At 41.6% G+C, this 217,897-nt stretch overlaps 8 protein-coding genes across 15 annotated transcripts; 3 read left to right on the top strand and 5 right to left on the bottom strand.

Annotated features, from left to right (window-relative positions):
• Nucleotides 1–16,063: 16,063 nt before the first annotated feature.
• On the bottom strand, nt 16,064–82,265 carry PPIL2 (peptidylprolyl isomerase like 2). The gene is made up of 20 exons (XM_058851683.1): nt 82,169–82,265; nt 82,029–82,078; nt 81,566–81,611; nt 80,882–80,944; nt 80,684–80,735; nt 67,526–67,577; nt 65,245–65,336; nt 63,620–63,709; nt 55,134–55,209; nt 54,190–54,350; nt 52,565–52,640; nt 51,275–51,381; nt 39,720–39,809; nt 38,329–38,362; nt 30,201–30,318; nt 27,672–27,728; nt 19,865–19,937; nt 19,664–19,726; nt 19,044–19,183; nt 16,064–17,395 (listed from the first exon to the last, which is right to left on the bottom strand). The coding sequence occupies exons 1-20, from the start codon at nt 82,198–82,200 to the stop codon at nt 17,302–17,304; spliced, it is 1,566 nt and encodes a 521-aa protein (XP_058707666.1). The 5' UTR covers nt 82,201–82,265; the 3' UTR covers nt 16,064–17,301.
• A 1,947-nt stretch (nt 82,266–84,212) lies between these two features.
• LOC131585460 (protein HIRA) lies at nt 84,213–116,295 on the bottom strand. 5 transcript variants are annotated; one of them, XM_058851675.1, is made up of 25 exons: nt 116,158–116,295; nt 109,209–109,271; nt 108,320–108,430; nt 107,459–107,549; nt 106,864–106,958; nt 105,936–106,031; nt 104,977–105,137; nt 103,904–104,071; nt 103,262–103,375; nt 101,694–101,764; nt 99,745–99,850; nt 98,959–99,180; nt 98,260–98,345; nt 97,612–97,806; nt 96,052–96,222; nt 93,867–94,086; nt 93,009–93,113; nt 92,049–92,197; nt 91,176–91,337; nt 90,366–90,424; nt 89,259–89,364; nt 87,990–88,112; nt 86,898–87,061; nt 85,124–85,212; nt 84,213–84,622 (listed from the first exon to the last, which is right to left on the bottom strand). In XM_058851675.1, the coding sequence occupies exons 1-25, from the start codon at nt 116,192–116,194 to the stop codon at nt 84,506–84,508; spliced, it is 3,081 nt and encodes a 1,026-aa protein (XP_058707658.1). In that variant the 5' UTR covers nt 116,195–116,295; the 3' UTR covers nt 84,213–84,505. The 5 variants fall into 5 exon arrangements, with proteins under 5 accessions (XP_058707658.1, XP_058707659.1, XP_058707656.1 ...); XM_058851676.1 differs by having other exon boundaries at nt 93,867–94,071; XM_058851673.1 differs by having other exon boundaries at nt 116,089–116,221.
• Nucleotides 116,296–116,297: 2 nt separating this feature from the next.
• MRPL40 (mitochondrial ribosomal protein L40) lies at nt 116,298–119,333 on the top strand. Its single transcript, XM_058851688.1, has 4 exons — nt 116,298–116,716; nt 117,259–117,342; nt 118,362–118,517; nt 118,877–119,333. Exons 1-4 carry the CDS (start codon nt 116,298–116,300, stop codon nt 119,184–119,186), a joined length of 969 nt encoding a protein of 322 aa, XP_058707671.1. The 3' UTR covers nt 119,187–119,333.
• A 145-nt stretch (nt 119,334–119,478) lies between these two features.
• On the bottom strand, nt 119,479–121,145 carry C16H22orf39 (chromosome 16 C22orf39 homolog). Of its 3 annotated transcripts, none has more exons than XM_058851697.1 (4): nt 120,995–121,145; nt 120,748–120,915; nt 120,064–120,155; nt 119,479–119,782 (listed from the first exon to the last, which is right to left on the bottom strand). In XM_058851697.1, the coding sequence occupies exons 1-4, from the start codon at nt 121,019–121,021 to the stop codon at nt 119,599–119,601; spliced, it is 471 nt and encodes a 156-aa protein (XP_058707680.1). In that variant the 5' UTR covers nt 121,022–121,145; the 3' UTR covers nt 119,479–119,598. The 3 variants fall into 3 exon arrangements, with proteins under 3 accessions (XP_058707680.1, XP_058707681.1, XP_058707682.1); XM_058851698.1 differs by having other exon boundaries at nt 119,597–119,795; XM_058851699.1 differs by lacking the exon at nt 119,479–119,782 and having other exon boundaries at nt 119,979–120,155.
• A 92-nt stretch (nt 121,146–121,237) lies between these two features.
• On the bottom strand, nt 121,238–127,374 carry UFD1 (ubiquitin recognition factor in ER associated degradation 1). Its single transcript, XM_058851689.1, has 12 exons — nt 127,239–127,374; nt 126,967–127,099; nt 126,216–126,248; nt 125,731–125,852; nt 125,306–125,436; nt 124,828–124,900; nt 124,271–124,339; nt 123,676–123,741; nt 123,334–123,381; nt 122,883–122,971; nt 122,435–122,516; nt 121,238–122,039 (listed from the first exon to the last, which is right to left on the bottom strand). Exons 1-12 carry the CDS (start codon nt 127,239–127,241, stop codon nt 121,965–121,967), a joined length of 924 nt encoding a protein of 307 aa, XP_058707672.1. The 5' UTR covers nt 127,242–127,374; the 3' UTR covers nt 121,238–121,964.
• A 452-nt stretch (nt 127,375–127,826) lies between these two features.
• On the top strand, nt 127,827–139,536 carry CDC45 (cell division cycle 45). Its single transcript, XM_058851682.1, has 19 exons — nt 127,827–127,877; nt 128,691–128,750; nt 129,050–129,142; nt 129,592–129,729; nt 130,308–130,451; nt 131,383–131,438; nt 132,030–132,078; nt 132,692–132,753; nt 133,144–133,194; nt 133,971–134,090; nt 134,465–134,596; nt 134,976–135,074; nt 135,315–135,476; nt 135,682–135,820; nt 136,110–136,193; nt 136,668–136,786; nt 137,210–137,286; nt 137,844–137,910; nt 138,572–139,536. Exons 1-18 carry the CDS (start codon nt 127,827–127,829, stop codon nt 137,906–137,908), a joined length of 1,701 nt encoding a protein of 566 aa, XP_058707665.1. The 3' UTR covers nt 137,909–137,910; nt 138,572–139,536.
• Nucleotides 139,537–152,754: 13,218 nt separating this feature from the next.
• CLDN5 (claudin 5) lies at nt 152,755–156,613 on the bottom strand. The gene has a single exon (XM_058851695.1). The coding sequence runs from the start codon at nt 156,392–156,394 to the stop codon at nt 155,744–155,746; it is 651 nt and encodes a 216-aa protein (XP_058707678.1). The 5' UTR covers nt 156,395–156,613; the 3' UTR covers nt 152,755–155,743.
• Nucleotides 156,614–165,986: 9,373 nt separating this feature from the next.
• On the top strand, nt 165,987–200,761 carry LOC131585422 (septin-2). Of its 2 annotated transcripts, none has more exons than XM_058851589.1 (13): nt 165,987–166,050; nt 170,845–170,896; nt 171,971–172,070; nt 173,476–173,562; nt 174,163–174,286; nt 178,745–178,879; nt 179,354–179,471; nt 184,040–184,141; nt 184,955–185,100; nt 186,111–186,194; nt 187,079–187,136; nt 193,333–193,426; nt 199,966–200,761. In XM_058851589.1, exons 2-12 carry the CDS (start codon nt 170,870–170,872, stop codon nt 193,399–193,401), a joined length of 1,050 nt encoding a protein of 349 aa, XP_058707572.1. In that variant the 5' UTR covers nt 165,987–166,050; nt 170,845–170,869; the 3' UTR covers nt 193,402–193,426; nt 199,966–200,761. The 2 variants fall into 2 exon arrangements, with proteins under 2 accessions (XP_058707572.1, XP_058707571.1); XM_058851588.1 differs by having other exon boundaries at nt 165,988–166,050; nt 199,963–200,761.
• Nucleotides 200,762–217,897: the final 17,136 nt, after the last annotated feature.

Genomic DNA, 217,897 nt, shown 5'->3' with positions numbered 1-217,897 from the left:
CCCCCACCCAAAATGAATCCTGAGAGGAAGTGTGGGTGTGCTTTTTGTTGTGTCAGTTTGATCAGCTGTAGACCTGAGGAGCACTCCGAGCACAGCACTCTTTGTTCATTCTGCTTTGGCTGGGAAGAACTCCTGTAGCTCCTCTGATCAGGTTATTGGTCTTGTCAGTGATACAATCCCCCTGGACTGCCTGAGGCTCAGAATGAAGTCATTCAGTGCACACTTACGTGGTGTCTTCAATAATCCATCATTTCATCTCACAAAGGGATAGGGATGCTCTCCATGCAAGATCAAACATATTATTTCCATCTTGAGAAAATGGAAGAGAGCCAGCTACCCTTTTTCTTATTGAAGTGCTGTATTAGGGGCATGAAATAAGAATCCTTCCAGAGCTGAAAAGAACCCCAAACCCTAGGGATAAAATGCCATTTTATGTGAAAGGTATGGCCTTCATTGTATAAAAACCTTTTTGACAGGCTATAATTGAAGTAATAAAGATCCAAGTAATAACACATATCTTTTGGATTTGAGATGTTCATAGTAACATCCTATTATATTTTGGTGTATCAGAGGGACTATAAAACCATCTGTCAGCAACTGGGTTACCGGAATAATTTTGTGATAACTGAACTCCAGTGCTCTCTTACCAGCTGGAAAACATCAGATGGGCAGGTGCCTCATCTAAAGCTTAAGAACCTTCCATTAGATGGGTTTTTGCCCCTGTTAAATTGCAGTAACTGGGCAGTGGTGCAGTTTAGGGTTCTCCCCTATGCCTCAAGTGCTGCAGCTGTGACTGGGGACAGCAGTCAGTCTGTACTGCCAGAGTCCAGGTAGGCTGAAGTGGCAAACAGCCACAACTAGAGCTGAGCTTATCCTCTGCACAGAGCTCCAGTTGGGTCACTGCCCATGTGAGGTTCTTTCCACTTCTGTCTCTTCCTCTGCTCCCTGCCCTTGGCTGTGCCCCAGATGGGTCGGAGCAGGGAGTGAGCACCTGTGCTGCCACTGGCACTCACCTCCAGCAGGCACAGCAGCTGTGGATTAACTGAGGCTGGACAAAGTAGTTCCTGGCTGTGAAACAGCTCTGCTGAGCCATGGCACTGATGAGCATTAACTGTTTCTCCTCTAGCAGAGGCTGAGCTGTTCTCAGGGTTTGGCTCATTCATTTCTACAGTACTGCTGAAGAAGATTTGAGCTGAGGTGCTCTGCGATCCTGGTAGCAGTTTAATCTATGCTAACCTGATTGCCTGAAGATTTTACTTAGTAAAGATCACTTGAGAAAGCAGGCAATACCGGTTTTTCAGTGTTCAATGAATTAATGAGTAGATTTTTCATGGTCTGATTTCTGTATTTTAATAGTAAGCAAAGCTTAACTTTCTTTCTTGCCCAAATAAACTTTAGTGATTTCTAGTTTAAGCAAAACCAATGGCAGGCCAAACTAACCCTTTATTCAAAATGGAGTTTGCATCCTGACATTAGAACATGTACCAAATCCATTCTGGCATGGAATATTATGGATTCCCCTGTACCTGCAGGAAGGGTGGTGAATATTATTTAATTTTCAGAACATCTTTTTCACATGATTAGCTATGACCACTGCTTTCTTTTACGCTTGATAGAAGTTAAATTAGTTTTACAACACGAGCAAAACCTTCCAGTTTGGGTCCTGGAGCTGATGACAGAGCAACAATGCTGTATTGGGCATCTGAAATGTTTATCTTATGTTTCAAATGTTGTAGAGTTAAAACTCCAGTTGATTAAATTGCCTGATTATGGTAAAAGTTTTAGGATTTTTTTAGCTGTTGGTTGAGTGGCACTAATAGCTGTGTTTGAATTGTGAGTTGAGGTATTTGTCCTTTTAAAGGTGAAATCATATAAGCTTTATTCTGCAGAAAAAATTATTCAAAATGTTTCAGTATGGGATCATACTGTGGACCACGCCCACAAAGGTGTAACATTAAGGAAAGGAAAAAAAAAACCAAACCCCAACTGCAGGAACTCTGTGCATTGCCTGTGCAAACAAACTTTTTTCCAAAACTTTCTTTAAAAAGCCCACTACAAGTCTGGAATCTTGTGACAGGGAGCAGGGCTGCCAAGGGCCAGAGCAGCTTGTTTTGCAATTGGGCCCTGGGGAAATTGCTACATCTGGGGGCTGGGTTGAAGCTGTAAAGCACGTGCTTTTGAGGACTGGGGGGGCTTTCCTAAACAAATTTATTTCCTAAACAAGTATTAATAGATTCTCTGCCATGCGCAGGGGAAACCTGCTGATGTTATCACAGTAAACGTTTATTCTGTTAAATTGGAACTGCTGAACACTGTGAAACCACTTAGAGAGGCATGTGCTGAATGCGGTGTGTGAAAGTATGTGGGGCACTGGGACAGGAGGGTGAGGACTGACCGCTGAGTGCTGAGCGGGTGGCTCTGCCCAGGAAAGAGCTGGATTGGTACGGCTCCGACAGCCTGCCCTGCCCTGCAGACCGAGCACAGGTGCAAATCTGTGGGAAAATGTGACATTTTGTGACACTTCAGGCTTCTCGCAAAACTATCCCTCTCCATGCCTTGTGTTAAATAGCAAATGACACTGCTTTTTGTGTGCTCTGTGGAGAAGGATGTGCCCCTGCCCCAGCAGCCTGTGCTGGGCAGTGAGCGGAGTCTCCTGTGCAATGCCCGAGGTCAGGCTGGGCTGGCAACCCACAGCTCCCAGCAGCTGCTGGTTGGGGCAAGAGGCTGTTTCTGGCCATAATCTCCTTCTAGATGAATTTATCATCTGTTTCCCACTGGTGGTCAAACAAGCACTATTGACTGGCTGGCATGCTCCACTTTGTTACCAACTATAACTGATAAAATTGAAAATCTGCTTCTGCTTTTCCACTTAAATTATCTTCCCTTCCTTTCTTCCTCTTTTATCTTCCTCCTTCCTCAATTCCCCACTTCTTTATGATACCCATAACAGTCCAAAGTCTGCAGAATTTTGCTTTTTGTTGTTCCTCTTCTTTCCCCCACAGAAAGTGTTACCCAAGGGGCAGCCATAATGATTTGTGGCATGAGACGGATATTTCACAGTGTTTGATCTAGTGCTGAACCAACCCGAGGGAGCCACTGTGCTCCCACCCTGCCTGGCTGGATGTGCTGGGAGCCAGCATGGCCAGTCCCTGAACCTCAAGGGCAGAGGACAAGGTGCTGCTCTTTGCACCTAAACTATTGCTGCTTTACTGATTAAGCTCCTGCAGCAAGTTTAGGTCTAAATACAATTCCTTTAGCATGATAATCAACAGCAAATGAGCATGTATGAGCTGCAGACCCACAGCCTCCCAGGAATGGCACACTTTACTGCCCCTCTCCTCCTGCTCTCAAGCTGATGAAGCCAATGGATTTTATTTTTTTTAAATAGTGCTCCCCCCCATTTATTCCTCTCTTCTGCAATGAAAAGTTTTCTCACAGCATCGAGGCTGGAGACACAAATTAATGCCCTTTAATTACCTACTCATAATATACAAAAACAAAAGCTTTCTCACGTCACTCTTTCAATGTTTACTAAAATAGAGACCTTGCTCTGGCAGATTTCTCCTTTACTGGCCAAAACTCACACTGAAGGTTAACAGCTCCCGAAGTTAATGATTATCTTGCCTTGTTTGCTCAGTGTTTCAGAGTTAAAACATGTAAATATGCCTCCCCCGTGTAATTGCTGTGGTCAGCCAGCGATGAGCTCTGCAGCAAACATAAACACAGCTATTAGCAGAGACAAATGTTTCTCCCTGGCCTGGCCTCCCGGGGCTCCCAGAAGTGGCAGCTCCCCCAGAAAACAGCCAGGATAAGGCAGTCCTGCTGGCACTGGTGATTACACAGTGCCTGCTATGAAAACCCCCTCTCAAAATAGCAATTTCTAATCTCCCCTGAGGCCATTAATCAGGTTTCTAATCCAGCAAAGCTGTCCGTACTGTACAGGCTGTGATCCCCAGGCCTTTATTAGAAACCCCTCTTGGTCACAGCATTTACTGGGTCAGGGAGAAATTGTTGTATTTGTCTGGGCAGGAATAGCTACCTCTATTTTGTGAGACAGATCTATTATGGTTAATGCCAAGACCTGGCTGCACCTTACCTGTGAGTGCTCGACTTACCAAAGGCTCATCTGCATAGAAATACATCTGAACGTCAACTCAAATTTGGTAATTCCTGAAGACCTAGAGTAATCTCTGCTTTACAGGAGACAAATGCAATACCTGGTCCTGTCTGATTGGTTTCAGATCTGAAAGGAATGTCCTGAAGATGTGTGACAGTCAACACTTTCTGGGCAGCTTCACAAGAGCAGAGGTTTTGCCCACATATTGACTATACCCGAACTGGGGTAATTGCATCTGCTTCTTGTCCACCATTCCCCCGGGTGATTATATCTCAGAGGACCCGATGTGTTGTGGAGGTGAGGGGATGTGACTGATGTGTGTAACCTCCACATAAGTATGTGACATTTGCAGCTTTAACAGAGATCCCTCTGGCAAAAGGCACTGGACAAATGCAAAGCCATCGCTTACAAAATGCTGCAGCATCCATGGGCACGGCTGAGCGTGGGCAGGGGGTGTTACCGAGGCAATGGGCTGCTAAATCTCCTCCTGCCATGGGAGCTCTAGAGGCTCCCTACAGTCCATGGTGATATTTAGACACTGAGGCGCTGGCTGGAGAGATCCATCTTCTACAGGGGCTTGGCTGGAGGATGCTGTGGGGTCGGTGGGAGCTATCCTGATGCTCAGCAGTGTCTTGACTGCTCATGGAGGGGATGCTGCAGCTGAGCGCCACCTGAGGATTTGCCTTGGTGGTTCCTTGTCCATAGGGCCATGCCATGCAGCTCAGTGTCCCTGCCAAGATGGAACAGGATGCTAAGGGGCAGGCAGGGTGGTGGGCAGTGCTTTTTGTGCCCCACCGCTTGTTATCCAAAGGCTAATGCAAGTGAGCATGGCAGACATGGGGCTGGCATCATGATTCACCCCACACCATGGGTCCTGCTGGCTGAAATCCTGAGCAGTGTAGCCAAGAGAAGAACCCCCACCTTGCTCAGCCACCCATCCTGTATTGAGCAGACCCACAGGGGTGTGGGGCCAGCATGTCCCAGCACTGGATGCTGTCGGCACAGGGCAGTGACTCATTTCACCGCTTGGGACTCTGGGTGTGGATGTCTCACTCGCGTCTCGTCTTGGCAGCAGCAGCTTCTCCTGCTCAAGGGCTTTTGCTCCTGCCCAGCATGGCACAGGGTGGTAGCCAAGCACTCACGGTCCTGGTCCGCTGCTCTTTGTCTGATCACATCAGGCCACAAGCCTGCATTAAAGGTACCTGCCGCATCACTTGGTTTCCTAGAAATCCAGCAGCTGGCCTGGCAGGCAGACACCCAGCCCACAGGGCCGGTTAAAGCAGCATAGCAGTGACCATTATGCAGAGGTTTGCATGACGAAACGTTTGCAGCTATGCCAGAGGGTGGGGGGAATGTTTTCAATGTTTGCTTTTCTCAGTTGCACTATGGATGCAAAAGAGTGGCGAGGTGGGACACAGCCTGCACACACAGGTGGGGTGTTGGAGCTGTGTCCAGCTGCTGGAGCCCAGAGCTTGTCTTGCCTGTGACCCACAGTGCCTGGCTGATGGGCATTGCCCAGAGCAGCAGACCATGGAGCTGGGAGCTCCTGCTGGAAACCAGCCCCAGCCCAGGGACATGCACTGCTGAGCACTGCACTGGGCCTGTTCAATACTCAGGCTCCTGGCATTGAAAGGAAAAATCCAGTGCAATGAACATAATCTGAGATGCAGCTGCAGCAATGGGACATGGACAACATGCCCAGCTGTCCTTCTCAGGGGGTGGGAGCCCCCCGAGACTTTTTCCAGCCTTTTCCTGATCATGCAGCAGTGCTGCCCCTTGCCATTGCTTTCCTTTGAATCTTTTGGCTTTTCTCTTTATCCTTTTTTTCCTCCTCTTTTTTCTTTTTATCATTTTCCCTTTTTTTCTCCTTTCTTCTCTTCTCCTTGGCTCTTCCTTTCTACTGTGCCACAATCAGACAAAGCCTGACAGCCAGGAGCAATTACTTGCTTTGTGAGCTGCTCATGCCAAGCAATACCATGGCCTGACTATGCTGTCTGCTACATAATTCCTTCCTGAGGGCAGGATTGGTGCTGGTGTCTAGGAGGGAGTCGAGCTGGTTCAAGATAGAACATCCTATCCCTCTGCCCACACAAACTGTTGTTCTGGCGCCTGTTTGTGAGCATTAACACACCATGGTTTTGCCACTCCAAAATCCCAGGAGTTGTAACAAGAGCCAGGGCTTCACCCAACACTGTCAGTGTGAAGGGTTTCATGGAAACTTCTCTGGTTTCTGAATGTCAGCTCTGAAAACCAAGCTCATCTCCTCTGAGCCAGGCTGCAGGTCCCACACTTGAATTCTGTCCAAGAGGTGAGGACAGCAGCTGGGCTGTGTGAGGATCTCCAGCCCTCACGTCACGGGTCAGTGAGATCTACCCTGGGCACCAGTAACAGTATCAGTGCAGCTGGTAGTTACCCCTCCTCCCCATTTTTCCCATTTTCCTCTCTTTTTCCCACGTTTACATGCAGCTGAGCTACACAAATCTCAGATCCCTTCTAGACACTGGATAGAGGAGAGAACGTTGTTAATGTTCTCCCAGGGAAGTCTCCCTGTGGTCAGCACAGGATGCTGGACTTACTCGATGGGCACAGATGGGAACCTGAGGACCGTCCCCCTGCTCCCCATCCCTCAGCACTGTGCCAGCACCTCCAACTGTGTCCCCTTGATACAAGCTCTGAGGGGCTCTGGTTTGGCTCTGCTGTTGCTCCCTGTGGCCTTGTTGCTCTGTGGGATTGATTTCAAGGGAAGGTGAAAATGTGGCAGGGGTGTGGAGGCGGCAGAGCTGGGCCCTGGGCCGAACGAAGCTCGGGCTGGCACTGATTCCTCGACAGAGCAGCCTTGCTCTGCCCCTCCCTTGCAAAAAACACATGGATGCTAAAAAAACCCAACAGGCTAAGCTCTAGCAACGTGTAACTTGTTTTGTTATAGATTACCTGCTCCAATAGACTCCCGGCACTGTGCTGAGCTGGATTTTTATCCTACTTTAGTGACTTTTTTTTTAAGACAGGAACATTACAAATTTCATCTGTGCTTTGACAGGGAGGTCACAATCTGACAAGATGTTCACCTTGCTTCTGTGCAACTCCAGGAAGGGGGTCGGGAGCAGGGGGGTCCACTTCTAAGCACTCCAACCCCAGAGTTGTGGGATGCAGTCTGATGTGGGTCTGAGGAGCACCCTGACCCCAAGACACACGTGACGGCAGAAGCCAAGACCCTCCATCTCAGTGCTGGGCAGAAATGCCACGGATTGACTTATTAATTCTCCCCTGAGCATCTGTCATCTCCTAGCAGGACTGGTGGAGGCCCCCTGCCCCCCACCAAAGGCCCTTTGCCAGGCCCAGCGGTTCTCTGGGTGGTTTCCTTTCTGGAAAGGGTTCAGGTGCTGCCCAGAGCATGGGAGGGTTTTGCTGACCCCGCAGCCTGTAATCTTACTCCTGGACTTGAGACACCTCTTGGCCCTGTTCCCCGCTCCTCTGTCCCCAGGACAGGCTGTAATCATCTCTTGGCAGGACAGCCCTGACCTGAGCAGTCCGGCTCCCAGCAGATTTCCCCAGCCTCACCAAGTGTTTGCAAAAATACTGAGTGATTTATTCTCAACAGCTCAGCTGAACGAAAAAAAAAAAACCACATTGCTCTTTACATCTATTCTTAATTTTGTTTTTTTTTCCTTATAACAAAGGTTGCCGATAGTAATACAGCAGGAACAGCTCCTGGACCCAAACCTGACAGTTTTCTACCCTTTTTTGTGGCAAGTGCCAGCCTAGTTTCTTGCCAGCCCAGTGTCTGCTGACAGTGTCCGGCAGCAATATGTGGGTGAGCTGTGCTCCCTCAGCCCTGGCTTGCAATGGGAATGGCGGGTGACACCCAGCCCTTTGCTGCCACTTACAGTCACTGTGAGGTGACAGCTGACACCCCCCATCCCAAACAGCTGGTTATGGAAATATGGCCAGATGAAATGGAAAACCAACAGAGACAAACAAAGGTGGGAGCACTGACTATGCCCCTACAAGACTGGACCTGGGAAAAGCCTGTGATGGGCAGAGGAGAAATCAGGAACATTTACTTAGCCCTGGTAAGGTGGGGTGTGTGGTGTTACTGGTTTCCTTGTCTGCACTGGGAGTGGGGCTGGCAAGGGAACTGAGCTCCGAGTCCCAGCCACAGACCCAGCAGGGATAAGCACGCTGTTTGCCTGGGAGGAGGAAATACATCAGTGTCTTAAAATGTGACCCTCCAGGTTATTCACCATGTAAATATATGCTCTAAACTAATCAAAGCTATAAAAGTCAGTTGACGTCTTCCTTGTGTCCCTCCCTGCCTCCTCCCAGAGCTCCCCAAGGTCTGCAGCCACAAACATGGTGAAAAATGTGCTTATTCAGCTGAGACCCTGGGAGCACTGGGGACTGGGAGACAGCCCAGGACTGACAGATATGGAGCAGGATGGAGAAAGCAGGATTACTGCCTGGGGTGAGGCTGGCATTGGCCAAATCAGGACAGGGAAGGTCCAGCCATGCTCCCATTAGCTGGGGTGCTGCAGGACCTGGAGACAACGCCTCCATTGCTGGACAAAGAAAAGCTGATTCCTTGTGACTGTTGGAGATTGGGAATCCTGTTCATGGTCAGCCCTTTTCCCAAGCATCCCTGCCTCCCACCTGCCCTTCCCAAGGGTGGTCATGGGGCTTGACCCCCATTTCCATGTTTCCTGGGAAGAAGCAAGAGGGCTGACCCCAGCATCCCAGCGCTGGGATAGCCAAGCCCTCCTCCCCCCACAAGCCCTAGGCTCCCCCTCCCAGCCGCCTCCTGCCGCGGCCTGGCACACAAACCCAGCTGCAGACCCGGGCTGTGCAACAGCTAAATACTGGGAATCTGGGCGGCTGCCAGGGACTTTGATCCCCAGCCACAAAAACCTCCTCCGCAAGCTGCCTTCTCTTGCAAAATAACCTCCTGGGGGGGCTGAGCTGGCGTGTGCTGCCCCTGAGACCTCTGCAGCCCCAAAAAGGGAGTTTGGTCAGCAGCCTCACCCCGCAGTGGTGCAGTTCCAGTGCCAGTGCCTGTGCCAGTGGTGGAGCCAGGCAGACGCGTGTGGTACCAAATACATTTACCTTGGACTGTTCCCAAGCACTGCTGTGCTTCTCCCTGGTACATCTGCACATTCCAGCCCCAGCAAGGCCAGCTGAAAACCTTCCCAGCTGGGAAATCCCAGGCAGAGGGTATGTGCCTACCTTGGCACTCAGCCTCTTCTCCCAGAGGTGCCCAGTGGGGCAGGACAGGCAGCACTGTGGGGCGCTGGGATCCTGATCCTGCACTGCAGGCTGGGTGGCTGGTACAGAGTTATCAGAGGTAGATGACAGTGACTGCCTTAAAAACATTTTAAAAGTTTTAGGTTTTTTTTTTTCAATTTTTTTTTCTTCCCAAGGGTGGTCAGCAGCCATAGCCCACTCTGGCTCATGGTGGGCAATGCTGAGTATCTGGGTACAAGCCTTGGGATGTGCTAGGCATGCAACATCAGCCTGGCCAGGTGTGACAGAGCTACAGGTGCCCTCTGCTGAAGGGCTCCACTGAGCCACTGATGAACAAATTGTTTTTCCCTTTTTTGGTGTCTTTCTTCCAATGCCTGCATCATCCAGAATGCTGGTGGAGAGGTGCCTTTTAAATTGTTTAAAGGCAAGCATGGGAAATTGAGGGATTTTTCAGTGAATGACAGACTGCAGCTTGTTCAAATCAAGGTGAAACAGGGTCTACATAAAAAGGGATGTTTAAAAAGATGGCAGAAGAATATCAGGGATTTCTCATACCAGGAAGTCTCCTATGCAGCAAATAAACCCTATCCTGTGGTACAAAATGCTGCCATTTGATGACCTCCCCTGAGCTGTTGCTGCAAACACCCCAGACCTCCAGACGGACACCGTCTGTGTGGTCATAGCCAGTCCTGCTGTGAGCTGCTTTTATTTCACTGTTCTGGAGTTAAACACAGATTTCCCTCACCCTTGTTTGTCACTTTCATGAGCATTCTTGCTCCTTTATTTCTAACTGCAGCCTTATCTCTCACACCCGTGAACACAGTGTTCAGTGAGACACCTCTGCTTTTCATCCTGGGACTGTGCCTCCATCTGCCACCATGTCCTGAGCATCCCCTGGGTCTGAGAAGGTTAGGATATCAGCCTTTAACACCACTCCAGTGTCACCCAGCTGTGGCTCCCCAAGCCCAGCAATAACTTGGAGTGTTCTCCTGCTCTGCCAAGTAACCTGAGTGACTCCCAGCGCCCTCCTCCTGGTCTCCTTGCAGTTAGACTCCAGCACACACACTCTTGGTCACACCTGGATTTATGATTTTTCAGCCCTGAGCTGACACCCTCCAGGTCAAACATTTCACCTGCAGCACCCTCCTGGGTCTCCCTGTGTTTCAGGAGCCTCTGGCTGCTGCAGCTCCTGGAGCTGACTGGGACCAAGGGCAATTCAGTGCGTTGGTGCCGAGCAGTGCAGATCACTGCTGGGGCTGCTGCTGCCAGCCCTTGTGGTGCAGCCATGGCTCAGCAGGCACGGGAGAATTTTCTGTCTTTATGAGCCAGAGAGCTGTACTTTCTTGCACCCTACAAGGCTCCCATGGATCAGGGTGAAATCAGGGTTTGTCTCCATGTCAGTCCCCACACAGCACCTGGGAGTGAGACAGGCCCAGTTCTGGTCCCAGTGGAGGGGATGGAGGCGGCAGCAGCAGCAGCAGCAGCAGCAGCAGCAGCAGCAGCAGCAGCAGCAGCAGCAGCAGCAGCAGCAGCAGCAGCAGCAGCAGCAGCAGCAGCAGCAGCAGCAGCAGCACACACCTGTTGCCAGACCAACCTGGGCCAAGGCACCCAGCAGCTCCACAGAGCCGGGCATGGAACCCAACACTTTCTCTAGAGAACGGAACATTTTTAACCTCTCAAAAAAAAAAAAAAAAAGAAAAAAAAAATCCTAACCCCAAACAGTTTTTTAAGGAAAACCATAAATTAGAAATACTGTAAGCAGTGGAGACAAAACACCAAAAATAGCATCCGAAGTTTCCTCCGCGCACTCTCCCTGCAGGCAGCCTGCACTATATTTGTCTCCACTTGCCATTTCTGCTGCAATCAATTTGCAATTGCCGCTGGCGAGGAACCCATCTATTAAAAGCTTGGCTGAGATCTGTGGTGAAGATGTCTCAAATAAAAAAATCTGACCATTCATTAAGAAAAACAAACAGTGCCCTTCTCTGCAGACCTTCCCATTCCCAACAAAATCCACTAAAACCATCCCTGGCCATGTTATCTATCCTCAGGAGCAGCTGTGGAAGCCCAGTGCAGGTTTCCTTCCACATGGGGAGGGATTTGCTCTGCAGCTGCTCCAAGCCTTGGAAGCACTTGGTGTTTGCTGCCTGCTATGTCTTATCTCCGTGATTTGCTGCAGGCCACCCTGGGGAGGCAGATTCCTCCTGGGTCAATTGCTTTTATCACAAAAACAAATGTTTTCCATCATCTTTCTCATCCTGGGATAAAAGTGCAGCAAAGGAATCACACGCCTTCTGGTGCTGCCTTGGTGGGCCGTGCTGCCTGGCGTTTCTCTCCCTCCACAGAAATGTGGAAGGAGGGACAGGGAAGGCAAACAGGAGCCTGGAGTGATTCCTGTCTTTGCCTAAAAGAATTACCCCATGGGGCTGCCCAAAAAAACAACCCAACAGGACTAGGGGCACACACAGCTCTGCCCCCAGGTTCCTGTCCCAAAAGCATCATGGCCAGTGCTGACAACAAACCAGTTTCTCCCAGAGCCAGGAACTGGCTGGGGGCCTGTCTGACCCCCTCTACTCGTGAACAGGACACCAAGGGAGGCAGGAGAGCTGTTTGAGGAGGCCAAAGGCTCAGAGCCCACGTAGCCAAACACAACAGTGGCTGCAGGGGGATACAATTGCTGCCTATAAATAGCGCTGGGAAGCAAACATTAGGGAGGCAAAAAAGCTATTCAAGCTAAAGGACAATGCTGGCACTAAAGCAAATAGATATAATTAGCCATTAATAAATGAAGGCCAAAGATTAGGGAAAGTAATATCAGAAAAGTGAGAGCAGGGAAGGCTTTCCAGGGGGGGAGGGCAGAGGAGACCTTGACCAGCGTTTAAAACAGACTATGGTTATTTTTTAAAAGCCATTAAGTTATGAGCTGTCAAACCCAGCCTGCTGTGATTGCCGATGAGCTTTTTTTTTCTGTATAAAAGGGAAAATCTGACCTCTTTGTGATGCTGAGAATGGTAGAGGGGCCTAGGAAGCTGCCCTGATCCCCATTCTGCTTCCTTCTCCCTTGGTGAGATTGATCAATCCCAGCCTGTCCTGGAGCCCTTTGTGCCTTCTCTGCCATTCACAATCCAGTGAAGTCCTACAGCCATTCTCCAAACCTGCCTGGAGAGATGCTTTAACCTCTGAAAGCTCCACAGCAATGCTGGAGGGGCCAAGTGCTGGCCCTGTGCTATGGACTTGCCCCAGCCTGGGGATGTGGGGCTCGAGAAGGCTTTTCTCAGTACAGCTGAGGCATTGTGCTGGCAGCAGCAGCTCCTGCCAGCCTGATCTGCAGTGGCCAGCAAAGGGCTGCCATGGCTGATGAGGCAGGTGGATGCAGGGATTGGTGGCTGTGGGACACCTGCCTTGTGCCCGCAGCAGCCCTTCACACTGGCCCCAGTGCCACAAGTCCTGTCCCTGCACTGTTCCCCTGGAAAAACCCAGACTGGACATCCCCAGGGTGCCTCCATGGGAACTCCAACGTCCCTGGCCATTGTGGCAGAGCCATAGTTTGGATTATCAGGGGTTGTTCTGTGCCGCCCCAGCAGAACCCTCAGGAAGATTCAGCTCACCAGTGGTTAAGAGTGAGGGCCCCTGTTACCTGAGACAGCCACTGCCAGCTGCTGCCTTGGCTTTGCTTTACTTTGCAAGCAGGGGAATTGCAGGAGTCCTCTTCCCTTGAAGCCCTCGCAGGGAATCAGGTGCCTTTTCTGCAATATAAATTTTAGCCAAGGAGCCAATATTGGTTGAGTGTCAGTATGGGTATAGTAGTGACAGAAATGGTTCCTCCTCGGTTGCTATTTCCAGAGGATGAAGTCACCGGGCTGCACCGCCCGAGCTCCCCGGAGGCTGAGTCAGTGCGGGCCCTGCCGAGGCTCCGTGCGCGGCCCCCAGTCCGCAGCAGCCCGCCATGCCCGGTGCCCCAGGCCGAGGGCTCCAAGCATTGCAGCAAGATGGCGTCAGGCCAGCGGCCCCACACGGCTTCACCGCAGGGGGGCGGGCCCCTGGCCCAGCTCCCGCGCCAAGTCCCGCCACCGCCAGCTCTGTCCCGAACAGCTGCCTGACCCCGCAGTGGGAATGTCCCTCCCGGGCCGTGGCTCTGGCCCCGTCCCCACAGTCCCAGCATAGGCTGGGTAAATCCTCCACAAGGCTGTGATAACAAATACAGTTCCCAAAGAAAGAGAGGAAGTGAGAGCTCCCCGGCCGCGCCGCCGTGCTGTAACCCGGCCAGGCCCGGCGCTGCCGCCTCTTCCTGTGCCGTCTCAGGGCGTTTGTTTGCCTCCTCCAAAGCAAACAGTGTGGAAACCTGGGGGGTGTTTTGGCAAATCCCCTCCTCTTGCTTGTAAAAGATGCTTCCTGTGACAGCTTTCCGACATCCTGTTCCTTCCAAAGGTTGCTGGCAATGGGTGGCAGGGGCATCCCAGAAGTATTTGATAGTTAGAACCCAATGGTTTATCCACCAGCTGCTCGCTGCTCCCTCCACCTGCAGGGCGGCCATGCCATGCCTGTGACTCTACCAACAGCCGAGGGGACTCACAATCCGTGCTGGGCTCATCTGTGTCTTGAAATAGGCTGGAGGGAAAAGCAGGATTTCCTTGGAGACGTTCAGTTTGACTTCTCACAGTTTGTGGACCCACAGGAGATGGGAACCACGATGATCAACCACATGATGCTGAAGCAGAGCAACTGGTAGTCTGAACTCCTGGGTTGCAGCCATTCAAACCAGCAGGGAACAGGCAAGATTAAACTGAACAATAATATTTTTGGCTTTTTCTTTTGGTAAATATGGTAACAGAGTTGCAGCTACTTGGCTTGAAAAACTGTTCAATCTGTGCTGTTTCCCATACAGACAATACTTTGCTCCTTGAGGGGCCAGGCTGAATTAATGCCAGAAAAAGCAGAGGTGAAGAGCTGAGTCCCCCATGAGCCCCCTCTTTGTGTATGGAAACAATCGGCCCCAGCTGCCAGCCCCATCACACACCACTGCCTTGTCAAGGGTGTTTTGCTCTCTGCTATGATGCAGATCTCAGGAAACAATGAATTCACTGGTCACCCAGTGCCTTTCAGCACAACAACTCAGGTACGGAGCAGTGCAAAATACGAGAGGGCTGGTGTTATTCTAGTCAAGGCCAGACAAAAGCTTCTTCAGCCCCTGGTTAAAATCCTGCTTTTTCTCTCTAAGCACATTTACTGGAAAAGTGTCAAAGAATGTAAAAATGTGCTTACAAACAACTCAGTGGTTCCCAGGAGTGAGTTCCTGTAATAAGACTGCACAATTCTTGCTGATCCCTCTGGCCATGGCAGGAGCTGGCTGGGTATTCCCTTAACACACCATTTTTGCTAGAGAACCAAGTGATGAAAGGGGAAAAAAGGGTTTCAGTATAGCCTCCTTCCTCCCCTTTCCTAGCTTAGGTAGTGGAAACTGCAAGTCACCCTGCGAAGAGCCAAGTTTTGGAAAAATGAGAGATACAGCCCACTGCCTTGCTCTCAGTGCCCCTGCCATCTTTCAGAGAAGAGCTTGAGCTTGTGTGTGGATTCCAATGACTGGAAGAGAAGATGAAATTAAAAAGAAATTGACTTGAATACACAGAATGAGGGGTGTGGGAGGGAGCAGAGGTGGGGCTCTGCAGGACAAAACTCCACTGCATGTGTCTGGCTCTGGTGGAACAGTGACAGTGCTCTCATGAATCCCAGTCTGGCTGCTGACTCAACACTGTGCTGGCCAAACCCTTGGGCCACTGCAACACACTGGGGATGGGCCAGAGCCAGTGTCCCCCAGCCTGGGAGCCACCGACAGCAGCTGGGAGCACCAGAGGGACAGAGAGCTGGATTCAGGTCCAGAGGTGAACCATGGCTGGAGAGCTTCGCCCCTGCTTGGAGCAGAACTGAAAGGGTCACACTCGGCCCTTCCTAGAAGCCAGGAAATTGTTCTTTTGTGTCCGATGCTATGGTGGGAAATGGTGAGCAAAGGGGCACTGCAAAGGCAGTGTTTGGAAGGGCAGCAGCCCCTCTGCATTGTGCACAGCAGTGGCTCTACAGGGACTGAAGTGGGCTCTGCCAAAAAGCTGGAACAGAATAGGAAAGTGGGCAGTTATCTCTACAGCATTTTGCCCCTTGGACCAATCTGCAGCAAGGACTTGCTGAAATGGGAGCCCTTGTCACACCTCTGCTGCCTTCCTTGTAATCAAAAGCTCCTTTCTTTTATAATAATCTCCATTTTAATCTAGTACAAAACTAGCATTTTATCCTTATGGATTCCTAAAACTGCCTATCCCAGCTCTAGCAATGCTGTGAACTTGACTACTCAAAAGCGTGCTGAAGTATGAGTTGGGTAAAGGAGATCAATAATAATTTATCATGAAAGGAGCAGTGTAGGAGAAACAAGATGTTCCAATAAGACAGAAGAAACTCAGCTTTAGGAAAGTACCATCAAATTCCCTGTTCCAGTAATCAAACCTGCTATTTTAAACTTAGGCATTTGCAAAACAAACTCCCCCTATTATTCTTTCAAATTAGTTTGAACTTCCTATAATTTAACAAAGATGTAATCATATCCTCAGAGATCCCAGAATTCCTTATGAGCATCTTAAAAAGCAGAAATGAATCATTTCCTTGTACAACAATCAACTTTGCAATGCTGTGATCTTGGAAATAACAGTTGAACAGTCAAAGTCAAGCACTCAAAAGAAAATAAAAGCATTTAATGCAAAATATTTCAAAAAGTTTTTACAGCAATTTCCTATAAATGGAGTCTTAAAGAATGAAACCACCAATACAAATGTGTTGTTCCAAAGGGGATTACAAAACTTTCTCCTCAGCCACACAGGAGGTAGGGAGGGCATTTCTCTTATTTGAAAACACCTAAGATGAACTGAAAAGTGATATTCAGGATCTAGCCTGCTACATCTAAGTGATGGTAACACAGATTCTTTGGGATTTCAACTTCACTGATGTATCAGGCTGATGTATCTTTACCCCTTAAGGCTTTTATTAAGATTCCTAATAATTTGTGGGTAGGCAATGGAAATATCTGAGATGCCTGTCAGCTACATTGTGGTTTTTCCTAATGATGGGAAGCCTGAGATGAGAGCAGACTATGGGGTGTGTTACCCTGCAAGGACCAGGCTTTAAGGATGGATGTTAAACAAAATAGTTGTTTCTGTTCCTGTTCAGTTGCTCAAGGCTGTAGTTTCTGGCACCTGAGGGCAGGTGTGAACTGGTGCACCCTGGCACCTCTGGCTGTCCAGTGGCTCAGGGAAGGGCAGCCACTGGGAGGATTAAGTGGTGCAGCTGCCCAGGCTCCCCATGTAGATTTGCAGCTTCCCAGGCCGTTGGAGGCTTTAACAGGTACAGAGAAGCCCTTCAGATGACAGCAGTCACTCCAGACAAAATTGGTCCTTGTTGAAAACCAGGAAGAGGCAGCTGGAAGGTAAGGGCAGGACAAGCTGGAACCCCTCCACACAGCTCTCCAGCAGCACAAGAGTTTCCCAGCACATTAATTCATTCCCTCGCTTGGCACACTGGGCTGGTCTGGGAACGATTACCTGTAAAAGGAGCTCTTTCACCACCGTAGCTGTTTGCTGCAGTAGTGCCCTGCAAGGCTGGGCTCTGCCTGGTCTGCTGCCAGCCACACAGAGAAAGGCTCCAGCTGATCCCCAGGGAGCTGGGCTGCCTGCTCCCTGCTTTGCAAAACAACAACAAAACGGCCTTCGAGGAAGATGCAGAGGGGGAATGTGCTCTCTAGAAAACAAAGCCACATTAACCAGCCTCAACAAAGCAGCAGTTTTCTCTGCCAGTGGAAGGGCAGGCTGGTGCCTTCCCTCCCGAGGACAGACTGTCTTCTGGGCTCTCTGGGGCCACGTGGGAGGCTCCTGTTTGCGCTGTGCTGCCCCAGTGCTGGGCTCCCCACGCTGCTACCAGGAGCTGAAGTCCCCAAAGCCTGTGCTCTTCTTCTCTTTCTTCACAGCTGTGCTGGTTGAGGGCCCATCATCCTCCACGCTGCGCTTCCTGCAGCCAGAATGAAAACAACTCTCAGGGAGTCTTTACTGCCCATGAGACCAGGGCATCTTGGATGCCTGTTCTGCCTGCCTTCTCCCAGCACCAGCTATACTGGAGCCAGCCAACTGGACAGGAGTGCAAGCTCCATGCCAGCATGGGCACTGCAGAGGTTAGGGGTCTTAGGCATGCCCAAAAAGAGGGCGAGTGAATCCATGGGGATGATTTGGATCAGGCTTTGAACACTCCCAGGTATGTGTTCAAAGCACAGAAAGTTCTCCAGGCCAGAGCTGAAGATTTAACAGCTGTACCTTTTTAGCATGGTGAGGAAAACATGAGCCATGAGTTCTCCCCACACCTTCTCACCTGCACTTGTGGCAGCAAAAGGATTTATGGGGAATTAAGTATAAAGCAGCTGGGAGAGCTCATCTGATCCTTCCTGTTTCTTGAGCCCAGCCTGTTGCAGTTGCTGCTGCTATTATCAGCCTCTCTTGACCAGAGCTTGCAATCCCAGGGAATGCTGTGCAGCCAGCTCACATGCTGTGGTTTTTAGTCAGATATCAGTAGCTGATAGGGAGAACGCAGAACCCTAAATCTGCCAGAGCAGACTACAATGACTGAAGGTCCTTTCTATACTACCTGCTCTTTTCCACAGAGTCACAATTGCTGGATTTCCTCTGTAAGTAAGAGTGCAGCGTGTCAGCAGTTTTAAGCTGGACACAGTATTTTTAAGCTGGACACACAATAATCTGCAACTGAAAAATTTTAGACACACTAAACTGACCTACCTGAGCTAACATATTTCTGTTCTCACAGTTATGCAAATGCCTGTAAGTCACAGAGGCACACACAAGCTGATTAAATGGCTGCCCAGATCTGTGTATGCATAAATACAGGCCTTTATGCAGCAGACAGACAACAGCATTTTTGCAAATGCTTTTAGAGAAGTCTGCTAAAAATCAAGTGGAAGGCATTTATTTTAATTTTTCCAAAACACATGCTAAGCTGCTGCTCAGCCAGGATTCTGTGCTGTCTTTAGCAAAGCACTCTGACAGGGGTACAAAGGGTGTCTGGGAGAGGGTTCTTTGGGATAAGCCTGTCCAACCAGCCAGGTACCCTGGAGCTACCCAGCTGCCCTGTGCTCCCACAGCAAGCCTGGGAACCTGCTCCCCTTTCTAGCCATTTCAGCTGTGCTGGTACAGCTGTTTGTGTGGCTGAACAGGGAACCAGAGCAGCAAACTGACAGGGGCCTGGGGCAGCTACTTTGTGCAGGGCAGAAGTTGCTAAAAGAGAAATATCTGTGGGACTATGGCCTTCAGAAATAGCTGCAGAAAAGGAAGAGGATAAAAAGATGGTGTAGGAAGTGACACAGTACAGTTCCTCAAAGACTTCTGAGTTCTGGAAATGTATCTACAGTTCTGAAGTCAGAAAATGCTTTTAAAGACCAACTTGGTCACGTTCAAGGGCTAAAAGAGAAGCTCAGTTAATGTGTGACCTTGAGAAACAACAGAAGTGAAGTAAATTCTTGACTGTTAGGACTACATGAGAGTGTCTTTGCTGGCCCAAACCAAACATCTGAGCAACGGCACTGTACAGGGCCAGCACCCAGCAGGAAAGGCACCTAAATATTCAGCAAAAATCAGAAGGACAGGGAACTCACGCTGCAGCCATGTTGATATATTTTCCAATCCCCTGCCGGTAAGTTTTAGGAATCTGAACCTCTTTTTTTGGTGGGACCACTTCAGCCTTTATTTTGGCTGCTTCTTCTTCCTGCTGGAACTTCTCTCTTTCAGCAGCAACCTGTGGGAAGCAAAGGGTGCAATCTGTTGCAAGAGATAGTGCAGAATAAGGAGAAAATGTCTGCAATTCTTTGAAGCTTTTAAGCACTATAAACCAGCAATCAGCACCACAGAGATTACAGGGCAGGCTTTAGGAGACAGTCCTCAAGGGCCAGTACAAACAGGCTCTCTGCAGCCATTATAGCACGACTCCTTCTCACCTGCACCTACCTACCCATAGCTACTGGAGGCATTTGAAAGGAAACCATCAGAAGCCTGATGGACTGGGAGCTGTGCCAGACTCAGTTACAAGAGTAACTCTCCATTGAAAGAGCAGCCAGGATCCTGGCAGAAAGGCAATGTTGAATGGCAGCTGCTTAATCTTAGCTGGCAAACAGATGGGCCAGGGGGTACCCATGTGCAAAGAAAAGGCATTAAGTTGCAAAGCTCCCCAAAAGCTTTGGCCTTTCAAAAAAACCCTCAACCAATCAAGCAACCTCACCTGTGCATCTGCCTCTTCATAGGGATCAACAAAAACGGTTGTTGTCTCAATTCTTATTTCCTCCTGGAAGCAGAAGAGAAGAACAGTAATTCCATCTGCTGATTAAGCTGTGCCATCTCCCCCTATTTTGGTTTCAAGAAGTGTCAGCAGAGTGACCAGCACTGCCATGTGAAGCCACTGTCCCCAGTGCTTCACACATACCTTGGGACGGTCTGTTTTTGGGTCACTTTCCACATTCTCCATAGCAGTCAGAGTTTCAAAGCCACCAACCACCCTAAAAGAGGAAGGATGTGTTACCCAGTTGTCACAACATACTCAAAATATTCTTACACCCTTACCTTTAATGTATCTCATTTATGCCCATTACTCTAGCAGATTTTTTAAATCATCATGTTTGGGGAGAGAGGAATCAGCAACTGTGTTTGGAAGACCTAAGATAATGTCATTCAGTGTGGAAGATAAGAATTTTTTCCTCAAATATGGAATTAGAATTTAAAATTAAACAGAACATGGAAAAGTCCAACACTCAGAGGCAAAGCAAAACCCAAAACCTGGAAGCCACACAAACCAGCCAGATGAAGGAAGAAGCCAGATTCCTTTTCTTCTTCCTTGTTTTTAAATTGTATATGAGACCTAGGAGTGTTATTGGGAAGAGAATGGTAGCTACAGCAGCACAGGAGAGCAGTGGCAGAGCTGTCTGCACTAACACCACTAACACTGACAGCACAGGACTCCTCCAGAAGAACATCATGACTGTGAGCTCATGAGGGCTCTGGGAAGGCAGCAGAGCATCAAATCACAGCCACAGGGAAAGACCAGGACACTTCTCAAAGCAGTTTTCACCTAGGAGAGCCTTAGACCCCTGGCTTCTCACTCTTCAAGTCAACATATCCAAACTTGCTTGAAAATGTTTAAGGCTGAAGGCTTTCTGGACTGTTGCATGTTTATTTTCAAAGAAAGTGTGGAACAATGGGAACATTCTAGAAAAGCGTATTTAGAAAGGATAAATGGGGAAACCCAGATAATTATAATCCTGTCATCCTGTCATTTATTCCAGCAAAATAATGGCATAGCAGAGACAGGACATGATTAAGAAAGAAAGGAAGTAAGTAACAACAATCAACAAGGTTTTGTGGAAAACAGTGTCTGTCAAACAACCTTCTATCTTTGAGACAACAGATGTGGTTAACAGGGATAACAGTGTCCATGGAACAGACTTCTGGAAGGCGGCTGATATTTTGATTGAGGAACCAGAATGCTCTAAAGTGAATACAGTACACATTAAATAAAAAACTGGCTGACAGGTGTCAAAATCTAATTTAAAACAGGAACCACTGAGTCAGTATGTTTTCAGAGGGGTCCTGCTGGGATCAGCTCTTGGTCCCAGGGTATTTAGCAATTGTATCCACCTCATCATCCACAATTAAATTTGAAAACAGCTATTCTTAGAAAAGCAGTAAATAAAGAGGAAGACAGGCTGTTGATGCCAAGTGATCCAGATCCATTAGCAAAGGAGGCTGTAGCTGGACAACATCTGTTTTAACAGAGCCAAGCCACATGGCTAGGAACCAAAAACACAGCCCATATTAACAGCTGTGGGACAATGAGAAGCAGCTGTAATTTTCAAAAACACTGCTCCAGGAACCAGGGGAGTTTGGGGCCAGGAGATGAGAAGCAGGGGAACCAACTGGCCACTGAGGAGTCCAGGGCTGTCCATGGGACAGGGCAAGCCAAGAGCCAGCAATCCCCGAGCTTCCATAGGGGGCAACTGTTTTGAAGCCTGATTGTTACCGGGACTACAGCATGGGTAGGCTGGCCAGGGATGGGCAGATGAAATGGGGGAAAATCAAATTAAATTAAGCTGGTGGGGAGAAAGGATACCAAACTGTGGAATATGTGGAGCATTTTATCATTTAACTTGGCTTTCATATCAAAGAAATAAGCAATGCTTTTACCAAAACACATGATATTCACAGTTACCTTTATACACTCATTTCCCTCTCAAAGGCATCTGTCCAGCCCCAGCATGGCAGAGTCTGCCCAGCCAGCACCAGGAGAGGCCTCTGACTCTCACCTGTCACAGTCTCAGCTGATCCAAAAGAGAAATACACTTTCTACAGCACTCCCCAGTGCCCTCAGTGCCACCCCGTGGGCTGGGACAGGCTGTAACCACAGCAAAAGAACAGACCCCAGACCACAGAGAATGAACTGAGATAAAGAGAGGGTGTCCTCACACCTGCCCCAGCACAGCTGTGCTTGCTCATGTTCCAGTGCTGCTCCAAACTTTATTCCCCAAGGGCCTGCTGATATTCTGTAATTAGGCTGTGACTTCTATGTGCAATTAAAACCCATGCATGCAGGCTAGAACAGCCTCAGCCATTTGTGACTGGAGGGAGCAGACTGGGGGAGGCTGCACAGGGCTTGAGGACCCTGTATGAACTTTGGAAAGTTCATAACAAAAACTCAATTTTAAAATCTCTCTCTAGGCCAATATCAGATTCACTTATAATACTGGTGATTAACACCCAGCCCAAGATACATTCACTGTATTTTAAATGCCCCAAAGGAAACTTCTGATTTAATATCGGAGGATTTTCTAGCCAACAGCTCACTCATTATCTGCTTGTATGTTTTCATTTAATTAGGTTTCTGATAATTTGAAATGGCCAGATCAGCTGTGCACTGGGAATCTCAGCTGAGTAATCCCTTAGCCCATAGCTAGACCTCCCACAATATTAGCCCTAATGCATTTTACTGATGCTACCAGATCTTCAGTTGCTCTGCTAATTAAACTTTATTGGTAATATTTTGTCACTTGTACATTTTGAAAGGCTGTGATAGACATGGCATTCACAGGTCATCAGTAAATGACCTAAATAGTCTTTTTTGACGTGATTGTAAAGGGCTAAGGGGGAAGAAGACAAAGTTGTTATGCCTGTAGAGCATGTCATTCTCTTTTCTTCACTTCTTGTCTCTCAAATGGAAAATTGCTTCCATTTCTCTCCCTTGCATTCTCCAATTTTGCACAGAGTATCTCTGTGTATTACACTCTCAGCACAGTCAGCTCTCAATGCATGTAGTTTTTGTTTTTATAAAGACACTGCTGCAATACTGACAAAAAATAAAAACGAATTTGAATACAAACCCACCAGCTCAGAGGAGAGAGCTCTGACCAGAGAGACAGGAAATAATCTATGAGTCATTTTTGTTCAGGGAGCACTCGGGAGCTTTGTCAGGGTCAGGCCTGGCTGAGGCTGCTACCTCACCACTAAAACTTAATGTCCAAAAAGGACAAGATCTGATTGCAAACATCACCCATCCAGTAAAAACTGAACTACGCATTCACCTGGCAGACAGAGCTGGATACAAAAGATATTGAATATTCCAAACTGTAAAAGGCTTTTGCAAGCTTTCCTCTGATCTAAGTGAGACAAGGTACACACAGGCCCTTGAAACATTACATGTTGTTATTGTCAAATATCATGATGTTACATTGCAGCACTAAAAACAGTTTGATGGGATATAATGTGTCAAAGCCCATGCACTGACATGCCTCACAGCAACTGCTCCTCAGAGAATGACGAAATCAACACACCAGAGAAGTTTCTGGGATTCTCTGCCTGCCCAACAACACATATTTTGGGCCAAGAAAAAAGCCCATACAAACTATATGTAGAAAAGACCATCAGATCAGTACATAAAAACATTAAAAAAAAATCCTCTAAAGAGTGAACCACTACTTAATATTATTCTAATATTCAAGGAAATCTGTACATAATTTTCAGTAAAAGAAAATGCAGATTCCAGAAATGCAGACTCACATCCCTCCACATGTGCTAAACGTGAGACACAGACAGTGACCCTTTACACTGGGTTGTCTGGTCTCATGCAGTGTCACTTCTGCCAAGCTGGAGCATGGAAGGAAAGGGAGAAGGGCATAAACAAGTTTAACCTTTTCCACTGCTTCTGGATCTATTCCTTTTATAAGGTGTCATACATGCTTTGTCCTAAACTGACTGAGGTTTAAAAAGGTGTTCAGATGACACCCTACAGTGAAAAGGGTGACACTTTCAAGACACCATTCACATCAGAACAACCAGTGAAACCTAGAGTTTGCTGTGTGCTTCCAGTAGATGTTGAACAGAGAAATGATGATCTCAACTATATATTTAGCTCAGCAACCCTGAGACAGCTTGTATTTTTAGAGGAGCTTGATAAATGTTGCATTACATTTAAGCATGAACGACAAGGCAGGTACATTTAGGGTATTTTTTTCTGTTAGCATAGGAATGGAAACAAAAATGTGCCCTTACTTGTGCAATTTTGTTTTCTTGAAAGCTGGCTAAGTTAGCACTGGAAATCTTTGCATTTCATATTTAGACATGTTATTAAAATCCTACTTCCTGTTAAGGCTCCTTTATGTAAACTAGTAACCTTACTTCATAACCACTGCCAATGCCTTAGCATGATGCAGAATTGAAATATCTGGAGCAGGCTCTATCCATCTGCAATATGCCAGTGAAGGTCTCACTGTACATTAGTTAGAACTGCCCCAAAGAAAACTGCATCTCCCCTGCAGGCCCAGAGACATTCACACATTAACCTATTTTTCTCATACTTTTGTTTGGAAGAATTATAGGAATTAAGCTTTCTGCAATGCTTGGGGATGGCAGTGGGCCAACATGATAGAGTTTTCTGGTCAGAAGATGATACAAGAATAATGCCTGGATTTTTTTTTAAAAAAAGCTTTAAACTACAAACAGAAACGAGAAAGAAAAATTGCTCTTTTGTAAACACATTCTGCCCTGAAGGTTATTTTTATAAAAAGGAGAACATACATTTATGTTCACAGAGAACAACACATATGTGCACGAACACGTACACTCAGGACAAAATGTTTCTATGCGTACACCCAATCTGCAATGGAGTGAGCAATTCAAATGTGCAACAAGGACACAGCCAAAACATCTCCAGCTCTCTGCTAGATAAGGGCTTCATCTAGCAGGCGAGACACGGTAATAAAGGGTGATGAAAAAGTAAAACAACTTGGAAAAAAGCTTATTGGAACTAGACTCAACAGATGAACCTGGCACAAAAGGACTTCCCTGCCTTGGCACAGGTCCCTCTTCAGAGATCATACAACTGTTTTGGAAATGACAGCAGCCCTCAGGCAGCTCCAACAGCCCAGTGCTCATGTGCTGCAGGACTCCACAGCCATGGCTTCCACCGGGAGGCCTGGCTCGTTTCCCCACCTTGCTCTTTGCTCCTATCCCAGTGTCTGGGGAGCAGACTCTGCAGTGCAAAATTAGGTCAGCCTCCCTACCCAGAATCAGCTCTTCTGCTGTCACAGTTTCTGCAATCTTCAGATGTACTAAAGCAGAAGGGCCACAAGAACATGAGTTTTCCAGCTTAGGAGCAATTGGGATTCACTGATTCAAATCACACAGGGAATGTTGCAAGTGGAAACAGACACTGCATTATATAACAATACCTGAGTAACTGAATAATGCCTGGTAGTTGCTTTATGTAGCTAATTACTTTAGAACACAAGTTACTTTCATTGCCCCAGTCTACAGAATTGTAGCAGAAAGCATTAAACAGCTTAAGGAATACTTAATACAGAGTGATACTGATCCAAAGGAAGAACTCTCTTCCACAAAAGCATCTGGCAAGGGGAGAAGGGAAGAAAAGAGAAGAATAAGCTGAGTGCTATTGCTATTAACAGCTATTGACTAATGCCTCCAGTCTGACCAAGCCTGAGGTTTCCCAAACCACCTTGTTCATTATTTCTGGGAACAAGAGAATTGAAGAATGAACAGCAGAAACCTCAAGAGACAGTAAAGGTGATGCACGTAAGCAGATATGTACAGTCTCATACAAAAGAGAAAACTGTCCTTGACATACTCATCTCCTGTCTCAGTTGCTGTTTTCTTTTCTCAGCTCTTAACACAAGTGATGCTCTAATAAACACACAGAACTGCTGCACAGATAATTCCCAGCTTTGCCACTCTGACCACAACACTTTGCTCCCTTTATTGCCCTTCATTTTATCACATCACATATCTGCAACAGGCCCTAATTTTCAAGCCCATCATGCTCTGCTTGTCCTAAATCTCACACAAAATTTTGAAAGCATTTTTCTCCTTCTACTGATCACTTTCCACTACTATTTTAAACATGCACTTTTTAATGTGCGCCATTAGCTTTGGAACAGGCTCCCAAAAAACATTAATGAAGCAATTTTGTTTTTTTCCTGATGCTTCCTTTTTCCAAAGGTGGTAGAATGTAGGTTGAAATGTCACAAATTCCCTGTATCTATATGCAATCTCTTTTTTACTTACGCAGCTCTCAGGGACAGAGATTATGTTTCTATTTCTGCATATAAAATGTACCAAGTCTCTGATCCACAGGAGCTGTGAACCATTGCAACAGAAAACATAATAACATGGATGGGGTATGCTTGCACCTAAATTTCATAAAGCACACCAAACAGGAACCTGCTATCTGCTGCTTTGGCTGCAGTGTTCCTCTAGCTCCTGCAGGTCACAGCACAGCCAAGGCCTTGCTTGGAGCATGGGTAGGAGGGAAAGCTCAGGCACAGAGCCCAGGGCAGCAGCAGGCAGGACCCTCTGCAGGCAGCAGCCCCCTGCAAATACTTCTCATCGCCTCTGTGCAGAGCAAAGGCATGTCAGTTGGTTTACATTATCTCAGTTTCTAAATTAAACCTCTTACCAGCAAGCTCAAAGCCCACAAAAGCCACCAGTTGGTTTTCATGTTAATTACATCATTCTCTAAGTCAGAAGAAATAGTAATTACTAGAAATGGTAATTACTAATTTAGTCTAGGCAGCTCTGTTGGAGCAGGAAATACATGCAGCCTGAACACACCTCCAAGGGAAGGCATTCTTCTCTCACTCTCTGTTTTTGCTCCCCAGCTATTCCAGATTATCTCCTTTCTTTTCAGTACTGGTATCCTCATCACTGCCATGGTGGGCAGCACAATCATGATGAGCCCTTCCCCGTCCTCCAGCCACAGCTTTCTCCTGAGGTGTGAAAGTTGCAGTGCACCAAGGCAGACAGAGGTCCCCTCTTCACTGTCCCACTGCCCAGGTGTGGGCATTAATAGATTCTCCTATGTAAAAAAATTGTGTTTCAAACCAATGGAGGCATGAATAAGATGCATTTCCAGAGAAGGAACTTTTAATGTTGCATCCCACACAGGACCAAAGAAACAAAAAAAGGAGTAGGGAATGGTTGCCCTTTCACTCTTTCATGAGGGATGTCTGAGTACAGCTCCGCTTGACTTGGTAAATACCAAGTACCTGCAGCAGAGAGCAAAGAGCAAACCATAACAAAGATTTTGTATCTTTTTCTTTAATAAATACCTTAATCTTTATCATGTGAAGACTTCACTGGAAAAGACTTTCAGAAGAGACTTCTTCATAAGGAATGAAGTTTTCTCACTGTCTGGGCATTGGTAGTATCTTTATATGTGTGTGCATAAATATACAGATTTTATATCAGTGATAATTGTCAGGAATAAAAGGAAAATAAAATAAAAAATAATAAGAAGGGCCAAAAGACCTTGTCTATGCAGAAGCTCTATGCCATGATGAAGAGCAGTCTTGTCATGACTAATTTTTCAGCTGATGGCTCATAAGAGGATGAAAGCAGTATTGAAGAGCTAATCTCCTGTGTCCCAGCAATTAACATGCACAAATATTAACATGGTTCATTACATGAGGATGATTACTTTGCTCATGACTCCTGGAGGGCCTCCCACAGAAGGGAAGTGAGGCAACTTACAGTGATGGAAGGAAGAAAAAAAGGCAGGGTCTGCTGACTGGTATTGGTGCAGTGTTGCCCACCTACTCATGAGCAGAAGAACTGGATTGTGAGCTGGGATCTTGCTCCAGTTCAGTTACAAGTCACTAGATTCTTCTCTTTAGGCTTCAGACACACAAGGGAGAATGTCTGCTATGCTTCTGCCCAAAATATCCTTCACTTACCTTCCAAAGACTGTGTGCTTCTTGTCCAGATACGCACAAGAGCGGAATGTGATGAAGCTAGAAAGAATAAAGATATAACAGTTACCACATTGTCCCACTGACCCTCAACAACAGCCAGTAATGCTTAAAAACACAAAGCGTCTGCAAACACTTTCGGAGAGAAGCCAAGCCCCTCTCCCTCTCTGGCTCCTCTCTGGAAGGCCTGCGGACCAAAGATCCTTTAACTCCTCAGTTTTGTGGGTTTCACCTGGATTTCTGGAGTTTTGGCTTCTCACTTTTCATCACACTAACATTTTTTAACAGTACTCCAAGACTGGGGCCTTGCAGCATGTCCAAAATTAATGTGAACATCTGCCTCCTTGGCCATGCAGGCTGGGAAGCTCATGCAGGGCAGGCAGACGTGCACCCTGCTTGGGAAGAACATTTCTTGTGCATGATGGGCAGCTTGTATCCAGCAAATAAAGTTACATGACAACAGTCTCTGCCAGTGTAAACTTCTGTTCTCTGGATATTTACTTTTTGCATTTCTCTTCCCTTAAACTGGCCTGTCAGTGATCCATTTCTCCTTTGGACAGAGCACACTCGTGCTCCAGATACAAACACCCCAGAAGAATACTTTAAAGTGTCAAAAGTAATTAACTGGACTTTTAATTTTGGGGGTTGTACTTTTAAATTTAAACATGGGAACTAAAACACTAATCCAAAGCAACCTTTACTACTAAAGCTTTTCTCTAAAGCTTGATGCTTCCTTGGAAGTCTTGGACTACAAATGTATGAGACAAAGGTTTCCACACTGTGGTCTGCAGACCACGATGGCCTGTCTTGGCTGGACATGCAGTGCTGGCTCTCCTCCCTGTCTCCATCTGTTACACTACATAGGAGACAGCTAAAAATATATAAGCATTCCAAAAGCACTTTTCCATATAAGCAACTGCCTCAGGAAGTTATATGATTGGAAATAGGAGCAGCTGTAATGTGCCAGACAGCATATTAAGATGTAGCTTGCCCTAGGAAAGCTTTGGGATACTGTGCAGAATGCAAACTCCTACATGGGATACACTTTATTCCTGGATATTGAACACTTAAAATCATCACATGGTCAGTTATGTAGCATTGTAATAAAAAATCCCTGAGAAGTAGCAAATGTACAGGGAAAGCTTCTCATCTGTCACTGCATTCAAAATAAAATTAAAGACAACAGAATTAACATAACTCAGGATGGTCCCAAAGAAGTCCTGAGCATTATTCAAGCATCACCCTGCAGTGGGGACTCAGCTCCCTCTGTTCTCTAGTGCCTGCCACCTATGGGGAGACCTATTTACAGAGTTCCTAAGGCTAGAGCCAGATGTGTCTAAGTGCTGCCTAGGAACCTTTATAAATATGGGCAGCTGGACTCTCTTAAGGACTTTATATATAAAGGAACTTTGAATTTCATTTGCAAATTTTAGAACATACAATCACATTTACAGCAGCAGATGATGTGACTCAAAATAGTACATCACTTATGGTCTCTGTAATTCTGTTATTAGAATCCCCCTCTTTTCTTTTTTTTTTTTTTTTTAAAGAAAAAAAAAGAAAAAAAAGGAAAGAAGCTTCTACTCTCCCCTAATTTAGCACGTGAGAGCTGGCAGTAACATTCAAATCCAAAATAAGTTGTACAGCAACTCAATCCAGCAAACTGCCCCACACGTGCTTAGGCTTAAGAATGTGAGTAAGCCTAAGAATGTGAGGCCCTGAGACAAGCCCTGGTGTTTAATTAAAGCAAACCACACTGCTGCACAGTTTACAAGCCATTATAACACTCAGCATCACGAACACGAAGTCCCCCTCCCTCCCTCCCTCCTCGGTGCCAAGACACAGTACTGTACACACACACACACTCCCTTACTCTTTCCTGGGGCTCCCAATAAAAGAACAATTTTTTATATTGCAGTACTTACAGACCAACCAATAAATAGCTGGCTCAAAGTGACACAGAACATTCTTAAATGACTGCAGGCAAACACCCATATTAATGTCACACATGAACATGGCCATTACAACTTTAGTATCTTGAAGTTTTCCCTCATTTTAGTCCCCATTCTGCTTTTGTACATTGGAAACAAAGTTATTCTCAATCCCAGATTGTACACTCTGCCATGTCTGGGTCTACACATTTCAGCAGAGCAGAACTGTTCTCATTTATTTAAAATCAGGTGATTAAAAAGAATATTCCCACAGAGTTTATGTTTCATCTAATTCCTTCAAAAAGTTAAATATGGAGCTAAATTTAAAGTGAAGAGGTTAAATTTAGAATGAAGAGGTGTGATGAATGATGATAATTATAGGGGAGGGACACTGACAAAACCAAACAAAAACTTCAAATCATTACAACAAAAAAGACAAATTATTGCTGATATATTCGACAGAATATTTCCCTTGACTGAACTTTAAAGAATAGCTCATAAAATGTCATTTTTCTTCTTAACAGAGTAAGACACAATGTCCAGAAGGAAAAAATAAAGCACAAAAAAACAAATGACTACTTACAACTGTGACTTGTTTGTGTTGGGTCCCGAATTTGCCATACTAAGGACACCACGTCCTGTGTGGGACAAATTGGGCTTGAACTCATCTTTGAAAGGTTTTCCCCAGTAAGATTCTCCTCCTTCAAAAAAAAAAAGAATGTTTGTTCTCATTAGTTTCTGGCTGTGTTTTGCAAGGGGCACTGACATTAAATTCAAGGTTTCCAGCACTTGCAGTCACTATGTGTTAATACACTGTTACCTCACCCCTAACATTAGGCCAGTATTTGAGCAGGACCTTGAAATCTGGTGTTTGCAACTGGCAACACATTTCTGTGCCCTCACACTATCAGCTGCAACAGACCACACTTTATCAACAGCTTTATGTATCCTGGGCTGAAGAACACTCAAGGATTTAATTTTTTTACTCCTGGTCCACCATGATTTTTCTCTTTTGAGACACTAAATCTTTAAAACTGGCTTCATGACAAAACACAGAGCAAAGAGTTACCAGTTTAATTGCACTCTGGATACAGCACTGCTTCCGGAAATGAAGTATCAGGGAGATGAAACACAAGCACAGAAACAACTCAGAATAGAGCTATAAACTCAAATGCTTAATCCCAGACTAAACAATGAAGAATGACGATATATGGTGCTCCCAATTAAAAGACAAAAATTAGATATTTGGACTAGATAGCTGGATGATGTGAACAATTAAATTTAGTGAAGGTAAAAGAATGATAAAATTGCATAAATCCCAGCCCTCCAAAACTGATTTCTGTGACTGCGGACAGAGAAAGGGTCCATGAGAACCCTCCTCGTGGCTGTCATTTTTACATTATTTATGACAGATCTGACATTTTCATTTGCACTTTCCTCCAGGATCATCCTTAATAAGAAAAACAAAGGCTGAGATGAGTCATAGTTTTACAGTCAAATCCATAATCTTGTTTGACAAACCATGAAAAAATATTTCACCTTAGGACAGTATTAAAAATAAACCAAACAAAACTATCCAAACAGGCAGCAAGACTTGTCCATCTGCAGAACTGGCTCAAGAGCCCTCCAGAGCAAGTGTATCACTGGAGAAGCAGCAGGTCAGGGAGGGATCTGTGGTGCTCCACAGCCACGTGCACACATAGAACAGAAAGCAATTTGATGGTATTGCTACAAACAGAAGCAGCAAATAAAACCAAGGAATGAATCAGTCTCCTACTAAAAACCTTAGCCAAAAAGTCACAAGAGTGCATTAAATGAGGAAAGAGTTTCAGATGATACCGTGAAAACAAAACATCACATATGGACAGCTGCAAGTGGAACTAAGTGAGAAATTCTGGAAGAAGCTGACCCACTTAAAAACCCAATTAATCATATTCAAAAGACCTATTAATAGTGTTGAGTCTTGCTTGCTCTGCAGTTTGACAAGAGGTGGCAAAAGGAGACAAACCCTGTAGGGATTTTCTGTAATCAGGAGTACAGCAGTGGTTACTTCAACAATCTCTGGCTACTGAATATTTTAAGATCAGCTAAATTACATCAGCTTGATGCCATACGCCAATCTTTTCCAGTAGTGGATGACAGGGATATGGTACAGTTGCAGGCAGCTCTAGAGGAGTTTGTGCTGTCTGAAGTTTTTAGAGGATACAGAACATGAGCACAGTCTGTTGAGATGGGACACAGCAGCAAGTGGCCAAACCTGTGAGTCTGCTACACCCTTCATGTGCTTCCAGCTGATGCTGGAATTACAGTCAAGCTGCTGAAAGAGAGTAGAATCAAGCCTGAAGCCTTCACTGGTCAGAAAAATAATTCAAAAGGAAAGAGAAAAATTGTGAATGACAGAGAGACTCTCTCTTTCTGGCACAACAAACAACCAGACCCAAGAGCTTGCAGACAGGAGCAATGAGCCATGATCTTTAGGTTCTGGAATATTTATTTTTGTATGATTTCACTTCGGATCATGCACTGCAGGTCAGAATTAATCTCATATGTATGAAAGCTAAGTTTGGTTCATTCCAGTTCTCTGGAAATAAGCACTAATATTTTAGCAGATAGTTACAGCCCCTCCTTTGTCTGCCATACCGCTGTTTCCAGGCTAATTCTGTCTGCCCAGGAGCTGCAGCAGGAGCAGGGAATGGCCTGTGCAGCATTTGCCTAAAAGGCCAGACATCCTGTGAAGGACATAACTGAAGTGTCTGTGGAGACCTGGCAGCACAGACTGGCAAAGGGCGCTGGAGACGCTGCAAAGGCACTCAGCAGAGCAGGCACGGCCTGGGGGGTTTTGTTGTTGTTTTGGTTTGATTTTTTTTAATGATTTAAAAAGAATACTTTTTTTTCTTTTTCAAGGAAGACCCCAAAGTATTCCCCTTAAATTAAAAATAGCCTGAATGTGCTTTTCATCAAATTCCTGCTAACCTCTGGAATTGTTCCAGGCTTCAAGTATCTGCTTGAAGCAGAACTAGACAGAACAAGTCAGAAGATGGCAAGTTACATCTATATAATTTTTTAATTACTGAAGCCCAGCATGACTTTCTCTGTGAAGATTAAGTACAGATCCCTCATCAGTCTAGGACCACGGCAGCACAGTGCCTAATGCTCAGCTGGAACAGGGATTTTACATTCTTACCTTTTGCTCTCCACATAAGAGCTCAATGTAAACTTGGGAAAACCACTCACAGGTTCCAAAACTATTAATAATTATGAGGTGTCTGTAAGTATCTACCAGATTTTAATGTGCTTATTCTCAACACAGTTGGGAGGTGTGGCTGTACGTTTTCTGAAAGCAGAATGGATGCAGACAGAGGAGGTGGGAGCACGGCAGTGTCTGGCTCCAGCCTTTTCATGTTACACTCCCTGTATGTGCTACAAAGAGAGGAGGCTCCTCCTGACACTCCCCAAATCTTCATCAGAGTTCACACAGATCTCTGCTGGCTATATTTGGAGTCACGATGATGCAAACCCCTCACCCCAATGCTGATGAACCAGCCTACAAGCAAAGCCCACGGAAAACAAGAACTGACTCTGGGTGTAGGATTCATGGCTGGCAGCACTGCCTGTCACTTCACCTCCCTCTCAGCTTATCTTCTGTCCAAGTAGAGCTGTGTGCCTACTGGACTTGCAAATGTTTCTCAGATCATATTACAAAAGTGCTGGAAAAGAATTCTGTGGGGTTCTGTGCTAAATATCAGTTCATATGGCAGCAGCTATGGCCCCAGCATGTACTGCCACTGGCAGAATTGGTGTAGGGAATAATTACAGCCTGCACATGGGAACCTCCTGCTTGCACAAAGAGAGATGTACACTTGGGATCAGCCACAGAAAAACACTGCCATTCAACAGCATTTAACCTGTACAGTGTCAATGCCTTCAGCAGTCAGAAAGAGTTTTTGTACAATTCTGTAAAATAAAAATCATGTGCCTACTCAGATACACATGATTCAAAGCTGCAGGAAGATGGGAGACAATTCCACACATTCTCCATTTAAAAAAAATTCTCTTAAATTGAAGATGTGTTTAACTGATTCTCACACAGATGAAATGAAACAGACCACACAGCTCTTAGAAAAGAACATTAATAATTTCTGTGGCTATCCAGAGTGGCAAGATATATTTAGCTTGTACTGAAGCATGGTTAGTTATTCAGTCTTGTATCTGCATCCTGTGCTGATAGTAAACAGGTGAACAGATCTAAACTGACATCCGAAGCAATCACACATTAGCAACTACACAGAAAAAAGCCATATTTTCAGATTGTCTTTTGAACTAAACCAGATTACTCTTTGGTAGTCTTTGTTCCTACTAAAAGCATATAATTTTTTTTTTTTTTTGAGGTACAATCACAGAATTTGTACAACTTTCTTGCAAAGAGCTGAGAGATGCATCTAAAGCTTCAGAAATATAGCATTCCAAAAGCCAGGTGTGGGCTGGGAATCATCATTCATGACAGTTGTGATTTTAAATAAATCCTTCCTTTTTCTGGCTTAAAAACTGCTAAGCACTGGTAAGGAAGTAGGAGGGTTCTGATTCACAAAAAAATGATGGCTTACTTTCTGTAATTTTCTTCTTGTCATTTGGAACAACGAGGTACATAATAACATCTGACACTTCTGTAGAGCTTTCCAAGTGAGATTCTGGAATCATTCTGCAAATATGAAAGCCTCAGCTCAGGCAGAAAGTGCCTCTCTCCTCTCAGATACGAAGACATGGTACCCAACCCCACAAACCCAAGAGTGGATTTGCAGAGGGCTGCAGATTAAAAGGAATATATTCTAGATAAAAAGGTCTTGCTCTTGTCCTTTTGCTGAGCTTCAATCATGCAAGAAAAAGGGGCTCTAAAACTGGTACAGTTTAGGAACTTGCCATCTTGGGAAATCACACTGCATTGATCAAGTTTGTCCAGAGTCCTTTGCTATTGACATTTCAGAGGAGCTCTTCTTGCTGCCAAACAAAAGGCAATTCCCATCTACCAGCAGTATTTCATCCTGGACTTCTACAGCTATAATGTGCCTCATTTGTGCCCTCCTGGATTCATAAATCACAGGCTGATTCATGATACCTTCCAACAGGTTGCAAGGAAGAGTAGCTGAGAAAAGCCTGTGCTGCTTTGAAAATGTGAGGCTTTGCATATAGTTCTCCCTTTTTCATACAAAAGGGTTAGGATATTAAACCTATTTTTTCTACATGCAAATTTTCTTCTATTATTTGGAACACTGAAAATACACAGCAGCTGCTCCACTTGCGCGACCGTGAGTTAGAATTACTCACAATGTTCAACCACTTACTTGTTATGAACAGCAGGAAAAAAAATACATCACAAATCTAAAATTCATTTTCAAATAATTAATCATTACAAAGAATGACCATGACTCAGCTTATTGCTCTGAGTACTGCCTCTATGGGTGGTTATTTTGCTAGAGAAGAAATAAGCTGCTGCACCACAATAAAATTTCTCCCAATAGTCTTATGAAACATTAAGGTGAAGGCTGTAGGAAAATGAGTCTGGTCCTCCAAACTGGTGTCAGCCTTGCAGGACTGTGTAACTGACTGCACTGGCAGTGCAGGTTTGACAGCTATGCTAGGGTAAAATTCTATTCTCCACTCTTTTCCCAGGGTGGTATCTCAACTCCCAGATGCCACAATGGAAATTATCCACCCTTCTCCATTCCCAGGTTAACCGCTGAGTACCAGGAATTAGTTGCCCTTCATGTGTCTGCTGGGTCACATTTACAACAGTCCAAAAGAGACTCAGAAAGGACATACTGGGGAGCTGAATAACAAACAACACAGCAAGGCTCAGGGCTGCTTACAGAGAGAACCGTTCACCTGGAGCAGCCATGGGAGGGGAACGGTCAGTGACAACCAGCTTGGCATTCACCCCAGTGAATGTTTCCAAAACACAAGCAACTCTTAATCCAGGTGAGCCAAAGCACAGTTACAGTCTGTGTATGTGTGACATATGACCTTCTGTCGTGGTGTACTAACTGTGCCCAAATCCAGCCAGAAGATGAACAGTCCTGGGCTTAGTTAGCAATGGAGTGGGTGAACATCTCAGCATCTGAGGGCTGCAACCATAAACCTGACACCCTGACACACGGGATGAATGTCAGATGACAGAAATGGTGGGAAGCTATTCAAACAAGTCTGTTCTAGTTCCTGAACTAATGAACAGGAATAATGAAATAAACAGAAGAAGAATATATACAGGCTTAATATATCTTCCATGTACAAGTTTAGAAAAGGTTGTATTTTTTTCAAAAAACAAACAAAAAGGCCAAATCTCTTAGCTAAAAAACATCAGTTAAAGCAGAAGGCTCTGTGTGGATGAGGAAACAAAGTATGTTCTTTTTTTCTGAAGTCTTCCTACAAAAGGTTCTAATAGAAACAGTTAATAATATTGACATTTAAAGGGTAACCTACAAATAGTCCTCCCTATTGCCAATTGAAATATCTGGGATGAAAGCCCTGTTCTGTTCTCATATGTTTCTCTGATATTACAGAAGTCAAGTTATTTACTTCTAAAGCCCATTTAATCTTACAGACTTTTTTTAGCTTTCAAAGGTGCATCTTTTTTTTCCTTTTTAGAAGCAGTGAGTCAAAAAAATACTGAAATCCCTTCCTGCAGAAGAAATAAAAAATGGGAATTTATCCTGCAAATAACAAACAGGCCCCAGGCAAAAAAAGGTACAAAGTACTGAATCCCAGTGCTTTACTCCAGAGCTTTCCCAAAGTGAATGCCTGCATTCACATTAATAATGCACAAACCAATGGACCAACATTTTTACAGCACGGGAGCCCAGGAGAGCATCAGTCCACCTGCCCTGCTCGAGCAGCTCCGCAGAGCTGAACCCTCCTCTGGCTGCCCTGCTGCCAAGGGAACATCAAGCCTCAGGTCTGGCCACCTTCTTACAGATCGAGACACACAAGTGGAATTTCTGCCTCACAGTCAAGTGCCCTGGATCTATCCAGTAGTCAGGAACAAATCCTGACAGACTACTTGCACTCTGTGAACTGTCTAAGCAGCTTCACTGAAGTATTAAACACAAAGGCATGACAGTTCAAGAGCAATCTACAGCCCACCAGGCTCTCTCCATTTCGATTTTCTTGTGATATTATATTCAACAAGCGATTAGGTAAAGACATAAAATTCAACTGTCTTCAAAAAATTAAAGCCATTCAGGTGCAAAGAAGACATTTGTACTGTTTGGACTCCACCACAATTGCAGCCAGTCTCTAAAAATCTGCAACACTCTTGTCTATTTGTGTTTACATTGTTCATTTCATTAGAACTTTAATAGTCCTGACAGATGTTTGCAAGACATCTCACCTGCGATATACTCATACTTAATTAAGAATGACAAGGAGGAAAACAAGATGGAAAATACTAGAGGTCATCAGACTCCTTTTTTTAAGTGAAAGAATATATGTAGGAGGATTTTTATTCTATGTGCTTATTAGCATTTCACTTCCTACTGGCAAAGCAGTGGAGCTGAGCTCTGCCCTTCAGAGCAGCAGTGATGCCAGTTCTCTGCCTCTGTTAACTGTGCTGTCTTACAGCACTTCTGCCATTTGCACAAATAGAAACAGGAATGACACCAGCAAGTTAATTTTCATTCCACAGCAGGATCTGAACTCCACCCTGCAAGGGTGAGAGGTGTCTGAGTCAACCTATTAAATCTCTCCCATCTCCTGACACCTCTTTAATTTCTCATTTCAAAAGATGTTCCTAATTATGTCTTTCGGGATTTGAACCAAAACCTTCCATATAAAAAAATCAAATCACGTTTGACAGTCCAAGCATAGATGGTAACAATTCTTGTTAATGGGTTTTTGCCATCAAAACACTGAACCTTTAACTAGTCTCAAATCCTGCAACTCTTGATTATTGCATACACTACAAGTAAAGTTGTTCGGCAACTCACTAACATAATTTACAAAGTAAATAGAGCTGAAGTATTTAAGCAGGTGAGGAGCTGGGGATGCTGGTGACAGCCACAAGTGGGCAGATAGAAGGTGCAAGTGGAAAATGAGCAAATTTACAGCAGTGGCCAGAGGTATTCCATGACCTGTGGTGGGCAATGCTCTGACACCCTCCAGCTGCTCTGCCTCCTGACCATTCCTGCTACAACTCATCCCAGATCTCCAATCAAGGGAGAAAGAACAGGCAGAAGAATTTTGTAGCAGTGATCCCAAAAAGTTAGAAAAAGAGCAGCTTGGGCATTACAAGGCAACTAGCTGGGAGAACAAATGGTGTCTGACCAATCATCAATTCCGAGGCAGGTCTCAAATATTTAATTAACACTGAATTTGAAAGCAACTTTTCATGAATGTGTTTCTTTCTTTGTTCTTTGCCCTGGAAGACCAGCTGTAAAATCATAATAATTTTAATTTATTTATTTTCTGAAAGAAGGAAGCAAAACCCACAAGAATTCTGCATGGAAGGGTGCCCAACCTTTAGACTGAGAATATGTCAGATGAAATTTTGAACACAGTCAACATAGTCATAAAAATATATCAATGAAACCTCTGTTTTAAAGTAAACACAATGTACCACATTTCAACATTCAGAAAATTTTAATTTTAAATTGTCTTGAAGTAAATGTAACAACAAAGCCCATAAAGTGAGAACAACCTACTTGATTCAAACTCAACCTTACCTGTTCCTGTTCCAGTTGGATCACCTCCTTGGATCTGCAGAAGTAAAATTAAATCAGTGTTACATATGCATCTGTGTGAAAGACATTAAATACAAACCATAAAAGCCAATTCTGCTCAATTTTCTGCCTTCTATGTTGTGTCATGTTGAGAAGTCAGCATCAAGGAAACCATTACTACTTATTCAGAGCTTGTTTATCAGCTAGCTGTCATCCCTAACATTGCTCATCCCTAGGCAGAATGGCAGTTTTATAAAAATAATAGGTCTTTTATGAGTAAATAGGGAAAATAACCAATCTCAAATGGGTTAACCAGATCATCCTTTCTATTATGTGCTGAATCAGAACCTGCATTTTAACTGATGATGCACTGCTTTTGGAATTGAAAAGGCTTTACATTTTGCTACCAACATGATGGGAAAGCAAGAAAAGAGGAAATATGTAATATTTTTGTTCTATGTCCAGCAGGAAAAATCCTCATGTGAAACCAATCTTTCAGTAACAAAATTAATTACATGTATTAATCACTGTACATGCAGGATCTACAGAAATAATATTCAGTGTTTTAATGCCAGTGGAGGGAACATGACACAATCAGTTTCAAAGCAACAGCACACAAGCACAATTTTAGTTGTGAGTTTAACTATGAGCACATACACAGTGCTGTCAAAAGAAAAAAAGCTTTTTGTAGGATGACAGGACAGAATGTAACATCCAGTGGTGTTCCTTGTGAGCTGTGCTCTGCTTTCAGGATCAGGCTGTTAATTCTTCTGAAAGGAAGTTACAGGGCAGCTACAATATCCGAAGCCTGGATTGTAACTATGTAAATAAAGATCTTTGGCTACCAAAGACACAGTTCTGGAACACAAGGTGCTCTTTAACTCCTTCACAAGAAAGCCTGGGCACCCAGTGATGGAGCACACTAGGAAAGGATGTTCTGATAATATCCAAGTACCACAACCTGAAACAGAAATTCAGATGCCTGCTAAAGTTTCACATCTGAATGGGATTTCAACAGACCACAATATTACTTATCCAAATTAGCATTTCCCTCTCTCCCCCCTTCTGTTCATTAACCACCCACCCACATCTTGGGGAAGATAACAAGAGCCAAGGCAATGAATCTTCAAGGCTTGGTCTGGAATGCCAGCAAATGCAGTGCTGAATGCACTGAACTGATGCTCTGAGAGACAAATGTTAACCAGACAATTGTTAGTAACACACAAGTACACACGGCATAGGTTAGGACAACCCTCATCCTGATGTTATATTTAATACACATCTCTTGCAAGTTGTCATGCATGGAACAACCTAAACCTGAGATCAATTAAATAGATGGAATATTTTGACTACATCCCATATTGTGCATTACACAGGAGTTTTTTAATACTCACCACAAAATTCCGAATTGATCGGTGAAATATTGTTCCATCGTAATAATTCTTCTTGCATAATTTGATAAAGTTTTCACATGTTCGGGGTGTCTGAAACACAACGGGAGGTTTTAATTAAGCACAGCCTTTGAACAATCGTTACAGTGGTTACCATAATCACTTTCCATTTGTGCTTACAACTAAGCAAACATGCAGGACTCAAAGAGGATGAAGGCTCTGTCTACAGGAAAAAGCCTGTAATACACCTTCTTTTAAGGAACACTGGAGAGACGCACACTGTGGTAAATAAATTAAACGCAGAGCTTCCGATTAGCACAAAGAAGTGTTGAACATTAGCTCAGATAACAGGAGTTCCCACTTGATCCCATGATGGTGAACACAGGTAAGCTCAGAGAATTGCAAGTAACTGAGTTCCAGCAGTGCATTACAATCCTGTTCCAAAGTGGGGTTTCTAGTACTGAAAAATGTTAATTTACCAGAGTGAGAAAGAACCTGACTCCTCTGCTCCACATTTCAAAGCAAGCACATTGAAGCTAAGTGGGAGAGAAGCGCTTGGTCCTCCTCACCACTTGGAAGTAACAATGGGACTGACCCAAGTCACTAGGACACAGGAAAAATTAAAGAAACCCAAATTTTTTCAAAATTCTAAATAAAAAAAAAAGATGCGAAATGTATTGCCAACTTCTAATTCACTTTTACAGCACAAAACAGTACCTTCTGAAAAGCTTTACTTTCCCACCTAATCATCCTTCCACTGTAATTGTATGGATTCTCTTCTCTGCAGCACTAAGACACCTTCAGACATACAAACACAAGTACAGAAACAACCTGTTTTCTATACTTGGACATGTTTTCCAGCCCCACTGTGAAATGTGTGCATACATCTATTTCAGTTTTACAAAAGAATACATCTGAGTTCTTACAGGCCTTAAAAACATCCTTATTGTTGGATGTGCTGGCAAGTAAAGGCCCAGCATGAGCTGCAATGGCTGAGAGTGAGCACACACAAGACTTGTCTTTGTGAAAGGCACCAATTCACTTTGCTGTGCTGTGACATCACTCTAGGTCTGGGAACTGCTGAGGGACAGAGACTGAGCCATGCAACCTGAAGTGATTTAAAAACAAAAAGAAAGGCCAGCCTGATTATAATAATTTAAGGATGCAATAATTGCTATCTCTTGAAAAGCCAGTCCATACAAGTATTCATCAGGAAACCTACAGAACTTCAGTTTTCTGCATTTTCTCATCTGAAACACGATCATTCTTAACCCTCTTTATTTACACTGAATTGTCTCTTAATTTTTCAAACAAACTTTACCTGACATTATAAATTCTCTATATTGATTCCTTAATTACTCAGATGACAATTGTCAGCAGAGCCACAAGTGAAAAAATTAGCAAATTCTAATCTCACACCAGCCACTATTTCACATTTCTTACTGAATTCATTACTGAGTTAAATGGTAATGGTACCATAATGGTTTTATGGTAGAATGTCACCAAGACATGTACTTTGGTGGCATCCTGAGGGCAACTCATAAGTAACTATATTCCATAAAAATTGTATCAAGCAACAGGAGGTTTTCCTAGAGTTTCAACATTTATATTAAATGTGAAACTTCTTCCTTCGAATTCAACATACATGCTTTAAAATCATCTTTGTACTTAATCTTTCTAGTAAAATTCAACCCCTGAGGAATCACTTGTGCAGCATATGCTTCCTTTATAAGACAATATCATAACAACCTTGATCCTATTGTTTTGCTATTAGTTATTACTCATGGAAAATGTCAGTAAGGACAAAAATAAGTTTTAAACATTTCTTTATGAATCAGAAATGGAATCAGCAGCTTTTAGCCTAAGGCACTTTATCTCATGAGAGCCAAGCACTCTGGAGAGAGAGATATAGTTAATAAGTTCTCAAGGGGGAATACAGCAACCTGTAATTAATTTTTTACAAAAAATGAAACCAGGCAAAAGACTGGGTCCCCTAGGAATGGACACCAAATCATTTTAAATTTGCACAAAGTTGATAACCCAAAACAGATTTCCTATTTATTTTCAAAACACGATTTGTAAATTATACATCAAAAAATCTGGCTCTAGTAATGTATTTTTTATGCAAGACCTGTACTGACCCTTCTCTCTAAATGGATTTCTAGCTATTAAACCCTTTCCCAGAAATAAGCTTTTCAAATGCAACTTCAGAAATATTTAGTATACATGCAATAGTCATTTCATTGCAAGGTTTTCTTTAAATAATTGCCACCAAATTGGTTCCCATGGTCACCTCATGCATCACAGAGACACATTTGGCAGGTAAACAGTTCCTTAGCAACATAACCACTACCTTTTATAGTGCTTTTTACTAGACACAAATAAGAAGGTTTGCATTCAATTAGTAATAAACCCCAGTTTCAGTCATGCAGTAGATCTAGAATATCTGGCTCAGATTATCTGATTTATTTAAAGCAGTTAATGTTCTTGCCAAATCTCACACTGCCAAGCACATTTCAGGGATTTTTTAAAGCAGCATCCTGTCCAAAGCAGGAGAAAAAGGCTTGGGGTTTATGGGGAAGGTGCAGATCCTCAGTAATGAAGTTGTGTTCTGCACTGGCCATACAAACAAGGCCAGACTTTGAAGCCTTTGTTCCAACTACAAAGACTGATGACAAATAAACATAAACAAACCTGACTTTGTTACTTGATCTAAGATCTTGTGGCAGATGTCAGACTCCCAGTCTCTGAATGCAAAGATGTCTCTCCCTCTTCAGAAACTTCCTGCACACCACTTGCATCACACCATTTCTAAAGTAGGAGGGGATGGTCAAGGCATCTGGAAATGCAGGAGGCAATGCCGGTTTCTTGTTCTCTCACCACTGACTCTGTTCTCTAGGCTCTCTTTTTAGTTCTGGCTGGTTTTGTCTTAAACTGGCCTCAACAGCAACAGCTAATTTTTCTCTCTTTATCCCTTTTACATTCAGCAGGAAATTACTTAAATAATTTTATTCTGCTGACTATGACTTAGACCTATATGTAAGGAAGTCAAGGGAAAAATGCCGCTTGATCTGAAATCCACTGTTTTAAACCTACTGCAATATCTTCTCAGAATGATGCACTGACAGTCCTAAAAAGGAAAATTTAAGATTTGTGGAAGGCTTTTCTGACTAAAGAGTGTGGTAGGACAGCCCTGACAAATCATCCTTTTCTTAGGTCAAATTGGGACCATGTAAGTGAATGCAGGGTCTCTATGATGTCCTTAGAGCTTAAAGACACTTCTCTTTCCAAATGACAAACAGTAAGAAGAAAAATTTTATTTATACCAAAAATGAGTCACCTGCTCCAACTGTGCTCCCTATTTATTTTGTAGATGCCAGATAACTGTCTTTCAAATGCTGAAAATTCACACCAAAGACAAGCAGTAAAATTTTAATAAATGCTTTGAGACAAGAATCCAGAAGAGCACTTATCCCAGAAGATGCCACAAATGTTTTGCTTGGCTCACAGATATATATATATTTAATGGGGCCACAGCCCAATGGTTTTTTAAGTAGGTTTTAGTCTCCATTTAGCTAACACACTCAGTAGGTAACTCTGCTTGGAAACACGAGCACTCTATCAGTTACTATGCCCAGACAAATTTCAGAGTTAAAGAGAGATTGCCACAAACAATGACCTGCAAAAATAGCATTGACAGGACACTGTGAAAGCGTGATACTCAGAGAACACTGAAAAAAGGAATATACAATTTAGAAAACCAAAGCAAAACAGAAAAAAGCCCTGACTGCTTACTATAAGCTTCTAGGATAAATGCAGATTTTATCTGAGCCAATTTCAGTTTCCATTTTGCCAGCAAGGGTGGCTCCAAGCCAAGTAAAATTCATCTCTGCTGCTGCAACCTGACACCTGAAGGGTGGGACCAACCAAGCCAGGTCCGTATCTGATTTCTCAGTCTGCAGCTGTCCTTTCTCTTTATTACAATGGGTCATTACATTTGTAAAAGTTACCTTAACTCAGAATCTGTACTGGGCAGCAAAAAGCCAAACAGGAGATGAAAAACCTGCAGCACTCCTGTTGCCAAGGTGCGGGAGATGGGGAAAGAGGGGAGAGCTCCTGAGTTGTTGCCATGACTGCAAGGAAAAAGGCTTTACTATGTGAAGAGCTAATCATCTCAAAATGCTCCATCCCTTGAGGATGTGCATGAACCTTGAAGGGAAATTTCACACTAAGCATTCAGAAGCTGTCATTTGCACATCTGTATAATTTTCTTGTGCTAATTCCATTTCCCTTTTATTTCTTTTTTTCTCTCTAAATTGGATGAACTGTAGTAGTGGCACTAAACTACAGAGCCTTGCTATATGCTCATTAACCCTATGTTTCAAAGCAGGAAATAATGAAAAGCTCATTCCTCTCAAATTAAAATTGCATTCTACAGCCTTCATCTTATCATACAAATGCCAGATTTCTGCTACTAAGAGGCATGAACAAGTGATGGAAATTTCTAAAGCTTCAAACGAAGCCTTCCAATTTCTTAACACAGATCTCCTTTAAAATGCAAGGTGGATTTTGTTTTGCTTTAATCCATTTACGTACTTGTACACAGATTTTCAATCTTGTAATTGTTCATTCAGCAACTCTTATAATGCATGAGCCCATAAAGAGGTGATTTGGTAAGGTTTAAACTCAGTTTCCCCCCTACCTTTCAATCTGTAGTACTCAGCCTACCCATCAAACAGAAAAGAACTCAGCAATAAAAGCTTGGATTTGGGACTTACAGCTAAATGCAATGGTACAATTTCAGGAGCCATCATCTATCCGGTACAAGTGTCTGTTCCCTTCTCTAAGCCATGGAAAGAAACATGTACATGTTTCAGTGTCCAGTACTGTTCTGGAAGGCCATTTAAACCACCCTGTTTCACTTTGCACCAATGAACTATGAGCACATTCCATTTGTTTCACAGCAAGAGGCACAAGAAAACCCAAAACTCCACAAAGCCCACTGCAAGAGCATGGGAAGAATTTCACTGTGGGAAGCCCATGACATTTTGTGCAGGAGTAACATTTATTCCAGACCTAAACACCACTCCCTGCCAGCTCCACTTTCCTTCTAACAGTTCCCCAGTGTGAGAGAGGGACTGAGCCAGTGACAGGTGATGGTGGCAAACAACAGCTGCCTACGGTGGTTCAGCTCAAGAAAGCCACAGTTCATGTAATGGACACAATTCTCAGTCTGGCTATACCAAGAGCAAACGTATTCAGGCAATTTGTGATCCGTGATCAGAAGAGCACAGTTCCAGAGAGTGAGCACTGGGAGACATGAAAGCATTGGGGCACCGTGGGGTAAAACCCTCAACCAGACTCCTACTGATAATAAAAAGAACCAGAACAAGCTAACTATGCCCTGGGAAATAGATTGCTGACTTGATAGCAAACATTTGCCTATTTTGCTACCTCAAAGCCTCCAAGTTTGCTTAGAACAAAGAGCAGAATTAATGCATTCTCATTATGCAGAAACTCACTGTAATTTAATCAGCTATTTAGCAAAGACTTCAGCAGATAGCTAAATTTCACTTTTAAAAGGCATTTCTTCCACAATACTGACGTTCATGATGTTACTGAAAACTTTTCTGAAGTCTAAGCAAGATGCTCAGCTTAGACAAGATACCAGTAAAAAGATGACACACTTCAGTTTTACTTCTCACATTTTTGCAAACACAGGGACAATCAATCAGTTTAGCTGAGCACAACTCAAACTAAACAAGGCATCTAATTCACTCATCTAATTTGTCAATGTTAACTACTACTTCTCCAGAGGCAGAGTCAGCCACAGTTACTACTTTTCCTCTAACTTATAATTAATGCAGTGGTAGAAAAGAAAACAATCCTCTCCCCACCTCCCTGCCCCCTCCAAATTTGTCATCACCCAAGGGTTAAGGAGCTTGTCAGACAGCACAGTGCAGGGCTGGGTGCTGATGAGGATGCACTGGTAAGCAGGACAGCACAAGTGGGTACAGTCTAAACGAGGATGCAACTTTAATTGCTCAAGCAATCTCCAGCAGCTTAAAACTTGGAGTAACGCAGGTCCCACAGCGGCTCCCTGGCATCTCATCAATCTGCAGCTGCCTGCACATAAATTCCACCTTTTCAGAAGATGCAACCTGTAACAATTTCCACGCTAGACAGAGAAGCTCTGCTAGCTGTCAGCTTCCCAAGGTCACCCTGCTCTCATCAGAGCAGCCAAGGTACAAACAAGAAACACGTCAGAGAAAGATGAAGAGCAGCAGCTGTGTAACTCCAAACCACCCACCTCATCCTTGGGTTTGGGATCACTAAGCGGCAGACACAGCTGGTATGGGATGCCTGCACCTCATGTCTGCAAATGTCAGAAATCAAGGGGCATGATCCAATAACAATCAATTCCCTTCCCAGATCCAGCTTGCCAGGGCAGCTGGGAAGGCAGGAAAGGTCCAAATATGCAAAATACCTTTCCACCAATTACTCAGTGCAAAAGGCTGCCAGGAAAACACACAGACAGCCCAGGGCAGCAAGGACAGGTTCATGGAGAGGTGGCTCAGCATATAAAGCTGTGGGAATAAGGAGGAAGGAGGGACATTCAAAAGGATGATGTTTGTCTTCCCAAGTAAACATAATGGTGATGGAGCCCAGCTTTCCTGGGGATGGCTGAACACCTACTTGCCCTTGAGAAGTGGTGAATTAATTCCCTATTTTGCTCTGGTTGTGTGTGCAGCTCTTGCTTTACTTGTTAAACTGCTTTTACCTCAGCCTGCAAGTTTTCCCCTTTTCTGATCCTCTCCCCCATCCCATTGATTGGGGAGTGAGTGAGTGGCTCTGTGGGGCTTAGGTGCAGACTGGAGTTAAACCAGGACAGGGTGTTATGCCCCTAAAGTTAAAACTATTAAAATATCAGCTTCCAATCACTTAGAACAACCTAGTTCATCCAGACAGCTGGGCAGAGCCATCCTACTCTCAGCCCCAAAGAGCAGTAGATCTGTCTGCTATTATACCACTTGGAGGAAAAAACACACCATGAAGTAACATCATTATCCCTAACAAAAATTTTTTAAAAACATATCCAGCTCTTCTACTGGAAAAACACAGCTTAGTTTGTTCTTAGTTTCCATTGACAAGAACTCCCAAAGTTAAGAGTTGCAGCTCTTCCTATTATAATGGCCTATTTTGATAAAAAATTATGAAATAAGCCATTACAACCATACCAAGACCACTGTACTTCATCCCTCCAAATCTATTACCAAATGAACAGATACTAGTAAAACAGCAGCCAGTTATTTCCCAGACAGAGCCAATATCATACTGACAGAAAGCAAGAATGGAGGTTTAAATCTGAAAGAAAATGTGAGATTCGGGAACACTGGAGAACCTCATCGTGCCAAGAGGTCAAAGGATTTTTTCAGCAACTCACTTCTTTGCCACTGGAAATGGATAAGAAGTTTACAGGCTTCTGATCTTCAGAACAGTCCCTCACACAAAAGGAGAGATGATTTCAAAGAACAGCGGCTGGATTACACATTTATAGATCACAGGCATATTTAACAGGTCAGAGGGCCTAAAAAGATTAAACCACCAATGTTTGTAGAGTAACGGCTTCTTTGGAAAGCTATGCCAAGACATCATCATTAAACAGAGTTTGCTAGGCCCTAAAACCTCAAAAAGCATTTGTGGAGTGTCAGATAGAGCTTTGAAATCCATCTCACATTCTTCTTTGTTTTGCCATCTTGCCCTTATAAACCTTAAAGTACTAAACCTGAGAGAGAAGTGAATTTATAAAACCTGCTGTGGCATCTACAGATTAGTATTTGATTACAGCTCTTGGTATGTGTTGAAACAGCAGATCATCACCCCACTTGTGTGGACTCACCCAGAAGAGAAGGGAGATAGAACATCAAACCAGGGTCTTCTGGAGCATTACATTTACATATTTATTTATATGTTGATATATATTTTTAAAAATGGCTGCTCCACCACCTACAAGGTAAAACTCCATCACTACAGTGACTAATACAGCAGAATACACATGGATAATATGCAGTTGTTCCCAGCAGCATCCTGATTTAAAGCAACTGAAAGAACTTGAGAAGACTAGAAAAATCACAGTAAATAAAATACAAGAAATTCAGTGATATGCGTGGCCTTTCATCAGTTATTTCTTCAGAATTTATGTTTGACATGCATAGAACTAGAACTGACAGAATAACACTTGTTGGATGTTGTTAAATCTTCTGTACTTGCCAGAATTACTTCTGGCAAGTAGAATTTTTGTAAATTTTTATCCAATTAGTGTATACAACAAATGTTGCTTATGTGCAGCTGAACTCAGCTTCCTGGAAAATGTCCCTACAAATGGCCATCTGATCAGTCCCCATCAGGAGGAACATACTGTATCTGAATAAGACAATTGGGAGAAAAACAAAGGACCAAAAAAAAGCAGTAGGCACATTGCTGTGATCCCAAGAGAGAACAGTACCTTTGCTCATGTGAGGCACAAATTCAAAAGGGTGGGAAAAAATCCAGCTTATCTTCCAAAGTCTTTTTATTGCCTTTTTTCAGGTCAATGATTGAAACCACACACCATTCTTCTGGAATCTGAGTGAAGTTTTCTGGTGCTCTGAACAAGTGATCTCAAAACACTGAAAATACCTGGATTCTAGTCCTATTTCATGCTCTTTTTGAAACTTGTCACAAAGTAACTGATGACTTCAATCACACTGCAACACTGACTTCCTGCCCTGGATCAATACAAAACATTTCTTGATTAGGTTTTTGGTGCTAGGAAGAATTTCATCACTATCAATCTTATTGACTGGCACCTTAGAGTACTCATATATAAAGAACCCTATATTTATTTTTAAACAAAGGTTTCCACATGTACATATAGACTGAGCTACAAACAATCCATACTGGCAAATAACTCAAAAAAAATGGGAAAGAAAGGAGACAACAGAGTTGTGAAGGGGTAGGGAATGAGCACCCAAGGAGAGTATTGAAGGCAACAGATACTGGGCAGATTTCAGAAGCAGTGCAGAGTGCTGACAGCACAACTGCAAGAACATTTTGCTTAAATACAGACAAGAGGCATGAAAATCCAACTGAAAATTCAGTAATCTAAGAGAGCAAGTATGTCATTTGCTGCTCTCTATTTTAGTGAGGAGAGTTCACCTCAAAGTATGTATTGAAATCTAAACCATAAGACTGTTTTAAATTGTAATTTAAATGTTGCAAGTCCTACCTCCAGACACAGATATTTGTCAAATTTATATAGCAACTTTATCCTTGAGCTTCCTTAAACATTTCACAATCAAGTATTTGCAGTAGTGAAATTATGATCACTGCCAGGGTGGCTTCCATAATGACCAGAGTGCAGGATATCCCTCAGCAATTAAAAAAAAAAGGAACTCTGCAGTCTAATTTGAGTGAGCATTATGGTACAGTCCTGTTCCTCTAGACTGCATTCAAGGACCTTACCCACACTGTACACTTTGACAGGAAAACCAAATTCTGTATATAAACCAGCTTCAATTAGCTCCCAGGACTGGTCCAGCCTTTGCACTAGATAAGGCAGAAAAGCTGATAAAAACTTGGCATATGATTAATTAAGACTATTGCCACACATATTCACAAGCAGGGTGAACTGGAAGTGTTTAACAACGTTTAGATTCTGTCCCTTCCCTATTTTCTACGTTGATCTTTACAGTCTCAATAGATTCATTGTAGCTGATTTGTGTATATGTTTGTGACCTATGTATGTGCTATATGTTTGTAAGATGTTTGCTCTGTCTGCACTGAGCTGACCTCAGTGTGATTCAGGAGAACCAAAGTAAGAAGCACAAACTCCTTATTTAGTAGAGGGAGAAAAACAAGTACCACCTGGAAAGAACTGATTTCACAGACCTAGGATGATAACCTAAGGTGGATGTTGTGAAAACCTCCCTACAGCAGCAAGTTTTTCCTGTTTATTCTAAACATATTCAGTGCCAAAGGTCTGCTAAATTCACACAGATTTAATCTACAAGAAGGAACAGATGGCTGAAGGCCAGTGTTGGAGCATGTCTGGTTGTGTAAAACAGCACACACTTCCAGGGTGTGCATGAAGAAACTTTGTGTGTGAAAGGTGGATTAATAGGAGTTCACAGGAATAGGAAACACAATAGATATCATACAGGAAGTTTATACTGAGCAATTGAGCCTGGGTCCTCAGGACTGAGTGACACTGGTCACACATGTGGCCAAAAAACCCACACTGATAAGAATAGCTGCAGTCAGCCTGCTTTAGCCAGGAGCCAGTTTGAGAACATATGGCAAAACAAATGATTCAATGCAAGCTGCTCGTTCTGCCACTTCCCCTAAATATTGCTGTACTCACATCCTCTGCTTTTTGCCTTATTACAGTGTTACTATTTCAGAGCATGGAAAACACCTGTAGGGATGACAAGACCTACAGAATTACTAACACGATACGCTGCTGTGGAGATTTTCATGCTGTTTGCATAGATCAGCTTGAGATGTTTACACATATCTTGCTTCTTACTCACGTGAGAGAAAGGAAGGAAAAGCCAGAAGGCTTATGCTGTTTGCTCCTTTTTCTTCCTTGCACACAAAAATGGATGCATTCTCCCAGTACAGCTGGATTGCACAGCAGGCACCCCAGCTCCTACCCAGCACCACTGCCCTTAAGCATTGTGAGGCTCACAAGAAACACAAATTTTACCATTTAAACCCCTATTCACATCCTTCAACTTTTTAAAATACCAACTTTCAGGCCTGTAATATCCTGAGACAGAAATCTCAGTAAACCATCAAAGGTCTGAAAACTTTTTTTCCTTTTATAGAAGTGGCTGTACAAATAAATAAGCAAACACACTACCCAAGCAGTGACGTTTGAGACATCACTGTCGCCACAACTCATTCATCTATCAGAAGCCTTGACATGTTTATTATTTTAAGAGCCACTGATTTCCCCCAGAATCAGACTGTATAGACTATAAAAAGCTCCAGTCTGTTGTTCCTTTAAAATCAACTTCTCTTAATGGCAAAGGGAAGGGTCTTGAAAACTTGAACTTTAAGAACTGGGACAACAGGAAGTAAAAACATGATCTAAGGTTTTCATTTAGGTTTGTTCTATAAAGCTTAGGCTTTAGAAACAAATCTAACCATTTCTGGGGATCTTAACTACATGAACTCAGACTGACAGACTACTCTTGGTTTCAGTGAGGTTCCTTTCCTGGTTCTGTCAGTAAGCTGCTGTGTAACATTGGATTATTCCCTCCCCACTGTGCTCTGTCTGCCTTCTCTTTGCTCTCCCCTCCTTCCTGGTCATTGTTTGGGTCATTAGTCCTGATCCTTCAAAGCTCTAAACATGTACCTTGGCATATTGTAGGTAGCCCACTAAAATGATGGGACTACTCACAGAGAGCACTTACACATATAGTGTAAATATATATATACATATAAACACATTTCCACTGCCAGCACCAATTCTGGTTGTTATCTACAGAAATTCATCTTATGGGGCACAGTACCATGTCACAGTGCAGCTCCAAGTTTAGGTCTCCTTTATTAGTGTGAAGTCGCACATATCCCTTCTTCTTCACATATTGGTATCTCACAACATCTTCTTCAATAGCAGCTACATCAAAGCAAAAGACAGTAATGAGCTCTCTGTAAGCTTACTCACTGATCTTTAGAAATCATCAGTATACAACTCATAGAACCTAATGTCTGACCTCTTGTCCTATGGTAGTAGGTCTTGAGGGATCCTACTCTGCAATTCATCTATGATAACCTTGCATTAATCTCTGTGCAAAACACTTTCCATTACAGTAAACCACCAACTCTTTGAGAACCAACCAAATAATGTATATTTTAAATCCCAGAAGCATTCAGTATTACAAACTACAATTTTCAAGCAATGTCTACCAACCACAAATGCTACTTTGAACCCAAATTGCTTCTTGTCAATCCTGGAAGCCAAGCAGGTAGTCATCAGTCAACCACAAACTGCTGACATACAGAGACCTACCCAGCTCTGAAAACAACTGAAGCTGTTACTGGAGACATTACTGGTAAGTCAAACTAAATGATCAATCTATGATGTTTCCATTTCCATTTTGTCAAAATGTCCAGTTAGTCAGATATTTTCTGTACTCAGTCACTTTCAAATCACTGTAGCTTACCAAGTAAAGGAACTGAATTTGATAAACATAGTTTTAGCAATGTGTTCAATCTTTGCGTAAGTATGTGCAATCTAAATTTTAGTGCCCAACTTTCTCAGCTAGAAATACTAATGACTCAACTATTTAATCAACATCCACACTAAGTAAATATTACACATTTGTGTTTAGGCTGGAGAATAAAAGGAAAACTTTACTGTATTAAAGTGTAGCTTTGTGTGAAAATCAGTAAACTAAAAGTTACCATCACAAACTTTGCTGTTGTTCTAATAGTGAGGTAGGCCAAAAAGGTGGGCAAGGTTTTGCATGGTATCTGAGGAGATATTATATTTAACTCCTGACTTAGAAAAGGGGATATGTCAATTTGTCATCCCTGGGCATAGAAAATATCTCATTAATTTTGGTTCAAAAGAAGTAACTGTTATTCAAATCCAAAGCTTGATCATAATTTCTCCAGTATTTTCAGAACAACCTCACTGGAAAGTAAGGATATATCTGGTCAGGGAATACATTTCCATGGCATCAGCACTGACCAATTACCAATGAATTCCTTCAGTCCTCATAAATGTATGTGTGCTAAGGAGCACACTTTGAATCTTAGAAATAAATCAACAATTTGTAGGTACGTAGTTCTGGTACCTGCTTCATGGGTAGTTTCAGGCACCATTGCAGTGGAGGTGAAGGAAGCACTTACAGCTCCAGTGGAATAGTGAGCCTGTTTGCAGAGGAAAAAGCAAGAGAAAAAGACATTAGATCTTAGAATTTATCTACCAAAGATACTATATAGGCATTAGAAACACACAAATGCCATCCTTCTGAAGGCTATCTGCTTTAGCTGCTACTGAAAGAAACAAACACCCAGTGCAGTGATAATTCTCCATCTGCTGCCCACATTTGCTCTGATGAAACTGTAGTTAAGGCTGCTCATGCGCTGAGCCAAAGGGGCTTAATGCTTCCACTACAGTTTAATACATCGCTATGCAAAGATTCTATTATCAGAATTTATTTCTATGTCCATGGATGGAGAGAGGCAAGGAGTACTTCTGCCAGGACATCTGTAGAAGTCTCCAGTGCTAGTGCTGCTGAGTGGAAGGAAAATACTGTGAACCACAGAGCTACTGTAGGGGAGAGCAAACCAGCCCCTCCCACAGCTGGCCCTGCTGTGTGCACAGGCACCATCCCATGGTTCCCAAGGTCTATTTTGAGCTCTGTAATTCTACAGAAGGGAAACATTAACGTCACACATGGATTTTGTAGTAAATTGCAAAGATCTAATAAACTCAGAGACATGTTCAGCAGCTCCAGGGAAATGCCTGTAAAGAGTTCAGGCCAGGTCAATGTTCATTCCCTAAGGTTTCACTCCATCCTAAGCAGGTTTACAGCTATGCCAATCCACATCATAAGCTGACAACCTGACTCCCCAACATTGTAGAGCTCATCCTTACCTCTGCCCTCTTTTTTCTTCTTCTAATATATGTATCAATTTTTATTGTAACACTACAATGTCCCAAAAAGGGGGCATTTGTGATCCTACTCCTTGGTCCCATACATTCCCTAATCTGTCTCTAAGCCCCTTCATTAAAAGCTGTGTGCTGCACTGCTGTTAGTTTTCAGGTAAGTGTAATCAAAGCAAATAAGCACATACATCCCAGGATTTTTAAAGGACAGAAGAATACTCTCTCCCATTTCAAATAGCCTTTGATGTAGGAAATCTAGATACAGATGAATTGTTTCTCTTGACAACCATGAATATGCACCTGGAAGAACATCCTTTAAAATATTCCACTAAACCCTGCATTCCAGTGGAAAAAGAAAATGGAGGAGCAGTTGTGGATGATTTATATATTTGTCCACACCAGAAATGATTCACTTGCACTACCCTTAAGGTGTGCTCTCTCTGCCAATAAATGCAGGAAGAAAAGATAAACAAACTCAAAGTGAGACATTACAACCTGAGAAAAAGGTTTTGCCAACACATACATAACCACATCATAAGGATTCTTCCTTCTTATTGTGATTCAGTTCTCAAATGTTTAGGTTCATTTGCAATGATTTTACAAACTGAAACTCTCTGACACATACTATGCATGTCTAAGGAATCCTGATATGATTCTCATCTTTTTATCTATGACAAATTTCTGAGTGAGAGGAAACATAAGGAGCAGTGTTTGTTTATACTGCAATACGGCCTCTAAGAAGAAAAACAACTATTACCATTCTTGAAGAAGTCAATCAGTACCAAACTACAAATTAAGTCAACTTACTGCGTTCAGCTTATCCACTTTCTTCTTTTCAGGAGCCTTCATAGTAGCTGCTAAAATATCATCACCTTTGAATTCCTTGTAAAGCTCCAGTAAAGTCTCTCGGGTCTCTGTATTTGTATTTTTCAAATAGTAAGATGGATCTAATTTTGCTTTTTCTTCATCTATAAGACAAAGTTAAATCACTCAGAATTAAAAGAAACATTGTATTTTGTTCTCCTTCAGTTTATTGCATAACTAATTACATAAAAATTTTCCAGATATCAATGCCACATTTTTTAAAATAAAACAGTCTAGAAACAACATATATTCATCCAAACACCGTGACAAATAGCAATGCATAACACTAATGTCAGTGTAACCCAAAATATAGCACAATAAATGCCAATATGATGTACAAGAAAAAAAAAATCAAGCCAACTATCAAGAAAATTTATTTGAAACCACTAGAAATTATCTAAGCCCATTCAAGTCTTGTAAAATTTTTATAGAACAATAAAGACAAAATACAATTGGGTACACTACAAACTTCTGTCCTTCACCCTCTCACTGAATGGATAGGTCTATGATACAAAAATCCCAGAATCAGATATTTAATGTGACAGTAGTGGAAGGAGGTTTCTGGACTGTGGAATTTAATTTCGTTAGTATTTTAATATTATATTTAATTTTTACAAGTTTCACTTGTCCTCTGTCCTGGTATGCTAATTATTTGCTGGATAATATATATTCCATATCTGAGATAATACTCACTTATTTTGATTGGGTAAATGAAAAGAGATGCTTGCACAACAGTAGATTAAAAAACCCAAAAAACAGGTATGAGCATAATAAGCTAACCACTGAGAGGTGTTCTTCCAGAAAACAGAGTCAATTCTACAACATCATCTTCAGATTTTGCATGTTTGGGTTGGTGTTTTCTCAGCCTACCTTCAATTCATCCTTACCTGGATCAATTACTTTTATGTTGTTCTTAACATGAAAGAAGTTTGAGACATTGAACTTATCCAAGTTTGTTGGATCCTGAAAATAACAATAATTAAAAAAAACTAGTATCAGAGACCTTGGTAGGCACATATTCCAAGCAGCAGACTAGGCAGATACCATATTAAGCAGGGAGAGACAGAATAACCTCCATATTCCCCAAACCACAGAAAGATGAAAAAAATATAAAGCAATCAACCCCAACCAACATCAGCAATGAGTCTGTTCACAGCAGACGCCTTAGGGATCTTAAATTCAGTTCCAAACATAATATTACACATATATCACCTACAGGAGTTACTAAGAGAACTCAGCCAAGTCTCCCCTATCCTAGAGAAGCAAGAACAATGCAATCCCCTGGTTCTTTCCTCTGTTCTGAGCTTTGGTCTAAGATCTATGCAAAAGCGTATCAGCTATCTCCTGCTATTTATAATCCTAGGCCTGATTTGCACATGCTCTGTGAACTTTTGCAATGCATTTCAAAATACAAATAAAACCTCAGAGCAAGTCTCTGCAGTAAGAACTGTTTTGACAGTTGGTTTTTTCACTAGTGCTCACAGAACTATGTTTAAAAATGATGAAAAGAAAAAAGCTATTATGAAAATTCAATTTAGTGACCACTAGAGAAAAACAGCAAAAACACACAGTCCATTAACTGTGATTCTTTATGCTATCTCTGGGCAACTTTCTGCAGAACTCTGACCTTTCGCTAGGGAGTGAGACAAGGAATGCCTACTGGTGATCTAGGTTACTTTATACTATTATTAAACAGTCTTTAATCCTCTCCTTACAATGACTTCAAGGTTTTCTCCTCAAGCTCCTCTGCAGCACAAAAAGGTCAAAACATCAGCCCAGGACACCCAGTCACTAATGGAAAGTCTATCTTACAGAAAACAATTCAAATTTTAAAATACCAAACTAACAAAATAATATGCAATAGTTTCTAGTTCAGATAAAAATAATGCAAGATATTATGCAAAAAACTATGACCTAACATGGATAGCATTAAATATATTATCCTAAAAAATTTAACAAGGCTTCTCAGACCACCATGGTTGATAAAAAGTTTGACAATTTCATCTCTGTAATGCTTAATACAAGCATAGCTGCTAGCTCCATAATTTATAAAATGATCTAATTATGCCTTTCATTAATCTCTGAAATGGTATGCTTCCACCAGAGACTGCAGTTTTAGTTCTATTACTGGTAGTAAAACCAAAACACATTTATGAAATCAAACTGTGTGATTCTGCACCTCAATGTGATCTCCTGGCTTTCTGCTGTCCCCTTACCTAATCACCAGATAACAATTTCCTATTGTTTCTTGTCCCAGTATACCCCTCCAATAGATCTTCACTGAGACAAAAAAACAGCCCCAAAAAGTTACATCTTTATGATCTTGCTTTAGAAACAGACAATCTTTAAATAAAACTACTAAAAAATAGGAAATTTGGATTTATTTTTTAGCCTTTTCTGTTTCCTCTGACACCAGCACTCAGGTGTATTTATTATTTATTACCTTACATACATATTTATATATGTGAATAGAGATGATTTTGAGCCTTGCTTTCTGACAGCAAACAAGATCCATGGAGAAAGTCTGGAGAAAAAACTTCATGTGTTTTCACAGAACGTTTTCACTCCCAAATACTCTGCAGCAAATCATGAGCTTCAGCTTTCCAAGACAGCAATCACTGCTCTGCACATAAATGTACTACCTCAAAAGGTGAAGGAAGGAAGGAAGAACTGCTTATCCTTTCAGGAAAGGGAAAAAATATCTGTGTATTAATATTAAAAGAGATAAAGGGATTTATAGCAATCCATGTCTGCAGTTCATGGCAAAGCTGAAGGGCAAGACTGACTACTGAAACCAGTTTTTTATGGATAGGAAGGAAGGCAGCAGTAAAAATGAAACAGAAAACACCTTCATGATGTTCCTCTAAATAATGCTTCTTCATTTATTGATTGTTTAAAAATAAATAAAGGACATCACAACTGCCAGTGCCTTACAAAACCCAGGGGCTTATGCTCAGGGTATCATAAATCAAGTTAGCTCACACTGTTTAACAGCCACAGTTCATTCAAACATCTGTGTGGCTTAACCAGCCTAAGCACAGGCATCGAGCAACTCCAGCAAAATGTTTACAGCTTCTTTCCTTGCAGAGGATTTCTCAGGGCTCTCCAAATCACCACCAGCCCCTGCTTTGGCATTGCATCCATTATTTCATGACAGAAAGGCCACAGGGCAGCTCCTTCTCCTTGCAGACCAGCTGTCCATCTGCCCTCTGAGAGAGCTCAACTCCAAACCCCAGAACTGTGACCCAGGTCCTCTGTACAAGGTCCTTCCATCACATCCATGTTCTGATGGAAATAAACAAAGGTTTGGTTTACAGTGTTGTCCCTTGTATTCCTGATTCTGCAAAGCAAGAGTCTCACCACACATCGAGAAGGAGGACAAGCCACACTCCTACCCCAAAAGAGATTTCCCTCTGTCAGTGGAATAGTCCCTCAAAAATGGCTCCTCAAATTGAAACTTGAGCACCATCTTGTACAGGACACCTAGGACATATTTATTCCTCCCTCTAAAAACACCATCTTGATATACTAAGAGAAGTTGGATTAGAATTAGTTTGATTACAATTAGTGTGAATCAGAATTAGCATACTGTGAAAGTACTGCAGTGAATACTAAGTCAAAAACAAGATCCCAGTTGCTTCAACCTGCCCCCAAGTGCAGAAACACACCTCACTGTCCAACCTGTGCTGCAGAAGACACAAACCATTTCCTTACTGACTGTACTAAGTCCTACAACATGAGGTACACATTTTTTAAAGGCAAGACTATGAAAATTTTATAAGTTCGCACAGTCTTTAGACATCACTTCAAGAAAACTGTATAAACACTAATCATAAGCCTGCCAAGCTCCTCTCATTGCATCCGTGACAATTACTGGGCACAGAATCAGAGCAGTCCGAACAAGATGCCACAGGGATGGGTAGACAGACACAGTCACATTGTAAAAGCCTCAAGTTCTAATGAATTAATTGCCTCTTCTAGTCAAAGAAGGGCTGGACTCATGGGGATGCTCCTAATCGTGTCAAGATTAAGGCCTGGAGCCCAAAGACCTAAAGAAATAAGTTCTGTGTAATTGCACAGAAACCAGAAAGGAAGATGAACCACGGCCTACTTTTGTTTGTCTTAGGATGTTTAAAAATACAAATACGTATTCAAAACACCATGGCTGAAAGTCTCAGGGTTTTTCTTATTAAGGTTATGAACCATAAACTTTAGTTTAGCAAATTACTAGCACAGATACAGACTTCAAAGGGATGCTAAATATCATCACTATTAAAAATATCATATTTAATGTTTTCCTGAAAGCTGAGCTCTAAAAGCTAATCTCAGGTTTTATTCCACTTGTTTTTTTCTGGTTTTACAAATTCAGGGAAACAGCTTGAACTCTATTAATCTTATTCACCACATACAAGCCCCCAAAAAGCAGGTTAAAACCAGCAGGTTTAGACTGATTTCTTTGAGTCCTGATTTCTCTCTTACCACTTGGTTTGCCATGCTGCATCCCTAATTATCCTCAGGTCTGTCACCCTCATGTGCTGACCATGTCCCACTTCTTTACCTGCTACTCTGCATGTCCATTGGTGCAGGGCTGTCCCTCACAGAGACCTCACCTACAACCGTGAGGAAATCTGCTCTGACCTTCTGTCACACAAAGAGCAAATGAGGAATAGCTGAGGAGTGAAATATCAATTAACAGTGTGCAGCTCAGCTACCTCCAGCTCTGCTCATTAGCTGTGCTTCCTGCCACAAATGTCAGTGGTGTTTAACAGCTTGTTGGGAGCCATGCCTTGTCCACAGCTGATTAGGTTATATAGAAACAATAAAACTGACATAAGGAAGCACGTAACAGTATGAGGCTTTTTTTTCCTTTAACAGCAGCAAACCTGTTAGCATTTACCCAGATTTGGTGTTTTCTTTTTCTGCAGTGCAAAGAAGATGCATTTGTTAGCCTGCATCTACCAGGGAAGGCTCTCTGCAGGCTGCCACCAGAGCACTGTGCCTGCTACCCCTGGCACAGCAGGGCAGGGGCTTTACTGCAATTCCTTAGGCAAGGAGGAACCCCCACGTGCCTCTGTCTCACCTGCAGCACTGCCACTGAGCACAGCCACATTTCTCATTAAATCCCCTGCCAGCACACAGCAATAGCTTTGTAGAGTTTCCAGAGCAGGAATAACTTCTGCTGTATCCTTACAAACTTAAGTTTGTCTCTTGTTTGTGAACAGAGCCACAGTGGAGGACTGACAGGGTGCTAAAGGGGAAATTGTTCTTCACTGCTCTGAACACTTCCTATCAAATGGGATTTGAAAGCTGGGTATTTCAGCACTCTTGCTCTACTCAGGACTTCTCACACTTGCTGGGATGGGAAGCCTACCACTGTGTCCAGCAAAGCAGTACCTGACCCTGTTCATCTCCCCAACTTGATCTAGGGCAGACACTTGTTTCAGCCTGCCTGGTCTTATATGTGGGAATTCAGATGACAGTATTTATGTGCTTGCCATTAAGTTTCACATCACTACACAAAGAATAATTTGTATAATACTGGATTCAAACACACATGGAATTTACATTCACGTTAATTAATAATAATTTCTACCAGATTTTGCCATAAAGATTTGACATTAAGATCTAACAGTCAATCCCCCAAAAATTTACTTGGAAGATAATCTCAAAGTAGGTTAAACATTTAGACTGAATACTAGTGGAAAATCTGTAAAACACAGGACTGGAAGAATTACCTAGATCTGAATTGAGGTCTAATGCACTATTATTTCAAAAGTTGTGCCAAATCCTACCTTGAAACCAACTGCAAATTGAAATGATGAACAGCAATGTACCAGAATGGCAAGCAGAAGAGGGAGGTAAGAAGACTGCAAACAAGTGTTAACAATATCAGCTTTTCCATTACAGACAGCCTGTCCCCACAGATCTCCAAGCGCTTTACATCCTGCCCTACCCATTAAGTGTAACTAATTAATCTTACAGTACTTGAGTTGTCTGTCAGCTGGGAACACATTCATGACATTTTCAAGGGATGCTGAGTTAGGCTGAGCCAATCATCATCAAGGTAAAGAATTTAAGGGGATTTAAAGTTATGAGAAATATAGACAACATACAACAGCAACATCCATTTGAAAGATACATGAACCAGTACAGCTGGGAGAAAAATTATCTGAAATAATGATATGGGAAAGAAACTTGGAAAAATGTAAGACCTGCACTGCAGAAGATGGAAAGCTTGACCTGAGTTTGTATCAAGATCACAAAGCTAAAACAAGGAAATTTAAATTTTAGTATAAAGAGCTAAAGTCTAAAAACCCAGTCATACTAGGAGCGCTGTATCTAAGACGGTTATCATATGGAATAATGTCATGTGCATTTCTGTCATCATCAGCAAAATCCTAAACTAGAATCCATGACTTCTTCCACCTGAGTAACTCCATTCCAGTACTGCTAATGTATCTTGCACACCAGGATATGGTATTACTCTTTACCTCCTGCCCTGACTGGCTGGATAATATGGCCATATGCTGATGAAAAACTGCCATGCTTCACCCCAGGACATTTGCATTTCAACAGGGGTAAAAGTAATTTCTGTATATGGACAACGTGTAGGAAGCACTGCAGATTCCTTTACAAAGAGAAGCACATCATAGACATAAGACAATATTCTTAACAACTAAAATTGTAATTCTGCTTTTTTTAGTTTCAAATTAAAAAAAAGTTGTCCTTTTTAACAAGTAAATATCACATAAATAACTGTTACTAAATTCAAAGCAACCAGATGAGATGGTGCCTAGCAGAAAAGATAACAGGGTGGATTATGACTCGTGTTTGAATAATGTTTAGCACCAAGAGCAGGAAAACCATATTATGCAATTCTCCCTCTTCTGAAAAGAGCAAATCTTTCTTGTTTCGTTTTTAATTATATATTTTAGGAGAGAGAAGCCAAGTTTGAGGTCAATTGCTACTCTGGTAAAATCTAAGCAGATGTAGGATTGTCCTTTATGTATCAAGAAGGAAAAATGTGATCATACAAATAATCAATAAACATACACCATTAATACTTTCCACTTACCATGTTGTATTATTTCACTACCAAACGCAGGTACCCCATCTGTTTCCTAGGACATTCAGAGTCAGCCTCTGGAAATGCTAATTTCTATTGCTAAACATAGCTGTTGCAGACAGTCTTATTCAGCTGTTATTTGCAAAGCAAATAATGTCTTTTATAGTAACTTCCTTAAGATCAACTTTTTTGCCAAACAGCAGGGTCAGCGATACCAACTCAGTCTCAATTCCAGCTCTCTTGGATACCGCAACACTCAATTTACATGCGGGAATGAGAAACAACAAAGTGATAAATTTCAACACAGAACTGAAAGGTTTTTAAGAGAAGGAGGAATTGGGGTAGAGCTCTGAAACACAACAGATTGCAGTCATGAACTCTGGCTAAGAAACAGAGCCACAGGTGGTGGAGCTTGGCAGTGTGAAGCCTGAAGCCACCACGCTGCCTGCAGTGTTGTCAACAAGAGAGCTTGTAGAGGAGACATCAGTCTGTCTTTCAGTAATTTATATGAGGAAAACACTGTGAGAAAATAACAACATATTTCTCTACCACATCTACTTAAGCAATTCTAATATCCAGGCTTGTCATGCCATTTCAGGTTGAATCTTGGCCTCAACAAAGCAAGTCAGGGTAGGGCAGAATTTGAACAGGAGAAATCGAGTTCTACGTGCAAGTTTGCAGTGGGTGTTGTGCAGTGCAGTAAATGGCTCTTCTCCTTCAACAGCCCAGAGCTATTTTAGACTGTTAAAAATAATTCTGAAAGTGGCAAAAGGTCAAACTTTATCTGGTCAACAGTATCCACATGGTCAAATCTCTTGCAGTCCAATCCCAAAATGGGGGTGTCTTTGCTATTTCTAAACTTATTTAAGAAGAGTGTAGCACAAGACTGTACACTGCAGAAGTTAACACCAATCCACAATGAACTGTTCACTGAAGAGGATCAAATCTATTCACACATTATGAACACCACCCTAAATGGAGGTGGGAGAGGTGTAGGCAATGTGTGACCGTGACCTTGGACTGCACAACTACCAGAATCTACTTAGTTTCGTATTAGACATATTCCTCCAAGCAAGACAGAAACCCAACATGGCAAGTATGAAGACGAAAAATACTGATAAAAACTCACATAGGGAACAACTAAATGTTTAGATGTTGCACTTTGAGATTTAGAGGACTAGAGCAGCTGTGAAAAACCAAAGCTAGGCAAGTAATGGGAACACACTCTTTATACATACATTCAATTCCAACCCTACAAAACATACCAAAATATTTTTTTAGTGACTGCACATTTCAATTGTTCAAAATAACTTGGTTTTCCACACGGGTACACTGACACATTTTTAGACACTTGTCTTTTTTTACTTTTCCAAATCCATTAGCAACTATGCAGTTATAGAAAAAACACTCTGTTGGGAGCTTTCAATCAGAAAAAAGGCTGTATTTTTTGCATCTATTGGAATAAAAACATTTTACTTTGTTGCATTATCTTGAACACCAACAAGCCCAAAGGAACAGAGGAAAAATATTTAAAAACATGTTAAGCACTGGGGAGCAGGGAAGAAGGGCTACACTTTATTTCAATTTAGACACAAATGAAAAATATTTTTCTATTTGAATTAGACTGTATTGGTCTTGGCTAGTGGCAATTAAGTGTTCATGAGATGCATACTAACTCATGATTTCAATAATAATGATCTATAAATCTTTTTTCCCCTGTTTTGAAATCATGCAAGCTTAAAAGTACCTACTTTTAAACAGAAGTTTTAGATCTTTTGATACTAAATTTCATCTGTAAATAACTATCTTTTACACTATAAAATTCACAATGCTTTTAATTTAGGTTTTAATCCTCTTAAACTCAGCAAAGAACCAACATTGGTATCTATTAAGAAGCAAAACATTCCAAACAAGCAATTAGAGAGTCCTCTGGTTTGCTGCCTTACTCTACATTTAGAGAAAAATTTCACAAAAAACACTTTTCTAAGCCTTTGACTCCTTTATACATTTTTGGAAGAGTAAGATGGACAATCCACTTCAGTCTTAATGTAACATGTCAAGTTCCTAAAAGTTTAAATACTTTACATTCTAAACATTGTTTCTTTTGATACCATAGACCATGTTACTGCTAATCCAGATTGTGTCATGCGGAATCTTCATGGCTCATCTCAACAACAAAGAAAATACAGTGAAGTTTCTCTGTTCAGTTACTTTAGTTTGATGTTAGGACAGTGTACACAGCAGCATTTCATCCTCTGCAAAACAGAACCTTGCATGGTATAAAGTGTAACAGAGAGAAAAGTTCACCTGCAGCGTGACGATGTCCTGCCGAGTGAAGGGCTCATCTGTCAGGAGATCCTTGTAGCTCTTTGGTTTTATGTTCAGCTGCTCAACTGCCTAACAGCCAGGCAAAAAACACAGATATCAAAAATCAGATTCTCATGTGTAAATATTACAAATAAATATGTGGTATCAATGAAATCTTAAAGTACAAATGATAAAGAAAACAATTCTACCCTCATTTTTAGCTGGCAGCTGTAATGTTTTCATTGTGGGCTTTAACAAGTGAGAAGCTTTTGTCTCTCATCCTTACAAGACTTGACAGTTTTGTGTGGTTTGCTGGGATGTTTTTTTAAGAGGAACCTTGCAGTCTCCCTTACATAGTTACATTTATTATTCAAACCAAATTAATCATAAAAGTACTACCAAAATTTAAAAAAAATAAATTCTTGCTTTGAGTTTTCTCAGCACTTACCTGCAAAAGACCCCATAATCTATCTTATTTACCCAAATGTCCTCTGTGCTCCTCAGATGGAAGTGATGATGTTGTCCCAGTACCTCTAGAAACCCGTAAATTAATTCCTTGCTTGTAATAAATGATGTAATATTTACATTTGATGTAATTTGATGTAATATTTACATATTTGATGCTGCTTGTAGTAATGTAATAAACTTCTATCCCTTCATGTGGTACCACATGGGACACAAACCCTCTTGGCACAGCCCATTCAGGAAGCCCAGTGTTGTAAATTGCAGCAAACAGAGCAAGAGTTCTGCAGTACTGACCAGGGTTTAACAAAGACCTGAACTCATCCTTGCCTGTTAACCCTAGCAGCCAAAGCATCCTGCTTGCAGAAAGAACAGAAAATACTTTCTATTTTAACCTAATCTAGACTGCTCTCACAGGTGAGGACAGCTCTACTACATCAAAGCAAGTTTTCAAAACCATGATGAGTCCATCCTTTACCTTGACTGCAATGGTTTCAGCCTGTTCCTCCCTCAGTATCTGAATGCCCCCTCAGAATTCAAAAAGCAGATGTTCCAGTGTTCAGACTTTTCACAACACTGGATATCAATTCATTAACTGAAGGATTTATTTGCTACTGAAAAAATAAATAAACCTTGATTTTACAGTAAGGACTATGCAAAGAAGTCACGACTGAAATTCCACTGGAGTTCACATAAATGTTCACTAATGAAAACAATTACAAATGCAGTTAAAGTGTCCATTAAGGCATTCTTTTTCCTATTCCCCTAGCTCCAGCTAAAATGCTCTTTTTTTATTTACTGATATGAACAGAAATGAGGCGATTTGTGGTTTTGTGATGACACTATGAGAAAGAAGACAACAGAAAATTTGGCTATTAATACAACTGAGAAGCATATACAAGCTACTCATTTTGAAACACAAGATTCAGTACATGCAGGTTAACTTAAGAAAAGGTTTTAGAAATATTATTTAATTAATATTCTAAAGTTGTTCCTATTTTGAAGGCTAAAGTTGGACAACAATTTGTGAAGTCAATTCATCTCCCATCCTTTAACTTCCCTGGCTGTAAAACAAGAATAAAATTTACCTGTCTAAAACATTTTGTGATTTTGACTGAAATGCATCAAGTATAATGAATAATGAAACACAACAGAGAACCTACCTCATAGGCAAACACATTTCCAGTAGTCTTGATGGCCACAATATGGGAATTATTCGTAAATACAGTAAACAGCACTGGACAGTGGTACTTGCCTGGTAGAGGGAATAGAGTTTAAATTTCACATGAAGACCTGTAACTGTTTTGAAATAGCTAATTTCTCTGATCTCTGTGGATGGTATTCAGTTTAATTTTTAATATAAAGTGTAACTTCAGTGTGTATTTAATGGCTTTTTAATAACATTTTGATTCTCCAGGGACAGAAAAAGTGCTAGAAAAAGTAACAGTTAAGAGAGCTAGCAAACAAGCAAGGAAAATGCAGTTTTGAAATCTATTGCCTTCAGTTCCCTAACACAGAACTTTGTCCAACTTGCTTGATATTTATGAAATATCACAATACAATTGTTACTGTTTTAACCAAAGGTCTATTGATAACATGATCCTGTACCTTGTAACATGTCCACTGCTCTGTATCACTCTTGCTCCCAGGAATAAAAGTTGAGCTCATAGCCTACAGAAAAGTTCACAACAGCTGTTGTGCTTTAAGCAGAGGGGAGCATTTTGTATTCAAATGTGGCAAGCAGAATGCCATTAAATCTGAACACGTTACTCAATAAGTAACCCAGCTTCTGCTCTAATCAAGCTGTGAATTTTCCCAGGAGGGTCAGCATAAATATTAAGCAAGTCAACAGCAAGCAAACTGATGGGAGGCAATGTAGGAGGAAAAAGAAAAATGTCTGGATAATCTCAGCAGAAAGTAATTAGAAGAAGGTTATTAATACTTGATCAGTTTGCTAGACCTGGGGGTTTGGGTGAGAGTTTTGAAATAAGTTGGGCCTATTTAGGTCTTTTTTTTCTAATTACCATTTGAAAATCAAAACCTGCAGGGAGGCCAGGACAGGATGCTCACAGCGCCTGCAGGGACAGGGGAGCAAACACCTGCAGAGACTGAGCGCTCACTGTGCCACCACAGCTCTGCCCTCCTGCACAAGTCAAAGCTGAGGACACTTTTGTTAATGCCACCAGGGCTGAAGGAAAGACACTGCCACAAGGCACTGAGACTCAAGAAGTTTAGAAAGGGATTTTTGCAAGGGGTATCAGGGTATGGCCCAACTGGTGGATACAGAAACACACTGGTAAAATGCGAGGCCTTGTTCCAGCTTCATAAAAAAGAACAAGTCACCATATTCTCAGCCTTAGGAAAAGCAAAACTGCTGAGGGCACACACATGTTGAGAAGGTACTCAACTCATAAGTGATCACTAAATGTGAGAAATGGCAATGCCCAAAGACGTTTTATTCATATTTCTGTGTGAACAGAGAAGATCCTACATATGTAGCAACCATTGCACACTATGATTTAGAGAAAAGTTCACTGACAGAGATGCAACATTTAATTTTTGTCTTTTGTTGCATTTTCCCTTGATTGGTTAATGACACAGAATGCACCTTTTTAAGGAAAAAAGACTATATGGCTGTTGTCATTCCACCCCAGCATTATGAGCTGGACTTCTTTAAGGAAAGCATAATGTCACGGCATCTTTCAAAAACCTTGGCCACATGACTGTTGATCAATTTTTAACACCCTGCTCTTGAGACAGATGGAACACAAGGTGCAGAAGAAATCCATCAGCTACAGAAAAGAACTTGTAATCCACAGATTTTGGTAAGATAAGGAGACAGACACTCCAGAATTTTATTTCCACCTAATCTTAGCCATTTTTATTTCAAAGAAATCATTATCTGCTTTGTAGAAGATGAATTGATCTCCATTCTTCTCTTTTGTTTCTACCATGCTCTCTTAGGAGGCTGATTTTGTATCTTGCAGAAATAAAACTCAAGGCAGCTGTCTTGTGGGTTTCTATTCATAAAATCCCACGTGTTCATTTAAGTCTAATCCCTTTTATAAACAGAAAGCTGTTCAAAACCAAGTGAACAGCAAATATTGCCACGGGCAAGCTGGAAATAAGATAACATTACAGAAATTTCACTTTTTTCTGATTCTTTCCTTAAAGTAAACAGTACCTTAGTGCAGTAGCAGCTATAGTAAAGTGAAATTACTGAATAATTTACAGCTCCCCAGTATAAAGAAAAACAGAAATGGAACTTTGAAGGTAAACATATCAGTCACAATAAGCAATTATTCAACTGAAGAAATAGAAACCATGATAGAGAACACAAACTACTTAAGTTCACCATAAGCAAGACAAACCAGAATTTATTAAAGCACTCATTAAGGAAAAAAAAAACAACAAAACACCACCACAGAAAATGACTGCACTTACCTTCACTGTTTTTAGCAAAATTCAGCTTTATAAGTGATTTGGCATCTAGTTTCTAAAGAAAATAAAGCATTAAAAAGATTAATCACAACAGAATGTAACCATGGAAATAATAGGAAACTGTAATATCACTATTAGGACTTTAATAGTACATAATTTATTAATTTATATTGCAAGTTGTGTGAATCATCAGAACCCTGGGAATTCAAGTCACAGCCCACAAAAACAAGGCTCAGGGAGCCTGAGAACTGGGATACGTTTGTTTACAGGGCTGAATTTGACACAGTGCAGTGCTAAACATGGGGAATCAGCTCGAGGAGTTGCACAACTCTTAGCACAGACTGAAAGGGGAGTTTGCATGAAAAGCTAAGAGGCAAAGATCATTGCTGCTGATCAGAAAGGGCAATTCAGCAGGGACATCTGATGAAAGTCATAAAGCCAGCAAACCATTTTGGCAATCAAGCTCAAAGCCTTTTCTGAAATAACTGTAATTTTCCTTTTACTCAGGAAATGTGCTGCAGAGCTCACATGACAGCCAGCAAAAATAAACGGAGGCACAAGTTCTCTGGAGAGGCCCTTGGGGTCATGAAGGGAGTCCCAGGAGGGATTTTCAGCCACTTAATCCCCAGGTAACAATTCCACTGCACAGGAAACTGAGATGACAGCCGAGGTTGGGATAATGTTTTCTAGCTCTAGAGAAGACATTGCAAACTAAGCTACTCCTGCTCTCCCACGCTTCATCAGAAACATGTCTATGGCATTCTTCTGCTGTCCTGTCTCTGGAAGGGTTTTCTGACATGGGAAGAGAAGAGCTGTCAAGCTGGCAAACATTTCTGGACAATCAGGCTGCTCTTGTCCTGCAGCCTTGCCTAAGACATGGAAGCTGCAAACACACCCAAAATAACAGAGAGCCTTCAGTGTCATTCCATGGGGTCAGTACATGATCTGGGTGCATCACTGGCAAGACAGGACACATCACAATCTGGGTGACCTCACCAGCACAGCCCACTGGGATGCTCAGGTAGTGCTTGACTGTGGCACCCAGCTGGAGACCAAGTCCAGCCCAACAAGCTGTAAGGCTGAGTCAGGATCTTAAATTCAAAAAAACAAAGCCTTTGATTGTATCAGCAGTCAGAGACAGTTTCACTGCTAAATGGATCCTTAAAAGCACACACAGCACAGGCCTCTTAAAAGAAACAATTGGTTCTTTTCTCAAAACACACACCTGAAGAGATTAGGAAGGTTTTTATAACCCAGATATATCTTTATATCTTTATAAACAGCTTTGAGTGGAGATCTGCCAGCCCCCTGCCAACACTGCTACTTCAGTCATGGCAAAGAGCAATAAAGAGAAGTGTGAAACTAAGTTAGTGGGCTTTCTGTGCCTAATCAAAATTCATATTCCTGGTTTACAGAGTACATGTTATGACAGCTGGACTCATTCGTTTATAGGAAGGCGTTTCTCAGATTGCTCTCAACCAACTGGCAGGTTCATTTGCTGCCAGAAAGGTAACCATCTCTCTAATTTATTAGCAGGAAGAGCAATGAGAGCTAGCAGGAATAAGATGGGAAGGGAAAAAAAAGGGCAGGTTTGGTTCTATTTAGTTATGTGATAGAAGACCAGCACTGCTGCATTTCCTTAAGCGGATTCTCAAAAAAACCCATCCAAAACACTCCAGGTATCCATCCACTGCTGGGGCACAAAGAAGGACAGCAAAGGCAATGGCAGCCTCTGAAATGACTAAGTGAATGCAGAGCTTTATTTATTTATTTATCTTCTTACAAGAACAAATTTATCAAAGAAGTAGTAGGGGAACTGCAGAGTTGCCAAAATGAACATCTGATCCTGGACAGATCTGTTCAACCTAAACAACTATTAACACAAAACAGCCATCTGTGCACATGTTGTGCAACAGCCCAAAAATTATGTTTCAGAAAAAGCTTCTTTAGAAATACAAGCACTGGAAACATGGATAATTTCAATAAAGGTCCTTAAATTATCCTCCTGGCAGACCAGAGCTATGCCCAAAACATTTGAGCATCTTTAAAGAAAAATGGAAACAGTTCCATAAGAAACAGTTTAGTATGATTGAAGATTCAGATTTATACCTTGACAGAAATTTCACAGAAAAGACAGACTAAACTGCTGTGAAAACATTAAAGGTAGCAAAGTGCTAAAAAGTCGCAGTGGACTGTTTCATCTGTCAACCTATGATATATTGTTAGAAGTGCTGCCAAGTCCTCGGACTCTCACTCCACGCCCAGGGAAATTGTATGGTATTTCAGGTCATATCTTTCCATAATATAGAAAAAGGTTATTTTTCAGCCTCAGTTACTCATGGCGCATCAGCTGCTGGTGCTGGCTCTGCTCCCCACAGAGACCAGCACTTATACAGTCTTATGTCAATAGTAAATAAAAAGCCAGTGATTATCACACAGGAGTTGAAATACTGCCTGGAGTGAGAACTCTGTAATGAAGTGCTGTATGAATATTACAAGCCTTTATTACCACAGGCTGGCTTTCTATTAGGCCTCTCTTGAAGAAGTGACCTTGGCATGTCAAGTCATGCCCTTTGGAGCAGCTCTGAGCTTCGGCTTGCATGGCAAGGCAAGAGGGGGATTTAGTGTTTTGTCAAAGGAAATCTTTGGAGCCTCAGAACAGCAAAACCAGATGATGATGTGCTACAAAGGATTGCCCAGTGCCCAAGACCAGGCTACAGGATCTGGCAACTGCACACAGAGCAGCCACAGAGGAGGGAGTCCACAAGCAGGACTTCCAGGAGGTTCGGTTTTGAAACATCTACACATTACCCAGGAAAGCATAAAAGGACATGATATAGGCAAACTGTGTAATATGATTTTTTTCCTCTCAAGTTCTTCATTTCACATGGAAATGGATTATCTTGAATGTGGTTGAAACTCCTTTTATTTATTCTCCATCAAAAGTCAAAGCTTTCCAAGCACTATCACACAGTTTGTTGCCATGGAAATGACCGTTATGCCACAAACGGGCGCTGATTTTCATGGGAAGAGACAGCAGGAGTGAATGAATCCTAAAATGAGTTAAAGTACTTGTTTTCATGTATCTTTCATTATTAATAATGCTTAAGAGAGAACAAATATTGCATACGTAGCTCAAGTTCAAAGCCATTTTCAACCTGAGTTTCCCTGACCCACCATCCAGTTTCAGCCACGCTCCAGTTAAGAATGCAAGAGGAAAAAAAAGTGTTTATTAGAAACACTTGATCTAATTAAATTCTAAATTCCTAACGACAATGAAAAGGCCACAAACATCTGCCACTTCCCTTAAGCAGAAATAAGAGCCGCATATTCCTTTCTAAAAATATTTTATGCAGAAATACTGGAAAGCAGACGCATTTCATGGCACATAGTGCCAGCTGCTCCGCAGCAAGGAAGGGCTAAAAAAAAAACAAATGCAAAACCGTGCGAGCTCTTTTCTCAGCTGACTCCTCTCTCACAGGCACACTTCCACAAAGGCAGCCAAGGCTACTTTTGGCCATGACCTACTTTCCTGCGGCAGCGAGCAGCCCCAGCGCCCCGCGCGCTCTCATCTGTCAGCTGACAGCGCTGGCTCCTGCGGGATCCCGAAGGGCAGCATCCTTTATTGATACCCAGGCAGAGGTGATGACGCCACGGAGGTTAGTGGGGCACTGTGGCAGCTCGCGGATGGAACACGCCGATTGTTTCGAATTAAATCATTCTCTGTCATCGCTGGGCGTCTCATGCAGATATGACCTACAATCCCCACGCATCAATTAGTTACACTCGCTGAATCTCTTTGGTCTGTGGCTGCACATTCTTCTTGTTAATAAGGCTCTGACCCTGTTGGATATGCACCAGCCTGAAAAGCAATCAAAAAGGGCTCCACTGATTCTCTACCCACACATAGGCAGAGTTGGTGACATGCGGCAAGAGCTGTGTTTAGTAAAGACAGACTTTCCCACCCTACCAACAGCAACTGAGTAAGTGTTCAAATGTTCAGCACTTGAGGACTGGACCCCCTGATTGGACACACTGAATGGCTTCTGTCAGGAACACACAGAAATCCAGAGAAGCTGGTATTGGTATTGGGCTACAGGGGTGGCTTCTGTGAGAAGCTGCTGGAAGCTTCTGCTGTGTCCAGTCAGCTCTAGGATGGACATGCTGCTGGCCAAGCCTGGGACAATCAGAAATGGTGGTAAGGCATCTGAGATAACATACCTAAGAAGAAAAAGTCTCCTGGCCCTTATCTCAACCCATGAACTCCCAGTGACATTTTCTCTCCCCTCTCCAGTTTTGGAGGACAGTGAGAGAGGGGCTTTGGTAGTGCCTGGGGTCCAGCCAGGACCAATGCACTACATGGGGAAAAATTAATGTGTCACATCTGAACTGGCTGATAATATGAGGCCAAAACTCATTCAGAGCTGGCATGGCCATTTGATGATTTTTTATCCCATCAAAACAAGAAATAAAGAATTACCTCAAGCTGAAGAGAAAGCCAGAACAAATACTAATATTGAAATGCAGTGTTGCCTATCAAGTACCAAACTTAGCTTAGCAACAGCAGATGAATTTTGCATTACATTCTTTCATTCCTTTGAAAATGAGACCTCTTACATATAGCTTTACAAACAACTTCCCATTTTAAGAAGACCTCTAACAATTTTCCTTGCTATAAAATCTTCCCCAAAAAATGGGGGCATGAGTTCAATGGATAGTACTGGAATAACTCCATGTATAATGTTACTTATTTCAAATTTTGTAAATGGACTTAATGACGATAAAGGGCATTGGAAATCGTCAAGTCTACACATTAGGATTTGCAATTGGAAACAGCAGCACTGTTTTAACAAGGTAGGCCATCTAGATGTAGTTTAACACTCCATGAAAAATTTGGGCGCAGCAGCCAAGAGGCCAGAACAGTCTCACAATTCAAGGTATCATTTCTATGTTTAATTCAAAACCAAAAATGTTCAATATTTATCACAGCTGCCTACATAATGCTAAAAAAGATACCCTCAATTCACATTCTTGGATGAAGCTGCTGTTTAACTGCAGTTTTCATGTACTGCTGAGCTAGAATGGAAATGGACACAGAAGATCCTTCATTACACACTTCTAGACCACTGTATTTACATATTTACAAGTTAATTAAACTGACACCATATGGTCACCAAAGCCTTGTCCAGAGAACCATAAAGATATGCTTGATAACACACATGGTTCACAGATACCAGCAGTAATGCTGCTCTATCAAAGAGCACATTAACAGAAATTACCATGACAAAAAGACATATAGCTGCATGGCAAGATCAAACCTGCAGTCTTAATGCAGTCAGAAGTCTACCAATCCAGAGACCCACTGCCAAATACAGCACAGTTCAAGGAAAATAAAGCCTTGCAGAAGCACCAAAAATCTAGTCTCCAAATTTAGTGAAAAACAGGCAAGTAAAGATCTGTGGGAAACCTCATGCCGCATCTCATTTAAGGCTAGAGCGCTTCACAGCTGCTAGTTTTTCAAGTGTCACAGTCACAAAATCCCATCCAACGTGCACACTTACACCAAAACACAGAAAAGGAAAAGAAGAGACCATCTGTTCAGTCTGTAAAACCTCGATGTAAATACTTTTTTGCTGTAAGGGACATAATGCATTAGAAATAATGGTAGATATGTTTATCTGCCTGTGCCCAGAGGTGGGTTACTGGATCAAACACTGCCCACCACACCACAGTCAGCAAGGTGTGAAGGAGGAACAGCAGTTTGGCCAGTGACTCATGACACTGGAGGGTTTTAAATGTCTTTTTTTTGATAAAGCACTTGAACAGTAAGTAGAAGCAAATCTCATCCTCTTCACACTCGCTGTTTCCCAAAGATACAGGGAATTGAAAAATAAATCCCCATTTTAGGACAGATAAAGGCTAACTCGTAGTAGTTCTGGGCACACTGCTGTAAAACACACAAACAACTCTGGAAAAGAAAGAACCAGTTATCCAGGTTTGCCAGCAACAAAGGAGAGAGGGAAATTTTCAGAAAACCCAACAAAAGAAGGAGTTTTCTGTCAGGAGACAACTCAGTGGGATTTTCATCCCCTCGACTGCCCCTGTGTTTTATGACCGTTTTGTGATGACACATGACTTCCCGGTCATTCCTCAGGGCACAAATCATGTCCTCATATGTTTCTACCCAGGGGCCTTGAAAATTTATGGTCACTAGTCAAATATTAACTCATTTAGTCTGTTGACTAAAAGCTAATAATTTCTGAGGCCAATGAGGTAAGACGACACGGCTCAGTTGCTGCATATTGAAGAGTTCATCTCGTTCAAAGTGGATTCTGGGCATTTGAGCAGCAGCCTGTGTCTGCTGCCCCAGACAAAAATGCACCTGGAGAGAGATGCTTAACAACAACAGCTGTAACCATCCGTGTCTGAAAGGCTGCTGCTGCCCACAGAAATACAGGCAGCAATGTTCAATTGGAAACAACAAAAAAACAGAAAAGGAAGAACTACTGCTCATCCTGGCTAACTCTAAATTATAAACTAAGTACCTGCTTCTGAAATGACCCAGCCTACCAAAAGAAAATGCAGCAAATTCTCGTTTTCTCAAAGCACCCTTCCTGTCTCAAAACATACACTGGAATGGTTTTTTGTTTTACATTATCACGTGTAATACTATCACAGTATTATTAAAGTATTTCAGGAATGGATTAGAAAATATTCCCACCACTGTATCAGGAATTCACACAGCATTTACTGTGAATGATGAAGATTAACCATGTTCAAAGAAGATATATTAAAATTTAACAGATGTGGAGGAGAACTGTGACCATGTAGGGTATGGAGAACTTAAAGGCATGAAGAACATCTGAGAGGAAAATACAAGTCTCAACAACAAAATGTCAAGAAAGCATTAAATTCCTCCATGCCAAATACACAGCAGTAAACACTAACAGAGAGAAGCACAATTTTGGCACCAATACAAATGAGACTAAGCTGGTCAAACCCAAAATTTACAGAAGATATATATCTGATGAAAAACCATCAGCATAAGCTCTCAGCAGCCATAGCAGGCAGAAAGCAAACACTGGTTCAAGACAGAGCACGCAGTTTGCAAAGCAGACTGAGGGAGCCGAAGACTTCAGACAGTCTTCCAGTTTTCTATTTCTGATCATTTCACTCCTCTTTCTGCAACACACAAAAACCAAGATGGAATTGTCTGAATCATTTTGCAACAACAAAGCTTCCCTCAGCTTTATTTCTGTAAGCTTTGTTCTCTGCTCTGTAATAAGCTATTACTCACCCAGAACAAAACTGTATTCCTGCCACACTGAAACTTTTCTTACAAATAAACTCAAATACATCACTCAAACACCTCACTTCAAATAAATAGCAAAAATATGGTCAGTTTAACAAAAGGGGAAAAAAGGGGGCAATTGACATTTAAACTTATGCAATATATGAAGACCTGAGTTGCATCAGACAAATTAAGACATATACTTTGAATTTCAAAGCTCAAGATGTGCCGACTTCTTCTGACATGTACGTGAAAGGAGTTCTCTAGAGAAAAATTTAAATTCTCATTTATACATCACTCATATTACATCTCAATGAGACCTGAAGTTACTGATCCACCTAAATTAACACTCATTTCCAAAGCCTCAAGGAGAAAACATAGCAGACTACTTGGATTTAAGGTGCTGTGTTCTGATGTTGAGGAAGAAAACAATGTGAGAGGGATATGACTCATTCCTGAGTTCTACATAATGAAAATTATGTAGAAAAAAACTGGTCAAACTATTTAGCTCTTAATTAGACAGTCCCAGCACTCTAGATATAGAAAACTGATGTGGACATAGCCTGCCTGTGGAAGTCTCCATTTTCCTGCTGGTATTTTATATAAAAGATGAAAATGCTCAAATCAAGCACAATCTCTTTGGAAACAGTAAGTGAAGAAAACTTTTTAAGACAAAAAGATGAAAAAGCACAAGGAAAATCTGACTCCTGCTTCAATGTGCCATTTTTAGATCATCATCAGAATCGTGAGGTAACATTACCACCAGGTTACAGAAAGGTCTCAACAAACACTCTGAAAATGCATCCCACTGAACATTATCTATGGCTATTGCATTTTCCTGACAGTGTACACTGCTACACTGCCCTGAAAGAGGGCACCTTCAAACCACAGGGTTTTGTCTAATGACATCCATTATTTGCTGCTCATTATCTAGAAACACACCTGGAACAACACAATTAAAGCAGCAATCTGCAGTAATTTACCTCACAGACCATATGAACTGAGTTAAAAGTCATTGTCACTGTGGATTTAGCCAGTAAGGATCACATGAAATTAGAACTTGTCCTCCTCCCAGTTCAGGCCTGAGATTCGTTCCACTTGACTCAGGGTTGGATGAGCTTTGTCTGTGACTGTGATCTTGACACCTCTGACTCAGTAATGTATGAAGCTCATCCAACCCACTTTCAGGAATCCATTCCTGAAGCAGAGACCCTGCACTGATTATGTGACAGAGGTGGAAAGCAATTTGTAGTGAACCATGAAGTCCTGGCTGGAACTTAAACTGTACTTTAATACCTGTTCCTACTTGGTATTCCCCACATTGCTCACACACTACAGTTTCTTTATTCAGAATATTGCAAAAGTAGAAAAAAATACCTTATCCCTATTTCTCATTACATTCACTCCCCAGGTGAAGAAACAATTCTCAATGTTTCCTATTTCTATCTCTATGCTTTCAAAATACAAACATAATAAAAACACTTTTATGTTTAAGGAAGTTTTACCTTTGCTCCAATTTCTGCAGTGTTTTCAGACAGGATTTCCCTTACTTAGATAGCCAAACACTTTTTTAGTGCATAAAAAAAAGTGTTGTAAGGTTGTTTGTTCATTTTTTAAGTGGGATTGACAAATCAACAGTAAAAGAAGTAAATCTGTTTCATATCCTCGTCATGAAACCAGGTCAGCAAGCTTCACTGCAAAACCAGCAACTGATTTCTATGGTATCTGTGAGACTCACTGAAATCTACTTGACCAAATTGAAAAGAAATCATGATTTCAACAACAAAATGAAATAACAATAGCCACCAGCATTTGGAAGATAAATATATTTAAGGAATGTATTCAAGAATGATTTTCCAAGTTTTGAAATAACAGATTTAGCTGCAATTTTTTTCTTTTGTGGGTAAAATGTTATAGGTTTTGAAAGTGCCTGTAATTATTACAGCAAGCATCATCTCACCAACCTTACTTCAAACAAATGATTGAAAAACGGGCACTGTTTACATTACATTTACATTTAGTGAAGAGTGCTGGAGGGAGGAGGTGTCCACTGCAGGCTGTCATTGCTGCAGGGCATTGCAGGTACAAGATCTCTGGGGCTCCAAAGCCTGGATCAGACAGGCTTACTGTAGGAGCCAGGCACCTGTACTGCCACAATTATTTGATCATGCTAGTCATAATTTTACCCCAAGTCAGCTTTATTTGGTAAATACAGGATTAAAGAATGTGGGAGAAAAATAGCAAATATTTATATTGTACACAGAGCAAAACTTTGTGTCCAGCTCTCTCTTTTTAAAAGGCAGATGTCTCACTGGGAAAAGTCAGGGATTTTTAGCCTTCTGACTCCAAAGCTGGTTCTCATTTTCCATGTCAGTGGCTCTGCCTTCTATTACTTCATCATATGCACCAGACTCCTCTTTATGGTTATCTTCAGAGGCAGACCAAGCAAAAGGATTTTCTAACATGTGAAAAACCTTCAGAATTTATTAAAAAGTTCCTTCTTAACATAGTGAGAAGCTAAGACCTTGTGACACTTAAGAAAATGCCCTCTCTGGCCTGCAGGTCTGGATCCTAACCTTGCACGAGATGGAGCACAATACAAATTCTGTTCTGTCTCATTCAGACCAGAAATGTGACTCTCAGTCTCAGAAATCCACCACACAGCATCTTCAGGTCTCCTAACCTGACTCGCAGGCCAGGCTAAATTAACTGGACTGAAACAAATTAGCTGGCTTTCCAGTGCCCAAAAGAATTGAATTCCCACAGAAAAGGGAGAACCAGGGACAAAGACAGTAGCTACTTCTGAGACAAGGAAACAGAGATACTTGCCCAAGGTTACAGAGCCTTGATAGGGGCTGAAAGTACAGCCACAACAATCTGGCCTGCCCACACACAGTCAGAATGTCACTGAACCATAGTGGAAAAAATAGGTATTGACATCAGACACATTACAATGCACAGAAAGAAAAATAGCTCAGCCCACATAGAACATATCCACGCAACAAAGGAAACAAATTTCCTTGAAATTCCTGTCAAAAGGCACGCTGATCTATCATCTGTTCATATTTGAGATTCCAACCAACCAGACATGCTCTGGCCAATCTCACTCCCTGAAATGAGTGTCCTGAGCCCAGCTGGCTGCCTCGTGTGGGCACGCTGGTCAGGCTGTCAGAACGTCACTACATGAAACGTCCTGGCAAGCCTGCAACTCTCTGCAAGCCCAAGAAGCCAAAGTGCTCTTGTCAGTAAAAAGGAATGAGCTAACTATCACTTTCCACTTTATTTTATGCAATTTTAGCATAAGGATAAGCCAGGGCAGTGTCCTGACAAAGCTGACAAAAAAAGTGAGACAATGCCAACTGACAGAATGTAGTTCAGCTGCGAGAAATGCACTGCTTCTTCCAGAGTTATTGGTGTAGCAGTAAAACAAGCATTTTTTACCACAATGCATTGTGAAAAAGGAGGGGAAATAAATCTAAAGTTACTTTTTAAACTAGCTCATGGTAAATTCTAGACAAAGGTCAACAGTGGTCAGCATTGCAGCATTTCTTTAAAAACAAAGGCTAGTTCAATAGTTTAGGATTCAGAAGAATCAGAGAAGTCCCTTGCAGATCAGTTCACAGACATCCAATTAATAAAAGACTAGCACAGTCCTACCCCCTGGAGCACAGCAAAGATAAATATATTAATGACTGCAAGGCTCTCTAGTTCTCCACTGAGGGGTCCACTTCAGAAATAAGACAGCTAGACAGAATTAATGAGTGCCAAGAGTGCACCAGTAACACCCCATTTCCAAGTAGTCTATTGACTTCTCTAAAGCATCTGTCCTGTAGAAAACCACAATTAGAGAACTGCAAGCCACAAGAGATTTCATTACTATTTTTTACTTCAATACAAATAAATGGAAAAATTCTCCAGAGCCTCATCACCAACCTGGGCAAAGTAACTCCATAAGCTAGTGTACAAAACATGGCATCACACCTAATCTGGCTCAATTCCTTTCTAAATAAATCCAGAGACCTGAGTTTCTCTAAGTCACCAGTTCATTAGAACAAGATGCACAAGGAACAGAGGGTGCACACACCGTGACAGATTCCACACAGGACAGGACAGAACAGCCCAGAGATGCATAAGCTCAATTCACTGACTTCCTCTGCCACCTACCCTGCCTTATCCCAGCTCTCCTATCCCATTCATGCCCAATGCCACCCCCCCTCTTCTGAAAACCTGAGCTATCCCTCTGGGAAACAAAGTCTAAATTACAATCCTTCTTTCAACCCCACTCTTCAGCTTAGAGCTCCACAGGGCTGGATTCAGCAGGGCTATTCTGGAGAACAAGTGTCTCCTTTTTCTTCCAGGTGATCTGAAAGGCCTTGGTCCTGTGGAGGAGCTGTACAGCACCAGTCCACCACAGAACAAGAAGGAAGAAGAAAGGGCTCCCCAGACCGTGATACAGAGGAAAAGGGGGGGGATGCACACTGAGGAGAGCTGGAAGAGCACCGCAGATCAACAGAAGCACAAGTCTGCTCAACTAACTGGTCTCCAGGCCTGACTTCATTTAAGCATTTATAGCTCACCAAGTATATTCTGCACAGTCTCCCTCTCTCTCCATTACACAACACAGCCAGGCACGTTACACTTCTTGCTTAGCATTTACTTGAAGCAATTTTAAACCACATCATGGCTCACAGTCTGCAATGAGCTGCTCTGAGTAAAAAAAAAATGATTTGGTAACACCCCAAAACTCTCAGCCAATGCAGAGAGCAGCAAGGTGGTGAGAGGCTGGTGAAAGCAAATGAAATAGCTGTAATTTCATTCCTTCTCTACAGCACACTGGCCTCTTCACATGTGAGGAAGGACCTTGAATCATCTGACCATTGCACAAACACACCTGCAGGACGATATAAAGTCTCAGACAGGCTGCTCATGTTTAGAGTTTGGAATGTTGCATCTGTATTTAGCTTTTCCTTGTATCAGTCTGACGGGAAAATTTTTAATCAAACAGCGGCAATCCTGGGCAATGGCTGCCACCCAGTGCCTGGAAAAGTAACTGCACACACTGAAGGAAAAGGCAAATCTCAGTCCCTCAGGCAACAGTTTCTGCTTAAAATTTTCCTCTATGCCCTCATAAACAATGCACTTTAACACATCAGAAAAAAAGATAATTCAAACAGGGAAATATTTCCTGTGTTTCATGTTTATGCACTGTTTTACAACTTCATGTTGCTACAGAAAGTAATCTCTTCATAATTATCATTTATGCAGAAAAAGAAGAGAGAAACCCCAAAAGGTTTCTCTCACAGTGAACCATCATGACAGAAGTGTTCTGATATATACTGTCAGGATAACTCAAAAGATTTTGTAGTGTAAGCTTACCATTCATAAAATCATCTATTAATCTCCTTAATTGGCATGATTCCAAATATCCTTTGGGTTAGGAAATATTGCTGCAAATTTAATCCCAGATGGAGAGGTGCCAACCCCTTGCCCTGCAGGGACCAGAATTCTGCTTACATGAGGCAGCAATAGAGTCTTTTCCACCAATGACCAGTCAGGCTTTTTAGGCAGCACCAGAATTACCAACAGTTTGTACTTCCATCTGTACAGATGTTCATTTTGCCACAACGGAAGGCAGGCAAGAGACCCTGGGAGTTCATATAAATGAACCACTCACCTCTGCCCTATTTACAATCAGACTACAAAAATAAATAGAGATAACGCTCTCCTTTCTTCCACACATCTTCAAAACTGCACTCCCATTCAACTTCTTTGCTTTCAATAAGGCCTTTTTGTTTCTCTTAACACATTAAATAAAAAACTGAGCATAAAGAAAGCAAAGACATGATGTGAATCCACCCATCATTACTTACTTCTCCCGTGATTGGATTGGTTCCGTATTTCTTTATCCAAGGTACAATGCTCCTGAAAAGAGAATGGATAAAGAAATTCAGGACAAGCACCATCAGAAACCTCTGCTCATGGCCACAGCTGGTTTGTGTAATGATGATTACACAGCTGTAACCAGTTCAACAACACAAAAATAAAGCTAAGTACAGACAGGAACTTACAGGATGTCAAAGACTGTCCCATCTGGTGTGCAGACTGGGTATTCAAATGGCTGCAGAGACAAACTAGGAAAAAAGAGAACACAATCTTGTTAGCAAAACCAGCTGGAAATCACAATGTAACTGGCAAGCATATTCAGCATCCCCTGTTACCGATGCTTCCATAAGCCTGGCAGCTGTTAGCTCATAGGTATGGAAGGCAACCTCCTGAACTACACAATTTACAAGGATTTCTAACCCATTTCTACCAACTCTCCTCCTTCACTCCTGCACTTCAAGCAGTAAACTCTACACAGAAAAAAAAAATTGCAGAAACAGTCTTCAATCTACCTTAATTTCTATCTTAACAAGATGAGTGACTGACCAAGCACATCCTGAGCAGGGACAAGTGGATTTGAGCCCTGATGACACAGATCTGAAAGACTGGGATGTACATAGTTATTGTTCTGCATTATTTCATCACTTGTGTGTGTATCCTTTTATCAGCTCCAATCTCTGCAGACACTGATAGCAGGTCATGCAGACTCTGTTTCAGTTCTTATTCAACTTTTTCTTGCCACACTACAGCCACAGCAGCCACATGTCAATGAAAGTAACTGCTTCAGAAGAATATGGCTTTATTTCAGTGTCAACAGCCTGATAAATAAATATGCCATTACATAATGATAATGTAAATTGTTGTCTTACCTGCAGTGATCAAATGATAAACGTCTAAAATTGGTTCGTGGAAGGTCTGTTTATGGAAAAAGAAAACCCACACAACAGATTTTAGTAAGTACATGGTATTCTCGGTAACAAAAAAACATTTGAAAGTTGCATATTGCTACATAAACGGTGGCAAGTTACTGACGACAAGGCTAAATAACCTAAAGCTTGCGAAACTGTAACTAAAATTTCTGAACTGAAATTACACTGCCGGAAAAAGATAAAAACAGAGTTCTTGCAGACCGACAGCGCTGAGTTTAAATGAAATAATTAACGCTGAGGCTCTGTCCCACCTGTGGGCACAGAGCCGGCGGAGGGCGGGGACGCTCATCTGGCCAGAAAGGCGGCATTTCCGAGCAGGACCGCGGCCTCAGGCCGCAGCCCGGGGCCCGCACTCCAGCCCCGCTGCCCCGGGGGGCTGAGGGGAAGGCCCGTCCCCCCTTACCTGCTTTCTTGCCGCCGTAGAACTGCGTGTACTCGGCGCACGTGATGTACCTGCGAGACAGGGGGGTCACTGAGGCACAGCACACACACGGCCCCGCACAGCCCGGCCCCCCCGCGCCTTGCCCCGCGCCCCCCGCTCACATTTTGTCCTTCTGGTGCTGCCGCTTGCCCATGGCGGCGGCTCGGCCTGCTCGGCCCGCGCTGCGCCTCAGGCCCGCCCGCGCCTTCCGCCGGGTGCGCCGGGGAACGGCCGCGCTGCGGAAACACCGGCGGTGGCAGGAGCGTTCCGGGGCCGCGGGGAACCGGCCGGGCAGGCCGGGGATGCTCAGGCTCGAGAAGGTTGGTGCGAGCTCAGAGCAGCCTTCCAGGGCTCCGCTTCACTAAAACATGTTTGCTTGCCTGGAATTTTAAAATCTTTGTGTTCCTGCTCTGTTGGGCAGTGTCAGAACATCCCAGGAAAAAAAACGGGTAGAAAAACCTACTTGGTGTCTTAATATGGATACGGCTCTTCACAAAAAGCATTTCAGTGTCTCTTCAAAGACTTAACGACAAAGAATTTACTGTCCCTTAGCTAATTACCTTTAAATCCCATTAAAGGGCCTTCATTCAAGACTAGTACGAACAGCACAAGGCTGAACAGTGGATGGCCAGAGTACAGATCCATTTTCTTTAGCAGGAGGAAACAGCCAGTTGTCCTGAAGCTTTCTCTCATCAAACACCTCCAAATCCATTCATGCTCCTTTTTTCTTTCCTTGTTAAACCATCACCCTGGCAGCTGCCTACAAGAGCCACTGGAGTGACATCCATGGAAGTGGATAGCCAGACTCCCCTTCCCCGTAGAAGATGATGTTCAGCTCCTGTTTTAATCCCATCTCTTGGTCCTCGGCTGCATCCATGAGCACAAGGTGAGCACAACCTGCTCTGCTTGCAGGGGCTTATACTAAACAGTTTCTGGAAGTCCATGATTCTATGTTGTTATGGTTTTCCTCTGAGGAACAGAATACTCGTTCCCACGAGCGTAGTCGAATTGGGAACAGTGTATGAATTATTTACAACATGACAAGTGGTTCTCGCTATTAGACTTTGGCCACAGCAGCACAGCTACACCTTGTCCTGGCTGAGGGTGAAGGATATTGTTTGTTAAATGTTTAGGAGGGAAACTGACCTTTTACAAGGGTTTAAATACACTTAATCATTTCAATTCTCTTACTCAAAAACATTTCAAAGCAAGGCACACCCAAGCAGCAGGGCCTGCAAAGAACCAACACCTTCCCCTGCTCCTTTCCCAGCACCAAGTACACTCTGGGAAAAGAAAACAACTTGATTTTTTCAGTGGAATTCCAAAAGCACTCCACAAGGAACACAGCCATAACTGCAGAAAGCTCCTTCCTTGCTGCAGTGCAGGCACTCTGGTCAATGGTGAGGGGAGCCTGTTTGTCTCTGTCTGAGATGATGAGCATTCCCACAAAGCCCCTGCTCCCTTGGCCAAGATGGGATTCTGGGGGAAGAAAGCTGTAGCTGTCCACAGACAGCACCAGCTCTTGTCTGATCACGCTTTCAGAGGAAAGATCATCCAGACAGAATTATTTATTTCTTGACACATTACTGTGATTCAGCCTGTGTTGGCATTCCTGGAAATGCCTGTGCCCTTTGTAATAATTCAAGACCATGTTTTTACTTTTTGTTATTTTTTTAAACCAATGCAATGTTCTTTTATTTTGTACTTACAAAAAGAGCCATCCCATTATATCCCTCCCCCTCCCCCCAAAATGCCTTTTACAAACATTGAAAAATTAAAAACCTGATGATGACATGTTAATTTGGTAGAGTTACTTTGAAACATAGCCTTTGTAATTAAACTCCTACAAGATGACTTTGTTGTGATAGCCTGATTATTGGCCAAATAAAATTCCATATTACAAGTTAGCAAATTCTAGTACAAAAATAGTCCATGTGTTAGAACAGCCTCTTATTATTATTATATTCACAGGAAAGAGTCTATTGGCTGCATAATACCTTAATATTTATGAAATTTCTTTTTATGTGGCTCATTCATCTAATTCAATATAGTGTTGAGCCTCAATAAATCCTCAGGCAAAAAACCCTAAACAGGGTTAAATATGCTGTTCAGTGTACTCTGAAGTACTGTGCTTTTCACAGGACATCCAAGAAACCGCACAAACAGTTCTCAGCTAGTTTTAATATTAAATGAGATCCAGATCCAAAAGGATCCCCCTGAAGTACATATCCATGACTTCCCATAGAAACAGAGGTCACAGCTTCAATGGTCAAGTTTCACTGGGGAAACTGTTGAGCTCCTCCACTCATCATCTCCAGAAATCCGCTGGGACCTCTGCGGCACAGCCCTTCTTCAGGAGTGTCCCCACTGCCCGGGCTCTCGCTCCTCTTTTGTTTCTACTTAATGCTGTTCAGCAGTTTCTCTCAGACCAGGCCCCACAGGGAAAATCTGGGGACATGCTACTTGTCTCTCAAGATGTCCAGCTGCTCTTGATACTCTGTGAAAAGCCTCTGGAAGCGGAGGTTCTGTCCAATAACAGGAAGAAGCTCTTTCAATAGTTCTCTCTTTCGTAAACCCTGCACAGAAAACACAAAAGCATCCTCAGAATTTATTATTTGTTATCATTAACATGTTCCACAGAGCTCTCTAAGATTCATGCCTTTTTTCCTGCCTAGAGCTGTGTATTTTATGTTCTCACTCTGTTTCTATGATTCCCAGAATAAAAACTGTCTTTACATTTACACTCTCATGAAGCTGGAGCAGTCTCTGCAGTTCCAGACTCCAGGCTGTGCTCTGAGGGAAGACATGTCTTTGGCATGTCCCTGTTTCAAAGCTGCTGTCTGAACAATCTGGAGAGCTGAACACACAACTTTCCTTCATCTGTGTGATACTCAAGACAGCACCAGAGATGACACTGGGGCAACAAGAATTTCCCTGTGGTTTCACATGGAATAAATCTCAGTGCCATGGGAGAAAGCCTGCTTAAATGATCAGAGCTGACTATAGAAAGGATAATACCCTGTAATTTTTATGGGAAACTGTTCCTTGTTCTTCATTAAACTATTATCGTAACTTACCATAACTGTTGATTCCCACTGACTTCCAGCTGAGTAATGGACTGGACCCAGTAAATCCTTGCATAATTCTCTCAAACGATATTCAAACCCTGGAGATAGTCAGAAATAAAATCACAATTTAAAATTTGAAAAACACAGCATTTCACTACATATAACCACTCCACAATGTAGCAGACAAAATTCAGGAAAGAATTACAAGTATCTGGAATAAAATAAAGCCCAAAGCATTGATTTCTGGAAAGTTATATTTCTATTCTTACAGCAATTCTTTGGAAGTATAAAATGATTTTTAGAGCCCTGAAGGGTCTTATTTAAGGTTCTCAAAACCAAACCCACTACTACAGATGATCTACAACAGGGAGAAAAACTGAAGTCTGAGGTAATTACTCCAGCTTGTTTTAAGAGCTGCCCTGATCTCAACCTCACTCTCCCTTCCCACATACCAGCTTTTAAAAAACCAAAACACCTTCCATAAAACCACACATAGTTTCTGGGCTGCCTTTATTTACCCAAAAATCAGAAGGGGGAATTCCCTCGAAAGAAACAAAGTCTATTCAAGAGTAACTTGCCAATCAACATGTAATTGATCAAGTATTTCAGTGGACTGGAATTCAGTAGATGTTGAAATAATAATAAAAATAAAGGGTCAATAGTAGGATGTGCAATTTTCAAAGTTCTAGAAAACTACTGAAGCAACAATACACATCTGGCAAAGCACAGTTTTTGTGACATCCATCCATCCATCCATGGCAGCAACATTTGCAGGTGCCAGAGGAACCCAGTGCATGCAGCAGAGGTTTGCAGTTGGAGAAGGCTTTTAAAAGTACAACCATCTCTAACATATGACCCAAGATTAATATTTTAATTTCAACTGGGGAAGGACAGAGAGAGCCATACACAGTTCAACAAGCTCTCTTGTTAAATAAGGTAAGGGTCAAAAGGTAATAATTAATGAGTTTGATTTTAATTCTGCCAACACCTATTAGGTGGCATAATGCGAATCATTTCATTTCCCTCTGTGCAGAATGATTATGCAAGGTGAGGAGTAAGGCTGAATTAACACAAAGGGAACTACTAAATTATGAATGCAGACAGGCAGAGATACAACAGAGATCTTTAGAACCCAAAAAGTATAAAGTCTGTTGATTAACCTTATCTAACATAATAGCTTAAAGTGTATTAAAATATAAAACAGATACAAGGAACCTTTCTGGTGTGTTCCTTTTTTTCCACAGAATTTAACATGTGGAATTCACCAGTACAGGCAGTTGAAATTTTATAATGTAAAGAAATAATAAAGTGCAAGCAATTCAAGCAAATTCTCTGCAATTTTATGTGTTCGGGTACAAAGTGCCAGAGACTGAGCAACTCCTCCATCTCACATCAGGCAGCAATTGTCAGCTGGCTGAGGAGGGTTACTCATTTTACTGGCGCTGCTGGTTTCCCTGAGACATCTGTAGCTGCTGCCAGACAATATCTAGGACATGCCTGACAGACCACTGGGCTTTTTTACAATGCAATTGCCATGACTGGAGTCCGCAGATGGCATTGCCTCCCCAGACCACAGTCTGTTCCCAGTCACTGTCAAAACAGGATTCCTGAGGACTCAGCACTGCAGAAGCAAATACAATTTGTTTTGGTTTTAAGCAAAACACGAGTCCAGAAGCCAAGTGCTAAAAGGAGGACGTTAAGGGCAATCACACATGAACATGAAGAGTGTTTTTTAGAAGCCCATCAGAGCTGCAGAGGAGTACCAGAGCCTGGGAAGTCTCACCTTCATTAACTAGGTACCGTGCATAGATAAGGAGCCAGTGGTGATATTCATGACTGGATTGTAACATAAGTGCTGCTGCTATCTGGTTCTCCAGGTATGCAAGTGTTGTTTCTTGTTGCACTAAATGAGGCATGGAGAACAGTCTTGCAGCTTGCCTTCCTGAACTGCAAAACCAAAAACATTAATGTGCCATAAAATCAGATACAAGTTTAAGGAATATATCTTTTTGTAGCACTAGCTATAAAGCACCAATCTTTCAGAGGCACACAAGATATCAAGTTCAAGCATTTAAAGGATTTCTGCCATATAAACATATTGTCATAAGAAAGATAACTTGAAAAGAGTAACCACTTATTAGAATGTTTTTCAAAAATGGAATTTTTCACTCTGTTATTGTCTCTCTCTCAAAAAGAGAGTGTTTGTTTATATTTCAAGTGCTTTTCACAACAAAATCCCATTCCCCTCAAGAGAACAGCAATAAAATCATACAACTCTACACAGTTTTTCTCTGGAAAAAAATTCAACTTGGATGTGAAGAGCAGAAATAGCAATGAAATCTGCCTGGGAAATCTAGTTAAATCCAAGTGTGGATGGGCTGTTAAGCTACCTACAGGAATCTGCTCTGGCTCACACAATTCCTTGGTGATATTTTCACTTGTTAAAAATACTCACTAGATGACTAATATCTCAACTTTCTCAAAGACTTCATTAAATAGATTCTTTGAGGCCAACTGCACTAACTCCAAAATTGTAGGCCTACTCCATAAAGCACGTAAACTAAAAGTTAAAATGCAAAATGTAAAAGATGCAGTTTAGCTAATAAAAGTGTAACAGAATTGTCCAATACCTTACCCATGCAATAAAGAGGAGTCTTAAAATGATTATATTTAGAGCATGTTTTCCTGCCCCTCAGACAATCTCATAACAACATTAAGACTATAAACATGCAAAGGATTAAAAAACCACTGTATGAATGACTGAGCATTTCAGAGCCATTGGCATTTCAAGAGGTAACTCAGTGATTCAGGCATGTGAATACAGAACATGACAAAACCCAAACGCGCTGATGACACGAAGGCGGCGCGTGCGTACTTTGATGTGCGTCCCTGTATTACAGCCAAGGGCCCAGAACACAGCATGGCTTCTTGGGATGGCAAACTAGTCCTGAAGTCTGCACATTGTGCTAGAGAGTCCTGTTTGTCAGAAACAAGATTCCTAGAAAGAAGCAAACAAACAAAAAACAAGTCGGATGAGTGCAAATGGCAACATCAGCAGATCCAGCTCTGTTCTGCCTCAAAACCTGATTTGTGTTTTCACAGATAACCAAAAAATATCACTGAAGTGGCTCAGGAATTCCAGGGACCCTGATTATTCCCACTACTTGTCCAAATTTTGCTTGTGCTGTATCCCTCCGACTCCCAAAGTTAAAAATATTAATTACATAATATAATTTACTATCAGTTTAGAAGGAAATGAACTTTCTCATTGCCATTTTACAATCTAATAAGAAGCCATAACCCAGAATGATGCCTGGAGTGAACACAGGTAATGACTTTCTTATTAAGAATTTGATTTTACCTTATGTCAGGTCCAGCCACCAGACACACACACGTTGACAATCTTTTCCATAATTACAGCTTTCCCTTCATATGGAGGGAGCTGACATTACAGCTGCCATTCCCACATCTGATTAAGGATATCATCTTCACTGGCTTGAGATGCCAGGAGAAAGAGTGGCTCAAGCCAATGCAAAGTTCAGACTTCAGACAGCACAGGGGTAAAATGGTACAAATATTTAAAACACCCTCTGCTGCTTTATCATGTTTAAATTTGTATGATGACTAAAGGCATTGCTCTTTTATATATTTCCCAAGCTGTGGTACAAACTAAGAAATGGCAGAAAATTCAGAATTATGGCTGAGAGCCTGTCTCCTGCTCCTTACTCCCTTAATAAAAAGAACAAAAAAGGTACTTTTCCAGAGCATTCACTTTGTGTAGTTGAATAACAACAATTATTCTAAGGAGGAATTAAAACAATAAGCTCTTTCATCCAGCAGGCTCATTACGCTAATTACAACAATTATATTAGGATTACAACATATGTTTTTTTTCTTTCTAAGAAGACAACAAAGAACCTATTTTGGAAAGACCCTGTAAATAATTTACCCATGGAAATTTTTCAGAGGAACTTATGCCTTTCCATGGGGAAAGCCTATCCCAACAAGACACAGATTCTTGTGTAGCCTTTTCTTGTGTTTAGTAATGACTCTTCTATGACTGAGGCAGAATGATTTCTTCCCAGTAAATCAGAACAGGTCAGTTCCTCTGAGTTGTAAAAGCAGGAAATAATCCATGACTTACCATGTAGAAAGAGAAGGATTAAAGCAGTATGCCTTCCCATCAGACATGCTCATGACAGGAATTCCATGCTGAGTCAGCAAGATCTGAGAGACAGTTGCATCACTTCCTACAAGTCAAATCAGACCAAAGTGTTTCTTTTGGAAGTCTTGCCTAAGACTCACAATGGTAAAAATGGTATCCACCATTAATTATCAGTTACAACAACCAAGAGAAAAAGGTTCAATGTTCTTCTCAAGCACTGATAGGAAGGTCAAGACACAAGCTAATGATGGCAAGCACCAGGCTCAGTGCAGTAGCATTAACATCAATTTTGCAAAATACATTATCAATCTTGATGCTGCAATTTATACAGAATATGGGCTTAATCAGGAACATTCTCCTTACCTCAAGAAAATCTTCAGCAATTCTACCATGTCCTTTGTAATTCAAGAAGCCTTTAGAGCTTTCTTTTTCCCATTAAGTTAAAATCATAAACCCCAGCATGTTCAGAAAAGTGTGCCCTCTGAGAGCACAGTGCAAGTGGGATAGCTGGAGTCTCATTTCCCAGCATACTCCAAGCCCAGGGCTTGTGCATGTAACTTCTAATAATGACATTTGCAGACTGCTAATACAACTGCTTTCTAGCTAGTTTGGATTAGTACTGTATGGATTAAAGCTAAAACAGAAGCTAATGACTCTGAGGCACTGCTTTTTTAATGATTTGTGTTATGCCAGATATTGCAGTGATTGAAAGTGAAGGTTTTTAAGTAATGAATCAGAAGATAATCAGTTATTGTTCATCACTGAGACAATAAACATGCAAATTACACAGAGAAATTGCTGCAGTAGCAATTACAATTACATTGAGTATTTATTTTGTGATCTTTACAACACTGAATTTCTACATTCAGAAGCAAGGCAGACTATACGCTGCAGAATCTCACACAAGCTTGCTACTCACTGATATTGTTGTCACTGTTATTTCAAGAACTTCCCTTTATTACACAATAATGAAGGGAAATTATTTGTTTAGGCTTTTCAGGTTTCATAAAATTTCAGCATATTCATAAATGGCACTAAATAGTACAGTGGGCTCACAGGTTGGTAATTAAAGGACTTTTTTATTACCTGAAAATATTGTTTGCAAAGACTCATCTCTAACAATGGCTGTCTGCTTGTGAACATCCCTGAAAAAGACAAAAGGACAAGTCTGCAGTCAACATTCAACTGAAAACTCCAAAATCTTTTAACAAATGCACTTCTTCACTATTCATGACAAAGTGGGGGTTGGGAAATTTGTTTAGAATTTTTTTGTTCTGACATTTTCTTCATTGCTTTGACAAAATTATTTTGGCAAACTCAAACCCCTTATAGCAAGACAGAAGTTAATAGCAGAGAACAATTTTTATGGCACTTTATCAGGAAACCTCATTACAACAAAGCAAACAGTGAGGATCCAAATAACTCCTTTAGGAGCTCTGACTTGCCTGAGCCATTAGATTGAATTCAACAACTGTAAATGAGTTACCAGTGTTTTTATCTTGGCATTTTGAAAATGGCTGGAGTACTTTAACTCTGAAACTCGTGTGCTTCATTGGTTAAGTGTGATGGAAGACGGAGTAACCATACTTCTCTTCCCCACCCCTCCCCATTCCATGACACATGCATCACAAGCACTTAAACTAGTGACTTCTAGCTGATTCCTTATCTTCATTCTAGAATGAAGTTAAATATTCTGGACTGTCCTAGAACAGAAACAGGATTCTGCTGAAACAGAAACAGCCCTGCACAGTTAACTCTGCATATTCTATTCAGAAGTGGGCTTGTGTTCAGACCTGATGTAGTTTAAGCTCCTGCCTCAACAGCAGTGCAGTGACACAACTGAAGGTACCTAGGAACATGGCCTGAGCCAGCTGCTGCAGCCAACGTGGCCCTTACCAAACAGAGAGCGTAGCAGCAGTGGTGAGAGCCATGATGCAAGAACCTGTGCAATGTAGGGTGGAAATGGGTGTATTCAATATTATAGGAGGAAGAAGGCGACGACCACAAGCTGAAAATACTGACAATGTTCGCTTCTCACAGGCCACAGTTACAATCTCACTGGGAAAGAAAACAAACAAGAAACATTTGCATGCTGTCAAATGCAAGTAGCAAAAAACCAGGCTGAATTCTTAAACTATCATACAACTCAGATAAATTCCCAAAAAATAACTGTTGTAGCTTTAAGAAAAAAATTTTGATACCAAGAGGATAAGTCATAAACTAAACAGACCAAGGGGTATTGCTGGAAATATCAGTAAAACTTTTTGTTATACATAAGCTCTCCATCAAGCCTGTACTTGTATTTAGCTTTAAAATTTGCTGCTCATTTTTCAGACCTAGATAGAGCTCAGGCTTCAGAAATACACTTTCAGTTTAAACACTGCAGTTGGAACTAGGCAAAATTGAGAAAAATTAAGAGAAAATACAGCAAAAGACTCAGGAAAATACTTCGACATGACCAAACACACCATTTCAAATTGTTTATTACTTAGTAGCTAGCACTTGAAAGCCTTTCACTTATGGTTTAGTCAACTTTGATGAAGAAATTTAAAGGAGAAATGTAAAAATACAGGAAACAGTTCTAACTGGCTAATGCGAATTGTGATGCTTTAAGATAGAGTTAATAATTGAAGCCAAACCTGGGACTAAGAGCAGTGCACACCTTTACCCATATTTATTATGAAAAAATAACTGTAAACTGTACTTTTGTACACCTAAAAATGTCTTCTGGCCTTCAGGACCCCCTTCCTCCAGAAGATACTCTCTTACCAGCTTCCTGCTGCAGCGAGGATTCGACTGGTGAGGACTGTCTCCCATTCCTTTCCTTCTCGATTACACTTTAACCTGCTCAACTTTGAGCCTCCCACTGTGGTCATTTCGTTCTCCACTTCCAGGTACATTGATGGATCTGAACTTATCTGAAATACAAAAAATAAAATAATTTTTTGGAAGAGGAAAGAAACTACTCAAAAAAGCAGCAACCAAAAAGCAGAACCAAAAAAATGCTGTCTTTAAGAACAGATTTAAGTATGGCATTCTCTGTTTAATGTGGCTTCAAAATATACCATGGCACTTCAAAAGAAGCAGACCTCTGAAAATCAGCCTTGCCTAAAACACAAGTAATTTCTTTGTGTTTGAAGCACAGCCATAAGGAAAGGCTGTGCTAGTCTGTCTCTGCTTCCTAATTATGGGCACCAGCTCAAGTCTGTATGTGCCCAGTCTCCCCACAGTCTTGCAATTGGAACCAGACTACCACAGCCTGAACACACCTACAAACTGTCCCATAAATATCTAAAACATTACTATTTGCCAGCCTGTTCAGATGCAGAGCACCTCCATGAGAGAAAAAGCCCTGGTTTTATTCCTCATGGGGTACTCCCAACACCACTGCAGTAACAGTGCTGCAGCCACTCCCCACAGAGACTCTTATCTCCACCACACACTTTGGTAACCAGGAGGAGGGACTGATGAACCAGAGGTACTCACTCCTCTTTGGAGTTTAGCTGGGTCAGAAGAGTCCTATTTTTAGCTGATTTGCCATTATCTTTACTAATACAGACATATTCTTAGAAGCTAAAGTGTTACCATCTTGCTTGCTTGAACAAATACACGCATTCAAACGTTAACTCATCAAAGGATGTGAATAACCTTAGGATATTTAAAAGAAAGCAGAATTTTTTTGTTTGTTGCTAAAGTATTAAGGTTTTTTTTTCCTTATAGTTCACTTACTTGCAAAGTAAACGATTTCTGTGGGATTGGGGTTGGCAGTTTAAGTGCTAATGCTGGTGCAGAGATGCAAGCAGCATCCTTCTCAGAGGCCAGTGTAGCTGGGGACTGGAAAAAAATTGCAGAAATAGTTATGTTTTTCTATTAAAAAAGTGAAAACCAAATATATTCTACCAAATATATTGATTTGAAAAAGAATTTTCTTAAAATTCCAAATAATGCCAATTGCAAATGTTAGTCTTATTCCAATTAGTTGTATGAATACAACTTTTTAAATATAGCTTCTAAGAATCAAAAGAAAACAAAAACTAGAAGTGGTCTTTTTTTTTTTAAAAAACCAACCCTATTTTCAGCTGCAACTAATTAATGAAAATTTCATGTATATTACATGGAAAATTGAAGCTCTAGATACTGAAAACACAGGTATCTATAAGCCCTAAAATGATGCAAACTCTAAAGCAACTACTTTAGGGTTCTGAGCAAATTCTGACCATTGAAGTCACCGTATCCAAGTCACTTTCTTGTTCTTGGACCACTCTCCATCATACACCACCAAAAACTGTTGGCATTTGATTTTATTCTATACAGTCATTTGGCAGGCTAGCATTACTTAGCATGCTGGGACCTTTAGTAAGTAGCTACATATCTATATAAAAGATAAAAACATTTTCCACACCAGTTGTACCTGCTTTTTCTAAGCTTAATTTCTAAAACCAGTAAGTTTAAAGGCATGGAAGAGGCATGGCTAAAAATTCTGAGGGACTGATACTAATGTGTCTCCCTGAGTTGATGGAACAAATCAACATGAGACTGATTTATTAAATGAACTTCAAAAGCCACAATGAATCTTATATATTTCACCTGAACAGTTAGAGTTACTGGTACAAGTCTGGAGTCTTTTCGAGGCCTTCCTTTTTTCTTCTTTTCTACTGTTTCTCCCTCAAGTTCCAGTTTCCGTTTGGGTACACTGAGCGGTTTAACAGCTGGAATCTTCTCTTCACTGTCACTGCTGCTCTCCAGAATATCCTTGGGCTTATTGTCTTTAATTAAATTCTGATCCTTCAGTCTGTAAGAAAAAAGTCTGTAAAAAAAAGCTGATTCCAAAAGTTGCCATGTATCCTACACATTGTTTTCTTGCAGATAAGATGACATTTCTTAGGCCTCTGAGCGTACTTCAAAATGCACGAAGGCAGGAGGAGGAAGCTGAAGAGGTATGGCAAACCCTTTCCAGAAGTACAATGTGCAATATATATGTAAACCCATCAGACATATTCTCCCCTTTAAAAAAAAAATTAATCAAACCAGCAGTTAGCAATGGGATAAAGCTGGAAATAGCAACTTTATTTTAGCATTCAGTTCCAATTACCATCAGATGTCTTTCCCTGAGCTGATACAAATAATTCAGCACTCTAAGATGCAAGAGTAGTTCATCTTTTCCCCGTCAGTGGACATTAGACTTTCCCCTTATTCATGTAGAATGTTTGCCATTCTGTTGTCTACCCCCAGAAGTTGTTCTGTTCAGTTCTGTTCAGTTTTGACTACTGCAAACCATACACATGACTTCACTGCTCCAGCTTCCATTTCAGGAACCATAACTATGGAATCACAGAATGATTGGAGTTAGAAGAGACCTTAAAGACATCTGATTCAAACCCTATGCCATGGACAGGGACAATTTCCACTAGGCCAGGTTGCTCCAAGCCTCATCCCATCTGGCCTTGAACACTTCCAGGGATGAGACATCAACATTTCTCTGTTCCAGGCAATCTGTTCCAGTGTCTATCACCCCCACAGGAAGGAATTGTTTTCTAATATCTCACCTAAACCTGCCCTCTTTCAGTTTGAAGGCATTTTCCCTTGTCCTGCCACTACATGCCCCTGTGAAAAGTCCCTCTCTAGTTCTTTTGCAGCCCCTTTAGGCACTGGAAGGCTGCAGTAAGATCACCCTGGAGCCTTCTCTCCCCTAGGCTGCACAGCCCCAGCTCTCTCAGCCTTTCTTCACAGCAGAGGTTCTCCTGCCTTCCCATCATCTTTGTGGCCTCCTCTGGACTTGCTCCAACAGGTCCATGACCCTATATATAACTAAATATATTATAACTGATACAAAGTATAATGCCTGTGAACTCTCTTGTTAAACATTATATCCTAAAATCGGTCAATCACACTCTTCCCCTTCCTTCCATAGCTTCCTTCAATAGCTGGTTATTAACTCGCCACTTATTCCTTAATTAACTGGCTTCAGAGATATACCTTGCATAATACAAACCTTTTTTCTCTGGCATCTGAATTAAGCCAAACAATACACTTTTATCCATATTTCACTGACACACTAGAAGCAATTACGAGAGTAATTTACTACATCTTGCTTCTGCATCACATGGTTAAGCTCTCTGCCATAAAAATATTGACGTATGAAAATAAGTTTTCCTGATAATAAGTGGGGAACTACATACTTTTTTCTCAAGAACTGCTATTTTTTTATCATTTGTTTTGGTGAAACAGGAATACTTATGCCATAACACTGTGTCACAAAACAAAATGCTTTTTTCTTTTTTTTAAACACATGGATCCAGAGCCAAAAACCCTTTAAAATCAGAGAATCTCCTCTGCATGCCTTCAAGGCATAAAACTGAAGTATAACTGCAGCTATGATGATGAGAGGTCATCTGCTGACATGTATGGTAATTTATCTTGAAGTAAATCTCTCTTGTACAGAGATGCAGACTGGTATTTTTGGCTATTTTTGTCTTCTAAGGAGTCCAGCTGAACTCAGTCACACAGGCATGTGCACACACAGCCTCTTACAACAATAGTTTTGACCTGGAATATCTTGGACAATTTGCTTGATACCAAAATGCCAGGGACAAATGTACAAAGGGATAACACCAGCACAGAATTTACCTATTTGTAGTTGCCCCCTTCCTTCCAATAGTGGGAAAAGCCCAAGACAACTTCTGGAGTGTCAGCAGTGTGACATTTACACTACAGAGAATTAGTGTTTCAACTCTCCATCATTACCTTCCTCCCTCCCCAGGCTATGTCCTACCTGTCCACAACAGTCTGATTTGTGTTTGTTACAACAGCAGTCCCTGAGGTGGCTTTGGAGCGTTCTGTGAATCGAGAATCAAATGCTTTCATAGGTTCAATCTTGGATGGAGTTGTCAACACAGAGGAAGACGATGCAGAAGGAGCAGCTGAGGCAGAGGTAGCATTTACACTGCCAAGAAAAGAGACAGCAAAAGAAGAAGTGAAAAATTTAGTACTGGTAAGCTGCATTGCTCATAACAACTAGCATTCATAACACTGTCTAGAAACAATGTTGAAAACCTTTCACTCAAGTACATCATCAGTTATTATATTCTTCTTCCACTCTTTCTTGCATCAGTGTTTAGCAAGCTTTGCCTATTCTCAAAAGCTGTCTATGATGCACCTCAGAGCTTCATGTGGCCACATTTCTGGATTAAAAGACCCTAATTCATTTATTGTGTTTTTTAAATTCAGGAAGAAAATTATACTTTCAGCTGGTACTTATTGGAAAAGGATCACTTTTTAAAATGATCACAGGGATTCCTGCTTTTACCCCCTCCTTCAAGTTATTAAATATTTCCATTATGATATTATATTTCACTGTTTATCAGTCAAATAATTTGAGATGAAACAATTCATATCAGCATTACATTTGGTTGTTGAAAATCCAACCTGATTATTAGGCCTTTCCAAGCATAACTCTAGGGCAAAGGAATGTGTTTTCCCCACACTAAAGCATTCCAGGGATCTATTATTTCAATAGCTGTTTACTTTAGGGATTTTTCAATTCATTCAGAGAATGAATTCAGAGAATCAATGGCTCTAAAATAACTGATGCTTGTACTAAAAAGCTACTAGAAGTACAATTTACATAGAAAAGGATACTTAATAGTTTCATCTGTCAATCATTACTCATAGTCCACCCGCTCATTTTTTAATCTGTGGCCAATTTCAACCAAATTTGATGGAGAAGTAGAGGTTTCAATGACACTCTGCTGCTACAAATGCTATAAAAATAGACTGAGAAGAATTCAGGTCAGTGCTACCACTGAAGGAAAAGCAAGTAAAATTCAGTTGTTCTGTAATTACTTTGAAAAACACACTGGTCCATCAGCACATGTGGACTGACAAATCAATGTCACTGTGCTCTGATTTGTTATGCAGATGTTGTAGTACAGGAAAGAAGGAACACCATGTCTGAAGAGAGGACACAGGTCAAAATTTGATGTAAAGTAGGTTTCATTATTTACACTACTGGAACACCTTCTATTGTTTACTAATAGCAACCCACCAACCCACAAGTGAGTCATTTTGTTAAAGCATTAGCAATCAGCTGTGAACTTCATTGCACTGAAGTTCACTGCCAGAACTATGCACATGGATTTATTCATTCCTGATTTATCAAAATTTAAATTAACCAAACACTAATAAAATGTCAATGTTTTCAGGAAGGTTAGATTCTTGGGGTTTTGCAGCAAGGAAACCACTCTAATAATTTCTTCATTTTAAAATGATCAACAAGAGTTAAAAACTAAATAGACCCATGTAAGTTTTGAAAAACAAAACAGCAAATACTGACCCATCTTTATTGGCTGCATCATCTGTTGGTTTTATACTGGCTGCTGTTGGCTCTACAGAAGGCTTTGAAGTATTAAGGGAATTTGCTGCGTTAGAATCTAGTGACATGAGCTGCTGGTTACTTTGAGAAGACATCATTGAGCCAGACAGAGTTCCAGATATTGGGATGCTATTGAAAAATGCTGTAGAAAAATCCCTAAACAAAAAAGACAAATGACAAATACATTTCTCAAAACCACTTTAAAGATAATTCAAAAATAGTAATTTTAGCTTTATTTATTCCATTCTTTCTTTTTATGTATATGGATACTCATGTACAACCTAAATAAATCCCTAGTACCTTTCCAGAGTAATTTCTCATATCCGAAGGACATTAAAGCTGGTACTAATATAGATATGAATCAATAATACATTAGAGCATTGCTCATCTATAACAGTAAATAATGAGAATTAGCCTTATCTATTAGAAGTGAGATCTTATGGCCAAAGAACACTGGTTGAAACTGCATTTTATAAGAATACACATGTATTTCCAGTAAGTGCTTTACAATGCCCTAAGACAGAATGGCAAGTTTGGAAAACGGAAAAAACAAACAAACAAAAAGGTAAGAAGGTAAAGAAAGATTCTAAAGATTACTTCCAAACATACCCAGTGTCCAGTTGAGCTATGCAGAGAGGTGTGATCCTTCTCCGACCATCTGCTGTTCGTGTTTCAACTTGTTTTTTTAAGAGATTCTGTTGGGAAATACATTTTATCACAATTTCTGATAAATGCGAAATGCTATTTTTTTTTTTTTCAAACTGACAAAAATAGATATATTAGAAGAGGTGCCTCAATTAAAAATCTGTTAGCAAAGACTTTCTCTCATACGCACAAACATTTCCAATTTTCAATCTATCCATCTGTAGAAAAGGCATTTGTGGAGAATGTAATCTGCTGTCCACTTTAGAATCAAGTCTAAAATATCAAATATTTTGTGCATATCAAATCTTTAATTAAAATTTGTGTTCTATGTTTAGGACAGAATTAAATAATGCTTTCAACTTCTATCAGTGAGAAACTGAAACAGCTTCTCCGTCATTAGTTACTCTTGGTTTCCTTTCTGCACACCAAGAATTTTACACCCATCACAGAAATATCCACAAGCCTGCTTCCACATAGCCTTACTTCTGCTTAAAAGCATTTAACTTTTAACAAGTCCCAGTAAATGACTCACTAAGCTGATCAGCTGGGCCATATGCAGGCTGAAAGGTGCCATTCAACCCAAATAAGGGCACAGAAACTGATTCTTTCCTAACAATTCGGTATTTGGTGACTCAGTATTTGACAGTGCCCAAGAGCTCCTACCTTTCTAATGTCCTCCAGACTTTCCCCATTGACCATGCTTGCCACTTTGGGAGCTGTGGTATTCCCAGAGCCTTCCCGAATTGAAGAGTTCTTCTGATCCCCCTGCTGCTGCTGTCTCTGCTGGTACTTGAGCATCTCTGGATTCTCAATAATGGTGGTGGACAACTGAGCTTCAGTCATGATAGCCAGACTTTTGCCATAGGTGGACTGGTGAATGTTGCTCTGTGGGCATTAAAGATGTGAGTGACTACAAGTGCTACCACGACATCACTACTTATAATACAAGGGAATCACACAAATCCAATGGAATCCATAAAATGCCCTCTGTACCATTTATACACCAGATTTTTTTTCTTTGTGTTTTCAACTAACACTAAATCAATATGTAAAATAAATGAAATACAAAGCTCTAGTTGCTAATAGCAATGAGAGGAAAAACAGCCAAGAGCAATCACTTTAAAAAGACTTGCATATATGCATGTGAAAGAGTAATTTTATAGTGTTTTGAAGCACCCACTTCTTGTTTCCGTGGCCAAATACTTCAGATGTACAATGATGCATAAGCAAGTGGATGTTTTCCAAATTCTTTCTTTCCAGAACAGACACTAATACCAGGAATTCACTTCTTGACTACTCTTTTTTAATGATTCATAAAGCAGACAAGAACAACACATTTTCTATAACATGGAAATCAGTTACTACATACTTCTATAAACAGACCAGTATTTTAATTGAATCAATATATCCCTAAAATATGATCAAAGATTCTCTGAGTGCTTACTGTACCTTTTCCTCCTCACTGAGTGGATCCCCAAGTTCATCCTGGGAAAAGTCCAAAAATGCCACTGATCCATCCATGGAACACACCAGGATACCAAGTCCATTAAGAGTCCTGAGGGAAATAAAGGTCTGACTCTGTAATCTCTTTCATTCACGCAAAGTAGCAATCTGATGGGTTGTTCAATAAAAATCTCAGTTTAAGATTTACCATCACAGCAATAACTCATGGAACCAAAGAATTGGGACAGTGAGGAGACAGGATGACAGGCAGCAGAGTCCCTGTGCCAATGCTGCTTTGCAGACTGCACAAGGACGGTGGCACTGGGACAATACAACTGCCCATGGCATGAGCAGCACCAAACCAGAATAGTGTTCACAATGAACACTGAGAGGAAATTATAAATGCATTTCCTTTGATAGATGAACAAATTTTTTGTGCTAATAGAAGTGGGTGAAGAAAGGGGCCCTCAGCTGACAAGCAAGCCAAAAATCTTGGTACTAGGCAAGAACACAGGTTTGATTTTGTTGTTGGTCATCACTTGGGTTTTTAAGCAAACTGCACATGTGATTATTCATGGGGATACATAGTAACCCTGTTCTGGAGATCAGGTCAGGTAGCAAAAAGAGAGAGGAGAAGCTATTCCTTCTATCTTAATACAATTATAATCTTGCATATGTAAGTTATTACTGCACATTTGAAAAAATACTTGATGAATTTTGACTTCTACCCCAGACACTTTCAAGTACAGAGCTCACACAGACAGTGACACAGTAGCTTACAGATTGCTACACAGAAGGGAAGATGAAAGGAAAGTTGGCACAACTCCAAAGTCCTGATCAAGTTATTAAAAACCTATTACAAGTGCCACGGATATAGGCATTTGGAAACCCCTATTTTTGTGGCAGCTGGCACCCTGATAGCATCACATCCAGAGAAATCAGCCTCAACACCATGAAACAAGGTACACCAACAGCACTTCAAGTTAGAAAGCAGTAAAATCCTGTTGAGAGTTTTCTGTTTGCTTAGCAGAGAAAATTGCTGAGCTCCTATTGACCTCTGGATCCAAGCAATTGTTCCATGAAAACAATCATTCGCAGATATTATGTTGATGGATCCAAGTCTAAAATTCTAAAACAGAAATAATACAGATATAACAATATAACAATAATAGTGTCAGGTTTCTGAGAATTTACTCCATCTGCTTTCAGAATGGAGCACGTTTCTGGGAACACTCCATATTACTGACATTTTAGCCATCAATTTGTAAACAGGATACAAAATATCAAGCTGCCTGATGATCCTTTGTCTCTCAAATATCCCACAAAACCATTTCCTCAGAAACTGCAAAATGTTAACCAGCTATTAGGCCCAATGACTTCATGCCACGAAAAATGTGCAAATTGCAGATGGAGAAATAAAAAAACACTACAGGAAAATTAAACTATTCAAAGCTATTGTACTATAACAATAGAAGTACTTCTCATGAAATATTCCACTTGCTGGCTTTCTAGTCTTAATCTGTTAATGAAAGAAAAATGTTTCGGTTTTGAAAACTTTTTATTGCAGGTCAATGAGCTTCATGGCAAAATCCACATGACACATAGAAACTAGGAAGTTACACAATTGTAAACTTTAAAATTCACAGTATAAACCCACCAAGACATTGTAATTATTAAGGGAGAATTTCAGAAGTGAGGAAGCAATAGAATTAAGACAACCTGTGTCAGAGAATCATAACAAGTAGGAACTCATTCCACAGCTATTTTACTGTGTCTTGTTCTAAATACATTACCATTTGTTCAGTTAATAATCTCAAGTGACCACGTGCTAGTTGCTCATATTGCTACCAAAGATGCAGCAGCGACAGGCATTTAAGACATTTCCAGCTAATAAGTACACCTAAAGTGGATAACAATGCTTTGGCTTCCACAACAAACAGCAGAAATCAACTTACCAGGAGATGTCCATGATTGACTTGTCAAACAGCTCATGTATGACAACCAAAGGTCGCTTCAGACATGTAAGCTTAAGAAAACAAGAAACAACACTCAGAAATGTAGGAGTTCTACACCGCCACAGACAGTACCACATTAACATTCTCCCAAAGCCTCACAATATGCACCAAACAAGATCTGGCCAGGAAACAGCTGCATGCCTGGTGGTGCATCTGAAGCACCAAGTCACCTGTTCCACTGCTGGGATAGAAAAGCTCTGGAGAAGAACAGCTGAGATTCAACTCTCCTTTCTGAGTTTCTTAATCAACTTTGCCTTTACACCACAGTCAAAAAACACCCTCTGCCGCTCCAAAAGCAATTCCACAGATGCAAAAGACAGCTTCTATTCTAAGCTGTACTGAGATAAGGATGCTGCAAACTGCCAGCACAAGAAGACAGAAAACAGATTAGGTTTCCATGTCCTCACTCAGACTACTTGTCTGAGAAAGTGAAACCTATCAAGAGCAAAGAGAACTGGACTCACAATTACTCTTAAAGAGGATTCCTCTGCACTTAAGAATCAGCTTAGCAATAAAGAACTGAATATGATAGCAATAAAGAACTGAATATGAAAACTCCAATAACCTGCTCTAAATTAGACATTCTAAGCTCTTTAATGTCAAACCAATAGGCTTCATATCTCTAGTGTATAGTACAACTGAAATGAAGCAGAGGTTGATATGGTCAAGGAAGTTTTACGCTCACAGGTTCACAGATGCAGTGTCACTGTCATCTCCAGTAGTTATTTATGCTTCCATAGGTCTGTGCTCTATATATGTTTATTAAGCTCCTCAGGGCAAAGATAACCTATAACTTTGCATCTCTGTACTACCTTCTGTCACCTCAACAGCCACTCCTAATGAAATCTTCATAATATAAATAGAAAGTAAAATATACTGAGTGATACTTTGATATGGGTATGCACTGGTAGCCATTACCAGAAACAGATTTAGTTAAGCATCCAGAGATTGATGGATAAATATCACACTGGAATCTATAAATAGTAGACTGCAGTTAGCAATTTGTGTGCTCTGGCACAAGTTCTCATCACAAAGCTTTAAGCACATGTTTTTTGCATTTAAAAATGTAAAAATAGTTACTCTTCTTTTAGGCAGAATAAAAATTTTAGTGTAAATTTTGAAGTAAAACCTGAACTAGATCTCAAAAACTTGAAAGAATACCTAAAAAGCTCATTCACTTCCATATCCCTTTCATTTACAAAGGCAGAAGATGAGTAAAAGGCAGAAAATAATGTTGCATTTATGAACTGTGGTAAAATGTTTTATCCCCTAACAGCTGCTCCCCCTTATCAGGGCACACTCTGCCACTGGCCTCTAACTGCTCTTGCCTTTACAGAAATTAACTAATGCCAATCCACTTCCTTCCTCCCCAACTAAACCTGTAACAGAGACAAACCCTAAACATGAAACTAAATACAAGACCTAATGCTGTACACATGACCTTTGTGCTAAACTCCCAAGTTATTATATGCACACAGTAGCTCAAAGGCAGCAAAGAAACCGCTTACCCAAACAGAAAGAGATCGATCCTTGCTACCGACAGCACAACAGCAGTAGGGACAACTTGACTTGGTGGAGCTCCCATTCTTTTGTTTCTTTTTGAAGATTTTTGGATTGAATTTCTGAACAAATGAGATAACCAAATTTTATCACAGTAATTACATTTTAGCAGGAAATCTGCTTTCAAAGCAAATTTTCCACTTTAGAGTGAAAAAGCAACATTTTATAGAAATAAAGTCCTGAACCAGACTCTGTAAGAACACTGACAAAAGCTGCAGAGGCTTTCTTAAGGGGCTTTCTGAATGCCTTCACAGGAAAGGCAAACAATATTAATTTTACTAGGGATCAGAAGCCCACTAGAAACCTAAATCATTTTAATCAAGTCACTGAACAGCCAGCAAAGCTGATATTTGACATTCCTAACATGCTCCTGTATTCCCCCTTGTCTTGTTCATCTAGAGCCACTTCTCTTACCACAAGAGCGACCTGATTGCTTCCAACATGTAAAGTTGACATTTCTTAATCGCCACCATTCATTTGCTTTACTAATCTTGACACCAATCTTCACCTCTTCTCCAATTTATACATAAAATTATCAAAAAACACATACAAGTTTTAACTTCAGGGATAAATTACTATCACTCACTCACCACTACTGTAACTGCCTTCCGATGCCCTACAAAATCCATGTTGGTTTTCCATCCATCCCTCTCAATGATCTGAGCAGTGGGTCCAGAATTATTCATGGCATGAGCAGAAACAAGATAGTGACCATCAGGTGACCAGCTAAGGCGCAACACATGAGTCGTCCCTCCACACTGCCAAAAAAAACCCAACATACCAGAGCTTTAAAAGTGTTTGGCAAACAAAGGGGTTATAATACAAACTATTTATATTTCAGATTCAGGGAATATGATTACAAAGTAAGTTTCCTGTGAATATAAAACAATGACCTCACATACAACTCTCAGCACTTGGCCATGTTTACACAGGTGATACAATGTAACTTAAGAAACCCTATGAAAAGGGGGAAAGGAACTCAGAGAACTTTTTCAAAGGAAACACAAATGTTACATGTTTTTGGATACTGTTTCCTCAGTATTTATCACAGTCCCAGTTAGTAACACGGATGCAACACAGCAACCACTAACAATGAGACATCCAGCTTGCCATGCCAGCTCCCACATGAATTGAAGCAGATAAGGTCTTTTACAAAGAGCAATTGCACTAAGCACAACTCCCTCAGATCACTGCAGAATACTCCACTTACCAAGCACCAGTTTCTGTCCCCAGAAACTTTATCTCTTCATCAAAGTCATCACCTAACAGCCCTATGATGCCAGACCAAAGATCCCTCCTTGAATGTACTTACCTCATTTCTGACAGTGGCCAACAGAAGATGCATAGGGAAGAATGTCAGACTATTGTGAACAGAGTGCCAACTTCCCTAGAATAACTACGATATTTCCAGAAGTTTACTTGTCTACATAACCCATGAAAAACTTCGACATCCACAACAACAAATGGCAGAAAGAGTCTCTAGTCAATCATATTTTTATGAGAAAGTAATTATTTTTTTCCCTCTTCTGAAGCTGCTATCTGAGAGCTTCATTTGATTCAGCACTGTTCAATTAAATCATGTTTGTGTACAATCAGAGTTATTTTTCTAGTTTTCATTCATTCTAAGGGAATTCACTTTGAACAGTCACACATTCTGAAGTACCTCATCAAAAGGTTTTGTGATGCTGGTTTCCAGCTGCCAGTCCATGGTCCGCCACACCTTTAAACTTCGATCGTCAGCCTGAGAGGCAATGTATTTTCCAACAGGATCCCAAGTCAGCCCTTTCACCAAGCCAGAATGCCCTTTCAAAGTGGCAAGAATTTCTGTGCACACAAAAATTGAGAATAGAGAGTAAGTAATTACGAGAAAATTTACATCTTTTTGAAACACCGTATTAAGTATGACCTCCTATAGTGTAGAAACAACATATCAACCAAATTGGCACCTGTACTTAAGAAAAAACTGATATAAAAAAGTGGTAAGGAGAATTCCAGCCAGAATAAGAGGTGCAAGGCTCTTTAGAAGACAGGTCAGAGCAGGAAGAACAGCAGAGTGCCAGCACTTCAGAGTAGCACTTTGATACTGTGGAAAGCAGCACTTGAACTGGAATTTCAGTTAAACTTTCCTCCACACCCAAAGATTATCACAAGTAATCCAGCTTTGTGCAGCAAGTGTGAACCAAGTCAAAGCTGTGACTCAACAGACACACCAAGGTGGCAGACCTGGTAACCTACTTTCAGTCACACTCTTGCTTATCAGCCTGTGGGAGGAGAGGTTGAGAGGGTGCACAATTAGCTTCAAAGTCTAAAACCTCTGGTATCAGCATTGAAAGCCATCTTAAAATAAATGGCATGTAAATAAACACATGCAATCACGATTTTCATGTAAAAATCAGCAGCATAACCTGAATGCAGCTGTCTGCAGCACTGTGGAATCCCCTGTTCACTGCCTTCCAAACCTGGAAGAAGGACTGACCTGCCAGGTTTGAGCATCAGGTGTGGCACCTCAAAAGACAGACAACCTGTGCTCTCCTAGAGATTTGAAGAGTCAGTGAAATACACCCAAGGACAGAAGACTTTGTCACAGAGCTTTACATGCTGGCACATCTTTAGAGATCTCACCTGGGAATTTGACAGCATTCCAGATGACAACAGTGTTATCAACACTACAGGACGCCAGCCAGGCATCATGTGGAGACCATGCTACATCCATCACATCTGTTTGGGAAAAGGAAGTTTCCACTTAAGAGATTGATGGTAATCAGAAAATCAAAAAGTCTTCTTACAAAGAACTTGTGTTCTCTGTAGCAATATTTTTCTGTCACTGAGAAATGATTGTCACCTCACTAAAGTCAAAGAAAGCAACACTCATTGGAAGTGAGACTCCCCAACTTTCAATGCTCAAAATGGGGGTCAATGAAAAAAAAAAAAAACAAAAGGGAAAGAATGCAATGATTGGTGATTGTAGGAAGTACTAATGCCTGCACAAAGAACTTGTTCTGAATGAAAAAGGAACAGAAGCTATTACAATGCACACACTTTGCTCCAACACATGTGGAGTGATCAAAGTGATTTCCATCCTCATTTTAATCACAGCTCATGTCAGCAGATGCAAAATGCATTTGAAATTATTTATTTATTCAACTTTTGCATTGCTCTTTAGATATTTTTCTTCTAAATAAACATTGATATTCTTTGGTTTACAAAACCATGGTCTTTTGCCAATCAGATTATTCACTGCTAGTGTGAACATTTAAGTAAAGATACAGTTCAGCTTCCTTTATTCGGGTTCATCTCTAAGCTAGAAAATAGCAAAATATAAGTTTCTTATTTTTTTTTTTGTCCTATATACCACACTTGCCAGAAGTTACTCATCTGAAAATTGCATTTCATTAAAAATGATATTTTTTTAAATTTTCACTGTTGCTCTTAAAATTAATTACTGACTTGTCACCAAATATATATATTTCAAACAAGAAAACACGATGCTGAAAAGCAATTTTTTTCAAAATACATGCAAATTATGTTCATACAATGCCTTTAAACTTACCCCCTGAATGGCTCCTGAGAATGGACACACACCTCCACTGCTCAACATTAGTAAGTTTGCTACTAGAACCAAACACAGTGCTAGGTCCAATGTACCTAATTAAAATAGGAACAGTTAGAAAAAGAACCACCACAAGCTCCTCACATTTTTTGAGGAAAACCAGCTGCACAGTACACTTCTATTTTATAGTCAGTTATTCCTACAATACAGAAGGGAAAAAAAGCACATTTTTTGGAGAGAACAATTCCAGTTATAAAAAAATCAGTTTCAGTAAAATGTAGAATTTCTGTAGATAGCCTTAAATGGTAACATTTAAGGTGACTTTTCAAATCTCACCAGAAAGCTTTCTTCAAGGACAGAAGAAAATGTCTCAGCTCCTCCAGAGGAGAGAGACTGCCCAGGCAGACACCCTCCAGCCCAAAGGACAGCAGGCCACATCTCCAACACCAGCGCTTTGGTGTCCCAGCTTTCAGCTCTTTACACACCAGGTGGAGCACTGAGCTTACCAAAGGCCAGCACAGGGAGGAAGCACTGAGATGTCACAGAGTAACCGACTTGAAATGAAATGGGAAGCTCAAGGAAGAAACATGCTTACGCAGCTCGTTTCCACACCATAATCAACTTGTCATCTCCCCCCGAAGCCAAGTAAACTCCATTGTTTGACCATCGCACACAGTTCACACAAGCTGAAAAGTAGAAAAGAAAGTTTGCAAGATGAAATATGTGAATAAGTGGTTCTGGACTGCAGACAGGATTTATAATACAAATAAGCAAAACTTGACAGGAGACATTTAGGATTTAAGTGGGCTTTTTCCACTCAAAGCAGTTACTCTGTCTGCTTTAGATAAATGAATTGGTACTTATCTTTCAGTAGCAGTTGAGGAATTTCTTACTTAAAAAAACCTATTCCTTATCTAAAAAAGCTTCACCAAAAGAGGCTTGAAGGAAAAAAGATTAATGTTCCTCTAATGAAGGAAACTTATTCTGGTAAATAAAGAGGGATTAAGAGGGCAAAGAAGGAAAGGTATATTTTGAAGAAAAGAAGGGACAGCTTGTCAGGTGACCCTACTAATTCCAAATGCGGTGATTTATAATGTAATAAATGTAATAATTTGTAACTATAACCAGTATACTGCAGATGATGTATTTTTTACACTTCTTCTCCTGTCCTTTCCTTCAGAGCTCCCCAGTTTCTCAGAATGTGCATTATCAAGTGCTTTATGGCCACAACTGAAAAAAGCTTATGGGGGAAGATTTCCAAAGGTATCTATAGTCCTCTTCACATTTCCTCACATTTTAACATTTTCTGCTGAATATCTTGAAAAGTATACAGCCAAAGTATGAGACCACTCTGCTGTGTTTTATTGATTTTTGCAATTACAGACATGTAAGTCTTAAGCTTTGGCAAACTACCAATAGTGAGTAATGAAAAAACCCAACCAACCAACTTTGTTACCTAAGTGATTGTCCATCTGACAAAGCATCTTGGGGATATTTTCATTCTTTTCATCTTCCTCCTTCAGGACTGGAGCCATATTCCAGATCACAACTTTGCCAGAATCCTGACCTGTAAGAGACCAAAAAGCACCCCCTTTTAAATACAAGCAAAACAGCTTTTCAAAATAATCTCAGTTTCAGAACAGATGTGAAAATGTAGGCATTACTGCACTGGGGACTTTGGAAACATCTGATTACAGATGTAATCAGATTTCATATAATCAGAATTGATATAATTAGACCAATTCAGAAGTGCTTTATTTTTGAAGCTATTAAAAATAAATATATATAGCCTTGTACAAAAGTCATACTGTACATAACTGATACCAACAGTAAGGACAACCTTGTAATAAAATAGTATTTCTAAAGAGAAAATATACATATTCAAATACTAAATTGCAATTACTGTAGCCAACATAAAATTATTCACTATTGTGAACCAAATTATATTTTTGCATATATTTCTTAAGCTATTCTATTTATATAATTGGATTTTTCTGTCCCAATAGTTTTACTATTTAGCAACTGAAAAAGCTCAACTGCACATCCAGTTCCTCTTCAAATTCAAAGGAAATTTGGCCCATATGGCCACAACTCAATCACTGATAGCAGCTACTATCTCAATGCTGTCCAAGGGGATGAAGATGTCAGAACATGTAACTCTGGCTTCTGCAGGAGCAGCAGCACTTCTCAATACATTAAATAGCTTACATAATTATCTGTTTCTTAGAGATAAAAGTGATGTCTTTTTAAAAGGGTCAAACCAATTCAAGTCCTGTGAAGGAACAAGATTATTATTATTATTATCATTACCCAAAATTCTGTCTTCTATCAGTACACAGACTTACCTTGTCCTCCTGTTGCAAACTTGGTCCCATCTGGGTGAATGTCCACTGAAAATATTGGCTTTCCTGGAATTAGAGAACAAGTAGCAACATACTGAATTGTTTTATATTCAAGGGAATGCAGTAATGCCAGAACCACCACAACTCTTCTGGCTGGCAAGTGACTTTCTTCTTCTAAAGGCTTGAGTTGTAAGAATTGCAGCTGACTACAAGAGCTGAGAGCAGCTTGCTGACAGAAATGGCAGCCTATTAAAAGCCTATATGATGTTATATGAAGTTATCATGCCACAAAAAGCAGCGATAACCAGGGACACTTAATCCAGCAGGATATGCCAAATACCTCAAAGCAAAGTAATACCACAAAGCAAGTGCCAACAAGGCAAAACGGTATTTGAGTACGGAATTTCTTCAAGGTTTCTACATTTATTAGCTGATGACCTGAAGCAAGTCTTTCGGCTTCTGTTTTTTAAAAATCTTTCTCAGTTTCAAGCTGGATCTGTTGATCACACAATTATCTATCTCAAATTTCAATTCTCTTAATGAAACTCTTCTACCCAAAAACTAATTTTGATTTTATGGCTTCCATATAGAAAGAGGAGGACTAACCAACAACAACATTACTCTTAAATCCTTCAATTCTCCATATGCTACATCTTTCAGAAGAAAGCTAATAATTTTACTAGAATGTAAACTCTGTAACAAATACCACAGCTGGGGAACAGCTTTGGAAACCAGAAAGCCCTCACTTCCAACCTGTTCTGCTCCAACCACTGGCTCATATTCACTCTCTCTATGTTCACAGTTGTTTTAACCTTTGCAGAGGAAAAGGAAGAGGGGAGCAGCAAGTTTCCTGCCTTTCAGAGATGCTCAAAGAGCTACCACTAAGGATTATTTGAAAGAACATGCATGCGATTTCCACATCCAAAGAATTTCTGGCAGCACTTCCAATCCCTTCAAACTGGAATGCCTCTGCAAGCAAGATCACATATATGCCACTATAAAATAAGGCAATTTATCAAACATTCAGAAGTACCAGTACCCACACACCAAGACTGCTTGATAAACTTCCCATGAGTGTCAGTCTTGTGCTGTATCTTCATGAGATGTTAAGACATAAATGATAAAACCTGGAGATCTTATCTAACAGCACATTTTATGTCTAACTGTAGCAACTGAAACCTTGACACTAAACTCCTAATAAAATCCTCATCCAAATACTATTTCTTACTATTTGAGGGATACACATTCAGCTCCGTTTTGACTTTTGTATCCTTTATGTTGATTTGTTTTAAGGTTTGTTTTATTTGGATTTATATTGCAACTGTGACATGTGATTTCCCTTAACATTTTTACAGGCAGCCAAGCAAAGACCTTAAGCACAGAAAGATGGCACTCAACTTACATTCCTCCCAAGTCCTTCAGACCACATAGCACACATGAGCTGTGGTTTTACTTCAGCTTGTTGTGCCTGAGTCTCGCTTTTATTCTGTTAACTCAAATGCAACATTCAGGGTTAAGCCGAATATTTAGAGAAGCACAAACAAGAAACAAACATTTACTTTTCCCTTTCCAAAATGTGGAATTTCCCTTAAATTAAACCAGTGCATCATTTGAAATAGTTGAGCCCACTGAAACTTACTGAAAAGGCCACTCTGGAGACCTTAGAGATGGAAGAGGTGACCTTTTCAAGCTGCATCAAGTCTTGGGCAAGAAGAGCTCATACACTCTGGTATTTGCCATTAGATGTGTTGGGAAGCATAGGAAGCCAGCTATCAAAGACCTTTGCATTCTAAGAACCTGGCTCATTTTGCCTCCGTATCATTCACACCAAGAGAAAACTTTCCCAGCAAATCAGAAAGAATTTAGCCACCTCTACCATTACTATTCAGGCAAACCAGATATGCTGCACATTCCAAAAAGTTGTCACTGCACCCACTGTTTTGCAAAAATTACTGACATGATATAATTTTCCTTTACTACATGTTATGAACTACCACAGTCTCTCCAATTTCTGCATTAAGAGCACAATTCTACAGGAGCAGTAACATCAGCTCTTTCCCTTCTCCTGGGCAAAGATGTTTCACAGATCCACATATGGGGTTGAAAAAACTCAGCAAATTACTTTGCTTAGAGAGCCAGAGGTAACTTAGCTACAAATTCATCATAAAAGCTTAAAATTAGCCACACCAAGGAAAATCACACCAAGCCCAGTAGCCTGTGTTCAGAAACCAGCTCTAGATAAGTCCCTAGGGATCTGTACAATGGTAAGCACACAATGTTTCTTCCTAAAATAATCTTCCAACTCCAAAGAAACTACAGTTCTGACTTCTTGAATCAGGGGCCTCAATGGACTTTCTTCTATAAATTCAAGCAGCCATTTCTCAGATCCATAATTACCTTCAACATCCCCTACACAAAGAGATCCACGGTTCAGCCACAAACTCTGTGAGAAACCTCCTACTCCAGGGATCTGCACCAGCTATTTGTTACTTTAATGCAATTAATCCTTGTACAGAAGGGCAGTGAACGAAAATCACTCAACACTGACCCCTTTTCCACCACTCACAACTGTGTTCATCACATTCCCAGCCCAATGATCCCACTCCTTGCCTAAATAATCCTTACTCTACTCGTTTGTTCTTTGTACAAAGGGTGTCTCACACCTTTCTGATCATTCTGGTCACTCCAAGCCACTTTCAGTTCTCCTCTGTTTTGTGACATGAATGGGAACTGGCATTGAAAGCCATGTGTTCAAACATAAACTCTACATAAATTTATATTGCAGGATAAAATTTTATTTTTAAGTTTTTCCTACCATAAATTTGGAGTTCAATCAAATAAGCACTGAGCAGATTTTCATAAATGGTTATAATCCTAAAAACTGAGACCTCAGTTAAAGTTGCCAGGTCACAGGGCATTATTTTATCTGTGAAGTTTAAAGAGGGTATGAACTTTGCACTCAGGAAAGGCAGCAGTAATAAATGAAGTGCTGGACATGTTTCCTACATGGCTCAACTGTGATCCAGGAAGGGATCTTATTCCACAGGTAACTAATGATACACAATGATCTGCCCAGCACTCAATGTCCAATTACTAATTAAAAAAAAAAAAAAGAACAACAAAAAAAACCTCCAAAAGGAGCAGATGAAGAATTCTGTCACAGGACAGAAATTCAGCACGACAAAGTCATTGCCAGGGTGCTCTTTCCTCCAGGGTACCACAATCAAGAGAATGCCATCTACAGTGCTGGATAACTGTAACAGGCTAAAGCTATGAGACTTGTTCCATACTATTTGGGGTTTACAAATTGAGCACAGATACTGGGATTTTCTTCACTTCCTCCAATTTCTCAAAATAATGAAGAAGGAGCCATTATTTGAAAGCAATCACCTTCTTCCCCGGGTTCATGTCTTTATCAGATTGTGTTGTTAGTTCCTCTGAAACACACCAAAAGGCACAAGGTTCCTGCTTCAAAGCGACTGAAGCTTTCCCATGTTTCTAATTGGAGATGTGTTGAGTTTCCCAACAGTAAAAATGAACCAAAACAAACTGTGATTAAACAGCAACACTAAAATCTAACACAATGTGTTTTAAGACATTCTGACCTCTTGAAATAATTTCTAAAAAAAGATAAGCTTAAATTATTGAAGCTCCCAGAATCACATTGCAAGAGGAGGCAAACCAGGTTCATTAAATACAGAACACCTTATGATATACCAGATGTCCTGTGGGCTTATTTGTTTAAAGAACCCAAATATACATTATGTACTGAAAGAAATACTGATACTGAAACAAGCTTGGAACAAAAAGACCTAAGTAAGATAACCCAAGGAGAAGGTACTGTCTTCTAAAAAAAAGTGCACCAGTGAAGAATAAAAGCTATTCTAAATTTTTGTTTGTTATTTAACTTTATACAATAGTCAATGAAATGTAAAAACAGTTTTAGGTGAATTTCTACCTCAAAATGAATGAATTTCTATTCAATTTGCTTCCAGCCCACCTAATATATAAGAGTCAATGTGACTCACAAATCAATTCAAATATTTACATTCCACCATTACAGCTTGGAGAGATAAACTCCATGCCTATATTTAAACAACAGCAGGCTCCAGTTTCCACAAGCTGTTATACATGAGCAGCACCTTGGGGCTTGCAAGGGTTTCTTGGAACAGCAAGGGACTTCCTTTCCCACAGGGATCAGTGCCTGCATGAGTTGTCTTCAAGCACCTGGGCTCTCAAAACCCTGAGTGATGAGTATGTACAGGCAGCTGCTGGATGCATGATGCATGTCTACAGAGGTACTGAATGCAAGACTGAGAAGGAGAAGCCAATCACACCACTTGTATCTTACAGTCATCTGTTCCTGCCCCCACCATTAGACTGCACTTTTGAATATTCTTCCTTGCTCTAAGTTAAAGGCACATGGAAGAGAAGAATACAACAATAATGAGAATTAAATGTAAAATCTAATAAACCCACATTAAGTGCATGAAAAGCTTATAGAAAATGCATCTGAGCAAGAAATAATTCCAATAAGCACTCAGAAAAAGTGACATTAAGAACTCCATTGCAAAAACTTGGAGAGAAATATGCTGAACTGCTTTTACCCTAAGTGGCGCGGCACCTCGGCTGTGCAGCACACAATTCCCAGGTGTGCTGGATTTCCTGGCTACAACACTCACTTCTAGTGCCTATTATCTCCTGGAGAATGTATGCCTGGAAGCATCATTCTAGTCCATTCAGTAAAACAAAACTCCCAAAACTGAGTGGGAAGAGGAAAAGGCTGAAATGACAGCAGCTGGATCTGGTGTGTAGAAGAGCCAGCCCTGCTATCAGGACTCACTCACAAATGAGAACAGTGAGGCAGCCCCGTGTGCCTGTGCAGAAATCCAAGGAATAAGAATTATCACAGAGTCTCCAGCACACACAGTGTAAATTCTCTTCACCCTGTTTCTGGAGAAGTTTCAGAGCCATGAGGGAGCCCCATTAGGAGTGATGGAGACTCCTCACATGCAGCAATGCCTGGAGGATCCGGAACCCAGGTACGTTAGAGGAGGCTGACTAAACTCACCGGATTTTATCCTGCACTCCCTGCCCCTAGGACAGGAATGTGTGATTGTCACACAGTCCTGCACACCTTTGCAGCCCTCACAAATGGAGCTGCTGGTAAATGTCTATTTTGCAGGTGGAAAAATTATGACGAAGTGCCTTGGTCAAACTCATCCCAAGAGGTCAGCGGCAGAAATGGGAGTAAAATTCAGGACTATCAAGGCCCTGTGCAGTGCATTATCCATTATCACAGGGCTCTATAAATGAAGCCCTGCTTGGCTGAAGCCTGTGTTCTAAATTGCTGCAGATGGTCGGATGTGTCCTAAATTGCTACAGATTTCAAATACATACCCACACCAAGTTACAGATCTAATCTCTGTGATCTCCAAGGACTTAGGCTGAAAGTTTTTATTCAGCTGCTCCTGTGCTCCCACTGAAGATACACAGAGGCACAGGACAGCCTGACCACAGGCAGCCAGAGATTAAGATGTAAATGCTACATTTGTTTAGAGTAACCAAGCAGAAATGTAAAAAAACATCTCACATAAAGCACTTCCACATTTTTTTCAGTTCACTACAACCTTTGTTTACAAGGTTGAGTCCATCTGCTGCCTATAGAGTCCCTGGAGAGCAGGCCAAGTAAAGATGCACATGAATGGCAACTTGAGGCTTAAGTTGTTATCAAAATCTGCAGCATGAACACAAAGAATACAACACATGCAGAAAAGCAGCTGTAAAGTTGTACCTGTGGTTTTCAACTTAAAGCATACTTTTCCAGCTTGAATAACCTGGTCTTAGTTTTATTCTAGATACCAATCAGCTACATGAGCCCAGCTAATGACATTTACACATTGACAGAGTATAAAATTTGCACTTGAAATAAAGTTGCACCCAAGAATCTGAGAGCAGAACTTGCATAAACAGAAGTGAGCTCTTTGTGTTAGGTTTCTTCTCACTGCTTCACCAGGAACAGTAGAGGTATTAATCTGGAAATTCATCCTAAGCAGGGTAAATATGACATAAACACTGGTGCCATCATGTATTTGCCACACAAGGAAAGTACAGAGCCTTCTGTCAATTATCGACACTTTGCTCTAAGCTGTTTTAGCTCACACATCTCTTCAACATCACCAGAGGACTGGCAGACAGGATGCGACATAAATTCGGGGAGTTGCTTTGGAAGTAGTGTTGGAAGAAACTTTTCCCTCCATGGAGAACGATAGCACAGCTTAACGCATTTGAGGACTTTTAACAGTGCACTTGTGTCAGCAATGTGAGAGCCGGGTGGTCAGCGCAGTGCACTGAACACACACTCATCCTGCCTGGACACTCGTCCCGAGGGGACCTCGGGATCAGCACAAAACTCCTCTCCTCTGCACAGGCCACACTCGATTCAAACCATCCCTCTGCACTTTCTCAAGCCCGAAGCGGCCCAGCGGCCGTGCCCGGCCGGCGGAAGCAGCTCAGCGCTCCCTCAGAGCCCGCAGCCCTCCCTGCAGCGCCCGGGCTCGGCGGTGCCCGGCTGTCCCCAGCGCACACACGGCCAGGCGGGCCGGGCTCCAGGGGCTGCCGCCGCACGGCCCCGTCCTGGGGACGAGCTCTCCCCACGCCGCCCTCGGGAACCCGCCCAGCTCCCGACACCGGGCTCCGCTCCCGTCCGCCGGGACAGCGGGGGTGCGGACTTGTTGCTGCCGCTGCCCCCGCCCGCAGCCGCCGCTCCCGGGGCGGCGGAGCTCCGGCACCCGCGGCCGCCCCGGGAGCGCCCGGCAGCGGCCCAAGGCTCCGCCCGCCCCGCGCCCCCCGCGAGTGCCGCACGCCCGTTCCCCCGCCGCACCTGCCCGGCCGGACCGCGGCACCTGCTGCCCGGCCGGCCCGCGGCACCTGCTGCCCGGCCGGCCCTCACCATTGTGGTTGACCCAGGTCGGCTTCAGCAGCTTCATTGTTCCCCGCCCGGGGCCCCCGCCGGCCTCCGCCCTCGGGACCCCAGGGCGGCTCCGCCCGGGCTGCCTCCGCGGCCGCGGCGCTCAGCGGCCGCCGGCCACCATGGGCCCGCGCCCGGCGCCGCAGTGCCCGCGCCCCCGGCCGGCCCGAGCCGCCTCAGCGCCGCTCCATGTCCCGGTGCCGCCGCCGCCCCGCCGCATCCCCCGCCCGGCGCCGCCGGCGATCCGGCACCGCCGGAACTCGGCGCCTGGCAACCGCCAAACCGGCCCGGCGGGAAACAGCGCCCCGACCCCGCCGTTCCCCCGCCAGGCGCCGCCCCCCCACAGCGCGGGCGGGCGCCCCCTGGCGGGCGGAGCGGGCCGGTGCCGGCGGGGCGGGAGCTCCGTGGAGGGCGCGCGCCGGAACGTTCGTGCCCCGGAACGGGGGACGCGGGGTCGGAGCGCGGCCGGCGGGGGCTCGGCGCAGCGCGGGGCCATGTGGGCGGCGGCGGCGGCGCGGGGGCTCCGCGGGGCCCGGCTCAGGTAGGGCTGGGGCTGCTCTGCCCCAGGACCGCGGGGACGGAGCCCGGGAAGCGCCTCTCAGCCGCGGTCCCCGCTCGGGCTCTTGCGGGGGGCTGGGCCCGCGCTGGGACCCCGCACCTGGAGAAGTCGGTGCCTTGGCACCTGGGCCGGTTCGTCCTGCCGTGACAGCCGCCGAGATACGACAGTCGGCATCGCTCTCCTAATCTGAACGGCAGTGGTCTGACCTCTCACATACCAGCTCCTCAAAGGGGTCATTGTCACAGCTTAAAAATAAAACTGCTGTAACCTATCCAAAAACTGGATCTGTTTCACCCCCCGGTATCTGTGGGCTCACACCGAGCAGTCCATATTTGGGATCAGTTACTTAGATCACCTAGCTCCTGAGGCTATCTCTGGGCAATCATGTATCCTGACATGAATGAAATGGCCGAAAATGGTTCAAAACTCATCACTGTCAAATATGAATAACAAATAGCTCTTGTGCAGAATCAATGACATCAGTCAGTTTCTCCTCATGTGTTGTGTTGCTTTTCCTCCTGCAGCTCCTGGCTGCCCCAGAGGCTCCTGCTCCGAGAGAGTCACTGGCAGAGTTCATTGCTGGAGTTCAGGACATCCGTCCCTGTGAGGTGAGTGCAGCTTTCTTGGAGTCACACAAAAGTGTTCTTATGCATTGGGGGAACACAAATTTTCCCAAGTCCAAATTTAACCTTTAACTGTATATGTTTAAGTCTCTATATGCCAAAGCAGTTAGGAACTGTTGGCCTCCTGTGGAGAGTGCAGAGGTGATACAGTTATCACTTTGTGCTTGTGGGTAGCACAACCACAGAACACAGCTGGAAATACTGGGATTTATGCAGTGCTCCAGAATTCCCTGCTGGGCAGCACCAGTGAAAGCCTGGCTGGACCAGAAATGCTTTGTTGTGAAGGCAGAGGCAGCCCATGTGTATGTCTGTGCCACAAATCAGTGTCTGGTTTTGTTTTGATGCAGCTTGATTTAAAATACCCAGGTAGCTCTTAGGTACTGTTGGAGAGGGACTGTTTCACTCTATAAATGTTGTTTGTTCAGTCTGCCAGGCAGGAATGAGGGTCAATTTGTGTTTGTGGAGTGTGCAATAATATCTCAGATCTGCATGGAGAAGTAACATCTACAGCCTGAACTTTGCTCCAAATGCAGAAATTTTAGAAGCACGCATAAATCCACTTGCAGTATTCTTTAATGTGAAACAACTGGAGTATTTGTTCAAGGCCAGGCTGGATGGGGCTTGGAGTAACTTGGTCTACTGAAAGGTTTCCCTGCCCATGGCAGGGGGATAGAACCACGTGAGGTTTAAGGTCCTTTCCAACACAAGCCACTTGTACGATAAACCTGCTGTGCTGCACTCTGAGCCAGTTAAAACAATTCTAATTCAGCGTTTGTGGAACTTTCTCAGGTCATTCTGATGTTTGGCACAAAATTGCTTTTCCCAGGCAGTTCTCTGCAGAAAAATCTCAGCAGACAAGTCACTGGCTCCTGGAAATTACATTACTTGAATAAAGTTAATGGCTGGAACTAGTGTCAGGGACCAGATTAAGCAATGGAAAAGAAAGCTGCTGGTGTTGAATTAAAGGAAAAAATATCTTCTTTCATTTACTATTTCCCTTGTAGAGCACAACCAAAGAAGAAAAAGAAAGTGGATGTGAAGAAAGAGCAAGCACAGAAGGAGCGTATGAAGAAAAAGCTTAAAAAGTTGGAAAAAGCTGCCCCAGAACTGATTCCAATAGAGGATTTTATAACACCACTTAAGTACTCAGAGAGCAACAGGTCAGTAGGTCTGTCTTTCACCTTGTACCCGCTCTCACAGTGGATTTCTTTCTCTACACAACTGCAACATAGTGTCAGCCTTGGTACAAAATGTTATCCACTTCCATCAAGACAAAAGTATGGAAAGGAAATATTACTTGTTCTTGCTAAGAATAATCAAAACCAGTGCATTTCCTGTTAGACTGACTGGAGAACATCACAGACTGACTAAATTATTAGTGAATTCAGTGTATTCTCTGGGTTTGGTGGGGTTTTTTTGCCTGGTGGTGAGATTTTTTGCTTCAGCATTTTGTTTTTGTTAGCTTGGTCTTTGGAGTCAGGCTATTTCTCTATTACAGTGTTACCCTTCTCTTCACCAGGGTGCGGAGTCTTCCCACTCTTTCTCCTGAAGAGACTGAAAGAAGAGTTTTGCTTTTGAAGAAGTGGTGTTTGTTTAAGCAGAAACAAGATGAGGCAGAAAAGAATGCAATTAAGGCCCTCGTAGAATCTCAGCAAGAGGCGCTGAAGGAATTGCGCCTGGAATCCGAGGAGCTGTATGAGGCAGCAATCCGGAGGGATGAGGGCCTTTTCCCCTTCGAGAGGGAGGGACCCAGTTACACCCCTCCCCTTCCTGGCTACGATCCCCCCGAAGGAAAGTGCATTGACATCACCAAGGTGTACACGCAGTGATGGAGGAGCTCCTGCTTCAGTTGCCAGGAGGTGCTCAGCCAACTTGAAGGAAGAAAGATTGGAATAAGAACAAACAATTCTTCCTGCAGGTTACAACACTGCAAGATGTGACTGTAAAAAAATAAATGAAGTATCTCTGTGTTTTAATGGCTCTTCAGATAATAATACATCTAGCAAAGCTACATGACGTTACATAGTAGCAAAGCACATTTTTTTTTATTTTCTTATATTGCCATGTAACTGTTGTAACTACGTTTCTGTGGGTTTGCCCTAATACAAACCAGTCTCTCACTCCATTTGTTTAAACCTTTATTTTTTAGTAGTTTTGAATACTGCCACAACACACACCACCACTTGAACAGTTCAACAAAGGGGCAGTTTCAGGGTGCGCAGCTCCCAGGTGAGAAACTCTTCAATCACCATGATCCTGATTCTGGGAAATGTCTTTTAAATGCCAGTGTCTGGGATTGTCCTGAGCTGGCAAGGAAGAGTCCCAGGCTGGTTTTTCTTCCTCATCTGGCAGGCCTGGGCTGGGTACTTTGTTCCAAAAGTGCTTAATGCCAGCTGGTAGGGCAAAGGCCCTCAGAAGGTGCCTGCTGACATGAAATCCTAAAGTGTAAGACAGCAGTCAAAGACCACAATCAAATTAAGCACCTCAAACCTGTCTTTAAAAATACTCTGTGTTTAAATAAAATTTCAGTATTTTTAAATGAATGGTAAAGTATTGCAGGGCAGGGCTACAGTTGCAGAACTTCAACATGATGTGGGGGGGGAAAAAAAAAAAAGCCAGCATAATTCTGAATTGTGTATTATGTTACTGACCAAACACAGAAAACAGTTTTGTTAGTTTGATTTGTCATGGTCAAGTGGTAGATACCAGTCAGGTGGTGGGCTCTTCCTGAGCTTCCACACTGGAGCATATTTCTGTTTTTCCATTACTCGAGCTCTTTCACTCTTGCACAAAGCTTCCTGAAATACAGGAAAAATAATATTACCACAATGGCGTTGGATGGTCCAGTCATACAGAGCTGATTTCCTGCTGTGAATATTTGAGATAAAAGAAGAAATAAAAGTTTATCATGCTTAAGCAGAAGTGCTAAATGTTATCTAAGTAAGCCAGAATATAAGTTTTTAACTAAGTCATATTTATATTTTGCCTCTGGCTCCTGAGTTACGAAGGAAACTCGCACCGCTGTGGAACCCTCCCCGCAGGAGCTGTGCTGGCTGGAGGGAGGGAGGAGTTACAGCAGCCTGTGCTGCAGGGCTCGTGTCCTCCAGGGTCCGCGGGGCTGTAGCCAGGGCATTTCTAGACACCCCGGGAATGCCTTTTCCCTCTAACGTGGCGGCTTTTCCTATTAGGAAGGAAATGTCAGAGCAACACAAATCAAGAGCTTTTACACCTGGAAATTAAAAATATTCCCTGGATCCTTCGCTGGGTTTGTAAGACAATCCTACCCGCCTCCGCTCCGAGGCGGCCCCTGCTTTTCCAAACCCTCCCCAGCCCCAGCAGCCCCGGCCCGGAGAGCCCCGGGCAGGCCGGGGCCAGGAGCGGGGCCGGTACCTGCGCGGCGGCGGCGCGGTTCCTCTCCCAGGCGCGGCAGGCCTCGTAGTCCTCCCGCCAGCGGCCGCAATCCGGCAGCTCCCCGTGCGCGTAGTAGTGGTGGAAGGCGTGGCGCAGCCCGCGGCAATGCTTCCACTCCCCCCAGTAGTCCTCGCACGACCGCGGCGGCTGCGGACGGACATGGCCGGGCTGAACCGAGTCCCGCCGCCCGCCCCACCCCGATCCCGGCCCCGGCGCCCCCGCTCACCCGCCAGGAGCCCTCCGCGCTCGCCATGCTGCGCCGCCGCCAATGGCCACCGCGCTTACGGCGGCACCCGCGGCCGCGGCCAATGGCGAGCGGCGGCACAAACCGGCCCCGTGCCCGGCAGCCAATGGCTGCGCGGCGGCCGGCACGTGACCAGCGCAGCCCGCGAGCAGCCGGAGGAGGCGCAGGCACGGCCGGCAGCGCCCGCCCTTCGGTCTGTCCCAAATCACCACACACGGACGCAGATGGGCTCCAGGAACTTTTACTCGGGCTCTGGGGAGAGCGCAGGATTGCACCCGGGTACGCTCGCACACACAGGATACATTCGCACCGTTCCAAAGCGGCACCGGGCAGTGCAGCTGTGTCTCTCCTCTCCCTACACGTGCCAAGAGATTGCTACACTACGTTATAGTATCTGAACTATTAAAAGGCATGTTATTAATTATAAATATAAAAAGCAGTTACAGGAGGTTTGCTTAGAATGATTAATAACCCAACACCTGAAGCTAAGCTTAAAGAGACTCCCTGCACTAAAATCCCAAACACCAAAGTCACCCTTCATTTGCACCACACCAAAAAGCTGATCTGAAATTGTGGCAAAATATATATAAAGTGAGGAAAATACCAAGCACAGAGCGACATGAGATCATCATCACTCAGATGAGGGGAGGATGCAATCTAAGAACCGGACCTTTAGTAAGCTAGAGCTTGTTAGTTTCGCTTCTCAGGTTTATCACAGATCTACGTTCCCCTCTTTACAACACATACAAAAAGCTTCTTCCAAATTCCCAGAACTTAATTTTCAGCTGAAAATTAAGACAGTCTGACAGCTCCAGCTCTAAATATGAAACTGAAACCAAAACACCTTAAGTGTTCCTGTGTTGCAAAATGATCTCTCAACTGCAATTACTAAGATCCAAGATGCTTCAACTGTTATTTTATTTTCCCCCTAACTAGCTGAAGGTACTACAACTTAGGGCTTTCTTCCTTTCTTGCGCAGGGACTGGCCTTCTCCTGAAAAGGCAATAAACCGGCTTCCAGATTCATCCTGGAAAAAAAGAAAGAGGGGGAAAATGGTTTTACCTTTTTGCTCACCGCTTGTGTGTGATGAAAGCTGAATGACTGTTAGCAAGAATACTCCATCAGAGCAGCCACTGACTGTAGACATTTCATATCCTACTCTAGATAAAAACCACTTTCTTCCTGAAAATAAAATAGCAGCATTTTGGTGACCTTTCAGCCAACTGGCTTAATAAACTGACACCAAGCTAATCTTTTTCCATCAGTAACAAGTTGCTTCGTGTAATTCAAACCATTCTAAACCACTACCACTTTTTAGTGTTAGCATGCTGTAAAAAAATCAAGGGGAAAGGGAGAGGGACCACAAACTTGGATCTTAGTTCTAATTCTATGCAAAACTGGAGAGGATTCAACTTTATTTACCTCTTCTACTTTCTTGACCAGTGGACGTGAATTCCTAATGAATGTGATTCTACCAATCTTGAAGTCATAGTTGGGAATTCCTCTGGAAAAGAAGCATAAAAATACTATGAAATAAGTTTTATACCTACCATTGAGTTGAACACAGAGAGACCTATTCTGTGACTGCCAGTGTAATACCAACACTGACTGCACATTTTCATTTCTAAATAATTCCAGAGTTAAACCACTGAATTATTTTCTGAAGGTAGGCACAGATTGCAAAAGTAAATAATCACATACTGGGGTTGTTGTGGAAGCCTGGCCACAGGCATGCTTTCACTAGCCTGTGGATAAGAAAGACTATTTCCTACAGGCAAACTCATGACAAAATTAGTTTGTTTATATGGCAGAAGCAGGGAAAAAAAACTAAAACTCTGCTCAAATACTGACCCTTCACTTGCTGACATACCTTCGGATGTCTCCTGGTTTAATTGGTGAGGGGCTGGGCTCCACACCTTTCTTCTTGCCATCCAATCTGTTCCCAGATCCAGAGAATGCCTGTGGATAACGAGTTTTAATTTAACTCCTGGCATTTGAAAGCACACTGCACAAGGACATTATATTCTGAAAAATCTTACAGCAATTTTTATTTAGTTATTTAATTCAGCATGCTTCTTTTTGATACATATAAGCTGATGATTCATAGGTGTAGGGAGGGTTCTGTTTGAGCTTCCCGTCTGCCCTTTGCAGAGAGCAAGTCATGCTGTTCCTGGCTATGATCACACAAAACATTCACAGGCACTTGCCAGTTAAATAATGAGCATCTCTTAAGAACAGGTACTAATATTTTGCAGGTGTTCAGAACAACTTTCCCTCACCGTTTTTCAGCACTGAGAAACCAGCAGAAATAGGGGACTTACACGAAATCCTATGTCACTCACATACCCACTGTGGTCTGCTTCTACATCCTGCAAGGGGAAAAACAAGTTCATTTTCTTCCTGTTCTGACATGTACATGACATGAAACCAGTTCCAAGTATTTCTGACCAAACTAAACTTCAGAACAATCCCTTTCCCAAAACAACAGTGTGTAAACAACAGTCTCCTAAGCAACACATGCAATAGCTTCTGGTTGGTAAAATTTACCCTTAAGAACTTGTTTAAATTAAAAAAAAAAAAACTATGTTGGCACTCACTGCTCCCCCCACAATCAATGCTGACTTCTAGGGAATGCATTTTGGAAGAACAAAAGCTTAACCTACTGTGTTCTCTTCATGTTGTGCACTTCTTTCTGGTTCTTTGTATCCCAAAGGAGCATCAAAATCCACCTATTTACACAAAAGCATGGAAAAACCCATGATTAATATATTTTCTTTAAATCATAAGCTTTATACTACTACTCCTCAAAACTCCATTAACTATTATCGCTACATTTGATCTAAAAAGAACTAAGGTTTGCTTGTTAAACATTTTATCTCAAGACTAAAAAAAGGCCAAGCCTCCTAGGAATGAACCTTAGCATGTAATGGAAACAGAGCAGTAAAACAGCTCCACAGTATCACAGGAATATGAGTCAAGACAAAGCTATTAAATAAAACTCAGATAAAACACACTGAAGCTAAACATAAAATTCTAGGCACTGCAGTCACTTGATGGTACCTGAAGTGCTAATCAGGATTACAGTGGGGTTCCAAAGGCACATGAGTACTCCCAAGTGAGTCATCTTTCCTACCCCATGGATTGCACCTTTCTTGCAGCATCAGCCGGGCTGGGTGTGCAGAGCTATCACTGCACAAGTGCCCTCTCCTCTTGGGAGGACACAGTTAGGACAGACTTTCCCCATCAGCTTTAACTTACATTCATATCACATTCTATGATGGACACAGCCTTATCTGGTTTGGTCTCCATTACCCGAAGCTCATAGATCTGAAACAGTCATAGATATTTTAAGATTGCATTATGTGTAAGGAAAGCATATCTAAACCTTTCCCTCCCGACACCTTGAAGGAAACTGAAGTAAGTACTCCTTAGGCTGAGGACTAGATACTGCAGGATCTCTACAGAACTTAAAAGCAAAAGTCTTTAACTTGGAAGCCAGAAAACCTGTCACTGTACCTTGCTGAATTCTTACTTTAATCTGCATTTTTTTAAAACAAATTTTGAATTTAGGATAAATTCTTTCCCTTGACTTGTAAAACCTTCAACAGCACAAACATTTATTTCCTTGTGAGTCCAAAAAAAGTTTAAACAGCATCTCAGAAAAAGACTTAGCTGATCCTTTTTCCTTCCAATAGAAAACCATCTGTGAAATCTGCCATGAGGGATTACTTGTCCAAATCACTGCATAGCCCTGGGTTGATTGTTTTAGTATCAACATCCAACAACTGAACTTCATCTACAACTCCCAACTGTACCTTTTCATTGTAGTTGATGGCAATAACATCCCCAGTAGTAAGACAGGCAAAGTTTCTCAATGCATTTTCCAGTCTTTGGAGCATGTTAAGATGAAATATTTGTTTTCAGTGAAACATCAAAGCCTTAGAGTTACCATACTGTAGATCTCTTATCCTTAATTACTCAAACATGGTTTTAAAGTCATCAGTACTGTAGACAGGATTTTAATAAATATTAGGATGTACAAGTTCTTCAAAAGGACACTTAAAATTCACTGGATTTTAAGCAAACACTCCTTCTTCAGACCACACTTTGTACCAACAGTTGACCACATCTCTGTACATCAGCTCTCCATCCCCTTTGTTTTCAGAAGAAGCAGCAGTGGCCATGTACTACTGGACATGTATGAGCCACATCTGAAAGGCTAGCTCTGTTTGATCATTCCAATTTGGAAGAAAAATTTTTCCACCTTATTCCATAATTGAATAGGAAGGATACACAGCTTTGGGATTGGTGATGTCAAGAAAATCTGGACTCTGTGGCTGAAATTTTGAGTAAGTAGCAACTTGCAGATTCACACTCTCCACTTGTACCAGGCCTCCTTCTTCCAGCAGCAAATTCTGCATCATCTGCAAGAATGGAAACAAACACACAAAGCCCTATCAATGTGTCTGATGTTTTCAAGTCTCGCTCTTGTGTATATTCAATTTCAGGAAGAATAGTCAGGTGCAGGTTAAAAGCAGTCAGCTTTGCTTAATTAAACTCCTGCAGAGGGAAACCTGAGCCAGAACTGAAGGCTGTTGTAGGAACGTCACCAGCAGAGACAGGCACTGTCAGGAAACATTCCACCTCCTTAATATCACACTTGGCAACTCGCTAATCCTACTTTTCAGGTTCTGACAGTCCAGCATGACACAACTCACCCAGTGTGGAAGGTAACAGATGCCCTCATCAGCCACAAACTCGAGCACTCCACAGTGTGTCATTCGGTCTGAGTTTTTGTTGGTCAGCTTGAACAGCATGGGGTAAGTAATATTAAGGCGGCCTGGTGAGAAAGGAGAAAAAAGTTTTCTTTGTTAAAAGCCCCCAGCACATTTTTGAAGCTTCAGATCACCAAGAGAATGGGCCAGACTACAGGAGAGGATTCCCCTCACACCATTATTCCAACTGCTCAAAACTACAGAAAAAGCAGAAATTACACAAATACACTTCAGATGCCTGTACTTGAAAGCAGACGAGCCCTATTAATTCTGACAGAAAAAAAACACCTTCAAAATACATTTTTTAAACTAATTACTCTCACAGTATTTACTTAAGACTTAAATAGATAACTAAAATACTGTGGTATTTGCCTACACATTTGCTCCTATTTCTAATGTTGTTATTCCAGAATAAAGTATTCACTTACTGAGTTGATCCAAAGCCGATGGTGGCATAATTACTGCAGAAATGAACAAGAATGTAAAATTAGGAAAAGTACATCTGTATGAGAGTACATAACACACAACTTTATCTTTCCTTTCTCTAAAATATCTTTTTTAAAAAAAGGCAAATTCTAAAGCAAATTCATTTATAGACAGAGACTTCAGTAGAATCAGTCATGACAAATATCCCTGCTATGTGGAGATTTCAGAATTATGATCAGGGAAAAATAAAATAGAAGACGAGGTTTTACAATACTAAAGAAAAATTTTCTCCAAGCTAATTTTGTTTGTTTGGGCTCACAGGTGCTCTTCAACCCGTACCAACCCAAAACAACATAGCATTAGTCTGACAGCCTGAAAATTAAGTTGGCCAATCTATTCCTTTCTTTGTACAAATTAAATAGTACAATTAAAGTACAACACGGTGAGGGGAGAAACTTCTTCATCATAAACTTCCATGGCTCGCATTAGATACAAGACTGTAACAAGAAACTTTATAGAAGAAGATTGTCTCTTTCTAATGCTCATAAATCCCGACTCACTGGTAAACATTTTTAATTACCGAGTAATGCAGTGGAAGATGACCCTTCCTCAAAGCCCCACCCAGGATGCTCAGCCCTGTTTGTCACTGTGTTTTCAATGTTCCTGCTGTCTTGGCCAAAAGCTGCTTTACTTGACACTATTCACAAACACTCTTCCAACAGGTTTATTAGTCAAAATAAAACATGCACATACTCTTCCCGCCTTTCTCCACATCTGACCTGTCATTAGGTCCGGCAAGCATGGATACCGAGAAGCAGCGATACTGGGTTGAAAAACGGTTCTGGAACACCCGGGGAATGGGGTGGTCAAACATATTAAAAGAGAACTAGAGAGGAAAAAACAAAACACAGAGAAGAACGTAACTACCAGTATCCACAGCACACAAAGTATCACAGCACCCACTGAGGGCTCCTGAAGCGTCGCCGCCCTGACGCGGCCCCTCCCCGGCCGCCCCCCGGCCTCACCATGGCGGCAGCGGGCGCTCCCTCGGGGCCGGCGGGCCGGGCCGGGCCGGGGCCGCTCGTCCGCCTCACGGGCTGTGCCGGGCCCCACCCACGGCCCCGCCCCTCCCAGCGTGCCGCGCGGCGCGGCCTCTCGGGGGGCCATTGCGGCTGAGGGCGGAAAACCGGCCCTCGCCCCCTCCGAGGCGGCCATCGCCGGGAGTCCCTTCTGCCCGCTCGGCTTCTCTTCGGTCCCGGCTGTTGATGCCGCCCTGCTGCCCCTTCGCCGGGCTCACTTTAGTGTCAAAGCAAACAACTTTTCCGCAGCAAAGATGGCGGATGCGGCGACAAGACCCGGCAGGGGCCTTCCGGCCGAGACCCTCTCGGGATTGGCCAGTAGCGCCAATCGTCACCGACTCCTTCGCATCCCATTGGCGAAGCTCCGGAAGGGATTGGGTAGCTGGGGGTGCAGAGGTGGAGTGGGGGACGTTCCTATTGGCCAGCGCTCCGTGAGGCGCGGACCAATGGGATACGAACCTGGTTTGGCGCCCAGTTTGAGCGGCGGCGGCGCGCACCCGCCGCCCATTCCCGCCGCGCGCTCCCGATCCCGCCATGTTCGTCTCCGACTGCCGCCGGGAGTTCTACGACCTGGTCGTCACCCAGGTGCGGGCAGCGGGCCGTGACCGGGGCTGGCGTGGCACCCCGAGCGCCCCGGCGGCGGGCGGAGCGGCTTCCTCTAGGGCTCTCTCCCGTCACGGCTCTCCCCACTTAGGGCCGCCGCGGCTCCCGCCGCCTCATGGCGCAGGGTTTGCTCTGCCGGCGGCGGCTGAGGCGCTCCGGTGCTCTGGGGCGGTGGTGGCCTCGCTGCGGGGGCTCCGGGCCGGGGGTTGGCGGCGGGGAGCACCGGGCAGGCGGTCGCGCTGAGGGCGGCGGGGCCGGCAGTCATCCTGGCCCTGAAAATCCCTTGCCCGGCTATTTTCCCCCTTCCCGTCTCATGGCAAAGCAGCGTCCGGGCGGTGAGGTTTCACCAGGAATTTCACTTACGGTTCACCTCCTTCGGCTAAAGTGTTTTTGTGTGCTCTGGATCTCATGCTTCACCACAACATCTGAACGATTTCTTTAAATGCCTTTCTAACCGTTTTAGTGTTATTTGCCCAGGCACTAAATATTGTTTTCTCTCATCTTTAATGTTTTTCTTGCAGTCTTTCTTGTAGCACATCTGTCTGCTGCTTTTATTTTTAAGCCAGGGTTTGCTTAACTCTGTTCACTGTGGATGTGTACGGTAAGGTGGTGAAGCTTTAGTTGGACAGCCTAAGTGATTAATTTTGGTCACAGTGTCCATTAAGAAGCAATCCTGTTTTATGCTTATAATGATCTCTATCTGGATTTCTGGTGTCTCAGTGTTCTATGCATTTCATGTACCAGCACACTCTATTTGGTGCCTACATTAATGCTATTATTTTGTTATTTTTACAGCGTGTTCTTCTTCTTGTTGCTTCAGATGTTGATGCATTATGTGCTTGTAAAATACTCCAAGTAAGTCTTGGTTCATTATAACTGCAGCTGATAGTAGAAGAAAATATGTATGTCCTGGGATCCCATAAATGGGTGTGAACTGGGAAGAGGGGGGAAAGGTTAATCAGCTTTTGTAACATTTGTTTCCATGAGTTATGGCACTGAAAACTGGTGAGTCGTAGTCTCAGAGCTCATGCAGATTTGTCATTTGGGATGCCTTTATTTTAAGGATTTGTGTGGAATAGAATCATAGCCTGGTGTAGCGTTGCAGGAGAGGCTGTTTCCACTCCCCTTTGCTAACAGCTGCTGCTTCCTTGCAGGCTTTGTTTCAATGCGACCATGTGCAATACACACTCGTGCCGGTGACTGGGTGGCAAGAACTTGAAACTGCCTTTCTGGAGCATAAAGATCAGGTGAAAAAATAATGGAAAATTTTTAAGCTGGAGCTTATTTTTTGTAAAGATAAACTTTTTCCCTTCCTGAATTTAAAATGTTGATACTTAAGCTCATTATTATTAGTGGTTACTTCAAAACTGTGGTTACATTTTAACATAATAGTAATAAACTTGTCAAGTTTTTAATGTCACCTCCACCAAATGTGCTATAATGTTAATAGAGTCGAATGAAGTTTGTGCACATTTTTGAGATATAAAGGTGCTGGTATTGGATGTCCAACATCTCTGAATTGTGCCTTAATTTGCCTTAACAAACGTTTTCTGCCTCAGAGACATCAAATATCAGAAAATAAACACAAGTTTTGGCAATGATGAGTGCTTTGGAGGTTTTGTAAACATGTTTTCATTTTTCCACATTTCCTGGCAATTTAAGTAACAAGCTTCTTTTTTTCTGCTTTTGTTTGCAGTTCAAATATTTTGTTCTTATTAATTGTGGTGCTAATGTTGACCTCCTGGAAATCTTGCAGCCTGAAGAAGACACTTTTTTTTTTGTTTGTGACAGTCACAGACCCATCAATGTAGTGAATGTTTACAATGACACACAGGTAAAAGCTTTTTCTTTTCATAATGAGCACCTCCCCACAGTGTGCTGGTGAGCAGTGTAGTGCTTTTCTGTATTTGTAAAACTGGTTAGAGCATTAGCTCGTAGGTCAGAAATCAACATTAATAAATAAAAAAATAAATATTTGCAGTAATAATGTACATGACCAAAAAAAATCCTTTTTGCAGTAGTGAAATCTCTAATGTTAGCAATGTAATAGTTCTCAGTAGTAAGCACCTGTTAATCTTGTTGCTGTAGATCAAACTGCTATAAATCAGAGGATAAACATCCTCCAGAATGTAACATGTATTATCTCTGAGCATCTAGCAGCACCTACAATTTAAAGTATTAATCACAAATTATTTTAACAAGCATTCTTTCAGTAATGCTCTAACAAAGAAATATGGATTTTTACTCTTATTTTCAATAAATCAATATGTTATTTGTATTAAAACCCAATGATTTGTTATGCCAGGAATGAATACAGTCCAAAATGAATTTTTAGTTTCTCTTACTAAGTTAGAGTGCATTTTGCTCACTGAATAAGATACTCACTCTAAAATACACTTTTCTTCCTGCTAGATTAAGCTGTTAGTCAAGCAAGATGATGATCTCAATGTTCCTGCTTATGATGACATCTTCAGAGATGATGAGGATGAAGAAGAGGACTCAGAGAATGAAAGTGATGGCCCAGAACCCTTAGAGAAGCGCAGACGTTTTGAAGAGGTTTGTTTCACTGCTGTGTTGTGAATGGAAGAAAAATAAAACTGCTATTACATATATTTTACATCATAATAATATTTGAGTTTAACAATTGTGTTCCATTAGATCACAAATCCAAGTGCAAGATATAAAAATAACCTTTTACAACAGATAGTTTCAGATAAACAAAATATTTATTTATCTGAACTACACATAAATATTTTCTCCAAATAAAAAAAAATGTTTTGAACTTACTTATGCATAGTTCTTTGTAGAATCAGTGAACTGGAGAGATCTGTTTCCTAATATGTGCTGTGGACTTGACAATCTAGCAATAGGACTTGTTTAGATATTAGCTCCTTTTACAAAAAAAGTGTTTGAGAAGATACAAGCTCACAAATAGTTTAGCAAAGCATTTTGTCCGTGCTTGTAGCAGTAAACTAACAAAATTATATTAAGTGTATGCATTAAATTAAATTTGCCATGTTACTTGTAGCATATTTTCTATTTATATTACAGGAGCAAGCAAAGGCATGAGACCAGCATTAAGGGACAACTAAATATAAAGACACCCTTAGATTTAACATGTATTTCATGTTATCTTTGTTGTCTTCCCATTAGCACTGTACCGTTTTTCCTACTAATATAAAAAGGGCACTATCTTAGCCAAAGAAGCTACCCATTCAAAGGAGAATTGCAAATACAAAAGCTTTTCTCAGATCTGTTAAATATTTCACAAAGATGTTACATGTGTTCCTTGGAAATATTTTTGATGATACTTTTTTCATTAGATGTTGTTACTGGCAATATTTTTTTTTCAGTAAAAGAAATTAATATTCTTAATGAAAATTTTGATTAACAATTTTTAATTAAGGTTTAAAAATTGAGGTGGTTAGATGTTAATATATTAGGGTATTTTTTCTAGCTGTTTAACATCCTGGAAATTAATTTACAGGAGGTAATAGAGAGGACGATGAAAAGACGACAAAGGCGAGAATGGGAAGCACGCAGGTATATAAATCTGTTTTTCTTATGTGGCTTCTATCTTTTTCTTTAATTCTTTGATTCAAATTTTGTTAAGAATACAAACACAAGATACCAAGCTGTGATTTGCAAGATGCTTTAGTTGTAATTGGGTTCAGAAAGTTGAGAGAGATATTTAATATATAAAAATAAAATGTCTAAATGGAGAAAGTTGTAAACAGTAATTGAATATTTGAGTACCACTAGGTGCATTGGCTCACTTCAAATGGTTGTAATATTCTTATCTATCTTGGGGTGAAATTTTTCCTTGTTTTCTACTTTTACAATGCCACTGAAATCAATAGGAATGAGAAGGAACAAATCAGATAAAATGGGATTTGAGGAATAGTGATGTAAAAAATTTTTCTTTTTTGCTTTATGAGTATATTTCGGTGTGGTTTCCATGTTGTTACTGAAGTCTGATTGCCATGCAGATAAACAATTTTTAGCCCAACTTTGGTATTTTTAATCACTAAAATGAAATTTAAATATTATTCACCATTTCTGGCTTATATTTTTAATTGGCTCCAATGACCAGTTCACCACTTAGTTAAATGTGGGTTTTTTTCCCCATTTTAGACGGGAAATTCTTTTTGATTACGAACAATATGAATATCATGGGACCTCAGTAAGTATAAACTCTGTTTGCCATAAAACTTCAAGGTAACAGTATAAAGGTAATTGGGCAATATCCAATGTTATAATTATCTATTACAATTATATCATTATCTAATAACACTATTCAATATAACAATATTATTGCATCTCTCTATTTTTGTATCTTATTGTATATATAAAATGCATCCTATATATATACATACAAGTAGTTTAACTTAATTTAATGTTTTCTGGTGCTTTTTTTTAGATCTTTTCAAGGGTATCTATCTATTTACAAAATACTGTCACAAATAGACTTGAGCATGTAGGGAGGTTGTTTTTCAAATTGTCAGGATATCCCAAACAGTGCTTAGGATATCAAACTGTTCTTTCTGTCATTTGGCCTCTCTGATTATTTATATTTTATTAAGTGTTTGCTTTATATATAATGCAGGTTTACAGAGCTCTCTAGAATATTTTTCTTTCTGCTTAATATCTTAGGAAGAAGCTGGCAGATTGTCAGACTCCAGGCTGATTTCTAGGGCTTTAGTAATGTGTACTGGTACTTGGCAGATTGAACTGTTCTATTTATTTAGTGAACTGTGTCTTGTGTTCATTTGTCTTTTTGCTTCTCCCTCTTGTAGTCTGCAATGGTGATGTTTGATCTGGCATGGATAATGTCTGAGGACTTGAATGACATGTTGTGGTAGGTTTCCATCATTTTTTTTAGAGATTGGAAGCTTAAACCTGTTGCAAAGACAGGCAAGATTTCCCAAAACTATTTGCTTTTACTATGAGATTCCATTTTCTTTAGGGAGAGGATGCTTGTGTTCAAATAAAGGATTCATCTGGGTAAATTAATTAAAAGCAACAACAGGTTTTACATGGAAAAGGAGAGAATGGTACTATATGTGTATGTCTGCAAAAGAGGGAATAATAGTTGATGGCTTTGTTATTAACTTCTCTGTACTGCTGGTAAACAATGTTTCTGATTTGCTCTCTCACGTATTTAGAGTTAAATATAATATACTCTATTGGAATATTTGTTGGTTTAACCTTTTCTTTCTATTTCTTTTTTTCAAAAAAAAAAAATTAGGTGGGCTATTGTTGGCCTAACAGATCAATGGGTCCAAGATAAAATCACTCAGTAAGAAAGATTTTTTTTTTTTTTAAATTTATCCTTTTTATTATTATTCTATCTTGTAAAATTTTGGTTTTGGGACTAATTAGCAACAATTAGTAGAGATCAGGAAACATAAGGGTATTATTATAACAGATATAAGTAATTAACTGTGATATTTAATATATTAATGCCTGAATGTTGTCTGTTGCCTTCCAAAAATAGGAATATATATATTTAAGAAATTATTTTTTATTATTTAGAATTTTTAAAGTAACTTTTTTTTTTTCACAAAATTATAAATCAGTCATTTCTAACCTGGGAGGAAATTGTGTTTAATGGTAGTTTACCTAAGCATGAACTTAATAGAGTTTTGTTAAGGGAAGAAATTTGTATATTCTGTATCCTCCAGGTTCCTTTACAGTTTTAGTTAAAAAGTTTCAGATATTTTTTCCTATTTTTTTGTTATTTCCTACTAGATATGATCAGAATTCTAGTATTACCATGTGTAGACTTTAATTCTGGTGTTATATTTTCACTAACACATGGACATTTTAAAAGAGATAAATGTAATAAGTAGCTGATTTCATTGGTCAGTCTACTCTTTGGTTTGTTTTTTTTTTGTTTTAATTGCCTGGATAAAAAGATGAATATTGAAAAAACATTATTTAATGAGTTGGGAGGGTTTAAAATGTATCTACAGTTCTCATGCTGCTGAGTTTAGGAAGCATTTTTATTTTCTTGTAATCAAAACCAAAAATTCCCAGGCAGAAAGTGAAGTGACCAACTTGTTTTTGTTTCAGGATGAAGTACGTGACTGACATTGGAATCCTGCAGCGCCACGTGTCTCGCCACAACCACCGCAACGAGGATGAAGAGAATTCTCTGTCCATTGACTGCATGAGAATTGCATTTGAATATGAGTATCCTTAAAGAGGGTCTGGGGAAAATGCACACTTACCCCTCTGGTGAACCCCTCTGGGATTTTTATCTAGGGAAAAAAAAATGCCAGCACCATCTCTGCTGAGAATGGAAATAAAATAAAGGGAAATCTGAATGTTTTGTTGTGCATGAATCCCTCTTTCAGCAGCTCATGGGGCTTCAGTTCAGCTTAACCTTTCAGGACTGGTCACAATTCCACATTGCTACTCTTGTGTTACATCACCTGAGCTTTTCACTGCATTTTATGCAGCACAGACATCAATATGTAAGGGCAGCTGAATCCTTTCCTACTTGTGGAGTTTGTAGGGTCAGAGGATATTTGTGTTTGCAATTATTTGCCGTAACTCCTGCTCAGCCTGCGCCTGGCACTGTACCAGCACTGGTCTCTCTACGAAAGTCTCTGTAACACCTCCTACACCTCTGCCAGCCTCAAGCTTTGGTCTGTACAAGGGCAGAAGAGGCTCCAGGAGTTTTTGGCTGACATGGGGTGAGTTACAAAAATCTGGATCATTTTTTTCAATGACTTACAGGAAAATATTCAGAACATAGCTTGCAAGTACTCAAGCTGTCAGTTTTTAAATATGATTGTGGGGCTCTGAATAGCTGGCAGTGTCTCTGAGTCACACAGCTTGTGTATTGGTTTACAAGGAACACTTGCTGTATGTCTTTATGGAATGGCAGCTCAGTAAAGTAACCTTTGCTTCCTTGCATCCACTTTTCAATGACTGAAAAAATGAATGCATACAAGCTTAGTCAGACTTAACCTTGTAAAATTATATAACAATTTTAAATGTCCTATGAGAAAAATGTAAAGTACTTGTTTCTTCTGGTGTACCTGTCAGTGAAGTTTTTCCTTCTGTTCTTAGTTTGCCCTTGAAGCAAGTGAAACAGAAATTTAATTCCATGGACATGTCTTTGAAAGAAAATCTTCGGGAGATGATTGAAGAATCTGCAAACAAATTTGGGTAAATTGTTTTAAATACAAAGGTTTTATCTGAAAATACTTTTCAATTAAGTTCAAATATTTTTATATGAAGAAGATGTAATATGTTGTTTTTAAAAATATGATTCTTAGATTGGCAAAGTAACACTAGATTTGTTGCAAATGTTAGGATAAGATTTTTCTTCATGGTCTTAAGATTGACATACTGGGGAAGACAGGTGGTCAATGTTGATAATAAACTTTCCTGTATTTCATTTTGCAGAATGAAAGATTTACGAGTTCAGACTTTCAGCATTCACTTTGGCTTTAAGAACAAGTTCTCAGCAAGTGACATAGTTTATGCAACAACTTCTCTCATGGAGAACATAGAGAAAGAGGGGTCTGAAACAACTAATTTCATTAAGGCTTTGGACAGTCTCTCCAGGTACTGAAAATATGCCTCTTCAGTATTTTGCAATTTTATTTAGGGAAATGTATTAGGATTATGGATCTGAAATATGAACTCTTGCTTCATAAACTATTGAAGAAAAAAAATCAAAATATCCCTGTGAATAGTGTTTAGATATAATTTTTATGTGAAAACCTTTATTCTACTAAGAAAGTTTCTATTTTTATTCTTTTTGTTGCAGGGGTAACCTGGACAAGCTGCACCAAGGACTGGACCTAGCCAAAAAGCAATTACGTGCCATTCAGCAGACAGTGGCCAGCTGTATTTGCACCAACCTTATCATTTCTCAGGGGCCATTTCTCTACTGCTCCCTCATGGAGGTCAGAATTGTGTTTGGGTTCTCGTTTGACTCCTTTTTGACTGTATCATCTTTGAATAACAATTTCCCTAGGTGCTTGACACAGCAAGAACTACTCTATAAGAAGGAGCCTGTGTCTCTGTGCTATGCTGTCCTCTGATGGGTCAATACTGACATTGCTCTGAACTTCCCAAAAGCAGACTCAGCCCTCACAAATGGGAGAGGGCTTCTAGGCTTGTCAGTAGATTATAAAACTAAGTAAGTGTAAGAATCATCTTGGGTTGTAATTGAAATAATTCTTCTTTTCCTAGGGCACACCAGATGTGAAACTGTTTTCTAAACCGGTGTCTCTATGTCTGCTTAGTAAATACTTACTGAAATCATTCATTTGCTCTGTAAGTAAATCAAAAGCATTTGACTAACAAACTTCTGGCTGGTTTAATACTTATTGTTCTGTCAGATACTTCTTAATTAGTTGATTATTAAAAGCATTATAGGAAACTATTAATAATGTTTTTCTGCTGATTGATTGGATGATTTTAGCATATTTGTGAATGCTGCTCTAGGGAAGATACTTATTTAAAGACTTCATAGCATTGGGTTTTCATCACTAAGATAATTGCAATCTAAACATTTGTGTAATTTTTTAAGTTTTGAGGGAGTACATCACTGAAATTTCTATTAGTCCTTAAAGTGACTTTTACTGTAAGGAATAAGTGGATCAGGAGATCCTGTAAAGAAACCACCTTCTGTTGAACTGCAGAGTATCTGTATCCTTAGGTAGCTATTTGTAATGCTATCTCACATGGAGAACTGATATTAAATTGCCTTCTGAGCCTTGTGTAACAAAGAGGTTTTCTGACTTCCAGACAAAAAACAAACGTTGCAAGCTGCTGCCCCTGGTCATGGCTGCACCCCTGGATGTTGAACAGGGAACTGTGATCATGGTGGGGATTCCTCCAGAGACAGAAAGCTCGGACAAGAAGAAGTAAGCAAAGTGTTTACAAGTTCTAAACCTGTTTTTGAAGCATATATATATTTCCTATACCTATTTAGCACTGATTATGTTGACTTGAATTGTATCCTTCTCAAAAACACACCTTCTGCATACAGTGTGCCTGAGGTACTTTGAGAGAGGATACAGATCTTCAAGACCTTCCTTGCAAGGTTTTATTTTTTCCTTCCCTCTTAAAAGAGGGTACATAGTTCACTACATGTCCTGTGACTTCATTTCTAAAAGCCTCCAATGTAAAGAATTTTTCACATGAATAAGTGAGGTGTTGAATACAGGGCACCTGTAAAAACATCTGGAAGCCATTTCCACTTCTCAGCCAGGAGAAAGTTCCTTGCTCCTACCCAAGTAAACATCCTTTCCCGTGACACTCATTCGTATTTTCTGCTCCTGCCTCAGCTTTTTTGGAAGAGCCTTCGAGAAGGCTGCGGAGAGCACCAACTCACGGACACTGCACAACCACTTCGAGATGTCGAGTGAGTAGCGGGGCCCGCAGGGGGCGGTGCTGCTGCGGCCACAGCCTCGGCCCGGGCTCCGAGCGCTGCCTCCCGCTGCAGAAAGCTCAAACCAGCTCAGCTTTTGGAGCCAGGCTGCATTTTACATCCACTAACGGTTTGCACTTCACTTCACAGTCCATGATGTTATGTGTGAAGGCTTTAAATTTAGCAGCCAGATCAAGCACGGTAATGATGAGACACTTAGGCAGAGAAATCAGCCTATCTTGCACGTGCTTAAAAAAAGAGACAGGCTTTCTAAATAATTTCTACTTATCTATACCTACATGTTGAACATACAAAGAAATAGTCTTAAATTTAAGAAGTGCCTGCTCTATTGTGTAGTGACCACCTAGAAATTAGTTTGCTATGATTTAAGCACAAGATAAACAGTATCCATTGCATTTTGTCCAAATAGCTTCTCCCTCTTAAAGCTGAATAAGAATATAAATTAGCATACTCAGGCTTATTGTTCAAGTGTGACATCTAGTATATCTTTCAGTTATTTGCATCCTGTAATAAAATATTTCATATTTTAGTAATTGAATTGAAAACAGAAGATCGGAGCAAATTTCTGGATGCGCTAATTTCTCTATTGTCCTAAAGGTAAGACACTGTAAGAATTAATTTAAAAAATATTACAAATCAAGTAACCTGCTACTATCTGTAGAATATTTTTTTAAAATGTGGCAACTTCTAGTGAAAATATAAATTGAAGATAAGAGTTTCTTACCAAGACAATTGTTTTCCTTTGGAAGAGGAGGCAGACAGTGTGTAAGCAAGATTTTTTCTTCCCTAGAGAAGAGATTTATTTAAGTTTCATCATCCATGAGCTTCTCTGTCATTGTTTCTAACTTTTTGTGGCTTTTTAACTTAAGGTGGAAAAGGAGCATCTGTTTGTGTTGTGAGAGAAATGGCAATATCAGCTAATTGTAACTGATACTGGTACTGACATTTAATTCTGATGCTTGAGTTTGAGCTTGGGATGGAATTTGGGCCTCAGCAGTGCCACTAGCTTAGATGATAATGCAGAATTTGCCTTTTTCTTTCCCAGTGTTAGAGTTGTAGCCTAGGTTGGTGTGTAGTTTTTACCTGGAACAGAGATGGGGATATAAGACTTTATTTGTAGTTAGTGAAGCAGTGAACTAGTTCAGAGCTGCTTGTTAGACAGCAGAGACATGCATGGCTTACAGGATTTCTACAGCCATTTTTTTCTTTCTTTGCTCTTTAACTATTGATTCTTTTGTCTTTTGCTCTTGTTATACAGTGGTGCATTTTGGCTTCTTGTGCTGGAAGCTGAGGATGAGACCCTCTGAAATTATTTTGGCTGTTCCAAAGTTCATGGTGCTCCAGTTTTGGTGTATCTTAGGTACCGGTACAGGCCTGGACTGGTGTTTTTATGCCTTTTGGGAGGTCAAAAGGATTTTGATCTCAGCACAAAGATATTGAACTCTTCTTTTTCTAAACATCCCACCCTGGTAATGGCAAAAGCTGTCACCTGGTATTTGTACATTGGATTTCTATTTATCAAGCCTGCTTTTATTAGTAGACATACACTTGCGATATTGAGTTGTTGACTGATAACAAAAAATTTATATTACCACTCAAATGTGCTTTTAAAATTGTCTAGAATGCTTTTTATTTTTTTAATCAAACTGAAACTCCTTGAAGTTCTAGAATGTTGAAGTTTGTTAGTGTTATCAGATTGAAGTCCTGTAGTTTAATTTAAAGACTTGTTTTGTGAGAGGAGTTTTAAGATTTTAGGGTTTTTAAAATCCAAATACTGAGTAACTGCCAAATACCAAATGAAAAATCCAGGGAATGCCAGTGTCAATAAAGCCTTTTTGGTGTAATGCATTGTGATACTGTAATGTCACGTGTAGCTTGACTCTGGGAATAATTTTCCTGGAAGGAGGCTGAAGTACTATGATAATTCTGTGTAGACTGAAATATTGACAGATTACCTTATCCTGTTCCATAGCAGATTTCGTTTTACTTTGGTCATATGAAATGGCTTGTTGGCCTTATTCTGCTGTGCCTTGGTGGCTGTGTACATGTGGAATGCTCTCCTACTTGAACTGTTTGCTTGAATTCACTGTGACTTCAATGTTTTCATGTATTATACTGAATACATAGAGGTTGTGTATCATTGCATCACTCTTTGTACATATTTTAATACAGATTAATTTAATATGAAATGTGATTTAAATGTAGCCAACAGAAACCTAATTAAACTATCTATTTTTATTCAAAAAAAAATTGGCTTGGGTTTTTTTAAAATCTTTTTATATATTGTCACTTTATCTGAATAAAAATCCCTGTGCCAAGCTGGGATGGCTAAAAAATTGTATTTCCTAAAATAAAGTAATGCTGCATTTTGGTTTGCATGCTTCCTAGATAGTATCAGCAATAAATTATATCGTCCCTTACCAGCACATTTTGGGTTTTACAGAGCACACAGAAATGTTATCCCTTTTCTGAACTATCTTCCTGGGCTTTCCTAGGTCTTTGGAAATAGAAACACAGAAATTTTTGCTGTCTTTTGAACAAGTAGTGTCAGGCCAATTAATATGTAAAAGGTAGGATTGTTTAGTGACACTGAAGTGCACTTCTAAATATTTTCACTTTATCTTTCAATTGCAAACTGCTAAGTTAAGTTTAAGATAAAGGTAAGAAATTCTTTCATTTATCATGAAAAGATCACTGCCATTTCCACAGCATTTAATGACTAACTAGTTCAGCCCTATCGTACATTTAAGACTTCTTTTACTAGGTGACTGCCATATATTGAAAAATGGACAAATTTTCAGGCACAAGCACCCTTTAGCTTCAGCATGTTGTGTGATACTGGGAGGATGAGGAGTAGGAGCTAGCTTTTTTCTGTGATGTGTTGGTAATTGCTTTGCTGCTAGGTTCTTCAACCAAACGTGTGTAACGTAAAACATAAATTTTCCTTGTCCCTTCTTTATTGTTATTGTTGGTTGGTTGGTTTTTGCTGGTTTTTAAGGTTCAGTTTTTCCCAAGATCTGCTGGAAATGCCAAGAACTCTTTTGCAAATTTTAGAATTGAAAAGCTGTTGAACTGATTCCCAGGACATCCAAATGTGTCCATAAATCAGTCAGGAGTATGGAATGCTGTGTAAAAAGGAAGTTATTAAATCTATATGGCCACCTGAAGAAGTCTCTGCCATTGGCAGATAAACATTTTGCACGTCAGCATTTTACAATGTGGGCAGTAGAATCCAATGCTTATGTAATTTATTTTATGCCATAGAATTATGCTATACTACCTGGAGAACAATTGTATGAGGAAATTGTGGAGCAGTTTCATTCAGCAGCAGAAACTTGGTTTGAGTGACCCATTGAAATTTGTGTAGTTTGGGTAAAATGGTCACTTGACATCTCTCCCTGAAGAGATAAATATGCTTTTGATTGATTATCCCACAGAAATTGTGGCTCTAATGAGTAATTTTAAAATAAATAGAGCACTGAGAAATCAACTTAACCTCTTAAATATAGTCATATTCCACCTAGCTATGTCCAAATGCAAATAGCAACGCTCCTTAAGGATTACACTGAAGCTGCAGTAACTCTTCCAATTTTTTTGCTGCTGTAATAATGGCTTCCTAATCAGTTCTTTAAATACTTCTGCTGCTGCTAATCTGAAAACAATAACAATATGAAACAAATAATTTAAATTTTTTTTGTTTTCTTAACAAAAAATTATGAGAATCCTTAAATACCAAAGTACTGAAGCAGCTGAACAAGCTGATTTATACTGTTCCTGCTCAGTGATTCATGGCTGTTTTCTTTTTGGGGTGATAAATTTAAACATAATTGAAATTGCACAGTAAGGACCTGATTTGATTGGAATTGAAATGAATCCTTTTCCACAAAGAATTGTGGTGATTTAATAGACTTTTACTTACCAATTGGCTGCATAGTGGGTAAGAATTAATTCTTATCTCCTTTCCTATTTCTCTTTAGGGAAAAAAAAAAATAAAATTAAGGAATGTTATAACTTCCTTGTATGAAGGACCTGCATGGTCTGTGCCAGTTTGTGGCAAAAACAGCCACAGGGGGAGGCCAATGGGCTTTGGTCAGTTCTTGGCCTCTCTAATGTCAGAAGCAGGTGCTAGGGAAGGGTAGAGAAACAAAGCAGTTGCATTTGATGCTTCCTCCCAGACACAAACAAGTGCTGTCCCAGTCCTTGTGCTCAAGGCCATCCTGAGCCAGGTGTGGTTGCTGTGTATGTGCTCACTGTCAGTCATTATCTGGAAATTTGGATTTGCTTCCTCCTGGATCCTTGGAAAATTCTAGCCTCTGCAATATTTTGTGGTGGGCAGATCTGCAGCCTTGCTAGATATTGTATGAAAAACTACAACCCTATGGAATAGTGTAATTGTGCTGATCGTTCTTTTTACTGGAAGTTAAAATCTCTACAATGATTTCTAAGCAAATTATGTTGCAAAGATTCATTATTTTTACTTGCTATAGTAAAACCTTTCATTATAAAGGACAGAAAATATTTCTGGGTTGAATATTGGGAGATATTAAGGGATTTTGCCTTATCTACAGGAGTATGTGTTTATCACCAGACTTTTATGCTTATAGATGAAAATACAGCTGGTCCTAACAACAACAGGAGCTCTAGTTCATGAGCAATATCAAATTTAGCTTCAGTATATGCTAATTCTTCCCACTATTATTCCCTGTGACTCCTCTCTTAGAGCCTACTGCTCTGCTTTTATGGCAGAAGCAATAAATCGGAGGCATTTCAGAATCTGATGGTTTTGGTTGCTCTATCAACAATTTGAATTTATATTAGTAAATAGCAATCATCATTTGAAAACCTGACAGGATCTGAGAGAGCCATTGCAGTCTTAAAATGCTGGATGGATTGCAGGAGAGCTGTTCGATTGGTTAGTTAAATCCTATGTACTCTAGAGAACTCAGGTAGGAAAAGTACCTCAGAATTGTCATGTTTGGCCATTTTTTATGCTTCAGTTTCACTTTTTCCACTCCTGTTTTCAGGATGACATTTGCAGTGCTCACCTGTCCAGAAATATAAGAGAAATAAAACTTTACATCGCTCTGATCACTAGTCTGGAGTACCACAGTTGTAAAGTCCAGAAGAGGAAGTTTTAAAATCAGTCTCTTTTGTACAGGAGTTCTTTGAAGATGGTTTTGTTGTGTTGAATTGGCCTCTCAGGGTGTGCTGATTTGTAAAGAGGGGAGCAGTACAGAGCAGTGCTTATTAAAAGAGAAATGTACTAATCACAAGTGAGGAGGAATCAAAACATAAAATACCAGGACTCATGGCAAAAAACAGTGTCATTTGTTGATTTTAGGGTACATCTGTCAATGGTTTTGATGGTTTTAATTCCCTCATAGAAGGATATTCTTGAAAACATTCTTCTGAAAGTTCCTTTGTGAGGAAGTCTGGCTTGAGGGAAAGAAAGCAGTGAAATGTTTGTTTCTTTAAATGGAAAAATTGAAATCCCTCTTGGCACTCATGTACCATTGTTGGCTTCAAGGTGGTACTGAAAGTTCCCTTGGAGCAGATTCAAGAACTGAAAAATATGCTGCCCAGAGTGGAACTCAAAAATGCCACCTTTATGTACAAGCATTTGGGTTATAAACACACACTTAGCAGGAAATATTGCAGAACATTCACTAGGGAAAGAAAATTGTGGGAGCTTTTTATTTCAGACCGGACGCCATTCTTTTAAAGCATTTGAGTTTTGAGTTTTGTCGTTCAGAAGGTGGCAGAATTAGAGAAGAAATACAAAGGTCAAACATGTTGAAAATAGGCAAGAAATCCTTAACTTCATGGTACCTAAATTCATGGCATCCCTGGGTCTGACAGAGCAGAGAATGTGGGTTTCCCCATCACTGCTGCTGTGTGATAGAATAATTTTGACTTCCTCTGCCCCCTCAAGGCAGCTGTGGCTGCTGGGTTGCTATCCTGGCATGTGTTACCTTGACTTGCTGTCTGCTCCTGGTGTGTATCTGGACAATACAGTAAGATCTCAATAACCAGAGATAAAGACTTGTCTGGTAATTTGATATCACAACAAGCATTTAGCAGAGTTGCTGACGCATGCTATTCTCAATGAGCTGAAGGATCACAAGTCATTCTTAAATCAGAATTAGAACCAATCCCATAGGAATTTATGGGCAAGCCTAATCATATCTCATGAACTAAACTAAGGTAAAATGTATACACAAGCTGTATCACAACATAGTTCCTTGCAGTGCCGGATCTGGGTTTATTTTATTAAGAGATCTGGGGATTTTTTTATTTCTTGGTTCAATAACATCCTTCTCTGAAGTCTTTACCACTTGCTTAAGAACTGTAGATGACTTCACTGGGTATTCCTTCATGTTAATGACTAGATTGCCTGTGTTAGACAAGTACCATGAAATTCTGGGTCCTTTGTTTTCTTTTCAAAACCAGTTTTAATTGAGATGATTCCTTTCTGGCCCTTGCAAAAGAGATAATACTCCCTTACAACAAAAGGGTGCTGTCTTTTATAGCACTTAGGGTCGCCTCTTCTCACCGCTGCAGCTTGTCTGTGTTTGCAGTCCCTGTGGTGTTGGTGTCTCTTTCCACTGTTTAGCTCAGTGGAATTTACTTTCATTTAATCATTCATTTGCAGCATGTCAGTGGAAAATCGGGGGTACCTGCCATTGAATTGGAAAGAATTCACAGGGACAGTCAGCTCTTAGTATGTTTTTATTTGCTGAAAGGAGCGACCAAGGGGCTCTCAAAATAAATATGCCATTAATAATGACCTACTGTGTGATCTGAAAGTCTAACTGGATCAGGAGCCTAAAAGGAAGGAGCACGTAAAATGGTGCTTTCTTTAAACACTGGTGTGGTCAGTGTGGTAATTCAGGACTCAAACGGCAAGAATACAGCATGTCCTGGACCAAGCGTGCTCTGAGGTCTGAGATTACCTTCTCAGGCCCTGGCTAAGTTACTCTTCTGAGAACATGCACTGACCAAAATACCCCCTCCCTATTGTACAGGATGACATTCATCTTTAAAAAAATGAACGTTATAAATTTTTTCCTGAGCCTTCTGTGCTTCCTTCAGGGAAGTCTCTTTAAACTGGAAATGGCTTTGTTGCATCATGAAAGCTGTTAAAATTAATAATTTTTTTAAAAAATGAGATACTCGCCAAACAGTTCTGGGCTTTTCCAGTGGTAACTGCCAAGTTCAAAGAAATGCTTTAAAGGAGTCTTTGGCTATGTCCAGTTAATCACTTGTGCAGGGACAGACTGGCTTGGGAGCTTTTTTTAACAGGTTCTCAAATTTGAAAAGCTGTTGCCCTACAATGGAAAAAAGATCTCAACAGCTGCAAAACTAGTGCTATAATATAATTCTGCAATGTGATCCTTTAGCTGAGAACTGTGGTGTTTTCATGGTGCCATTTGGTATGTGCCAGACTGCTCAAATAATTGCCTTCTAAACAGAGCCAGGGCTTGTTTAGTGTTTAATTTACACTGTCCATGTTTGCCTCAATTACACAGTCACTGTTTGCTAGGTTAAATCAATATCCAGTTTTCAGATATATCCAGATTTCTAGAAATCCAATTTTGTCTATAATTGAGAGTTCAGGTAACTGTCTAGTACCAGACCAGATTACCACCCAAGACTGACTTCGGTATTTTCCTTGGGAAGTTTAGAATGTTGTCTGTCATCTCAAGCTTTACTTTCTCACTTGCTAAAATCTTCATGGCTGAAAACATTTTCTTTAAAAATATAAAACCTGGTATGGTGTTCATTATTTATTGCTCTTGTCAGTAAAATGCATTACCCTCCAGGGTTAACGGCTCTGCAAGTGTGTGCTATCAGAACAGCACCATTTCTGGACTGTGTAAAAGTTACATTTTGAAAAATTAAGCACAGTCCTTTAAAGACCTGTGTGCACATATTGTAAAGCACCCATGGAATTTCCCAGACATGTCTGTTCTAGGGAGGGAAATACTGTCCCCCTAAAACATTCTGAGGAAAAGCCAAACCACCCTGCAGTTTTTCCCTCTCTGCCTGCCTGTTTTCTCTCCTTGTGAGATTTTTCTGCATGTGTTATCTACCTCTAACGTTAATCAAAACTGCCTCCCATTCTTCCTACCAAAGGACTGAATCTCCCTCCAGTGTTTAGGTTTCTTTATCCTGTTATTGGGCTGCAGTTTGTTCACACCCACAAAAACAGCATACATGGGTGTTGGATTTGGTTACCTGCTTTGCAAATCCAGTGTGTGCTGCTTCGTGAACATGAAGAAGGGGAAGAGTATTGTTGTTTCAGCTGGTTCCACTTGCTGTGTAGCCATGGAAGTAGATTAGCTGATATCAGTGTTAAGGACAGAGTAATTAAAACAATAACTTAATGAACATATCCTTTTTTATGAGAGTTTTTCCTTGCAAAAGCTACTGAATTCTGACTCATTTTTCTGACTCATACTGAATTGCTGGCTCCTGTTGTAGAATATCCCCTTAGAATATCCCCTGAGCATAGCACTGTGTCAAAGGGACAGAGCTTTCTAATTGCTGCGTACAAAACTGAGAAGGGGACCTGAAAAAGGCTGCAAATGACAGGGTGAAGTACAAAAATAGAAAATAAAGAATTGAGAGGAAAAGAGAGACTGAGTAACAATAGAGGGTAAGCAGTAAATCCGGTTTGCCTTTCTAGCTCAGGAAGGTGTCTTGGAATCTGTATTTCAGGGCACCCACTGGGTGGTCACCAGAGCTCTTTGAGTGTGTGAAATGAAATGGAAAACAATAGCTCAGCAGCAATTGCTTTTTTCCCTCTGATGAGGTGTTCCTTGAATTGCCAGCACGACTCCTGCTTGATTTAGCAGTGAATACAGCCAGGCATTTCCTGAAACGACAGCACTACATGGTGCTATTAGAAATGCTAAGTGAAAGGTTCTGCTGTGAATAACGAGGGAAAGGGAATAGGATACGGGAGTGTGTCCCACTAAACTGTCTGTGCAACAAAAGGGAGAATGAAATGTAGCACAGCTGCACAGGGGTCATCTACCCAGTCTGAAAACCCTCATCTCATTCCACAAATAGGTGATAGGAACCAACAAGACTGTTTGAAAGAGATACCTCTTTGGAATGGTTAGGAGCTAAAGCCGGCTTTGTTGTCTTACTAACTTGTCTTCTTTTTATTTTAACTCATATTATCTAATAAACTCTCAACTATGTCAATTCTCATGGGGAATTTTTGCCAGTAAATGTAGATATTGTTTGTGTTCTGGGCCAATATCCCATTCTGACAAGTCTCAGTGTATGTATATATCAGCTAACTCATCTGTTCCATTATCTGCAAATAACCAATTAATGATTCCTTTCAGAAATGCTGTCTTCTCTGAGCTGTTCAAAGATACAAATACAGTGTATGGCTCCAAGAGTACTGCACTGACTTGGCAGAAACTATTCAAGAATCACTGCTACCCCTCCTCCTCACTGATTGCAGCCCTTAGGAAAGAAATGTGATGACCCCTCATTTTTTTGTTATTCAGCACATTTTTTTGGTCTTCTCTTTCATTAAACTTTGTATTTCCTCTTTTTCTCACCTTCTTCTTTCATCAGGATGGATGTTAGAGATCTCATGCAAATGGAGTTTATGCAAAAGGACATTACTGTGAGAGATTAATTAGTTATTAGCTAAGCAACATCTAGTCTCATCTCATGCCTTTTTATTTAGTCACTTGTGCTGGTTTTTATCCAGTGTCCAATCACTCATATTCTCTCCTTTTGTTTTTAGAACAAATAAACTTGTACATTGCTGAGATCAGTTTTAAAACCTCCCACTGTCCAGGGCATTCACCACCTCACCTACACACATGTTATATGTACTATTTTCTAGTCTGTTAAAAAAATCCTTTCCTATTGTACTTTCAACTTGGGTACAATCTGAAACAAAGTTAATTGTAGTTCTACATTTACATTTTAAGTTAATTGAGCTCTTTAGTTTTTGCTCCTGCCCTGGATACGTTCATTTCCGTTTCCAGGCTCTCATTGCTGTTAACTGTTTATCCGTGTTCAGTGTCTTTTGCTGTCACCTCAGACACTCAGTTTGGTGCCTACAGCAGTGTGGGGTCTTACCCCACTTTGCTCATTATAAAGCACTAACATTATGTCTTTCCTTCTTCTTCCCGAGTTAAGACCCTTCTGTTTGATTCAAACTTCCTTGCAAGGTCACAAAGTGAAATTTCACAGCAGTTTAAGAGCTCCTGCATCCTGCCTGTGTTATGAGGCCAAGACAAACCTAAGACATTCTGGTTCAGGAGAAGGATTGCAGTTTGACCTTTTCTTCACAATCTGAATTCCTGTGTAGCAACAAGTGCTAAAACTGAAATTCTCAATTTATTATTGTGATGTGATTCAGATTTCAGTACCTCTATTAAGGGGAAAAAACTTGATCTTACAATTTAGCACCCCCTCCCACCCTGTCTTTGAAGTGGGCTTGTTTTCTACACACCAGTGGAGTTCAATACTTGCACTGCAATCTGCCAGAGGCCATTTCTGCAAGGCTGTGAATACGTTTTGCAGACAGAAAGCAAAAAAAAATCTCCAGTCTTGTGAGAGAAGCAGGAGAAAAAGGGGTTGCTCTTCCTACCACCAGTGATCAGCCTTTAGGACAGATGTCAATAGTGGCTTCAGAGTGTGAAATGAGCACGTACAGCTTCCAGGTATGAAGTCAGGATTGCTGCACTGAACTAAAAGTGCAGGTTCTAAAGAATGTAATCAGCTCTGCAGGAATCTGGGCAGGATGCCATGGATAATAGCTTTCCTTTTAGGAGGGACACTATAATGATGATATGGATGTCTTAAATAGTTGTGGTCATTAATAACCCCAGGTAGACAAGAAGTCTCTTTTAATATTATCCAAACAACAGCATTTTACCCCTAGAGTCTCAGTATGATATGGGCTTCTCGGAATATCCACTATCTATAGCTGCAGAATAACTGTTTTAATGATTGTTTAGTTTCTTCCTAATGGAATTCCCACCCAATGGAACTCTCTCCAAACTGCTGCCCAATCCACATTGTTACAGTAGACAAAAATTATATTTGTGGAGAAACTACTGCCATGTGCCTGAAAAGAGATATTACTGTGTCTTATACCTTTCTGAAAAACCGAAGCTCCTCTTCCATGGCACAAGTTAAGATTTTGTAAAATTGACAGGTATTTGGGTGCATAGATATTCTCAACTTGTCAAGATAAGAAAATCAGGAGAAAACAGGACAGCCTAAAAATAATTTAAGGGTTCAAGAACATAATGGAATGCAAGTCAATGTTAAATTTTTAAAACTTGCCTTGCATGTCAACATTTGGAAATGTCAACAGTATAACAAAAATAAAGTAGATGTAAACAGTGAAATGTATTATGTTTCTTGGGTCTTGGCAGTCACTTCCAATGAAATAATAGCAGGAAATTATAGAGGAAAAAAATGGTGAAATCATTCTGTAGTCATTGGGTATTCATGTGAGTCTTCTGTGTAGAGATAACACTTGGGTTTATTTGTATTATAGAATGAAAGATTGCTGTTATAATTGGAAACTGTTAAAGGTTTTGTAGCTCAGGCTAAAGGTTATCCAGGCTGCTGTAGGAGATATCCTAATTCTAACAAAAGATATACAGTAAGGACAGAACATTATAACTGGAAGAGTAATCTAAAAATATACATAGTACAAGAATTCTGCCGTGCTAGGCACTTGTTAGAGCTGATAAGAATTGGTGATTGTTGCTTTTTGTCCCAATCCTTCAAATCTGTGAAGGTATATTGAAACTGAATCCTACCATTTTGAGATTTCACATATGTTCTTGTCAAGCAGTGCCTATTTTTTGTTCCTGAGTGATCCTTTGTGCCCAAGCCTAAATTTCCTTAAGGTTTAACCTTCTGTGGAAGTGTTCTGATAACAAACACAGTTAATGCTAATGAGTTATGTTTGAGTGTAACAGGGGAATCAATTCAGCTCAGAATATGTTTGAGAGTGGGAACAGAGCCCAGAAGTACCCACATATGGTTAGATTAATTGTCAGAGTACCTGGCATGGGATCAAGAGGAATGTCACTCAGAGCTCTGTCAGCTAACCTGCTTCATTAAAACTTTAGGAATATACACAGCTGAAACCCAACATGCATTTAACATTATGAAGTATTTTTGCTACCAGATTAAAATTATTGTTGTGGGATCTGGTTTTGTGCATTCTCCCAGCTTTTAGTGCATTTGTTCAACTCATAAAAATCTTCTGCTTATCTTAAAAAACCCAAGTATGTTCCACAGCTGGCACAGCTGGTGCTAAACACCTAAAATGTGCATATGTGTAGCTTACCTCCTTGCAGGATGTAGCCAGCAATGAGAGATGCACAGGATGTTACAACTGGCACAGAGTTCACAGCTCGCTCACTGCATCAGAGTCATTTTGAGAGGGTTATCTGTTGTTTGCCTGGAAAAATCAGCTATTTTAAACATTTACTTTTGTTCTCCACTGTAAATAAACATGAACAGACTTCATCTCATGTGTTTTGTTTATGTACACCAGAGCACCTCCCTGGGCCATGCAAACTCTCTGCCTGGCTGGTGCAGGCTGGAGGATCCACCAGAAGGGAAAATCCCTGGATTTGGAGCTGAGGTGCAGTAAGAAATGGATCCACTGCTATTGTGGTACATAATAGCACTGAAGCACTTCATCATGACTAAACTAAGGCTATTTTTTCCAAAAGAAGGAGTAATGTGTGGTTGAAATATCACCTGGGCTTCAGGAACACCTTGTGCCTGCTATGAATAAATACCAGCTGCTGCCAGGGCTTTAGTCAATATGAGTGGTTTTTGCTATTCAAGATGCTCTAAGGAGCATCAGAGTAAAAGATACAACTTATTTTATTTTCTGCCTGGTTTTCGAGATGGTCAAAGTCCTTCTGTACCAGGTATTGGAGGTGGTCTTGTAATTTACTCTCCATTATTTAATGTAATGAGATTTGTGTGCCTTGTTGAAAAGGCTGTGGCTTGTGGAGTGAGGTGTGTTTCTCCGTTTTTTTCCTTTTGTAGTTTGAAACCAAAACAGCTGGATAGTAGTCTCAAGGCTCATTATTCTTTCGCTTTAATCAGTGCTGTATGTACAGTACCCCATGCTGTATAATTCTATTGTTCTCAAATCAAAAAAGCTACAGCTAGTAGTTCAGTTAATGCACCAGTTAATTCTTGTCAGGATGGCTGACATCCAGTCTCATTCATATATTCATTTTCCTGTATCACTTTTAAAACAGTCTCTGATGCTGATGAGTATTTTCACATTTTATGTGGTAAAGTTTGTGTGATTTGATCCCCCATTATCCTGAGTTTATTTGGGTACAGCTACCAGCAACCCAAACCATAGGTGCCAGTTTCAGAGAGGCTTCTCCCTCAGGGCAGCAGATGAGTGGCCAGGGTGCAGCTGGGCTCAAGCATGAGAAGACTGGCATGAGCCCTGGGCAGATGCCCTCAGCACAGTGCTTGTGTTTCCATGCTGAGCCCTACTACTCCTTACCTTTCACTGTCCGATTTTGGGTTGAATCCACATGGTGAGTTTTGGAAGGAGGGGGAAGCTCAGTGTTGTAAACAAAATCCCCAAATGCTACAAAGGACACTGATATATTGATTCATGATGTCTCAGTCTGTGTTTAAGAAAAAGGTGAAGCAAGTCTTGTGTATCCATGCAAATGCAAAGCCTTCACTGTTGCTGTGGGATGTTTTATCAGTGATGCAGTGGTTGAAGTTCTCTTTCAGACTGAGGGTTATAGTAGACCGAAGAAGGTTTCTAGACAGAGAGCTTATTGCTGCAGAATCAGCAAGGAACAGTCTGGAGAAGTCACACACACACAGACACAAACAAAGGTCTGATCAAAATAAAAATTATAGAAGCTAGTCATGTCTGAAATATAAATATAAGAACCTCTTGAGGCTTTGCTTTTGGACTGATTTGTCTTATCACAATCAGGCTTAAAGTAAAATAAATGCAGTATTTGACCTGAAAAGAGAATTCACCTGCCCTCACCCAATTAATCTAATACAGCAGGAATATTTGTTATGTCTTACCAAGCAGACTTATAAAAGCAAATCCTCAAACACGTGTATTTAATTAATGATTTTCTTCTTCAGTGCACACACAAAAAGAGATGCATTGTGGGTACCATCTGATGCTGAGTACTGCATTAATATATTGTTCAATATATGCATGAATATGGCACTTATATGTGGCATATGACTCCTGACAGGCAGGACTTTCTTTTAGCATTACAGATACGTGGATGAGTTGGAAGAGACCTGCATTTGGGGTTTGAAAGATGGTCAAGGAAAAAGAAAAAATTCCTAGCATATTTGATCAGATAATAGATTTTAAATAAAAATCTGAAATTACACTGCTTTCTCACTTCAAGAGTAAAATGTTTTGTATGTTTCAAAGAGCAGATGCCCAACAACATCTTCGTACAGGAAAAGGAAGTATTTCCTTAAACATCCTGCAGCAAACGTGACTGATTGAGCTTCCTTTTCCCTCTGCCTGGTGCATTTCCCTTCTTTGCACAGACAGGATCTAACCAGATTTGCAGGGTATGAACTGCAGGTTACTTTCAAATTCATAACTATGAAATGGTTCGTTTAGCAGGACAAAGGCCAAGCCGACAGACACCCTTTTTCCAGCTCAGCATGTGCATAGCAATGGGAGGGTGGCAAGGAGCTTTTGTTAATCTCAACCGAGCTGGCAAGTATGCTGCAAAATGAAGGCTTTGAAGATGTTTTTTCTTCATTTTTAAAGCAACAGTTTGTTAGAACAAAGCTTGAAAATCTTGCAAAAATAAAATCTGTGAAATATTGAATGTTCTCCCTGGTAGTCACATAACGGGCAAATTTCTCCACTAGTAATTAGTATGTATAGTTTACTAGTCTTTATTGGTTTCAGGGGTTTTTTTTAGGTTCTGTTGTGCTGCATCTTTGAAAATGTTTTTCCCCAGCTTGAATGCACTTTTGAAAAAAAAAAGAAATGGTTGGCAGAAAGAATTAGGGTATCAGGTCAGGTTGGGGCTGATCCAAGGAGCAGGATTTTTTTCCTTTTAGTTTAAACATGTAGAAATTGAAAGCTTTAAAAGCTTCATGCTTAGAGCTGTTCCCAAAATAGCTGGGACTCACTCTCCACTTCCTAATGTGCTCACATCACAAGACCAACTGCTGCTACTTGCTCTCTTTTGTCTGAGGCTTCAGTGGAGAGCTGAGATGCTGCCTGCTCTGCTCTGCTCGGGAGTAGCCCTTCCTTCTTCCCCAGAGGTGACCCAGCTGTGCTCCCCAAAGACAGCCCAGGTAATTTCCCTCTGGGCACCAATATCACACTCCACCTTCCTGAGCCCAAACAATCCAGTGGCTTTCACAAAACACATTGACCCTGTTCAGGGATTGGTTTACATGTTTTTATTTTTATGCGAAATCATAAATACAAAATAAAAATAGTAAACAAGTGCTATAGATTCATCTTTTCATAGGGATGAAGTTCAGGCCTGATCCTGAGCACTTCCAAGGTTTTAAGTTCAGGACTAGATCTTTGTTCTTAGAAAACAAATCATAGCAAAAACCAACTTAGACTTTTACCCTGAAGCCAGTGACATCAGTAACGGCATTCTCTCAGGTTATCTTTTAAAGCAAAGCAACAAGTAAGAATACTGAAGGATAGATTAAATGTAAAATTACTTTTAAAAATGGGCCCTATTTCCTGCAAGTATTGTTTGGTGCTGCCCCACTGATCTCAACCACAACTTATGGTTTTGGTAGGATGATGCTGTGTTTGGTAGCACATGCAGGTTAGCACAGGCTTCTTCTGAGAGGTCTTTCTGTGTAATTTTTTCAGATTTTGGTTACAAGAAGATCCAGCCCTGTCTTGATACAAGAAATTTGGCTTGTTAAAATTCCCTTCTAAGGCATGGCTTTCCCTCCCTCTCCCAAATACACCAGTTTTGATTTGAAATGCTAGTGATGCATCATCCAGAAAGATTTCATGTTTTGGTCAGACCCCAGATTCTGCAGCACTTCTGAGGGCTCTACTGTTCAGAGACGTGCAGATGTTTTTGTCAGTGGGGTTTAGTTCTTTAACTTGAGACATAAGAGAGTGAGGTCCAGGATTTGGGCTAGTGCCTGTGGACTCATTTGCTAGACACCAGAGAGCTGAGTGAGGGTGAGTGACAAATACAGCTGGATGTTACAATTTAAAATAATCATGAAACAAATAAAGGCACCAAACCATATAACAAAACAACGTTGGTAGATTTCTTGCAAAATATATGCATTTAAATACATTTACAGTTTACAAAGTTACACTGTTTTAAAAAAGTTGCAATGATGAAACACAGAATATTTCACTGTTGTACCAAAACTACATATCACATCATAAAAACAATATTACAGCTTTTATTTAAATGGAGACAGTATTAGAACTGCACCTCTTTATAGAACAAAAGTAGTTGTAGACATATTGCTCTGCTTTTGTATTCTCTGATGAGCTCAGACCCTGCTATTTATGTGTTTAAAAAACAAAAGCAGTTATCTTCAAAAGGGCAAACCATGTGCTCGATATTAAACATCAAAATTTGCAGGGCCAAGGCTTTAGTCTCTTATTCCAGTTTATGAATTGCTGATACCTCCAGGGTTTAAAGTTTGCTAAGCAAGGCAAGAACAGAGTCAATATAAATGTCAGACCCACAGTTATGGTTTGTCCCTAAGTTTGGTGTTATCAGAAAGCTGTAAGGATTAATGCTCAGGTCAGGTGTGCGCTGTACTGCTATGTGATTGTGAGGACCTGTGCAGTCATAGCGTTGTTGTCTGAGGAGTATAAACATCACATTCCCTCCCTAACTCTTGGCAGAAATCTCTATGGCAAATGCAGATGCTGCCCCACAGTCAGTAGCACAATCCTGTGTGGATTTACAAGTAATTAGATTGGAGGAATATCGCACCATCCCCTTAAGCCCCTCCCTTAACAAAGTTTGTCTCTGCAGTGTAAAATGAAAAAGTGTAAGCTACTATTTCAGGCTGTGGTGAAGTTCAGGAGGTGTTGACCTCAGGAAAATTAGAGTTACGTTGCCCAAACCATCTTCCTTCCACTCTGTAGTGTGTTACCAGAGCAATGCAGAGGAGCTGAGAGCTGTGAGTCATGACTTCACAACTGATCACCTGGCATAAAGTCTCCATCAAGATATTTTTGGTAAAATTCTTCTAGCAATTTTTTGCTTGATTTGGTAAATGAAGGAAAGCATGTGTTAACAAAACCATGGTGGAGAGCCAACCAAGCACACGTCCAACTGAACACACATTTCAAAACTGGCAGCAAGCAGAGCTTGGCAAGAAGGCCACAAAGACATCATTCCCCCCCAACCATCAGTATCTGGGGCAATTTTTATGTTTCCAGTCTCCTGTAGTGCAGATGAGAGGAGGAGAGGCCCCGCTGGAGCCAGGACATACAGTGATCTCCTAGATTTCTTAATCTAGTCCTCGAGTAATTCTGGCACTGAGTTCATATTCAAGTAAAAACAGAGTGTAAGCTGAAGAAGAGATGAAGAACCTCAAGAGACAACCTAGCGTTATCTGATTTGTACTCCACTAAAGGACAGTAACTACCTGAAATCTCTTTCGAGGTTTCAAATACACACAGACCAATACACTTCACCGAGGGACTGGAACAACTGAAGTAACTTTTTCCAAACAGTTACTGCTTGTGGGATTAAGTTAACCAAGGTCATGCTTTGGACAGGATCCCTATTTTAATTGCCCAAATAGATCAAACCCCCCCTTATCAGTCCGAGCAGGAATCTCCAGATGCAGCCTTTTGGGAGAGATGGCGAAGAGGGGAAGCTGCTCCTCGGCTACGGTGCGCACCGACGCCCGGTCCCAGCAGCCAGGAGATGCCCCGAGGCACCGGCGGCGACAGCGGGCGGTAAAGTACTCACAAGTATCACGGTAACGCCGGGAAAGGGCCGGGGCCCGCGGCAGGAGCCGGGCGGGCAGGCGGCGGCTGCGGCGAAGCTCGGACGGGGCGTCCCGGTAAACGCCACCGTGACTCACCCGGACTCCTCGGTTCCCCCGGCCGCCCCGGGCCGGGGAGACGCTGGTTCGCCTGCTCTGGGCTGCCGTGGAGGGCTTTGCTCGGCCGGCAGTGCGGTCGGTCAGTACCGGGAGCCGGCGGCGCCGAGCGCGGCGCTGCCCGCAGCGGAGCGGCCGGACCCGCCGGGGAGCCGGGCTGGAGGGCAGCGGGGCGCTGCCCTGCCTAGGGCCGCCGCTTCACGGGGGTCCCCGTTAAAAAAAGCCTCCAGGCAGGGGAGCGCTGGAGCTCCCCGCAGACGCTCCCGGCCCGCAGCCGTCTGTCCGTGCCCCGCGGGGCGGAGCGGACCGGCTCCGCTCAGACGTAATTCTTCTTGTCGTACTCGCCGTTGGACGTGGGCCGCCGCGGCGCCGAGTACTTGACGGGGAAGGAGGTGTCGTCGCGCTGGGAGCAGGAGCAGCAGCAGATGAGGCAGCCCCCGAAGAGCAGCAGGGCCGTGGCCGCCCAGCCGATGTAGAGCGCGGCCCCCATCTCCCGCTTCTTGGACGACGGCACGGTGGGGTCGTAGAAGTCGCTGATGACGATGTTGGCGAACCAGCAGAGCGGGATGAGGACCAGGACCCCGCAGAGGATGTAGATGGCCCCGCCGGCGATCACGATGCAGGATTTCATCTTGCCGGGCCGGATGCAGTTGGTGCACTGCGCGCCCACCACGGTCACCATCAGCGCCACCAGCCCCAGCAGCGCCACGATGACTGTGAGCGCCCGGCCCGCCTGCACCTCGGGCGGCAGCGCCAGGATGGAGTCGTACACCTTGCACTGCATCTGCCCCGTGCTCTGCACCACGCAGTTCATCCACAGCCCTTCCCAGATGGTCTGCGCCACCACGATGTTCACATCGATGAAGGCCGACACCTGCCACATGGGCAACCCGCAGGCCAGGATCACCCCCACCCAGCCCAGGATGCCCAGTCCCAGCCCCAAAATTTCCACCGCCGCCGAAGTCATGCTGCTGCCGCCGCTGTCCCACGGGCTCCGCAGGAAGGAAGGCGTGGCGGGCGCGCTCCGCTGCCCCGGGCGGCTGCCGAGCCGGCTCTGAGCGCCGCGGCCGCGGGCAGTGCTATTTGAGGAGCCGCGGGGCGCCCGCCCTCCGCCCCCGTCCCGCCTGGCCCGGCCCTGCCGGGCAGCAGCACCGCCCGCCGCGGGCCGGGGCCCGGGCTCCGGCCCTCCCTCCTGCTCGGGGGGTCCCTTTGCTCTGCTCTCCCCAGCTCCCTGCTCCGGGACGAGCTCGCAGGCAGGGACGCTGCCCGTTCCCAGTTAAGCGTGGGGCGGAAGGCATCTCGTCTCGGATTTCGGCTGCTCAAATTCCTTTTAGTGCTGTTATCTGTGTATTTCCTATTTACTGATAAAGTCTACAGCCAGACCTTCGGAGAGATATTGCCAATACGGGCACCCAGCAATGTAAAAGTCCTGGTTATCAGAGTCTAACTGATCATTTTTCAGGAGACTAAGCACTGATGTACAGGCACAGCTCTCTCCTGCACACTGTGTCAGGCAAATGTTAAAAAAACAGCATCAAACGCTAAGGAACCACCTAGAAAATAGAGGAGCCTTGGATATGGGATCTGTGTGTCACCTGTCAGTACCAGTAGACAGACTCTTAGATTGGTCCAGGAAGAATAACTGCCCTTAGCTTACACCAGGCATGAAACTCTGTTTGCTGTGATCCTGGAGCCAAGAGCAAGGCATACAATTTAAACATGTTTTCACAAAGATTCCAAACTTGACTTTACTGTTTTAATTGTTCAAGTACATTTTGAATCTTTATGGTATATTCATTAAATCCCCATGTCAAAACCACTGTACTTAAAATTACTGTAGCACCGTAATTGCTACAGTCTCTTCATGGACCATTGGTGTCCTGGATTGTTCTTGCAAAGTAGCCCCTGCAGCCAGCAGCAAGTCTCAGCCCCCCAATGCTGGCAGATGCAGGGAGTGTCTGTGGTGTGAATGCTGCAGTTACAGCAGCTGGAGAAAGAGAACAGACCTCACCAGCTGCCTCACAGCACTCACAAGGAGCTGTGCCCCAGTGGCTTTGCACTGTGTGTCCTGAGAAAGGCCTGATTTGATTGCAATAGGTTTAAATGTTTTAGACAAAACTCTAAGTTATATTCACACTGACTTCTGAATTGGTTTGACTAGATTTAGTTTCAGGTAGCCCAAAGTGTCCTTCCAGTGATGAGGAGATCGCAGAGTTGAAAAGAACACGTTTCCTGCTCCTATACGAGTGGTTTTCTCTGTTGTGCAAAAAAACACAGCACATATTGTGGCATGCAGAGGTTTGTGATCCAAACCTTAAGACTGATATGAATGCAGCATTCTTAAAAACGAGATTCACTTAATAAATTATAAAAAGAATTTAATATAAATAAAAAGACAATTAGGAGACAAAAGAAATAAAGCAAAGGGTTAAAACGGCCGGGTGCCCTGGCTAGTTGCCAGGAACACACCTGGTATCTCAGGGACCCTCTCTTTTATCTTCCCCTGCTGTGAGGGGTTAATGCATATTCAAAGCGTTTTCCCTCCCTGGTTCCGCCTTCTTAGAATATGTCCTTGCACAATTTTATTTTCCGCTGGTCAGTACTATTTTTGCTGGTCATCATGATTCATGCTGATCAGCATTACTTTGGAGTTTGGTTTCTTCTCCTCTGGAAATGTTCGATAAGGGCATAGGCCCCTCATCCTTCTTTTGAGGGTAGGTGGTCTTCCTGTCTTTCGCTGATAACAGTTTGGGCTCTACTGCTCTCCTGATAACAGCTTGGGCCCCACTGTCCTTGCCCTCTGGGGTTTCCTTGCATTGTACCTAGGAAATTCTTTTAAGCTTAAGACTTGTTAGTAAGAAAAAAGTACATACATAGCTAAAAGTATTTAACATATAAGATTCATCCGCGAAAGCCAATATCACAATACAAATTTATAACAAGCATGAATGGAAAAGTACACATGTAAAGCAGAAGCAGCAGAAGAAAGAATAAGCAAAAGTTAAAGGAATCACATGGATTGACAGCTGAAGATGTAACTGCTGAGATAACAAGGAGCAATGCCCTGTGCACATCCTGACAGGTGACTTCAGCAGAGGACCCCAGTGTAGTAATAGGAGGATGACAACAAGGTCACAGCACACTAAATATGGCCTTTCACTTCCTTTTTGTAACAACCAGAAGATGAACTTTAGCCACAAGACACCCAAAAAAAGAAATATGAGAACATCAGGAGTTTGTGGACTGTCATGGAGCTGGACATGCTGACACAAGATGACTGCAGCATTTTGGTTATCTCTGCCTGAGGAGCTGTAAACAATTCTAGCATGGAAAATGTCTTCCTAACAAAGACTGCCTGGTAAACAGAGTTCAGGGGATTTATCTTCTCTTCCAGTTGTATATAAAATACACACAGTTTACTTCAATTATTCAAAACTGCAAATTCCAGCGTGCAAGTCCAGGAGGAATGTGTGATTGGGGCTGTGCAGTTTGTCAAACTGGGGCTGCTTACAATCACTCAGAAGAGTCCCTGGTGTGAGGGAGAGGAGAATGTGCAAAAAAACCATCCACAGAGACAGAGATATCTCAGAGGTGAACAGGAAGAAACGCAAAACACAGGTTGAAGCTGAATAACGTCTGTATTTATGATGATAATAATGATTATATAGAAAACAGCACAGAAGAACAATTAAGAAAGGGGGGAGAAATGCCAGTTATCTTAGCCCATAAGCACAGGAAAGCCCCACCCTTGCCACTTGCCCGGGAGCACGGAACTCCGAGTTTCCTCCGATACATGGCTTGTGTGTGCTCTTGTGCCGGCTGGGAGGCACTCATGGGGTTGGTGCAGCTGCCTGGGTCTTTGGGCTGAGATGGGAAACCAGCCCATGGCTTATTTTACCTCTGCAACCCTCACCCCACCTTCCCTTGCTACCTGTAACCCAGCAACAGATTCCTACAAATCACTTAATCCAAGGCAATTATTTCTCTTGGGAAATACATGCTTAATAATCACAGGGCAACTGAACCTTTCTGCTTAGAGGCGTTTCCATTCCTGGTATTTCACTTTTGTCTGTTTTTTTTTCACTACCCCAGATATTAGCTTTTATCCTGGTTACTGGCAACAACCTCCATTTTTAATGAATCTATTCCCTGATCCTAAAAGTTTGTTGCACAGACTACTTTTAATGAGACCACTGCTGGAAGGTGCTCACAGGTTTTCTTACTTGATTTACTGCTATCTTGACTGACTCAGATGGGGGGTCTGAGGATACCATCAGCTTCAGCACGTTGTGGTTTCTAATGGTGTTAAAGTCAAAACACTGGAAATTAAACTCCCAGAAATGAAAAGGTTCTACTTTCTAAAAAGGAAATTCAAATCAGCATGATGTTTTATTTGGGGTGTTAAGTAAAGAAAATCCCTCCTTGTAAGTTAAACCCTTGCTGGAAAAGTCTGGATTCCTTTAAACTCAAAGGCACAATGTTCTTAGAGCAAAGTAGCTCTGTAACAAATGACCATTCCTGTCATTACATCTATTTCTGCTTCAGCTATGTATTAATTAAATGATTCTAAGGGGATACATAGGGGGGCTTTGCAGCCTGTGAAAATGGGCGGAAGTGGTATTCAAGCTGAGAACAATTGCACAGGAGCCATACTATAGCAAGAGGGGCTCTGGGATTAGAGGTGATTGTGTTTTTGCTCCTTTCCTGACAATCAGGACAAACACCAGGCGCAGCTACTGGGAGGCTGCTAATGGGGGGTCCAGGCTCTCCCCAGCATTGCTTGTCCTGCTGTATGTACCCTGTCCCATGGCACAGACCTGCTGTGCCCAGCCCTCCAGCCTTGCCAGGACTTTGCTCAGCCCCAAGGCCTCCCACCCACAATGTTTGAGTAGATTCACCTTTGGGGATGTGAAATGTAGTGTGCAGAGCACTTGGTTTATAATTTGTGGAGTGTCCCTCACCTAAGTATTTCTGATCTTTCTAATCCCTAAAATATTAAGAATCTGGGAGACAGAGGGGAAAATGACATTTGGGATCAATCTTATGCACAAACCTTGTATTGTTTGTGTGAATAAGATGGAGTATGAGTCAAAAGATTAATTAAAAGCCCAATGATCTCGAGACAGCTTACCATAACTTTTGGATCAGACATAAGCAAAGGTGAAGAATTAGGAATCCTATTAGAGATAGATTTTGTGCCATATTTTGTATTCTAATTAGTGCTGAAATAAAGCCAGGGAGATTTACAAACACAGAGGGGTTAGGCAAAGGCTGTTCTTTATTTAGAAAGCCTGAGGTGTCTCAGTGAAGATTACTTCTTTCTGAATTTTCCTTTAAAATGCAATTATTTTCCCAACAGAAAAGATTCCATACTAGGATTGGACTCCAGGAAGTTCTTGTGTCTTCAGTGTGACACATCAGAAGACTGGCACATAGGAAGTGAGTTCTTGTCAAATGAGCAGGTTACTACAAAATGAAATTACTCAATTTCACCATAGGATTTATTTCACCATCATTTATTTTGGAAACAAGCTGAAGTGGTTAACACTAAATTGTCACTTCTTCTCTTAGATCATCTTTTGAGCAAAGGGAAAACCAGACCAGAATTTTGCAACAACAAGTAGTGGTCTGAGGGACTGTTGCTAATGATATAGAATCCAACACTTTTTTTAGTACAAGTGTTGCTGCTGCCCCTCAGGATTGAGAAATGGATGTCCTGTTCCCTCTCAGTGGTGATGTGACTAGACTTAGGTAAAAGGGAAGGAAATGGATATATGTAGGTGGAAAAATATTGAAAGAAGATATAAATGTGCTTCCAGTCTTCATATATTTGCTGCTGTAGATCCCTTTCCAGACACAGTGGCCCAGCTCTGTATCAGTCTCTGCTCTTTACACACACCTTCTACCTGGGTGCAGCCAGGGCTACACAGGATGGGAATGCTGAGAGTGTTACAGATGCTTTCCACACTGAATGAGGGAAACAATAGTGGTAAACCATCATTAGAACTAAGTTCCACATCCCCCCCCCCTCGAATTTCTTTGCACACAAACTTCTGGAGCAGCACTTGAAACTTCCCAGTGTTGGAATTGATCTTCATATCTCTTAAAATATGGTTAAAGCACACCCTACTGAGAACATTTCCAGTCACCACAGTCAGGACCTGATGGGCTGCACTGGTGAGCTGCTGTGCACCCAACCCTTCAGCACCTTGTTTTCTGGATTTAGCTTTGCAGAGAACACTGTGGTGTCACTGGACAGCCATAAACCCATGTTAATGGTGTTCCAGGGAAGTTAATATGGGCAATGAAGGCCCTTTCCCAAAATTTAGAATGTCATGGAGATGAGTTTGATCATCCCACCCATCAGAAGATCACACTGAATATATGCTTAGGCTATGCCACTTCAAATACTTCTCTTTAATGCTATGGATATATCTTGAGAACACAACATATTAAAGCTTGGATAGGCAGGATGAGGGGGAAGCTATAGGAAATACACATTGTTTCATGCCTAATGGTCCATTCTACATCACATTTCCTTCAGGACAACTATAGTTTAATTTTGTCCTCTTCCAGAGTTAGCCTCCTTCCACAGATTGTGGTGTACCAGGATCCTGGTAGATCTCTTTCCCATGTCATTCTTGGGAAATCATATGAGATGTCAGATTGTAAAGAGTAGCGTCAGCAAGGACAAATGCCATTGTTTCAAATAGATATTGCAGATGTTGAAAGTAATTAGTAAAGACATCACCATGAAGTTACTGAAAACTATTCAGGGTTAGTGATGGGAAATATACTACATTTATCTCATGTCTCAAGAAACGTGCATTGCTGAGAAGATGTGGGAGGTTTGGGACACCTCTTCTCGGCAGTACAGCCCCTACATGTCTGAGACAAGCTTTGCTTTTGGAAATAACATGTCTCTTTGGTCAATCCTGATTTCATTTGTAAGAGGTAACTTTGCTTCTAGTGAGAGGAAAGGAGGCTGTTATTGGTGAAAAGATGCAAAATGTCTCTTATACCGGAGAATGTTTGTAGGGTTTTCTTACTGGTTCTTCATTGCCATAAGTACATCTCGAAAAGGAGGGCTTGTATGCACTTGTAAATGCAAAAGAAACACTTCTGTCCCTCTGAGACTACTATAAATCAAATATAATCTTCATTTCCTGTAGTTTGTCACTGAAAATGAGGCTTGGGCGTTTTTTGCAGCAAGGGAAAATAATTATCTGCTGCAGATTTTCTTGTAAAGTAGCTTGTGTCAGTAAATCGTGGTGCATACACAGATAGTGGCTTCCTGTTCATACCCTGCCCAGGCTCCAGCTCTGAGCTGCAGGTCTCTCATCAGTGAGACCAGCTTTCCATGGACCTGACATCTCTGATTCCTGGTGCAGCATGTCTGAAAAAATGAGGAAATTTTGATGTTAGAATAGTTCTCCCCATTGGTGATTCCATAGATAAAGCCCTACACAAAAGAGTATCAAATCAATGGGAACTTCACCCTTAAATTTCTGCCTTTCACCACACCCACACGAGTCTTACAAATTAACTCAGGGAATATCTAAATTACTTCATCTGACATTCCCACTAGCTACATTCAAAGTAGTTTTTTCTCTGGTAATCTTTTAAAAGAAGATGTCACCCACAGTGTGCAGCAGATTTATTTCTAAAAGGTTTGGACCTGGAGCCATGTACTGTAACTTGGCAAAGCATACACAGCTTCATATATGCTCAAAACACTTTGAATCAAACACAAACTGAAATCTTATGGAAATAAAAAGGATTTATGTATATGATTAAGTTGTTTAATCAGCCCTTGGGCAATTTTATCTCCAGAGAGGATTGGGAGAATTCAAGATGCTCAGTGTCTTACAGTAGTGAGTCAATATCTCCATGAATTGCTCTTATAGTGCAGCCATTACAGCAACCACACAGAATTTTAGGCTCAAACCCAAACATTTATCTATGTGAGGAAAAGATTGCACTGAAAGAAAATTCAGTTAAAAGGGATGTCACAACTTAAAAAAAAAAACCAAAAAAACCCCAAAAAGACAAAAAAAGACAGTTTTAAGAAGCATATCTTAAGGAAAGTAATGCCAAGGAATTGAGCATTGGAGTAAGTTTATCTATTAAAACTCAATTTAGGTTTCAGTTTATGGCTGTATTTATTTCTTTATAATCAGCATCACCATTTTCTCTGGTAAGAACTGGAACAAAAGACACATAATGTCTTTTGCTGAATGTATGAGGTATTTCTCACTTACTAAGATGTGCCTCTATACGAAGCTGAGATTTTAATTCAAGGAAGGACTTCTGTGCTTTTGATAATGTAAACCCTGATGTATCTGGAACTTTAAGAAAAAGCATAGGAACTTTCAAAGGAAAAACAAAAAAAATTCTGTCAAAAATAATAATTCTGGGAATGAGTGATTCACAGTCAGATTGCTGTTCACAGCATGAATATTTCTAGAGTACTTAAGCAGTGCTCTTCAGCAGAAGCACTTCTGTTTGCGACTCTGCTGATATTGGTGTGAGAAGTAACAAACATACAGCATGTGTTGGCAGGGGGCTGCATTTGTTGTCTGCAGTGCAGCATTTCTCAGTCACACACCCCAAACAGTTCCAGTTCTGCTGCCTGGCACTGCTGTGAACTGCAGTTTCATAACAAGTCTCATAACAGGTTTCAAAAGTACATTTTCATCAAGTGAGTTATGCACTGTAACACTCATTGTCACAGGATGCTCTTTAATGCCAGAAGTTGGGATGGGTTCAAAAAGCAAGAAGAAAAATTCATGGAAGAGAGAACTATCAAGATAAAACTTCTGGCTCAGGAAGCTGCTGAGCTCCAGCTTGCCGGAAGCTGGGAGGATACACAGGCACCGTGTTACTTTTATCTTTTCCTAAGCATCTGCTCCTGGGCACTGTGGAGGCAAGGCACGGACTAGGACTGACCTCTGCTCTTACCCCAAGTGCCCTTCCTTACATCACTTTCTAGCCTAATGGGACTTCTTTGGAAGGACTGTGGCTTCCCTGAACACTTTGTGTGACAATTGGTCAGCGATCTGATTCAGCCATGACTTGGGAAAATTATTGGTATGCCTCAGTAGCGAAGGATTTGAAATTTCTTTCACCCTTTGCACTAAATCCTGCCAAAGGAAAGGAGTGGCAGTCACGGGAAAGCACTAACTTCCACCTATCTCTGTGTTGATGACAGTCTGTAGTTTGGCATTCTATGCCAATTTCTTATCATTTCTTCAAATACTAAGCAGTTCTTTGTAATAGCACTGCATGTGTGCAAAATGTCCATCACAGTGTTCTAATTTAGTGACAGAAAAACTGCCACAGTTGTTCCTCTGGTGACAGTACAAAACACCTATATGGAAATCCATGGACTAATTTAAAATAAAACATTTTTTCTAAGGAAGACTGAAATGATGTCTTTTAACTCCTCCAGGAAGGAAGTGTGTATCAGAACTTTGAGTTATAACATTACATTTTGTCCTAGGAAATGGAACTTGCTTGTGCTTTCACTGGCTTTTATCTTGTTCTTATCCAGATCCCATCAATGCTCAGCTGATAATATGAACACAATGTGAATTGCAAATAATGCCAGTCTGCCTTCAGCAGCATTTGTTTCACTTCCACATTTTCCTGTTGTGAGCTGCAAACCTGTTTGCTTGATGGATGGGAATACAGACATAACAGAAGTGTTTCTTGGTATTCAATATTTTAAGTTAAAAGATTTTCTGCTGACAGTAGGTCACACATACAAGCTGCCCTTTCAAAATGTGTGGATGGAGATCTAGGAACTCTCCTGAGCACAGTTCTTGAAGCTGGAAGGTTGGAAAAAAGCCTTTCCAGTACTTGTGCTAATGTGTTTTAGTTTTGACAGTGTTGCATTTAGAGTTTGGGCTATATAACACTGTTTCCCTATGAGAAAGGGATGTGTTTCTGTAATCTAACTGTATTTACACTCCAGGTTTGCCTGCTGGAGTTCCTGATGCCTCAGAGAACTTGCAGGTGAGAACTTGGCCCTTCAGCGGTGACAGCAGCCAAGGCTCTCACAAAACCAGAGGGAAAGCTGTGTGGGGAGGGAACAGCGTAGGTAAAACAAGTACCTTGGGTTTTTTGTACAATATTCGGGAGAGGAATTTGCTTCACGTGTGAATGAGCATCTCCAAACCAACCAGGCTGGTGTCACATAGTGCATTACAGCCAAACAGCACTAAGTTTAAGCTCGATTTTCACACTTATCACACCAGCCAAGTTTTTCACTGAGCAGTATGGCTAAAACCCGCTGTAAGTGGAGCAATCCCAAAACTCAAGGATGTTTAGGTAGAAAACAGTAACTAAACCATTCCGTGAAGTTGTGACACTTCGGAACACGGTTTGGCTGCAGCCCTTGTCCGCGGGCCGCCATGGCCGCGCCCGGCGGGGCGGGCGGGGGACGCTCCGGCCCTCCTCTCGCTGCTCCCGGAGCCGCCTCGCCGCTGGCTCCGGCAGGGCCCGGACCATAGAGTGGCGGGGGTAGGCGGGCGCTGTGCCGCGGTGGCTGGTGGGATGCGGGAGGGCTGTGGGGCGGAGCGGCGGATCGCGGCCTGGCGGCGGGAGCGGCCGCGGCCTCAGGTGAGCGCCGGGAAGGGGCCGCGTTCCCCGCGGCGGCGGCGCCGCCTTCGCCCCCACAGCGCTCCAGGGGCTCCCCTATGCAGGGCACGGCCCCGGCCCTGCCTCCCGCCGCCGCTTGCGGGGAGGTTTGCGCTGCCGGTGTGTGGGGACGGGAGAAATGCACCTGGGGCAAGAACCCCGGGACGCCGCGGTCGGGCCGTTTCGCGCACACCTTGATTTGTTTCTAAAGCAAGGCAAGGATTAATTTGAGATGTGGACGAGGCCGCGGTGCTGGGGTAGCCGGAGATGCGAGGAGAGGATGGAGCAGGAAGTGCTGTCTCCACCAGGCATTCCTCGGATGCTTTTAAAATTGCAGCTCCCACCGTGGGATTGCGGCTGCCGGGAGCCGGGGATGCGGCGGGAGGATGCACAGAGCGACCTGGACCTGCTTTGGCAACAGGCCCGAGCCGTGCTTTACTTTTTTTTGGTCTTTAATTATTGTTCACGTGTAGGTCAGAGACGTCATGGTATCGTGAGACTTAAGCATGACCTAGAAATTACTTAAATACGAACTTACCAGTTTGCTGTGCGTTGGCAGTACGTACACGGTTATACTTGAGCTCTGTGGGTGCGAGGCAGAGCTGACTATTTCCTGATGAATGATCGTGGCTTATGTGATTAAACTTTTAATTAAAAAAACCTTGTTTTTCACAATTATAGGTCAGTTTAACAGTGTTTTTTGACTCAGTAACTCGGCAAAAATACTGTCAAAAGCTGCTTGCAGAGAAACATCATCCCTAAAACTGATCTTTTACAGAAACGGTATCATTCCCTCCTTTGTGCGCTCCAAGTGACTGTATTCATTGGAAAAACAGTACAAAATGAAGTTGTTTAGAGTCATATGTTAGCGTTGAAATGGAACTTCAAATAAAATATTTAGGATTAGAGCTTTAGGTTTGTGTGTTGCTTTTTCTTGACCTTTTAAGAATAGTGCTTATACAGTTTGTTGAACTCTTGCTTTGTCCTTGTTCCTTTTACTGTGCATATGTGTGCTGTTGAGTCACAGGCATGTTCCAAATTTTGATGCATTCCCAGCAGTAATCGCTGTGAATTTCCTTGGTTCAAATACAATTCCAGAAATCTGTAGAATTTAGGAGATCTGAACATCAGTTCCAAGCCAGACCAGTGGCTCACACCTAGTGTGGTCTGTTTACAAAAGTCACAGCTGGGTTGTTGCATTTCTTGTAAATTCCATGCTTGGTGGAAGTGATACAGTCATTTTCCTGAATAAAGCAGAATTGTTAGTGTGCAAAAGAGCATTCCTTCAATTGATAATATCTATTTATAATGAGGAAAAATGAAATCACCTGGGCTTTTTGATCTAGAAGGAGTGAGGGGAGGGGGTTTCCCACAGTGGAAGTGATGACATGCCAAGAACAAAGCATTTCACACAGAACAGGCTGTGCTAGACACACTTGTTTGAGCTCAGTGAGTCACAGAATCGTGCATTTTTTTCTTTTATTATTGATGTGACTCAGTATTTGACATTTCTTCCTTGGGTTTTGTAGTTCTTTTAGTGAGAAATTACAAGTACTCCTGTTTTACTGACATATCTTGATGTTTCTGTCTACTTTAAGTCTGAAAAGTGACTTCAGAATGCTGATGTTGTTGAGACCATTTCCATTTGGGAAACCTGTTTAAATCTGTCTGTGGCTATTAAATACTGTCAAAAAAGTATCTGAGTTATATAGTCTCCGATGGAAAGAAAGAAGCCTCATTTGAGAAATCAGGAGGGCTGTTCTGCTTTTCGAGATGATTGTGAGGTCACTCTGAAGTGATTATTTGAAAATGTTGTTTGATGTCCTTATATGGACACACTCTGTACATGTTTGGTAGTGCTTTCTTTGTGCTGGTTCCTATTAAGAAGCTCCCAGTCTGCCTGTTCCTCACAGTTTACTTCTTGCATCCTGACAGGAACAAAGGAAATGACCCATTTTCCTTCCCCTCTCTTTCTCTCTTACCAGAATACTGCTCTTAGCAGAGGATGGAGTGATGGCACGTTCCAGCTGCAGCTGAACTTGGTGGCACTTTGCTCCTTTACATTGCCAACATCATATTGTTCAGGATAGGAATTTGTTTGAATCCAAAATAAAACTTTTTTGTGTTATCCACTGTTCAAAACCAGATTTGGACATTCCTATGCTGTAGTGCGTTGTCCCTTTTTTTTCTGCTTGGCCTGCTAAGTAAGGCACAGCATTATTTACAGATAAAGTTTCACTGCTTTTTGCAAGTTGTTGCAAATGTATCTCATCTGTTCCTTTCTCATTGAACTGTTTTGTATGTGCTGTTTTGCTTATCTCATACTGATTGAAAGAGTACTTTGAAAATCTAAAGGAAACAGAACAGATACAGCTCTTGCTCTGATTTGCCTTAGTTGTGGGGTTTTTATTACATTTTCTTCTGGACAATTGATGAGAATTTAGATGTTAAAATTTCCAGGTGTGGGAGCTACTCAGAGTGTTGTCAGAGGCTTCACATTGTTTTGAGGTTTGAGTCAGCTGTGTGCAGACAGAGCCGTGGGTTTCTGTGGTCACTGATGCGCAGCGGGGACTGGTCCAGCGCCAAGCTCTCGCTTGTGAGCAGTGCTGAGAGTGCTGTGGTTGTTAGGTGCTGTAAGAAGATTTAACATTTTGTTAATTCCAAGATTTTGATTTGTACTGTGTGGTAGAGCTTTGGGAAGGCAGCACATGGTCATCTGGGGAAGTTGTTTGGTGGAATGATTTTCGAGAAAACCTCATGAGGGCAGTATTAGGAATTGCAAAATGTCAAGGCTGAGCAACTGAGCTCCCAAATGAACCCTGGCACCTTAAGTGTTGTAGAACAGCACGTGTTTCTGTGGGGTTTTTTGTTGTTGTTGAGGTAACTTGTAGCTAGCACATTTCTGTTCTAACAAAAGACATTGGGAAATTACTTACTGTAAGTGTGAGCTGCAGTCATGGTATGATCAGAGCAGCTGGGCTGCGGTTGGCTACAGCAACTTTTCAGTCAGAATAAGGTGATGTGGTTTGCCTTGTAGGAGACAGGTTTTGTAAGCTGTATTGTGGAACAGATTATTTTATGTAAAAATATTCTTTATGAGATGACAGACTAATTTTGAAGCTAAATGTGTCATAATCAGTTGACAACAATTTTGACTCTTCTGCTTTTTAATCAAGTAACTTGAGTAATGCTACAATGGCTGTGATTATACTGTCATTTCAAAGCAGAAGTAGGGAATTTGCCATACATATTGAGACCTGAATCATTCCCCCATCTCTCCTTTATCTATGGGCAGTGGGCCTGGGTGACTTCTCTGGCATTACTGTGAGAAATGGATCAGGTATATCTACGTTGGCACTCAGTAACTATGAGCTTTCCTAAACTTCTTGAACTATGTAACTGATTTTATTGATAAGGTGACAACAGAGGTTTCCAAACTTAGAAACAAGATGTCAACAGAGCAATGAGTTACTTCTGTCAGTGGGATTGTCAGTGTCTTTAAGGATCTGTGACAGTGGTTGGCTGGAGGCTGGAATGATCCTTTAGCATACTGGTCAATGGAAAATAAGCTCTGGTTTTCAAAACCATTCTTAAGGGATGTTTTGAGGAATACACAATTAGAGGATGACAGAAGATGATTAGAATCAGGACCTCCCTATTTTCCAGGCAGTGGATGCATTGGGCTTTCATTAGTAAGCAAATAAGCTGGGTATGGGGGAAAAGTAGTTGGAGGAGGGAAAAAACAACTTCCTTTGCTTCTAGTGTAGCTGGTGCCTGCACAGTTGCCAGGATTTTAGATGCCTGCTACAAGGCAATGGAAATACCATGGGAGCTGAAGATCTGTTTTCTTTAAAATTCCAAGTGGCAATTACGCTAATTTCTATGTTTCCTTCAGTCCAGAGCTTGGTGTATCTCAGCCAGGATTTGACTGTCAAACTGCCAGTGTCAGAAACTGCACTGTATCCTGCTAAAATGATTCCTGCTACCCAACAGGAAAGTCTGAACACACAGGTGCCTGCATAGGTCACTTCCCTGCTTTCCCAGGCCAAGAGCTGCATTGTCAACAAAGCAAGCTGTGAAGTGCTCCTGCCGCTTCTGCGTTTCCTGTCCCTACTCTGGGGCTCTGCTCTGAATGAAAGGGCCTTGCTATTGCCCTGATAACTAATCTATAGCACAGCTAACATCCTTGAGTAAAGAGATAAGGGCTTGCCAAAGTCCAGCTGTTCTGGGTGTCTGAAACTAAAGAACAAATCTCTTTTGATAGTCCTTCACACTGGCATGATTTTTTGTGTCCAGCATGGGTTAGCCAAGTGTAGTGTCCTATTCAGCAGCAGCACTTTGAAGTAACTGAAAATAATGTTATGTTCTGACCCTTACCTGGGAATCATGTAGGTGTCCTGTTCTCATGAGAATTTTTGGATGTGGTAGTAATTCCCAAATGTAATGTTTGGACAACATTTGCATTACATTCGCCTATCTGTGAACTATCCTTCTGTAAAGACAGGATGGGTGAAAGTTTGTTATGATACTAAATTTTAATATTTTGCATTTTAAAGGAATATTTCTGTTTTGAAATTTGTAAGTATTTAAATTAAGTACTCCTGTGATTTATTTAAGAAGGAAGACGTTATGATTATGGCTTGTTTGTTCTAGTAGTCCTTAAGTATGTGACATTCATTCTGGTAGAATAAAATGTGATTGTTCATGCAACTGATAGTTCAAAATTAATGTAATCTTCAAGTCAGCTAACATGCACTATGGCTTTTTTTCTTCCAGTGTCTGAAACTTGAAGTGAAGAAACATGTCTCAGTCAGGTGAAAAAGTAAAGGTAAAGACATGGCTGCATAGCCAAAATTTTGTCTAGAATCTGTTCAACTTCTGAAAACATTTGTAGTTTTACTGAAGTGATAAAATTGTGAATGAGCCTATTGCTTCAGATGTGTTTCTTAAAAGGAACTGCTTAGTAGAAACAGAGGTTGTATGTGATCCTAGTGATAGACTTTCTGGTGTTCGCCAGACATTCAGTCTCTGCTTACAAAGTTAAAATGGTATTTTCACCTAAGGAAATTGTGTATGACAAACATTCATTTCTAATGTTTTTGCCCACCTGGATGGGCTTTAAAAGGATTCTTGGCAAATAAATAATTACCTTTTGATTTCCCTTGTATCCCTCTATACCACTGGAAGTGTATGGCATTGTAAAAAAACTGTTTTCATCATAAACTCATCAGTGAAGAAGACATTTGGTTCCAGGTAGCCCATAGGTCCCTATATCAGGTGGCTGCTGTACTTACTTAGGCTCCTGTTAGGTTTTCAGTCAATGGGTAACAGATGGTGGAGCAGACTGCCCTGTTTATAGCCCAAATCTCTTTGATAAGTTTTTCAGGCATGTTTCTTTTTCCTGCTTTTGTGTTAGAAGTTAAAGATTGTGAAGATAGGTGAACAACTTAACAAGCAAAAGATACATCTCTGTGTGATTTATCTCAGTAATCCCCCCATTAGTACAATGTTCTTGTTTTTTACCTGTGAGCATATGCATTATTTTTATAGAGGATGGTAGCAGCAGACACCAAATTTGAACAGATTTTTTTATTTTGAGCTGTATTAATTATTAAGATTCATAAGAATGTGTTTTTGCAAGCTTGCAGACTTTTATTTTATTCAAGGGGAGACTTTTTTTTTTGTGTAGCTCAAGGCACCTATCTTGACTTCTATTTATATCAGCCCACTTGGTAAACGAGCCTTTTCAAGGTTGCTACTTCAGTAAAAATTGTTCCATTCTCTATTCTTCCTTGTGCTTTATATACCCCTGCATTTTATTGTGTAGAATCCAGTAAACTCTTTTTCAGTTTTTTAGGGGAAAAGGGATCTCATTTTTATTCAACCTTTGTTTTCTTGTCAGTTTTCCGACTCGGCAGGCTATGTGGGATTTGCTAATCTGCCCAACCAGGTTCACAGGAAATCTGTGAAGAAAGGCTTTGAATTCACGCTCATGGTGGTTGGTGAGTTCCTTAAGTATTCTTGACTGTTACACAACATTTTTTTCACACAGATATATGCATCTTCCTACTTAGCAATTGTCTGTTACACAGTAGAAAAAGCTTTGAACCTCTATACACTTTCTAATTACATCTGTTACTATTTTGTCATGTTTAGTAGGAGGAAGTATTTATAGTGATTAAAGATGATGAGTGGAAGAAAGGACACTTCTGCATTCCTGATTCATCATCAAATGACAGGGGTAGTTGTTTAATCTTTCTTTTGCTCTTGTTTCCCCACTGAAGGCATGAATGCACATGAGTATCTTGCTGTTGAAATGGTGATGCTGCTGTTGTGTTTTGTGCTTTTTTGTACTGACTCACTCTGGTGTCAGAGATAAACCTGTAATTTGCCTTTTCTGTCAGTGAGCACCTCTGAGACTCTGGAGAGTCCTTTAAGCACAAAGCTCTCCCAGGTGACGTGTTGAATTGTGCATGTGCAAAGGGAGTCCACAGTACTGTCACCCTTTTGTAGCACTTAGTGAAAAATGATAACATACTCTGTAGTACCATTTGGGATTACTTGGTGACAATAATCAGCAGTGTTTGTGAGATAAATAGGTAATTTGTGATAATTGTAGAGTTCTTGTGTCATGTAGTTTGTGATGAGAAATACAGATAACTTTTTCATCTCTAAGATCAGGTTAGTAGCATCTAAAATAATATGGCCAGTTGGTCTAAATGTTGACTCCTTTGATTCCTTGAGTTAGGAAATAAGTGATTTTTTGAAACTCAGATTTAGTAGTTAAATGTACATGTTTAACTTTGTTACTTAGATGTGGGACAAAGTTTTTATCATTTGAAGTGACAGAATTATGAAACTTCTCAGGTGAATTTTGAATAATTTGTTAATAATTTTCAGTTTCATAGAACCTCTATGGGCTTCACTGTAAGGGTGCAAACTTGACTATTAGTTTAGGATTGCTTTATTCATTTGTCTTCCCAGCAGTATTCCAGATTCAATTTCTACCTTAGGAAAACCTTCAAGCTCTCAGAAATTTTCAGCAGGAGAGTTACAGCTCCTGATTTTGTAAGTTTAAATGAAAAAACCTGTAATTTCCCTTAAGTAACTGAACTATCTCTAGAGCTAAAGTCCAAATGCTGTGTGACCTTTCATCTTTTATTGTGACATCTGTTACAGCAAACTTACAATTTTCACGTAACATTTATGAAAACACTGGAGGCTATTTTCCGGTGTTTTCAAAGTGCTTAGCTGAACCTTTGATGTTTTTATATCAAAAGCTAGGGTGGATCCTGATGAACAAATTATTTTTCCTCCATAATGTGGGCTTGGAGGAAGACAACGTGCTTTAAAAATCTTTGAGTAAAAAGTGTATATGCTTAATAACCTGAATTATTTTGTTTGTAGGTGAGTCTGGCTTAGGAAAATCCACTTTAATTAACAGTCTGTTCCTGACTGATCTTTATCCAGAACGTTATATTCCTGGAGCTGCAGGTAAATGTGGTTTTGCAGTTCCTCCAGCACATTCCACCCTATAAAATTTCATGGTCTTTCAATTAATATTGCTTCATTCTTCACACATTACACCACTTTGTCATGCTGTATTTAAATTTTCTAAATTATGTTTTGTCGAGCTTTTATTTTCTTATTTAGATTTCCTTTCAAAGACAGCTTTTGTTTCTTTATCAGCTGCTATTAAAAAAACCACCTCCCAAACCTTTTAGGTATCAATATACCTAAATGTGGTTTTGCTCTAATCGCCATTTCTTCTTACTGCTTTTTCTGTAGTGCCTTAAATCCTGGTTGGAGGTGTAAATAACCTTTTGACAAAGAATCTATTGTGCTTTTGAGTATTATGATTTTATTTTTGCATATTGTCATAAGTAAACCCATGTTTTAGTTCATTGTTTCTTGTTTACTTACAAAAATGTGGTGTTAAAATCTGCTTACTACTTTGCATATTTTGATAAAATATTTTATGTCATGCAGGTTACAACACACTTGAGCTTGCGGTTTCTCCTCTATTGCTCTCTCCTGTGGGGTCTCTGCAGGAATTGATAGGCAAATAACAATCCAAATATTCCTTTATTTTAGAGAAAATAGAGAGAACAGTTCAAATCGAAGCTTCTACAGTAGAGATAGAGGAGCGAGGGGTGAAGCTGCGTTTAACTGTAGTTGACACACCAGGATATGGAGATGCCATTAACAGCCAGGACTGGTATGTGTGTAAATACTGCTCTGTTAATAAAGTGTGTGTCTCACACAAACACTATCCTAGTGTGTCTGGTACTTTCTTCAATTTCCAGTTTCAATTTTCTGAACACTTATAATGTTTTTTAAAGTTTTGTAGGCTGTGTCTATGATTCTGCTGCAAAATTAACAGCCTCTCCTTCAAAAAGTTTCTCTGAGCACTGCAGTCAGCTTTTTGTCTCTGTGGTCATTCCAATAGGACAAAATTCTGGTGAGGGGAAACTTTTTGTCTTTTACTTTCTGTGTCTCTGGCCCATCCAGTTTCCATGTTTTTGAGACAATTAATTTCATTCCCTGTCCTCTATATGTATTACCAGCAATTTGGGTAGAACTGGTGTTATTTTATGAAGTTACCACTTGGCTCTTTCTGTTCTAAATATTACCAATGATCTTTAATGGATGAAATAATTGTCAGCAGATACCCTGGAAAATATATGTAATTGCTTTAGCATAATGATTACAAAGAAGCAAGTTTATAAAGCAGCTAGAAAGGAAGGGGGCAATTTGTAACAAAGTTAGAATTGCTAAGTTCATAAATGTGATTTCCGAATGATCCCATTCAGGCAATTCTCTTTAACTGTGGAAAACTGATGATTTTTTTCAAATGAAGATGAGATATCCTTACTAGGATGCTTCTAGTTTCAGTGGATTAAAACTTTGAATTTTCACATGGTTGTCTTTTATTTTAACAATATTTATTTTACTTAGTTGTTAATTTTGTTGACACTTTATTTGTGCTGGTGGTGGTAATCCCAAGGCAAAGAAGGAGCACAAAGGGCAGAGAAATGGAGCATAAAGCTAATGCAGGTTGACTTGAGTACTTCACTATAAGTTAAAGACCAGGAAAGAGAAAGTAGCAGATAAAATAAACATATATAATGCTATAAACATATATAATGCTAATAGAATGTTTTGCAATCTTTCATTGACAGATTGATGTATCTGCAGTGTTCTTATTTTCAGACAGTTTTTCTCTTCTTTCTATGGTGTAGATGTAGGAGCACACAGCAAGAATGAAGGCAGTGAAGTTCTGTAATACACTAAATGAAAGTCTGAAAGTGAAGCTCTAGTGAGATTTTTATTTTCCTTCCACTTTTCCTACTTTAGTAAGTTGAAAAAAGTTGAACTCTTGGAAGAACACAAAGACATCTTTTTGGGCTGCATCATGGTCTTGCTTATTTTGTGCACTGTTGACTAGAGCTTCCTTCCGCTGGAGCTGAGAGCTCTGCAGCCTGTGCATTGTGTTATAGAGAGCTCTTCCTGTTGATTGTGTTCTAATGCCCTTTGTTTATTCTGCTCAGATGTTTCTTAGAGACCTACGTGTTCGGATTTTCCCCTTTCTTTTTGGAGGTTTTCTGAATAGAATCATTCTGCGGTGATTCAGACCTGAGTAGAACAATTTATATGTAATTTTCTGTGATGAATCTGGAACATCAAATATGCTACAGGAGCAAATAGCACTTACATCCTACAAAATAAAAAGATGCAGTTAATGATATCTCTTCAGTCTGCTTATGTCACTTGAAAAGCCTTTCAGCCATGGCAAGTGTCATTTTGACAAAGTAAGTTAATCTTTACAGGATGTCTCAGGGACTTGGATGGACAGACCCTTTGTTTTGAACTGCAGTGAAGACTAACCCATTGCAACCACCTTCCTTCCTTGGTAGTTCAGAGGAAGGAGCAAGTTCATGTTCTTGAACTTATGTTTATGTTCAGAAGCATTTGCTGCAGTTGTGGTTCAATGGTAGATAGTGCTGATCATAATCCAAGGTTTATAAAGCTCTTTTTTTTTAGGAAGGCTGCAATTTGTGCAGACTATTTTGAGGCGACAAATTTTACTAAGGCTAATTTTGAACATGGGTAAATCAAACTGGCACAATGTCTCTAAGAGGCAGCAATCACTTGGAATGTTTCAAATATTGTTCTTCTGAGTAGGTTCCTAGTGGCTTTTAGTCACTTTGCATTGATGAAAGGGCTAAATTTTAGAGTTTGACTTCCATGGATGGGAGCTGAGGTAGATTTTTATGTATTTTGTGTCAAAGAAAAAGGACTGATAAGGATTTTGTGCTACTAGGAGTGTGTCCAGGAGGTCCACTGGGTTTGAAAAACAATGGTGTTGGACTGGGAAATGATTTGTTATAGATTTAGTGCAACACATTTTCTGAAGCAGAGTAATTCTTGTTTTCTGGATGTTGCTGTACTTAAAACAATATGAAAAGAAAGGTGGAAGTGAACCACAGTTAACTGTGGTGATTTTTTTCAAGATTCTGTGCTAAGCTTTAGTGCTGGCTGGAGTTCTGTACTTTAGAATCAGACCCACACCTAGGATTGCTCATGGCATCAGTTTAGGGGTGTGTTTGGAGAACAGCAAGATTCCTTATGGTGGGAGGTTTGACGCATTCAGCATCTTTCAACACGTAAGTACATTGGGATCATGAGAGAAGCATGTCCTTAAAATAACATCCTTCATGAGGAGAGAGGGGATCTAAGGAGAGGAAAAAAAATGCTTGATGCTTAGATTTGCTTTGATATCTGTCCTCAAAAAAGTGGTTGACAAAACCAGACTACAGGTGAACTTGTTAGGTATTGCTGATCACACTCTTTATTTCATCTTGCTTGTGGTGTCACGGGTCATTCTTTGACAGCTGCTCTCTGCTCTTTGGCTGCTACTAAATTCTTCTTGTTTAGTTTTTTTTAACTGACTAAGGTTATATTTTGTGGGTTTTGGCAGCTTGGTAATATTGTTCATTTTCTCCCAGTGGGCTTAAATGCAGTGTTTGCGTTGTTCGCTGTTACAATACAGGATGTGCTATCTCCTAAGTAATGACAGCACTGTGGTATAAGCCAGGTGTTTCCCGGAAGTCAGGAGGTACAGGACACCAACACCATATTTATATGGAAAAATTATAGCTGTTAGACCTAGAAAACTGCACGTAAACTGATCACATTGCCAGAGAAATGTGTGATAGTTCTTTCCTATTGTTAGTGTTTGGTTTCTGTCCTAATATTTCTATGTCTTTAGTCTTGTGGAGTTTTACCAGCTAAGAGAAGTAGTGAAGATTAACAAGAACAAAAACCATATTGATGTGTCTCAGCATGTATAGGTATTAAGTTGCTGTTTCCTAATGAGTAGCACTAAGGTCAAAACCCAATGAATTCCATCTTTTGCTTTGTTGTCTTCTGTAATATGACTAAGAACAGCCGTATCTTGCAGTGATGTAAACATGTGTATATATATTCTACTGTGGATTTATTCCTTCTCAATCTAAAAGCTTAGCTTTGGAGAATCAAATTCCCTCCAGAATCTCTTCCATCATTCTTGTTATTTTCTTTTATTATCTCCTTTGCAGCTATGCAGCCCTGGGTCAAACGTTGCTGCCTATTGCAGTGTTTGCCAGCATTCTGTGTTCATTTTCCAGATTATTCATATGTTTGTCTGTTATATTCTCTGTTTCCTCCATAAATGTCTCTCATCAAGTTTGTGCTATCTCAGCAACAGAAGTATGGACGTTCCTGTTTCTCAAGTTAAGCTTTCTGTTTAGTTTTTTCTCAAGTAGTTTAAGACATGTTCATGATAGACAATCATCTGCCTAACCTTATTTACGTCAGCTGTTCATTTCCCTTCCCCTGCAGTACCTAATATAAAGTGTCCTTTTATATTAATGGTGTTTGCAGATGTCTGCATGCTCTGGAATAGCTTAAAATGATCTTAGTTATGCATTGTGTTTTCTTTTCTCTCTAGTCACTGCTCTCTGTGTCTGATTAATCTATGTGATCAGGTTTTGTGCTCATTTACTTCTTTGTAGGAAATGTTTTAAGTTGCCTTGAACTAAGGAATTATTTTTCTTTGCCGACAGAAAAGAATTCTGTAAGGTAACAAAAATAGCTTAATAAATCATGTGATGCTTGAGTGCATGACTTGCAAATGTATTTGTACTTAATTCAAACAGACTAGAATACCAGAATTTTCATAGGTAACTATAGAAACCTGGCTCTAGGGTCAGGATTGTAAATCAAGAGGATATCCAGGATATGTCATTTGTCAACTGGTTTAAAAACAAATCTTCAGCCCCTACCCCCAGAAAAAAAGGCAGAAAAATCCTCAATCTTCTGTTCCTGTGTTGTCTCAGCACGGAGTGGTTTTTTCTGAGCTTGCTCTTGAACTTTTTATCCAGTGAACAGAGTAACACTTGAAATTGGCTCCAGGCATAAGTTGACACTTGGTGGTTGTTATGATAACACCCTTTTGCATTATCAAAATATTTTTCCTCAGTACTAGATAAAATGCTAGGAAGTTGAATTTTTTGTAACAGTAGTGTTTTTAATAAAAGTGTGTTTCTCCTGTTCTTATCTTTTCATGATTCTTTCCTTATTATTTAAAGCTGATGTAAGATGCCTCTCTTTCTCCCTCCCTCCCATACCACAGCTTCAAAACAATTATTCACTACATTGACAACCAGTTTGAGCGATACCTGCATGATGAGAGTGGTCTGAACAGGCGCCACATCATAGACAACAGAGTCCACTGCTGCTTCTACTTCATCTCTCCTTTTGGGCATGGGTAAGAAAAAGCTTGAGCTTTGGTATTTTAAGGTATTGTACCTTCATAACAGTTCATAAATCTGTTAATTACTTGAACTGGTAACTTAGCAGTAATGTTAATTGAGTTACCAACCTGTCCATTAGCCAGTGCAATTAAAACAGTCTTTGGAGATTAGTGCTCTCCTTTGCTTTGTCCCCTTTTGCATTTAATACTGTTTCAAGGCAGTCACTACTGCATTGTTCATCACCCAGCAACATAAATGTTTTTAATATCCTCTTCATTGTATAGTGACAGTTTTAATTACAGCTTCAACTTTGCACAACCAAGTTGATAAGCAAGGGCATTAAGCTTAATGGCTTAATTTATTATGAAAATATTTTTTATGTGGACATTTGAAATAAATAGTTTTTAATACATTTGATCTGTTATAAAACAAACAACACAAGACCCCATGCCTATTTTAAATCTTTTTTTTTCCCTGCTTGTTGGCAGACTGAAGCCATTAGATGTAGAGTTCATGAAGGCTCTTCATGGAAAAGTCAACATTGTCCCTGTGATTGCCAAGGCTGACACCCTGACGCTGAAGGAGAGGGAGAGGCTGAAGAGAAGAGTAGGTCTAACACTTGATCATGAGAACAGAGCAACCCATACAATATTAAAGCCAAATATAAAGTAATTTCAAACTGAAGAGAGGTGAATGATACTGGCTAAGGACTTAATCTTCCAAAAGTGTGAAGTGGGAAATCTTCTCTGAGGTCTGATGTGCTTTCCCAGTTACACTTGCTAAGAATGTGGCTGTTCTTGGCTCCATGTATCTTTGCAAAGCAGTGCACCCAGTAGGGCAGGTTTTAAGCAACACAGCTTGTAACAAGGGTTCAGACAGTCCTGAAAGAAGTGGAGATGTTTCAGACTGACTCTCTGAGAGCAGTGGCAGTGAGTGCCCCTTAGTGCTGGGAGTGCATTATGTGTGTTCTGAGGGCATACCTTTAGTTTCATCCAGAAGGGTTGTGTGCCCTGCTGTGTGGTTTGTAGCAAAATGTGGTTGGAAACTTTTTAAATAAGTGCACCCACGGTACAAACTAAAACACTAATACAGAGACAGGACAGTTGGGTTAATATATGAGCAGGATGCTTTTGTGGCTCTGTTGTTATAGGAAAATGCACATCATTGTGTGAACATTTTTTCTGCTGGGTTTTCTGTTCATCTGAAACACTAGGACATACTCAGGGTTGCAGTGGAGACCATCTGTTTTTCCAGACAGTGGTACTAAAATCATTCTTTGCTTTGCAAGGTTTATTTGGTGTCTTGAAATTTTGTTTATTGGCAAACCTTTCCAAGGCAGCCCAGCTTTTGCCAGATATGACATTGTAGTGAATTAAATAGAATTATGTCAATATTTGTGGCTGTACAAGTCTTTAACCTTAAATTGAATTTCCGTTTTATCTCATCATCTGAGCAATGAATGTAAATATTAAATCTGTTCTGGTTTATTCTCTTTGATTTAGAATGACTTAATGCACCTTGTTAACGGAATGGGTAGGTGGTGTGTTTATATTATGTATGCTTAGAGGTGGCCCAGTAAAATTTATTGAGATCACAAACTTTTCAGGTTCAATTGACTCAAAACCAATACAATAATTTGTAAAGTCTACCTGGTTTGAGCCCTGCAAAGCCTATGAAATCTTAAAAATGTAATGACTTAATAATGTAGACATAATTTTGACTTCTAAATTGCAGTCTATATTTTACACCAGAGTAAACCTTTTTATAGTAGGATATCTTTTATATTACATTTTCATGCAGGGCATAATAATTGTTTTGATTGTCACCCTGTGATTTCCTTTAGGCCTTTAGAATGATTATTGGATCTTTATTCCAAGGGTGTTTGTGTTGGGAGTATTCTTCTATTTTCTTTAGGAGGGACTGCAGTTTTATTTAACTGGGAAATTGTATAGATAAAATCATGCTTGCAAAGCAGCACATTAGCTGAACTTCACCTAAATTCAGAGGATTTGTTTGGAACTTTTTTGACTGAACCAGTGCCACAGTAGCAGATGCAGCCATGGTTTGTGTGGGTGTGTAAAGAACTACAATTTGACAAGGTGAGGTACTGCTGGCATTGCTGCTGTGTTTTATAAAGCTCAGTGATGTAAGAAAACTTGTCCAAGAACAGGAACGAATCCTTCATAGCTGAGAAAGTTAAAAGTGGGGACAGTTGTGACTGTATGAACCTTGTCTGCAATGCAGGCAAACATCCACTGAGGAGGGGAGGAGATACTTGTACAGAAATGAGCAGCTTGATGGTGAACCAGCGGAAAGGAGGAAGGAAATTTTAAAAAGTTCATTCACTGAGACTATAAGGATCTTGCTGGGAGAAATTCTGTCCAGTAATTCTGAGTTTTTAATTTTGTATTATAACAAATACTATAAAGTAATGGCTGGTGCACTGCATTAAAATTGAAAGAACTCATAGGGAAATGATAAAGCAAAAATGTGGCTGATTGTGCAGGTTTTATTGCTTTTCCTTTTCTGTTACTCTGCTGACTTTGTGAAAGATTTTTATCTCACATAGTTTGTGGAGCTGCTACTTTTTATAAAACCCCTTGTACTCACCCTTTCAGCACTGTACTTCAGGCACAGTGTTCATAGTTGCTTATTTTTTGGTTCAGCATTTGGGAGCAGAATGATATTGAGAGATTTGAAGGAGGCATTTAAGTGGAACATGAATTATTTTAAAATAGAATTCACCAGGAATTTAACTTTTAACTAACTAATCTTTAAACCAGTCTGGACTTAGACATATGGACACCACATTTATGCACTGGCTAAGTACGAGAAGATGAAGGGCATCTGTAGTCTGAGGGAGTGGTTAGGGAGCAGGTAAACAAGTTTTCATTATTTTTATACTGCTGGCAAAGGTCACTCTGCAAACTGAGTTTATATTAAGTCAAATGTATAATGTGCTTCCAAAGCTTTGAAAATCAAAGCTACTGTATATTGTTCTAACTCAAAGCATCTTGGCCAACACAGTCTCTAATCAAGAATAGGAATCAAAGTCCTGCTTTGCTGACGCAGCTTGAAGTCTTACTTTTTTTAGATGTTTCTGCCATTTGGCCGTCAATCTGAAGTAAAATGTTTTTGTTTTGCCGCTATGGACTAAGCAGCAAGATTAACTTGTGGTGCTTGCAAAGGAAACCCAGCTTGGAGTAATTCCTGTTTGGGCTTTCTGGAATTCAAAGTTATTTTTTAAAACTCTTGAGTGGGAAGAAATGCACGACAGTTTCACAAGCTGTGCCATGCGAGGCTGCTAAGGAAACATGCTCAAAAGAATGACTTCATGCAAGGGGAACTAATATTTTGACTTTTTTTTTAATTTCCCATGGGAAGGCTAATCTTTAGGAACACAGAATCCTCTGAGGCCAATAAAATTCAGATTTGAAGAAGCAAAATGCTGTTTCATTGTTAGGAGCATAAAATACGGTTTGTTTTTATTGCGATTCTTTTTCCTTTCAGGAAAGCACTAGGTTTAACAGCTGTAATATATTATTCTAGCACCCCTTGCTGTCGGCTTTCCCGTTATTGTTCCACTTGCATTTTATCTCAAAGATCTCAGCCAGGTTAAATGTGCTTTCTTGTTTTATGCAACTACTTAAAGGCATGGAACTGCAGTGCTGCCCCACCCATCCCAGCTGTGCATCTTTTACTGTCATTTGGTGACAGTTCAGATCTCTTTCACTTTGCAAAACAGCAAGAGCATCCATTGACTTAAAGGTCACTATGTGAGTGTCTCAATTGCTTATTGGCAACACACCCACATTTCTTTTCTCTCTATAGAATTCTGCTCTCTGTGTAGGTGGGGGCTCGTAGCACTTTACTCAGTGCGCGCACGTGTGTGAGTGCGGGGGATGTTTATATACCTGGCAGGAAAACAGGGAACAGCTGTGGCTCATACATGGGCTTTCCTTTGCTAATGGTCTGGAGAATTGTTTTCTTTTAAACACCTGTTTAGTAACAAAGTTCTGGTTGGACAATTTTCATTTCTACTGTAGCTGTTGGTTGCTGTCATGACAGAGGATGCAGTAACCCAGCGATACTCAGAGAGGGCTCATTAAGACCTCTCTATTTGAGGTCTGCTGTTTTGCTGCTACAAAGTTAATCTCCAGTTGTATACACAGTAATGGCATCACAAGTCTTTACAGAGGCTCTTCTGAGTATTTTTACCACTACATTAATGCTCTCCCTGAATTTGCCCAAACATTGTCTGTGCTGAGAGTTCATTCAGCAGGGCAGTTGTGTGGTTCAGTGCTCTTGGTGGGGTTACAGTTGCTGCTCTAGGAAGTTTGCACAGTTCCCCTTTTCTGCTAAAGCGTCCAAGATCCCTTTGGAAAGAGTCATTGTGGAATCTCATCATTCTTCATGCTCTCTCTCCTTTTACCATCACACTTCCTTTACTGAAAGTAACTTCTGTCAGTGCATTTGATGCAGTGACAACAGCTGACTGAAGTATATTCAGTAGTGTGGCAGCAGAAACATTCTCTTTGGTTTTGAGGAAAGGAATTGACTTGTGCCACCTTTTGAAACTGGCAGAGGCCTGGAGTTATGCTGGCTGCTTACCCCTGCAGTGATTTCATTAGGAAAAGAATGTGCCCAGGAATAGAGATACTGTATTTTTTATGTTAACCTCAGATATTAATGCCAAAGAAAACTGTTTAAGAACAGGGTCTTTTTCTTACTGATTTTTTAATGACTTTCTCCAGTTCAAGTAGATAATAAAGTTTTATCTTTTTTGATTCGAGAGGCAATAGGCACCTTCTACATTTTTGAACATATCAAATGCACAAAAACGTAATTTGATGTGGGGTGAACGGTTTTGATTCTGTAACTAATGAATTCCTTCTTATTACTTTTACTCTCTTTTTGTATTAACCTCACTTTGCTTCTGTATTCGCTTCGTAAATCTTCTTGCATTTTTTAATGATTTACTTGCTTTGTTTTCCAAAAATACATTTATCTTTTGTGCCTTTTGAAAAAATCTTCAAGCCTGTGTTATTTTGCAGTTTGGACACTGAGTCAGGTGAATATTTGTAATAGATTAGTTAATCAATTTCATATATTTTTAACTGAATGCCTGTTCACTGAAGTAAGAGTATTATTCTTTCTTTTTTGCAAACTTTCAGGTTCTGGATGAGATTTCTGAACATGGCATTAGGATTTATCAGCTCCCTGATGCAGATTCTGATGAAGATGAGGAGTTTAAAGAGCAAACTAGAGTTTTAAAGGCAAGTTTCACTCCTAGTTTATAATTTTGCTGCTGTAGTTCTTCAATCTACAACATGCCTAAAGGTATTTTATTCCTTCTACGTGGTCAAAAATTTCAGTTTCCTTTGTATGTTGACTCTGAATTATAATCCCTTTTATTCCAGTCTCTGCTTCATCAGAATTCCAAGTGTAGTGTGTCATGACTTTCTCTTCTTTCTTTTAAGTGTAAACCACTGTTCACAATGAACTATTATATGCAGTCTGTTCTCTGATTCAAATGTTTTAACATGTGAACAATGAAAGAAATTGTGTGTGTTATGGTTGCTGTACTAATTAACAACTTGCCTTGTGTTAAAGCAGATAATCAAGGTTTTACTGAAGTAATTTCCTCTTTGTGCTTGCAAAGGTGTTTGAAGAATGTGTCTGAAATTCTCTTTCTAGCTACTTCACTCTGCATCTGAAGTATGTTTCTGTTGGCTGTTCTCCATGCATGATGTTATGTCAGATGACACATTATGCCCAAACTGTACTTGAACAACAGTCAAGTGTTCCTAAAGTGAAGCGTCATTTCCTTCTGGGCCTCTGTTAAAACAAATTGATCTGAAAAAAACTACAGGTGCTCATAAGGAGAGGTTGCATTGCCTAGAATGGGATTTGTTGGTTTTCTGATGTGAGAGGGTTTTAGTAGAGAGTGTTTGTCAACATTTCTTTTCCCCCCTCTCTTGCCTGTTACTTGAATCTTTGTGCTTTCTTTAAAAGAAAGACAAAAGCAATATACAAAAACTAACCAGCCAAAAATCACAATAGTAACTTGTTTTTTCTGTCTCAACTAGGCTAGCATTCCCTTCGCTGTTATTGGATCCAATCAACTTATTGAGGTGAAGGGGAAAAAAATCAGAGGCCGCCTGTATCCCTGGGGAGTTGTTGAAGTTGAAAATCCAGAGCACAATGATTTCCTCAAGCTGCGCACAATGCTGGTGTGAGTAATGGTAAAATGATCCCATCTCCTGTGGTGATGTAACTGCCACAATGACTATAAATGACACAAAACCTATAGCAACATTAATTCCTTAATTTAAAACTAGCCCTGATGGCAACGCAGTTACATTTTAGTCCCCTGCAGCTTATTTTGCTGCTGTATCCCCTCTGATCTCTGAATTCAGAAAATATTTTCTGTATTTTATGTTGCCAGATATGTGATGGTTTTATGCTTTATGTGAACTGATCACTGGGCTGTACATACCCACTGAAGGTTTGTTGTAGTGCAGTTGGTGAGGCGGAGAGGCTTTTAAAATACTCTTCAAAGTGAAGAATATTCCAAAAGCAAAGTGCAATTTTCTTGGCAATATGGAAATCCTTTGTTAAATATGACACCCCACCCCGTTATGATTTTAGCCAATACGGATATTCTGCCTGCGTAAATGGTTTTAAGCGATTTTTTTAAAAAGCGGTGTTTTGCTATTGTTGGAAATGAATTCCGTTGTCATTCCAAATTCAGTCTGCACTGGGCAGGGATTGCCCTCTGCTGGGCATTGGGAGTTAGCAGATTTTCCTTTTTTTTTCTTGGCAATTGGAAATTGTTAAGCAATGTCAGCTGTTGCGTGAACCAAGCAGCTCCACCTAGTTCCCAGTTACAAATTATATTCGAAGCACTTTAGAGTAATAAAATACTTTTGGAATTCAAGTATCTTTCTGATCAACTGTCTTTGCAAGGTTCTTAATACTGCAAAAACTGGTATAAACAACTCATCTGAAATAATTAATGACCAAGAGAAGGACAGCATATTTTGGGTCTTTGAATAATATTGGTGGGACACTTAGGAATTAATTAAAGATCAGTGAACTTGAAAACAGAGTTCTGGCTGGCTTGGTCTGTGATGATTTACTTTTCTGGTAAATACATCCATTAGATAAAACAGAAAGAGGAGATAAAAGGGTGTTTTTCTTTTCTGAGAATGACAGTGTTCAATAGCCCTTTGCATGTTCTAGGACGCACATGCAGGACCTGCAGGAGGTGACCCAAGACTTGCACTATGAGAACTTCCGTTCCGAGAGGCTAAAACGCACTGGCAAGTAAGTGTGTGCTGTCCCTGGGCTCTGCTGCTCCTCACTGCCCACTGACAGAGGACTTCCTCTTCCTCCTAATCCCACCTGTAAACAATTATTTCTGATGAGATTTCAGTCTGTGGGATTCTGAAATTTGTATGAAATGTGCTTCTTGAAGAGGAATATGTAGCAAAGTGCTGTGCTTATAAACAGCTTAAATTCCCTCTTCTCTATGCTTTTGACTGGAATGTGCAGGAAGAAGGTGCCTGCAAGCAAGATAGATTTTATGTAATGATGTCTGGTTGAAGAAAATGAACACTAGTGGGCAAATTTAATTAGGCTCCAGTTTATCTGCTTAGGGAAGTATTGCCTCTCTTGCTGCTTCATATGTTGCTGAAGAGAGAAGTTTAGACCAAACAATCTCTTCTGATAATTTGTGTGTTTTTATAGAGTTTATTATCTCTTTTTTAATTCTTGGCAAGTCCTTGGCAACTTAATGCAAAAAATACACATCTACTTTTGCTGCATCTTTTTGGATAGCAGATAGCTTCAAGTATTCAGCAAAGCATTTTGATGTTAAAGAAGAAAGGAAGTAGCCTACTCACCTTTTTAGTGGTTGATTTTTGTACCATGGATAGATCGTGATGGAAATGTCTTAATTAAAGTAAAAAATCCATATAGCAGTAAGGAAATCAAATTTTAAGAAATGGAGAGTGACTAGCAGGAGTCTGTGAGGTAAAGATGGTCTTTTACAAAAGGGAAGCATGATTTTAAAAATGTCCTAATTTCCCCTGTATGGAAGAATGTAGATTTTGATGATGTTATATTAATTGGAATATGAGTCTTAAATCTGTTCTTCAAGATTTTTCCTTCTGTATTTTATGCTGTCAGTGTACTCTTTTCTTCAATAGGCCTGTTGAAGAGGAAGTGGTAGACAAGGATAGAATCCTCCAGCAGAAAGAGGCTGAGGTAAGAGGAACTTTCTAAAACTTATTCTTTAATATAACATGCTATGTTCCAGTTTCAGTCTTCTGCATCAGCTACTGCCTGTGGCAGGTAGGATGGGAGTTGTGGAAAATGACAGACCTAACCTGACCATACAAGTTGCTCTTACAGTATTTTATTTATAGTAGTAGTGTGTGCACTCTTGGTTGTGGGCAGAATATTTATCACTTCTTGTTTGGGTGCTAATTTTCCATAAGGATATTTGCAATTTTAAGTACTGAAATCAATTTATGTTTGTCAGCAACACATGCTGTGTGCTGTGCTGGGATAGACTGACAGTCTCATGTCATTTCAGATGTGCATATTCTTACTGCAAGCACATTACCAGTACATTTATTCTTATGTCTTGTGGCTATGGAGTAGAAACAGGCTCTTGAGTCTTAAAAATCCTGTAATTTAATTAATACATGTGTTTTTTCATCTTAACCTTGACTTAAATCTTATTATTTTTATTGCGCCTGTCAGTTTATGATGTGGTGTTTTCAAACTCTAATTTCTCACTCTGGTTCCAAGTTATTGCTAGGCCTTTTAATTTAGTATTTTTATGTTGAAGTTGTAAAGATTCAGAAATTTTTAGCCTGGTATTTGAATTCTAGCAGTACGCTGCCAGTGCTTATACTACTTGTGTGAAAACTGAAGACTTGCTGCCAATTGTAAGATAGTGGGGTTTTTTTCTCTTTATCCTTCTTTTATCCAATTCAGCTTGGATCCACAACCATAACTGCAGGAAAGCATGTTTGGAAAGATCATTTCTCATGTGCAGTGATTTGGAATTAAAAAAAAGAACAAACTAAAAGCACTTCTATGTATTTCTGAGGTGGAAGATTGACTCCCATACATGGAAATTTTTGAAATTTACTTTGGTCTGTGCATTTCCTTTTTCCCTTATAGCATCCATATTTAAAAATAGCTAACCCTGGTTAGCTATTGGCTAGCCCTGGCATGTTGATATAAATAGCAAAAAATTTTCCAAAAAGGAAATGCAGAAGCAGCTGATTATCACCATAATTACTAGTTAATAATATGAATTACTGGAGATTGAGAGAACTATATATTTATCACTATGTAATTGCATTTCAGCAGAATAAGCACACTTGATGGCTGTGCACATACAAGAGTGGAACTTCTGCAAGTGTTCTGTACACAAATTAGCTGCCTCCCATTTACTGGGGCATGTGCAAAGCAGCAGGAGCCCATCAGCTGATAGCCAGCAGTACTGAATGCTTTGGAAAAGTCAAGAGCATTTTTTGAAAACGTTTTTTGTTTTTCCTTAATGATTCCAGGCAGACAAGTAGACTTAAATAATTTAAGTCATAACTGTTTCTCATGTTATTTGAACTATATAAATTGTACATGGCTAGTAGTTAAGTAGAATCTTGGATATCCTTGTAGAACTGTTTGTTTTATGACTTATGTCTGAAAAAAGTTTTCTATAAATATTTCCCTGGAACCTTTGATACGACAGACACTATATATATATATATATATATATATATATATATAAATATAAATTTTATTTTATTATTATTTTATGTATTTTTTTCTATTTAGGCACAGAGTGGTCAAAATAGACCAGTATATAAATATGAAATGTGTCTTTTATATAACATTGCTAAAGGGATGAAATTTTTAACTTCTCAGGGGACAGTCTTTGAAAGTTTCCTCTGGGGCTAATCATCTCTGAATAATTGCTGCTGAAGTTGCAGAGGATTAGGTTAGAACTTGAAAAAACAAATACATTTTTAACTTCTGCATTCTATTGTTCCAAAGAGATCAAGAGGCTTTGCTGAATCTTCTGTAGATAAGCTGGTATGAAGTCCCTTCATCTCCAAATCATCCCTAAGGTTCAGACTGGGAAAAATCTGTGGAGGAAAGACACAAAGGAAATGGGCTTGCATTCCATGGCCTTCACAGAGAAAACAAATATCCATTTCCCCTCCTGTTCTGCATTCCCATCAGTAACGGTGCTTGATGTTCTATTTACAGTTTTGTGAGGTTTATATAACCTTGGAGGGAATGAATGCTTGAACTAGTGCCAGGATCATCTTTATCAAGGCATCACATTTGCTAAATGGTCTTTTATTATGCCAAAGGATGTGGTCCCCAGTTCAGCCAATTTGAAATTGCTAATCTGTCGTTTTGGATTTATTGCTTAGTCTGGTTGTGCTTCTACTCATTTGCAAATGATGACCTGTTTTTTAGAGCTGGAAAATGAAAATAGGCATAAAGGTATTCTTGTTCCTTACTGTAAATATGATGCAGAACAGATTATTTTGATATTGTAGTGTAAGTAGACACAAAGTTTGTAGTTTTGTGCCATATTTTTCCTACTCTGAAAACATCTTGCTAATAAAAACTTTTAAACGTTTTGAGAGGTAGTACTTCTAGAAAAGCATTAGGGCTGTGATTACATTGAAACAGCAAGGAATAAACACCTCTGGGTTTCTCTAGTGAGCTATGCTGAGACTTTGGGCAAATCTCTCCATGCTTCTGTTTTCAGTGGAGTTGGTCAGCAGTGGGCTGTATATAGCAGAATGAACACAATGTTGAAATTGTTTTCTCTGTCCTTCCACTTTCTGACTGTGTGTAACCCTTTGGCAGATGAGATAAAGAGCCCTGGATTGTGTGGGGGTCAGGAGGGGGAAGAGCAGTGGGGCTGCCAGGCTGGGGGCCAGCAGTGGCCCTGTGGGGAGTGAGGATGGGAGTGATGTGTGCAGGTAGCTGCCTGCTGCTGCTGAGGTTTGGGAAAGCATTGTCTTGAAAGAAAAGGGGCAAATTTTTATGGGAAGAGACAGATTGACTGCTGCTGGAGACCTGCAATGTACTGCAATGGCTGTGGCCAGAGTGACTTCTGCTCTTTGTCAACGTGTCCTGTGGAAGGCATTTATCTTAATGGTAGCCCCATTTCCAAATTAACAGGAATATTTTTCATCAGTTAACAAAATTACTTGTGTTCTTTGGTATTGGAAGTATTTTTAATCAAAAGAACTCTTACAGGGATATTCACTAGAAAATTCACTGTCTACAGTTTTCCATCTTCCCCTATTCTTGCAGCCTCTTCACTTATGCCTGTCTGATGTAAAGGCACGGGCAGAAATAATCAGACTTGGTCAAGGGGAAATATATCAGTGGGAATTAAATGCTATTTGTTTCTTAATATTTCTCCTCCTGTGATACCTCCATGTTGGTCTCTGAGAAGCTGTTTATGTTGTTTAAACAGGAATAGTGTCTGTTGGTATTGTGATAAAATCCTGTAGGTATTTTACAGAGCTGTGAATCTGTGGTTTCTGTTAAGGGCGTGGAAGCTATTAACAAGATGTATGGTTCACTTTTAACTCTGTAACCTTAGCTCTCATTTAAATGTTTGTTTCCTTTCTGGTTTGCTGCAGTAGTTTCATGATGGTTTGAACTAAATTGTAGACCTGACATAAGTAAACTAAGGGGCATTTATACCAAGGTTACGTTTATTCTTTTGCCTTTTGTTATCTGAGAATTCACAGCAATTATTTGTTTTAACAGATTTCCAAACATTGTTTCCTAGCTTCCTTTTCATGGTGTGCATGGGCCCTATGCTGTCATGTTGTAGCATCTGTTCTTCAGGGGATGAACACAAATATATCAATGCTGCTCTTACAAGTGAGAGGACTCACTGCTGAGCAAGATCAAAGTCATTTTCTGCCCTTGATGCTCAGAGTCCCCAACAGCAAAGGGAATGCAGATGTTGACATGACATCAATTTCAGTCTTTGGTGTGATTCTTTTACATTCTCCTTTATTAAGAGCAGAGGTTTTTTCTGTCTATTCAGTAGGTCCAGTAAGGTGAACATGAGCTGGTTTTAGTTTGTAGGGTAAAGTGGAGGAATAGCTCTTCTGTCCCGTCCTCTTCTCAGAGAGGAATTGTTGAAGAGACTGGCACTTGGGCACAATACAGCTTGATTCTCTTCTTTCATTTTACAACAGTGTGCCTTGTTTTTTTCACAGACCTTATGCCTGAAAGTTTTTCTACTGAATTATTCTAAAATAGCTTTAGGAACTTGCCATTCCTTGCCCAGTGGAACAGACTGAGACTTCACCAGTAGGTCTCAAAAACACCACATGAGAATGGAAAAGGAAATTCTTTTACAATCTTAACATTAGAGCTGAGTAGGTTTTCTGGCTTTTGTGCTACCTTATATTTGTGTCATATGCAGCATCTGATTTATTTTGTGTTATGGACATATTTTTATCAGTTAAAGTTAAGAAAATGCAATTCTCAGTGCTGTATTTAAGCCTTAAAATATGATGTTGGTTATTAGCAGAATTCTGCATTTGAGCAATCACCATAATATGTGTGCAGCAGTATCTCCCCCTGTGATTACTGAATGGTTTCTATTTTGGGAATGTTTCATGGCTCAGCTTGGAGTGCTCTTGGGAAAGCTCAAGTAGGAGAGCTTCCAAAAAGCTAGTTTTATTCTGATGGTGAATCTGCAGAGAGGCAGTTCAAAAGACCAGGTGTCTTATATTTTCACAAGTTGATCTTTGAAGCTTTTCTTTTTTCTTGTGTCATGAAATGAATGCAGTGCTCATTTTGGGAACTTTCTGCTTTTTTTTACCTCCTTCCTGCAATGTTATCCTATCTTCTTGATCAGAAGCTTTTTGTTTTAAGTACTTAGCAGAAAGATGTAGATGGGTTTATAATAATCCTCACAGACTTAGCTGTATCTCATGCTGTTCCTGTGTGAATCTCCTTTTGTCAGAGGGCATCTCTGCAGCAGCCACAGAAACCTGAATTAGCCTCTCCTGAACCCTGTGCTGCTGCAGCAAGAGGGTGAGAACATAAGCCAGTGAGTTTTAGACAAGCTCTGGTACTGCTGGCTGTGCTGCAATCTTTTTTACTCTTTAGTTAATCTTCTGTTTCTTACTCGTTCCTAAATCTGTATCTGAGAGCAGGCAAGGAAAAAGTGGTGTAGGCACCTGCAGTTAGTTTTTCTTGTTCTGTGATGTTTCTTTCAGTTTGTTGGGTTTTTTAAAACAAAACAACAGCTCAACACCACATGCATGTATTCAAGCATTTGTCTCAGGTTCTTTTGTATTGAACCTGGTGGGGTAATGAGTATCACAATAGTTAATGTGGTTGATGGGATGAAAATAGTGTGTTTAGACAGAGTGTTTTCCCTGAAAATAAATGAAAGCAGTTCTCTACATAATTAAAAAAAAAAAAGGAGAACTTGCTATACAAGCCTCAGTTTTTTACATGATCTCTGGTTTGAAGTGGACTCATAGGTTATACAATGTGCATGGAAATAGCAGCCCATTTCCTTCCCACTTTGTAAAATGGGACTCTTGTAGTTCTGTATGTGGAACTTCCCCACCTGCATTTGGAAGGAAGTACCCAGTCATTTGTAAAGCAAATTAGAGGTATTTGCATATATACTTTGAAAATTCATTTTAGTGTTCTTTCTTCTGTCTTAGAACATTTTTTCCAATTAATATTATTTTTTTTGAAAAAACAACCAGCAACAAGGCATTATATAAGTGGCTTTTTATGAGATGGAAACTAACTTTTAAGTGTTACAAGAAAATGCCTTAAGAAAACAGTTATTTCCAGGAAAAGTAATTGTTTAGATGTAAAAAATATTGGTGCTTAATATGTTTAGTCTGGCTTTCCAAATTTCATAAACATATTTTGATTTCTCTTTTAAAATAGTTTTTAAATCTTGTTTTCATATTTGGCTGTTACTGCTGCTAAAATTTGCTGAGTTCTCTGATAGTCACAGGATGAGTGTTCCTACATGATGAAATGCTTTGAGCACCTGGATCAGAACAAAGCTGCTTCAGCTCACTCAGGTGTAGCTCTGTGCACACCTAAAGGATATGCTTTCCTCATTATGGGTTAAATGTTTATTCACAGCTTTGCAAGCATAGCTGGCTTCAAAAGTTTTGGATTCTATTGCTTAATTTTCATTCTAAGTATTCTTACAAATCTTTTCTGAAAGTCAGAAGTACTGAACTGAAGAATATGAGATGGAGAAAACCAAAGTATTCGGTTATGTGACTTATTGAACATTTCCAGTTTGTGAAGAGATCTGTGTTCTACCATGGGAAAAAAAGTTTTAAGGTTTCCTGGATTTTTGGGCTTCTCATGAAACTGTTGTAAACACTTGGGTGTCTTTCTGTTCCAGCTGCGCCGCATGCAGGAGATGATTGCCCAGATGCAAGCCCAGATGAGAATGAAACCTGGTGATGACTAAGGTGCTTAACATCTGGATGAATCAGGTATTGCTTTTTTGACTTGTTTTCACCTCTTACATAAGATTTTGGCAATGATTATTGTTAATTTTGCACTTTGTGCTTGCTTTTTCCGTACTTAGTGGGAAAAAAAAGTGGTGTCATGAGAAGACTAGAAAAGATAAATGCCAGTGTTACCTTCCAGCTGTTTTTAAGACCTGTAAATCCTTCTCTTTAGTGCCTTACTTTTGGATCATCAGGCTTTGCTTCCGTTAGCACAAGCTGCTCAGAAAATTAATTTGATATATAAACAAAAGTTAGAATGTTTTGGGGTATGTAGGCTGCTGAATTTTTAACAGTTTTCTCAAAGAGACAGACAGAATTTTGGTCCGGTGTACCTTGATGATATCAGGCTCCCTTCATGATATGTATGATGTATTAGGGGAGACCAGAGTGAGTGTAGGAAAAAAATTCCTGTAGCACATACTCATTCTTTCTTCTGGTAGAATATTTCTTCTAAATGCAAGAACAAAAAATGGAAGGATATGAGAAGTCTTGTTGCTTAATACTTCAGTTTAATACTCTAGTTGTGACTGTTGGTCTTGTGGAATGTAAAGCTTGAATAAAATGGATTATATTATCCCTTATGACCTTGTGTCAGCTGCCAACATTCCAAGCCTAAAATAAGGAGATTTTCTGTTGCCTTTATTTGAACCTTCAGTCTTCCTGTTTACATAAAAAGAAGAAAAAAATAATTAAGAAATAAACTTATTCACTGGATTCTCACTTGAGCAGAAGTTGATGGTTTTACTGATATGTGCACTGTTATCTTTGAGGGAAGTACTTTAGGGCAAATAAGTAATTCAGTCTCAGGTTTCTTGCTGTCGCAGTTTCAACTGTTGCAGATAGAGGAGTCTTCACATCATGTCTTCCAACTTCCATACTAAGATATGTTTTCCTAGAGTTGGAAATCTAAACACTGAGGATTATTTTGTGGCTGACCACACGGTGTATGTGATAGCAGTGTCTGACAGAAAGCTCTCATTCCCTGGCCAGGAGCTGGTCATTTTGCAGCCTGTTCAATATTGTTGAATACTATGAATTGAAGGTTACAAGTTTTCACTGTGACTTTGTTGTCATGTGGCCAAATTCTTACCACTTGTGGAAATGGTTATTTGGTGTAGGAAAGCTTTTTTAGTGTAAATGATTGTTACTGTTTTTTGCTAAGGAGCTCAGTTCTTTGTAGGAGTTAGAAATCATGTTTAATCACATGACACCTTCAAACCGATACTCAATAAGAAAAAAACACCATAAATCTACCCTTGTCCACAGTTGTTGTTAGCAGAGCAGAGGATGGCAAGGGGTACAAATATCTATTCAGAGTTCTTTCCTCAGTTCCTAGATGCTGGCTTTGCTGTGAAATCAGCATCTGAGGGCTGATGGGATGTAGTATTCCCCCTAATGGTTAGCCAGAAATTGCCCCAGGTCCCCTGTGCTTCACAGCTTCTGGCAGTACTGGATATGGCCTTTATAAAAAGGAATTGGAGCATGGTTTGTCCCAGGCTGAATTTGCAGCCATGGCTACGTAAGTAAACAGAATTCTGAGCATGCTCATGTTTGTCCAAGGGAAATGTTCTTCTGTAGATACCTCACACTGCTAATCTGAGTGCAGCTTGGACCACTCTATGTTAAGCAGGAGACTTTGCAGATTTAACTGAGTGTTCCCATGATCTTGTTGTGATTTGAACTAAATCTTGAGGTCAAATTAATTGGACTGAAATACTGAGTATGGATAATTTTGAGAAGGATTTGAATGAGATCCTCATATATGGAGGTCCTGCTGTTTCTTTGGAATTTGCTAAGCTACATTTCTGCAGCTGCTGTGGAAATCATGTTTGACGGATTGCTTTCAGGAAAGACTTTTAAACTTCTGGTTTTGTTACCCTTGAGAGAGAGAGTGAGAGATTGATTTTTAGTGTAATTTGTTGGCCAGTATGCAGTCAGAACTGCAGATGCAGTCCTAAACCAGGGTGTTGCTGTATGATCCTGGCAGCATGTGGAAGGGAATCCTCATCCAGAACTTAGCCTTAGGGAAGTTTTTCTCATGCAAGTTAACTGACTTTGCAGCTTAGGAGGAGTGATGAGTTCAACCTCCACCATTCCCATCAGATTTAAATGCTGTATTTGATTGAAATCACTATTTCTAGAGAAACCATGAAATTTGTAACAGTGGTTAACAGAACCAAACTGCCAACAAATTTAAATGTAGTTGGTATTAATCTTTTTGTTCTATCACAATTTATCTTGAACATCTCTCAGGTTCTAGTTTTACAAGAACTTTAAAGGATCACCTGTGCTACTGAAATCAGTCTCTCCTCCCATTCTCTTTTGCACCTTTACTTTGTGCTGAGAAAAATATGTGACTTTGTAAACAGAGAGTTTATGTAAAAATTAATATTTTCACTCTTTTTATTTTGGATACATACCTAATTTTTGTGTTTTCTTCAAAAGTCACTTAAAACATTTTCCCCTACATAAAGCACAGATATACAGATGTTTTCAGGTATTTTAGGAAAAGTGGGGTGTGGTGTGGTATTAAGACCTTCATAGGTAGGAGCTGGAGAATAAACAGTACGGTAATGAAACGTGTTAGTATCCAAATACGTGAAATTCCCACTTCTGATTTCAGTTGTATTTTGGGGTGGGGAGGAGATTGTTGAATGCTTTGAATTCTAGGAGGAGCATTGCATAATGATTAAAAAGTGCTAAACTCAAATCCTTGCCAAAAAGACTGACAAATCTGTGTTACCAGAAAGTGCTACACAGATGGGATGACTGGAAAATCTGGTTTTCCTGATCCCTTTTGAATAGGGCCGTCTTTAAAGGTTTTATGGAAAGAGCAAAGGGAGAATTCACTTCAAGCGATTTCCTTTACTTTCAAGGCTGGAGTAAGAGAAGAATAAGGGGAGTGACAAAAGCAAAGATTAGATGCAGGGAATACATTCAGAGTTTCCAAAGAGTTCAGACAGATTTCTTGCTGTGGAGAAGTAGAATCCTGAAAGGGAATGAAGATGAATGCTGGTGGAGACTGTTTTAGAGGTAGGAAAGGAAGATGGTTTTGGCACACTGGTCATTCCTGTTTCCAATTGCAGTTTCTGATGAAAGCCTGTGAGAACAGATTTTGTGATTAAGGTCTTTTTAGTGCAGCCCTGACAAAGGTGTGTTGACCTACACTTTTGTCTCTTTCCTCTAAACATGTAATAGCTTCTGTGTGCAATTAGTACAGGTGGAGCAGGCAATGAGAGCACAGCTAGACACCAGAATATTCTCAGAATAAGAAGTAACAAATTTTTTACCCTGACTTCTGATACTCACCTTACTAATCTTAGATTTTTTTTTCTTGTAAAACACAAGACATTCCTATAAAGTGTGGGAGCTTATTAGTTCTTATATTTGACAGGTCACATGAAGGATTGAGGAGAAAAATGGAAGGGTGAAATAAGGTAGCAAAACCTAAAACAGGTTTAGTTTTATTTGGGTGCTCAAATATTAAATGCTTTTGAAACACTCCAGCAGCACATTTACTAGTTTCTGAACTTCATCTTAGATGAGCAATTATTATGAAAAGCTGGAATAATTTTACCAAGTGAAATGGTTATTGGTGGATGTTTCTTCCCATTCATTCTCTGTTTCTCAAAGTGTATCTCTTTGCAATCTGTTTTCCTTTTGTTATTCCTACAAATCTGGTTTGTCTGTCTTCAGCCAGTTTCAAGATCATACTGGGACAAATCAGTAACAGAAGCCAGGCTGTGGAACGCTAATACAGCCATCTGGAAATGTAGTTATAGTTAGGGAAATGTGTTCAGACAAAAAAGAAACCCAAGCATCTTACACTTAAAATATCTGTAGGATGTTGAAAATTCTTTTAGTATAGCTTGTGATTTCCACAAGTATTTTAAAGCCTCCTGGGCACATTAACACTGATCTGGTTCTTGATAAGAGCAGTGCTAAAGACACCAAACAGCTCCTTCTTTCTGCCAATGAATTGACATCATTTAACAGAACAACACAAAGCACTGTCATAGCAACCAGCCTTCTAAAACGATGCTGCTGACTGCTGAATTGATCTGATGAGAAATGTCATTTGAGGAAGTAGAGATGATGTTGTAGTTTTTTGGCAGCTGAAATTGAGAGCCTAGAGAATGTGAAGCTTGGGCAAATTTGTAGTATTTGGAACAGCTGCCTGGCACTGCCAGTGGATGTTTCTCCACTAGAGAAAACTGGAAACTAGACCAGGAGAGTGCTGTCAGTGTCCAGCTCTCCTCAGCTCTTCTGACTGTGGAGTTGTTCAGCAAACACTGCATTGATGGGCTGGGAAAAGTTTTTTCGCCTTTAGAGAGCAGACTTCTGTTGGAAATTGTATGGTAACATGGGGAACCTGAAAATGTGTCAGGGACACTTTTTCCTAAAGAAACAGAGGAACATTTCTGATAGTTTTGAAGCTTGGATCCTGGTATGTAGATGTGACTCTGTGGTTATAACCCCATTAACATATTTAATTGATGAGCATTGGTAATCAGTTCAAAGGCCAGTTCTGTGACTTACTGTGAACTCGGCTGATGATGTTTGCTGTGGGGAAGTATGGTCTCGCTACACAGTAGTGAAGGAAAGGAAACAAACTTGAAGCAGTGAAGTCAAGAGGGTGACTGAAACACCAGAAAACCAAAATGTTTGGGGTGCGGTGACAAAATTACTCAAAACCTATAGCAGAACATTGGTGTCATCCAGTACTCCTCTGCTTTTTGGAAAGATGCCATTTCACAAAGTTCTTGCTGACTATGGGACACTCAAAGGGCTGTAGTCATAAAATGTGTGCTATTTGAAGAAAAACGAGGTGAGTGAGAAAATGTAGCTGCTTATCAAGCAAATTTCTCTGATTTGGAGTTCAGAAGTGAACACAGGTGTCAAGTCACCCTGTGTTGTAGTGGTGTTCTTGGAAGAGCTGAGGAGGAGACAAACCCATTTCCTTTACAAGGTGTTCAAAATCTTCACAAATGCAGGATTCTGAGCTATGTGACCACAGGATCAGGGTGCAGGTGTATGTAGTACTTGCTAGTTATGCTACTTACTGAGAGAGTTCTGTTTTAATGGCACACAGGAGAAACATCCTCTTTGTTCAAGGATGGTATGAACTCACCTTGCATAAGAAGGTATTTGTTAGCTCTGTGTTGGTGAAATGAGCATGAGAGACTGTAAGGTTGGTCTAGTAAAGCTGGAGGTCAAACTTGGCAAGAATAGTATCAATCTAATTGTATCACAAAATATTGCCTTACAAGGAGATGAGGAAGAAAGAGCAGTGAACTGAATCCACATTAAAAGTACACATACTTTGCCCAAGTGTGTTCTATGAGCTTATAAAATGTGGGTATGGTGTAGCTAATGCTGCTAACATCAATGCACAGCTGTGCTTAGAACCCAAGCCTTCATGTTTATTGGAAATTCCAGTCTTTTTGTGAGTCTGAAGCATGAGTTACAGTTTCTCCTTGAGTATCTTCTGTAACAGATTAGAGTTTGGCAGGCAGCCCCAGAAACCAATTTTTCCTTCAAACTCAAAGTAGTGGTGTAGCACAACAGGTTGATTTTGAATTTCATTACTGAATTTACTTTGCAATTTATGAACTCTGGCTTTAAAGCCTTATTGCTGGCTTGCTTGTTTAATTTATTAGGAGTGACGGGCTCCTTAAAATGAGATGGAATTGTGTATTGAACAGAACTCCCACAATAAGAATAGCAAAGAGCAAAGCACATTGCTCCTTATCCCCAGTGTAGTCTGGATGAATGATACAGTGTTTTCTAGGATAGTTCTATTTTTTCCATCCAGATGAGCATATAGATTAAGCTAACCTTTTCTGTAAGGAGTGAGTGGTTTTGGGACTGGAGAATTGGAGGTGTTTCCCCTGAGTTCCAAATCTGACACAACTTCTTAAGCAGGATCCAACTTTCAGGGAAAGCTGGGATTCTGCTTTCTTTGCAGCAGCCTTTTTGATTGGCAAGTAACTGTAGAAATATCCAAAACTGATAGTTATTTTTGAAATTACAGACCAGTATTCCCTTTTTTCAGCCATGAGAACACTGCTGTATGAATGCTTGAAAAAAGTCCCTGCTTTACCTTAGCACTGTTGGTGCATGGTGTTGAGCTTGCTGCCTACTGCTAGCCCTGTTTAGCTGAGTAGTTTGTTTCCCTCAGCAGCAATAATGCTTCACAGAATAGGCCAAGGTCGATGTGCTGTGTGCAGGACTGTTGAGAGGAGCTGTAATGCTCTCCTTGTGTTCCTGCACACTGAGGGGGGTATGAGTGCCTAAGAAACTATGTAGCTAAAAATACATTCTCATTTATAAGCTCTTATTAGACTTTTGTGATAAATATTTGGGACCTGCTCAGCTGATCTAGTTGGAATGCAGGTCCCTGTGCTGCAGGAACTGAAAGTCCCTATTCCCTGGATTATGCTGCTTTGCTTGGAGGGGCTCTGACAGTGCCGAGAGTTTGTCCTTTCTAATGCTCTGTTTTCCACTTTTGTTCCCAGCAGCATACGGTTCTCTAAGTGGATGGGTGCTCTCTTTTCTTTGCCCGAGTGGTAACGTTCAAATGCAAAAGATGGATGCCACAGACCAAGACCTGCGTTAAAACAAACACAAAGTCCGAAGATCGTGTTGTAAAACTGCTTGTTTTATATACTCAATGTTATTCAATTTATAGTGTATCTTTTTTGATTCTTTTGGTAACACTGTCTTCATACTTACCCATGTGGTTTTATTATCCTACCTATATCTTTTTATTCAGACACTGCCAAGAGTACACTGTTTGGACTAGCCATTGTGGTGGATTTAAGGAATTAATCATTTATCTGCTAGGTTGTTCTGAATGGTTTTGTGGTTAATACTAAGACTTTGTGGCCTGTTTACGGTAAACGTATGTGTGTTTGCACAGTATTGTAACTTTCACCTGCCATTTTAGGTTATTATGTATCGTATCAGTTTTTCAGAACTTTCTCTGTGCTTTTGTTGCTTTTGAAGCTTCATCTCTGGTGATTTGTATTTGTGTGATGTATGAGAAAATGTACAAAACGCCGATGATTCACCAGTGATTGGAAAAAGCTGACTTTTCTAAATCGCCGTGCCTTAACACACCATAAAAACTCCACACACCAACAACTTGTGTGGATGCCTCTGGAGGTTTGACTTCAGGTCTCAACTTTTGATGGCAAAAATTTGTCACAGGCATTTCTATCTGTCAGCTGAGCGATGGCATGTACTGATTTTTTATATATACCATAGCACTACTTTTCATTGCAGTTTTGTAATAAATTGTATGAATGTGGAAAACACTGATTTTCTTTTTGGGGTGTTTTTTTTTTTGTTTTATTTTATTTTGCATTTTCAAGCTAATGTATGAACTGTTGTAATGGTGTTGTGCAAGGTGCATATTCAAAGGAATTGTTATGTTTACCATGGGGTATGAAAGTGTTTTCTAAAATATGTCTACCTGCAGACTGCTTTGATTTCATTTCAAAACAATTTTAAAAGTGTTTTACCTCTAGGTGAGGTAGTGAAGCATCACATCTGCTTTTTTTCCAAAGTTAATTAGGCACCTACTGATGTCTTTAGATGGGTGAATATCCTGGAAAATCTGATCACACACCTTACTTTATAAGTTCATGAATGTTGTTGTTTCCTTTATGTCATTGCTGAGTTACAGCTCTCTTCTGCATGCTTTTGTAGTCTTATGTGTTTTATATATGCAGAAGCGTAAATTACCTTCCAAATACGGGATTGAGACACTTTGTCTTCTGTACTAAATTGGGGTGTCTTTCATGTAATGATTACCCCTAATTTTGCTGTCTAGCAATGGGTGTTTAACCAGGGTAGGATTCACAAATGATTGGCATCACAGGGATGCATATTTGGCTTTCTTGGAGTTGAACTGCATAAAATGGACGTTACATTGTTGCTTCAGTGGCTGCTATAACGAAGTTGAAAGAAGAAATGAAGTGACAGATTTGCATTCACACAAATTATCTACTATTTTTATGAAGATTCGAATTTAACCATGTCTGTCCAGGGATCCAAGGTGAGAGATTTAATGGCAAACTTTTTCTCATCATTTGTTTGCTGTTATTTGCACCTTTTGTGTTGGTTTTTTTTCCAGGATTTTGCATCATATTTTGCAACCCTCTTAATTATGTGCTGTCCGTTTGTGCTTGTGAAAGTCAGGACAGCCACACCCCTCCTGAGAAACCCAGACTTCAGTTGGAGACGTTAGTTACCAGCTAGATTAGCTGTCTGAGCAAAGGTGGCATGAAAGCTTTGCCTTTCAAAGCCAGCTAGAACAATGGGAAAGCAAACTATCAAAAGCATCTAGTCTTTAATTTTATTAAAAACAGAGGAGTTTCTTCTCTCTCTTTAAAGCAAGGCACCGAAAGTCACTGTCACTGTTCTTGTGTGGGAAGCCTCAGTGAAAAGATTTTTACTTGGGGATACTGAGTACCGTTTGATAGTCTTTACTTTTCTTTGGGTTTGTGGATTCCAGATGGAGCATTCTGGTTCAAAATTTGAGATCTATTTTAATAATTGCCCAAGAAGGGCTTGTAGAGCTGCTGATTCCATATGTGAGTATTTTCCTTTCAATGTAGTCTTATTTTTTTTATACTTTCTACCGCTTCTTTGATGTTGATTGATGTTAGTTTTCAATTACATTTGAACTTGGTTTTGTTAAAATACTTAACAGCTTACTAGGGGAATATATAGTTGTTAAGCTAAATCTTTGTACTGTGGAGCTCTCTGGATAGAGGACACTGGCTAGAGCCTGCTTTCTGACTTTGCATTTCAACTCCCATAGGTGTTGGCAGTGCCAGGGCCTTGGAAGACAAGTTCCTTTCTCTGAATTTCATCCTGATTTCTCCAGACGGACATTTTCCAGCACTGGGACAAAGTGCCCACATGTAACTTTTTTAATGACTGTTTAGCAGGATCAAAGAGCATTTGACTGCAGTCCTTTCAGTCTTCATTAGTTTTAAAACTCTGTGGCAGACTATAAAACAACTCATGAAAGGCTGATTGGCTCGTTGGTGCCTTTAATTGTGGTGCAGAGTGTCTTATGGTCTGTGGCTTTCTAGCATTTGAAAACAAGGAAATTTGCTGACAATTACCTGATTCATTTTTTTCTGATGCTTTGAATCAATGGCTAAAATTGAACTCAGGGTGAGCTAATGCAGTTTTAAAATGTATGTGCCTCGGATTGCCAGGCCTTGGAACTGTCTCCTTGTTTTGCTATGAGGGGTATTTTGAGTGAGAAGGTGGAAGAAATACCAAGATAAATGCTGTGATGACTACAAGGATTTGAAAAGTTGATTTTGTGGCGTTGGTGCCAGATATGTTCCCAGGCAGGGCAGTGCCCTTCAGTTATGCAGCCATCGCCCTGCCAAGCTTATGCTGTCCTGTATTTGGAAGAGTTTCAGGTCTGATAATTTCCCTGTCATTGAAATGGGGAAGACATGACCCCTCCCTGCAGCCATGGAAGTCAGGGGAAGGATCTGGGCATCCTTAGTCTTCACATCCCATTCTCCTTTCTTCTCTACTGTTGAGTTTTCTGTGAGTTGTTCTCATGTCATGTGCAACTACTGCTTTTCATTTAAATTCTGTCTTGCTTTGTCTTAAAAGAGTTACACTGACAGCTTTTACCTAAAATAACTTCCCATATAACCTCTTTAAAAATTTTTAATGCAAACAGAGCACACACATTCCTACTTCACACAGCATGGTTGCAGTATGATTCAGGACTTCCCACTGTATTTTGAGATGCTAAATCTGGAAACGCATTTCCTATTTATTCCATTTGTGTTTGGGTTTTGTTTTTCGGTTGGTTTTTGTTTTTTTAAATACTGTATTCCTCCTTCCCAACCCCGTGTTGCTGATAGGAAGCAGGGAGTGCTGCCTTTTATAGTGTTTAAATCTTCAGGGAGGTGTAGGCTGCCCGGGTCCGGGTGGCTGCGGGGGGATCAGCCGGGCCCGGGGCTGTGTTCGCCAGCCGCTGGCCCGGGCCGGGGCTGGAGTGGGGGGATCGCTCCGGTGCTCCTGCCGGCGGGTCCCGCTGCCCTGCCCGGCTCCGGCAGCCCCCGGCCCGGCTGTCACCCGGCGGGGGCGGGCCCGGGGCGGGCTCGGCTCCCGGGATTGGCGGCCCCGGGCGGCCCCGGCCCCTCGGCGGCAGCGCGGGGCGGCCCCGGCGCTCGCACTCCCTCAGTCCCCCACCCACCCTCGCACACACGGGCACGGCTGTCGCTCCGGGGAGGCACCATGAGCACGGGCATGCGGTACAAGAGCAAGCTGGTGAACCCAGGTGAGGCGGCGGGGACGCGCGGCCGCTCCGCCCCGCGGCCCGGCGCGTCCCCCTCGCCTCACCGTGTCTCCTTTTCTCTCCCCGCTGCCGGTGTCCCCCGCGGGCATCCCGCCCTGGCCGCGCCGCCCCGCAGAGGAGAAGCAGGTAGGTGGGCTCCCGCCGGGCACGGCTCTCCCCGGGGATGCGGCAGCTACCTGGGCACAGCGGCGGCTTGGCTGCATTCATCCGGGAAACAGGCGCTTTGCCTGCCGCATCCCCCGGGATTTTGGGTTGGGTTTCTTTTTTGTCGCTGCCTTTGGGTGTGTCGAGCGGGTTCGGATGGAGAAAGGCAGCGCGGGGCTGGCAGAGGCGTTTGGGTATTGGGAGCACGTTTCGCATCCCTCTCCCTCCGCAGCACAGATGCGCAGACACAGCCCCGGTCCTGCCGCACCTCGCAGGCGGCCAGGATTTGGGTGTTAGGAAACAGCTGTTTTGCTTTGCAAAGCTAATAGCTATTTGGAGACGTGCCTTTGAGTCCTGGAGAGAGAGGAGGGGTGATGCAATCAGATGACATCGACAGGTTTTTTCGTTGTCTTTTTGGTATTTGGAGCGATTTAGGATATTTGAAAAGAAGAGGAATCCTCAGCAGAGCTTGAATGCTTAGGTAAGGGCTGTGTTGCTCAGCACCCATCGTCATGATATAGGGAGGTCTGCTGTAAATGGAAGAGCCTTTCTGTCCCACAAGGGTGGGGACGGAGGTGATGGTTAACACAGCAGGGCAGTGCATAGGAAGAATCTCGCCCATTCCCAGCCTGGTTTACACTTGCCTTTGAGTCCTGTCTTTCTGGGGCTCCAATTCTGTATGAAGCAAACACCTTGCCTGCTAAGACCCTAGTACTGCACAGCCTTTTCAGGCCACAGAAAAGCATCTTTGTAGCAGCTTGGGTATTCACCTGGCCATGGCAAGAGATGGTGTTTCCCTATATAATGCAGACTTGGCACTATGCATTTTTGTGAGCTGCTGATCACAGTGATGAGAAGAACAAAGTAAATCTAGAGGTAGTAGGATAATGGGATCACCAGATGCATTTTTCCCAAGGAACTTTTGCTAGTATTTTGTAGTTATTTGTGAATACTGCAGTTAATTCTTTTTTTATTTCTGGATGAAAGAAATCCAGAATGTGTTCTGACACTGTGGAATACCTAGTGTAAGTTGTAAAGTGGGGAGAAGCTTTGTGACACCCCCCCTTAAACCATGCTGTTCTTCAGTTCATATTTTTAAATTAAGAGGGAAGCGGGTTATGTATAAGGCTCCTTTCGTGCGTTCCCTAGGGGAAGAAGCGAGGTAGAGATCAGAGGAGTCTGTTGTAGATATTATCATAACTCCTGAAGGCTCTTGTCACACTGCATAGGCAGAAGTGGGCTGGAGTCTGTACCCCAGAGAGCCCGAGTATGCAGGACAGTGCAGTTCCTGCTGGGGCAGAGGTCTTTCCTCCAGCGTGGAGGGAGTGTGTGTGTATCCACATCTTGTGCTGAGTGTAGCGTGGGCCTTGCATGACAGAGCACAGGTCATTATGGATTTGGGCCAGCCCTATTACTTGTGTATGGAAAGGGGAAACCAAGCTGTGAACACAAAGTAATTGTTAAAATTAAAGTGAACACGCAAAAGCATAAGTTATTTTTATTTAGCATTTTTTAAGAGCAGAAATTTTTTTCCAATCTTCTTGCATCTGACAGCAGATAATAATTAAAGGATTTGCTAAAGCTATGGTTCTTGTCTAAATTAATTTTTAAAGAATTATTATAACAGCTATTTTTAATGAATATTTGAAAAATGAAGTGAGATTCTGAGAGGGCAGTACAATAAATTGCATGTAAGTAGGGTTGCCTTTGGTAAAGTCTTAATAACATTCATGACTTAGCAAGTCCATAGAATGGAACAGTGTGGTGGCAGAGAATGTGTGTTCATCCTCCCTCACAGCATGGTCAGGGGCTGATGCATTGTCTGGGTTCAGGGTACTCTGTTTTGCAGGTTGGGCTCCTAATTACTACCATTCATAGGAAAAAATAACGGTAGATTCTCCACCTCTCTGATTTCCAAGGAATGACCTCTTAATTGTTGAAGTCAGTGGAGATTTCATACTGGTCTCTGTGCAGAGCATCCAGCATTCCCAGGGGAAGGGTTGTGGAGCTCTGGCAAGTTGCCTGGTGACACCAAGCTCCTCAGTTTTATTATACTTCAGTTCAGCACCTCTTGGAGAGGGATGGTTTGTCTCCTAGCAGTTTATTTACCACAGGTTCCCTAAGAGGGATTCTCATGGTGAAACTGGGTAGGAAATGAAGCAATGACTGACGTCCCATGTGCAGAGGAGTAGGCCCTGTGTAGGGAAACCCAGGAATTTGTCAAGAGTTGACAGGGCAAGTACAGCAGATGGACGCTCTGCCAAAGCCAGAGGTGTTGCTGTGGGAGGAGTAAAGGTGAAACCTCCCAAGCACCTGGTTAAACTGGAGTCTCCTGGCACACTCCTCCAGAACATGCCTCCCAGCTCGTGTTGTTGGCGTGTGTGTGCTTGGGGTGTTACCTTGCTGTGTCTCTGAAGCTGGCTCCTGCTCATTCAGGCTCATGTCTCTCATGTTCTTTGAAGTCATTGTTTCTTTTTAAATCAGGAGGATGGGAACCTCTCCTTCCCAAGTTGATCTCTCCCCACCCCATCAACTTGCAAAGTTGTTTGGGTGTGGGAGCAGAGACTATCTGGTGGATCCAGTTCTTTCAGTGGGTTTGAAATTACAGGGCTGTGCCTTTTGCATTCAGCTTAGTCCTTTTTTTCTTATTGAACTTATTTTGAAGTGGTCTGCTTGTCAGTAAAAATATATATGGGGGGCTGTGCATAGAGAAGATGCTGTGCAAAAGGTAGTTTGATTGGAGGAGTGGTTTCAGTGTGAGTCATTGAGAACTGAATTCATTGCCTTTGTGTTTCAGTTTTTGAGAATCTGGGTTTTATATGTTAAAAACTTACATTCAGACTCCTTTGCTTTTTTTCTTGTAAAAAATGGAGCAGAGATTTCTATTGTTCCTGGAACAGCAGATATTGCAACAGCAGAGATGTCTTCTGTCTAAAATAGCAACTGTGCCAACACAGAGCATCATTTTTAAGGTCAACTTTCAACCCCAGCCTTGCCTACCAGAGAACACTGGCTGGTGGAAATCCCCCAGTTCTCTGTTAATGTGTGCTGAACTGCCTTCTCCTTTTCTCTGCTGTGGTTATAGAGAAATAAACCCAGTTGGGCTACAGGAAAGTACATCCTCTGAAAGGCTGCACTCTGCATAGAGCTGAGGCACCTGGGGTGGTTGTAGATACTGCCTGTCACACTGAGGACAACTCCAGTGCAGGCAGCTGCTGATTACCAAGAACAGATTAAGAAGAGGGAAAAGTGGTGATTCCTTGTGCCTTGAGCTGGTTGAACATGATCTAATGTGACCCTCAATTTCTGTGTAGATGCCTATGTAGGAAAAATTGATGAGCTGACTTTTATGAAACCTGTGATGAGAAGTATCATTGGAGTGGTAGGTTCTCTTGTACAGCAACTGTACAACAAGGACCATAAGCAGAGCTTAGTCTTTACAGAGCCTCCTCAGAGTCTCTGCTGGAGTAGCCTGGAGGATTTGTACCTGCACTGTTCCTTTGTGGCATTGCCACCTTTCACCTAAATGTTTTTCTTACAATAACAGTTCCTGTAGTCTTGTGACTAGAGGAACATTCTTGCTTGTGCAGAAAAGTATGGAACCTGGAAGGAGAACAGACTACCACTGACTCTTTAATTTTCTCAGAATTAAAGCAATTATTTTATAATTGTGATTCTTTGAGTCATTGGGAGCAGCAGAATGGATCTGTGTTCCTGCACTGTGTCAGTTCAGGATGGTTGTGGTGAGGTGGCTTTTTTTTCCCCCCTCGGAGAAAGCAAAATTATGTTTGCAGCTGTCTAATGGGATATTTCACCACAGCTGGATAGTCTCTCACTGTGTCATAGCTTGCCCTGGGTGAGGCTGTTTCTCTTTGACTCCCCACATTAATGTCTCTTCCAACCTCTGTTTTCCAACCCTGGACATGCATCCTGGCTACCAAGATGTGCCTGCCAGAAAGGGAGTAGCAAATTAGTCACAGAATCTGGAGGTAGATACTGGAAACACTCTTAAAGCAGCACATCCCTGCTTGTTTTTCTGATGTCCCAGTGTATCTTGGCCAGACGTAGCATAGGAGTGGAAGCTTTTACTTCTCTGTGAAAAGCCTTGTGTGTTTCATTGATTTTTTTTGGCCCATTTCAAAAGACAACGTTGGTCCCTTGCCCTCCAAGCTGGGCAGAGGCTCAGTGCTCAGAACAGTGTGTCGGGAGTGGGTGGGACTGCAGCAGGTCGGGAGGTTCAGCCCTGCCTGTCTTTCTGCTGTGCATCTGTCTAAACAGCCTGGCTGCAGGAGGCCCTGTGTCACAGAAGGGCTGTTCTAGGCTGGGAAGGGAAGTTCATCCTGGGCACTTGGACTTATGTTTTTTCCATTCTTTGTCTGCTTGGCCAGTTGGAAAAAGGCAGTAAAAAGAGGTCAGTGCATGGACTTTGTGGTGAAACAGAACCGCTGGAGAGCTGGGCACAGATTCTATCTCCTGCTGCTGCTGCTGCTGCTGTCTCTCTTCAATTATTTATGCTCCAAATGGATGAAACAGTTGTGAGTGCAGGGCAGGGGAGAGGTTCAGCCCTCTTGGTGCAAGTACCAATCTGCAGTTTATGGAAAAGAGAAGTAAGTGTTTCCTGCACTGGATTTTTGTCACTTCAATTTCCCTGCCCAGCTACTTGTGCACAACTCCAAAATTCTGCTGCACTTATGAGAGTTGTACAGAGCTGTTCCAGTGCTCCAGGCACGTTAACCAAATGTGTAAGTTCAACTGATCCTTGCTGGTGTTAAGGAAGTAGGAACAACCTTCATTTAACCCCAAGAGATGCTGGGGCTTTGCAAAAGGCAGCTTGCAGTTGCAGAGGGGAAAGTGTTGCTGCCATTTGAGCAAAGGAGAAACACTGTCCCTGGGTGCTTTTAGTCTCCAAAGTCAAGGAGTCTCTTAAAGTCATTTATGCTCTCAAAAATATTACTGCCTTCATGCTGATGCTGTTCTTCATTTGATGGTTCTATGGCAGTTCCTTGGAAAAGCTGAGGCGAGGCAAGTCAAGAGAAACAACTGGTGGAGTTCAGTGTCTTCTAGAACCATATTGCCCACTTTCAGTCTAAGGTGCTGTTCATTAAATACCCAATGAAATGGACATCTTGGAAATCCAGAGGAGAGTCCATCTCAGCCAGCTGGTTGGTCTCTGTGCCAGGCCAGGCTGGGTGCCTGCTGTGTATCTCTAGAACTTTGACAAATTAGTTTTAAACAATCAGTCCAAGGGGTTTCCCCAGCTGTTTTGAGACACCCCACAGTGGTGGCTCCTATAACCACGCTGCAGTTACTCTTCATGTATGTTGAAACCAAGCCTGGGGAGCTCAGCTCCATCCTTAATACTTCAGGTACTTCTTGCTGAATATACCTCTTGGCTAAGTCAAGAGGGTTCCTCTCCCATTTCTCTTCCAGTTCAAGTGTCCTCTGTGTTACCTTTTTTCTTTTTTCTTGCTAGAGCATGAACTGGAGGGTGCGTTCTTTACTTATCTGTAGAGTTTTCTTTCCTGACCAACAGTGTTTGTTCCCTTCTTGCCCAAGGCAGAGGTTTCCCTGTGACAGCGAAACCGCAAAGGATAATGCTCTACTCATAAAAGAAATGTGGGTCACTTCCAATATATGTGTGACTTCAGATGTTTGCAAAGTGTATGCAAGTTGTTTCATAGAATACTGGAATAATTCCCATAAGGGCTGGATTTTGTGTGTGTGTGTGCATGTCTACAGTGTGGTTAGCCTTGAAGCACAGGAAAGAATGTTTGTCTGCTGTTACACATTCCTTTTCTCCCAGAGATTTGTCCCTGGAGCTGTGAAGAGGTTTGCAGTCATCTTGTTCCCACAAAAGTGTTCAGGAGCTGGATTTGTGTGTGGTGCTGGGATCAGATGCCAGAACATATGCTCCTCATCAGTATGTATATGTGCTGCTGTTCATCCATGACTTGGCTTTCCAGAAACACTGTTCAGCATGAACAGTGGAAGGCAGCACTCCATGCTGAGTGGGAAGATTTGGATGCACAGTGCTGACCATAGGGGCTGGGCTGCAGGAAGTGGAACAGATCTGTTGCTTCTGACTTAAGTAAGAGCTGTCTTTGTTTTAGGACTGAACGGGGTGATATTCTTCAGTCCTTCTCTTCTGTATTTCCAGTGCATTAATGGAAATCTGTTATGACCTGCTAACATTCAGCTCTAGACTGCTCTCCCTTCCCTCTGTCCTTATTCCCTGCCTGCAAGGCTGGTACCCAGCAACATCACAGCAGCCAAGTGCCAGGGGTGGCTGGAAGGGAGAGTGCTGAGAAGATGCAGAGATTTTTTTTGCTAACAAGCAAAGCTTGGCTAAGTGTTGGCCAAGAGCTGAAGAGGAAGTGAAACCCTGCACAAACATCTGCAAGGATGTAATGCCAAGAGGGGGAGGAGGATTGTTTAGTTTCTGGCTTGAGTATAACTGTCCACTCCTGAAGTCAAAAGAAATAAGAGAAGCTGAGGCTGAGGCTGATTCTGGAGGAGGGATGTAGCTGTGCTGGGCAGGGCAAGACAGTGCAGGGATGCTCAGGATGGCTGAGACCTCTCTGGATACAGCTGTGGAGCCCTTGGCCTGTCCCAGCCTGGTGCCGTGGCAGCCAGGGCCAAGGGGGGCTTGGGGTTAACGCTTGGAAATGTAGCACTGGAGGATCTTGGGCTGTGGTCCATGCAAACCTGGGGCTCTGTGGGGTGTAAGCCAGTCAGAGGTAGGAAGCCCTTACTAGAAGTTAACTCCAGTTCTTCACTCGGCTCTTAAATCCGAGCTGTTTGTGTGCACAGTGGCTGATGGCTGTGGCAGCGGTGCTCGCCCTGCCCTGACTCCTGCTGGGGACAGAGGGGCAGCGGCTGCCTGACCCTGCCCGTGCTCTGTGAGCACTCGGAGCCAAGGACGGGAAGATCTGAGCTTTGGGCTCAGGCCTTTGCTCTTCGGGGGATCTTTGGGAGTGCCCTGTTTGTTTTGCAGCTTGTTATCCAGTGTGTCCGGGGTGTGTGTGTGGAGCTGGGATGGCCCATCTCTGCCTGGCCCCACCCGAGGCGGTTGGTGCCGTTCTCCCAGAATGACTCCTGGCAGGGAAACTGGGAGCTGAGAGTGCAGGCTGAGCAAATAAACCACGGGATCATGAGTGCTAGCTCCTGGAGACTGGCCATGAGGAGTGAGCCCGTCCCACTGACCTCTGGATGTTCTCAGTGCAGAAGCAAGGAAGAGGAAAGAGATCCACTCAACTTGTGGGAAAAGAGGCTCCAAGGCTTTAACATCTTTCTTCTGCTTTCTGTGAGGCAAAGCCCGTGGCAGTACAGATGTGGCTCCAGTGATTATGTTTCATTTTTCCTTGCAGACCTGTGGTGCATGAAGCTGTGTGAACACACATGAGAGCACAAGCCAGGCCTTTTACTGATATAGTTTGTATTGCAATTATTTTTAAGGTTACTTCCCAGGCAAGTCACTTTGCTTTCAGCTTTTTGTAATGTCTCCTCACTGTTTCCTCAGTGTGGGAACTATTTTAATCCTTCCTGACGCACTGAGCTCATTCTTGCTGTGATATGTACACACATGAAGTCTCTTTAGATCCTGCAGTCTTACATCCACTTTTATTTTCAAATAAATTACATACTACATTAATTATATATTCAGGTGAAATGTGAGTCACAAAGGCATCTGCCTGCCCTACACACAGTCACTTTGGCTGTGTTTTCTGTTTGGTTTAAAGCTCTCCTGAGTCTCTGTAAGTGATATGAAACCCTGGAAATGTGGGTAGGGAGTACTGGAAGTGCCCATCTAGACCAATAGTAATTTCCTTCTGCCCAAGGCCTGCTGTAAAAAATGTCAGGCAGATTTATGGCTTTCAAGATCCTATAGATTCTCAGAGGTTCCTGCTGCTTAGGGAGTCTGCTGCCAGCTGGGATCAGACAGTAATGGAAGAAGCGTCAGAGCCTTCAGAAGCTGGTATTTGCCCTGTTTTGTAGGCAGTGGGCTGAAGGAAGGCAGCAGGAGTTAATTCAAGAAATGCAGCTGGTCTGCAGCAAAGCCTTGCCATGATTGCACAGAGCCAAGATGAGCAGGAATGTGTCATTGGGACAGTGAGAGATGCTGTCAGGGATGATCTCTTGTCTCCCAGCAGTTGTTCTTGCAGTCCTGACTCTCAGAAATGGTTTCTGTGATGCAGCTGGAACAGTGCTCTGGAGCTGTAGCAAGCAGAAGAGAAACTGCTTGTGTCTCATCCCAAGGTTTATACCTGTGCTGTTCAGCTGCTTTAAAGAGCTCCCCTCCCCTTGAAAGGAGCCCTTGGGAGCACGTGCATTTATGAGGGAAGTGGGTATTGGGGAGGACAGTCATTTAGCAGAACTTGGTGCTTTTACTGAGCAGTTCATTCAGGCACATGCTTGGGAAGCACTCCAGGTTCACTGAGGAGCTGGACCCTCTGGATCAGCTCTGGTCTGCCAACACCCCTGGGGCTCACACTTCAGAGGCTCAGAACAGGCCCACAGAGGTCAGTGAGAGGCCTGTTTGCTGCATATGCCCCAGTAGTGCCACATGGACCTGCTTGGAACCCTGATGACCATCACTGTGCAGCAGGAGTGTGTCCTCTTGTCCACCTGGATAAGCCTCATCTGCCCTGTCCCACCATGCTTGGCTCACATCAGGTTCACAGCACTGGATCTTACAGCAATTTGAGTAAACCAGAAGCCACTGGATGGAGCCCAGCGTTCCTGTTCCTCAGTGCTTGCTCTGTTCAGCTGCCAGTCCCTGAGTGGACTTGCCTGCCATCTCAGAGCTGTGGGATGGCATTATTTGCAGCAGCTCTCATTAACATCAGTGAAAGCCTTTCTGTTTGAGATGGCAGGGCTGGTCCTCAGCAGCTGCTCAGACGTTCCAGCCAGTGCCAGGCGTTTTGCTGCCTCGTTTGAATGCCCAGTGTCATCTGAACATCTCCCTGCTCCTCCCGTGGTTGCACTGTCACGGGCAGGTGTCAGGCAATAGCAGAATTGTTCTCTTGATAAACAAGTGACGGTGTTATTGGAGCTGCCCCTCATGTGGCAGCAGTGTAGTGTGTGCATGGGGTTGCTAATGAGGGGTATCATGGGGCTTGTTAGTCTGAAAGCTTAATGAGCCATCTTCTGGTTCTTCTTGAAGTGTGTGGATGCCTCTTCCTGTCAGCTGTTCCTGTGCTGCATCTTGCACTTGGTTGTGTTTGGTACTGAAGTGTGTCCCTGGGAGTTAGAGCTCACAGCATATATTGGGCATTTTGGAGGACTCAGATCCCATTTGTCATGACATTAATGGCAGTGGACATCCAGGAAATGGCTGGATGAGACTGCTGCTCTCGTTTCCTCAGACACCCTGTGTATGCTTGAGTGCTGAGCTTCCTTGTGGCTCCAATGAATCCATGAGTACTGGGTACCTAGAGTTTGTCCTTAGCTGATTAGGGATTTTCCTTCATGACAAATAACTATTTTTCTTCATTATTTTTCAAAAAACAAAGTAATTAGGGTATCCACCCACCTCTTGGCTGGCATCCTGCAGTAATAGGCCAGCATGTGTTTTCTTCAGAAGAGGAAGCAGGTCTTGCTTTGTATTTTCAAGGCAATGGTTTATAGGTGAGCCTGAAGAGCCTGTGAGGTGCAGTGGGATGAGAAAGCACACAGAGAATAAATCTGAGAAAATAAATCCCAGAAAAAACATCCCAAGAGATTGCTGTTTGGCCTAGCAAGTCAAAGCCCAGGCTAGAAGCCCAAGGGAACCCTTCCTCATTTTGCATGTGACAGTGGTTCCAGGCTTTCCTTGAAGATAGTTATCTTTGGATTCCTAAAACATATAAAGGTTTGATTTCACGCTGTGCTGTACATCCTAAGAGCTATTTGTGGGTATCTAATTTGATTTTGCACCCAGTTCTTGTTAAAGAACTTGCTGTGAATAATAAATGACTCTTGGCCTGTTGTGCTGTCACTTGAGCTGGCATTGCATGGGGGTGCTGGCTCTCTGCTAACCCATCCACTGAGTGGAGCATTCCCCACACTGCCTCTCTCCTCTGCCTTACCTACGCCGCTGTTTCCATTTCCTCTGGGTTGCCTTGCAGGAAAACACAGTCTAGCAAATGCAATTTTTTCCACTCCATTGCTTCCAAGTTCTTTCTAACGTCGTGTGTTGCTGCCCCTTGTGTGTCCAACAGCCACAGCGTTTACAGTCAAATGACTTTCTGTCTTCTCTAATATCTTTTTAATCTGGTTTCATTCTGACTTGTAGAAATCCAATGTAATCATCTCAAAGATGACATCTTCGTGACCTCTGCTATTCCAGTGTCTGCAATGTTAGCATCTCTCATGTTACATCTCATGTACTTTACCATTTTTGTTATTTTCAGATGAGCCCAGAAAGTAATTTATGAAATCAGCAATACCACAGAAGGATTCTCTGGAGGGAGGATTCCACAATGATCTGTTCCTTACAATCAGGACTGTATTAGTGAGTTGCTGATAATGGTTTTTCTACAGGGCAAGTAGAGAATATATTGCTGACTCTGACTGGATAAACTTTACCGTGGAAATCAAGACTGAAATAGCAGCAAACGCCAGTGTCACAGTGATATTATCAGCAAAGAACAGATGTTATGGAGGACCCTGTTTGTTCAGTGACTGGGCTGTGGTCCTGATGCAAGGACAGTATAGGGGCACTAACCTTTTGTGATTGCTTTCTCTCTGTTTTTCAGGGAAGAAATTGTTATCTTAAGGTGGAAAGGATTTTAGGAGGTGTAGAGGATGCACTTTTTAATGTTTGTGTTTTAATAGCCCTCTGCAGGATGTACAGCTTTAGTGTCTGTCTCCTGCAGTCTAGGTGGGTGATCAGGTTTGTTCCTAAGGCTGTAATTTTTAATGAGGAGAGAGGCAAAATGGCAGTCTTGAATTCAGTAGGAAATACCATCCCTGAGACCTTGTCAGGACAATACTCATTCCACATCTGTCCTGGTCAAGTTGGGTTGCCTGGTCTGGCTACAGTATTTTATACTGAATTATAAGTGGTGAGATTTGCCAGAATTGCAGAGCTGGGTAGTAAATCCAGTGCCTTTTTTTGTAAGATCAACTCCAATCTTCTTGTTCCAGTGTGAAGCTCAGTGGGGCCTTGTGCCACGATGGCAGTTACTGAGTGTTTGCATGACAATGGTGTCTGTGGAGCCTCTCCTGGGCCACAGCCTTGCAGTTTCCCACTGTGCCAGTCCAGGACTGTGGGCTGTTCCTGCCACAAATGAAGTGATCCTGCTTGCAGTGCCTCTGAAATTGTCAGCACATTCTGGATTAACCAAGGAACTGACACATTCCTCTGGTCTGGGTCGGTGGTGTGGAGATGAAAGGCAATAGGCTGAAACATGAGCTTTTCTACAAGGGCCATTGTACAATGTAGTTATTTAAAAGGCAAAATTTTTAGGCAATTTACAATAATAGGAACCAAAGGCTAGCCATCTTTTAATACAGATGAAAGTGCCTACCTCCTTTGAAACTGAGGAGCTAGATACCTCCTGTATTTTTATAAATTTGGCTCTGGTGAGCAGCTTGTCACTGCTCTCCCCCCACCATCCCTCTCTGATCTAAACTGCTGTGTAGCAAGAGCTCTCACCATCTCCCATGAGGAGGCTACTGCTGCCTCGGCATTTACACACCTGGTGCCAGGCTTACAGTTGCCTTTCATGTGCTGTGGTCCATGGATTAGGTCCAGGAAAGGGGTTGCTGAAGGAAAATAACTGAAAATACTGCAAGAGGTATGTTCCAGGCTGCTCTGAATGGCTCTTTCATCTTTGCCTCAAAAAAATCAGTGAGAGTTGTAGCTCTGTGAAAGGATCATGGCTGTGCTCAGGAGTGAAAGACCCATTTAACATTTTGCTTTCTGTATTGGAACTGAAACTTTTACAATGTTGCTTCTATTTTTGGAGTATATTCAGCAGAGATGTTCCATTGCAGATTAATCTCTTAAGCTCATCCCACCTTCTTCTGAAAATTGTCCTCTTTCTTTTCCTTCAGACTTCTCCTTAAACCCCTCCTGTGTCTCCCTGGCAGGAGCTGGCTAGTGGGTTTGCTAGTCACTGTTTATTGCAGTGGCTGTGCTGCTTTCTGACTGCTCTGTGTGCCTGGAAGTTGTTCTGTGTGCTGAGCCCAGGCCCTCTGTGCCTGGGATCGCCTCTGTGCTCCAGCTTGGCACTCTTCCACAGGGATGTGCTCCCTGGGAACGTGGAGCTGACTGCAGACTGCTCTCTGGAGGACAAATCCAGGGCTGAGGAGCTAGGCAGTGCATTGCCCTGGGCATTTATGCTCCCATGTGCCTGTCTTTGCTACACCCAGACTCATCACAGCATGAGAAACTCACACAGGCTTTGCTCTTGCAGATCTTTTCTCTTTTGCAGCGTTGATAGCTTTTGCAGGAGACAGAGAACATGGTGTGGAGCTCTCCAGGGTGTCTGGGTGCAGGGTGAAGAGCATGACCCTTCATGACTCTCCAGAACTGTATCCTTAAGGGCTCAGCAGACAGCAGTGGCCCAGCCAAGGCAGGTGTGGGTGTTTGCAGTGAAGTTCTCTGTGCTCAGAGGTGGTGAAGCCACTGAAGCCCAGGATATAACAGCTCTGTCTAGAGGTATTTCTGCCTGGAGGCCATGATTTTTAGGGATACACAGCATACTTTGATGAAGGAGTGGCTCTGCTCCCCTGTGAGTCAATCACACCACAACTAAAGCTTCCCAGAGGCACTTGAGCCTCAGGATTCCCCTTAGCCCAAATGTTCAACTTCAGACCTGTTCCTTCTGTGTAGTGGTTGGTGTTTCTCAGGGCAGCGGGTGTGAAGCATGCCCTGCTTCACTCATTGCTGCTGGAGCTCTCCCACTGGGAGCTCTCAGAAACTGATGTGTAGAAGCTCTGTGGTTCCTCATGTCCCCAGCAAGGCAGCCTGTCTGTTGGACAGTCACTTCCCCACCAGGTCCTCACTGTGTTGATGACTTCTGCTGGCATCTTACTGAGTTACAGGTGTGAAGCCAGAACTGGCAGAAAGAAGCTGGTGGGAATGCAGCCAGCTGGAACAGCCTGCTGCTTCATCTGCTGAAACCTGTTTGACCTGCAGTGTATTTATTCCTGGTCTGAAGAAGAAGGAGCTACCTGAACAGCCCAGGTCCGTGCCTGGTGCCGAGAGAGATTCCTTTCTCTGGTGCCCAGTGCTTCTAGAAGGGCTGAAGCCCACAGGGGGAAGAAAGATCTCACTTTCATTGCAGTTTTGACTGGTTGTTGTCCAGGGCTAGCCTCTGGAAAGAGGCTGAGGAGAAAAGTGCTGTCTGGGAGATGCAGTCATGCTGTACTTCTCCTGCTGTTCAGCCCCAAGGTTGTTGTGTGATCCAAAGAAACTATCACAGGATTGGCAGCACACACAACCCAGTCTTCCATCTGCTTGAAGGAAGTCTAAAATTATGCAGTATGTGATCTATAGCTGCACTTGAGCATCCTCTGCCCCTTATTCCTCTAGCCACTGCATTTGCAATAGCTCCTGTTAACCTGTGGGGTTGTGCCCAGTGGCTGCTGTGTCACCAATGAGGCCAGGGCCATGTGCATGTGTGAGCTGGATTGGATTCCAAACAGGGTATGGATCACAGCAGCTGTATTTGCTGACAAAATGGCCCTATCCAGTGTCTGCCATTGCAGTGAGTCTGGAAATTCTGGAAGAGACCCACAAAACCTGGGTGCCTTCCTGTGTTGAGCAAAGTCTGGGGTGAGGGGAAAAACCCATGGCTGTGTAGGAGTATGTGTGTATGACAGTGATGTGTGGTGGCTGTTACTGCCTGAGGCACTGCTGGGTACTGTGGTTGGGTTAGAGCTTCCAACAATGAGACACTGATTCATCTGTGGTCAATGTGTTTTTAAAGGAATGCCACTGAACTGTCAGTCTGGTTTCTCCTGGCCAAGTGTGG

This window comes from Poecile atricapillus, chromosome 16, assembly GCF_030490865.1.
Source record: "Poecile atricapillus isolate bPoeAtr1 chromosome 16, bPoeAtr1.hap1, whole genome shotgun sequence".
In the NCBI taxonomy this organism is placed as follows: Eukaryota; Metazoa; Chordata; class Aves; order Passeriformes; family Paridae; genus Poecile; species Poecile atricapillus.
The sequence above is the reverse complement of the archived record's forward strand: the minus strand, read 5'-3'. Positions and strand labels throughout refer to the sequence as shown.

Coding starts and splice junctions, on each gene's coding strand:
- PPIL2 (XM_058851683.1), bottom strand. CDS start 82,200: ATGGGCAAGCGGCAGCACCAGAAGGACAAAAT. Junction 39,810..51,274: donor TGGAGCTGCACTGTGACATG/GTACTGTGCCCC, acceptor GTTGTGTTTCAG/ACACCCCGAACATGTGAAAA. Junction 19,727..19,864: donor CAAAAACAGACCGTCCCAAG/GTATGTGTGAAG, acceptor TTCTGCTTCCAG/GAGGAAATAAGAATTGAGAC.
- LOC131585460 (XM_058851673.1), bottom strand. CDS start 116,194: ATGAAGCTGCTGAAGCCGACCTGGGTCAACCACAATGGTGAGGGCCGG. Junction 97,807..98,259: donor ATAGCTCAACTGGACACTGG/GTATGTTTGGAA, acceptor TTTTTTGTTTAG/GGATTTTTCTACAGCATTTT. Junction 90,425..91,175: donor GCTGCTACGCTCTCTGTTTG/GTAAGGGCCACG, acceptor TGTCTTTTTCAG/GGATGTTCACAAGCAGACAG.
- MRPL40 (XM_058851688.1), top strand. CDS start 116,298: ATGGGCCCGCGCCCGGCGCCGCAGTGCCCGCGCCCCCGGCCGGCCCGA. Junction 116,717..117,258: donor CTCCGCGGGGCCCGGCTCAG/GTAGGGCTGGGG, acceptor TTCCTCCTGCAG/CTCCTGGCTGCCCCAGAGGC. Junction 117,343..118,361: donor AGGACATCCGTCCCTGTGAG/GTGAGTGCAGCT, acceptor TTTCCCTTGTAG/AGCACAACCAAAGAAGAAAA.
- C16H22orf39 (XM_058851697.1), bottom strand. CDS start 121,021: ATGGCGAGCGCGGAGGGCTCCTGGCGG. Junction 120,916..120,994: donor GCGCGGAGGGCTCCTGGCGG/GTGAGCGGGGGC, acceptor GTCCGTCCGCAG/CCGCCGCGGTCGTGCGAGGA. Junction 119,783..120,063: donor AAGAGCCCACCACCTGACTG/GTATCTACCACT, acceptor ATTTCATGTCAG/CAGGCACCTTCTGAGGGCCT.
- UFD1 (XM_058851689.1), bottom strand. Junction 123,742..124,270: donor TCATAGAATGTGATATGAAT/GTAAGTTAAAGC, acceptor TTGTGTAAATAG/GTGGATTTTGATGCTCCTTT. Junction 122,972..123,333: donor TGAGTGACATAGGATTTCGT/GTAAGTCCCCTA, acceptor CGTTATCCACAG/GCATTCTCTGGATCTGGGAA.
- CDC45 (XM_058851682.1), top strand. CDS start 127,827: ATGTTCGTCTCCGACTGCCGCCGGGAGTTCTACGACCTGGTCGTCACC. Junction 133,195..133,970: donor GTCCAAGATAAAATCACTCA/GTAAGAAAGATT, acceptor TTTTTGTTTCAG/GATGAAGTACGTGACTGACA. Junction 134,597..134,975: donor GAGTTTTTGGCTGACATGGG/GTGAGTTACAAA, acceptor TTCTGTTCTTAG/TTTGCCCTTGAAGCAAGTGA.
- CLDN5 (XM_058851695.1), bottom strand. CDS start 156,394: ATGACTTCGGCGGCGGTGGAAATTTTGGGGCTGGGACTGGGCATCCTG.
- LOC131585422 (XM_058851589.1), top strand. CDS start 170,870: ATGTCTCAGTCAGGTGAAAAAGTAAAG. Junction 174,287..178,744: donor GCCATTAACAGCCAGGACTG/GTATGTGTGTAA, acceptor CCCATACCACAG/CTTCAAAACAATTATTCACT. Junction 184,142..184,954: donor AGCAAACTAGAGTTTTAAAG/GCAAGTTTCACT, acceptor TGTCTCAACTAG/GCTAGCATTCCCTTCGCTGT.